The sequence below is a fragment of the Aphidius gifuensis genome, linkage group LG5 (genome assembly GCF_014905175.1).
Source record: "Aphidius gifuensis isolate YNYX2018 linkage group LG5, ASM1490517v1, whole genome shotgun sequence".
Classification (NCBI taxonomy): domain Eukaryota; kingdom Metazoa; phylum Arthropoda; class Insecta; order Hymenoptera; family Braconidae; genus Aphidius; species Aphidius gifuensis.
Window position 1 is genome coordinate 6,567,454 of NC_057792.1, and position 214,681 is coordinate 6,782,134.

Below are 214,681 nucleotides of genomic sequence, written 5' to 3' on the forward strand. Positions count from 1 at the left end.
ATTTTAAATACTTTTCAGAACCTTTATCTATTTTTTTTTTTTTGTTTATAATAATCATGTTTTTTTTTTTATCAATAACTGTTGCATACAATTTTTTATCAAGAGTAATTATAAATGCAATATCGTTTTTTTTTTTTTTTGTATTGTTATATTTCAATGTCGAAAATAAATATAAATTAAAAAAAAAAAAAATTACTTTTACACTACAATAAACTTAATTTTTTTGAAAAATCGTAAAATAAAGACACAAGGGTTTAGATTTATTATTATTTAGATATTATTAATAATTACCTTGCAATCATTCATAATAATATTCCTTCAACTTCAGTTACTACAAAATCAATTAAATCATCACAAGCCGTTTGCTATCATAAATTATAAAAAGTGATTAAATAGAATTATAAAAACTAACAATATATGTATTACAAAAGTATAATAATAATATATTTATATATTTATGTTTTTTGTTTGACCTACTTGTGATTTTCAGGATCTGGTTTCATCAATTCTTCAGTACCTTGAATTAATTTACCTGTTTCACTGTTGTACTCCATTGACTCAATTTGTATTTGTACACGATGTTTATACTTTACATGACTTGTCAAAGCATAACCAAATTTAACAGCTAATAAAAAATGATTATATTGTTTATCAATAATGGATTTATTATAATATATTTTTTTATTATTACATACATGAAATACATAATTAAAATGAAATGATGATGTTCCAGGAGCCACTTCTTGTTGTTGCTGCATTTTATCTCATGTTTTTGTTGATTGTTCTCTATGTAAGACTTGATTTTTCAATTGACAAAAAAGAAGAAAAAAACTTGTTGAAAAAAAAAAAAAACAATTGGTAAAAAAAATGAATAGATAATATAATAATTTTTTTTTTTTTAAATACATAAAAATGTTTAAATAATTAAGGAAAATAAAAAATAAAAAATTAGTCCTATAAAAAACTTCCATAAAAAATAAAGATTGTAGAATTTAAGAGAATTTTTAAAATCCTTTTGTAATAATAATAATAATAAATTGTTGTTTAAATAAATAAAATCACTTTGTTTAATTTTTTTTTTTTTAAATAATAATATTAATATTTATTGATAAACTAAAGGACTGTTTAGTTTTATAAACTTGTTTTTTTTTAAGCTTTCTTTTGATCATTTATTATGTAGTTTATTATTTCATTTTTTTTTTTTTTTTTTCTTAATTCTTGTTTTTTTTAATTACCCTGGTAGAAAAATTTCTCCGACTTTTTTGCAACTTTTCTCCGCCATTTCTCCACCTTTTTACGAAAATGACCCATGGTTGGAGAAATGGCGGACAAATTTCTCCAACCTTTCTCCAACCAAAAATTTACTCCAACTTGTTTCCGACTTTTCTCCAACTTTTTTCCGCCATTTCTCCAACCATGGGTCATTTTCGTAAAAAGGTGAAGAAAGTTGGAAAAAAGGCGGAGAAAGTTGGAAAAAGTTGGAGAAATATTTCTACCAGGGTAATTAAAAAAATTTAATAAATTATTGATGTAATTATATGTAAAATTTTGTTAAAATAATATTTACCTCATCACCAAGATTGATTAGTTTTATTGGCGAATGTCTATTGTTTATTGAATAGTTTTTCATTCATCACATTTAAATCAGTTGAAGAAATATCAAACTGTTCCTTTCCATCCATTATCGGTTTATAAATTTGCTCGACAGTTCTGGACTTCAATGTTGTGTAATTACATTTTTCATGAGGAAGTAAAACGTATTCTTCTTTTTTACAATATTTATTTGGATAGGGATTATGCCTGAGTACAAAATTCAACCATTGTTTAACTGTGTCTGGTGTAAGTCAAGTATTTCTTTTATTTAACACACTTCTCACTAATTTTAAATTTTGTAACTGTCTTTTTTTTTTTTTCCCATAACCTTGGGATCATCAGGATTTCCACGGATTGCTTTTTTTTTATTAAAAGTTGGGTAACATTGTTTAATCACTTCAGTTGCATCCAAATGAACTAATTCAGGACAACTACATTTTTCTGCATTACATAAATATTTTATTGACTCTGTGGTAGCAAAATTGACCGCTTTATTGACCCACAATTTATCCCGAAATGCCAAGCATATGGATGTGTCACAACTATTGTCCCAGGTTTTTGAATGACTTTTGTGTATTTTATTTTATTTTTGATGAGAAACTGTTCATTTACAAACAGTTATTTATGGCCCATCAATTTTGTTCACTTTAAATTTAGGTACGACTTCTGTAAAATTTTATTCGTCTTTTTTTGGAAAGTAATGCCATCTTTTTTATTGATAATATACCAAATTTTATCATCCCCAAAAAACTGGATATTTATCGACAATAAATTCCCATTCTCAACGTGACATAGAAATGCTGATCCAGCACTACCAATGTACACGTAAGAAGTATGAATGCCAGGTACTTTATTGCCGTTTTCATCCCAAATTCTGGAGATATGGCTATCAAATTTCAGAAAATTCCATTTATTATCACCTTTATAAGACCGAAACATAGAAAAATCAATGTCTGCCCTGGTGAAAATATTTCTCCGAATTTTTCCGAATTTCTCCGTGATTACTCCGAATTTCTCCGCGGTTACTCCGAATTTCTCCCAAATTGACCCATGCGGAGAAATGAGTGGAAAAATTTTCTCCTCGTCGTTGATTTCGGAAGAATTTCCCCGCAGTAAAATTATTTTTTTCACATGTTTCTCCGCGTGTTTTTTTTCGCGGAGAAATATTTCCGAATGTTCCCTTACCCAAGTTGATTCGGAGAAACGAAAGAAAAATTTCTCCTCTTCGTTGATTTTAGAAAAAATTTCTCAGCAGTAAAATTATTTTTTCACACGGTTGGAGAAATGGCGGACGAATCTCTCCACCCTTTCTCCAACTTTCTCCACCATTTGTTCAATTTTTTTCCAACTTTTTCAATTTTCAATTATTTGAAAAAAGAATGACTAATTATTAATTGTTACATAACGCAAAGCATAATGATGTTTATTTTTTTTGAAAAAAATGAAAATTCGAAGACACTTTTTTTCAAAAAAGTTGATATACTTGAGGTACTTGGTCTACAAAACTCCCGTGATCGTTTCATCAAATTGATGAATGCGGGAAAATAAGTGGAAAAATTTCTCCTCGTCGTTGATTTCGGAAGAATTTCTCTGTGATAATTTTTTTAATTTTCACACGTTTCTCCGCGTACTCTTATCGCGGAAAAATATTTCAGAACGTTTCTCCGCCCAAATCGATTCGGAGAAAATTCGTAAAAAATTTCTCCGCGGTAAATTTTTTTTTTCACATGTTTCTCCGCGTATTCTCATCGTGGAAAAATATTTCCGAACGTTTCTCCACCCAAGTCGATTCGGAGAAAATTCGGAAAAAAATTTTGATACCTTTCTCCACTCATTTCTCCGCATGGGTCAATTTGGGAGAAATTCGGAGTAATCACGGACAAATTCGGAGTAAATGCGGAGAAATTCGGAGTAATCGCGGAGAATTTCAGGAGAAATCGCGGAGAAATATTTTCACCAGGGTGGCGCGTATAATGAGGTTGGATTTGGATTTTCTAAAAAATTGGTGAATTTTTTTTTATCGTATTTCCGGGATTGTATTTTAAACCGTAATTTTTACATAAATCTTTATACTCATTTACTGTATAATAATCATTTGTTTGTTTTTTATTTTTTTCATCAACAAATTCATCAGTTGTATACAATAAGCATAATTTTATGAGTTTTTATAATTTTTTATAATAAAGTTTTTATAATTTTATAAATAAGCATGATTTTCAGCTGTTTCTATTGGCGCTCTGATAACGGTTACTTTCTTTTCCATGTCCACTGAATTATTCAATTGATTGAGTAAATAGTTTTCTTGTAAAAATTCAACCAATGTTAGAGTAACAATTCGAGGTGAAGTCATGAATTCATTACAGTCAGCCATGATTGATTGTTGATGGATTTTTACTGCATATATTTATTATTGTTGTAACAATTTGTATATAACGCAAATAATTTCATATAAATAATTTACGGTAACGCACAATTATTCGAAATCGTTATTGGCACCGAATACGGGGGAATTTACGGGGACATTTATACAGGTTACGGAAAAATTTACGGTAAATATAGCCACCATTGTGTGTGTAGGACTGATTACATTGTGTGTGAAACCAGTGAATGTCCCCGTATTTCCCGTAAATTTCCCCGTATCGGTACCAATAACGATTTCGAATAATTTATCATTGTGCTATAAAATATAATTAATTTGACATGTTTAAACTCTTACTTCAATTTTCAATTTTCATTTTTTTTTTTTTTTGTTTATAATAATTCATGTTTTTTTTTTATCAATAACTTTTGCAATTTTTTATCAAGAGTAATTATAAATGCAATATCGTTTTTTTTTTGTATTGTTATATTTCAATGTCGAAAATGAATATAAATTAAAAAAAAAAAAAATTACTTTTACACTACAATAAACTTAATTTTTTTGAAAAACCGTAAAATAAAGACACAAGGGTTTAGATTTATATTATTATTTAGATATTATTAATAATTACCTTGCAATCATTCATAATAATATTTCTTCAACATCAGTTACCACGAGATCAATTAAATTATTTAAAAAATTAACAACAGAAATACTTTCATTTTATTAAGTACTAATTTTAAAATCTGTTGATTATTTGAAGGCAAATTTATTATTATTATTTTTTTCTGGAAGGAAGACAAGACAACAACTCAATTGGTTTTGATAATATATATAATATGTATATATATATATTTAAATATTTTGCCATATACATTATATTATACTATTATTTCAATTGCACTTGATATATTTTTACAAATAAATCAATTAAGCCTTTGAAATATTACAATAGAATTTTTTTTTTTTATTAATTACTGATATTGTATAATTTTGCAAATAATTATTCTTTAAAATACATAATATATAATGCATAATGCACAAAAAGAAAAGCAATAATATAGTTTTTTAAATATTTTGGGAAATTTTTATCTGCCTTTTACTCATGCTTAAGAACCTGCTTTCAAGATAGCACTGTAATCAACAGTATGACCTGTGAGCCCATAAAAACCTGCTTCAAATTTTGTTCCACGATGATGAAAACCAATACCACCTAGTGGTGCATTTGGTTTTACCTCAACAGTTTGAGCATCAAATAGTGGAAGCCTTTAAAATTATAATTTTATTATTATCATTAAAATTATTTATTAATAATAATTATTATTATTATCTTTACACTGTCTGTCCAACATCTTCTTCAAGTTCGCTATGAGCAAGTATGCCATACCCATTTTCCGATGAATCAAGAACAGTCTCTGTGATTGCACTTTGTGGTATTTTTAGATATTTCATTACAAGCTGTTCGCTATTATAAATTATAAAAAGTAATTAAATAAAATTACACAAACTGATAATATATAAAAAAAATTTATTGCAAGAGATTAGATAATGATAATATATTTATATATTTATGTTTTTTGTTCAGCTTACTCGTGATTCTCAGGATCTGGTTTCATCAATTCTTCAGTACCCTGAATTAATTCACCAGTCTTACTGGAGTACTCCATTGACTCAATTTGTATTTGTACACGATGTTTATACTTTGAATGATTTGTCATTGCATAACCAAATTTAACACCTTCAGAAAATGATTATTATTTATTGTTATTTATCAATAATGAACATATCATATATAATATTTTAAATTTTTATCAGGGGACACGGTAGGGTCTCGCCGCAATTTTAGAACGAAAGAAATATATTATTATTACCTGTGAGAACTCGTTCAGGTGGTAATATCAATTCATCAAAATTAAATGCATATTCAAATCTATCCCATACAATAAAATCTTTTCCTTCAAACTCTCTTGGATCTTGTACACCTGCTCTAGTATAAATTGCCTCACTTCTCATTTTTGGAAGTGCAACCCAATTTTCATTTTCAGTAATATTAATACGATGACGATCCATAATTTTGTTCTCTTTTATTTGAATATGTAAAATGTTTTCATGTATTTTAAATCGTACACCAACAACAACTCTTTAAAAAAAAAAATATCGCTATAACTTTTACTGTTGTTTTATTATTATAACTTTTAAAATTTATAAATAATAATTTACTTGTTATTAGCAGTATCACTACGAGCTAGTTTCAAACTTATCATATGAACAGTATTTGACTTAATTGTGTTATCATCACATGTACATAAACAAAATTCACATTCATAACCACTTGAAAAAAAAAAAAAAAAATTCATTACTGTTGTTTTTAAAAATATAAATGTAAATAATAAAAAAATTTAACATACTAGTCTGTGCTCCACTCGAAATAAGCTTCATATCCTTTACATTCACTTTCTAAACCGTAACTTTTATCATTATAAACATCTTTTATAAATTGATACCGACGCGTATTATTTTTCTATTGAAAAATAAATAAAATTATCAATATAAATAATAATTCATATTATTTAAATAATTATAATAATTATTATAAATTCACCAGCATGCATGGTTTAGCATTTGAAATTTCAATACAATCACTCATAAGTCCATAGCATCTTTTTGGAGTTGGACAAAGTTCCGGTTTTTCAGGAGCATCATAACGCCACCAATATGCCCTTTTATCATCTGGTTCAGGTCGACGATCGTGCATTGCTCGCTTATAACAGAATTGATGGTTATTTGGTTTATTATGAACATCTGCACAAGTTCCTGCACACGATTTACGTGATGCCAGTGAAAATTCTGACAAAAGAATTGATTGTGTAAGCCCCCACATTTCCGTAAAAGTAACATCTAAATACATACATAAAAAATGTTATAATCAATTACAATAGCAACAATATATTTAGGGAATAAAATATTATATCATCACCTCGTATATGCTTATGACTATCAACTGGATCACAATTACGAAAATCACGTGATACTAATTCAATTGATGCAGCAAATTTGTTTGAATAACCTGTTATTCGTTTTTTAAACTCTTCTCTTACAACTGGAATTTCATCACTTGCTAAATCCGCTGGAATTAATTATTTTTATTATTATTAATTTATTACTTGATTTAAAAAAAAATTGACATTACTTTTATTTTCACTTTTTTGAAGTACTTCATTTAAAATATAACCGTATGCAAGTGTTGTTGCACCTAATATTTCAATACTACAAACTGTGAGAAAGAATTGATAAATGATTAATTGTGAAGATTTATGTCTACCACAAACATCACCACCTTTTTCCTAAAGTTAAAAAAAAAAAAAAACATTAACAGTATATTTATAAAATAAAAATAGTTTAATTGTTTTACTTACTAATTCTTTTTTGGTAATTAATCCTAATAGAGACTGCTCACTACCATCGAGTGATAATAAATTGTCACTTGTAATAATATCAAATATAGTGGCCAAATGTCCTTCAATTCCATCGGTACCTTGGTTATCGATATTTTGTTCTATGAAATGTCGAATTCTTTTTTTTGTAATATTTTTACCAGCATTGGCAAATGTAAGTAGTTTATCATAGGCAAAATGTATGCGTTTAGCTGATTTACCAATATCACGAATAAAACTATCTAATTGTGTTTTATAAGTCACATCTGTAATCATTTTTTCAATTTTTCCAAGACGTAAATTCATACGTTCATTCATAACATCCAATTTTGTTGATATTGCATCGACTTTGTTGATAAGTGCATCAAGAATTGCTGATGTCTGGTCACCCCATGGATTTGCATCATATTGAGTACCTTTATAGCCAGTTTCAGCTTGTGATTTAGCTTGATTAACTCTATTTACAATATTTGTAAATGTTTCAAACATATCTTTTGCATCACTATAACTTACGCCAAAAAAACAATCTACATATTTATTCATATAAATTATTAATAAAAAAAGACAAAAAACTGAATTTTTTATTTTCATTTTCGTTTTTTCTGATAATTAGACAAAAGAAAAAAACAAATATTTCTATAGTATAATAACTTGTCGAAGAATGTATATTTTAGTCGATTGTGTACACAGTATTTATATTTTTTTGAAACAAATTACACCAGTATCGATAATACGTAAAAAAATAATAATAATTATAATAGTGATTATTACAACTTACAAGCAATTTTCAATAGATCTATACTTCGAAGTTTAATTATTTTTTCAAAGTATGACGATAATATTAGTTAAGAATGAGGAAAAAAAATAAAATAACAACTTGAAGACCTTGTAGTCAATTTTTCATTGGCTATTCATATATAATTTATGTATTATCGAAATTATTGATGATAAACAATGCTTATGAAACGCTTTCATAAAAAAAAAATAATTATCATGGCACAAAAGTTTTATTGCTTTGCCATAGTCAAATAATACATGAAATAAAAATGTATCAACCTAAGTTTTTTAGGATTCTGGTCAGAATCGGGTCAGAAAACCTGGGTTGTAAGGTTAAAGCCAGGATACCTGATCAGCAATGAAACCATAAATTGATATATCATACATCATGTGATGCACTTTTATCAATATTCAATGCAGATTTATCAATAATCTGTAATACAAAAATACGATGTTATTTATGTTTATTTTTTATATTAAATAATATACTTACTTCAGCTCGAACATTGTGACTAATCATAGATGATTCAACGCTTACAAATACAAATATTTCATTATCTTTTATATTATTAATATAATATATGGGGCATTCGAAATCATATCAGGAAGCATAAATTTGTAATTTAAAAAAATAATATATAAGGCCAAATTTTTTTAGAATATTTGATACTCTCCTTGTTGATAAAAAAAAAAAATTACTAAACAATAATAATTGAAAAATATTATTATGTCATTCAACTAAATAAAATTTTAAATATAACTTTTCAGAACCTTTATCTATTTTTTTTTTTTCGTTTATAATATTCATATTTTTTTTTTATCAATAACTGTTACATACAATTTTTTATCAAAAATAATTATAAATGCAATATCGTTTTTTTCTTTTTTTTGTATTGTTATATTATATTTCAATGTCAAAAAATATATATTAAAAAAAAAAAAAAAACTACTTTTACACTATAGTAAACTTAATTTTTTTGAAAAATCGTAAAATAAAGATACAAAGGTTTAGATTTATTATGATTTAGATATTCTTAATGATTACCTTGCAATCACATAGATAAATTATTGGATGTTTTAATAAATCATAATATATTATCTATGAACTCTCATTTGATGTTTGACTATATACTTTGTTTTTACTACTTTTTTTTCATCAATTGCATCTTCAATATTTTCAGTCATTAATAATATTTCTTCAACTTCAGTTACCACGAGATCAATTAAATTATTTAAAAAATTAACAACAGAATTACTTTCATTTTATTAAGTACTATAATTTTAAATTCTGTTGATTATTTGAGTGCAAATTTATTATTATTATTTTTTTCTGGAAGGAAGACAAGACAACAACTCAATTGGTTTTGATAATATATATAATATGTATATATATTTAAATATTTTGTCATGCGTACATTATATTATAATATTATTTCAATTGCACTTAATATATTTTTACAAATAAATCAATTAAGTCTTTGAAATATTACATATTTATTTGAATCTTCAATTGTTTCTACAAATAGAAATTTTTCTTTTATTAATTATACTGATATTGTATAATTTTGCAAATAATTATTCTTTAAAATACATAATATATAATGCATAATGCACAAAAAGGAAAGCAATAATATAGTTTTTTAAATATTTTGGGAAATTTTTATCTGCCTTTTACTCATGCTTAAGAACCTGCTTTCAAGATAGCACTGTAATCAACAGTATGACCTGTGAGCCCATAAAAACCTGCTTCAAATTTTGTTCCACGATGATGAAAACCAATACCGCCTAGTGGTGCATGTGGTTGTACCTCAACAGTTTGAGCATCAAATAGTGGAAGCCTTTAAAATTATTATTTTATTATTATCATTATAATTATTTATTAATAATAATTATTATTATTATCATTACACTGTCTGTCCAGCATCTTCTTCAAGTTCGCTATGAACAAGTATGCCATACCCATTTTCCGATGAATCAAGAACAGTCTCTGTGACTGCATTTTGTGGTATTTTTAGATGTTCCATTACAAGCTGTTCGCTATTATAAATTATAAAAAGTGATTAAGCGGAATTATAAAAACTAACAATATATAAATATACATATAAATGAATAAATGAATAAATGAATAAATAAATAAATAAATGAATGAATAAATAATAGTAATAATAATATACATTCATATCGATGCTTTTTATTTAGCCTACTTGTGATTTTCAGGATCTGGTTTCATCAGTTCTTCAGTACCTTGAATTAATTCACCAGTTTTACTGTTATACTCCATTGACTCAATTTGTATTTGTACACGATGTTTATACTTTGAATGATTTGTCAATTCATAACCAAATTTAACACCTTTAAAAAATGATTATTATTTATTGTTATTTATCAATAATGGACATATCATATATAATATTTTTCTATTTTTACCCGTGACAACTCGTTCAGGTGGTAATATCAATTCATCAAAATTGAATGCATATTCAAATCTATCCCATACAATAAAATCTCTTCCTTCAATAACTTTCGGATTCATTACTCGTTCTCTAGTTCTAAGTATATCTTTTCTCATTTTTGGAAGTTCAACCCAATTTATATTTTTATTATTATTAATACGATGGCGATCGAGAATTTCGTTCTCTTTTATTTGAATATGTAAAATTTTTTCATATAATTTAAAACGTACACCAACAACAACTCTTTAAAAAAAAAAAATTATTATCACTTTTACTGTTATTATTGGAAAATTTTAAAATTTATAAATAATATGATAATAAATATGTATTTACTTGTTATTGGCAGTATCACTACGAGCTAGTTTCAAACTTATCATATGTACAGATTCTGAAGTATATATGTTATCATCACATGTACATAAACAAAATGTACAATCATAAACACTTGAAAAAAAAATAAAAAAATTCATTATTGTTGTTTTTAAAAATATAAATGTAAATAATAAAAAAATTTAACATACTCGTCTTTGCTCCACTCGAAATCAGCTTCGTATCCTTTACATTCACTTTCTAAGCCGTAACTTTTATCATTAGAAACATCTTTTATAAATTGATACCGACGTGTATCATTTTTCTATTGGAAATAAATAAAATTATCAATATAAATAATAATTTATATTATTTAAATAATTATAATAATTATTATAAATTTACCAGCATGCATGGTTTAGCATTTGTAATTTCAATACAATCGCTCATAAGTCCATGGCATCTTCGTGGAGTTGGACAAAGTTCCGGTTTTTCGGGAGCGTTATACCACCACCAACAGGCTCGGGTATCTGTTTTGTAAACTCTATCGCCATGCATCGGTTTATTATAACAGAATTGAAAATTATTTGGTTTATTATGAACATTTGCACACGTTCCTGCACATGATCTACGTGATGCCAGTGAAAATTCTGACAGAACAATTGATTGTGTAAGCCCCCACATCTCCGTAAAAGTAACGTCTAAATACATACATTAAAAAAATCAACAATAACAACAATATTTAGGAAATGAAATATTTTATCATCACCTCGTATATGCATATGACTTTCAACTGGATCACAATTACGAAAAGCACGTGATACTGATTCAATTGATTTGGCAAATTTGTTTGAATAAGCTGTTACTCGTTTTTTAAACTCTTCTTTTATAACTGGAATTTCATCACTTGCTAAATCAGCTGGAATTAATTATTTTTATTATTATTAATTTATTACTTGATTTGAAATAAATTGACATTACTTTTATTTTCACTTTTTTGAAGTATTTCATTGAGAGCATAACCATATGCAAGTGTTGTTGCACCTAATATTTCAATACTACAAACTGTGAGAAAGAATTGATAAATAATTAATTGTGAAGATTTATGTCTACCACAAACATCACCACCTTTTTCCTAAAGTTAATAAAAAAAAAAACATTAACAGTATATTTATAAAATAAAAATAGTTTAATCGTTTTACTTACTAATTCTTTTTTGGTAATTAATGCTAATAAAGATTGCTCACTACTTCCAACATTTATCAAATTCTCACTTGTAATAATATCGAATATAGTGGCTAAATTTCCTTCAACTCCTTCAGTACCTAGATTTTCAATATCTTCTTCTATGAAATTTTTAATTCTTCTCTTTGTTATATTTTTACCAGCATTAGCGAACGTAAGTAGTTTTTCATAAGCAAATTGTATGCGATTAGAAGCTTTATTAAAATCACGAAGTAAATTATCTTTTTGTGTTCCATAAGTCACCTCTATAATCATTTTTTCAATTTTTCCAACACGTGAATTCATAAGATCGTTTATAACATTTAATTGCGATGATATTGCATCGACCTTGTTGATAAGTGCATCAAGAATTGCTGATGTCTGGTCACCCCATGGATTTGCATCATATTGAGTACCAGTTTCAGCTTGTGTTTTAGCTTGATTAACTCTATTTACAATATTTGTAAATGTTTCAAACATATCTTTTGCATCATTATAACTTACGCCATCAAAACAATCTACATATTTATTCATATAAATTATTAATAAAAAAAGACAAAAAACTGAATTTTTTATTTTCATTTTCGTTTTTTCTGATAATCAGACAAAGGAAATAAAACAAATATTTTTATATCATAATAACTTGTTGAAGAATGTATATTTTAGTCGATTGTGTACACAGTATTTATATTTTTTTGAAACAAATTACACTAGTATCGATAATACGTAAAAAAAAAAAAGTTAATTACAAGCAATTTTCAATACAAGTTTAACTATGTTTTCAAAGTATACGATAATATTATATAAATTATTAGTTAAAAAATTGAAATAACAACTCGAGGAACAAAGAAAAACCTTGTAGTCATATTTTCATTGGCTGTCCATATATTGATGATAAAAAAAAAAAAAAAAAAAAAAAATGATAAACAATTTTATTATCTACAAAGTCATATTGTTTTTGAAGGGTATAATAACGAAAGCCAATTATTTATTAGAATAAAATTATTTTTTTTTTACGTTGTTTGCATTTACTTAAATAACTAAGTAAAATATATTTAAAATATACATTTTTTCATGGAAATAGAGAGCACAATTACATACGCATTTCGACTCATTAAAATTTAAATTAAATTAATGTTTAACTGTACCAATTTGTTATTAAAAAATTGACAATCTTTATTATTACATTTATTGATCATTATGACAATCTTTATCAAGCAATTTAAATATTATTTTTTATTTTTAATATTATTCTTCGATCATTAATAGACAAACAATTCAATAGAATTTATGATGATCGTATAAATTCACGTATGGGAAAAATCGAAATAATAAATGATTACAGATGTGACTTATAAAACAATAACCAATTATAAGAAATTACTAATTATGAATTATGTTAGATACTGACGAGAGATTAGTTAGTGGAAGGATTCATATCTATCAATTTTTCTTACGACAAAAAGATAATATAATTTACATTTACTGGCTGCTTTCAAATTGTTGTTATTTATTTTTTTTTTCTTGAATTATTTTTACAGATATATATATGATTCAAATATCATAACTAAGATGGCGCCATACAATGGCGTTACATTTTGTTTTTTTTTCGGTTCGCGGCCATTTTTCCCACTTACAATTGGTACGACTTATAAAACCTATAAAACTCATGGTAGAAATACTAGTACTTCTACCATGGTACAAAGCACTGCTGTGGCAACTGAATGCGCACATCTGTATGCGCGGTCATATACGGTTTACGACTTTGACATCACTTATAGGTTAGGATTAAAATTTAGAATTTTTTAAATGTTCAATTAAACATTTCTTTTAATGTTAAATTTGAAAATTTTTTTTCACGTTAAAAATTAAATTTTTTTTCACGTTAAAAATTAAATTTTTTACATTTTTAATTTACCATGTAATATTATTTTTATGCTAACATTATAGTTAATGCAATTTCTTCGTTTATTCAATAAGTTAATTTATTATTATTACACGGTAAATTAAAAATGTAATTTTTTTTTTTTTAATTCTATATTCAAATAAAATATATTTTTTTTCATATTTTTTTTATAATATACAAGATTTTAAAATCAATTCATATTCAATAATAATAGTAATATATAAATTATATTTATTAATAATTAATATTAATAATATACATATATACATCATTTAATTTATCGAATGAGTCTTTACGTGTCATACAGCTATTCTTTGTACTGCTAATACGCCTGAACTCATCGACAGTAAAATGTTCGGCTGCAGCAGCAGTGCTGTACTGCTGTGAGAGCAGTACAGAAATTCCAAGTTGGGTGTACTGCTCTCACAGCAGTACAACGCTTCGCAGTCTACTTTACTGCTACGGCAGCAGGAACGTACCGTGCCTGCAGCGGGAACGTTTTTTCAATGTAAAGGCTTTAATGCTCAGTAACAGCGATTTTTTTTTCTCCGCATAAACCATTGAGAGTTCTGAAAATAAATTTAGTTTCATATACCTAAATAATATAATATATCCTAATTTTTGTATTTATAATGAAATTCGATTACTAACGGATTATCAATTCTCCGGCAATATTTCTAAAGGATCGCATTTTCTTATTTTGATTGACACGACCTCGACACATGATTCTACGGCCTTAACTTAAATAAATAAAAAAAAAAATATTCCTGAGTATATTATAATTATGAAAAATTCTCCAGCATAAGATAATAATTATTATAATTTGTATATTTTTTTCTGTAGATTGTTGTATATCGATAGCGATCGACAACGATCGACAGCGTTCGACTTTGATCGACGGTGATCGATGGCGATAGACAAAGATGTAGACAAATATGACATCTTCAACGATCGTCTAATTTTTTCCCGAGTAGTTTTATCATATATTTAATACTACTATATTGCGCATAGGGTATGATTTTGTGCGCATTCATTACGGTGCAGACAATCTCTCTGTCGTAGTCATATGCCTCGACAAAAATTTTTTGCCCATGGCCGAATAATCCGTTCGGTTCACACGTATACACAAAGAATTTGTGTGCGTTGCCGAATGTTTCCGAGCTCCTACTTGAATAATAATTCGGACATGTGCAAAAGATTTTTGTCGAGCAGTATGACTGCGACAGAGAGATTGTCTGCACCGTAATGAATGCGCACAGCCCACTTATGGGAAAGCATAAGCGATTAGAGATGTGAGTCGATACGGTACCGTATTTAATACGGTATTAAATACCGTATTAATACCGAGCGCCAAATACGATACAGATACCGAAATACCGATGTTCCCATGTAAAAATACGGTATCTGTCATTTGATACTAAAATACACCTCTCTAGATGTAAAAATACGGTATCAATACGGTATCAAAAATTTGTACATCTTGGCGCTAGTGGGCAGTGGCGCATGGCATCGGCCATTTTGGAAACAATTATTATTATTTATGTTTTTTTGTTGATGAAAAAAAACCCAAAGAAATAGGATAAATGATACAATATAGGTAATAACTTAATTAAATAATTTATAAATATAATTGTTCATAAATTACACTAGTAATTTTTATTATAAAATTTATTCGTATATTTGATTAATTTTAGGACACTGAATTATTTAATTTCCAATAATTAAATCTAAATTAAAAATATACTGTGGCATAAGCAAACGAGGTTAGTTTATATTTTTTTGTCTGTTTATTGTCTGTAAATAATTATGTTATTAATTTTAATAATTAATTATTTAGACTTGATAATTAAATAATTAATTCGCTTCATTTATTTTGATACTAAAAATGTTTGAAGTTTGGTACAAAAAAGATGGCGGACAGTAAAATTGACACTAGCGCCACTCAATATTGAACTTTTGATACCGTATTTTTGACATCTATAGGGGTGTATTTGGTATTAATACGGTATCGTATCAAAAATTCAGTTTGATACCGTATTTTAACATACAGAACACCCATTTGGTATTAAATACGGTGATACCATATATTTAATACTACTATATTGCGCATCGCCTATGCTTTCCCATAAGTGGAGCGCTGGTTCCTCAAACGGTGCAGACAATCTCTCTGTCGCAGAGTGGGGATTCGGCTTCCATACATGCGCACTGAATTTGTGTGCCTATTATTTCTGTATATTGTTGAGCTATTCCGAGTTCTGTCGAATCCCCACTCTTGTCATTGCCTAAATCTTCCAAGGACTGCGACAGAGAGATTGTCTGCACCGTTTGAGGAACCAGCAAAATCGAGCCCCATGCGCAATATAGTAGTATTAAATATATGGGTGATACCGTATCAATACCGTATTAATACCGAAAAAAAAAATACCGGTATTTTTACATCTCTATAGGCGATGCGCAATATAGTAGTATTAAACATGGTAGAAGTACTACAGGTATGGCAGTAGTCCATGCTTTTTTCGTCGCGTTCTGCGCAGCCTTATTTTTTTCAACCAATCAACAACGCGCCATCGAGCTATTTTCTTTTTTTGTCTAACACGCGATTTCTCTTATAGGAGCCTCTCTCTCTAACATACTGTTTTGACATCTATTTATTTATACTGTTGGAATTACTAATTAATATATGTGGAGCATGTTTATAAATAATCAAAAAAAAAAAAAACCAAGAAAGTTTAACAAATAAATTATAGTATCAAGTTGAACCAATTAAAAGGTAATTATAATAAAATCATGTTCATCCTATAATATAAATTTTTTTTAATATTGTTTTTTTTATGTCACAAACAAGAGAGGTTATGTTGTATTTATTATACTTGGATTCATTCAAACAATTATTTACTATTTAAAATAAATGTTTTTTTGAATAAACTTTTTTTTATTTTTAGAGATGCACACGAGACGAGACGAGACGAGATTCGATCGAGTCTCGTCTCGGTCTCGAAAAATGACGAAAACAACAGTCTCGTCTCGGTCTCGTCTCGGCTGAAAAAATCAGAGTCTCGTCTCGGTCTCGTCTCGCGTAAAAAAAATCAGAGTCTCGTCTAGTCTCGGCTGTACAAATAAAAAGTGAACAAAAGTAAATTTTTTTTTTTATTATCAATACAACATTTTTAAATATATACATTCTTGTAATATATGTATGCATATAAAATATTTTTTTTTCTTTTATATTTTTTTATAACGTAAGAGTACTTTATTAGTTTTTTTTCAATTATTAATTAACAATAAATATTGCATTTATTCTAACTCAAAAAGTACGTATCAATTGTACTGAACCACAAACAAAAAAATATATAAAATGAATATAAATTAAATAAATTAATTAAGTTTAAATTAAAAAAAAAATGCTTAGTTATACTTTGATTTAACATATACAGGGTGTTTCCGAATTCGCGCACGTGAGTTATACAGTGCTATTCTACGCAAAATTCTAAGATATACGTTATTTTTTATTTTTTTTCTGCGAAGCTTCATTTTCAAGATATGTACGATTGAAGTTGACCAATCAAAAACAAGTCTCACGAACTATTATCATTATGGCGCCGTACGTGGTTACGCCCAAAAATTAGATTAAATAGTATGCGGTGCACTTGCAGTATGCGGTTTATTATTGACAACAGTTTGTTAGAATTTTTAAATAACCTGAAATTTGTCTAAAAAAACACCGCATACACCCATACCGCATACTGCATTGGACGCTGCTATTGACACTTCTTCGATCACAACATACCGCATACTTTAAGTATACACAGTATACGGAATCAACGCACCGCATGCTGTGTAGATTTAGAGTATGCGGTATGCTGTAAACGGAAAAGTGTCAGTAGCAGCGTCCAATGCAGTATGCGGTATGGGTGTATGCGGTGTTTTTATACAAAAATTCAGGATGAAAAATTCTGACAAATGTTATCAATAATACCGCATACTGCAAGTGCACCGCATATCCCGGGCGTAACCACCCGCAACAGTTCGTAAATTCAGAACTTGTTGATCAGCAATAAATCTTGAAAACTTCGCAGAAAAATACGTATATCAGAATTTTGCGTAAATAACACTATATCACGCGAGCACTTAAGATGTTCTTTATTTATTTCATACGTTTAAATTAAAATATAATTTACCATTATTTTTTTAAGTTGAGCTGGATTTCAATTCAATTTTTATTCATTTTATATATTTTTTCGTTCGTTTATAGTTATTATATAGATGCAATGTGTATATAAGAACTTAATACCAAAAAAGGCACCACAAAAAAAAACAAAAAATTAAGAAAACCAAATTTGATATTATTGACGACACGGCGAGACTCTCGCGAGAGTCTCGCGAGAAGTCTCGAGTAATGCTAGTATCGTCTCGGTCTCGTCTCGCCTGAAAAATTTTCAGTCTCGTCTCGTGTGCATCTCTATTTATTTTCTTATTTATCATTTTCTCATGTTTTATTTTTTGTTAATTTTCTAATTTTCAATCCATGAATACTAATGTTTCTAAACTTATGTGTTTCCAGTGGCTTTTGAGCAATATAATCATTATATTTATATTTTGCAATTGATTAATGACATAATTATTATACAAACTGGCCATATGAAGTGCGCAATCAAAAGTTGTAATAATAAAAAAGAAAAAAATAAAAACAGAAGTATTGGGTACCACATTTTTCCAACTGATGAAGGTAGAAGAGATGTCTGGATAAGAGCATGTCAACGTGAAAATATTGACTGGAAAAAAGGTAAAATATATTTATTTTTATGTCAAAACATAACAGATAAATAAGCTAAGACTGTTGAAAAAATTTTAAAAAATGAAGAAAAATGTAGAAAGAAGTATGAGAAAGAAGTTGAAGCATCAAAAAAAAGAGAAATCAATTATGAAAAAAATCTTGAAGCAAGAAATAAAAAGATAAAAAAATTAGAAGACACTATTAATCAGCATCAAAATTCTCTATCTAAAATATTTTCTCCAAATCAAATCAAAATACTTTTTCAAAATAAAAAAAAAACTCATTGGGATGCTGTAGATATTGCTGGAGCAATATCACTGAGAGCTGTAAGTTTCAAATGTTACAGATATCTTAGAGAGGCTTTTTATACACGTAGCAAAAAGTTTTATAAACATTTCTATAAAACGTTTTTATAAAAATTTTTATACAAATTCTTATATAGATTTGGCGCTTTTTTTATAGAATAAATTCTATAAAATTTGTGATTGATTTTTATAGAATGAATTTATTAATTTTTTATAGGATTTGGTTTACAGGATTATTTTTATAAAAAAAAATGATTTGTATATATGATAATCATAATAATACGCTGTTCTATAATAATATTCTTCTATAGAATTTTGAATGATTTTTATAAAATATCCGAAACGGAATGTTTTATAAAATTTTTCCTATAGAATAGTTTTTATAGAAATATTATAAAAACTCTATATAGAATAGTCCTGTATAGATTTTATTATATATGTATAACATTGTATATAATTGATTTATTTCATTTATTTATTGCTGTAACGAGTCTTTTTATTAATTGTACAATAATATTCATTTTTTAAACAAAGATATAAACCAAGCCGATGAAACATGATGACACTCAATCCATTGACAAACAGTTATAGTCACTTCTGAATCATCAGGGTCTATCTCACTATTAAACTCGACTAGAACACTTGTTTTTTTTTATCATACATCTTGGATAAATTTAAAATTAATTAATTTAAAAATAAATTAATTAGTCATCGTATTGTAATGACTCAATGTTATTATTGTTTCAAATTTAATTTTTTTAATATTAATCTTTCAAATATTGTATGAAATGTTTATTTATTTTTATTTTATTATTTTAATTTATTATTATATATTTTTTACTCAAGGAATATTTTATTTGGGATTTTTTATCATGTTATTTTTTTAAAAGAAAACACAAAATTCAAATTAATTAATACGCAATTATTATTATTATTAATATTATTATTATTACATTAACGATGCTGAAATATTCAATAATACAAAATTGATGATCAATAATAACATAATGACAATTATATAATAATAATATTTGAATTATTTTGTTACAAAAAAGTATCGTATTAACGAAAAAAAAAAAAAAAAGAAAAATAATAAAAACTTAAAATAATATAATAATAATGACACATAAAAAGCTATAAAGGAAAAAATAAAATATATGTTATTAAATAATTTCCACGGGGATTTAGGAAATGGAGATAAAAATTGTAATTATTTTTTTTTTTGTTTTTCGTTTAATTAAGCATACAAAAAAAAAAGTTAAATGAAAAATCAAAATGACATTATTTACACATCATTTAAATTGTTCCGGACTCCCCGAGTGATTCAAGCTCAAAAAGAATTTGTTTTTTAAAAAAAAAAAAAATGTTATAATGAAAAAAAAAAAACTTTTTGAGGTCGTAATTCACTAGGGAACGTAAACAAGTATTGGATTTTCCCTTAACATTTAATTTCCAATTGTTTTTTTTTTCTTTTTAATTTCTCCGAGAAAAAAAAATGAATTTATAAACCCACTGATTCAGTCAAGTAAACCCTAACACTCACACGCAAAACCACACGATAAAATATCATTCATTCATTTTTAAAAAAATTAAAAAAGATTATCTTTCTTTTATGATAAAAAAAAAATAAAATAATAATAATAATATCGCATTTATTTATTCAATTTTATAATTTTTTTTTTTACTTTCTTTCTTTGAACTCTTCTGGTTTGGGTAGTTCTTCAGCCTTAGCATCAATTTTTTTTTCTTGTTTAGTATTTTGAATTTCAGCTGATGCTAATGATGCTGCTGCTTCACTTGATGCTTCTTTTTTTTCTGTTTGAGATGATGATTCAGATGATACATCATCTGCTTTAATTTCTTTTTTAGTTTCTACTTTATCTTCTTTTTTTTCCTCAGAATTATCATCTAATTCGACAGATTTTTCTTCAGATGAATCATTATCTACAGATCTAACTAATTCTTTTTTTGGTTCAACAGTTTCAATTTTTTTAGCAGATGTAGATTCAATATCTTTTGGTGCTTCTGGCTCAGTTGATTTAACTTTAATTTCTTCTAATTTTTCATTAGCATTAATTTTAATATCAGATGATGATTTTTCAGTTGGTAATGTCATTGGTTCTTCAATTTTAATTTCATCTTTTTTTTCTAATTCAGTTGCATTTAATTCTTTTGGTGCAATTACTGATGCTGATTCAGATTCTGAAGGCAAGCTTGTTTCAATTTTTTTAACTTGTTCAGTTTTAATTTCTTCTGTTGGTTTTTCTGGCTGTGAAACTTCAGGAGTTGTTGCAATTTCAGGAGTTTCTGGTGCTGGTGCAGCTTTTGCTGCTGCTGGCTCTGATGATGATACTGATGATACTGATGATACTTGTTCAACTGGTCCTTCAGTACCACGTGTTACTCTATCAGTTGGAATAATTTTTTTTTCTTCTGGTTTTTCTGGTTCAGCTACTGCTGCTACTGCTGCTGCTGGTGCTGGTGCTGCTGCTGGTGATGAAGCTACTTCTGCTTCTTTAATTTCTGATCTTGCTGAAATTTTTGGTATTTCAACTGATTGAGTTTCTGATGCTGCTGCTGCAAGTGATACTGTTGATTCAACTGGAGCTGATGCAATTGATGCTGGTTTTTCAGCTGTTTCTGTAACAACTGGTGATGATTTTACATCACCAGATGAAACAACAGGAGCTTCTTCAGTAATAGCTGCTTTAACTGCTGGAACTGATGCGACTGTATCAACTGGTTTTTCTACAATTGGTTGTTGTTCAGGCTTTGCATCGACATTGACAGCTTCTACTGGTTCAGCACTTTTAACTTGGGGAACTACTGCCTCCTTAAAAACGATAAAAAAAAAGAAAAAGTATCATAAAAAATATCCTTTTTTTTTGTTCAATTAAAATAATATTTCTTGAAGGTTTCGTAAAATGGCAACAAGTTATTTTTTTATCTTTTGAATCTCTAATTATGATGCAATCAAACGTGTCTAATATTACTAAAATTAACATAAACATTTCATCATCTAAAATATAATATTACCAAAAATAAATAACAAAAATTCTACAAGTTAAAATAAATAAAATTGAAAAAAAAAAAAATAATATTATTTAACTTACTTGTACTGGTGGAACCACTGCTGGAACTACAGCTGATGCTGGAACAAGTGTTTCACTTTCTTCAATTGTTACTGAACGTACAGCTTCTTTTGGTTGAACAGTTTCACTAATTTTTTGTATATTATCTGTTTTAACAGCTGCCTCTTCTTTCTTTGGTTCTTCTAAAATTTTTTCATCAGATTTCTTTGGTTCTTCAATTTTATCTTCTGTCATTTCCATTAATTTATCATCAAATCGTGCAATTGATTTTGTTACTTCTTTATCAGCTTGATTATCTGTTGCTGGTGATGGTGTCTCACGTCTCAATACATGTTGAACAGATGATGAATCAAGTGGAACAACTGAAAGTGATTCTTGTGTTCCTGTTTCAGAAACTGGCATTGACAATACTCCACTCAATCCAAATGCACATAATGCAACAACCAAAAAAAGTTTCATCCTGAAATAAAAAAAAAAAACAAATGTTTAATAATCTATTTAATTTTTATTATAAATAATTATTTTTAAATAAAATATCTATACAATTTAAAGCACAATTTTTTTTTTAGTAAATTTAAATTAATTGACTATTAAAAAGAAAAAAAAAAATTACACAATTTTTCAATTTATAAAATATTAGAAAACAATTCATGAAAAAAAAAAATAATAATATAAGGGCATTGCCGGTCAGGGTGAACGGAAATGCCACCACGAGACGATATAATACAATCTATTACTTCATCAAGTACCAGACTGATTTTAATGGCACCACAATGATACAAAGATTCCATTCGAAATATGTCTCTTCCTGTTTTATTTTTAACATTTATTATTTAAAAAAAAAAAAACATTTTTCAATCATTAAATTATTATTTAATTAATAAATATAAATTAATAATACTCACTTGATTTTTTTTTTTATTTATTTTACTTTGATTAAACTCAACTTGACTCCTTACAACTTGTTACACAAATGTTTTTTATTTTTAAACTTAAACTTTTATTGTAATAACTTTTTTTATTTATATAAAATAAAAAAAACAACAATATTTAAAATATATATATATTTAAACGCGATATATAATTGTAAGAAAAAACCGTAATGTACGTATGTAACGATGATTGGGTCGTGTCTCGGGAATAAATGCTCGTTGTCGGGTTTATATACCCCAAGCACTGGTTACCGGCTATCGTCTCGGACCCATCAACCCCACTACATTCCCCCACCCACCATCAGCATCTTCTTTTAGTATATCTTTTTACCTATATTCCACATAAATTTTTTTTTTATTTTTTGCTCATCCAACAACGTCAACTTGACTCTTCAAATGAGAGCAAAAATATTCTTTTTTAAATTTTTTTTTTTTTTAATTTAAATTTGAGATTGTTGAACCCGTTTATTTTATTTTTTTTTTGTATATTTAAAAATTTTTATAAAAATTTATTTATTTATTATTTAAAATTTTAAATATTGTATTAAAAATTTTTTTTTTTTTTTGTTTTAACGGTTTTATAGTGAAGATTAAAATTATTTATTTAAAATATTATTTATGACTTGTTTATTGAGTACAGCAAAATATAAATCCGTTAACTTATTACTATTTTAAAAAATATTTTTATATTTTTTTAAACTTGTAAATATGAATTTTTTTTTTTACACAATTATTATGTAAATAATAATTATATTTGTTTTATTTAGAATAATGATATTTTTTAAATAAAAAAAAAAATTGTAGTCATGTCAAGTTTGAGTGAATCATCATCGTTATTTTATGATTTAAAAAAATATAATAATTTTTAATTCGTAGAAGTTGAAAGAAGCGTCGCAAATTTCATCCGACATATATGTACTTGAAAAAATCTGAGACTGACATGTTGAATATTTACGGTCGAATTACGTCGGAGTTTTGTGGACATACTCACGTAACCGTCCGTATTAATTTTAAACTTACAAGTTCGATGTTTTTTTTCATATCAAAAAAACAAACTAAAAAAAAAAAAACAAATTAAAAATTGATATAGCTAAGTTGAAAAATAATTAAATAATTAAATAATTAAAAATAAATTATAACAAAATTTGTCACCTCAAGTATATCGACCGTTAAGTTTCCGTTACAGTTGATTGCATCTCATTTTCTGTATTCTGTATATATATTCATTTTTTAACAAGGAAATTGCGATAAATTAGATAACAAGATGAATAATAAAAAAATATAATTGCTCATCTATATGATCTATTATTTAACATTGAAAATAAAATGGTTTTATTTGTTGTTAGGAGTAATATTTTTTTTTAATTTTAAATTAAAATAATTGGATTGTTTGTAGCTAAACATCACTTAATTTATTCGAGAACAATTTTTTTTTTTTTCTTCTGTCGACAATTGACAGTAATTATTGTAATTATAATTTTAATTATTTTGATTGAACAGGAAAAAAGATAGTTTAAATTAATTCAAAAATTAATTTTTTAGTTTTCGAAATTCGTTGTGTAATTTTTATTTCGAATAATTATATTTTCTATTCGATAATTTATCTATTTTTTTTATCAAGCAAAAAACGTTTGTTGACATTGATAAATTTAAAAATAAAAATGACATTTATTTAGTTTTTTATATTTTAAATATTATCATTTTATTTTATAATATTTTTAAATGTCTTGAAAAAAATTTTAAATGACTTACAGGTCAAACATTGACACCAAGCTTCCTTGATGTTTTTAAAATCTAAAAATTTATTTATATAAAAGCTTATCAATATCAAAAAAAAAAATTATTTACATTGTAGAACAGTAACGGAAAAATACTCGATGATAAAAGTAAAAAAAGTAATTGAATTATTTTATAAATAAACAGAAAATTAAATAATTTTTTTTTATTGTATTCTAATTATTATCCTAATGATTATTTATCAATGACTTCTCGGAATGAATCAATCAACTTTGAAATTAAATTAAAAATCATAGATATATATTATATTTTTTTTTTTCTCAACAAATGATTATAATATCTTTCACAGTTGAGTGGCCAAGGTCATACATACTCATAATTGCATTAAACTTTTGCGCCTCGTGGTGTTATTTTGCACGCACATTACACATTATTTTATTATTTTTATTTTATTATTTTTACATATACAATATAATGAATCATAACGACTTGAATTTTCTTTCTATTATTACTACATACAAATTTATAAAAAAACCAAGTATAAATATTTATAATTTTAATTTTAGCATATTTGAAAGAATACAATTATAAACGCTATTAAAAAATTCACAGAAATTAAAAATAATAATTAATAATATTTTTCAAAAGAAGTATAAAAATCGTAGATTATTTTTTTTTTAAATCAATATTATTTTACATAGTGGATAGGTTTTTTTTATATACTGTTATATAAAAATGTATTAATTTTTATAATAATTATGTAGGTATATTTAAAAAAAAAAATTATTACAATATTTTTTAGACTGGTCCTAAAAGTATTGGCCTTGAATATTACCCACCAATCTAATTTAATACTGAAGAATATAAAATCCGGTTTTTTTTACATATACTGCAGTATAAAAGTCGTCGTCGAATTCGAAATATATCCAGCAACTTTAATGTCCTCCTCTTGGTTTGATATTGGCCCTTTTTTTTTTTTCGATACTCGTTTCTATCCGGAAATTTTATATTATCATCACAGTTACGATATAAAAATAAATGTATTTTTAAAAAATAAAAAATATCTGTTGATAAGACAATTGTGTGACTAACAAAATGATAAATAAAAAAAAATTATAACGATAGAAAAAAATCGAAAAAAAAAAATGTATATTTTCATCTAGAACATTTTAATTTACAATTTAATGTAAATTTAATTTTTTTTTTTTCTTATCTTATATGAGTCATGTATCATAAAACTATCATGACGTTTGAAATGATAAATAAAAAATATCTGTTTCTGGTGGTATTTAAATTTTGACAGTTTGATGAAGAGAAGAAAAAAAAAATTTTTTTTTTCTTTGTGATAAAAAATATTAATCATGTGTAGTATTGATATGATTTTTTTTTTTGGTTCAGAAAGATAAATATTGTATATATTTGAAAATAAATAATGAAAAAATGATAATAATAAAAAATAGTAAGATCGACAGGTGAAAAGAATGAGAATCTCTCATCAGGACCTTGGGCTCTTTCCTGACATAATGACAATGTTACACGATTCAGCGTTATAATACCCATAATACCGTTGGCACGAAGTACATTACACCAGTACATACAACTTAAAAACAATGCAATATTTTTTTATTTACATAGATATATCTAAAAACACAAAACCGAGACACCTAAAAATGGCAATAAAGAACGAGGTTGATAATCATAAATAGAAATATATTAAAAATTGTTTAAAAAAACTGTTTTTTTTTTTTCAAGTCTCTATCGTTTTATCAACAATGTAATGACTATTTTTTTTTTATTTTTATTAATAACTTATTGATTTATTGTTTTTATTTTGGGAAGATTGATATTTATTTTATACTCAATTTGTAGATTATTATTTTTTACTTTGTTTCCCAATCAGCATCAGTTGCAACAACATTCCAATTATTATTGTCATTTGAAATTTGTTGTTCGATAAATAAATAAGATGATATATTCATTAGACTATGTCTTGGATTACCAGCAAGCTTTAAAAAGAAAAACAAATAATCTAGTAATTAAACAAATTTTGAAATTGATTAAACAAAGACATCTCTATCGTTTTATCAACAATATGATACCAATTTCTTTGAAGAATTTGTTTTATATTCATCATAGATTTTTTAAAAATAATTATTCATATGTTGTATTTTATTTGGAGATGATTGATTGTTTAATTGTTGAAATAATTATTGTTTAATTTAGCAACTCTTTTGTCGAGTTGAATGACAGATGAATTTGTGAATCTCATATGTTGATTGTACTTTTAAAAAAAAATTGATTTTAACGTTTTATTAAAAAACTAACTAGTCAAAATTTCATTTACAACAATGATTATTGATGGGGGAAAAAAAAACAAAAAAACAAAAATGGACTTTACCGTTTTGTTTAAAAAAATATAGCAGTTTAAAGTTAAAAAAGGAACAAAGGATTAACCAACTTTAAAATTGGCTATTCGTAAATTGTTCTTCATTTCATTAAATTGATTTTTCATTATTAATTATTGCTTTGTCATTTTACTTTACATCTATCCCACAATAACCATTTTTACAATTTGCTATTAAAATAAAAACTATTAATTAAAATCAAAATATCTAGTTTCTTATTGAAAATAACCTGATTGATTTATTTGATGCAGAATACACATATACTATTTGATTATTCAAAAAAACTGTAGGTAATAAAATTTAATATTTGTAGAAACTTATATGATCAAAAAAAAAAAAAAACAATTTTATTTCAAGTACAAGGTATGGTTTAATGTAATGTTGTAAATAAAAAAAAGTATATAGAGAATAAAAATGAAAAAAAAGGGCATGAAACGACTGCTTCTGCTTGTGGCAAAGTCTAAGTTAGGATGAGGAGGATAGCAGCGATTATCTTAACGATCCCTTGAAGCAAAACCTGAACAGCCAACCCGTTTTGTTTCTCGTCCTATGGCATTCCATACATACATTTATTTAAACTGCACATACACGTATGTATTTACAATTATTATCATCTCAAGAAGTAATGGATCAAATGTGATAAAGACAGGTGCCAAGGCAAGTTGCTTCTATGACTTTAACTATTTTTTTATCCTTCATTTTTTGACCTTAACATTATATTGATATTAAAAAACCAATAAAATTATAATATTCTCTAATATATATTATGAAAAAAGTTTTAAAAAAAACATTTTTTCATTGATTTGAATATCATGTAATTTTACACAGGAAATGAAAAAATTAAAATAACAATTTTACTTGATTATTGAATTGATTAATTAAATTTCACGTGATATTTTTGATAGTTTAATGTCACGACCTTCAACAAGGTCATAAAATATATTGATAATCATATACACGAACGAGGAAATCGAGACAAAAATCTCTGAACAGTTTGAATGTGTCATTGTTTGTTGGTTGTTTTTTTTTCCTTTGTATTATGATAAAAAAAAAAATATAAATAAATAAATATGACTCAAGGACTTGCCCGGTTAGAATGTTTAAATTTGCAGTCTGTTTGAGTTTTTAAAAATATATACCGATGATGATTATGATGATGATAATGAAGGACTAGACAGTTTCTTACTCATGCCACTGGAAATGCAATATCTTCTTTTTTTTTTTTTTAATTCATTTTGATTTGGAATATATACACATGTATCTCACGAAAATTATTAATATTTTTTAATTTATTATAATATCACCGTGTCAATTCATGAAACTTTTATGAATGAAATGGAATTTAAGTGTCCGAATTCCACAGTAAGGCAATTATTCAATAAATAGCTTAACTTGTAATTCAATTATAAAACTAAAATGAGGACTTTGAACTCAATTTATTTAAAAAAATAATACATGAATATTTTATTCTTGTTATTTTCCATTAATTAAATTATAAAAATTAATTTATTGTTTTTTGTTTTATATATTATTTATTATTTAATATTTATTTGTTTGATAAAGTTTTTTTTTTTTTTATCTACATGTTAGAAAAATGTTAAATAAATTTTTTTATTTTTCCATTTGAACAACACAATATTTGACACATTGTCTAGAAAGAAAGTTCTCGATTTTAATTTACAAAATAGCTCGCAAATGCTTAGCATTGAATTCAATTGAATAATGACCATATGTGTTAAGGGGAACGCGAAAGGATGCCGACCGATCATCATAAATCATCCGAGGTGATCATAGATTATTTGACTTATTATTATTTTTATTAAACAACATTGTTATAAACTACAATATTTATAATAATTTTTTTATTTTTTTTAATAGCCAATTATATTTTATTTTATCATAATCGACAAGAGATTGAATCGATAATTTATTAAAACTTGCAAAATTTTATATTTCATAATATATTTTTTTTTAAATTTGTTTTGTAATATTTTATTTTTTTTATTTATTTGAATTAATAGATTAAACGTTTAAGTTTATATTAGTAAAAAATATTTTCTATTAATAATATATAAATGTAGAGTAAAAAATTAAAAAACTGGAATTTTATCTTGTTTTGGAAACTGTAAATTTATGTATCGAGAATAAGTAATTAGCCAAGTTTTTTTTTTTTATATTTAACAACGTTTTTTAACGGTATAACATGATATCCAGGCTAAAAAGTCACAACAAATCAACAAGTTAGCATTAAGAACGACGTAAAATGCATCGCAATTACAAGTTTATTTTGCATACAAGACTCGTACAATGAGAAAAAAAGAAATATATAAATAAATAAATAAATATTATGATCAATAAATCATTTATCTGACAATACGAAAAAAAAAAAATTGTTAAACATTAGTTAATGCATTTTTATATTCACATCTACTTTTGTGTTTTAATTAAATTTTCTATTGCGCAGTTATATTCTATATTTGTTTTTTTTATTCATTCTAATATCATATGAAGCTTTTAGAAACAACATCATTTTAAAAAAGTTATATAATTTTTTAGTGCATCTTTTAAAAGAATAGTGGAAAGATTTATATAATAATTATTGAATTAATAATATATAATAATAAATCGAAATAATAAAATAAAAATAAATAAACATTTCATACAATATTTGAAAGATTAATATTAAAAAAAATTAAATTTGAAATAATAATAACATTGAGTCATTACAATACGATGACTAATTAATTTATTTTTAAATTAATTAATTTTAAATTTATCCAAGATGTATGATAAAAGTAAATTTAAAAAAATAAATAAATTGTTAAATGAAATATTTATTTATTTATCCTATGATATATACTGTTGTCATAATTTTTGGCAAATTCAAAATAGTCATTAAATCATTATGTTTATATTTTACTATGCTTCAATTATTTTTATAATGATTAATTTTAATTTTAAATATAGGATAATATTTTTTATACCAATATACGCTACAGTATATTTTTTTCTTGGGAAAATTATTCAGCAGGTTGTTTTATTTCGAGATGATTCGACAAGGAAATCTATATTCACGAATTTCGAATCTTTGTAATACCGTTTCGATTCAGTTTTATGATACTCCTAATACAACGAATCGATTAATGAATAACTAGCGACTTTTAATATCATTTTTATAATTTTTTATTAATTTCAATTTTAAATATAGGATAATTTTTTTTTTTTTTTTTGTACTAATACATGCTACAGGATGCTCGTTCATCAGAGCACCTTAAAACAAAGATAATACTTGTGATTTTTCTATTTAAAAATCGCTGCAAAGTTACGATAACGACCTTCAGTAGCTCGTGTCGACGAACGCTATGATTATGCGACGTGAACATGGGGCTTCTCTAACTCCTGTGAGCATCCAACATAAATAAATAAATAAATGAATAAATAATAATAAAAAAAAGTAACAAAAGGGAACGAAAAGCAGGTTTAGTTTACTTTTTTTTTTTTGCAAGTTACTATCAGCAAGCGCATCACTGTCTTCCCTATACGGTAAAACTTCACTCGTATTTTCTCAACAAATAAAAAAAAAAAATACATATTCTCAAAAATTATGTACCGAGAAATTTTTTACTCATAATATAATAACAAAATTCACATATATTATGCTATACAAAAACTATAATAATAGTATTTATAGGAAAATAAAGAAAAAGCGTTTTTTAAGAATTAATTACCAAAAAAATTAAGATATAATTTTCAAGTTAATTTATTACGTTATTCAAAATTTAAAAAATATATTATTTTATTCTTATTCAAGTTGAAAATATTTAAAATGCAAATTAAAAAAAAACTCGTATTGTTTACAAAGGAACAATCGAAAGCAGTTTTTTTTTTTTTATAAAAAGGGCACCTGCAGAATTTTACCTCGTTTCGCTTGACGAAGATAGGTACTCACACACCGTAGATAATAGCCAGGGTATCTATAAATAGAATACATACTGGATTGAACAGTTGAGAGCAAAATAAATAAATAAATAAATAAAAAAGTGCAAAATCCGAAGAAGCCGAGAGTTTGTTTTTTTTATCATTTTTTTGTTTAATAAAACATGCTCCATGCGATTCCACTGTGGATGGTCGTCTCGCACTCCAGGGATAATGCTTAAACTGGAGAGAATTATTCGAAAAAAAAAAAAAAAATACATGGTTATAATAATAAATGAAAATACGAGAAAAGAAGTAACGATTGCAATCGTTGTTTGCTAAACCTGATGCAAGATATTTTTAAATTTAATATCCTTATTTCTTAAAATAGAAAAACCATAAAAAATTTATATATAAATTTATTTTTAAAAACTATGTACATATTTACCTCGTGTTGAGAAGGTTATTTATAAAGAAAACCATTAACACTATGGTTGTAAATTGAATCACGTTTGGATTAAATTACCTGATGATGATTTAATTTATTTATTACATTTATTATTCAAATACAACTTTAGTGTTTTAATTGACTTTAAGTTATTAAATTTATTTGAATTCATTGATTTTTTTTTTTAATTTGATTTATTTCCGTAGATAAATTTATATACCAGTTTCTTTATGTCAAAATAAAATTTCGAAATAATTTAAGGTATATGTATATTATTTCGAAGGGTTATTCGTAAAGAGATCCATTGACAATATGGATTTTAAATTGAATCACATTTGAATTAAATTGCCTGATGATGATTTAATTTATTTAATACATTTATCATTTAAATAACGTCAGTGTTTGAATTGATTTCAAGTTATTAAATTCATTTTAATTGATTGATTTTTAACCATTAATGTACCTTGAGGTACTGTGGTTTTTTTTTTTTGGTGATGTACTGTGACATTTAATTTTTTTTCTTTCATTTAATTTCCAAAAGTTAAAAAATTTTTACATTATACTAATAAAGTTACATTACATTACATTACATTACTAATAATTTACATAGCTAAAAAATTAAAATCAGAGTTACATATGCTTATATACACGTGGGCAACGAACACAATTCAAATGGAAATATTTCACAAGTGTAAAATGTAATTTGTAACTTGAATGATTCAAGTGATTTAATTAAGTTTACATGGTTTTAAACAAAAAAATAAAAATTCCTCAAATCAAGTTTAATCATTTATCATTCAATATTTATAACGTCATTTAAAGTAGTTTAATTTTTATTTAAAAAAATTTAAACACTATGATTTTCAAATATAAATAGCCCCATGCTTTTTTTATATTACGTCACTTTGTTTTTAATGAAATAAATATTAAATTTCAAATAATGTCAATCGTAATCAATCGATAAAAAATAAATAAAAAATAAAGATATCGGTAGTTCATGTATAATGAAATAACAAATAAGATTGTCCGGGGTCAGGAAGTTTATGTAACACCAAAAAATATATGTTGGAATTCCAATGATGCCGTCATCAAAATATAACACCGGTTTTCTGGTCGACCTAGCCCGCTTATCATCTTCATAATTTTTTTCAAATTTCACTAAAAAAAAAAAAAAAGTCCACATATAAATATTACCCAAAGATAAATAAATGCATTCCTTTTTATATAAAGTAAAGCCAAAAAAGATGTATAGAAAAAAAAAAAATTACATATATTGGAAATGAGTAAAGGGGCAAATTCAACCATATAAGAAGATGTTCAGAAAAATCTAGAGAATAAATAAATAAATATGGGGAAGGAAGATGAATAAAAAAAAATAAAAAAAAAATTAATTCATCCTTTGGAGTAAAGGTACATCGACTCTGTCTCTCCCTTCATCTTGCCTTCGGCGTGTTCTTCGTACTCACGTAGCCAAAGAGTCTGCACTTTCTTACCACACACTATCATTATAAAAATCGTCTTCTTATTGTATATATTTTTCAACCTAACATTTCAGGCTGATTGGTAGCGCATTGATTCTATTTATATATCAGCAACAAACCAACTTGTTGAGAATTAACAGCCGCTGGTTTTACTTCCCAATCAAAATAATAATAATAATAACATTAGTAATAAATAAATAATTTATATTTTTTATTAAAACATGAAAATATCATAAAGCTCAAATTTTAAATTCTCATGTATTTTTTTTATCAATCTTACCAAAATAATAATGATAAAAAAAAATATTCTTCGAGTGAAAAAAAAATATATAAAAGTACAATATAAAAAAACATTATTATACTTGATAATTTTTTTTTTTTTTTGGGTGGATGATATATATCATGAGAGAAAAAAAAGGGGCAATGAAATATGGTAAGACTTTGGACCCCTGCAGGCCCTTAAAAAAACTTGTTACCATCCTTATTTTTTTTGGCCAAAAAAAAATTAAGATAAGTTCTTTGCCCTCATCTTCAGCTTGAATTTTATATATATATTTTGATTATTGCAAATATTTTTTACTTGCTTGCAGCATGTATTGTAATTTTTTTAAAAATTTAAAATAGTATAATTTATAAATAAATATAATATAGGTATATATTTTTTGTGTCAATGAAATGTCTTTTCTTATGATTATTTATTTAACATATATTTTGATTTATCAATGATATTATAACCTTCGTTATTATCATTTTAAATTGCAATATTTATTAACGATTAAACCTTGTCATATTTTTTTTATTTTATATCAACTCGACTTTTCTTGTCTTTAACAACGAACATCGTTAAAATGTCTTCAACTTGTTTCTATTTTACAGCATAATAAAAAATTATTTTTCTTAGTTGTTTATACCTGTATTGTAACCTTGAAATTATTGTTTAGATTTTTTTTCATATTATTTATAACTAAAGGGCTTTTTTTTCAATCAACAAAAACACCTTGTGGATATTTCTATTTTAACATCTCAAAAATAACTCATCTTGGAAACCTAAATGAAAAAAAAATTAATTGATCTATCTAAATTAAAATATATATACATTTACTAGAACTAGATTGTAATTATAAAAATTAAAAACATTTACATTTTTTTAATTATAAATAAATAGTAAGAATATAATTATTATTATATTTTTTTTTCCTTTTGAATAGCATCGTTGAACTTACTCTAAACCTGAGATTCAACAAGGCACGCAATCTTGAGTTTATAAATAGCCTTGAAAGTGGAAAATAAAGAAAAAAAAGTTGTAAGATTACAGACGAGAATCTAATACTTATAGGGGGGTATATTCAGGATGATTATTCCTGGCGCCTGACTGCGAACTTTAAACGTCCTCTAATGGTTGGCTTTAATTTTTCTACCATGTGCTAACCGGTCCCCTACCTTTTTTTCTTTTTTTATTAACATTTAAAAATAAATAGAAAATTATACTTTTTTTTCCTTTAAATTTTTTTATTCTTTTAGTTTTTTTTTTTCATTTCAATTAAAATATATTTTTTTTATAATATAAAAATATTATTTCCGGATTAATTGAGATTTTTTTTCAAAATAAAAACATTTGTTTATATATTAATTGTCAAATTGTTTTATTTATTTTTTGAAATTAATAAAAATCGGAAAATATAGAATTAAAGATAATTGATTTTTATATCGATTGATAATATCAAGACCACGAGTTGGCATGAGAACGACCGCACAAGTATAAATGCATTCCAAAAATAGAAATGATGCCGATGTACTCTGCATAGATATCAACTTGTAAACCTGATAATCAACAAAAAAAAAAAATCAATATAATGTAACAATAAAAAAATATAACCGTTAAAAATAAATAAGTATATAAAATGTTTATTTATAGATATATATTTTTTCTATAATTAAACAGCAATTTGAATATATTAGCAATAACTGTAAAATAATATTGTAATAGTTGAACATTAATAATCAATTATTATTTAAATTTTTATTTTCATAATTATACAGGAAGAATTTAACTGACAATTTGACAATTTAAAAATCTTTATCATTAAAGTGCAGCTAATTGAAAAACTTATCGAAAAATAAGTAAAATTTCTTAAAATGAGATAGAAATTTTCGTTTTTCTATACCTAAAAAATCTTGAGAAAAATCAATTAAATATTATTTTTAACTTCTTGATCAATTCTATTGTTTAAAAAAAATTAAACATATCGTAATAGTCCTATATTTTTTTTAATGTCAAATACATAATATAATATAATTATTATTTTTTTTTTTCGTAGTAATATCGCAGCAAAAAAAATAAATTACAAAATACATTTCTAGTAGGTAATAATTTTTCTAAATGAATTTTATTATCTATATAATAATTTTTTTTTAATTTTATTCTAATTATTTGTAATTATTATTACAACAAATATCAAACAAAATATAAATTTAATATTTTTGTAATAAAGTTTAGTATACTAGAAAAATTATTGTTTAAAATTAATTTTTCATATTTGTAAATTTTATATTCATCTCAAATGAATGCTGTTTTTTTTTCATTCTATAAATTAATTTATTTGTATGTAGAATAAATCTTGCTCTGGGTGTACATGCATGTATATTAAATTTGTTTTTTTTTTTTAAATAAACACACGAGACAGTATGCGGTGTATATTTTCTTATATACATACTTCCTTCTTGTTTCGTGACATCCGTTTATTGCATATGATATTTTTCAACGAATCAATTATTATATTTATATTTTCACTCAAATTTTGATGAGTATATATATTATCTATCATGATATTATTGCCCTTAAGAAATTATTTTATGTTGATTTTGTTTTCTCAAGCCAGCATGTATAATATTTTATTTTATTATTATTATTATTATTTTTTATACATGATTATTAAAACTATTATTATTATTTATTTATTTTATTTTTTAATTTTTACAATACAAAATGCAATCCCACGAAGCAATAGCAGACGAGTGGAATAAACTCAACGTGGTTTGCTCAGCAATTAGCCACCTTCACGTACGCATTTTACTTTGGTTATGGTAAAACATGTTTTTTCACTTGCATTTGCATTTAGCGGTGCAACTCGAAGATCTATTGTATATTATTCTATATAATTTATGAATTTTTTAAATAAAATAATGAATTTATTTAATCGAAAATATTCGATACAAGATAAAATCATTATATAAAATTTATTAAATAATTTGAACACAATTATCTAAACAAAAATTTATCAGTCAAAATAAAGTTTAATAAAAATATCTACTAGCAAGTAAAAAATAAATAAGCTACAAATTTATCGAAGATTTATAATAATTATTAAATTAATAATATATAATAATAAATTGAAATAATAAAATAAAAATAAATAAACATTTCATACAATATTTGAAAGATTAATATTAAAAAAATTAAATTTGAAATAATAATAACATTGAGTCATTACAATACGATGACTAATTAATTTATTTTAAATTTATCCAAGATGTATGATAAAAGTAAATTTAAAAAAATAAATGAAATATTTATTTTCTATCCTATGATATATACTGTTGTCATAATTTTTGGCAAATTCAAAATAGTCATTAAATCATTATGTTTATATTTTACTATGCTTCAATTATTTTTATAATGATTAATTAATTTAAATATAGGATAATATTTTTTATACCAATTAAACGCTACAGTATATTTTTTTATTGGGAAAATTATTCAGCAGGTTGTTTTATTTCAAGATGATTCGACAGGGAAATTTATATTCACGAATTTCGAATCTTTGTAATACCGTTTCGATTCAGTTTTATGATACTCTTGATACAACGAATCAATTAATAAATAATTAGCGACTTTTAATATCAATCTTTGCTTATTAAATTTCATTGCATTATTTGTTTAAATATTGAATAACATTTTCTTGTATTAATTACATGCTAAAGGATTTTTTTTTCTCGGTAAAACTATGTACCAGGATATTTTATTTGATCGGAAAAAATTAATGTATTTATTATTTCCATTGTAATTTCCATTTTAACATCGTATTTCTATGATATAAATAATTGGCCTCAGTCATACAATCTCCATAATTTTATTTTGGCATCTACTGTCCCAATCCATGTAATGTACAATAATAATAATGATAATAAATTATGGCCTTTAACTGTTGTCGTCTTTATCACTCATAATTTGCATACTTTTTATCAGTATTAAATTCAAGCATTAAGTTACCAATATGAATATTGCAAATATACTCATAATAATATATTAAATTCAAGTTCAAAAAAAAAAATAATTATCATAATTTTTTAAATACATTATATATTTTATTATTAAGTTCTTTTTTTTTCTAGTTTTTTATAGATATGTCAATGAACTATGCTAATTTTATCTTCTAAAATTTATTTTTATTAATTTATTAAATTTTTTTTTGTACAAAGAATATATCTTTCCTGATGGAAATTAAATAAGGAAAAAAATAATATTATTCATACATGAGATGTATTATGATTTTTCAGAAAACTGGTTTTTAAAATTTAAAAAAAAAAAAAATAAATAATTATTTTTATAAAATTTCCACTTTGATGACTTGATAAAATTATGACTGATGTTTGTCATGTTTAATTCAGTATTTTGAATACCAGTTTATAATGTTGTTAAATTAATTATTATTGTATTTTATTTATTTATTATATTAATAAATATTTTAAACATAAAATTTTATTATTAACTTATTTAAATATATATTTATATTTAATTATCTTGTTTTTACAGTTTCCAATGACACTTTGTAAAGATGGCTTTGAGGAGAATAATGAAAATGAAAAAATTGTACCAGGTACATTACCAGATGACATTGAAATATCAAAAAGTTCAGAGGATCTTTTAAAACGTTTGCTACAACCAGATCCTCGTGCTAGACTTAAATCAGTTTATTTACTTCAAAGAATAGCATTTTTTATGGGACACGATATTCAAAGTTACAAATTAAAAAAAGTAAGTCTCAAAAATACAGCTATCTTCTAATTGACATGTATAATTTATATTTATTTTCTTTTTTTTTTTTCAGATATCACCATTTCGTTTATTAGGAAAAACTTTACAAGATCCAGCTAGATCAATTATTGATCCATTTAGAGATTTCGATTCTTTTATTGGTGGCAGTACAAATCGTAGATGGAACTAATGATAATATTCATTAAATATTATATATTTATATTGATAAATATTTATTATATATTTATATACTTTCAGCAGTATTTTAACGTACAAATAAAATTAATCTTTATTTTTTATATTAAATATTTTTGTTATTGTGTTTATTGTTATCATTTTTTTTTTGTAAATGTTATTAAAAAAAATTATATTTTCTCTTACAAACTCAGGTGTTATTATTATATAATTTTTATAATTATTATTTAGAAATTATATGAGTGAAATTTAGTTTATTTTAACGTCGTTGAAAATATAGACAATTCTTTTATCTTCTGTTGATTTATTGGATTAATTTTACAGTTCTGTCTTGGTCTTGATTTAGCTATTGTTATATTCAATTATTATAGAAATAAGTATGGTGTTTATATTTGAAAAATATTTTTAATTACATTAAAGTCATAAAAATGTAAATTAAAATGAGGAATAACGATTTACCAATTTATTTGAAAATGCAACGGATCATTGAAAAGAAAAAAATAATAATTTATACCAAATATACATAAAAATAATGACTGATAAAAGAATAAAAAAACAAATTTAATATTTAAAATTTAATCTTTATTAATATTTGAAAACAATAAAGAAACAAAAAACTCATATGGATTCATATGGAATATTTATTAACAAGTTTTAATAACGTTTGAAGATGAGGTATGCCTTGCTTCCAAATTGTTGGTCGAAGAGATTCTAGAAAGATATAAAAGAACGAAAAATTAAATATCAGTAAAAATTGTAGTAATTTTTTTGTATTTTATAAATAATTTAAAATAAAAATTCGGACAAGAAACTTACAGCTTCAACTCCTTCATGTGTAAATTTGTATTCGCGAGTTGATGTATTTCCATTTGGGTGTTTGCTAACAAATACGATTTTGTCATCATATTTCTTGCAAACGGTCTGCAGAATAACATAAAATATAAATGGTAAAGTAAAAAAAAATGTCATACAAAATTCCACATGCAAATGTTTTTCCTATGGGCTGATTTTATAAATTGATTGTTCAATTACCTTGAAGATTGTGTCGTAGAAAGTTTTCTCGTTAAACTCCTTGTCAAAATAGAAAGAATTGGTGATTTGTTGTTCACCATTGTATAAAGTAAATGTATAATAATCACCAGAGACAGAGACTTCAAAGTATGGCTTGTTTTGATGGAACTTCTTGGCTGCATCAGCTCCAGGTTGTCCAACAGTTTTGCGAAGGTAATCTTCAAAACCCTCGCTCTTTTCGTACTTATATTTACCGACAAAGTTGGCCATTTTTAGTAGTTGAATTGATTGTTTTTATAAACTTGGATGAGTTCTATGCTGAGAGCAAGTTGCTTTGTGAATATTTTGGAAATCAGTTGAGCTTTTATACTCTGATTTTGTCGTTGAATTTCGAGAAGAAGGAGATGTTGTTGATGCTGACAAATGTTGGGATACGTGGGGTCTTGATAATATGAGTATTGAACTTTAGATTCGATATGTCATCTGATATTTTGACCTCTATTTTTCTTCTAATATGTTTTCGTCTTTCAAATAAATACTTTGTACCCAGCCACCAATGTATATTTACCCTCAGGTGATCGGATGTTTGAGTAATTAACGCATATACGTCTAAGCTAATGACAAATTCATCACGTAATCCACGCCTGATATTTTATAACAATTTCGAATTAATAAACTACTTTGGATGTGAATAAATATTTAAAAAAATCAAAAATTTGGAAACTTTATTTTAATTAATTTTCTTTTTCAAATATGTAGAATAGAAAAAGTCAAAAGATTGCATTGTTTTTTAGGCACCGTTCATTGTACGTGGGGTCGTAATAATATCATTCGAGTATTGAACTTTGGATTTGATATTTTGGCCTATTTCTTTTCTAATATGTTTTCGTCTTTCAAATAAAAACGAGTGATACTTTGAACCTCTCAGGTGATCGGATGTTCGAGTGATTAACGAATATACATGAGTGTCAGCTAATGACAACATTATCACGCTATCCACGACTGATATTTTATAAGAATTTGTCATCAAGACACAGCATCTGATGTAAATAAATATGAAACAAATAAACGTAAAATAATGAAATAAAATCACTTTGTTTTTTAGAAACAATTAATTGTATTTTTGTTCTATATTTTTTTTTCAATTTATTTATGGAGTATTATTAAAAAACTTGGTTCTTATTATCAACATTAAAATATATGATTTAAAGATGAAATGGAAAAAATTAAAAACGTTTAAATCATAGCTAAAAAACAAACAATTCATTTAACATTTTATAAAAAAATATAAAAAGACGAACAACTTTTGAATCATTGCATTTGTATTTGTTCCAATTGTTCTATTTTTTGTTAATATTTGCAAACAATATAAGCGCTTTATTGATGACGGTTTGTTATGAAATATCAGTCGTGGATAGCGTGATGAATTTGTCATTAGCTGACACTCGAAATAGCAAATGTATATGCGTTAATCACTCAAACATCCGATCACCTGTTATTAGAAAGATCAAAAACATATTATGTAGAAGAAAAAGAGGCCAAAATATCGGATGACATCGAATCTAAAGTTCAATACTCGAATGATATTGTTACGACCCCACGTAACCCAACATTTGTCAGCGTCAACAACATCTCCTTCTTCTCGAAATTCAACGACAAAATCAGAGTATAAAAGCTCAACCGATTTTCAAAATATTCACAAAGCAACTTGCTCTCAGCATAGAACTCATCCAAGTTTATAAAAACAATCAATTCAACTACTAAAAATGGCAAACTTCGCTGGTAAATATCACTATCACCATAACGAGAATTTCGAAAAATACATGGAAACAATTGCTGGAGCAGCTGGAGCTGACGCAGCCAAAAAGTTCCATGAATACAAACCATACTTTGTAGTCACAGTCTCTGGTGATTATTATACATTTACTTTATATTTTGGTGATAAAGAAATCACCAATTCTTTCTATCTTGGAACGGAATTTGACGAGAAAACTTTCTACTTTGAAACATTCAAGGTAATTGAACAATAAATTTATAAAAAACATTTATCATAGCATAAATTAGAGCTTTGTATAATTTATTTCTTTTATTTTACTATTTATATTTTATGTTATTTTGCAGACCGTTTGCAAGAAATATGATAACAAACTCGTATTTGTCAGCAAATTTTCAAATGGAAATACATCAACTCGTGAATACGAATTTACACATGGCAAAGTTAAAGCTGTAAGTTTATTTTAAACAAATTTATAATTCCAATTATCTTTGAAAAAAAAAAAATTACGAATTTTTTTTTTATTAATTAATTGTTTTTTTAATTCTCTTTTTATATTCAGTACTATTATGAGGAGAAACATGGAGTCACAGCAACTGTTTGGTTCGAACATCACGCTTAAGTTGTGCCTTATATATTTTCCATATAAATTCTCTTCAAAATTGTTATTATTTTCAATGAAATAAACACATTACTTTTAAAATAAAAATTTCGATTTTGTATATGCAATTATTGTTCCTATCTTTACCAAATTCCTAAACCTATATTCAAACTTGAATCACCGGACAATTACTAGTCCATAGAATAAATAAAAGCTTCAACTATTATCATCATTTAAAAATACAAAATTTATTCAATCTATTCCTGGTAGAAATATTTCTCCAACTTTCTTCTAACTTTTTTCCGCCATTTCTCCAACCTGAAATTTACTCAAACTTTTTTCCAACTTTTCTCTAAACATGGGTCATTTTCGTAAAAAGGTGGAGAAAGTTGGAAAAAAAACGGAGAAAGTTGGAAAAAGTTGGAGAAATATTTCTACCAGGAATAATAATTATTATAATAATATTATTTTTTTATGAAATTAAAAAATGTTTTTGATGCAAATATTAATTGCAAAATTTTATGAATTTAAAATTACACAATCTATTGAATATTTGTTATTCATGTAATAATTGACAAAATAAAATTATCTATTTATTTCTAATAATAATAAATATTTCTGTAAAAACCAAATAAATAAAACCGCTTTATCAGCTATTTTAAAACAAATATATATATATTATTGTGGCCATATACACCTGTTTTCTATTATCTAAAAAAAAAAAATAAACTAAACATTTTTTTACGTTGAGTCACATCGACACGTTTTCATTTATAAAAGTTATCAATTTTCGTTTTATTTTTAGTTTTATCAGTTGAAAAAAAAAAAAAAAAATGATAAAATTAACTTTTTCTATCATAGGTAACTAACCAACACAAGCAAAATTTTTATTAAAAAAAAGTCTTTTTCATTTGGAAATCTAGTCATTCAAAGACTTGTATATATCAAACAGCTATATTTTATTACTAAAGGCACATAATTAGTTGTAAAAAATGTGTCAGTATTTATTTATAATTTATCCATTTGTAATACTAGGATGTATTTTCTTGTGTTTGGAATTAATTCCTGGTGAAAAAAGTCACGATAAAATTGATGAATCATGTGAGTTATATTTCAATAATTATTGTTTATTCAAAAAATTAAAAATTAAAACTTGATTTAATCTATTGACAGTAAATGGAAAAAAAGAAAAAAATATGACAAAAATTATTCCTGATTCAATTAAAAGTGGAATGATAGCTATGAAATCAGCAGATGAACAGTGTAAAAAAATGAATGGTACACATGCTTGTCATGTTGATGCAAATATTTGTCAATCATTACATTGTTTCTTTGAAAATTCATCAGCCCAATCTTCTCATTGCACTGATATGAAAATACCAGCTGATAATGGAACGATTTGTGATGCAAGTGTCAATAAAACTTGTCATCATGGACAGTGCATTGATAACAAAAAAATTAATGATTCAATTGACATCAACAATCGAAACGGTATTTAGTTTACAAACTTGTATATTTGTTGATTTGTTTTTGACTAATTATTTCGCAAATTTTTCAGATAATAATGATAATACAAACGTTTTTACAAAAGTTAATGAAAAAAATGAATCTCAAGTTTTTATTCGTTTAGAATATGATGGTCGTTATGTTAATTTATCATTGAATGAATCTGATAGTTTTTTGGGTGGATCTCAAACGCCAATATATCTCGCAGAAAAAAAAGAACATGATCAATTTACAACGTTTCGTAAATACACCATTGTAAGATGATTTTGTATTTGTTTTTTTTTTTATATATTATTGATTATTTAATATTCTTTTTTAGGAAGATATATATTTACTAAATGGAGTGGATTATGAAAATGTTAAAGAAGAACCAAGCTTGAAGGGACTCAAGAGAAATCGCAGATCACAAGATTATTTCGTTGATCATGTTCGTCGAGTAAAACGAGATAATGATGTAGCAAGTTTAAAAAATTCACAAACTCCACAGGTGATTCAGCATCAAGATGGAACAAATCAATCAGCAATACCTGAAACAATTTATCCAGAATTATTAATTGTTGTTGATAATAGTCTTCGTAAAAAATTGGGAGATATATCAAGAAAAGCAATTCCCTATATCCTGAATTATTGGAATTCAGTTGACATGAGATTTCGTGGATTAACATCACCAGAATACAAACTCAACATTGCTGGTATTGTGTTTGCTATGGATGATCGAGCTCTAGAATATATAAATAATCACGTCAACATTTCATTGAATGTACAAAAGAGTTTATCAGAAAGTGGACTGTATTGGTATCAACAAAATAACACGATTCCAATATCAAATTACGACATACTTTTAACAATGACAACGTAAGTTTTTAAGGTTTTTTTTTTTTTGTAAATAATTTTTTATTTGATTCAACATACAATGCTACTTGTAACAATGTTTTTAGATATAATCTACAAGTATCAAATGGGTCGAACAGCGAATTTATTGCAGGCAAGTTAAATAATATTTTACAAGCTTCTATTTTTTCTTTTTATAATAATTTTTAATATATGTATAATAGGTAGCAATAAATACTTTGTACCCAGCCACCAATGTATATTTACCCTCAGGTGATCGGATGTTTGAGTAATTAACGCGCATATACGGCATACATATACATCTAAGCTATAATGACAAATTCATCACGTAATCCACGCCTGATATTTCATAACAATTTTGCATTGATAAACTACTTCGGATGTGAATAAATATTTAAAAAAATCAAAAATTTGGAAACTTTATTTTAATCAATTTTCTTTTAAATATGTAGAATAGAAAAAGCCAAAAGATTGTATTGTTTTTTAGGCATCGTTCATTGTATTATTGCACTTTGTTTGTCAATAATATATGAGTGATGGATCTGTATCATAATTTGTATCTTTATTTTGCATTTTTTTTTTTTATTCCTTTATCAGATATTATGCGTGAAAATTTCCCATTATTACCATGGAAATTAGAAAAATAAAAAAAAAAAAAAACCTTCAATTATTGCTGAAAAACAAATCATTAATAAAAAAATATAAAATTAATATTGAATTTCAATTAACAAAAAACCTTTGAAGCATTTTTTATTTTTAAAAATTTATTTGTTTAAATTGTTCTATTTTTTTTTCAATATTCGTTTACATCAAAAGCTGTGTATTAACGACAAATTGTTATGAAATATCAGTTGTGGATAGCGTGATAAATTTGTCATCAGCTGACACTTGGTAATAGCACATGTATATGAGTTAATTACTCGAACATCCGATCACCTGAGGGTAAATATACATTGGTGGCTGGGTACAAAGTATTTATTTGAAAGACGAAAACATATTAGAAGAAAAATAGAGGTCAAAATATCAGATGACATATCGAATCTAAAGTTCAATACTCATATTATCAAGACCCCACGTATCCCAACATTTGTCAGCATCAACAACATCTCCTTCTTCTCGAAATTAAACGACAAAATCAGAGTATAAAAGCCCAACTGATTTTCGAAATATTCACAAAGCAACTTGCTCTCAGCATAGAACTCATTCAATTTTATAAAACCAATCAATTCAACTACTAAAAATGGCCAACTTTGCTGGTAAATATGAGTACGAAAAGAACGAGGGTCTTAAAGATTACCTAGCAAAAATTGCTGGACCAGCTGGAGCAGACGCTGCCAAAGATTTTGAACAAAACAAGCCAATGTTAGAAATCAACGAGTCTGGTAAGAAATTCAACATGAACTTCTACAGTGGTGAAAAAACAATAAGCTATTCATTCGAATTGAACAAGGAGTTTAATGAGCAAATGTTCGGCAATATTTCAGTTAAGGTAATTCAATATCAAAATTAATCAGTTACATTATGCAGTATAAAAAAATTACAGTTAAACATAAAATATTTCCGTTCTTTAAATATCTTTTTTTATATTAATTGTTTTTTTTTTTCATGAAATTTTGCAGACTATTGTCTCTAAAAAGGATAACAAACTCATATTTGTCAGCGAGCTCTCAAATGGAAATACATCCACTCGTGAATACATGGTCACAAACAAAGGAATGGAAGCTGTGAGTTCAATTTAATTAAAATTATATTTGAAAAAAAATTAATGTATGTATTCTTCTTTTTAGTTCTACTCCGAGCAGCAATATGGAATGGAAGCATTCGTTTGGTTCAAACGTGTTTAAACTCCGTTTATATTTCATATAAATATTTTTTTCAATAATTTTGTTATTACTTGAAATAAATATGTTACTTTTAAAATAAATAAATCCGATATATTTGGTTTTTTCACTTAGGTATACCTTTGTCTTTAATAATCTGATTTTCATTCGCTTGATATTTCTAAAATTTATTGTTTTTAAATAAATTATACACTCAAAAATTTGCAATGTTAGCTCAAGGTATTGCCAATTTCATTTTCATTTATCTGGATAGTGAAACCAGTGGTAACATCACCAAGAGCATCAATAATATTTGTACCATCATTTGAATTATTCAAAACATTATTAACATCATTTAGATCATCAGAAACAGTTGAGCCATTATTCAAGTCATTTGAAACAATAGTAACATTGTTGACACCACCATTTATTTCATTAAATTTGTCACTATTTTCCATTATTGTTTCTTGCAAATCCACTGCAATAAAAGTAATTAAAAAAAAATTTATACATGCTATATTAAATTACTTAATAAACATTATGTTTCGTTTTTTCTATTTTGCACCTGTTGAACACTACGTACCATCAATCTCAATTGAAAAATATTCAATGAATGTTACAATTGTTCCAGTACTATTTATCATCATTTCCCATTTCCAAATGCCTGTATGTTTTTCATCATCAGCATTATCAATAATTACCGGATAATTCGTCAATTGATCTGTTGTTTTATTCTCCATTGGAATCGAATAATTTTCACCAATTGGAGTCAACAAATAAGCATGAATACATATGTCGTTATACATATCATAAGTTGCAAATTTAACCTGAATAAATTAATTGATCATTTAAAAAAAAGATAAAAAAAGAAATTTCAATTAACATACTTTAAATCGTTCTCCATATTTAATATGTTCCGTCTCGTTTTTAATATCACTATTATTTTCATTCAAAATATTCGATTGAATGTCAATTGATATTTCTCTCAACACAGAGTGGTCCAAAGTCTCTCCTCTGAATGTCCATGTGAGAAAATCATTATTTAATGGTGAATATATTTGAAAAATACAATCATGTGAAGAACTCATATTATTTATATAACCATTTTGTTTTTCTTTCAATGTAATGGTAAATCTACTTCTACAAATTTTTATTCAAATTGCTGTAAAAATTTTATTTCAATTATACTATTTATTTTTTTAGTCAACTTACAAATTATCAACGAGTTGTTCATCATCATACTGTACTCCATAAAATTTATTTTGTGTATTTTCAAATACACATGAGTACAAAAGTTTATTGATGTTAACTGTTAAAGTAATTGATCCATTTGTTTTGTCAATAATTATTTTTTCATCTATTTTAATTTTCAAAATAAAATGATAATATTAGTTTTAAATAAAAGATATTTATTGATTTTTTGTATAAATAATATATTGTTTAAACTTACCACATGAAATAGATTGTAATTTAATTGACATAATTGATAAAATGATTAGAAAATTAAATAACTGGTACATTTTTAAAATCGATGATATTTACTAACGCTATTTGGAAATGATATTGTTTGTCATACGTTCAATACTTGTGTTTTTATATTAAATGTTTACCTGACCTCTATTAAATAACGATTAAAATTTCGAGTCAACTTTTTGCCTGCAGTAGTGGGTTTTTTTATTAATCAATGATGTTTAGCTGGCCTTATTTCTTAAATATTTACTTAAATTTTTTTTCGCGACTTGTTTTTTTATTTATTTTATCATTTTACAGCCTACTTCCGGTTTACATATATTTCTCACCACAACAGCTCACCTCAGTTATTAAAAAATTCTTTCAAAGAACGCCAAACTCTCTGGTTAAAATATTACTCCGTCTTATCCTTACTTTCTTCAGTGTTTGTCCACTTGTTTCCGAAAATGACCCATCACTTGAGAAATTTCTCCAATCTTTTTCCACCAAGAAATTACTCCAACTTTTTCCACCGTTTCTCAAATCTTTTCGAAAAAATAACGGAGAAATGACGGAGAAATATTTCCACGAGAAAAAAAAACAAAAAGTTTCCATTTTTTACTTTAAGCAATATTTGATAAATGTTTTTGTTTTGTTCAAATAAGCGTCTTCACCCGAGAACATTTAAAATTATATGAATTAAACCAGTTTACAGGTCCATGAGTTACCGTTTTTTTTTTCACCATGTTCTTATAGGGTCATTTACTGAACTGAATAAATAATTTTTTATTTCTATCGAAATCATTAGTTCTCAAGTATAGTTTCAATTAATACTATTTATACTCAAGTCTACTTCTGTTATATATATATATATTCAAAAATATATCGTGATAGAGTCAGGGCACGTATCACCTCAGTTTTCACTTTGGGCTTAATACAATCTCATAGAAACCATGAAAACGACCAAATACACATCAAATGTTAATAATAAAATCTATGAGAATTTAATGTTTATTTGATCGTTTTTATGGTTTCTATGAGATTTTTTTAACTGGGTCATTTTTGTTCCATGAAACTTTTTGCTTGAAACAAAATCATTATTTGAATTAGTAACATCATTTAGATCATCAGAAATAATTGAATTTGATTCAAGTCATTTGAAATAAATAATACATGTAATTTATTTTATGAAAAAAAATATTTAAATATTATATTTCTTATACAAAAAAAATGTTATCAATATTACAAGAAATAAAAATTTTATTATATGCAATAAAAAAGCTTTAAAATGCGTTTTTTGAAAAACTTGACAGTCCACAAAGTAGTTTAACACGCAGTTAGTTTATTTTGTATAAAAAAAGTATCTTTATAAATTATCCAAGTGAAAAAAAAATGATTTGTTCAGGTGGAATTTATATTATGATGGTTTTAATTTTTGTAAGCAATGCTCAAAATCAAAAATTAAAAATAAAAAATGGTAAATTAAATACTCGATAAAATTTTATTTGTTTATAATATGTTTTTAATTTTTTTTCTCAGAGAATAATGAATTGATAGATGATGATGATGGATTTTTAGCTCATGATGAATTACCAATTTTCAAGATAAAAACTGGGTTAAAATTTACAAAATATAAATATGTAAGAACAAAAATAATTACTTTAAAAAATTTTAAATTTATTTATTTTTATTAATATAACTTGCAGAAAGATATTGTGAAATCAGAAAACTCAACAACTGGTAAAAGAGTCAAGAGAAAAAGTCCAAAGAATGTAAGTATAATAAATTTGTTTGTTTTTTTTTAAATTAGTTCATTTAATTTACATAATATAAATGCAAATATTTAAATAATTATTGAACAAAAAGAATGCAACAAATATTACAGGAAATAAATTTTTTTATTATATCGTAAAAAATTTTATGATTTCTTATCAATTGAAAAACTCGACGTACCTAATGCACAATTTACCTGCCCATACTAATTCAAGTGATTGTAAATTTGTTTGTGAATCACTTACAAGTTGTTTTGTTAAACAAAAATCAATGACATATTTTACATTTGGTACAGTTATACTACTCTCAGCAATATTTTTCGTTATAATAACACGACGACAATCTTTTTAGTACATTATAAAAAATTCTTAATTATTCTAAATTTTTTATCACTAAATAAAGTAAAACTATTTTTAAATTTTTAATATTAATTAATACTCGGTGCATTTCTTCAATTTACAAAAAATATGTCAAGTTGACGTAAATCAGATAAATAATATTCACGCATTTTAAAATGACTCGATTTAATAACATTTATAACTGGTGCATTTTATTCATACTTTTTTCACCGCATGCACAAGCAATTTTATGCTGATCATCTTCAATATCAAATTTTGTTTTGCATTATAATTATTATAATTCTAAGTCCTAAGATCACGTTCAACTTTAACAATTTTAGCAACAACACAATTTAGATTACATGAATGATTAATGTAACGTGCTAACCCGTGTGGGAATCGCCAAGACTCACAACACGGCCATGCATTGGCCCATCAATGGCACCCAATAATTGGTAGCCAGGCATAAATTCATAGTTTATCATTGGCAAACGACTGGCCCATTCTTGTACTGCCAATTCATGGCTCTGATTCATGGCCGAGCCTTGGCTGACTCTTAGATGGCCAATGATTGCCAACCATGCATCGGCCGAGCCTTGGCTGATTCTTAAATGGCCGATAATCGGCATAAATGCATGGGCCAAGCCTGGCTGAATCTTTAATGGCCATTGCTCGGTTGCCAATCATTGGCCAATCATTGGCCAACTCCTGGCTGATACATCAATGGCCATTGCTTGGTAGCCGATCATCGGCCAAGTCTTGGTAGACTTTTAATGGCCGTTGCTTGGTTGCCAATCATTGGCCATTCTTTGGCTGATACATTAGTGGCCATTGCTTGGTTGCCAATCATTGGCCGATCTTTGGCTGATACATTAATGGCCATTGCTTGGTTGCCGATTATCGGCCAAGTCTTGGTAGACTTTCAATGGCCGTTGCTTGGTTGCCAATCATTGGCCATTCTCGCAACTGATACATTAGTGGCCATTGCTTGGTTGCCAATCATTGGCCGATCTTTGGCTGATACATTAATGGCCATTGCTTGGTTGCCGATTATCGGCCAAGTCTTGGTAGACTTTCAATGGCCGTTGCTTGGTTGCCAATCATTGGCCATTCTTTGGCTGATACATTAGTGGCCATTGCTTGGTTGCCAATCATTGGCCGATCTTTGGCTGATACATTAATGGCCATTGCTTGGTTGCCGTTATCGGCCAAGTCTTGGTAGACTTTCAATGGCCGTTGCTTGGTTGCCAATCATTGGCCATTCTTTGGCTGATACATTAGTGGCCATTGCTTGGTTGCCAATCATTGGCCGATCTTTGGCTGATACATTAATGGCCATTGCTTGGTTGCCGATTATCGGCCAAGTCTTGGTAGACTTTCAATGGCCGTTGCTTGGTTGCCAATCATTGGCCATTCTCTGGCTGATACATTAATGGCCATTGCTTGGTTGCCATCACTGGCCAAGCTTCGGCTGACTCTCGGGCGGCCAAGAGTTGGTCTTTTATTGATTTAATTCAAATCAGAAATTTATTTATGTAAGTTTCGTTATAGCCGCCGTGGCCGAGTGGTAATGCTTCAGGATATCGCACAGGAAGACCCGAGTTCAAGTCCAGGTAGAATCAATTTTCAATAGTGTTTAATGATAATTTCTTCAATTGATTATTAATAGTTTGTATAATAAAAGCCCGATTGTTAAATTATAAATAATAAATAAATAAATAAATATTTTTTTTTTTTTTATTAACGGAATTAATAAATGCGCCATACTTGGTTCACTCTTGGGGAACATCATTGGGCCATTCATGGCAGCCGATATTAAATCGACGTAACGCTCCAGGCTTGGCGCATTAATGGCTAATTATTGGGCGGCAAGTGGGTCATTATTGTAATATTATTGGGCCATTAATGGGAAAATTATTGGCCCTGTATTGAGGAAATAGAATTGGCCAATTATTGGTGCTTACATTGGTTTTCAGTTGGCGCATTATTGGGCTGTTTATCGGGCCAATATTGGGAAACATCATCGGGCCATTCATGGCAGCCGATATTAAATTAACGTAACGCTCCAGGTCTGGCGCATTAATGGCGCATTAATGCTTGCCAATGATTGGCGGATGTTTTACAAGCATCGGCCAAGGCTTGGCCATGTTGTGTTCTCCTACACGGGAAAACACCACTTAACGTTGCATCAACAACTCGTTCGTAAATATACCATGTTTCTAGAAAATAAAAAACATATAAAAATAAATATATAATGAAAATGTTAATTAAAATTACAACAAAATATTAATAAAACTTACTCTAGCTTTATATTGTTTTTCTCTAAATTCTGATAACTCTGCTCTTATTATTTCATCAATATATTCAATGACCATTTGATGTTTTTCTGAATCTCTAACAGCATAAAGACCAAGACCTTGAATTTTAGATCTAGCTAAATAAACATTATTTCTCCATTCCTGTTTTATTTTTTCATATTGTGAATTTTTTGATTGTAGTGCTGTATCTAAATTCATTAAGGCTCCATCAATGTAAATTTAATTGAATTAATTTTCCAATACTAGGCTGCATTGTATCAGGTTTTGATGTTGTTATTATTTTAGTATATGTACTTGATACAAAATTGGTAAGACGATTACGTGATTGTGTTATTGATACAATTGATTCATTTGTTAATAATGTTGTTGTAATTGTTGTTATTTGTTCAATTGTTGTATTATTATTTAATAGATTACATTTAAATTTCTACTTGATGATATTGTTATAATAATATTACCACCACTTTTTGATACTGATGACATCATTGTAACAGCAGCAACTTGACGATTTTCATCTCTATTAGCATATACGTAAACGATAAACTGATAGTGTTGTTAATTCATTATCTTTTTAAATGAAATAATTATCTATCTTGTAAATTTTTTTCAATTTTTTCTGACGTGGTTTTTTTGCGATAATGAGTGTCGAAGTTGACAACTTTTACACACGAGAATAGGCCTTACTTTACATTTTTATTTTTAGCTAATTCGCTGTCTGATAGAAATCTTTCAAATTACGATCAAATTGAAGTGTTTAAAAAGACAAATCTGCTCAAAAAATTTAAATTTTTTCTGACGTGGATTTTAAAAAATAAATAACTTTAAAATATTGAAACTTTGCTAGATGCGCGGCACACAGACATGAACACAAGCATGGTTTTGGTGTACGACGTAAACTTTGTTTGTGTGTTGCCGCGCACACTAAAGAACTTGGTTTTTTCATCAGTGGCGCCACAGAAATTTCAGGACACGGGAATAAAAAATAGCGTTATTAATATACGGGCCCTTCGTGGCATAAATATTGGTTCGGTAATGCGACTGGGAATCAACCTTAACAGTACAACCAAGATGATAAACACTTGTACAACATATTTTAAATCATTTTACTGTTGCACCTAATTTATTACATATTATACAATTAAATGTTAAACTATGTTGTAGTACTGTATCTAAATTAACTGTTTCATAAACATATTCTCTGACCATACAAGAATACAAAGAATTTCAAAAATACAGAGGTGATAAAAACTGGAATATAATGAATCCGAAGTAAAAAAACTTTTTAACGAAATAATCAAATAGGTAACATGACAAAATAAATCCGACAAAATAAATCCGGACAAAACAAATTTGGAAAAAATAAATCGCGATAAAATAAATCGCGACAAAATAAATTTAATAAAAAAATAAATCTAGACAAAATAAATTTAAAAAAAGAAAATTGTTACATGAATGAGGTGATTTTCAGGTCACAAGGGCGGGTTTGGGGGGCGAAGCCCTCCCAACTGCGAAAATATCTACTGATTTATAATTTTAAAAGACAATTTTAATGAATTCTTGATAGATTTTTTAATTTTATTTATTTTTGTATTCAATAGTATTCAAATTTATTTTGTCTAGATTTATTTTTTTTCAATTTATTTTTTCGCGATTTATTTTGTCGCGATTTATTTTTTCACGATTTATTTTGGGCGGATTTATTATGTCGGATATATTTTTTCAAATTTATTATGTCGTGTAATCATAATAAAATACGAATAGTCGAAAAACCTTGTACTATAACAGTCATCGATTTGCTTGGTTGGATTGTGATTTAAATGACACAGACGATGAAAGAAAACAGTTAGCAAATTTAAAAATAGCAAGAAACATAAACAATTAAACATAATAAATTGAAAAATTTGTTGCAAAAAAAAGTACGTTTCACTTAATCTTGATAAATCCAGAGTATAATTTATTTTTAATTATTTATTGATGTAAGTTTTAAGGAGATACTTTTGAAATCTTCTTCAGAGAGATCAAAAATTTTTTCTCCGCATCCAATATTTGTTTATGAATTTGATTAATAACTCTGGATTTAAATGTAGTCCAACTACAATTTTCAAATTTAAGTAATTTGTATCCTTTTTCTTTGCAATATTTTTTGAATGCATTAACCATTTTTTCATTTGGGCAATGCACTTTTGGAAATAATTGACTACTAATACAAAAATTAAGCCATTGCTTAATTGTTCTTTCACTCAATTTTGTTAGTATTTCAGCACGTTTGTTTCTGGCTATTTGTAAATTAGCTAACTGTTTGTTTTTAATTTTTTCATTTTTTATTTTACTGTCTGGATTGCCGTGAACTTCATTTTCATTATTATCCCTGGTAGAAATATTTCTCCAACTTTTTCCAACTTTCTCCGCCTTTTTTCCAACTTTCTCCACCTTTTTTCGAAAATGACCCATGGTTGGAGAAAAGTTGGAAAAATGTTGGAGTAAATTTTTGGTTGAAGAATAATGGCGGAAAATAGTTGGAGAAAAGCCAGAAAAAAGTTGGAGTAAATTTTTGGTTGGAGAAAGGTTGGAGAAATTTGTCCGCCATTACTCCAGCCATGGGTCATTTTCGTAAAGAGGTGGAGAAATGGCGGAGAAAAGTTGAAAAAAAGTTGGAGAAAAGTCAGAGAAATATTTCTACCAGGGTAATCATAATTATTATCATCATTATTGTAAGATGTAAATAATTATAATGATTTTTAAAGAAAATAATAAATAAATAAAATTTAAATTTAACCTTTTAATTAAATGTATATCGTCTTTTGAATATTTGTTAGGGTCATTATCATCACCTTTTAACTCCTCAAGCCGTCGTTTATTTAGTATAATTTTTTTTTTCCATCAATTCTGAAGCTTTAGTATATTGCTTTAATTTCATGTATTTTTTATATAATTTTTCATGCACAGTCTTGGCTGTAATGTTATATGAAAATTTGAGTTCTGTTGAATATAAATCTGCTTTTGGATTATATTCGTAGTTATCCATATTTCCATTCTGTTTTTCTATTTTCATTAACAATTGTTTTTCATGGAATTTTTTTATACGTTTTGTTTTTTCTTCTTATGTTGATTTAATGAATGAATTATTATTTTCATTGAAAATATAATTAAATTCCCAATCTTTTTCTTGGTGTTTATTGAGGCATATGTGACATCTTTTTTTCATTATTAGTTCTTCCTTCATATATTTTAAATTGTTTATTGGTTTCATGGGCAAAATATATTGCATGCTTTTTGTATGTAAGGAAACAATTGGTTTACTTTTGTTCTTTACATAATCATGCATCGTTGAAATCTTTTTATTGTATTCACCCCTATCTTATTGAATATGTCAATTCATAATCATATTTGGATTTTGGTTCATCGGTAAAATCATGCGTTTTTAAATTGCAATGCATGTCATCATCCCAATATTCAATCAGAAAATATCGATTTATTTCATAACCAAATTTAATTATGAACCACCATAAAAATTTATTTGTATTTAATTGTTTATTCAAGGTATCACGGGATTAAAAAAATTGTAATTGTTCCGTAAGAACGAGATACGCACAGTATTTCCTCCATGACCTTAAACATTGTATTAAGCAAAATGGTTATTGTCATAAGATTCAGTTTTTTTCTGACTGAATCTACAAACATTCCTTCGACCTGAAGGTTTGCACATTAACAGATTCGACTCAGGCTAGGCTGCAAAAGGTACTTTTTTGAGCGTCACAGATTTTTACTTTCTACTCATTCCAAAAAATACTTAAATGACCTTGCAAGAGAAAACTGAAGCTATAGAAAACTTGAATCGACTCTCTTTCTCGTCTAAAATCTCTCCCTGTAAACCTATCCTCATTCTAAAACTAAACTAAATATTTCTCCAACTTTTTCCAACTTTCTCCGCCTTTTTTCCAACTTTCTCCGCCTTTTTTCCAACTTTCTCCACCTTTTTACGAAAATGACCCATGGTTGGAAAAAAGTTGGAGTAAATTTTTGGTTGGAGAAATTTGTCCGCCATTTCTCCGACCATGGATCATTTTCGTAAAGAGGTGGAGAAATGGCGGAGAAAAGCTGGAAAAAAGTCGGAGAAATTTTTCTACCAGGGATTCACAAGATGTTGCATCGGCTAAATATTTTACCGTTCATCTTTCTGCATAATTCACGGCCTCATTGACATTTAAAATACAGTTATATCCAAAATGCCAAGCAAATGGATGAGTAATTACAATCGTACCAGGTTTTTGGATTATTTTTGTATAACGTATTTTATTATTAATTAAAAAGTCTTCTGTTAAAACTAGTAACTTGTGACCTATTAAATTTTTGCAGTCCAATTCCGGATAACAACGTGCTAATATTTGATTGGTTAACTGATGAAAATCGGTTCCATGTTCTTATAAACAATGAACCAGATTTTCTCAGCGCCCTTTAATTGTATGTTGATGGATATAAGGTGTCCATCCTCCACGTGACATGGGAAAGTTGATCCCGCACTTCCAATATACACGTATGGAGTATGGATTTTTTCTACTTTATTCCCGTCAATATCCGAAATTCTTGTTAATAAATTTGGCAATTTTCGTAAATTCCAGTATTTAGAACCTGTGTAGTTTCAGAACATTGAAAAATCAACATCAGGTGCGTACAATGCAGTTGGATTGGTGCTATTTAAAAAATTTTTTTCATTTGCCGCTCCATTTTGCACACCATAATTCTTTGATAATTCCTGATATTTGTTAACCGAATAAGGGCTCTTACGTTTCTTTATGGTGGATTCACGAAAATTTTCGGTTTTTTATAAAAACGCGCCATCTACCCCAGTTTTTTAAAAAGTTTGTTTCATAATATTTTCAATTATGTTATTATTATCTAAAGAATTTTGCAATGATTGTTGTTCGAAATGTTCATTGAACCAACTTGATGGAGCTTCTATTACGGTGCATTTTTGCTCGATATCTACACGATTTGTAAATTGATTGTCTAGATAATTTCTTTGCAGGAACTCTTTTTCAGAGGGTCTTAAAATTCGCGGTGACATAATGTATGGATTTTGTCCCAACATGACTAATTTATGACTGAAAAGAAAACAGTAAAGTTTTAGACCAGAGTTTAAAAATTAAAAAACGATTTAAAGCAATTTATAAAATTATTTGTAATCAATAAACATTTTATAGGATAAAAAAAAAATTATATTTAAAAAAAAAAATAAAAACTGCTCGTAAATAAAATAATTAATAAAAAAAAAAAAATTTCAAAGTTACTTAAAGCAGATGTTGAAATATTACATGAAGAAAAAACATCTGGTTATATTAGCAAAATATTAAGCTTAGAAAATTTAATAAAAGAACTCATGAAAAATTATCAATAACCCTGGTGAAAATAATTTCTCCGGAAAAACTCCGTAAAATTCCGGAAATTCTCCGTAAAAATCCGAAAACACTCCGTAAAATTCCGGAAAACTCCGTATCACTCCGGAATTGGCCCATTAAATTTTTCGGTCATTTTTTTTCCTTCATTTTACACAGGAATTCAAGTATTTTTGAATTGCTACCGATTTTTCGTATTTTTCCGAAATTTTTCTAAGTGAGCCAATTCCGGAATAATCCGGAGTAATCCGGAGCAATTCCGGAGAAATTCCGGAGCAATCTGGAGCAGTTCCGGAAAAATATTTCCACCAGGGAAATGAAAAAATGAATGTTAATAGAAAGTGATTTTAATATACTACAAATTGAATATGAAAAATTAAAAAAAGGTAAAGTTACAAGTGCAATTCAATCATCACAAAATATTGATAAACAAATAATTGAAAATTATGAAATTGAATGTAATAAATTATTACTAATAATTAAATAAATAAAATTGATGAATGAGAGAATATAAATTTAAAATTAATGACTCATGACAATAATGAGTTAACAAATTCAAATGAGCTATTAAAAACTAAAAAAATTGAGTTACAAAGTAATTTAGATTGTCGAGAAGCCATTGAATGACAGCCTCAATCAATTGTCGATTTATAAACAAATGAATATTTAAAATTAACAAATAAATATTATAAATTAAATGAACAATTTAAACAAATTAACGATAGCCTATATTATTATTTGAATATTTTCAAACAAATATTAAAAAATTGTACATTCAATTTGTGACATTTATATTTTACATTTTCTTTCAACTGTATAACAATGGAAATATTTAATTTTTCTATTATAATTTCAGAAATCCAAAAGTAATAATTTAAATATTCCAAATACAGTTTATCCGGAGATATTAATTGTTGTCGATAATAAACTTCATAAAAAATTAGGAGATAAATCAAAGGATACAGTTTCTTATATATTGGAATATTGGAATTCAGTTGATATAAAATATCAATCATTAAAATCACCAAAATACCGACTTAATATTGCCGGTATTGTTATTGAAATTAATAAAAACCAACTCACTTACTTGAGTGATAACATATGGAAAACTAAAACTGGTATAAAAAATATTAAAGCAAATTATGTATTGGAAGAAAGTGGTAAATTCTGGTATGAATTTAATAATACTATTCCTTTTTCAAGTTATGATGTTCTCATAACAATGACATTGTAAGTTTTCAATTTAATGACATCAGATTTAAAATACCCACTTTAAATAAATCAAAAAATCATCATTTAATCAAATTGTAAAATTAAAAAATCTTCATTTCTATAAATGATAAATACTAAGAATATAAAATTTATCAATACTCAAAGAGGTCGATATTTTAAAAATTTAAATCTCCATTTAATGTAATTATTTCATGTAAAAATTAATTATTTTTAATTGCTAAAAATGTTGATTCAATTTTTTACTATTTAATATTATTGTTTATATTATTTTTTTTATTTTTTAAATAGCAATATTAAATAGTTTTTAATTTGTGATTCATTTTGACATTTGATACACTGTTTTTGATGATTTTTATATTTTTTAAATTTATTATTTTGGTTGATTATAAGTGAATTTTTTAGTCTAAATAATATTTATTAAAAATGGTCAAAAACTGATAAAGCCACATCAAACTTTCATTTTGAAATCATTTAAAATCAGTGAAATTATTTGAAATAATAAAATCTAAAAATTAATAATACCTTTTTTTTTTTTTAAATTTATTTATGGTTATAATTATTCAATTGTTTTTATAACTAATTCGATGGTTTTTGTAACAACAATTGATGGACTTGTACTTGAAGATAGTATTTACAGAAAAATTAAATTTTTAGTTAAACAAATTTATTTATATTCTCAAAAAATATCTTATTTATTATTTAAAATAATTTATCAAAATTATTTAAAACTATTTCTTGTTTTTTTTCCATAAATAAACTAATACAATCAATTTTATTTTCAAAATTTGTCAACTGAGTATATTCAAAGTTCGTTTGTTTAAAATTTCATTTTAATGATCAAATTATTTCCAATGATTTTTTATAACCAGAGATATTAAATTAAATAGTTTTTAATTTGTGATATATTTTGACATTTGATTTTTTTTTACAATAGAAGAAAAATGTGTACAATCGATAGCGGTGATGATTGTTCAGATATTATCGATGGTAAAATTAATTTAAAATAACAATTATAATATTTTTTTTAAATCAAATTAGTTTTTTATTATTATTTCTTTTTATTTGTGTAAACAGGCCGGGCATCTATGGAAGCTGCTTGTAAAATTGATCATCATCAACGTGAATTGTGTAAAGTAGGAATAATTACTGATGGAGGAAATTACCAATCAATAAATACAGCTGCACATGAATTGGGTCATTTGTAAATATAAAAAACAAAAAAACAAAAAATTCAGTTGATTAATTTATTAATCAATTAATCATTTAGATTGGGAGCTGATCATGATGATGATAATGGAATATATAAAAGGTGTCTTCCAAATCATATCATGCGATCGGTCGATGAAGACAATCGTGTAAATACAACCGTATACTGGACTGATTGTTCAAAAGAAGGATTCAAAAAATTTCTCACGTAATAGTTTTATAATTTTCAATAATTTATAATTCATCATTTATTTATTTGCTTGATTATTATTATTTTTTAACAGAGATGAAAAATCAAAATGTTTATTTAACATACCTCAAAAATCTGGTAAAATTTTATCAATTAAATTACCCGGTAGGGTTGTAAATAAAAATAAACAATGTATAAATTTTGAGCCAGAAAAATATGAAAAATCTTGTTCTCATCGTGATGATAAGAATTTTTGTTCATCTTTATTTTGTGAATCTTATAAAGGAAAGTGTTATGAAATTAAAGAACCACCATTAGATGGAACGTCGTGTGGACATAATAAATATTGTCTTCTCACTGAATGCATTAAAAAACCATAGAAATAATAATAATTTTTCAGCAAAAATATATAGAAACAAGATGATAAAGCCTATGGTATATATATGTGAATTGGATTTTTTGAGTTTTATTAATATTATTGAATAATAAATGGAAAAAAAAAATTAAACCTTGAGATAATTTTTCTCATTGTTCATTTTTTATATTCATATTGGTAATGTTGATTGTTCTATTTTTTTCAAATGTTATTTGCCATTGTCTACATAGATACATAGAGATACTGTGCATTCTGATATGACAATAATTTATTCGAACAATGATCCAGTATATAATCACACAGTCCATAGGATTTGTTGAGGTTTTACTCATTTTTTCTTTCTTGATTTAGCAAAATGAAATCATTTGTTGACAACTAAATATGTTTTATATATTGTCGATGACGTAATTGATGACTTTCATCAAGTTGCGTAAATACTTGAATTGCATGAGATGATAATTTAAAAATTGTATAATTATTTTCTAAAACTACTGAATACTTCTTCCATCATTATACTTTTCTAATACATATTTTGAATTTTTCAAGGAATTATTAAATAAAATTCTTATATCATTAGGAATAATCATAACATAGTAGTAGTAAGCATCAAAAACTATTGAATAGCTCTTTGATCATTATATTTTCCTGATACATATTTAAAATTTTTCAAGGGATTATTAAATAAAATTTTTATATTCTTAGAAAATCATAACATAGTAGTAGTAAGCATCGGAAACTACTAAATACCTCTTTCATTATTATATTTTCTTGACACATATTTTAAAAGCGCTTCGGAGGGTGACTCAAAAAATACCTTTTTTCCTGTTCTATACTCCTGATAAAACAGTATTTTACTATCTATTAATTTTCAATGTTTTTCCTCTATAGTTCTAAAAAAAATAATAGATGGCGTTTCAGAGTGTGACTAAAAAAATACCTCTTTTCTTGTTCTATACTCCTGATAAAAATCAAAATTTTTTTTTAAAAGTATTAGGCAATTATAAAATGAAGGAGGTAAATTTTTAAAAATACCAAATACCTCTTATGTCATTCTATGTTCCTGATACAAATCAAAAAATTTTTTTTTCAAAGTATTAGGGAATTATAAAATTGAGGAGGTAAATTTCAAAAAATACCGGATACCTCTTTCGTCATTCTATGTTCCTGATACGAATCGGTAAAATTTTTCTCTAAAAATATCAGGCTAACAGAATATTGAAGAAATAATTTGTTTCAAAGAAAAAATTCAATTTATAAGCGAATTATAAAGAAAAAGAGGTAAGGCATTGAAAATACAAAATACCTCTTTTATTATTATATTTCCCTGTTAATAATTCAATTTTTTTTTTTAAAGAAATTTTTTACATATGGCAACGTGTTAATGTGAGATAGAAAACAATAAAAGGATAACTATATAAAAAAATGCTCAAAAACTTTGACCAATCAGATTACGAATAAAACCCGGTCTTGTGTCCTTTTTATGATAGTATCCTATTATAATATCCTATTATAATAATTAGTACATAAAATTCTTATATTATTAGGAAATCATAACATAGTCGTAGTAAGCATTAAAAATTACTAAATACCTCTTTGATCATTATATTTTCCCAATACATATGTTTTATTTTTTAAAAGTTTATTAAATAAAATTTTTATATTATTAGAAAATCATAACATAGCATTGCATAGCATTTAAACTCACTAAATATCTCCTATTACTTATAATATTATGCAAGCCGACTCACGACTCACGAGTAAATACATTTCTAACGATTCAAATTTCAGATGTGTAGGATAATCTCCCAGATTATCCTACACATCTGTTACATATATAGATCATATAGAAAGTCTACTTACCGATGTGGACAATACTTGAAAAAAAAAAAACAAAACAAAAACAAATATTATCTAACCTAACAATTGTCAATTGATAATAATTTTTGACAGTGTTATGATAATAAAAAATACCGAACTTATATTATTGTGTATTTTCACGTGACATACCATCATCAATTACTAATCTCATAAATTTTTAAAAAATGGCAGAAATATCTTGGTAAGTTTTAAATAATATTTTAAAAAATATATAAAATAATATCTAATAAATAATTAATTAATTGCCAAATAGGATATCCTGTCGTTTGGAACACAGTAGAATAAAAAAATTACAATCAGAAGAAGTTCAAGATCATCCATTAAAACCAGTAACAATATCAATAATTGATAATGGACGTAGTAGTGGTATACGTAGAGGAACAATACGTTCAGGTAGTACAAGTTCATCAACTGGTACATCAACACCAGTAGCTCAAACACCAATAAATATATCAATAAATGAACAATTAACAACAAATAAACTTGATGGTACTGATCCTCTATCACAATTTGCACGTGATGAATTAGATCCATTAACTAAAATGGCAACAGATGAATGGGATTATTCATCAACATTTGATAATGATGATAATAAAAAATTAAATAATACAAATAATATAAATAATAATAATAAAAAATTAGATGAATCATGGAAATTAATACGTAATGAAATATTAAATAAATATACAACATCTGAAAAGTTAACAATTGTAACATCATTTTTATCTGATGGTGAAAAATCAATTAAGCTACAACAATCAACAACAACAATTGGTGATAAAGTACGTAAACGTTTAGAACAACTTGATGATTTTGAAGATATAACAATACGTAAAATGTCTGATTTAACACAACAAGAATATGTTATTAAAATTGAACAATTAAATAATGAATTAATACAAGCATGGAATACTGATCAACGTGTTAAATCATTAAAAATAGCAATACAATGTTCAAAACTTCTTGTTGATATAACTGGTATTGATTTTTATCCATCAAAATTTATATTAATAACAGATATACTTGATATATTTGGTAAATTAGTATATGAACGTTTAAAATTAAAATCTGAACAATATATTAATGATAATGATAAAAATAAAAAAATAATATTAACAGATAATTTTACGTCAGATATGATACCAGAAAGTGCTAAAGAAACATGTAGAAATTGGTTTTATAAAATAGCATCAATACGTGAATTAGTACCACGTCTTTATCTTGAAATATCAATATTAAAATCATATTCATTTTTAAATAATGATGAATATAATAATGCATTAATACGTTTAACTAAAATGATACGTGGTATTGGTAATCCATTAATATCAATATATGCACGTTGTTATTTATGTCGTGTTGGTATTAATTTACCAATAAATAATACATTTAATTTTATATATAATAATTTTAATGATTTTTTATTAATATATCATCAATTATTTAATAATCATATTAAAATGTTAATAACAAAACAAAATATAACACAATATATTTATTTAAATTTATATAAACCAGCTTTAGATTGGATTATTAAAATAATGATTGATACAATAACAAATGATAATATATTAATTGATATATTAAATAATATTAAAAAACAAAAATATTGTGGTTTATTATTAAATTCAATATTTATTGGTTTTAAAAAATCATTTATATCATCACGTGTACTTGAATTTATTGATTTAATTGGTAAATGTGATAATGACAGTGGTTATCCACAATATATACTTTATCGTAATTTAACTGAATGTTTAACTGATGAATTATTACCAGTTGATGTATCATTAAAAATTAAAAATATCATATGGCAATTTATTATTAATTTAAAAGATACTAAAAAATTTATGTATTGCACTGAAATATGGATAAAATTTGTCATTAAAAATTTTAATATAAATGAATTAAATAATATACTTGGTGAAATTATAAATAATATATCATCATTACGTAATAAAGAAAATTATTATAAACAATTACAATTAATAATTGATAATATGTTAAAAAAAATTAATGACATTGAATTATTATTAATACAAGATAATTTTTTGCCAATAATTGATTTATTTCATAAAGAAAATATTAAAATTGATGTTTGTAAAAATATTATTGATACATTTTATAAACAACATGGTATTATTATTGATCCAATTATTATTAATTCATTAATATTTTTAACTAAAATAATGCATGATAGTGTTACAGCATTAACTGTTGATGATGAAAAACGTCAAATTGGTAATTTAATATGTTTATTTATTCAACGTGTTAATTATGATAGAGATTTTGAAAAACAATTAAATTTTTATGTTGAATCAAGAGGTATATTTACAAATTTAGATATTGTTAATATACAATTAGTACAATGTGTTAATCATCAATCAATTGAAACAAGAAAAATTGTACGTGGTTATCATACAAGAAGAACATCAGCATTTGTACGTGCATGTGCTGCATATTCATTTATAACAATACCATCATTAAAAAATGTACAAATACGTTTACAATTATATTTATTATCTGGACAAATTGCATTATTAAATCAATGCTATGGACAAGCTGATGCTTGTTTTAAAGCAGCATTAACACTTGTACAAGATATGCCAAAAATTATTGATATTGATGGACGTAAAAAAACTTCTGATATATTTTTAATTGGATATTTATCAAATTTTTTATCAACACTACTTGTTGTTCCTGATAGTCCAGATAATGGTGTATTATATTTAATGAGAGGTTTATTAAATGTTGTTAAACGTTATTTTGATGATAATTCAATTGTTAAATATCAATTTTATCTTAAAGTGTTGGATTTATTGGCAACAATGACTCGTGAAAATTATCCATATCATGTTGATAAAGTTGATTCAAATGATAAATTATATGGAAGTGATGATAAATATATTGGTGAAGTTGACAAAATTTGTGGTATTATTTTAAATGAAATATTGGGATTTTTAAAGCATCTTGGAAATACTGAACAGTTTGATAAACAAAGTGCAATGGCTGTTGAATTATTTGGAAGAATTTTAATGAGAGGTGATTTAACGAAATCCAGTATGGCTAATTTGGCTGTTAGTTTATGGAATTTATCACAAAAACATGGATGTGCTGATCCAAAAATGAGAGTGAGTTTTTTTTTTTTCTATACTTGAAAATTCTTTTTTATTTAAATTCATCCTTGAGCGATAGAAACACCATTAAATTTCACAAAAATAATTAAAAATTTAAATTTTTTTTCAGGCAAAAACCATCGAATACATGAAGAGAAAAAGTCGAGATCCAAATTTTGAACATTTGTCTGAAATTCTTTGTAAAATAACACAAAAATTATAATTTTATTTTTTTAATTTTGTAGCTTTTTTAATGTCACAAATTATTATTATTACTTTGTATGATTATTAAACATAATATATTAATATAATTATAATATTTGATTATTATTTATTTATCTGTAAATGGAAGACATTGATAATATTTTATATGTAAATATAATAATTATTAGAAAGACAAGAGATATATAAATGTCGTTATCAATTAATAATTTAATATATATTTTTTTCTTTGTCTTTTTATCAAGAAAAAAGCCAAAAAATAAAATAGATAATAATAGTATATGGAAGACTTCTTTTCTATAAATATATTTTATTCCCTGAGAACACTGCGTAGAGCATCCAAAAATATATCAGCATGATGATGATCAAATGTCAGAGCTGGACGTAGACGAACAGCATTTGTACCACAACCACCTGCTTGAACTCCTATTGAAACCAAAGAAAAAAATATATATATATTCAAATAAATACATTTTTAATTAAATAAAATATATAAATAAACAATAATAATAATTTTACCTTTGGTTAATAATTTTTTAACAATATTATCACGTATTTGTGGTGTTGCACCATCAAATGATATAAATGTTCCTTTACCTCTTGATGAATTAATAATATTTGAATATTCTTTTTCCATAATTTTCAATTGTTTTAATGTATAATCACCAACTTTAGCAACTTTTTCAAGTAATTTATCACGTTTAATAACACCAATAATAGCTTCAAGTAATATTAATTTACTTGGATCACCCATCCATGTATTAAATACTCTGTATCCTTGTTTTGGTGTCATATCAAGTGTATGATAATAACCACCAATTTGCATTTTTTTACTAAATGTAACAATATCTGGTGGTGTTGATAAATTAAAATGTTCATGACACCACATTTTACCAGTTGGTCCACCTCCAGTTTGTACTTCATCAATTAATAATGCTGAACCATATTTATTAGATAGTTTTCTTAATGATTGAAAAAATTCTGATGATGCATGATTATCACCACCTTCAGCTTGTATTGGTTCAATAATAATACCAGCAACTGGTATATTTTTTTCATTATTATATTTATTAATTAAATCTTCAATTTCATTGAGACAACGTTTGTCTTCATTTTTATTGTGATTAATATTATCTTCAAGTGGATATTTATATTGTGGAAATGATGCTATTGGCCAATCAAATGCTGGTACATCAATTTTATGTATATATTTTGAATGTGTTGTTGATAATGAACCAAGTGTACGTCCATGAAATGCACCATGAAATGATAATATTGAATATTTTTTAGAACCTGGACTTTTATTAATCATACATGTATCAATTTCTTCTTTTGAAAATGTTAAACCAGCACGTTGTTTTTCAGCATACCATATAAATATATTTTTAAATGCATTTTCATTTGAACATGAACCACACATCATTGTTGTTATATGATCAAGACCAGGTGGTGCAACACTTGATTGTAATAATATATCTTTTACTTTATTACCCCAATCAGCACCGGGAAATACACCAAGTGCTGGTCTATTAACAATTGCTCGCTGTAAATTGAAATTTAAATTATTTAGCTATTGTATTTAATTGATTGTTTGATTGATTTATGTTTGAAAATTGCTATTCGAAAAATAAATAAGTTGATATATTTATCAAGAATATAGTACCAATTTGTTTTATATTCATCATAGATTTTTTAAAAATAATTATTCATATGTTGTATTTTATTTGGAGATGATTGATTGTTTAATTGTTGAAATAATTATTGTTTAATTTAGCAACTCTTTTGTCGAGTTGAATGACAGATGAATTTGTGAATCTCATATGTTGATTGTACTTTAAAAAAAATTTGATATTAACGTTTTATTAAAAAACTAACTAGTCAAAATTTCATTTACAACAATGATTATTGATGGGGAAAAAAAAAAAACAAAAAAACAAAAATGGACTTTACCGTTTTGTTTAAAAAATATAGCAGTTTAAAGTTAAAAAATTCAACAATTTCAAGGATTAACCAACTTTAAATATTCATGGTTCAAGGCTATTCGTAAATTGTTCTTCATTTGCCTATTAAATTGATTAGAAATTTCTATTTTTATTAATCATTAAATAGCTAATTGTCATTTTACTTTATTATAACCCACTGATAATACCAACAATTATCTAATCTTGCTGTTAGTAAATTTACTTTTAATGAATCTTTGAGTATTTTTAGATAATTTTTTATACCTGATTTTTTGGATTTTGCAATGCTTCCAACATTGCTGGATGATTGTATCCCAATGGCATTGATGATATTTGCATATAAACATCGAGAAGTGTATTGCCATCAACATCGACAATATAATTACCAGATGATTTTTCATAATCAGCAAATAATTGAACCGTTGCTGATTGCTAAAATTATATGTATACATTCATATATTTTTATATCACATTAATAAACAAATTGAACATTCTAAAATTTTTTTTAAATAGGCAAACAAGTTTTAATTTTAGAATGTCCATGTTATGTTTATTCAATTTTTTTCTAAATTAATAATTTGTTTATATAATAAGCCTACATGAAATTTGCTCAAATCTTGAATTAATTTTTTCGATTGTGGACCAGGAATATTTGTAGCAACTGTTGGACCTTTTGGTTCAACACATGTTGACGTTGTTAAACATTTCCTATTAATTTTATCCTCCCCTATTGAAATAAAAAAAATTAACATTATAATTTCGATTTAAAATGAATAAATTGTCATTCATCTAAATTCATCTAGGGTCATGCGGGCTTACAAATAGTCAAGTACCCTATTACAATTTAAATAATAATAAAAAAAATTTATTAATTTAAATAAGTATTTTAAAAAATGATTGGAAATTCAATGACATCTTTGAAACGACTTATATCTCTTCATTTCAATGAAAGATAAGATAATAAATACCTTGAATGAAAATAAATAAACAAATTTAAAAAAAACAGATGTTAAAAATACATTTGTTGAAACAATAAAATAAAATTTTCCTTTTGATTGTTTCATTTACACAATTATATTTATTTTATTTAGCTTTTATCATTTTTGAATCTATTAATTTTATTTTACGTTTGAAAATATTAATGAATAATTAGTCATATAAAAAATTATATAAAATTTTATCTAATGACTCTGCTCAGTAATAAAAATTGGCTAATGAAATATTAATTATCATTGAAATAGAACAAAAAAATAAGGAATTATTTCAAGGATATTTGAATGTTATATAAAATAAATTTATTGATAATATAATAAAGAGTTTGCGTACCTTTGATTACAGCTCTGGGCAGAATCGACCTTCCCTTGGCAACGATTGAGCCTCGAATCATCTTCCTGACAATTTAAAATTGACTATTTCGAATGAGTTTAAAGTATTTTTACTATGTTGAATAACAACAACAGGTGATTGATGAAATAACAAAAAATAGATCAAAAAATTAAATTCAAAGTTAAAAAATAATTTTGATAATAATAATTATTATCGTCGGTGTTGACTTATCAACGAACGACGCAAGACTGGAACACGGAACCGGTCCACTCGTATCCCAACTGATCTCAACTAAAATAAGTAAAATAATATTCATGTCCCTTGCGCATACTCTTGCACAAAATATACACACATCATCCCAAGGTCAGATTAATCAACATAAAATAAAATTATCAAAATAATATAAGGAAAATAAATATTATATTTAAATAATATCCACAGATTTTATCATATCTCTTTAGCATTGAAATAATTATGTCCTTCGTTATTTGATTAATTTTGTTTTTTAATTTTACTCCAAATTATCAATGATTCTTTTTTTTTTGTTTTTAAATATTTACATTTTTATTCAAGCTGTTTTTTTCTTTTATAAGGAAGTGATAATTTGAGTAATAATTTTTACTATTAGAAAGCTGGTTTCAAGCGCTTTCTAACAAGACTAAATTAATATAAATCCTTATATAATATCCGAAATATTCCCCTCGTAGAAATCAAATAATTTTAGTTAACGATATTCAACATCATCATCACATTCATTTAGTTTTTTATTTATTTAATTTTTTTCAATTCTTATAGCCAATGACACATGATATTTATTAAATTTAAAAAAGAAAATGAAAAATAAAAAAAAACAATCTTTTTTTTTTTGTTTATTTTTTTATTTAAAATTAAATATTTAGAAAAAAAAATTAAATTATTACTAAAAAATAAATTCAATAAACCAGGTTTGTTTTATTTATCAGCAACTATTATTTAATTATTTTTTTTTTTGAAAAATTTTGAATTAAAAAGTACTGTACAATTGCATTAATCGATGATTAATAAATTTATACAAAAAAAAAAAAAAAAAAATAAAGTTCCACTCAAAATTAATAATAATAAAAAATATATTGAAGAAAAAAAACATGTTTTTTTTTATCATTGACACTCGCAATCAAAGAATATTTTAATTAATTGAAATATGTTTTTATTTAATTTATTTTTTTCTTTAATAAAACATGCGTAAATAATTTTTTTTTTTCAAATTATTATACGCAAAATTAGGTAAAATATAAACAATGCTTTGTGGATGATTATTTAACATTTAATAATCATTCACAATCTATCAATTAATATTTACAAAGCAAAATTACTATTATTGGATTTTTTTATTTCAATTTTTTTTTCAATATTAATCCATTCGTTAATTTGTATTAAAAAAAAAAAAGAATTCATCTTGCTTTATCATTTTGTTTTTCGTTTATAAACAATTTCATAGAAAAAGGGTTTTGTTTTTTTTTTTTTCTTCTTTTTTTATCGTTAAATTTTTAACTTACACTAATATTATTTTATTATAATTATTATTGTGTGATTAAAACAAACGTAAGTAATATTTAATTTTCACTTTTTACCTGTTATGCATAATAAACAAATTTGTACAGTATTATTATGCGCTCTAGCATTACAACTTATTATTAAGAGACACCACGGAACGTTTTCTGATTTAATTATATAATTTTCATTGAATTGAAAAATTATATATATATATTTGTTTTTTAATTAATTAAAAATTTGACAATTGTAGTTTAAAGTGTCAATTTCGACACTGACTGATTGTTGATTAATTTTGACTATTTATTGAATATTTTTATTTAAATTTGTTTTTTTTTTATTAAATAAAAAATAAACTAACTTAACAAGTGATATTTATTCACTATTTGTCGTTATATTTTATTGTTATTTTTAAAATAAATAAATGTCTGTACGAACTTTTTAAATTTTAATCTATTTAACATAAAAAAAAATAATAATATTTATTTAATTTTTATATTTTATTCATTTACCCTCAGAGAATTTTTCCCGGAGACTCTTAATTTTGTTGACAAAATATGTTTCAAGTGATTCAGCACATTTAAAAAATGGTGATTCTTTTGGATTGTAATACCGACAATTGTCAAATATTTTTGTCATGTCACCAATAAATTCACTCAATTTTTTGTATGTTTTGTCATTTATCCTTAGCTCGATTGTTTGTAAATCTGTAATAATAAAATTAAATATTTTTAATAAGCAATAAGTAATCAATAGTAGTAATTGAAAATTCTAAATATAAATTAATATCTGGATTATAATTCGATTATATTGATTTCAAATTTACAAATCATCTTTCTTACTTTTTCTTTTGAATAATCATATTTATCGATTTAAACTTGAAATTTATAGCAAAAAAACAATAAAAAACAAAATACAATTAATATTATTTAACAATATATTGTTTATAAATTTAAAATCAATATAAGCAATTTATAATAAAAATATTTATTCTATTTTATGATATTTTTAATTTTTTAAATTCCAAAACAAATATAAGGATAATTTAATTGAAATATAAATCAAATGACTGTTTTTATTTTATTTTTTTGCAAACACGATCAAGTTAAAATTATTGTTTTATTATTTCAATATAAATTCTTTTATTTTTCTTGGAAACTAGATAATAATTTTATTGTAATAAAATAAAAAATAATGATTGCTTACCCATTGGTTCTTTGATGACTTTATAATAATCTGGTGCTTCATTTGGATCAACAGGTTCCATAAACGGCCATGCACTTTTGTGTTGCTATAAACAATAAAACCATAAAAATTAATAAATCAAATTCAAACAGAGAAAAAAAAAAAAAAATGAAATATAATAAAATAAAATAATAATAAATTACCTGTATAAGTTTAATGACTTTTTTAAGTAAATCCAAATCTTTAGCATTAAGATTTTTCATATTAGCAAAATTAACAGATGAATTTCTTTGACAATTTGGACAAACATATTCATCAATATTATCAGCTTCAGATTGTAATATACCAACACATCTACCATGAAACCAATCTTGACATTTATCACAACAAATATAAAATTGTGATTCATCATATGGTTGTTTACATAAACAATAAAGTTCTTGTGTATCACGTGCATGTCGACACTCAGTACAAACAAATTCAGATAATGTTTTTGACATTTCTTCAGTTATTTCAACACATTCACCATGGAACCAATTATTACAAAGATCACAACCAACATAAAATTTCGTTTCATCATATGGTGTTCTACATAAACAATATAATTTTTGTTTTTTCATACGATTATTTGATGATGTACCACCACTACTACCACCACTACCAATACCACTATTAATAATACCACAACCAGGTGGTGTATTACCACTCATTGAATTACGTTGTTTTTTACCTTTATTACGATTAATTGGACTTAATTGATTTGGTAATTGAGTATTTGATTTTCTTTTAGCACTACCAATTTTAACATCATCTTGTTTATTTCTTTCAGCTTTTGTTCTTTTAGTTAATTCATCAGTTATATCTTTATTTATATCAATTTGTAATTCTTTTTCTAATGATGAACGTTTTTTTAATATATCTTTTTTTAATAATTCTTTATGACGAAATAATAAAACTTGTTGATTTGATTGTACTTGTTGTTGTTTTTTACGTATTTCATAATTTTCTTTTGATTTTAATCCACGATTTTGTTTTGGTGTATCATTTATACCATCTTCAATTTTAATATTATTATTTGCTATTAATGTTGAAGATGATGGTGATGTTGTTGTTGTTGTTGGTGATGATTTTACTGGTGTAGTTATTATTTTTTGAGGTGGTGATTCATTTGTAACTGGTTCTTGTTTAATTTTTTTTCTTGGTGATTCAAATATATTTTTTGTATCATTATCATTTATTTTTGTTTGATTTTCTTTTTGTACTTGTGATGATGGTGCTATTGTGTGTTCGGTTTTTATTGGTGTTGCTACTGTTGTCATTTTTGGTGATACTGTCGTTGTTGCTGTTGGTGTCGTTGTCGTTGTTGTTGTTGTTGCTATTACTGCTGCTGTTGTTGTCGTTGTTGATGGTGATGATGACGATAATGGTGTTGTTGTTGTGGTTGTTGTCGTTGTCGTCGTCGTTGATGATAATGCTGTTGTTGATGATTGTACTAATGGTGTTGATAATGATACTGGTACTGGTCTTTTTCTAACTGGTGTACGTTGTACTGGTGTTGATGGTATTGTTGATTGATGATTTATTGTATCAGAACCTTTCATTTGTTTTTCTTGATAACGTTGCATACGTAATAATTTTTCTTCAATTTCTGGATTTAAATTTTCTTGTTTAAGTGCTAATTTAATTGAATTATGTATATAATCTGGTGTTACAACAAATTCATCATCATTTGTTGTTGTATTTTTTTTATTAATTATGTTTTCATTATTACATAATTTTTCTTTTTGTGTATCATCAATATCTGATGTTGTTTTACTAACTTGTTGTACAACAACTTTTGCATTATTATCATTATTTGTTATTTGTTTTAATGTTTCTGGTATATTTTCTTTTGATGCAACAGTTGCTGTTGTTGTTGTTGTTGGTGCTACTGTTGTTGTTGTTGTTTCAATTATTTTTTGTACATTTGATGTTACTACTGTTGATGGTATTGTAGCTGTTGATGTTACTGGAGTTGTTACCGCTGTTGTTGTTTTTGTTAATTGATTTTTTAAATTTGCAGCCACAACTGGTGTTGTTGGTGTTGCTATTGATGTTTGTACTGATGTCGTTATTGTTGTAGATGTTGCTGATGGTGTTGTTGTTGCTACTACAGCTTGATTTATTGCTGGTTGTACAGCTAAATATATTCTTATTGGTCCAAGTGTACCCTGTTTATCAGCTTCTGTTTGTTGTTTTAATAATTGTTGTTTAACTTGTTGTTGTACCATAGCTATTTGTGAACTTGATAAATCAGTACTATATAAACCTTGTAATACAATTCTTGGTCCATTTATTGTATCTATAACAGTTGCTGTAACACATTTAATAGTTGTACCTGGTGGTTGACCAACAAGTAATTGTGCTTCAATATTAGCATCATTTGTTGATACTCTTGTTGATTTTATTGTTGATATATTTGATGCTGGTGTTGTTGCAATATTTGTTGTCGTTGTTGTCGGTGTTTGAATTCCTGATTTAACAATTGTTTCTTGTACATTTTGTGCTGGTGTTGTTTTAACATTTGTTATTGATGATTGTGTATTAATTGGTGTTGTTGGTACAGTTGATGTTGATGTTGATACTGTTGAAGCAATTACTTTTTGTAAATTTGGACTACCAGTTGTTGTACCTTTTAATAATAATTGACCAGGTGAATTTGTTGATGAATTTAATTGTACCATTTGATTACCAGTTGGTGTACTTCTAATAACAACTTGATGACCACCAATTGTTGCTAATTGTGCTTTACCACTTGCTAATTGTTGTGCTAAATTTGCATCATTAACAACAATTTGATTTGTATTCATTATTTGTCCAGTTGAATTAACAACTTGTCCAGTATTTGATACAACAATTGTATTTTTTTGTGGTGTTAATACACTTGTTGATGTAACAGCTTTTTGTGTTGGTGATTGTTGTACAATTTGTTGTTTAACTCTAACTAATTGTGGTGGTGTTGTAGAATTAACAATATTACCTTGACTTTGTTGTATTGCTAATGTTTTCATTGGTGTTGCTTTATTACCAATAATTGTTTTACCACTTTGTGGTGATGAATTTTGATTTGTTGTTATTGTTTGATTTGTATTTAATACATGTAATTTACCATCAGGCATTTGTACAATTTGTTGTCCAGGCATTAATCCACGTACTTGTAATTTACCATCTGGTGCACGTAATATTTGTACACGTTGTTGTACTTGTTGTACTGGTGTTGTTGGTGTACCAACTGTTTTTAATATATTTGGTGTATGTGCTGATGTTGGTGTTGTTGATGTTGGTGTTTTTGGTAGTATACTTGTTGGTCCATTGATTACACGTGTTGTACCATCAGCTGCCTTTGTCATAAAAATACGTCTTGTACCAATAAATTGTTTATTTTGATTTGATGCTGTTAATAATGATGTTAATTGTGATTTTCCTTGTGGTGTTGCTGGTATTGCAACTTTAGATATAAGTTTCATTACTCCATCTAAAATTTAATTAATTAATTAATTAATTATTTTTTACATAAAAAATACATTAAATAAATGTTTAAAAATTAGTTTTTAATATACCTTGGTTTGTTCCTGATGCAACTTTAATCATTTGTGTATTTGTACCACCTGGACTTGCACGATGTTCTAATTGACGTTTTTGTTGATGTGCAGCACGTTGTATTTTTAATTGTAATTCCATTTTTTCTTTAATTTCTTCAGGTGTTGATTTAGCAGTAAGTTGATCATTAATAACACCAATTGATCCACGATTTCCAGTATTTGCCGGACTTGGAACAATTGATCGGCTTCTAGTAATAACTTGGGCATTAGCCTTTCTCTCCATCCTGAATTTAGTAACAAGGCAAACACACCAAAGCTTTTGTTAGTTATTGTGAATCAAGGTGTTAAGTAGTTATTTAATATATGGATAGGAAAATTGGTATAGAAATAAACAATAATCATATAAAATGAAAGGAAAAAAAAAGCAGCAATTTTGTTGTGTTAAGTTAATTTTAAAAGCATACACACAAATTAGTAATAGTAGAAGCAGAATTTCTTTTGTTTTTAAAGCAAAGCAAAGCAATAATTAAATAAATAAAACAAACTAACCTGTCACCATACTGTTTAATTTCCCAAAGTTCCAATGTACATTCATCAACCCATTCCTCTGATACTTGTGGTGATGTACTCTGTGGACTTTCTGGTCTTTTTCTTTTTCTAAGACCACTTCTAATACTTGTTGTTTCTCTAATTGTTTTTGGTAATTCTAATGGTATAACAACTTTTCTTCTTAAATACTGTGTTTTATCCATAAATTGTCCATTATGACGATGTTTTAATATTTCTAATGACATTATTTCAGTATCAGTTGTTATTTGATGTTTACCATCATTTGATAATGGCTTAACAGCCATATCATCCCATCTTAAACATGCCCACATAATACGTAATTGTAATGCTGCTGATGCTAATGATTTTAAACCAACTGTTTTATATAGCCAACATGTTTTAAATAATGGACGTGGACATGGATATGGCCATACAGACATATTTGGTTTAGCAATTTGATGAAAACCTTGAGCTGGTTGTTTACCACCAACACGTGATAATTTACGTAATTCATGTTGTGGTAATACTAATATACTACGATATTTATTTTTAGTTGAAAATGTTGAACAATGAGGATAAACAACTGGTATACGTTTTTTTTTACGATCATTATATGTTGTTGTTATTTTTTTTAAATATACTTTACCCTCAGTATTTACTGTTGAATATATTTTTTCTGTACCATCTGATGTTAATTCTTTAGCTTTTGTACAACGATCAACTTTTCTACCACGTTTATTAATAACTGTTATTGTTGTTGATGTATTATTATTAATTTTATTAATTATTGATTTATCATCAATATTATTATCATCTGTTTTTATTGTTGTTGTTGTTGCTGTTGGTGTTGTTGTTGTATCATTTTCAATTTTTGGTTTTTTAAAAACTGGTGAATCACATTCATTTCTAACATCTTTTGATAATAAATCATCATTAAAATTTGATGTTGTTGTTGTTGTTGTTTTATCTAAATCATTACGTATTACATTGTCTTTATTTTGATGACAATCATCATTTTTATTATTAATAATAGCTGTAACATCTTTTTTAGTTATTTGTTGTAAATTTGTTAAACCAGTTATATTAACAGCTTTAACTTGATTATTACTTAATGCTGTTGCTTTTTTCATTAAACCAACTAAATCACGTCGTAATCTTCCTCTTCTTAAACACAATGGTGAATAACATGTTGGTGATAAACTTTTTGTTGTAACTAATGTTTTTGGTGATTGTATATACATATTACAATATTTTGAATAACATTTATTATTTTTAGCCAAATTTTGTACATTAACATATTGTGCACGTACATTTTTAATTCTTTGTTGTACTGTATTTAATAATTCAGCAACAGTTGGTGTTATTAATTTTGTATGTGGTGTTAATTGTTGTATTTGTTGTTGTTGATTTAATGGTATTAAATTTTTTGTTGTATAATTACAATTTAATATATTTTTATTATCATTATTAATATCATTTTTCATTTTTTCATTTTGTATTAATTTACGTTCTTCTAATGTTTTTAAATGTGTTCTACGTGATAAAAAATCATCAATACGTGATTTTTTACCAATTTTTGGATAAAGTAAACGTCCTGATGTTGTTAATGCTTTCATAACATCAATTTCATCAAAATTATCAATTTTTTTATATATTTTATTTATTTCCATGTCTTTGAAAAATGCGAAATTTATTTTATTACCATCATTATTTTCATCTTTTATTTCATTTTTAATAATATCATTATTATCAGCATTATCATTATTATTATTGATATTTTTTAATTCACTTTTATTATCATTTTCTTTTTTTTCATCTTCAATTTTTTTATCTGTATTTATTTCTTCAGTTTCAATTTCTTGTTTAATAATTGGTTTAACATCATCATTACTCGTTGTTGCTGTTGTTGTTGATGTTGATTCGGTTGTTGTATCATCACTTTTATCTGAATATTGTTTTAAAAGATACTCATATGTTGGTGGATCAAGTGATAGAACTTTATTACCTTTTTGATCACGTATTTGTACCATAATTCTTTGTGGTCCAGCACTTAAACCAATTTTATTATTATCAATAATTTTAACATGACGATTACCAGATACCCATAACCATCCCCATTGTCCATGTAAACGATATTCTTCACCTTTTTGTTTTGCTATTTGATGCTTTACAACGTAACGATATTTAACCCAATAATTTGGTGTACGATTTTTTTCTTCTTCATCATCTTTATCTTTTTTTTCTTTTTTATCAATACGTTTTTTTTCTTCTCTTTCAAGTGCTGTAACACGTTGTAATTTAACATGACCAAGTTGATCATGCCATACACTTGCAAATACTGTTGATTTAATACAACCTTGTAATACAATTAATGTACGTACAAAATCACGTGGATTAATACATCCACTAACAGCTGTTGTCCATGGTTTACGTAATAATGGCCAATTTGGATGCATAAATGGTGCTTGTATATTACTTTCAAGTTGTAATATTGTTTGACGTATTGTTGATACAAGTAATGCACGTGTACCAGTTAAACTACCATTCCATTTAAATTCCGAAACATGTGTTAATGAAAATTTATGTGATAAATGACGTTTTTTATCACGTTCTTCATTTCTTTGTGTTTTATTTAATGCAATTGTATTTGTACTGTATTGATTGACATATGTTTTAAATGTATTATCCATACCAAGTTTAAATAAATGTGTACCAGATGCTATTTGATGTGCTTTTTGACGTGTTAATCTTGTATTATCATTACTTTCATCTTTTAATAATTTATCAATTCTTTCAATTTCTGTACGTTTTTTAGAACCATCAAGATTAAATGAACGTGGTGTTAATGAGCCTGTTTTTGAACGTGTTAAAATTGTCGTTGGTTTTTTAGTAACACCATCTTGTGTTGTTGTTGATAATGTTTTATCATTATCAGATGACTGTTGTTTATCATCATCTTCAATAGTACCAGTTAAAGTAGTTGAAGCTTTATCATCAGATGTTTGATTTTTTATTTGTTCATCATTTGTATCAGCATCAACAACAACACCACTTGTATCATTCATTTTAATATCTTTATTATCATCATTATCATTATTATCATCAATTAATTTTTCTTTATTTTCATCATCTTTATCTTTATCTTGTAAATCTGTATTATTATCATTTTTTTCTTTAGCTTTTTTATCATTTTCTTCTTTTTCAAGTTTATCTTTTTGCATTTTTAATATTGCTGCATTTTCAATTTCTAAATATGATTTTTTATTACCTTTAAATTGATTTGTAATTGTTTCAGTTAATTCCATTTGTCGTATTATTTCATCTTTATAATCAGTTAACTCACGATATAATGCAACTTCCATATCATTATTATCTAATGATTCTAATAATTCTTGAAATTGTAATGGTGTTGTATAATACCATAAATCACCATTATCAGCTTCAACAAATATACGACGTGTTAAAAACCAATATTTTCTACCATGACGATCAAAACCAAGATGTTCTTGACGACATAATAAACCATTTTTTTCAACATCTGGTATACAATCAACAACACCAGTAACACGATGTGCTTTACATATATTACATTGCCAATCTTCAGTTGGTACATCCATTAATGGTGGATCAACACAACCAAGATGAAATACTGCTGGACATGTTTCACAACATAATAAATCACCAAGTCTATGACAAACACGACAATGATCATCATAATGCATATTACCTTCATGTAATAAATCTTCACGTACTGGATTTGTTATTAAAAATTGTTCAGTTAAAAATGTTAATACAATAATACGATCATCAATTGAGCAAAATGGATATTCACCATTATTTAATATATTTAATATATTATTATCAAAATTTTTATCTGATTCAAGATATGAACGTAATACTTCTGGCCATGTTAATGCATCAATAAAATATAATGATACATTTATTGAATCTTTTTGATCTAATGGACCAAAATGAGTTTGTTGTGAATCTTCTTCACGTAATAATGATTTAATAAGCATAATATGTATTTCAGCAAGTAAATTTGTTTGATCATCACATGTCATAGCTGCACAAAAATCTTCAAAACGAAATGATGATAATCTAACAAGTGTTCTAAAATGTCTCAATACTTCATATATTGATAATAACTTCATAATATGTTCTTTTGATGCTAATAAATCATCTGATGATTTTGGTAATATTAGATTTGGTAAATCACGATTTTGTAACCATAATGGCTCTGGACTTGGTGGACGTAATATACCAAGTATACTTTTACGTGTTGTATTTGATATTGTTGAAAAACTTGATAATGAAAAATCACTATCACTTGATGGTGGTTCTGGTTCACCAATTGTAACTGATGATTCATCATCTGTTTGTAGCAATGGATCATCTTCAATTTCACTTTTTTCTGATGATTCATCACCAAAATCTGAGCCATAATGATACTCAGAATCATTATAATCAACATTTGAATTATAACCACGACGTTGATGATTTGATGTATGACCACCTTTACGTGGTTTTACTACTTTACCACCACGTTGTACAGCTTTTTTAGCACTACGTGTTGATCTACGTGTTGATACAACACTTGTATCATCAATACTTGGTGATGATGTACGTGATGGTGTTGGTGTACGTGATTTTGAATTAACATCTTTAGTTTTTGATAAATATTTTGGCTTTTTCATTAAATGATATTGAAATTTTTTTGGTCTTTCCATAACCACTGCTTTTGGTGGACGACCACGTCGTTTTCCTGTTCCTCTTCCTGTCATTTTGATATATCAGCAACAACTTTTATCAATCAACAAAAAAAAAAACAAACAAATCAATATTATTTTTAATAATTAATTTTTTTTTTTTTTTGTAAAACAATAATTAAACACTCACAAAATATTTATTATATTGTTTTTTTTTGTTTTAAATTAATATATAATTACTACTCAAAAATAAATCTTTTTTTTTATTATTATTGTCTTTTATAGGTTATGTAGGTGAAAAAAAAAAATAAATAAATAAAATAATCACTTAACACGTGGTTTATGAAAATTTAGATTTGTAAACAAATACAAATGACACTGGGGTATACAATGAGGATAACCCATCTTTGTAATATATTATTTGCGCCATTTTTCATCATCAAGGTCACGTGATCAAACACACTCTATGCATGTTGAATATGCACTTGTGTTATTTACTCAATATTATAGTATCAAAAAAAAAAAAAAAATGTAAAATTAATTATTAATCTAATTTATATTTATAAAAAATTATAATTATTATAGACACTGGATGATGGCGGGCTATGGGTGAACTTGTAATTGTTACTTGTTGTCCTTTTTTTTTTCAACACTTGTAAAATGATAAACGAAGAGACGAAAATTTGTGAAAAAACCAACGAGACGACGCGAATTATGGGTGTCAGCGGGGGGAGAGATGAAAATTATAGGTTTTTGTCGTTACAAGTTTATAAGAAGAACGCTCATTGGTCAATACAATTGACGCCATGACACTTTGTGTTATTTAATATTATTAATTTACCTATTAATTTAATATTTTAATGCTATATTATAAGTTTAATTTGTAATAATAATTATTATAATTTAATATTTAATATTTTTTTATTAAATATTTATTTATTTTTTTGAGTATTAAGCTTTTATATGGTACCTTGTGGATTTTATTTATGAACCAATCACAAAATCGCTTTTATGAAAATGTTCAATTGTCACTGTAGATGGCGTCCATAACGTTTCGAACGAAAAAAAAAAAAAAAAAAATAATAAAATAATAAAAATGGAATTAAAAAAAGAGAAGAAAAAAAAAACAGGTTATAACACTTGTTTTGAGTATTTTTTAAGCATAATTGACACTGGTTTACATTTTATATTGTTAATTTATTGTTTTTATAATTTATTGAGCTTGTTAAATTAATTATTTGATTAATAAACATCGATTTGTTCACTGAGTACTTGTCGTTGCCCGCGAAAAGAACGCACTTCTAACCTTAGTTATGATTATGCATCGTCAGAGGACACCACTTATTTAACAATTAATTTTTACAATAAACATTTAAAATTAACACTTAAATACACTATCTAAACACTTGAACACCTTAATTATTCAACTATTTTTATTGTTTTTAATTTTCTTTTCAAAGATTGTTTAGAAAACTTTGAGAGAGATGTTTTTTTTTTTTTTTCAATCAGCTTGATTATTGCAACTGTAGCGCCCTCAACGGTACTGACGCAAACAAAAAAACGTGAGGGGAGAGAAGGGTCAAAAATAATAACAATATGAAATTAAGGATGCAATTTTCTAATTAAATTTTCTATTAATTATAATATAGCTTTATAATTTTCGAGGATTTATATTTGTTTTTATCTAACAATTTTTTTTGAATTATTTTTTTTTTTTTGTATAAAATTATTAAAAATATTTTCTGGAATTTTCCAAACGTCCGGGACGCTTTGTTTTTTTGTAAATTAATTTGGCATTTAATAATTAATGTTTTCTATTATTTTATAGCCTCAAAAACATACAGACATATTAATTGATATTTTGAAAATAATTTTTGACAAATTAGTTATTAATTATTGAATTGTTTTCTTTTTTTTTTTTGAATATTTATTTTGACTAGCGTAGTTATTGGCAGCCATTTTAAATGATCAATTATAAACAAAAAAAATTATAAACAAATACAATTAACAAATTAAAAAATATTTCGATTTATTAATATTAATTTTTACGGATTTTTTTTTTAATTATTTAGAATTTAATTATAACTGTTTAAAAAATTAATTAAAAATACAGTAGAGGGGGTAAAAAAAAAGCTGCTTTTTTTGTATGTACAAACCACGTGAGCTATTCAAAATGGCCGTCACGAAAAACTAAAAACAGAGATTTTAATAGACGTTGAAAAAAAAAAAACAAGTGTTGTTAAAAAAATAGATAATTAAAAAAATGTCGACAATGTATGAATTAAAACCAATAATAAAACATGATAGTTTTGTGAATTTACCAACGTGTATGTACGAAATGAAAAATTTACATGAAAATGAAAAATCAAAACAGGAATGCAGGATTGTGTCGAATGTCACAAAGCAGGTTAACAACTTTCTCAAGGTTCACCTTCATTTTTTTTTTTTTTGTGTCTTCTTATTTTTATAATTAACCAATTAATAATTATAAAATTTCATAAATTATTCAATTAATCATCAGCTAATCCCCATAAGAAATAATTAAAATATTAGTAAACAATGAAATTTTTAAACTTACACGTTTATGATACATGGCTATATCTATTTTTCCAATCTTCTTCGGGAAATTCAACTTTTTTTTTATTTTTGTGACACGTTAGCGTGGTACTTGAACCAAAATTTCAACTAGCACTAATCACTCGTTTCAAAAGAATATGGTTCTTGGTGTTGGCTTGATCGATGTGTGTAACTTCCCCCCTCAAAAAAAAAAAAAAAATTATTAATATTTTCATTGTTTAAAATAACCATTGTAATTAAAACAGATAATATTAACAAACTATAGAAATTATTTGATAGTAATAGTAAATATATAACGAAATTTCTATTATGAAATTTATTTAAGGGTTGGAAAATTATATAAATATTTTTAATTAATAATTTTTTATTATTTTACAGACACCACTACCAGAAGTCATTGAATTAGAAGCAAGACAAGAAAAAATATTAGAATCACTTGCTGAATTGAAAAAACAATTATCAAATTTGTTGAAGGATGTTAATAAAGATGACAAAGAAATTAAGTCTAAAAATATTGAAAAAAATATTCCTTTGAGTATTAAAAAAAAAATAAGGGTAATTATTTATTTGTCATTAATATTAGTTGAAAATAAAAATAATTATTTAATGTTTATTTGATTTATTAAATTTTTAGGAACATGTTAATGTTGATGTAACTATAAATGTTAATCCAAAAAAACCATGTTACTCAATAATTGCACTTAAAAAAATATGGGATGATGTTGATTTTCCAGTAACATGTTATCTATCATCTGACATGAAAGAATCAGTTGATAATATTTTTAAAAATACTGAAGAAACTGGAAAACCTGGTGTCATTAATATTTCTCTAATTTGGAAAACAAATGGTAATTAAATTATTATAATTTTAAGTATTTAAAGTTGATATTTTATTGAAGATTTGTTCTGTTTTTTTAGTTTCAGACTGTCAGTTGATTGTCAGTGCACTACAAAATTATCCAATAATTGGTGAAATAAATATGCTGAGATATTTTAGTAGATTACTTGGTGAAAATAACGAAAATATCATTGAAACTGAAAAAATTGATACTATTCTTGATATAAGCCATAGCATTCTATTTGAGAATAATCAAAAAAATATCAATAATTATTTATCAATTTTGAGCAAAAAATTAGATAACAAGGATAATTTTTTTACTGGTTTTTATTATCCTGGAATTGCTGATGTTGCATTGTGGTCAACAATAAAACAAGTTAATCCAAAATTACCTGAAAATATTAAAAAATGGTTTAATAAATGTGAAAAATACTTTTTATAATTTATATATTTTTTATATATTTAATAAAATTTTCATTTTAATTAAATGCAATAACATTTATTGATGCAAAAAAAAACAATAAACACTTGATTTGTCATTTTTTTAAATAATTATGTCTATAGTATAAATAATTATAAGAAAAATCTATCTAAAGTATAAGATAAATACTTTTTTGTTTTTTTTTTTTTTTTAAATGGTTTGGGCAGTGTCGAATTATTTTCATGATTTTATTAAAAATCAAAAAGTATAAAAAGAAAAAAAATTAATCAGCCTTTTTCTACCCTCCAATAATTGGTCATAAAAAAAAGAAAAAAAAAACCCTTATGCTGACTTAAAGTTAATTATATTGATTAATAAAACAACAAAAAAATTAAGTCAAGTGCAGTTGAAATATTTACAAACTTGTTTTTTTTTTTTTTTTTAATTTTAATTATTTGGTTGATTCAGAAATTTTTTAATAACAGAAAAATAATTATTATTAAACATTCATATTGAGTAATTATTTAAAAATGAATGTCATAAAAATTATGTAGTTTTTTTGTTTATTATAAATTTATCGAAATTTGAATTTAAAAAAATTATTAAGAAATTAAAATTTTGATAAATTAAAATAAATATATATACTCTATTTTTAAATTGTTAATTATTATTTTAAGATGGATATTTGTATCCTTGAATTTAGTAATTCAAACATTCAATCAAAAATTTAAAAAAAAACACTATTTTAAAAGAAATTGATTCTTCAACCAGAGTCTAAAACCAGCACCAAACAATATAAAAACAAGTCTTAAATTTAGTCTGAAACTGAAAGCTTTAGATAATTTAGAAAAAATTAAAAATCTGATCCAAAAGAAAAAGAATTTTCACACTAAATTTACGACTGTTTTTATAAAGTTTAGTTTTAAATTCTACCTGAAGAAACTATTTCTTTCTAAATGTCATTTTAATTATTTTTATGCTCGAATTATCAAGTTCATGAAATAGATACAAATAAAATAAAAAAATAATCATTAATAATTGAATTTAAATGATAATTATCAAGCTATCAAAAAAATTATCAATTTTAAATTTCAATTTACAAATTTATGATTAAAATTTCATTCCTGAAAAAACCTTTCTAAAGTTTCCTTATAAAAAAACAAAAAATTTCCTTAAATAACTAACGATATGACATTACTTTTTTTTATAATAAAATCGTACATTGGTATATAAAATTAAGATGCCTATGTTTAATTTACAAAAATGGCTGAGTCAAATTTTTTCTAGTTTTAAGTCAAATTTATATTTTTTCAAGCTCATTTGTGTGTGGCACGTTCATATTTTCTTTTTCTATCTAAATCAATTAGTGATATGATGTGTTATTTAAATTAAATATATATAAAGCTCATTCTACCTATTTTTGCATCAGCAAAAAAAATTGATTTGATGATTAATATTAATAGCAATTATAAATAATAATGATGTATATCACAATATATTGAACAAAAGAAAAAAAAAATATCACACTTTAAAATAGCATGATTTTTTTTCTTTTTATTTCTTTGTTTAAATAATTTATATAAATAATTAAACAAACGATGAGAAACCAGGTAATGGTGCCCTAGACCTTGCCATATTATTCATTATTATTTGTCCTCCATTGAGACTGACAACAGCACTACCTTCTGGCTCAGAATCTGTATATGATGAATAATTTCTAACTGGTTTTTGTCGTTTCCATGATTGTCGTAATGAATCATTAACATTTGCATAATGATTTACAAATGAATGTGGATCTGATTGAACACTTTCATTTTCACTATCTGATGCCTAATAAAAAAAATAATAAAAATAATTATTATTAATTATTAATAAAAGAAAAATGAATAAATTGATAAATAAATAAACATACTTGTGAATCAGATGAACTTATTTCAGATGGTTTTTCTGTAACACTACTATCATCTGGATTTTCATCATATCCTTTTAGACTTTCTTCATCACTATGATATGCAACAGATGCTGGTGATGGTCTTGGTGGTGATTTACCATGTATTGGTGGTGGTAATTGTGGATGTATTGTTTTTCTATTTAATGTATTTTTTTTACCTAATGTACCACAACCATTACCAATATTTAAACCAGTACCAGATGAACGTGTACGATATAATGATATATCAGATTCATGACGTTCATCAATATCCATTGCCATTGATTCTTCAAATGCTTTTTGTGCTTCTTGTTTATATTTATAACTTTTACTTTTAACACATAATACAGCAATAATCATTATTATTATGACAATTGATGATGCAGCAAGTGTTACCATAAACCATGTATGACGATAAAATGGACGATGTTGTAGATATGCATATTCAAGATATAATTTTGATGGTGTTTGAATTGTTTCTTGTGGATTATGTGTATATGCTGGATAACTTATACCATATTGATTATATGATATTACACGAAATAGATAAAATGTTGATGGTAATAAAGTTTGATATGATACTGCATAATCAGTTAGTGGTCCATTACATATTTTTGTAATTGTATACCATCTTGAATCCTCTGTTGAACAATAATTTATATTATTATTATTTTAAACTTTTATTAGCTAATTTTTTTTTTTACAAGAAGCTATACATTCAGGAAAATAAATTTAATAAAGGATTGTAAATTTTGTTAGTAAAACACAAAAAAAAACAATTTGATAAATTCTAAATTAATTGGGACTATTGTGTTTTTTTTAAAATGAACTTACGATGCTGCCAATTTTCCATGGCTGTATTTGTATGAAAAAGAACAGAAAAAAAAAGAAAAAAAATATAGATAATAAAGAAAGTAAAATAGACCTGATGTTTAATTGAAAATTTTTGATAAAATAAAATAAATAATTTTACCTTTTCTTCGTGCTTCAATGTAATAACCAATGATTGGTCCTTTACCAGATGCACCATTATTCCATTTAAGTTCAACACTTGAACGTGTTGCTGCTAATACAAGATCAGTTGGTGATTTTGGTGATCCTTCTTGTGGTCCAGTTGTAATATTACCAGATATTGGTGGTCCAAGATCAATAGTCAATGCTCTAACTGTAAATGTATACATAACTTCTTCTTCTAATGGTTGAACAAGAAAACTTGTATTAGTTACTGTTTGTTTAACTTGTTTACTAAATTTATCATTTTGTACAGCTGTTTCATATGTCACAATATATCCATTAATATCACCATTTTTAAATTTTGGTGGTTCCCATGTTACAATCATACTTGTCATTGTAATATCAGTAAATGTTAAATTACCAGGTATACCAGGTAAATCTTGTTTAGTTTTAACATTAATTGGTTTTGATCTTGGTCCATCACCAGCTGGATTAAATGCTAATACTTGTATTTTATATTCAGTATATTTATCTAAAAATACTAAATTATGCTGTAATGATGATGCTGGTACAACTTCAATTTCTTCTTCTTGTTTTTTATTATTATTTGTTGATGATAATTGTGGTGAATTAATAACAATATAAAAAATTTTATAACCCAATAAATCACCATTTTGCATATTAATATTTGGTGGTGTCCATTTTAATAATACTTCAGTTGATGATAATGATGTTGCATTAACATTTTGTGGTTCACCAGTTGGTACTGCTTCACCAACATAAACAGTTATTGGTGGTGATGGTGGACCATCACCTTCTGAATTAAATGGTAATACAATAATTTCATAATTATGATTTTCCATTAAATTAGTTAATATCATATTTGTATTATTAATACCAATAATATCTTTTTTAGGTGTTAATTGTATTGCTGTTGGATAATCACTAACTGGCTGATAAACAATACGATAACCACCAGTATTAAAATCACCACTCCAATGTATTTCATCAATAGCATCCCAATGTACTTCAACACTTGTTGTTGTTATTGGTACAACTTTTAAATTACTAATACCAATATCTGGTGATGCTGATAATGTTTGTATTACTTGTGATTCTTCACTCCATTCAGATGGTCCAATATCATTTGTTGATTGTATACGAAATTTATAATATGTAAATGGTTTTAAATTAATTGCTGTATATGAATTTAATGATGGATCAATTTTTTCATTAATTAATTGATATTGTCCATTATTTTCGGATTTTTCAATTGTATAATAACGTAATGGTGCATAACCATCTTGTCCAGGTGTCCATGAAAATGTTATTTGTCTACTTTGTATTTGTGAACGTAATATTATTGGTTTTGATGGTGATTGTGGTTTATCACGATTATTTGTTGTTAATACAATACCATATGCTGTTTTACCCCATCCAATTTTTGTTTTAGCTGTTACTGAAAACATGTAATATTTTTCTGATTCTAAATTATCAGCTTTAAATGTACGATCAGATGCTGAAAATTCTTTAGTATAAATTTGTTGTTGTTGTTCAATTGATGATGAATTTAAATTAAATGATACTTTATAACCTAATATTTCACCATTTGGATCATCTGGTGTATCCCATATTATTCTAGCAGTTGTATATGATACATCAGGAAATGATAAATTTGATGGTGGTCCTGGTACATCATCAAATGTTTGTACACGTATTGATGGTGTTGATAATATACCATCACCAAGTCTTGTATATGCTAATACTTGTATATGATATATAACAAATTTACGTAGTTCAGTTAATGTTGTTGTAAATGTTTTATTATTTGGTATATTTTTATATTTAAATGGTAATTTATCATTAGCACCATAATATACTTTATAACCTTCAATTTGTCCATTTTGATGTTTTATTGGTACATCTTTCCATTTAACTAATATTGTTGTTGATGATGTTGCATTTGCATCAACATTTGATGGTCCCATTGATGGTTTTGATTCACGTGTTCTTTCAATTGCAATTGGACTTGTTAATGATGTACCAACATCATTATATGCTTGCATTGTTATTGTATATAATTCATATTCTTCCATATTATATAATATAAATGAATTTGCTGTATGATCATCAATTGATATTGATTTAACAGTATTTGTACGTAATTCATTATATGTTATATTATAACCACGTGGATTACCATACCATTCAATTTGTTGTAATGGTATCCAACGTACACGTAATTCAGTTGCACTCATTGCACGTACAGTAACATTACGTGGTGGATGTGATGGTGGTGCTTGTATTGTTTGAAATTCTTTTGTTGATTCTGATGGTTTTGATAAACCAACAATATTACATGATATTAAACGTAATTTATATATTGTAAATGGTATTAAATTATTTACTTTAATTGTACTTGCATTTGGATCACTAACTTCATATAATTTAAACCATGTTAAATTACGTTTTGTTTGTCCTTCAATAAACCATTTTGTTATTGATGAATTACCATCAAAACCAGGTGTAAATTGTAATACAACTGAAAATGCATCAATATTACTTAATGCTAATTTTGTTGGTGGTTCTGGTAGTACTGGTTCAATACCAGATTGTATTGTTGCTATTTTTGATTTACCATAACCAATTGATGTCCATGCATTAATATCAATTTTATAATGTGTTGTTGATTGTAAATTATTAATAATATAGCTAGTTTCATTTGATGTTAAATTAACAATTTTCATTGTATCAATATTATTTATAATATTATATTTTAATTGATACATTAATAATATACCATTAATTTCATTTGGTTTATTCCATGTTACTGTTAATGAACGATCACTAATATTATGAAATTGTAAATTTGTTATTTCAGTTGGTACATCTTCAGATGTTCTTATTTCAATTGGTTGACTTTTTTCACCATCACCAGGTTCAGTAAAACAAAGTACAGTTATATTATATAATGTATATTTTTTTAAATCATTTATTATTGCTGATTGTTCAGCTAATGGATCAAATAAACTTGGTGGTACTTTAATCCATTTATAAATAATATCATCATTATTATTATTAATCCATGCTTGTATTTTATAACCTTGATTAATACCATTAATTTTTTGTGGATTTGGTGGTTTCCACCATACTTTAATTGATGTTGAATTTAATGATTTAACATGTATATTTGTTGGTGGTGCTTCTGGTACACCTTCTTTTGTTTTAATAATTAAACCATCAGTATATTTACCAATACCTTTATCATTATATGCAGCAATTTGTACAACATAATCTTTCCATGTTATTAAATCAGATATAAGATAATTTCTTTGTGCTTCATTTGTTATATTTTGTATAATCCATGGACTTTTATCATAATAACCATGTAATCTATAACGTAATATATAACCAATTATTTGTCCATTACGATGTTCTTCAAGTGGTGCTTGCCATTGTGTTATTATTTCAGAATTTGAACGTGCATTACCAGCAAAACCAATTGGTGAACCTGATGGTGGTTCTTGTGGTAATATTATAACATTACTTGGTTCAGATGGTGGTCCTTCACCAACTAAATTAACAGCTGTTACACGAAATTGATATGCTGCTGCTGCTTTTAAATTTTCTAATAATATCCATCTATTTATTGATGATATATTATTATTTTCAATTATCCAATTTGATAAACTATCAACAATTGGACTCATTTCTGGTACAATACGTTTTTCAATAATAAATTTATTTATTGGACTATTACCATCAAAACCAGGTACCCATGTTATATTTATTATACGTGATGATAAATTATCAACATGATTTGCAATTACATTTATTGGTGCAAATGGTAATTCAATAACTGATAAACGTGCTGAACGTGTATCATTACCACCTGGTGATATAACTGTACATGTATATTCACCAACATCAATTGGACGTACAGCTATTATTTCAAGACCACCAGATGATTCCATTTTAATTCTTGTATTTGTATGTGTATTTATTAATTGTGAATTATGATACCAATCAATGTCAAATAATATACTTGGATCTGTTATTACCATACAATTTAGCTTTGCTGTATGACCAAGTAACACTGATGTGTCCATTGGTGGACGTATTATTTGAGTTCTTATATGAACAGATAAATATGCTGATGCATTTACTGAACCAACACCATTTTGACGTACACAAGTGTATCTGTAATTAAACAATAACATAAAAATTATTATTACTATTATTTATAATATTTATTTTAAACTATTTTAATATACATACCTTCCAGCATCACTTAATTTTACAGATGTTATTGATAAATCACCAGAATCAAGTAACTGAACACGTCCAGCAATTTCCAGTACAGATGTATCATTAAAATACCAAGTTGTATTTGGCTGTGGTGCACCAACAGCACGACATGTAAATGTTGCATCTTTACCATCAAGAACAGTCATATTACGTGGAAATGATTCTAATATTGGAGTTGATGCTGAAATAAAAAATATACCAATTAATCATTTAATAAATAGCAATTTGAAAATTAAAAAAATTTAATTTCAAATATTAATATTTATATCAAGTGAATAATACATTTTTTAAATGTGATTATGCGTGTTAACATGCAAGAATAAATATTTTAAAAATAAAAAAAAAAAAAAAACAAACAGATGCATTGTTTAATTCCACCATTCAATTGAAATAAAACCGGCTGATGCTACAAAACTTTCACACAAAAAATAAAAATAGAGTAGAATTAGGTTGCACACGTTGCCCAAGCTGTGCCTAGGTGATCAGACGCTCTTATCCAGCTACAGAATGTGAAAACTAATAAGTAATAACTCATAAAAGAAACAAAAAGAAAAAAAAAATGTATGTATTTACAAAACGCAGAAAAAAAAAACGAAATAATGATAAAAGATATTAATTTATATTCATTTTCTGATCGCCAAGCTCTTACTCTCTGGATATTGTGTGAATTCAAAGTGTCGATCTGATTCTCGCATCCTGACAACACGATATCCACCAACCATAGCCCAACGTGGTGAACGCTTCAATATTTTCGTTGCTAAAAATAAGATGTATTCCCGAAAAGTGTTAATTTTTGGTTTGATTAGATTTAATTAGAGACAGTTATTTTGATTATTAGTATTTAATTAGTAATTTATTAGAAATAAATTAAAATATATATGAAAAAGGTATTATTATTAGTAACTTACTGTTAATTTTAAGCCAAGTATAACTTGACGTTTCACCAGCATCATTTGATGCTAAACATTGAAACATTCCAGCGTATTCCATTATCAAACGTTTTATTGTCAATGATCCATTTTCTTCAATTTGGAATCTGCAGAAAGTAAAAAATAAATTAATCACATATTTATCCAAGATTTATAATAATTATTTAATTAATAATATTTAATAATAAATTGAAATAATAAAATAAAAATAAATAAACATTTCATACAATATTTGAAAGATTAATATTAAAAAAATTAAATTTGAAATAATAATAACATTGAGTCATTACAATACGATGACTAATTAATTTATTTTTAAATTAATTAATTTTAAATTTATCCAAGATGTATGATAAAAGTAAATTTAAAAAAATAAATAAATTGTTAAATGAAATATTTATTTATTTATCCTATGATATATACTGTTGTCATAATTTTTGGCAAATTCAAAATAGTCATTAAATCATTATGTTTATATTTTACTATGCTTCTATTATTTTTATAATGATTAATTTTAATTTTAAGTATAGGATAATATTTTTTATACCAATTAAACGCTACAGTATATTTTTTTATTGGGAAAATTATTCAGCAGGTTGTTTTATTTCGAGATGATTCGACAGGGTAATTTATATTCACGAATTCCGAATCTTTGTAATACCGTTTCGATTCAGTTTTATGATACTCTTGATACAACGAATCAATTAATAAATAATTAGCGACTCTCAATAACATTTTTCGCTCATTAAATTTCATTGTATTATTTGTTTAAATATTGAATAACGTTTTCTTGTACTAATTACATGCTTACTAGATTTTTTTGTATTTTACTATGCTTCAATTATTTTTATAATGATTAATTTTAATTAAACATACCTATTATTACTAAATTTATGAATAGATTCAGCATTATGAAACCATGATATATTTGGCATTGGTACACCAATAACATTACATGGTATATTAACAGAACTACCATATTCACCATGTGTTTCACTATTTAATTCAGTCAAAAATTTTGGTTTTTCAATAACATCAATTTTAGCTGTTGCATTAATCATTGGATATTCACCAGTTATCAAACTAACCCAACATGTATAAATACCAGTATAAGTTAAATTTGGTGACATTAATTGTAATGTACGATTCCAATCATCATTAAATTTATATAATACATTTGAATTTTCAATTGGTACACCATCTTTTGTCCATAATGTTTTTAATTCATACAATGTTTTAGCATTTGATATACAATCTAATGATGGTATTGATTGTTGATTTTTAATAATAGTCATATTACTTGGTGGAATAATAATTTTTGGTATTATTTCATTATTTTGATCACCAGTAACACTTAAATTAATAAATGATGAATATTCTTGTTTACCAATATCAAGATTCATTGCACTAACACGATATAAATCATTATCACTTTCAGTTGCACTTAATATTATTAATTTATTTTTACTTGTAATATGTTTTATACTGTAATCTGGTACTGGACGATCCTCATCATTTAACCATGTTACAACTGGTATTGGATTACTTTCAATAAATGGCATATTTAATACAACAGCATCACCATATGATACATTTATTGATACAATATTTTGTTCTTTAAATATTCCCATATATGCAACTGTGAATTTAACTCTTTCACTAAATATTGAACCAACTTCATTTGTTGCAACACAATAATATATACCAGCATCATTTCTTTTTGGACTTTGAATACGCCAAAATGCTTCAGTTGTTAATTCATTTGACAATGGTTTTCCATCCTTGTACCATCTGTATTTTGGTTGTGGTGAACCTTTAAAAAAACAAAAAAATAACATTATTAATAAATAAACAAATTTTTAAATATGATGTGACATCCATCAGACTATTATCAAATTACTTGGGGGGAGAGAAATTGGAATTTAAGAGGCTTCTTTTGCCTATGCGAGTCATTTGATCGCCGGATTTTACCAAGTAACATGAGGTATCTGCATAGAATGATATGCCTTATGTTAAATTTTTTTTTATTTATTGCAAATATTGGCAAGATGGTTTTTTTATATCATTCAATATTCAGCAGGTTGTTTTTAAATTTTTTTTAATTGTATCAAAAATAATATACTCGAGAAATTTTATACCAACTATTATAAAATATTTGGTTTTCTTTTTAGCTTGCACATTATTTATTAGATACTTATAAAATTCAAAATTCATTAAATAAACTATCTTAAAATAAATAAATAAATTATTTTAAAAAATATTTACCTCTTGCAAGACATTGTAAAAATTTTGTGCTATTTTCAATGAGTATATTACTAACACCAGAAGGTTGTAATACAAATTTTGGCTCTTGAAGGGTGTCTGTATCTGTAACAAAAAATATAAAATAGTTTATTTTTAAAATATAATAATAATAGCATTTTAAAAAAATAAGCACCCTCAATTAATATGTCAATTGAGTGAAAAATAACTGAACAAGCATATACTTGAAAAGTTGAAAATACAATCACAGAAAATCAGAGGCACGTAGTTTTGTTATATATAAATGGAAAATGAATAGAAATAAATTTAAAAAAAAAACTGCTGTGAGAGAAAATAAAAAAAAAAAAGGGGATATGAATAAAAAATATTGAAAAATAAAAATAAAAATTAAAGAGGCTGAGTTTGAGAAATTCGAGTGGCGCTACGGGATAATATTCAAGTGTTCGTGTTCCAGGGGGAACTCGAGCATCACCCTCGACCTCTTATCCGGCTTTCCAAACGACCCATTACATCCGGCACGAAATGCCAGATCAACAAAAGTCTGTTTTGTTTCAATTTTTCAATTTTTTTTTTAAATTAAAAAACAAATATTCTCTTAAATATTCTTTTTTTTTTTAACTTTTACATTTTCCTCTACGAAAATATCTTAATTGTTTTTTTTTTACATCTTTGAAGCAGTTTGTTATCTTTTTGGATCAATTTAGATTAGATTATCAAGGTGTGTACTTGTTTGAAAAGATTTCAAGATAAAATTATCATTAAAAAAAGTATTTTTAGTCTTTTTTTTTATGAAAATTATAAAAATATTTTGTAAACTTGTTTTTAAATTTAATTAAATAGAATAAAGTATTATTTTTATATCAACCCTTATTAAATCAATAAAAAATAAGACTAAATAACAAAAAAAATTTAATTTAATTGATGACAATGTTGTTGTATTAATTTAATTATTTAAAAAAAATCATTTTATAATTTAATTGAGGTATATAAATAAAAAATCCACAAGGTTAAAAAAAAAAAAAGCCTTGAGAAGAAAAATATTTATTTATTTAAAGTTTTAATTTGATTAAGAAATAAATTGTATTATTTTTTTGTGTTAAATTGAAAATAATAATAATTCCAGTGTGGGGAACAAGTTAAAACGGTTAATAATACTTGAGAATAAAATATACAATGAACATGATTTAACAGAGAGGGAGACCATAATAAACTTCCATCTGGTTTTGAAGCCTAAAATTATTCATACTGTGATTTTGTCAGCATCAGCATCTGCTCTTGCTATATTGGATAAAGTTGACCACCCCTAAAATGCACCATAAAATAAACCTCCCCGGAAAAAAAAAATTATTACAACAAACCAGTAAGACGCAATGCGCAATGTTTTGCAGATATTTTTACCTTTCTCTCTTCTTCTTCTTCTACAACATCCCCAACTATTATATACTATTTTTATTTTACTCCATTTTACTAGGTTTTTTATTCTGTACAATTGCCAACATTCATATAAACAAGTTCACTCAATAACTGAATTGATCCAACGTACTCAAGTTGAATGGCCTCAAAATCTCAAGGCATTAACCAGAAAAAAAATAGACTATAAATGATCCTCAAATTGATATATTATCTTTATGTAAGAAAAGAAAAAGAAAGATAATCGAAATTAAGATGAAATTGAAAGGAATAAAAATGAAAATTTATGAACTTTCTATTAAAAAAAAAATAACATGTAGCGGAAATTAGTACATCAAGTATATTATAATTTAATTACGTGATTTGACCTAGATAATTATCCATCGGTTGATGAACAATTGCTTCATAATTTTATTTTCATTCATATAATTAGCAGTATGATAAAATTTTAAGTTTTAAAAAATACAATATCATATACTTTTAAGTCATTACAAAATAAAATACACTATACAGGTAATGAAAATTAATCATTATAAAAATAATTGAAGCATAGTAAAATATAAACATAATGATTTAATGACTATTTTGAATTTGCCAAAAATTATGACAACAGTATATATCATAGGATAAATAAATAAATATTTCATTTAACAATTTATTTATTTTTTTAAATTTACTTTTATCATACATCTTGGATAAATTTAAAATTAATTAATTTAAAAATAAATTAATTAGTCATCGTATTGTAATGACTCAATGTTATTATTATTTCAAATTTAATTTTTTTTAATATTAATCTTTCAAATATTGTATGAAATGTTTATTTATTTTTATTTTATTATTTCAATTTATTATTATATGCTATTAATTTAATAATTATTATAAATTTTGGATGTAATTTATTTTTTTTTCTACTTGCTAGTGAATATTTGCAAGCAAGTTTTTTGTTTCGCTGATATTTTTTTCCTCGTTTGTGGTGTATTTTGAGCAGAAGACTTTTGATTAAGAATAATTTCATTGTGAACCGGATACTTAGTCATGTAATCATTAAAATATTTCATGGTTATAAAAAAAAAATGAAGATAAAAAATAATTATTCTTGGAATACGAAATTTTTTTTTGTAACCACTCAAAACATTTTAACATTGAATGTTGCAAAATTTAAATGAGTAATATACAGTTGAATAGAAGTTTATCTATTGCTATAGACAACCTTCAAACAAACTTGCCAAGTCGTTAAAGTGAAGAAAAGACGAGGTAAATAATAAAAAATAATAAATAAAGAGGTCTTGAAACTCATGTGGTTTCAAGATTGAGTAGCATGAGTGAGTGAGGAGGAGGCCAGTGACCGGCAAAGCAAAAAAAAAAAAATAAAATAAGTAAACTGAAGTTTAAGTAAAGTAAAGTAAAGGGAAAAATAACTTCTTAAGACACAACTCTCACATACTATATATTCCCTTTATCATTTACCAACACTTTTTCTCTCCCCACTATCAATAATTCAACCTCGTCTTTTTCTCTCTATAACTCTTATATTTTTCCTCTCTCTTTTTAGCTATATAAAAAATACAATAAACTTCAGATAAATAAATACAATAAAAAAAAGAAAAATACTCGTCAAGCAGCAGATGACTACGTATAGAGAAACTGAAGAAACTGGAATTTTACTTGGAAAATATATTCGAAATGACGAACACGTGCATGCGTCTCTATATATCGTATATGCATATAAAATATCTATATATATGTCTTGCTTGCCACATTGCATTCTTAACAGTTGACTCTTAAAACTTGAATTTTTTATTATTATATATACACACATAATATATATTTTTATTGTTTCATGCTTCGTAACTTTTTACAAACATATAACTTTAAATTTTCTCCATTACAATGCAGCAAAAAAAATATTAATAAAAAAAGTTCATAAAGGCAAATGTTAAAGTGTAGTAATTATTTATTCATTGTTAATTTTCAAGGTTTATTATCGAAATACACTGCAAGTAACTCTGCATTATGGAATCAAAGAATCACAAAAATTGTCAAACAAAATTTTTAATTTAATCAATCGAGATTAATTGAGAAAAATAATGAGCCACTTTTTTTTTTTTACTAATTTGCTTTTTCGAATTTCTATAGCAATTCGAAATATTTCGATTACCAGTATTTCGTGATCCTTGTATTTTATAAATATTTTTTTCTATTTATTTTTCAATTTCTTGTATGTATTACATGATTTAATTATTATTATTAAATTTTTTTTGAAAAAATTTCGAGGATGATTATGAGATGACGAATCATTCAACCTGTTCTTTGAATAAATAACTTGTCTAGAAGGTATTTAAATTGATGATAGAAACAAAAATGTATATGTATTATTTTTTTTTACCTGAAATTTGAAGTTTAAATTGAGTTTTTTTTTTTTTTTGCGAAAGGATGAGGTGATTGTGGTTGTGTGTGGGAAAAACATAGAGGATGCAGGTGAATGGTGGATAGAATAAACGAGGCCGATATATGTGTTGGATGTTCATGGTTAAAAGAGAATTAAGAGGGGAACATGACATCCGGCGTTCCTGGACGAGTGATCAGGGAACAAAGGACAAAGGGGCGTGGGGAATCATGCAAATTCTTTTCATAATATGTAGTAGTATACAATTTTTTTTATATCAATAAATTTTTTAAATTTTTGTATTGTTTTTATTTTAATTACGAGAGCTGAGAGGTATTTTTTACTTGATTTTTTCTATAAATTTTTCAAATAAAAGACAGCTTTTTTTTTTTCTATCAAGTTACAAAGTAATCTTCGAAATTTTCTACAGGTTTTTTTCGTAAATAATTTAGTAATCTTTAGAATTTTCTACAGGTTTTTGACTAAATAAATTTCGAAAAAAAACCTGTAGAAAATTTCGAATATTACTTGTAATTATTAAATTCCTTTAAAATTTTTCGATTAGTTTTTTCTAACAAGGATAGTTTTAAACACATTTTTTTTGTCTTCATAAGTTAACGAAATTTTTATATAAGATTTTTAAAAGAACTGGGTATTTTAAATTGTTTCTAAATTGTTCAGCCAATGTAACGGAGTTGGGAAATTTTTTACGACCTTCATTGTGTAGATATTATACAAATAAAAATAATTTCTTTTTTATTTTTAACTCTAAGTCTAAAGTTGATCGATTAATAATAAAATAAAAAATTTTAAATAATTTTTTAGAGTTAAAATCCACTAAGATAAGATAATTTTCAAAAAATCAATTTAATAATTTTTTCATTTATAAATATAGATGTAAAAAAAATTATTTTCTCAAGTTTAAAAGTCAATATTAAGTATATAATTTATACTAAATGTTAACACATGTCAAATAATTTATGTTAGATAAATTAAACGTGTTAAATTTTCTCCTATTTTTTCTCTAACGAGTTGATGCAAAAAAAAAAATAAAATTATTATTCTTTCTCCAGTTAAGATAAACAATAATTAGAAGTGTTTTCATAATCACTAGGAAAGATGGAATGAAAAAAAATAATAATTAAAACATGATTTGTGTATTAATTTACAAGAAAAATGATGGTGTGAATTTTTAAAATCCAGATATTATATGTTTATTTGTATTGAATTTAAAATAAAAAAAAAAAGTTTAAAAATAGCTGTGGAAAATTTTTGTGTGTCAGTTTTGTTTGATGAAAGAGACTAGTATATAATAATTCTCATTTCAAATAATATATGTTTAAAAAAAGAAGGCAATTAGGGGAAAAATGAAAGAAAAAAAAAACACATAAATTAATGAGAACTTTAGACTATTCTTTGTGATGGGAATTGAATTTTTAATGTTTATTTTATTTTTATAAGTTAATCATGTAACGGTTTTTTTTTAAAACAAACCACTATTCATCACTGCTACTAATTTTTAGAGAACTATATCTTCATTTAGGTTGAAAAGTGATAAAGAAAAAAAGGTTATTACGTTGTTAAAAATTAATATAACATTGATAGTTTATTGAATTAAAATTATAAAAGCATAACGAATTTTTATTATCATTTTTTAAATATCAAGTTTATCAATATAGTATCTTGAACTATAAAATATAAATGTCATCATCATCATCATCAATAACTTTCAATTGGAATCAATGATCCAAATTAATTTTTATATGAAAATTAATATAACTTTATTCGATTTCTTTAATGATTGGACAAAAAAAATTTAATATCTCTGGTTATAAAAAATCATTGGAAATAATTTGATCATTAAAATGAAATTTTAAGCAAACGAACTTTGAATATATGTACTCAGTTGACAAATTTTGAAAATAAAATTGATTGTATTAGCTTATTTATGAAAAAAAACAAGAAATAGTTTTAAATAATTTTGATAAATTATTTTAAATAATAAATAAGATATTTTTTAAGAATATAAATAAATTTGTTTAACTAAAAATTTAATTTTTCTGTAAATACTATCTTCAAGTACAAGTCCATCAATTGTTACAAAAACTATCGAATTAGTTATAAAAACAATTGAATAATTATAACCATAAATAAATTTAAAAAAAAAAAAAGGTATTATTAATTTTTAGATTTTATTATTTCAAATAATTTCACTGATTTTAAATGATTTCAAAATGAAAGCTTAATTCAGTGGCTTTATCAGTTTTTGACCATTTTTAATAAATATTATTTAGACTAAAAAATTCACTTATAATCAACCAAAATAATAAATTTAAAAAATATAAAAATCATCAAAAACAGTGTATCAAATGTCCAAATAAATCACAAATTAAAAACTATTTAATATTGCTATTTAAAAAATAAAAAAAAATATAAACAATAATATTAAATAGTAAAAAATTGAATCAACATTTTTAGCAATTAAAAATAATTAATTTTTACATGAAATAATCACATTAAATGGAGATTTAAATTTTTAAAATATCGACCTCCTTGAGTATTGATAAATTTTATATTCTTAGTATTTATCATTTCTAGAAATTAAGATTTTTAATTTTTACAATTGCTATTAAATGATGTTATTTTGATTTATTTAAAGTGGGTATTTTAAACCTGATGTCATTGAATTAAAAACTTACAATGTCATTGTTAAAAGAGCATCATAACTTGAAATAAATTTCAACAATAAAAAAATTGAATCAACAATTGAAAATAATTAATTTTGCCATAAAATAATAATGTTAAATAAAGATTTACACTTTCAAAATGAGCAGTTTTGATAATTTATCAAATTTTTATTAAGATAAATTTAAAATAGATAAATTTAACTTATAAATATCCAAAATTGATTTTAATCTTATAACAATGTAGTAAATAGATCAAAAAATTTAATTATTCGTATCATCAACTTGTTCAAAAACTTAATAATATGTGATAATTTAAATATCAAATAATCATTAAATAAATTGATCAAAATTTTAATAAAAATCAAATATCAAAATTTAATTATATTTGATCAAGTAAAAATTAACTGAAATATATCAAAATTTAATTATATGTTAAACTTATAAAATTTAATTCATATAAATTATAAAAAAAATTTAATCTTTTGATAAATTGATCAAATAATCAAAGAAAATTTAATTAATTTCTGTAATAAATCAGTAATTGATAAAATTGATCAATAAATATTTATGTTATTAGTTTCTTTTTTTAAAAATTTCTTTGATAAATAATAAAGCATAATTTTATTTATTATTTGTGTATTTAAAAATTAGATTTTTTAATATTATAAAAATTTCTAAAAAAATTGTAAAATTAATAATGTAATTAAATATTAAAAAAAAATAGGTATGTTTATATAAATATTATGTAATATATTCGTATTTTATATTAGAAAAATTCTAAGATTTATTAATATTTACCTAGATATTAAGCAATAATAAAAAATTAATAATTTTGTAGCATTTATTTTCGAAAGTTCAATAAATATATCAATTTATTAAATCTGAAGTGATAACTCTTGATAAATTTATCAATAATAACTTAAACTATCAATTTACAATACTTATCGAATTATAAATAATCAAATATTATCATTTTGCATTACTTTCAATTTAAATTCATAGATCAAAATGATTAAATCAATGTTTTATCAATCTTGATCAAATTGATTTAATTTCTGTTTCAACAATTGAAAATAATTAATTTTGCCATAAAATAATAATGTTAAATAAAGATTTACACTTTCAAAGCAATGCAGCAGTGTTGATTTTATCAGTGGTGTATTTAAAATTTTTTTTATAAAAGCCATAAATTTTTAAAATAGATAAATTCAATTAATTTTTCTTTCTTTTGCAGTAAAGTATACATCAGTAATGAGTTTAATCTATAGTTAAGTCATACTTGATTGTAGTAAAACTAGTATTATAAGTCCATATATAAATCGGTGGTTAGTTTCCCATCATCATCATACAGGTTCTATAGAAAAATAGTTGTTTAGTGTAACGACCTCGATCATGAAATACGTATGAAGAAGCCGATTTATTCACCGGACAAGTGCACACATACCAAGCATCATCAGTTGAGTTTATATGTCCATAAATAAATAATACTAGAGGATGAAATTAAATCTTGTTATTCATACTATCTCTAGACGCGTGCTCTTACTCATAATAAAATATACTTGAAAAAGATTTTGTCAAGAAAATAAATGAATGAAATTAACGCCTACAAAGAATTATGGGGGAGCAAGATGTTGGGGTCAATGATATAATTCAGTTGATACAATTGATCGGATTAACACCATCAGATATATAACATAAGGCCCAATTAAATATGCTCTCATTCACATATCTTAAAATCTTTATTGCAAAAAATTTAATATTTAAAAAGTCTAGTTAAAAATAAAAATTTAACAAAAAAAAAAAAAAATGTCTTTTAAAGTTTTCCGTTATATTTTTTTGAGTAAAAAATATATTTGTCATTTTTTTTTTTTCGTTGATTAGATAAACTTTAAACGACTAAGAATGTTATCTTTTTTTTTTTCATGTAAAAAATTTATTTTATAAAAATTTTAATAAAGACATTATTTTTTTTTCCATCATTTGTGTGAGTTAAAAAATAACTCAGGATTATTCAATTTTTCAAGTACAAAATACTCGAGTAAATAAAAAAAAAATTTCCATTTTTATTGAGTCTCAAGAGTGAGAAATCTATTCTAAAAAATTGCATGGAAAAAAGTAAAGAATAAAAATTGAAAAAAGGTGTGTTTTTGTGTTGTGCACCAACTGCCTTTGGCCTGTCAAAAACCGGAAGGGAGTATAAAACCATATGGGGTTGCATTGTACCCTCCAAAAAAAAAATATCATCCCAATTCACATTGTAAAGTTAACATTATAAATGAATATTCACCTGGTGATTTTAACGCTATTTCAAATTAAATATAAATTTATAAAAAAAAGAAAAAAGTTTTTTTTTTTTTTTCAAAATTATTACCTGTTCCGTAAACAATACTCCAACCAGCAAAAAAAATTAATAATATCAATAATTTCCTAGCCATTTTGTGGTAATTTGACTTTTTGATTAACGTAAATTCCATTTTATAAATAATAACAATAACTAAACAAATTCACAATTTAAAACTTTCACACGAAATATAGTAAACAACAGTTCCACCTTCTTCGTTCCATTGTTATTTTTTTTTTTTTTCAATTTTAATTTTTCACCTTTTTCTTGTTTTATTTTCTATTATTATTATCAAAAATATTATTAACTTCCTGGAAAATATAAAACAAAATTATCTTCACACACAATTATCACAAATAATCACATTTTTTTTTTCATTTATTTTTTTTCACATTGATCAAGATAATTTTTTAATTTAACGTCAAATATAATTATTTTTTAAGGACGCGAATGAATGATTATAAAAATTTTTAGACTTTTACTTGGCACTTGGTTTGTGTGTATTTTTTTGTATAGTACGCGAGTCACGTTCACCTGGCAACCCTGCAAGAATCCAGGTTTCTTACCTGGGCTTTCAGGTAAAAAAAAAAATTGTTATTTCTTTTATTTATCTTTACACATGAATGTTTTAATAATTTGAATACTTTTTTTTGACAATAATTATAAATGATATTTGTTGTTGTTTAGTTTATTAATTTTAGGGGTTGTTTTTAATATTGTTTTTGTGTTTTTTAAATTTAATATAACGCGTGTGACACATAAAATTGTGGACAAACTGACTGCTGCCACTGGTTTGGCTATGGAATGCAACTCGAATTCACGCTTGTACGGTAAGTTGTAGCATTGTTATTATTGGTTGAAGGACAACCAATGAGAAAGCCAGAAATTAATAATTTTTTGTCTTTTTTTTTTTTTACTTTCCATCTTTTTCTCACTCTGTCATCGACTAAGACCTCTGATGGAGGGATGTGGAACTAATTGAGATCCAGCTGGAGCCACTTGTCAATTGTCATTGGAAAATGTGTACACGGCGGGGGAAGTATAGATGCGCAATGGACTAAAATTATTAATCCGCGCATAGCAATAATTAAAGTTGACTAATTATTATATTTTTTAATAATAAATTAGAGGAAAATGAGATTTTTTTACATATTGTAATTCTCCAAGGAATAATCTTTAGATTCCTAATACATTAACTTAAAAATGTACAGGTTACATGCCTAAATTTTAACTAATTAATAATGATCAAACTATCTACTCCCAAAGTATTTTAACTTCAATCAAATATCCTCAAAAGAAAAAACTCCAAGAAAATGAATACATGAAGACGAAAGTAGTATTATAATTGCCAACAGGATGATAAATAAATAAAAAATAACAATTTAACAATTAATCAATAAAGACCACTTTTTTATTTATAAATACATGTGTAAATATTTAGAAAAAGAAGCCTAAAATTTTTCCTCCCAAGTGTTTTCTTCTGGCTTCCTCGTGGTCCATGATACCACCACTGGTAGTCAAAACAACGTATCTAAACAAATTAAAATAAATAATTAATAATAATCAAGCTATCATTAATATAAAATATTGAAAAAAATTATTGTTCATCAGAACAACAAAAAATTTAATCAACTTACCCAAATTGACGTGAAGGAAGGAGGTTATTTGTCCATTTTTCAATATCTCTGATTGGTACATCAAATCTTGGTGAAATAACTCCACATTTGTTCAATCTACCAGATAAATTTACGACAATTTTACCACTGCGATGGTCATCAACAATTTCAAATTCACCAATATAACCTAGAAATTAATTACAAAATCAATCAATACACAATTTCTCACAGCAACAAGTTAATTTGTTTCAATGATTAGAAATAAAAATTTCAACTTACCATGCTTCATCATAACTGTCAAAAATTTGACGATGACCTTGGAGCATGGTCTCAAAAGAACTTGTCTTTTGCCTCGTTTCTCGGCATTGTTAATGCTCTTGAGGGCATCACTCAATACATTCATTCGCACCATGGCTGAAACAAAATAACAAAAATCATTAACATCAACTATTCAATTACGCAATTAATTTTTATGTGTATTTTTTTAATTAAAAAATAATAGAACATGTGATTATATACGGTCTTAAAGGTTTGTCCAAACAATCGCGGCCATTCCCAACCTCACTTCTTGATCATTTTTCACACACAATTTAACCATTTTTAGGTTTAATTTAATTAAAAAATATATGTTTAGTGATTGTTTGGTACACCATAATCAGAGGTAATATCCATTATTAATTAGAAATTTCGTGGATTACCTTAGATTTTTGTTGATTCGCGAACGTCCGAACACGCTAACAAGGTTGTGAAGTAAGGAAAGAGAATTTTTTTTTTAACCAACTTTTACGAATATAATGGCGGTGCAGATATTGCATGCAACAACATCTCTAGGAATTTTTTTGTACTACAGCCAAGTGATATAATTTCCCACCACTAGGCGGCTTTTGCTTTGGCGATAAAAAAAAAAAAATAGAACAAATATAGATAATAATAATTTATTTACCATCAAAATTATTTATTTATATTTCAAAACAATTTACAAATAATATACAATCTTTGTTCATTTTTTTACATATCAAAATCAATTAAATTTATAACAATTCAACCTTGAAAAACAATAACAATAGTAAACAATAGTTTGATAAAAAATGGCTGCTCCAGTTCGTGCTACTGTTCGTCAAGTTAGACCAATTTTATCATTAAATAAAGATGAAGCTCGTCGTAAAGTTATTAATTTATACAAAGCATGGTACAGACAAATACCCTACATAAGTAAGTACACTTTTTTTCTAAATTAAAAACAATAAATTGTTGTTGTAGTAAATTTGTTTTTTGACATTAACATAACCTCTAATTTTTCTAAAAATTTTTTGACATTATTGACATTTACAATTATATAAATATGAAAAAGAATTTTATGTTTTGTTTATTTGTTTTTCATTATTTAATTGTCAATAATTTTTTATGTTTTTAATAATTATTATTGGATAGAAATTTTGCTTATTTTTAGTTTTTAATTGAGATTATGTAAACATTGTTTTTTTTTAGTGTAATTTTATATTTTTAATGATAATTTACAGTGATGGATTATGATCTTCCAATAACAGCTGATGTTGTAAGAGCTAAACTTCGTGCAGATTTTAGAAAAAATAAACATGTTGAAGATATTCGTGTAATTGACATGTTGGTCATTAAGGTATGTCAAATGAAACATTTAAATTTAAAATAAAGACTAATTTAATATTAAATTATTCAGGGTCAAATGGAACTTCAAGAGACAGTACAGCTGTGGAAAAATAAAGGTGCATTGATGTTTCTTTTTGCTGACACAGTTGAAAAGAAACCAACTGATTTTATGTCGAAATTCTTGAATGGTCAAGATTAGTAAAAAAATGAATTTATATTTATTCATTTAGTTTAAAAAAATAAATATATAATCAAGATTCATATGAATCATTTTATGATTAAAGATGTACATAAATAAAAACGTTAAAAATAAAATGAATTAGGATTTATTCATATTTTTTTAAAATAAAAAGGGACAAGTAGCTGTTCCATGTTGATATTTTGATGATTCTAATAATATGGATATGTCATTCTTATTTTTAATCTATTCTTTCGCTACGAAAATCAACACAAAGGTGGTTAATTTTTGATACATATCGTTGGAATTGTTTCAAGTTAATTTAATGATATTCTAATATTTTATTTGCTATCCGTCTATCAAATCGAAATCGAAACTGTCTTTCATATTTGAAATAGAAAACAAATTGAGAGCAAATGGAAAAGACAACCACTCAAATGTCTGGATGATCGATGACACTTGCCGTTTCTATATAATGGGGTCAAGAAAATAGACAAACAAAAACTTAAGATAATATTCATTTTATTACAAGAAAAAAAAATGAGTCGTTCAACTCGTATTGTACATTTTCATAATTGGTTTTTTTTTTTCTTTTTTAATTTACAGTAATCATTTTTACATCGATATATTATTCAGTTTATATACATTTGACATAGTTCATTTACTTAAAATTAAATCTATTGTTTTTTTTTTTTAGTTTTCTTTTTGTTTTTATAATTTTTTTTATTTTTTTCTTCATTTTTTTTTTCTGTATCATTAGTTTTTTTTTTGAATTTTCGATCCATTAATTTACTTAATAATATATATTTTTTTCTTTTCTTTTTCGGTATGATAAATTATATCTAAGCACCTTAGGTACAAATCTAGTTCACTTTTCACAGCCATACGAATAATTTGCTTTCCTTCAGTGACCAAAAAAAAAAAAAATATATTTATTTTATTTTTATTTTTATATATAAAGATTAACTTAACATTATAACATCCATGAGGGCCTTGAAAACATTCAATTAATGAAAAAAAAAAAAAAAAAAGTTTTTGTCCATTAACTTTGGTTCTTTGTTAATCAAATTTCAACAAAAATAAGAAAATATTTAGTCAAAATAATAAGCAATAATAATCACCAAGCAAAACTTAAAAAAAAAAAAAAAAATTTACACTCGGTAACTACGAGTTCAGTTGATTTCTTAAAATAATAATAAAAAATAAAAAAAAAAAAACACAAATAATAATTCGCAATATTCAAATACAATTTGAATTAATCATAATTTTGAGAAAAAAAAAAAAAAATGAAAAAAACTAATAACAAAGTAAAGAATAACAATTAAATAATTGAAAGCTAGATGCCTAAATTTTGTTTAAATATATCAACTGCCCACGGGGCTAGTCTAAAAGTAAAAAAAAAAAAAATAATTATTATATAATAATAGTTAAATTATAAATGGCAACAATAGATTATTTTGTTTTTTTTTGTTTTAAAATTAAACAATTGATTCACGTTCAGATTGAATGTCATATCCAATAACACCACCATTTCTGAGAGAGACATCACTATTTCTAATTCCATTATTACCACTGATAAAATTAACAATCCAACTTTTAATTGAATTTCTAGCACTTGTTTTTTTATCTTGTACATTATCATTACATTGTTCAGGTAAAACATGATCAAGTGATTGTGTTGATTTTGATAAATCAATTGTATCATTTATACAATGATATGAATCACTTAATAATGGTTCATCAACATCATTATCAATTAAATCATCATTAATATCATTATTACATTGTAATGTATTACCATTTGAATAATTATTATTAACTATTTTATTATAATTATTATCATGATAATTTTTATAACATTTATTACAACTTTCTAATGATTTAAATGATTTTTTTGATAAACGATTTTTTAAATTTGATGAATCATTATTATTATACAATGGAAATGGATCTAATGAACGTGATTCACGTATTATTTGTAATGGATAATCACTTGTTGTTGATGATGATGCAATTGTTGATAATATACGTTTATTTTTATTTTTTTCTGGTGATAATTCAAAATAATAATCATCAAGTGCTAGTTTTATATTTGCAGCACGTATTTGTTTTTCTTCACGTAATGTTGGATTGTCAATTGTTGTTTTTGATGAACTATCAATCATTATTATTTGATTTTTGTCTAATTTACCAATACGTAAATTACGTGCTAATGCTGGACTTGAATTATCAAATTGTGATAATGTATCTTCTGTATTTAATCTTGGTAATGTTGTTATTAGTCTACTGCCAGCACAAAAACCACCAAGTAATGATGCTTGTCTTGAGTCACAATTTAATTTTGGTGATCGTCGTGGACGACAAAATAATGGTGGTAAATCACCAATGTCAACCTGAAACAAACAAAAATTTTATTTAGATTTATTTTGTTGAATTTTGATTATTATTTATCAAAATACAGTTAAACAAAAAAAATAAAATATTGATTTTATTGATAATAGCAACACAAAAGGGCATGATAATTTATAGAACATAGATGTGTTGGTGTATTACAATCTAAAGCTGATAATATTGATGAATATGTTTGTCCAAATTGTCAAAGAAATTCATCTGTTAATTTTGCTAATATGAAAAATCTTAATGCTAAAGATTTGAATTTACTTGAAAAAGTCATTAAACTTTTACAGGTAATTTATTATTATTTTATTTTATTATATTTCATTTTTTTGTCTTTCTCTGTTTGAATTTTATTTATTAATTTTTATGGTTTTATTGTTTATAGCAACACAAAAGTGCATGGCCGTTTATGGAACCTGTTGATCCAAATGAAGCACCAGATTATTATAAAGTCATCAAAAAACCAATGGGTAATCAATTATTATTTTTTATCTTATAACAATAAAATCATTATCTAGTTTCCAAGAAAAATAAAAGAATTTATATTGAAATAATAAAACAATAATTTTAACTTGATCGTGTTTGCAAAAAAATAAAATAAAAACAGTCATTTGATTTATATTTCAATTAAATTATCCTTATATTTGTTTTGGAATTTAAAAAATTAAAAATATCATAAAATAAAATAAATATTTTTATTATAAATTGCTTATATTGATTTTAAATTTATAAACAATATATTATTAAATAATATTAATTGTATTTTGTTTTTTATTTTTTTTGCAATAATCCACCAAGTTTAAATTGATAAATATGATTATTCAAAAGAAAAAGAATCTTTTAAAATTCAATATTTTCAAATATTATAATAATTAACATTATTATTATTATATATTATTTATAAAATACATACTTCACGTTTTTGTATGGCTTTTTCATTTGCTCCAGTCAACCAATAAGTTTTAACATTTCCTTTTCCTTTCATATGTACAAGCCCTCGTTCTTCAATAATATAACCACCAATTTTATCCAATGATTCTTTACATTCTCCACTTATATGAATTCTCAATGGTTCACCATTTGATTCCATTCTCGATGCAGTATTAACTGTATCACCAAATAGACAATAACGTGGCATTGTTAATCCAACAACTCCAGCAACCACAGGACCTTGATGTGATAAATAATTTATAAATTAATAGGAAAAATATAATTTAAATTTAAAAATACAATAAAATAAAAATCTACTTACCAGTATGTATTCCAATACGAAGTTTTAATGTTTCATTTGGTCTGTGTGCAATTGTATGTTGTTTAACAACACTCAAAAGATCCAACGACATTGATGCAATTTCACCAGCATGTCTATTACCATTTTTAATTGGCAAACCAGAAACCTTTTTTTACAAAAAAAAAAAAAAAAAACCAAAAAATATTATAATAATTTTTATAGCAACATGTAAATTATTATATCGATATATATTTTAATTTGAAAAAAAAAAGAAAAAAAATAAATTATAGAGTTAAAACAATTTATACTGATAATTACATACCACCATGTAAGCATCACCGATAGTTTCAACTTTGTATACATCATATCCTTTAATAACACGATCAAATAATGTATATAAATCATTGAGAAAATTAACAACTTGAAATGGTGTACTTTCAGCTGACATTGCAGTAAAACCAACTATATCACTAAAATATATTGTAACAAGATCAAAAGCCTCTGGCTCAACACCAATTCCATTTGTTAAACAATTTGCAACAGGTCTATAAAAAATTAATTAAATAAATTAATTAGAAAAAATAGCTTAAAATATATAAATTTATTAAACTTACTCAGGTAACATTCTATGTAATAAATCTTCAGTTTTATGTTTTTCTTCAGCAAGTAAACGTGTACGTTCACTAACTAAATCCTCAAGATTATTAGCATATTTTTCCATCATATCCATCATTTGATCCATAATATTACGATGTTTACCAGCTTTCATTTTTTTTAATCTTGTTCTAATTGTTTTAAATTCTGGACGTAATTCTTTATATTCTGACCAACAATCAGTTATTGTACTTATAACATAATCTGGACATTTAATATTTGTATCTAATAATATATCAATATTTGGTCTAAATGGTTTTTCTTTATTTATTGGTGGACATTTAACTTTATCAATAATTGATTTTGGCTCCATATCAACACCACCATATGGTCCTTTTCTTCCAATCATTTCATATAATATTATTGCAAATGAATAAATATCACCTTCTGGTGTACCTTTTAATGATGCACTTGGATCACGTAATAATTCTGGTGCTTTCCAAAACATATTTCTGTAATATTGATGTTCACCAATACTATCAGATTCAGCACAATGACGCATATCATGAAGACCAAAATCAGATACTTGAAGTATCCATCTTGATGTTACAACACAATTTGATGATTTTAAATTACCATGACATCGTAATGTTGTTGATTCATGAATATACAACATACCCTAAACAAATTTTCATGATAAATTTAAAATAATTTCAATTATTTCGATAAAAAACTTATTTAATTTGTTTTTTTTGTTGGCAATTAACATACCTTAATTAGATCATGAACTAGTGATGCAATAAACATGGCATCTAATTTAATATCCTCATTTTCAATGATGTCCTTTATGAAAAAAATAATAGATTAAAGCTTATTTTATTAATATATGCTAATTTAATAATAATTTTAAACTTACATAAAGACTTCCTTTGGCACAATATTCAGTTATTAATAATATTCTCATTGGCTCAACACAAGCACCAATAAATGAATTTAAATTACCATGTCTTATTTCACGAAGTGCACGCATTTCTTTCATAACATCTCTTGATATATCTTTTTTTTTTGAAAATTTAAGCTCTTTAATTCGTACAGTTGCACCATTGTAACGTCCAGTTTGAGCAAATACTTGACCACCACATCTTGATTCATATGACATTGCACTAACTAAACTTAGCTGAATAAGAAATTAAATTTATTAATCATTTACAAAATTTAAATACTGAGTTAAGTGTAATGTTTTTCTTTTTTTAAATTACCTTACTAGGTGATGACATTAAATTATCCAAATGTGGATAACCATGTATATCTTTTGGATCAATTTTCCAAAGTAAACCTTCAATTTCTTGTTCAATTTTCCAACGTCTATATATACTACTAATAACAAGAATTGTGCATAGTAATACTACTGACAAAACTATAGCAACAATAAGACTTGCAGTATGATTATCATTTTTAGGACAATGTTCATTAAGAAAACCACAACCAGGCTCAGCTTCTGGTTTATTTTTACCTGGCCAATCCATTGATTCTGATGGTCGATAAACCTGTATTAATTAAAATTTTCATCATTTAATAATTTAATAATTTTTAATTATTTAATTTAAAAAAAAAAGTTGTTTTTTTATAAATTTAAAAAAAAAAGAAAACGGACACACGATTGTACTCGTTAATTCCAACTCACTCACTAGAGTATCACCTTGCTGTTGAAATTGTCCAACTGGTTTCATTTGATAATCACATGAAAAATTATGAATTTCATAACGTCCTTTTTTTAATGCAAGAACTGAAAAATTACCCTCTGAATCACCATTCATGTCGAGTTTAATTGTTTGTCCACTTACACCTGTAACATAAAAATTATATTAGTAAATATTTTCTCGTCATTTTAGACGAAAATATCAACTAGCAAGTAAAAAGAAAATGAATCACCTATTTACCCAAGATTTATAATAATTATTAAATTAATAATATATAATAATAAATTGAAATAATAAAATAAAAATAAATAAACATTTCATACAATATTTGAAAGATTAATATTAAAAAAATTAAATTTGATATAATAATAACATTGAGTCATTACAATACGATGACTAATAAATTTATTTTTAAATTAATTAATTTTAAATTTATCCAAGATGTATGATAAAAGTAAATTTAAAAAATTAAATAAATTGTTAAATGAAATATTTATTTATTTATCCTATGATATATATTGTTGTCATAATTTTTGGCAAATTCAAAATAGTCATTAAATCATTATGTTTATATTTTACTATGCTTTTATTATTTTTATAATGATTAATTTTAATTTTAAATATAGGATAATATTTTTTATACCAATTAAACGCTACAGTATATTTTTTTATTGGGAAAATTATTCAGCAGGTTGTTTTATTTCAAGATGATTCGACAGGGAAATTTATATTAACAAATTTCGAATCTTTGTAATACCGTTTCGATTCAGTTTTCTATGCTTCAATTATTTTTATAATGAGTAATTTTAATTTAAACGCTACTTGATATTTATTGGATAATTCGTGTTAAGGCAACTTATTGCAAGAATGAAAAATTATATAAATAAAACTCACTTTGATACATGTGCTTTTGTATAATTGTTTCAATAATTTTAGTTCCATTACTAGCAACTTCTTCAACTGAAAGATTTGGTTGTTCTCTTATTAATTGATCCAATGCAGTTGCATATAATTTAACAGAATCATATAAATAAGCAGCATGTATTGATACATATTTTTCAAAATTAACAAATAAATCAGGAACAGTAAAATTAAATGGATCACGACTTGTATATTTTCGTACTTTAGTTGTAAATTCTTCATAACTTTGTATTGGTGGTGTTGATGCAACAACTAATAATGATCTAGCACGTTTAATAAAATCTTTTGGTTCAAGACAATTTTTAGTATTATCAAAATTTTCTGGTTTCCATAAGTACTTTTGTGCTTCACGTGGTGAATATGTCATCATATCAATATAAATAACCATATATTCACCATTATCTAATAAACGTTGATTTTGCATTGCATTCATCATGTCAATTAATGATATTGCAGTACCAAGAAATATATAAATACGTGTCATATTTTTAGTTTCTTGTATTAATTGAAACCATAGATTTGGCTGACAACATGGTAAACGTTCTTCACAACATGTATGACGATCTTCAACTATTTTATGATGATTTATTGTTAAATTATTTGGTTTAGCTGTTGCTTGATTTTCCAATGATTTTGCAACTGATGACCATGCTTTTTCAGTTATTATTGAAAATTTATTCCAACCATAATGACGTAATAATGCTATTACTGATTTTGTTACTTGTGTATCTGGTGGTTCTGTACGTGCAAATGTTGGTACTGTTGATGCCATATAATCCGAGCATTTCTAAAATTAATAAAACAAAAATAATTATACATATTTTATAAATTAATAAATCAATAATTCAGTACATTTTATTTTACTATTCATATGTTGTATTTTATTTGGAGATGATTGATTGTTTAATTGTTGAAATAATTATTGTTTAATTTAGCAACTCTTTTGTCGAGTTGAATGGCAGATGAATTTGTGAATCTCATATGTTGATTGTACTTTAAAAAAAATTTGATATTAACGTTTTATTAAAAAACTAACTAGTCAAAATTTCATTTACAACAATGATTATTGACGGGAAAAAAAAAAAACAAAAAAACAAAAATGGACTTTACCGTTTTGTTTAAAAAATATAGCAGTTTAAAGTTAAAAAATTCAACAATTTCAAGGATTAACCAACTTTAAATATTCATGCTTCAAGGCTATTCGTAAATTGTTCTTCATTTGCCCATTAAATTGATTAGAAATTTCTATTTTTATTAAATATTAAATAGCTAATTGTCATTTTACTTTATTATAACCCACTGATAATACCAACAAGTATCTAAATAATAATTAAAATTTGCTGTTTGTAAATTTACTTTAACTTTTAAATACAGCCTTGAATGATAAAAATACTTTAATTTAATCAAAAATTCATGTTGTTACAATAAATTTATACAAATTATGAAGACTTTATGATAATTAAAAACAATAAATTATCAGCTAGGTCACATTATGACTAAAAAAAAACAATAAATGATGTTGAATCACATCTTTTGATTGAAAAAAAAAAAAAAAAAATCTTTTTATATGATCAATTACAAACGCCCGCAGATCACAAATATTATAATTGATTCATAAATAAATCATTTTGCTTAGTCACTTCCGTGATATAAAAAAAGAGGAAAATAATAATAATAATAATAGTTTTATTATTAAATTAGTATATTTATTTATACATATATATATATCAAAATATAAATTTATAAAAAGTAATTTAAATAAAACATGAAAGAAAAAAAAAAAAAGGCCTTGAAAATTTATATAGGGCAAGAATGCTGAGGCGATTGTAAAAATAATTTGTCCTCTATTTCGAGGTCCAATTTACTGAGTTCATTAAACGTATAAAAACAAACTTTTAATATAAAATTATTATTATTGTTTATAATTTTATATCGTTAAGGAAATTTGAACGTTAGTGGTTTGTGATTGGATTGGTAGGTGGTCCCAGAATAAAATGATGATAATTTTTTATTTTTTTAATTGAAAAGCAAAAAAATAAAATAAATAAAAAAAAAAAAAGAGTAACAACAACGTATAAATTTATTATGAGTATATACACATATACACACATGTAAGCACATGTTCAAGTACCTGCAAAAAATAAATGGATATGTTGATGATAGAGAGAGTAGGGAGATAAGAAAGAGAAGGAAAAAGAAGAAAGAAGCAATAAATGTGAAAAAAAAAAAATTACGAAAATAAGGACCGCGATGAGGAGGGCGTGGTGCAGGGTGCATTGGTCATTGCCGGCCTAGCTGACTGGCGTTATTCCTGGCGGCAGTCTGCTATATTTAGACGAGACCACCTTGAGAGTGCATCCCAAGTAGTTATACCACCAGGGGAAGAAAAGTTGCACAACCAAGAATCCAAGAAATCAACGATAATCTCGGTAAATCCATTGTGTTTCAATAAGGAACCCAACACACATGTCCATATTTTTTATTTATTTTTTTCTATCTTAATCTTTTCATTGACACTTTCCTTTTTTTTTTCTCTTTTTTTCAATAGAAAATTTCGAATTTTTTAAAATACTTTTTTAGAAAATATATTTGAGAATCTTACAGGTAATTTATGGATTTATTGGTTTTATTTTTTTTTCTTTTTATTGAAATTTTATTTTATTATGAAATAGATATGTTACTTGTTTATCATCTACTCAACAATTTAAAGATAAATACACCGTTCAATATTAGAAAAAAATTAGCACCATTAGATGTACAGTCTTTGTACATCACCAGAGAATCAAAATAGCAAAATTTTTTATATTTTATTTACACACAACAATAAAGAAAAAAAATTTTATCACAAACAGATAGATAAAAAGCATCAAAATATTTCCATTTTTTTTTTTTTTTTTTCAATTTTAACAATTGGATTATTAATTTAATAGTGCAGTATAAAAAATAAGGCGTCTAGTTTTTTTTCTAGAATATTTTTCTTATAATATTTGCTATAAAACAAGTCAATGCATATTTTTTTTTGTCTTTTTAATATTATTTTCAATTTTTATAAAAGCCAGTGTTAATTTTTCTACATAAATATCACAATTTTTTTTTGTAATTTAACTATCAATATAAAAAAAAAAAAAAATTTCCATATCAAATATAAGATGTTTTTTCCTCAACTCGTAATTTATTTCACCTGTATAATATTTTCAATTTGAACTAATGCTTGTTATTTAAAAGAATAACCTTTATGCCTCAAGATCAAATGAAAAAAAAAAAAAAGAATGACTCATTTAATTATATAAAAAAAAAAATTCAAATAAAAGTAAATTCGGAAGTAGTGTTGCAAATCAAATTACCGGCATACAGAATGAATGCGCTGAAGATCGCACGCACCGTTTGCACAGTGTTCTGCACGAGATCTTTTACACATGCGCATTAGTCCGATAAAAAAAAAAAAATTATATATATATATACATAGATACAAATAGTGTGTCGGCGTGTGTAAACTAATAGATAGTACACAGTACAAGTGGCAAAGAAAAAAAAATAAAAAAAAAAAAGACTATTAAAAATTGTAAAATATGGGGGAGTAAGAGTGAGGGGAAAAAATCATAACTATACATACACAGAGAGTATAAGCAAAAGAGATTTAAATAAACATATACATATTTATATTTTTTTAATAGTTTTTTTTATGATTTTTTTTTTTTAATGTCGAGTAGAAGAGGAAGGGCAAAGTAGCATAATGGAAGTAGGCAAAAGAGGGATATAATATTGTTGATTCGATGCAGAGCACCAAAGACTTGTGTATATTTTAAAATACCAGAACCGCATATTCAGTGAGTGGCAACGAGTGCGCATACTCTGGCAAACGGGCTTTCATTTATTCGTAAATCAACAGCACTGATACTATTTTTAGATGCCGGGACAAATAGCGATAGTCTCGACGCTTGTGTATACATATATCCATATATCCTTGAATGGTGAAACTCGGCATGGACTTATAATATGCATTTTTTTTTTTTTTTATCATCCAAACGGTTTTTTACTCGAAAAAAAAAAAGGAACATAATGACTCTATTGATATTTGATACTTAATTATATTTAAATTTATAATTTTAAATGAATTTTTCATTTTTAAAAAATTAAAAATTATAATTTTATTGTTGGCCATATATTTTTTTTTATTTCAAGTTATAATTTTCTGTTCAATTTGATAATTTCATGAATAATTATGTAGTTTTTTAAATTTTTTATTTAACAGATTATATAGACATGCTGATGAAAACTTTCACGTATAGGTGGGAATATATGCCAGGTGGTCAAAGACATTCGCAAAAATATAATAAATATATTTTAATGTTTAGATAAAAATTTAACAAAATTATTATCAAATATTTTTCGTTTATATATGTTAATTCTTATATTTTATTTTTAATATTTTAGATGTTGTTTAATATACGACAAATATTGAAAAAAAAAATTGTTTTGAAATGATAATAATTAAATGCTGCAATAAATTAATCAAAAAAAAAAGAAAAAAATTTTTGATAATAAAATTTTTAAAAACTACTAAATTATTATATATTTACTATAGCAAAAAAAAAAAATACTATTCAATGATTATTATCATTTTTTCGGTGATTTAAAAATAATAATAAATTTTTTTTTTGTCTTTGATTATCAAGCGGGGTGGTCCATGTAAGATTTCCTCAGATAATGGTTCCCCCCTCGTGGCGTGACGTCGATGCCCGTGGGAGTCACCGTGACCGTGAAAACACAACATATAGTGTATTTAATAAATAAATATATAAACGCAGACCCACCCAAGATACGTGGGAACATTATTATTTCACCAAAATCTTTTTTTTTTTTTTAAAAATGCGAAAAAAAAAGAACAAATATACTTGCTACTGTGATTTTTTTGTATATTTTTCCTTTTAAATGTCATTTTTATTGTTGCTAATATATTATGTCATAATTATTTATGAAATAATAATTAAAAATAGATATTATTAATTAAAAAATGCTATATTTTGTTATTTTTTTGTTGATAAATTTATGTATGATCTAAGAATTAAGAGGTTTTTTCAAGTTAATATTGAAGTTGATTTATAAATTATGGTGTTGGATTATATTTTGTTATTTCTTTATAATACAAAGTTTGTATAAAGCAATATAGCTGTGTCTAAATATAGATACGATAAACACAGGCCAGTTAGTGTGCTGAGTTGTAACACACCATTGCATTCTTTATGATTCTTTAAGTCGCGAGTGTGTCGCGATTCTCATTCCTTTGTTAAACTGGAAATTTTTTTTTTACTCATTTTTTATCTTATTATTAGTAATGATAACAATGGATTTTAAATAACAATAAAATAGTTGATAAAAGAAAAAAAGAAAATATAATTATAATTTAAAAAATAATTATTATACTGGTGAAAAAGTTTCAAAGAAAATTAAATTAAAAATAGTAAATTGAAAATTAGATCCTAGGCTTGCAGACAAAAATTTTCGAGTGATTTTTTTTGTAACTGGTTCCTTAAAATACAGACTTATTTGTGTGACAAATTTTGATAACTATAAACATGAAGAATAACAACAAATTACCAATAACTAAAATAGAAAATTTCTATCTGTATTAACTCAAAAAAAAAAAAGATATTATGAGTAGTTAACTGGTGATTTTTTTGTTGTTATTTTTAAAGATTAATTTGCAAAATCTACCATTGAATCAAGTCTGAATTTTAACTGACTTGTTGCAAAAAAAATTAGTCGAAAATATTTATCTGTAAATGTAGGATGTCAATTTGAAGTTTTCGATTTTTTTTGCAACAAAATTTTTTCTATTTTAAACGACAATTTCAATAACTTTTTTAACTTTTACTTATTTCTAGTGAAATTTTTATCATTTACAAATTTAATTTTGCATTAAATTCTTCATTTGCTAGTTTGTATTAATAAAATTAAAAAAACACTAAAATTTTATTTATGAATTAAAAATAATTTTAGATAAAAGTTATATAAAATTGAGAGTAAGAGAAAAAGATAATCATCAAGGTAAAAAAAAAAAAAAATTAAAATAAATGAAATTTTAAGAATATATGTATGTAAAAAAAAAAAAAAAAGTTTGGCACGGCGGCAAGCAGGCGAGCATGGTGGTAGTAGCCCCCATGGGTGGACCATACCGGACACCGTGGGATTTCGCGCGAGATCGTTGCGCTGACCGGTCGTTGCTGCGAGCAATCGTGCCGGGGTCTAAATATATCCAAGATAAAGACCGCCAGTTAGCGAGCCAGTTCGACGCCGTTATCCTCAACCGTATCCCTTGGGGGGAAATGAAAAACGAAAAAGTTTAAGAAGAAGGTGAAAAAGAGGATAAGATGATTCGCTTCGAGTGAGACAAAAAATGAATAAATATATATAGATATATTTAAAAAAAAAAAAAAATGACTAAATATATTTAAAGAAAGGTAAAAAGAAAATAAAAAAGATGATGATAAAAGAGGAGGTAAAAGAGTTTGTCGGGGTGGTCGAAGGCATAACCTCACGGACACCGTGGGATTTCTTTAGGGATTCACCAGTTGGGATATTTTTTTTTTTTTTTCGTACGCTTCTCCTTTACTTTTATCTTATTCTTCTTTTCACTCTTTTGGCGACCACCGCGATTGCCAAACTTATATATACGCGGCCTAAAAAAAATTGCAACTCTTTATAATTTTTTTTTCTCTTTTTCCGTATTGTTTATAATATTTTTTATTTTTAAATTTTAATTCAGGTATACATTGTGATTGATCAAATGTGCGATTAAGATATGACAAAATTTTCTTATTTTTTCATATTATTATGATAAAAATTACGATGACCTTTGGAGTAAAAAAAAAAAAAATTAAAAAAAATTGAATTATAAGGTTAAAATAAAAAAATTAAAAAAATATAAATTTAAGTTGTAAATGCGTGTCATTGTTTTAACGAGATACTCTAATCGCCTTAATTTGTCGCCTACCAGCAGTCACTCGTGTTAATTTTAATGTCACATTATACAGAATATGGTTTTTCCTTTTTTTTTGTAATTTATTTTTCACATGTAACAATGTGCTTTAAACAATAATAGTATTTTTTAAAAATTATTTAAAATATTTTATTTATAAATAGAAAAAAAAATTTTGTATTTAAACTTTAGGTTGAATTAATTTAAACAGTAAGATCATTCTCATAAACTCTTATTTCGCTGCTTTTTTTTTTTTTTTCTTCTTATTATCATCATAAATTAATGCGCATCATATGCTATCAAGTTGTGAACTCTCTTTTACAACCAACGGTCCAATTGAGGTTTAATTGAACGTATTTTAGCTGAAACCAGCTGTATACGCAAGCCACTTTGACTAAAAATATACAAAAATTTATGTATTACAATTATGAAATTAATAAATCATTTTTTTTTTTTTTTTCTTTTCATTAAAATATATATATCTAAAAATAGAAATATATATTTTTTTATTACATATAGCACATATTTTAAGATAAAAAAATAAATCATAAATAAGTTGTTTAATTTATAGAAAAAAATAATTTTTATAAATTTTTTTTGTTTAATTTAATTTTAGAAAATTTAAATAATTCAATAGTATTTTTTGGTAATTTATAAAAACATTTAAATAATTGCAAATGTCATTTTGTAAATAAACAGTAATCGTTGGCTCAAAAGCATTTATTTCGTTGTCGTCTATTATGAATAGATATATATTTAAAAAAAAAAAAAAAAAAAACTATACTTCAAGTACAAAGATACAAAGTACATAATTGTTTCAATAATTATTTCCTTTTGTATAATGTTTTTTTTTCTTTTAATTAATTCAACACAAAAACACAGTTGTTGATATATTAATTATTTTTTTTTGAAAAAATGTTTTGATAGAAAAGGTGGAATTTATTAATTTAAAAAATACGTATGATGTTTTGATATTTTAAATTTTCTTTTTTTATTTTTTTTTTTTGTTTTACGATTTAAAGAGAGAAAGATAAAGATAGATTGTGTGTGAGACATCGTCAGTAATATACACAACACTTTAAAAACTATAAATAGACCGCGAAGGTCAGGGGAATCAGCAATTTTCATGCAAATGCCACGAGTCAATGGAATAATAACGTATTTTTTTTTTTTTTTGAATTTCTAATAATTTAAAAATCACCTATTGTTACATCCTTTAATTTTATCACACAGACTTGTATATTTTTTGATGTAAGCATATAAAATTTTAAAATTTTGGATGGTAATTTTGTTAAATTATTAAAGTTTGAAAAAAAAAAAAACAAATGTGTTAGATAAAAATTAAATGTTCAATGTTGAACTAATATTTGTTGAAAATATTAAACTAAGATGTATTTTGTTTGAAAATAAATGTTAAAATAAAAATTTAATTTTTAAAAAGAAAATGTTTGATTATGAATAATTAATAATCATTTAAATTTTTTCGAAACATTATTTCTAAAGAAATGAAATTTCGATTATTAAAAAAATTAATTTGTAGTAATATTTAGGAAAAATGTTGAGGAATTTTCCATCAGTTGTATATGCTCATAATTAAAATTTGACAAGTCGTTTGCAAGATAACGCAGATTTAATTTGTTTTTCAATATAAATTTTTTTTTTTTTTTATAATAAGACGACAATTAATGGAGTTGCATTGAAGGCGTCGGGTAATTCTTGATGAAAACTGGTTTACGACCCGGTTATGTCGTTTTATTTCCGTCCTCAAGGGCAATATGTACCGTGGATTTTTATTTTTTATAATATTTTATTTATATTCTTTAAATATGATGAAAAAAAAAGAAATTAATAATATTATTTCTTTTTTTATCGTTGATGGAAAAAAGATAACGAGATATGTATTGAGAGTTTATATAGAAAAGAAAAGTTTTAAAACTTACGTAGCTGATCATTGGTATGTTTTTAGACCATGCAACAGTTGCCTCAACAAAACATTGGCCCTCCGGACCAAAAAATGCAGCAACACCATCACAAATCATATCGACCATTGCTCTTGTTGCATCAACTGTTTCACCACGTGTGTCACTCCATTTCATCAATAAATTAACAGTCGGCAAAATATTTGGATCATTGTTTACCTGAAAATATGGAATATTTAATTATCAAAAAATTAATGTTTCAATTCTTTTATTGAGATTTTTTTTCGAAAAGAAATTTCGAATTTTTTTAAACACTGATAATCTCAGTAAATCCATTGTGTTTCAATAAGGAACCCAACACACTTGTCCACATTTTTTATTTATTTTTTCTATATCTTAATCTTTTCATTGACACTTTCCTTTTTTTTTTTTCTCTTTTATTCAATAGAAAATTTCGAATTTTTTAAAATACTTTTTTAGAAAATATATTTGAGAATCTTACAGGTAATTTATGGATTTATTGGTTTTATTTTTTTTTCTTTTTATTGAAATTTTATTTTATTATGAAATAGATATGTTACTTGTTTATCATCTACTCAACAATTTAAAGATAAATACACCGTTCAATATTAGAAAAAAATTAGCACCATTAGATGTACAGTCTATGTACATCATCAGAGAATCAAAATAGCAAAATTTTTTATATTTTATTTACACACAACAATAAAGAAAAAAAATTTTATCACAAACAGATAAATAAAAAGCATCAAAATATTTCCATTTTTTTTTTTTTTTTCAATTTTAACAATTGGATTATTAATTTAATAGTGCAGTATAAAAAATAAGGCGTCTAGTTTTTTTTCTAGAATATTTTTCTTATAATATTTGCTATAAAATAAGTCAATGCATATTTTTTTTTGTCTTTTTAGTATTATTTTTATTTTCATTGTACTTGAGCAATTCCCAACTGTCCTAATTCGTGTTCTTCTTCGAGAGCATCATAAATTCATCAATTTCAGAGTCATATAAGGACGAAATTTTTCGACAAAAGTTATCAAATCGAAATTAATATTTGTTCAAAGTTATATTGACTTGTAAACATTTATCATTAATACAAAATTTAAAGAAAATATTAGATTAAATAAAATTTTTGTTATCAAAAAAAAAAAATATAGGTATATCTTTCTCATGAGTGTACATGTAATTTTTTTTTCTTTTTACTTTGTGCAGTATATATACGATATGCATGCACATATATGCATGAATTTTTTATATTTATTTTGCTTCTGCACAAGTCTTCCTGAGGTGCTTCTTCAGCCCGGTTCGCCCACGCCCAAAAAACCCCAAGACCGTGAGAAGAAATTGAGTATCCGCATATATGCCTCTTTCTCTTCATCATTCCCATCGGCAACTAAAAATAAAAACCTCCTTTTTTTATTCATTTTTTTTTTCGTATTTTAATTGATGCAAAAATAAATCCTCTTATCCTTTTAAAGACCGAGATCCCTCTCTCAAAATAAAAACAAAGAAATAAAAAAATAAAAAACTTGCATCTATATATAATTTTTATAATTAATAAAAAATACATCTAAAATTTTTTACTTTCAATATGATACACGTATAATTTTGAATTTAATTTTTGTTTAAAATTATTATAAATTTATATTTTATAATAACCTATATGTATGAAACATTGTGGGAGTCAATGTAAATTACATCGTGTGAGAACGTAAGGAACCCGAAGGCACTCGTGCCGCCAAAGCACAAACGTCAGTTGTGCATAAACTTCATGTGCCTTAAATAATGGATAAAAATAATAATAATAAATGAACAAACTAATATACATACATCTAAAAAGATAATGAAAACGATGAGAGCTGTAGAAGTGCCTTAACGTACCGCCAAAGAACACAAGAAAAATTGACAAGAGCGCCAAAAGAATATTCAAAATATGAAAAAAAATTAAATTAAAAATTGAGAGAAAAAAAAATATAATAAACTGAGAAAATATTTGATGTTACAAAGAAAGCATGTATAAACAAAATATAAAAATTATTGTTTACTGGAATTTTTATTTGCATAATAACCGACCGGTAGTTTACTGATATTTTTGAGTATTTGAATGAAAAGTGCCAGACGTAATGGTTGAGTCAAAAATACGCCCAATTTATTTAAAATCATAAAAATATATTTACTTATTATTTTATTAATTTATTATTCATTTTAATATTTTTCTACTTGTTAATTTTTTTTTTACATTCAAAATAATTGAAGAATTTAAAGAAAATTATATTTATAAATTGCAAAAATTTTTGAATACAAAAATTTGACAAATAAACCTTTAAAAAATGTTAATATTATTTTTTTGTTTTGTTGATAAAACTATTGTAAACAAGTAATTAATTTTAACATCAAGATAAAAATTAATTCTAGTTGTTAATCATGCCTAATCAAATATTTAAAAAAAAAAATCTAGATATAATACGTCACTGATAAAAATAAATTCTATTTATAGATAAATAATATAAAAACAATAATTAATAAAAAAAAAAAAATAATTTATATTTACCTCATCAAGTGCCATTGAAATAGCTCCAGATATTGCGAGTCCCTGCCTGTCCTTGAGTCCTCCCTTAATTGCCGTCAAATATCCAATCGTAAGATTTTTTGGTTTAAAATTTGCCCGTTCATGATTTGTATTATTAATATTATGATAAAAATTATTATTATTATTATTAATTATAGTTAAATTGCTATTATCATTTCCATGATTAATGATATCGATTGGATTATTTGAGGTCTCATTTAGGGCAAGACAGGGACCAACTACTAGTAGAATCAGCAGAAACAGGATTGACCACGTGTTTGTATGGCTGGTATCACCAAAAATATTATGCTTGTTATGATTGTTTGTTTTTATTGTATTTAACGATATGTTATTATAATGATGATGATGGTGATGATGATGATGATAATGATGATGATGCGGCTGCTGCTGGCGACGGGCAGGCCTGCGGCGGCTCGGTGATGGCGGGCCGGGGCGCATGGCCGCCGCCGCCACCGGTCAGCGCCTCCTTCTCCCTCACCTAAAAACAAAAAAAAAAAATAATTATAATTATTTTATTTTTAATTATTAAAATTTATATATTTTTATTATTATTTTTTTATATCTTGGTTATGATAAATTTGTGTGAATCAATTTTTAAATTCATTGATATATTATGTTATTTTTTTTTTTTGAATTTAAACGAATAGTTTCTTAAAAATAATTATCATGATAATACTATAATAATAATATTATTTTTATGGATATTTATTAATAATTTTTAGATAAATTATTGTGTATAATAAATAATTTATATTTAAAATTGTTTTTTTTAGTTTTTTCTTTATTTAATATTTTGTTTGTTATAAATATATTTTTTTTATTTTAGATGTTATAAAAATAATAGTGGTATTTGTTTGAAAAACAAGTGTTCTTGTATTACAACTGTAATTGAATAAAAAAAAAAAAAGATGGTACTAAAATGTTGAGCAAATGTTTTGAATGATGACTTATATTGTGGCAAAAATTTTGTTGACAATGCAAAGTTTGTAGGATGAATTATCATTGGCTTTTCATTATTAAATAATAATATTATGAATAATTATAACAGTAAATTTGGTTGTTATAAAAATGCATATAATGTTCTGGTGCACGACTTGATTCGGTTATAAATAAAATTGATATTAGAAGAGAAATAGAGGGAGACTATACGTGTATAAAAATAAATATAAACAACTTGTGTGTATGCATTTCAAGGTCATAAATACTTTACAGCATTGACCCAATATTGGTTTCAGAAAATAAAATGAAAAATAGGATTGTCATCTTGAGTGTATAAAAGCAAACTTGAGCATTGGCAAATAAGGGCGTGACTAAACTGAATGTCATCATTTAACAAAATCGACTTAATTACAGCATCGATAAAATAAAACAACTATAGCTATGATAAATACAATAATAATTACAGTATTAAAAATAATTAAATAAATAAAATAAAAAAAATATAATGAATTTTTAAAAATTACATTTTATTTTTCATTTTTTATTCAATTTATTGTAAAACTATTTGTACAATTGTTCAACATAAATTATCCATATTTTGTAAATTGAATATTTTTTTTCTTATTTTTTGGTTTTTTAACATTGAGAAAGACATAATATGATAAAGAGTTGACTGTGCTAAAAATTGTTTTTCACTCGTGACTGGATCATTGCCAGGAAAAATATTTCAAAAGACATCTGTCTAAGAAGATTATTAATATTCAAAATGTTAATAATTGTTAAGTAAATATAAAAAACTGTCTATTTTATTTATTTATTATTTTCCAATGATAATTATAGAGTTAATAGAAAATTAATATTTTTTTTTTCTATTGTGTAAAAAATATGATGTGATTATGCAATAGAATCTATATGGTTCTACTTAAATTTATTAAAAATGAACATTTGAATTATAATGACAAGTTGGCGTGCTTGATCTTTATCAGGTTATATTTATTTTTAATTATCATACCAGCAGATTGATTTTGTTTTTGTTTATTTTTTTTCTCTCTACAGTCTACACCAATTTACATTAATAATTGTGCAAATAAAAAATACCTACACACAGATTAACGTTCATAAAAATAACATGGTTTTTTTATTGTTTAATAAATAAATATAAACAATGTAATATTTTTTTTATTCTTCCTACTCGTATAGTAAATTAAAATTCACAATTTTTAATACAGCAAAAAACAATCAATGATTTTTTATTAATTTTTTGTTATCATCTAAAAAAATAAGTGACATGAAATTTATTCGAAACTTGATATAAAAATATTTAATTAATTAGAAATTATAACTGCAGAAAGTTATCGAAAAAAATATCTATAAAGCCAGAAACAAATCCAGAAATATATAGGTGTGAAAATAAACTAAATATAATTTTAAAATTTCATAGTATATTTATAAATATGAAAATATAAATTGTGGTTTGTGCACCTGGGCGTTTGATAGTTGATTTCAGTGGTTTTAAAAATTTTTAACGTTATTAATATTTAAGGCCGTACTCACGCGACCGAAACACAATATCTTTATTTCTTTGCATTGAATAAAAACAGTTTTAAAAAAAATAATATACAACACTTTCAGTGCTCTTGTTAATTTTTAAATCTCACACATATGCACACACACACACACACACGTAAAACAATTTCACAGTGTTTTGCATTAAATCATAATTTTATATGCACTAAATTTTATGATGACTATTTAAAAACTAATCAACAAAAAGAAAAAAAAAATTGATATATCAAAATGATATGCATAAATAACCAAAAAAATGATGTAATTATTTTTTCTTTTCACTTCAATTTTATACATTTAAATTGATACAAATTATAATTATTTATTTTGCTTATAAAGAGTAAAATTTTAATTCAAATGAGAATTCAGTATGAGTGTTTTGCGGTACCACGACGGACGTTGACTGAGATAACGCCATTAAAATAGTACGAATGCGATAAGACGTGTTTATAATATTCAGTTGAGTCTTTCGTATTTCTTGTCTTTATTCGGTCGCAATAACACGTCACACGTATATATCCTCAATCTTCAATAAAACATTTTTTTTTTTATCAATTTCTGAGAATAAAATGTCATTTTTCATTAAAAAAATAAACAAATAATTATTATACCAATACTTTATTATGTTATTTATCGTTTATATTTTAAATATAATTTTTTTCGAATACTAACATCTTATTTTTAAATATATATTATTTATAAATTATTTCTTTAGTTATTTAAAATTATTGTTTTCTTTCGAAACAAAAATAAATATGTGTAATGGCAAAAAATATAAATCAATAATTTATTGCGTTCTATACGTTTACAAATAGACTTGTTGACTTGGTTTTTTTTGCAATGAATTGGTTAAAATTTGGATGTATTTGAGTGATAAATTTTGATCATTGAACTTGATGAATAACAACAAAAAATCAATAATTACAAAGTATTTACGTTTACAGATATTTTTTATTTCGATTGTTGATTATTTATTGTTAATCTTCAAGGTGAATCAACTCACAACAAAAATAAGATGACATCTTTGAACTGACCCATTTCAATATTTTTATGCTGCCAGTTTATGATAAAATTTCATATTTTTAACTGCAATGACAATTTAATAAATAAGGATCCTCAAGGAACCGGCCAAAAAAGTGGCACAACAGTTTTCATGTAAACCATGAACAAAAATGTAATTTGACCATGGAAATGCAATTGGGAAAGACAACTAATCGCGGCACTCTTTAACCGGTTACATCATATATAAGTTTTTGTTTTATCAGTGCTGTTTATTTATATCACGAGAGAAAAATGTCACACAAAACGTTCAAGACATTTCTGTGAAAATTTTATTTATAATTATTTCAACATGCATTTACCGACAAACGTAAAATAAAAATAAATAAATAAAAAAAATTACAGCTGATAGTGTACATTGAGTCATCTAAGCTAAAATGTGATTATTTATTTATTTGGTGATATATATAAAATTATTTACGTGTTTGAATTTGTGTCAAATTTTTGGATAAATTGGGTCGTGTGTATTTGAGTGTTTAAAATTTAATAAATAGCAATGAATAGTAACAGTTCTAATATGGATAATGTATACCATAAAAGGATTTTGTAAAAATTTTTTAGAAAAAGATTAAAATGTATATGATTAAGAAATCTTGGCAATAGAGTTCCTCTAAAAGTGCTGGACTACTTTGAGTAAAGCATAACATTTCTTGTGATAGAAAAAAGTTATTGGAAGGTTAATATTTTTGAATAGCTCTGGAAGGGTTTTTGGACTATCTCACCAACTAAATTGATAGTGTTGTTAGCTGATTATTTTGAGCATGTAATTGTTCATTGCATGTTGTCTTGGTCATCAAAGCAGTCAATCAGTTAATTGCCATGTCAGCTGTGGAGAACAAATTCTACTTGGAACATTTTCAAGTTGTGTTTTTCTAATGCAGACTCAAGCTTGTTGGGAAATATACTTTGCCTGTTGCAAAAAAATCAGTCAACAAAAGTCCATTTGTAATCGTACGATGCAATTATTAATTGATTTTTTTTTAACCATTATATTATGTTATATATATGTCATCTCGCTTGATACAGGGGAGTTATTAATTTGTGTGAATATAAGTAAATTAGATACTTGTTAGTTTGTAAGTCGTTAAATATCATGGAAAATCATTCAAATAGTGTATTATTAAATTTATTTGATATCATTCTTACCTAAACAACATGGCAGATTGGCATCGATAAAAAGATGCTCGAATTTTATTGGCTATTTTGCAGTCATCTTTCGGCCAATTTTTTCTTGCATTTGAAATTTCACAATTTAATTGCAGCCACCTGTCTATAATAAAAAAATGACTATATATTTTTTTTATAAAACTATCAACTTTGTTAATTAAAGTTAATAATTAATTTAATCATTAAGTTTTATATTTAATTTTCAAGAAATTTTTTTTTTGTAAAATAGTCTAAAAAATCATCACCACTTTTCTTTTTTCTGATGAATGAAAAAAAAAAAAAAAAAGCAAGATATTTGTTTAGAAAAAAAACAAAAAATTGTCATTTAATTAAAGGATAAAATTCAACCCTCAGATAAAATATTATTTTTCTATTTTTTCTATCTAATCAATTTTTAGTTTTTTTTTTTTCGAAATTTTGTTTTTTTTTTTTTATGTTGTGTCACGTTTGTGTCAAGATGGAAGAACAACCTGAGGCGATTAAAGGACGTGTCGAAAGCCAGTTAAAGAAAAAAAAAAAAAAAAATAAATAAAAAAAATAAGATCACTACGTTCCCTGATCGCGTGCGAGTTCGAGGCGCCCGTCAATGATCTAAAGGTGACTCGGAAGTACAAACATAAACCCGTCAATGAAATGAGCCACTGCTTTCTACTCTTTCCTTATTCTTCCCCTCTCTTATTCAAAGGGAATCCCCTAATACTCTTTAAAAAAAAAATAAAAAAATCATCTTCCATCAGGTATTAAGGTGTACACTCACTGTCTGATTTATTTTTTTTTTTTCATAATTTTTTTCTCTTTCATTCTTTTTTGGCATATTTCACCCTTTTTTTTATGATTTTTTTTAATACCTCTTTACCTCCTCATTTTTTTTCCATATATTTTATATACCTTAGGGTCTTTTTATTTATTTTTTTTATTTTAACATTCATTTTCACGCGGCCACCGGAGCGTGCGAACGTAAGATCCTTTCAGCTCCCTTGAACTACCAACATTATATATCCAAATCGATCGATGGATCCATACCGGTTTTTTATATCCAACATATTTCAAGTCTTATGTTTTTGATTTGAAATGATTATTTTTATATATTATTATAATTATTAAAAACTTTTTGCCAGTAAAACAACTAACGAACTTTTACTTCCAAAAAAAACAAATTATATTTTTCATTTAAAAAAATATCTTAATGATCATATTAAATATAAGTTATAAAAATTATTAAAAACTATTATTTATGTGTGCTAAAATTCATAATTCATAACAGAAATAAATAAGAATTTTTAATAATTTTTATAACATTTGTAAATTGTTTTTATATAAAAAAAAACTATTAAAAAAATCATACCTATTATCTTGATATTAAATAAATCGCTACATAATTATTAATTAATTTTATACTATTAAATTAATCAAATTATTAATTATTATATAACGATTCAATAAATTAATTAAATTATTTATTAAAAAGATCATTTTAATATCGCAAAAAAATTTTTAAACAGCCAATGTCAATTATATTCAATTTGATTTATTAAATTTTAATTCAATTTAAAAATTAATTTATCTGTTGAATTAAAAATAACCACTATATTGACAAAATATAAATTTAAAAATAAACATATTTAATTCAACGATATTATTAATTTATTTTAATAGACTAAATTATATATAGAAGAAACAGAATTAATTCAGAAAAAAATCTCATTAAATAATAATAATATTGTTGTAATAATAATTAAAAAAAAATATATATATATTTAAATTTATATGTGTGTGTATTTGTTGTTTTTTAAATTTATTAAAGGTCTTGTTCGTGTGTGACTGTGTGTAGTGTTTTAGTGTGTGTTGCAAATTGTGGGATAAGTTTTGTATAGTTGGCAAGAGGTGCCGTAATATTCAGATGTTAAACGGGTTATTTTAGTCTCAACACACGTCGAATGTCCGCCTGTATTATTTTATTTTTTATTTATATTTTTTTTTTTTTTGTTTTCTCTTCCTTCTTTAACACTGCTCCAAACCGCATGTGTACATTGTTCATCGCCCCTTAATACACACACACTCCATCTGTCCACCTTATTTCTGCAGATCAAGGAGAGAAAAAATATAACAAAAAAAAAAATTTCTTATTCTTGTTTAAGCAGAAGAAAAAATTATTATATTTTTTTTTATATATGTATATAATTTTACTGATATGATAATTCAAATGCGAGTGAAAAGAAAAAAGAATAAAAGAGGTAAAAAAAAAAAATGGAGTGAACAAGATGAAACGAATGGAATAAATGAGTAAAAAAAAAAAAAAAAAGAGAGGAGTAAAATTATTTTTAAATCCTCGACACAAAGCCGGAACACGTGTGCTCAGTTTGACCGCGAATCACGCCCTTAATGAACATGCAAATGGCCCTTTACTTTACCGACTCATCCGCCTTTAGTTGTATTTATTTATACACCACGTGCAGTCAATTTTATACTCCGTATATTTAAAAAAAAAAAAAAAATCAAATTACAATAAATAGATTCAACTATCATTATACCAAGAATTTTATTATTTATCGTGATAAATTTATTCGTAAATAATATGAATAAATTAATAGTCGACAAAATATAAATATCATCATCATCATAATGATCTATGAAAAAAATAATATGATTTCTTAATGATATAATTTAAATATATTTGGAAAAATCAAATTTCAAAACTTTTTTTATGAATTTTAAATCATTTTTTTTATATACTGAATAAATTTTATAATTTATTTTTGTTTATCAATTTTTAATTTACTCATTTCTTATCATGTGTATAAAATTTTTACGTTATTTTTGTCTTACTGAAGAATTTTTTTCTTTTTTAGAAATACTTAACACATTTTTAATAATACGTATGTCTGAATTTATCGTCAAAATAATATTTATATTATGCTTGGGTTTGTAAATTCTTTATTATTATTATTTTACACATTTTTTTTTTTTTTTTTTACCTGTGATTCGTGGCTGCTGCTTCCAGCATGGTAATCCAATGTCTCAAAGTGTGTGTTAATCCTTGTTCACAATTGCGAGAATTTAACAAAGTTGTAAAAATATATAAAAAAATATTTTTTTTTTTATTTTTTAATTTTAAACAATATATATTTCACAAACACAACACATGGTAACACACTTTTTTAACATAACAATGTGAAAATATTATTATCTTATTAATCACAGTATATATTTATTTAAATTATTATTTTTGGCACAGACGCGCGCAATAAAACGTATGATTTTTTGTGATCGACAGCGCACTTGTAATTATTGTTTTAAATATTATTTTAAATATGTCCATCTGGTATTTTTCATTTTACAAATAAATCAACAGCTTAAAGTAACAAGCTGTGAACATATAATAGAATGCACAGAAAAAAAAATAATAAATACAAGAAAATAATATAAACACAAAAGAAAAGTTTTTTGGAAAATATCAGTTTTCAGATAAAACGTGCCGAAATGAGTTGAAAACTTGCTCCAAAACCTTTGTTCACTTCCGCAACGATTTTTTTTTTTTTGCAGTAAATTACAAAAAAAAAAAACTTGTTTGTTATAACTCGACAATATTTTTTTTTTTTTTTTTTTTATATTATAATTATAAATTCAACACTGTCGATTGTGTCACGTCAAACTTCCACAAACAGTTCAAAATGAAAAAAAAAATAAAAAGCTAATTTTTTTAACAAAAAAAAAAAAATACAAAGATATGATAATTATGATAAAAATAGCATGTAAAAATAATCACTGTTTTATAAAACAACACGGTAATCGAAAAAGTGAGAGGAAAAAAAAAATAAATAAATAAAAAAAAAGAGTAATATTATTGTACCCTTTTTCCGTTGTTGATCAAGAAAATTGAACGTAAATATTTATTAATTTTTACAAATAAATAATTTTTTATTTCTTTGTACAGATATATATTGTATACCTATATATATTTATAATTATATTTTTAACTTGTTTAATTTATATTGTTGAAAGATATAAATGAAATAAAAAAAAAAAAAATTTGAGACCCGTGTTGTGGCGACGTGCCGCGACGTACTGAACCAACACATGATTTTGTGAATGTTTAGTATCACCAATTGTGGTATAGACGGCGCCACAATTGGTGTTGAAAAAGAAAAAAAAAAAACATCGATCATTTACTCGTTTATAACTTCGGTTATATTCGGTTTAAATATATATATTATTTATATACATATACACAAACTTCTTTGTCACACTCGTGATTGTAAATTATTATTATTTTATTTATTATTAACATTTAAAATTATATAAACATTACAATTTTTTAAAATATAAACTTTTTTTGATACCTTTATTACTATTGTTTATAATAATATAGACAAATTTTAAATAATATTTTTTGAATATATTGATTTCGGATTTTGTAAATCATATTATTGGATTTTTAATTTCTCGCGATTTAGCCTTTTCTATTGTTGGATATTGTTTATAAATGATTTTTTTTTTTTTTTGCAACAAATTAATTAATTTAATAATAGAATATATTATTATTATAACTTTGTTATTTATTAATTTTTTGTTTGTAAATTTATTTGATGAAAAATTATAATGGCGAGTGAAATGAAAATGGGAGACTAATCATCAATTGTAAGTGAAGGGGACTGGTATATATTTGAAATGATATCATTGTGCACATGCACTCTCGTAACCGATAACAAACAATACATTTTCACTCTTGTAAAAAATTTTAAAATTAAAAAAAAATATATATTATTATTATTTAAATGTTAAAAAATAACTGAAAATAAATTTTTGTATTTTAAAAATTTAAATATAGTGTATATTTATTAAACATAATTAGTATACATTAATTAAAAATAATTTTGATTAATTATCATAAAAAATGATTGAATTAAAAAAAAAAAATACAATAAAAGTTATAATATAATATTTTTTCAACTATTTAATTAACATTATTGAAAATTTATTTTTTGCTTTTTTTTTTTTTTTTTTTTATAATTAAAATTATTATTAATTCATCAATGGTTAGTAAAAATATATTTTGTAAAAGTTCGTCAAACCAATTGCGGGATTTAATACTCGGCGGTTTTTTTTTTTTGCAATTTTATCTTATCAAAACTTGGCAGTGTCAACAGACGCTTATTTATAATTAATATATTTATGTGTTAATAAAATATAATAATAATCAACAAATGATATCAAATTAACAGACAAAATACATATCAAAATTATAAGGAAAAAAAATGAATTGAAGATTTTGAATAAATTAATAAAATAATAAAATTAAATCGTGATTATATAACTATTTTTAGTGTTTGCATTTATGTTGTTCTGTTAATTGAGATTAAAAAAACAGGTATCACTTTGATGAGTGATACAGGTGTCAATAGCAAATTGCACGTGAAGGGGATTTTAAAGTCAGATTATCCGTAAATCCATCTGTCGAACAAGATACCTTCAATTAAACGGAATTTTTTTTTCGCATTTGAAATAAATAAATAAAGAAAAACACAACATAATAATTAAATAAATATATTTTCCGGTAACCTTATTTTATTTATTAACTCATTTCAATTATTATTATAATTTTAATACTTTTATTTTTAAACAAAAAAATATTATCATTCAATTTTTTTTTTTTATCAATTCTATTTTTAAATATCTTGAAAAAAAAAAGCATAATTTTTATTTTTTTTTTTCAATTTAAAAAATTATAAAATATTTAGATTAGATATTATATACTAAATTTAGATTTTTAAATCATTCGAATGACGAAAAAAAATAAAAAATACTTGATAAAAAAAAAAATTAGTTATCATTTCTATTTTTAAATTATTTTTTTTTATTTAAAAAATTATAGAATGGGTGTACAAATTATTTTTAAAAAAATGTATAACATTTAATTTTTTAAAAGGAAAAAAAAAAAAGTTTGAGAAATTATTGTTTAAAGATGATGATGATAATGATGATAATGATGATACTGATAATGGGGCGAAATGAACAATAAAAAAATTAAGGGGTTGAGAGATGTCAAAAGAGGAAAAAAAAAAAGTATAACAAGAGGGGAAAAAAATAAAAATAAAAAAAAAGAGACAAGTTTATCCGGACAGTTATATACAATAATAGTGGCTTGACGTCAAATTTCAAATGATTTCGCAGCGTGAATCCGGGCCTGGTCTCTCGTCAATTGTTACCGAGGAGTTTAGATTGAATGATGGTTCGGGACGAACAGCTAAGTTGACCGACAACCACTTCAATATATGTAAATAAGATGATATACTATATATACTTTTATTATCACTACATACAAATATTCTTTATCACTGTACCAAGTGTTTCAAGTAATTTTTTTTTTTTTTTTTTTTTATTCATTTTACATTTTACAAAACAATAAATAAATAAACAATATATATTTTTATAACTAATAAAAAATTTATTTAAAAATTATTAATCTAAAATATTTATTATTTTATCAAAAAATTTTGTTTATTTAAATTATTTAAAGTAATGTAATTTGATAGTAAATAAGAAATATTTTTGAATTAAATTTTTGATTATTTTATTTTGTTCTAGTTTTATTGATCCCGGAAGTTGTGAGTAAATTACTTCCGGGTGAAAATTGACGTCACACGATACTGTAAATCTTATGTTGAAACAAAAAAAAAAAAGAATATTTGAAATAATTTTTTTTTTGTTTAATATTTTATTGATCAGTTAATAATAGTGTACATGATATTAATTATCGTTATTTAATTTTTTTGAAATACTGACAAGGTATTTAAAATATAATAAAGAATATATATAAAAGAGACATTTGACAATGTATTTTTTAGTTGAGATTATTATCATTAATTTCAAGTGTTCACATATTTATATTTATTGGATAATTAAATTGTGATTATCATGATAAGTAAGTGATTAAATCTTCCACTTGTAAAATCAACTTTTATATTTCTCGATGGTCTTTGAATCTGATATTTATTAATATTGTATTGTTATCTTTATTTTATCAGATATTTAATCATGGCTCAATCGAACGAAACCTTTATATTTTATGCAGCTAAAGTTGGCTCTTTAAGGATGAACAATACTACTTAAAAGTGATGAAGAAATTTTGTTTTTTGTTTTAATTAATAGTTAGTAAAAGATACGAAAAGTATCCTGTAAAATTTTTCAAGTCAGAAAAGTATTTAAGTTATATTTTAATATTTATAAAAAGAAATGAAAAATTAATACAGGCACTTATGAATATAGTGAATATAAGTATAGCTGGTGAGGCACACCGTGATGGCAAAAAATATAAAAATTATAAATTAATAATTATGTACGTATTACAAATTATAAACGACGTAAATATATAATTTTTTATATTTTTTGTCATCACAATCCATTATGTAAAATTTAATTTATCTTATCATTAATTAAGTATTTATTTAAACATTGACTAGACTCTTTAATAAAAAAAAAAAAACAAAATATTAAAAAAGACAAAACCACGAGCCTTCTTGATTGTCTGCAAGTGTATAACATATACAAAAAAAAAAAATATTAATTTAATTTAATGTCATGAAAATTTGTAATTTATCAAGAAAATATTATTAGAAAAAAAATAAATATTATAATGATAATAAGATAATAATGGAAAAAAATTCAATTAAAAATATTTAGTTAGTACAGGTGTTGGATCTGATGAGTGGTGTTGCATCCCAACCATCAACTTCATCAATTGATTGTACATTTTTTTGACAATTTAATATATTCGCACTGTGTCTGGGACTACTTGGTTCAGATTTACAATAATTATCATATAATAATGGTGGAAAAAAACAATCATTTTTTTGAACAAATTGTTGACAATCAATTGGTTCATCTGAATAATCTAATTGTTCAACACATGGACAAGAATTACTTGATGATCTTGAATGATCCATAAAATTTTTTAAATTACAAATTGAAGATATAGCTTTACATGGACTATTATCAATAATTGAATCAAGTTTATTATTAATTATTATTTTTTTATCAATATGATCAGAACTTGCAAATCTCAAACGTTTTTGTGAATTATTTGAACATCTTAAAAAATGTCTATTTAATTTTTTATTTTTCATTGAACTTTTTGGTACTAATAAATCTGGCATTTTACCATTTTTACGTTCAATTCTATCATGTTTACGTTTTTCACGCATTAACAATTCTTCACCAACTAACCAGTATGTTAAACGATCACCTTTTCCTTTCATTGATACTATACCACGTTCAACAAGATGAAAACCACCGAGTCTATCCAATAAAAATTTTGTCTCTTGACTACAATGAATTTTCAATGCTAGAAATACAAATTAAACAAAAAAAAAAGCCATATTTATTTCATTTGAGTTTTAAATTATTAAAGAGTAAATTTAATTGTTTTTTTATTTTTTACTCACGGCTTCCTGATGATTCCATACGACTTGCTGTGTTTACAGTGTCACCAAAAAGACAATATCTTGGCATTTTTAGACCAACCACACCAGCACAAACTGGTCCTGAAATTCACAAGTATTTGCAGTTTTATTTTTCAGTTTTTTTTTAAGATAGTCTGTTGATTATATAAATAGATATTTTAAAACTTTTGAAAAACTTTAGAGTTACTGTTTTTATATATTTAAACCAAGTACCTGTTGACTTAATTAAAATTTAAAACTTTCATTTAATTTTATCTTCATAATTGACATTATAAAATTAAAAGTATAAAAAATTTTAATTTTAATTTTTAAATGCCTAACATTTAAGATGAATTTGATACGACATAATACATAGTATACATACATAATATTGTGCACTCAAAACATGCTGAATAATTTTTATTTATAAATTATTTTTATAAGTTTATTAACTTGACTTGTTTGTCTATGAGACTACCTTAATACTTGATTACATCATGCATAATAAAAGCTAATAAAAATTTAAATCTTGCAATCTAAAATAATAACAAATTTAATTGACAAATTTGCAAACTAACAATGTTTATTTGTCAATTTGTTTCTTTTCATAAATAAACAACTTCATTATTTACAAAAATTAGAAACTTGATTTTTTCGATCTTAAAATTATTAGCATAATAATTATTCATTTATAAATAAAAAAGATTCGAAAATTTATTATTAGAAAAATAAAAATTAATGATGAATTTTAATTATTTCTAATTACCAGAATGTATTCCAATTCTCAACTGTAATTTATCCATTGGTCTGTGACGTATTGTGAATTGTTTAATTGCTTCCAAAAGACACAATGACATACTTGCAATTTCACCAGCATGTTGTACATCATTTCTAATTGGTAAACCACTAACAACCATATAAGCATCACCAATTGTTTCAATTTTATAAACATCATAATTTTCAATTGTCGAATCAAAACATGTATATAAATCATTTAAAAAATCAACAACTTGTAGTGGTGTACTTTCAGCTGACATTGATGTAAAACCAACAATATCACTAAAATAAATTGTAACACAATCAAAACATTCAGCTTCAACTTTATGTCCACGTTTAAGTTGTTCAGCAACAAAACGTGGTAACATTTCATACAACAATGCATCAGTTTTTTTTTTTTCTTCATTTAATTGATCTGTTCGTTCATCAACAAGTGCCTCTAAATTATTTGCATATTTTTCCATCATCGCCATCATATTATCAAATATATTTGGTTTCCTAAAAAAATATTAATATACATTTTAATTTTTAATTTATAAATTATACATGAATTTTAATTTTTTTTTTCTATTACATTCCTTTCCTTAGTGGTCTCAATTTGTTTCTAATTATTTTAAAATCCGGACGATTTTCTGGATCCTCTGACCAACATTCAACAAGACAATCTCTAACAAAATCAAAACAATTTTCTAATTGATCTAATGGTGGTCTAAATAAATCAATATCTGGTCCAGAATCAATTATTCGTTTTAATATTTCTGATGATGTTAATTGTGTTACACCAAATGGTCCATGACGACCATGAAGTTCATATAATACTAGTGAAAATGAATAAACATCACTTTTTTGATATTCTCTTGTATTTGGTTCATCCATTCGCGTTCGTAATAATTCTGGTGCTCTGTATAATAAACATTGATATTTTTTTAATATATCCTCAGATTTACATTCAGCGTCTCTTTTAAATTCACGTAAACCAAAGTCAGCTATTTTAACAACCCAACGTGAGTCAACAAGACAATTTGAACTTGTTAAATTACCATGGTATTTTATAACTGACTCATGAAGAAACATCATTCCCTGAAGAAGAAAAAAAAATTTAAACAAATATTTTTATTGTATTTTGAAATTATCAATAAACAATATTTATTTACCCTGATAACATCTCCAACAAGTGATGCCATAAACATATTGTCCAATTTCATATCTTCATTTTCAATAATGTCTTTCAAACTTCCTCGTGAACAGTATTCAACAACAATACAAATATTTGGTGGATCTGTACAAGCTCCAACAAATGCATTCAAATTATCATGTCTCAAATCTCGCATCTAAATTAAACAAATAAATATCAATAAATAAAAAAAATATATTTATTATTTTTTTTCATTAAAATTAACAACATACCACTTTAAGTTCTTTTTTCATTTCTCTTGTTATTTCAATTGATTTTTTTCTGACATTTTTAATGGCAAACATTCGACCTCTGTAAAATCCAATTTGCGTATAAATCATTGAATAACGAAAATCAGCATCTGGATTTGAACTAAGTGATACTTGACTTGTCCTTACAACTGGCTGGAAATTATCATTAAAAATAGATATTTCTCCGACAATTTATTCATGAAAAACACTTATTTTTTTAACTTACTTTTATGTTAGATTTTTGAATAGCATCATTTTGTACTGTCTCTTCTTTTTCTTCTTTAATTTGTATATCTTTGTAATTAACTTTCCACAGTAATGAATCTAATTCTTGTTCATATCTCCAATTTCTATAGAGTACCAAAACAATTGCCATCAAAATTAACAAAAATCCTCCGGCGATTCCGCCAATAATTTCACCTGTGTGTGCTTAAATAAATAAAATTAATAATATAAATTTTAAAAATTACGTAAATATAAAACTTACAATTGCATTTTTCACCATGATAGCCACAAAATGGTTCAGCAATGGGTGGAGCACCATCAGGCCAAGAAATTTTTTTAACAAGTCGTAATTTCTAAGAAAAAAAATAAATAATATAGTTGGGAACTTTGAATAAATGCATTCATTAAAAGTGGAGCATATGTGTATATATAAATAAAATAAAATAAATAAAAATAAAATAAATAGAATCAATTCCAGTCATAGCTGGCAAAAAAGTAAAACAGTTTTTCCGTTTCTGGCATTTGTGCAATCTTTTCCTGAAATCTTTATACATATATTCGATTTAAGTTTTTTTTTTTTTTTTATTCTTTTTTTCATTGAATCAGACAGATTGAGCACAGACTCTTGGTAATCGGGAAATTTATCGCAAATAAATAAAAAATAATAAAGAAAAAGAATAGTAAAAAACTTACTGGCAAGTTTGTAATTTCCTCTTTACCAACGAAATGACCAATTGGATAGAGACCATGACCCTTATCTGGATTATTTTCTAGGGCTATTAAAGTGTAGTTAGCCTCAGCATCACCGTTTTTATCCATGTAAACCAAGTACCTGTTAATTTAATTAAAAATTAAAATTTTCATGTGATTTTAATTTGCATCATCGATTCATGAGCTAGTTGAGAAAACATAAGTATTTGCAGTTTTATTTTTTGGTTTTTTTTTTTAAGATAGTCTGTTGATTATATAAATAGATATTTTAAAACTTTTGAAAAACTTTAGAGTTACTGCTTTCATATATTTAAACCAAGTACCTGTTGACTTAATTAAAATTTAAAACTTTCATTTAATTTTATCTTTATAATTGACATTATAAAATTAAAAGTATAAAAAATTTTAATTTTAATTTTTAAATGCCTAACATTTAAGATGAATTTGATACTACATAATACATAGATTGATATTAAATAATTTATTGTGCACTCAAAACATGCTGAATAATTTTTATTTATAAATTATTTTTATAAATTTATTAACTTGACTTGTTTGTCTATGAGACTACCTTAATACTTGATTACATCATGCATAATAAAAGCTAATAAAAATTTAAATCTTGCAATCTAAAATAATAATAAATTTAATTGACAAATTTGCAAACTAACAATGTTTATTTGTAAATTTGTTTGTTTGTTCCAACACATAAATTAAGTAATTTTTTATAATTTTATTTGTTTATCAGGCTACCTCAATACTGTGATTTAATATTTCGATTTAAATTGATCAAATAAATTTAAATATATCGATCAATTTGTTGTAATAAAGATGCACATTGTATTTTTGTTGAAATATTTAAAATGAAGATTGAATTACTGACCCCATGGCGCTACGATAGTGAGTTCCATAAAGTCCAGCAAGCATTTTTCTACCATCCCTTGGGTCTCTTCCCTCACTGAGTGCACTCAGTAACGACTTGGCATAAAGGTGAACCGCATCGTAAAGATAAATTGTCTCTGGTACGATCTTCCTTGTAAAAAAAAGGATAAGAAAAGAACAAATGAATGAATGAATAATAATAAATTTAAATATTCTTAATTAATTTCTTTCCCCTTTTATTATAAAAGTTTTTGTCTTTATTAAAAGCTCTATTACCTTTTAAAATCGAGATAACTTTTTTTCTTTTTTTTTCAAAACTTTTATAAAATAAAAATTAAATAAATATATCAGTGTATAAATTACTAACCTGAACAACACCACCATAATTTTCAATTGGATTTATAAAATTAAATGGTGGTTTCTTTCTATATTCATTTATGATATTTGTAAAATTATCCGAATAATCTGTTGCTGATCCAACAATACTAAAATAACTTTCATAAGCACGAAGTAATGATGGATTTGTATTTTCTTCCAGTAATCCATGAAGATATTTGTCTGGTCGGTTTTTATCATACTGTTCAATATCAACTCCCACCACCCAATATTCACCTACAAAACCAAAAAAATAATAAATCATAGGATAAATAAATAAATATTTCATTTAACAATTTATTTATTTTTTTAAATTTACTTTTATCATACATCTTGGATAAATTTAAAATTAATTAATTTAAAAATAAATTAATTAGTCATCGTATTGTAATGACTCAATGTTATTATTATTTCAAATTTTATTTTTATAATATTAATCTTTCAAATATTGTATGAAATGTTTATTTATTTTTATTTTATCATTTCAATTTATTATTATATATTATTAATTTAATAATTATAATAAATCTTGGATAATTTATCTTTCACACAGATATTATATCTGCATGAAATTTTCTATTCAAAATATTAAATCATCCAGTTGATTTCATAGAAAAAGTTCTTACCGTTATCAAGAAGTTTCTTTTGATCCAGTGCCATCAACAGACCCATATGCTCATCATAATTTCCAAGTATAACATATACTGTAAAAAAAAATAAAAATTCAAGTTGAATAAAATTATATATTCACAAAAAAAAAACATAAAGGCTATTTATCAAATAACCACAAATCTCAACTTCCGCATAGGACGTTAGTTATAAATTTTTTTTATTTTGTTGGAAAGTATCCAAAAGTAACACATATACTATTCAAGACAAAAAAAAAAAAGAAACAAACTTTAATATCATTCAAAAAGTGAAAAGCTGTAATGTGCTTGCAATTCGGGGTGGACAGAAAACATTGTGAATTTATTTACAAAAAATAAAAAAACTTGGGTATAAACTGTAATCGTACACCGTGAATAGAAAACATAAGAATACGTTGAGAAAAAACGATAAAAACTAGTTGAAAAAAAAAATAAAAATAATAATAAAAGGAAGTAAGTAAAAACTCTTATTTTATGAAAAAAAAAAAAAAAAAAAAATAGGAAAGAATATTGGTGTACATTGAAAAAGTACTATTTGAAAAACAAGGGGTAAAAAATAAAAATAAAATGTAGATTTACAAAAGGATCGTAAAGACAAACTCTATCCGATCAGAGACTCAACGATCCAATAAACTTTTGTCACAAGACACACTCTCTAGATATTCTCACAGAGTTTATCTCAACATCCGATGAAGCTTTGAATTTTTTTTTTTTATTTTTTGTTTAGGGGTGGAACGCAAGATACCCCTTGATACAATCTTCCAACAGTTCCAAGTTTCTAACATAATTTCTTTCTCTTTCCACCAAATCAGTATTCATAAAACAGAAATAAAAAAAAAAAAAAAAAAAAATTATCTGCATCCTTCCATCAGTCTGTTATTAAAAACTTGATTAAATAAATTTTTTAAAAGAGCATGTTTATTCATTTTGAATTTTCAATTCAATTTTTTTTTTTATTTATATATAGCGTTAAAAGTTTTTTCATAATCGATAATGACAAAAGTTATAAATTTTTTTATTATCGATGAAAAAAAAAAAATTAATATTAAAAGTTGAAAGTTAAATATAAACAAAAAGGAAAAACTTTGCAAAGTGAAAAATTATCAAATTCTATTTTTAGCTAGAAGACACTTGGAGGTATTGTAAAATAAAAAAGTGACATGGGTTACTGGGTGGAGTAATTCATAGTTTGAACATTCGTGAGGTGAATGTAATTGACGTATTCCAAGCACGATTAACGCGACGTGTTTAACCGCGATGCGGGTTACATAGTCTCTATGACAAACGATTATGTCCATACGACACTCAGGGCCTCATTTCAAATGATTTCATACGGGCAATGGTATTTTGTTTATTTATATATTACTTTTTTTTTTTTTTTGCTATAATTTACCTCTTATTTAACAAGTTTTCAAAATAAAAAATATATAACATTCTTTATTTAGAAATACGTATTTTTAAATAATACTTTATATAGAAATAGTAATTATTTAAACACATGTGTATTTAATATACACATAAATTGTTAAATTGATGACAAGATTTAGAATAGTTTAAATTTTTTCATTTAAAAATGTTGTCTTACGCACTTCGTGTTTCAATATATGTTGACTCAACGATGTCATGAAATGGATTGATCATTCTCTCAGTGTGATATGATTCACTCCATCGTTTATGATGATTAACAATTATACCAAATGTTTCACATGTTTCAAGTATTGCTGTTGATACTGTCAACATTTTGTTGTTAAATTCTGTATCACTGTTGTTTATGTGTACAAATGTTATCTAGAAACAAAAAAATATTAAAAGCTTATCAATTAAAATAGTTGAAGGATTTTTTTTTTGATTTTGTTTCAAATGTAGCTGTAGGAATTTGAAAAAAAAATTAAATTAAATATGTGTTTTTATTGGTATAAACAAAAAATGATGAAAAAAAAATATTACTTGTTTATTTTTTTTACTTTACTTTTGTCCAATTGAATGCCAATAACACAGATGCTACAGATTTTGATATTTGTGTATCAGAAGGTTTTGTTCTGGCAAATGTTGGAAACTCAGCTTTATTAGAAGTTTCACGATGCATACAAAACTAGAAAAAATAAAAAAAAATAATTATTAAAAATATTAATTTACTTTGTTTTTTGATTTGAGATAAATGTAGAAATTATTCACAATAATTAACATATGATATGTTATTTTAGCAGGTGAAAAAAATTTACTTTGTTATCAAAAAAAGAAAAAATAAATTAATGAAAAATTTAAAAGCAAAACAATCTTATCGTGTTTCCTGTGTTTATGAATTTTATCAGCTAATTGGGTCACGTTTTCCTCAATTAACGAGCTTTAATCACTTTTTTATTTAATACCTTTTTGTTGTAATAAATTTTAAGTAATTTATTTTATTTTTAAATGATGTAAATATAAATTATTCTTACGTAGGATATCATCGGAAGATTAAATGCAGCAGCCATCCTTCCTTCATGAACACAAGTTTCTTGTGGTCCAATATAAGCACTTACATTTTTAGTCCAAAAATCAGCAGTAACACGAATACTTGTTTCTTCTTCACCATAAGTTTCACCAATAATGAATTCAAGTTTATGACCACGTTTTCCAAGTTCTCCGGTATTTACCTTATTTAAAAATTATATAAACTATACAGTATATTCATTTAATTTTTTAAAAAAATAATTGGAAAGATTGCAAGACTTAAAATCATGGTCAAAATATTCCAAACAAACATATCCACTAGTAAGTAAATAAAAAACTTAATCACGTATTTATCGAAGATTTATAATAATTATTAAATTATTGACATTCAAATTTTAAAATTCAACAATATCTACTCGCACCAGCTCTAACTCTGACCTTAAGTCCGACTCCGACCTTAAATCCGACTCTACGTTTTTTTTGAAATATGGATTCTAAGATTGACCTAAATATGTGTAAGTAAATTCTTTTAATTCAATAATAACACAATTAAATAGATAAACACCTAAATTTTAAAATTTGACAGTATCTACTCGTACCAGCTCTAACTCTGACCTTAATAGTCTGACTCTAACTCCGACCTTAAATCCGACTCTGCGTTTTTTTGAAAAATGGATTGAAAGATTGACCTAAATATGTGTAAATAAATTCTTTTAATTTAATAATGACACAATTAAATAGATAATACAACACTTGAATTTTAAAACTAAAAAGTATCCACTTGCACTGGCTCTAACTCTGACCTTAAGTCTGACTCTGACCTTAAATCCGACTCTACGTTTTTTTTTGAAATATGGATTCTAAGATTGACCTAAATATGTATGAATATTTTATTTTAATTCAATAATAACACAACTAAATAAGTAAATACTAAAATTTTAAAATTCAACAATATCTACTTGCTCCAACTCTGACCTAAAGTCCGTCTCCGACTCCGACCTTAAGTCCGACTCTACGTTTTTTTTATCTGTTCTGTCACTGGAAAATTTTTTTTAATTTTTATCGTCTATAATTTTTCTTTAATTCTTCTTTAATTTGTCTCTGAAAAATCTCTATCTGTCTTACAAACGAGATTTAGGAGAGATCTTTATGAGATCCCAAAAAGACTTAATTTTTTTACCCGGGATATTTGAAAGATTAATATTAAAAAAATTAAATTTGAAATAATAATAACATTGAGTCATTACAATACGATGACTAATTAATTTATTTTTAAATTAATTAATTTTAAATTTATCCAAGATGTATGATAAAAGTAAATTTAAAAAAATAAATAAATTGTTAAATGAAATATTTATTTATTTATCCTATGATATATACTGTTGTCATAATTTTTGGCAAATTTAAAATAGTCATTAAATCATTATGTTTATATTTTACTATTCATCAATTATTTTTATAATCATTCATTTTAATTTTAAATATAAGATAATGTTTTTTATACTCGTAAAACGCTACGGTATATTTTTTCATCTTGGGAAATTAGTGTTAATTTTCTCTATGTATTTTTATATTTGTTAGAAAAATTTAACAGTTAAATATTTCTAAAAATTACTCCAATAGAATTCTTAATTTTTTCTTCATTTTGGTTTATAAAATTATCATTACTATCATTTTTCAGATGACATAATTTATATACATTCATGTAAAATAAATTTCGTTTACTCTACATAAATATTTTTATATAAATATAAAATAAATGAATTTGTATAATAAATTATCTCTCCATGTATACCACAATAAAAAAGAAAACATCAACAAATTATACATATAAAAATATACATATATATAAAAAAAGTAAAACAAACATACATTTAATTGAATAAGCTCGTAAAAATTTAATGAGTATTCAACGCCCACTGTATTATCATAAATTTTATTTTCAGTTTGGCAAATTTAAGAAGGCAATGTGTCTCAATATGCATTCGTGAAAGTTTGATAAAAAAAAAAAAGGAAAAACAACAACAAACAAACAAACAAATAAAACAAAAAAAAAAGTGTTATAATGTATTATCATTTTGAGATATATATATTTTTTTACCTCATGTACAGCAAGATTGATAGCACCTGATATTCGAAAACCGGGTCGTTGATATTCGAAATTACCAGGACGTCGTTTGGACCCAGTAATATAGCCAATGGTGAAGGTTTCGCCGTTGACAATATCGTTGACCAGTCCATTGATTGCTGTCAGCAAGAGGCACACCCTTTTCAGGTTATCCAGTTGCATGCCCACTATCGGTACTCTTTACTTTTTTTTTTTTTCTTTTTTTATCTGTATTTTTTTTAAATATTAAAATTGATTTATTACTAATTGTTGATTCATTTGAGATATGATATACATTACCGATAGAGATATCAAATAATACAAGGGTTAATCATATTTCAAAATTTAATAAACCAAAGTACCAAATATCTATATTTTATTAAAATCAAAGTGACGTAATATAAAAAAAACATAATGCTATTTATATTTAAAAATCATAGTGTTTAAATTTTTTAAATAAAAATTAAACTACTTTAAATGACGTTATAAGTATTGAATGATAAATGATTAAACTTGATTTGAGGAGTTTTTATTTTTTTGATTAAAAATCATGTAAACTTAATTAAATCACTTGAATCACTCAAGTTACAAATTACATTCTACACTTGTGAAATATTTGCATTTGAATTGTGTTCGTTGCCCACGTGTACATAAGCATATGTAACTCTGATTTTAATTTTTTAGCTATGCAAATTATATACCAACAATTTGGATTACTACAAACCTTTATTAGTATAATGTAAAAATTTTTAAACTTTTGGAAATTAAATGAAAGAAAAAAATTTAAATGTCACAGTACATTACCAAAAAAAAAACCACAGTACCTCGAGGTACATTAATGATTGAAGATCAATCAATTAAAATGAATTTAATAACTTGAAATCAATTCAAACACTGACGTTATTTAAATGATAAATGTATTAAATAAATTAAATCATCATCAGGCAATTTAATTCAAACGTGATTCAATTTAAAATCCATATTGTCAATGGATCTCTTTACAAATAACCCTTCGAAATAATATACATATACCTTAAATTATTTCGAAATTTTATTTTGACATAAAGAAACTGATATATAAATTTTTCTACGGAAATAAATCAAATTATAAAAATAAAATATATTGAAAAAGAAAAAATAATTAAATATTATTACTCTGATTTATGAATGAATTATTATTTTACAAATTTGTATTAGGTTTATACGGATAATTAACAAGTCTTGCGAGCACAAACGTTACGTTATTTCTGACAAAAAATCTAACCAGGGCACTCGATAAATATATGGCCTTCATCTCAATATGCCAAAGAAGAGGGCAAGGTGAAAGTCAAAATCATGCCATATTTAAAACATATATTATTTTTTTATTTATTTATTAAACTAGTCATTCTCTACTTATCGATTTATTTAGAAATTTTTTTTTTGGTCCTAATCTATCATCACAAGAAGAAGAAAAAAAATTTATTCCATTAACATAAAGCTTACTTGAATAAACGAAAAATTAAATATAAATTATAAATTATTTATTTGATTAACATATTAATAAAAATAAATTTTTAATTTGCATCAAATTAATATTAAAAAACATTGTAGTTTTAGCTAAAATATTTGATTGTTTTAATTTAAATTTTATTTATCACAACTATATACTTTTTTTAGAGCCAATTAAATCAATTTCAATTGAATGAATTTTTTTTCTCTGTGCAGTATTTATTGATATATATTTTTTTTTACTTCTATCTGAGATTTAGTTAATGACAAAAACTGCAGGTGGTCCGCCCTCAAGTTAATGGAAAATTCTTGTTCCGGGTTGTTGACTTTTTTTTGAGTAAGGAAACTATATCAATACCCCGCATTGTACACATCAAGAAAATTGTTTTTTCTTAAAGTTAATTTATCCTTTTTATTATTATTTAAGAAAAAAATTATTCACTTTTATGATTTATTGAGTTATAAAAATATAAAAACATTGAGCAACTATTGTTGAAAAGAATAAAAAAATATTTTTCGACTTCACTTGAAATTAAAAGTACATAAAAAAAAATTTACTTGATTGAAATATTTATTAGAATAATTTATTTTTTTGTTCCCAGCTATGGAAATTTTTTTTTTTTTTTACTGGAATGATTTACGATCTCATAGTCAATGACACTTCACTAGTTTTGCCTGGCGGCAATTGCGAAATTTTTTGAAACGGTACCACTCATTGGAGAAGTCAAGATTTGATCTGAATTAAAACCTATAAATTATAAAAACAATTTTTTTTTTTGCTGTTACTTTTTTCTTTCATATATGTTACATATATATTATTTTTTTTTTCTATATAACACGTAGTATTGAAGGGTTAAAAAAGTGGGTTATATTCAAGTCACGTTTCACGTATTTTCCATCTGTTTTTTTTTTAATATTTTAAGTTTCTATCTGTTTATTTTGTTTCTTATTTATACTTGAATAAAATTCCATATGACAATTCAGTTAAAACTTGGTAGATTTTTTCATGTGTAATATAATTTTTTTTGTTATTTTGATTGTTGTCTTTTGGCGGACCGCGAAAGATTAGCTGGTCCTAATTATCGCTGTCGACAGGTTACTTACGATATATCGTTGTTGCAATTTACGTGCGATTTCACAACCGGTTAACGAAATAACATGATAAAATAAAATTAAAATAATACACTATATGGTATTTTATTTACAAGATTTAAAAAAAAAAAACCCCTTGGGTATCATTTAAATTATTTAAAATGAAAAAAAAAATAAGAGAAATTATAAAATTGCAGTCTTATAATTGAGCTTAATTTTATGGTTTGGTATTTTTTTTTTTTTTATGTCAAATAAAAAGTGTCAAATTTGTCATGTTGTAAACAAGAAAAGTTAAAATAAAATTTATTACATAAATAATAATTAAAAAATTTTTGTTATTCGCATTTTTTTATTTTATAATTTCAAATTACTTACTCTATATTGTTAAGAAAAAACAAAAATCCAATTGCATTTTTCATATACACTGTACGAATTTAGATTAGAATATAAAAAAATTTAGAAATAGAAAAAAATTATTAAATTTTATTACAAGTTTTATTAAAATTTTTGATAGTAAAAAAAAATTTTTATCATACAAATTATGAAGTTTAATGATGAAAAAACAATGTAGAAATATTTTGTATGGCTCGCGACTCGACTCGACAGTAGTCGAAGACGTGCGCGGCCAGACTGACTGTCTTTCATTCAACGACAAAAGTTGAATCGTGTTGAGTCTTCAAAAGCCATGCGGAGTAATCGTACTTTGGTTTTTTTTTTTTTTTTTATATTTTTAGTAATATACCTTATTGGCGCATGACCGCCCACGAGTATCTCTATTTTATTTATTTTCATCCCCTCGTACCTTGAAAATAAAATAAAAAATACTTTACCAACGAGTATTCACAGCGTCACTTATTCTCAATCCGCCTTTGCACTTTAACACCCTTATTTTACAAATAACAAAAAAGAGAAAAAAAAATCACAAATTGATGCTTACCTAAGCTCTCTTTTACAGTGTCTCAAAGTTTTTATTTTTATAGAATAACTTTGATTTATTTTATTTTTATTATATTATTTTAGGATATGTTTATGTATATTTAAATTTTATTGATAAAAAAAGAGAAAATATTTACATTGTACTTTTTTTTTAAACTCTAAAACCCAGTTAATTTTTTTCGTCAATTTCTAATTAATTAAATATTTTTATATAAAATTTTGAATAAATTTCATGTCACTTATTTTTTTAGATGATAACAAAAAATTAATAAAAAATCATTGATGGTTTTTTTTGCTGTATTAAAAATTGTGTTTTTTAATTTACTATACGAGTAGGAAGAATAAAAAAAATATTACATTGTTTATATTTATTTATTAAACAATAAAAAAACCATGTTATTTTTATGAACGTTAATCTGTGTGTAGGTATTTTTATTTGCACGATTATTAATGTAAATTGGTGTAGACTGTAGAGAGAAAAAAAATAAACAAAAACAAAATCAATCTGGTGGTATGATAATTAAAAATAAATATAACCTGATAGAGATCAAGCACGCCAACTTGTCATTATAATTCAAATGTTCATTTTTAATAAATTTAAGTAGAACCATATAGATTCTATTGCATAATCACATCATATTTTTTACACAATAGAAAAAAAAAATATTAATTTTTCATTAACTCTATAATTATCATTGGAAAATAATAAATAAATAAAATAGACCGTTTCTATATTTACTTAACAATTATTAACATTTTGAATATTAATAATCTTCTTAGACGTCTTTTATTATAATCCTGTTTAAAAAAATAGTTGTAACTTTATAATACATATATATATTTTATTGTTATGAAGTTTGTTATAAAATTCTTGTGCAGTTTTCGTATTGCAATTGAGAAAATAAATAAAAAAATTAGAGAGTGAGAGAAATATGAAAAAACAAAAAAAGTAGCTTGAAGCAAAAGACGGAAACGGGGGACATAACTTGGTTGATTCACCCGAGGCGAATCATTAATGGGTACGTCGTGTTTGGATTTCAAAGTACCTTTTCTTATCCTTTTAGCATTTCACCGTTGACATTGTGTGTATTATTTGCATTCCTTCTTATTTTCTTATACTATATTTTTTACATTAAATTATTATATTTTATATTTAAATTATACTGGAATATTAAGTAAATTTGAGATAGATAAACATCAAAGATAAAAATTATATTTAGAAGACATTTAAACATTTATTTATAAAAACTTTTTTTTTCATTTAAAAAATATTTTTATTGGTGGTTTTTAACTTATTATTTATGCATGAAAAACATAAACATGATATAATTGAACGTATAGAAATGGTCAAGTACCAAAAAGTTCAATGAAAAATAAAAAATTAAATAGACATTTTTTAAGATGTTCAAATAATTCACAAAAACGTTTGAGATTTGCAAGTTCTGATCATATTGATAAAAAAATAATAATTAATAATAAACTTGATTCAATTATTGATAATAGTCCATGTAAAGCTATATCTTCAATTTGTAATTTAAAAAATTTTATGGATCATTCAAGATCATCAAGTAATTCTTGTCCATGTGTTGAACAATTAGATTATTCAGATGAACCAATTGATTGTCAACAATTTGTTCAAAAAAATGATTGTTTTTTTCCACCATTATTATATGATAATTATTGTAAATCTGAACCAAGTAGTCCTAGACACAGTGCGAACATATTAAATTGTCAAAAAAATGTACAATCAATTGATGAAGTTGATGGTTGGGATGCAACACCACTCATCAGATCCAACACCTGTACTAACTAAATATTTTTAATTGAATTTTTTTCCATTATTATCTTATTATCATTATAATATTTATTTTTTTTCTAATAATAATTTCTCGATAAATTACAAATTTGTATGACTTACAACTTGCACGTAATCCTATCATTAAATATACTCAGTTTAAGAAAATTTAAATATTCAAAAAGAGCTATCTTTAATTGATAAAAATGATGTGAATAAAATATTTTTGTATATTAACCTTTTAAATATTGAATTTTTGCATAAATAAATAAATAACTTTGGCTATCTCTCGTTGAAGAAAAAAATCATAATATAGATCCTTAACAATAAACAGGTGAATAATAGAACGAGGTAAATTGTGTTTTCGTTGTTGTGTGTATATATATATAGTGGCGCCTGAGTAATCACTACTTGAGGCTATATAGAATTACAGATAATTGCGGGTGTACAGTGGCTCAGTATTATCAAGCGTAGTTTAACAATTTATTCACCGACTCACAAACACTCTTTACTCAATCTATCTTTGTCTTTTACTTTCACAAAATATATACCCAAGATTGTAAATTTGATCAAGTTAATTAAGACCTTGTTTTTTTGACATTATTCAATTATATACAAATCATTACCAGAATTTAATTAAACCATACAAGTACCCATCTAGATAAAATAGAAAATATCAAAAATTAAATTTAAAGTGTATTATTAATTGAACGTATTAAATCGATATCAATGTAATATAGAATAATGGAATAGCTATATGGAATATTGCCAAGTGTGGCATTTAATCAATTGTCATATCAGGTGAGAATTTTCCGAGAACAAAATTGTGCAAACGCATGCATTTGACACATCTCAAATGTTCATTTGTAAACTTCCACCGAATTGAATATGACAAATTAATTGGTTTCATATCAAGAAAAATAATGAAATTTTTTAATTGAAATGTCAGTTTTATTACACTATTAAAAAAACTTTCCAATATGATTATTATTATTTATTTTTTTTATAAATTTCCAGTCAGATTAAGTTTTTCAAATTTTTTTTCATTTCATTTATTTATCTTATCAATTTAAAGTTTTATTATTTTATTTATTTTTACTATTATTTCGACAGAATAATTGAGGTGATGCTATGTAAGGTTAATTAAATTGGTGTCGATTTAATGTAGGAAGTTCAACACTTGTTGAGCTTTTTTTTGAGTCACGATATTCTCACATATATTATACTGTGTTGAATCTATTATTAATTCATATATGTTTGTACATAATTACTACATGAATAATTTTAAAATTTATAAATTAATAATTAATTTGTAATCGGTAAGTAATCCAGTGTGATGTAATAATAAATTTAAAAAAATTTGATATTGTCATATGTTGATGTTAACCAACTGAAGAAATTTTATTTTCACAACTTGCTGGTTGAATCTCGAGATGGCACTGCAGAGGCTTTTTTAAATTTTCAGTCATTGATTGTTATATTTTCAGTTGGTGTTACAATAAATCTGAAGAATAAATAATAAAAATACTTTGAATTGATAAAAGAAAAAAATAAAAAAATATTATTACTAACAAAAAACAAAATAAGAAGTTGTGATTGGAAACGGATCAGTACAATCGAATCGGATTATGTGTTATCTCGAGGGAGATGGAAAATGTTTATCCAACTGCGATCTCTGATTTTCTCGAGAGACTTGAAATTTCTTTTTTGATAAAGAAAATCACAGTTACCAGATATTTTTCAATTGGTATTTGATTTGTGTTTTTTATTTTTACGATATTTCTAATCTGGAGAAAAAGAAAAAAATAATGTTAAACTTTTTAATTAATTAAATTGAATTTATTATTTCAAATACTCCGAACACAAATGTCCCGGTAGAATTACATGTAGCGTATAATTAGTATAAGAAACATTATAGGTATTTAAAAATTAAAATTAATTATTATAAAAATAATTGAAGCATAGTAAAATATAAACATAATGATTTAATGACAATTTTGAATTTGCCAAAAATTATGACAACAGTATATATCATAAGATAAATAAATAAATATTTCATTTAACAATTTATTTATTTTTTTAAATTTACTTTTATCATACATCTTGGATAAATTTAAAATTAATTAATTTAAAAATAAATTAATTAGTCATCGTATTGTAATGACTCAATGTTATTATTATTTCAAATTTAATTTTTTTAATATTAATCTTTCAAATATTGTATGAAATGTTTATTTATTTTTATTTTATTATTTCAAATTATTATTATGTATTATTAATTTAATAATTATTATAAACCTTGGATACGTGATTTATTTATTTTTCACTTGCTATTGGTTATTTTTGTTGTGGCTTATTTTTATTAAAAGTTTCTTTTTTTTAGGGATATTTTTTACATGAATATTGCTGTTTGAAATATTTGAACTGGAAAATTTTTGTTCAAGATATTTAGTCATGTCATCGTTGATATTTGATTTAAAAATAATATTTGTAAATTTATGATTTCAAATAAATTTAAGCTGAATATTTTTATTCTTTTATTTTTAGAATAAAAATCACGGTTAAAACTATAAAACTGATAGAGTTAAGATCGTTTATTTTATAATACCACTTATTTACGTTCATCTGTACTCTCGACAGTTTTATACTCATATCTTTATTCTCATTTTATTTTGTTTTATCATCGTCACACACATTTGCAATGTCATACTTCTCTTCTCCATCTTCATAATTTTATTTTTTGCTGTATTTAACCTCCAGCTTTATGTCGTTTAATTTTTGTTCACTATGCATTTTACAGCTTTTTTACTAAATAAAATCATAACATTTATTTTCCAGATACTTTATACAAATACTCAACATTCTATAATATTTATTTTCTTTTTGACAAATTAATCTTCAATACAGCTAACAAAATAACTAAAATAAAATATTACAACAACAATACATTTATATCTTTCATAAAAAACTTAAAAATCATTAAATCAACGATTTAATCATTTATTGTTTCATCAAAAATTTAATTATAAAAAAAATATAATGATGAAAAATAGTAATTAAAAATCTAAATTAAGTTAATGATAAATTTATTAATAAATAAATAACATTGGAAAATTTGCATTTATAATTTCTCATATTACATAGTATAAAATGTTGATATTTTTAAAAATAATTTACATGAAAAACTAATTATTCCATTTATATTGAAAAATTATACAACAAGCTATAATTTATTTTGTATTGACTAATTTAATTAATTAATTACTTATTATTGTTATTATCATTAATATCGTTATTTTAAAATACCACATCAATGCCATTATGATTATTATAAGTATAAACATTCAATAATATTAAATATTATTAATAGTTATATAATTCAAAGTTTTTCAATTAATTTGTTTAATTTTATATTTTTCTATTTAATTATTTATTTGATTAATTAGTCGCTCAATTATTTCTTTATATATTGTTTATTCATTTATTTACTTATTTATTTATTTATTTATCTGTTTATTTATTTATTTACTTATTTATTTATTTATTTATTACCATCGTCAGAGACTAAGCCAAGACAATAAATTAACATTATATTATTATTCAAGAAACAGTTGTCGTATACATATCGTATACTAATTCTATGTATAATATAATAAAAAAAAAATAGTTTCTTCTTACTAATTTAGAACCCAACAAATTACTTGACTTACAAGGTTCTTAGATTCAATGTAATTATGATGAATATACATATTGTGATAGAGCATTTTGAGTTATAAACTGAATTAAACTTAAATTAGTATTTGATTTTACGACAAATTACATAATTTCCTATAGCGTCAGCTTAATCAAGGAGCTTACAACCAAATTGAGCATCTTTTGAATGATTTAAAAAATTAAATGAAACTAATTAGAAGATAAATAGATAATAATTAAATAAATTAAGAAAGTAAAATCACAAAATGATGTAGCTGGACCATGGTTAAACTAAGAAATTACATCTAGAAACTTTATGAGTAACTTAACTTTATATTTTAAAAATTTGACAAATGTGTTTTTTTATTGATTATTATTTCAAGATTGTCGATTTATTGATTGCTTGGTTCCAAGGATCAACATTGTTTTTTAATAGTTACGACAAAAAGACCATTAATCGATCATTATTTGAAAATAAACTTAGTTATCATGTAGAGGGACTTGGTTCGAGCGAGTTTTATCTCATGCCGAAATAGCTCAGTTGGGAGAGCGTTAGACTGAAGATCTAAATGTCCCTGGTTCGATCCCTGGTTTCGGCATATATTTTTGTTGTTTTTGACGACAAAATATAAGTTGTTATTAGTGTTGGTTTTGATCTTGCGATGATGTTGTTATTAAAGAAATCCCTGTGTTACAGGCTTATACCATAATTAAAAAGTTCCCTGGTGAAAATATCACTCTGGCATAAGATTATGATGCCGGAATAATTTTTTTTTGGCCTAGCGGGCGGGGGTCGCCCTTTGTCGCCCTAAATTTGTGGCGCAAAGTATGTCTTTGTCGCCCTACAAATTGCGGGCGACAAACGGGTGTTTCCCGCCCGCTCGGCCAAAAAATAGTATGTGTCACGCGGACGCCATGTGAGTGATCCTCTCTCTCACTCAGCACACACACAGATGATGCAGAGTCGACTCTGCATCATTTGTGTGTGTGCTTCGTGCGGGCGAGAATCACTCACATTGCGTCCTTGTTGCACAATATACTATGTCGACATGAAATTAGTCCAGGCAAAATTATTTTGGCATGAGATCAATAAGCGAGACAAAAATCCAGCATAGATCTCATGTCGGAGTTATTCTTCCGACATTAATGTCATGTCGGAGTAATTTTTCCAACATTAATGTCATACCGGAGTAATTTCTCAGGAAATAGGCCTAAAACGGAGTAATGTCGGAGAAATCTTGATTAATAGCGGAGAAATATTTTTACTAGGGGTGCATATTGTTGGAGTAAATCAATGCTGTCAACAAAATGGTATAACGAAAAAAAAAAATACAACATGTATGTGTAAATACTGTCCACCCTGGTAGAAATATTTCTCCAACTTTTTCCAACTTTCTCCGCCTCTTTTCCAACTTTTTACGAAAATGACCCATGGTTGGAGAAAAGTTGGAAAAAAGTTGGAGTAAATTTTTGGTTGAAGAAAGGTTGGAAAAAAGTTGGAGTACATTTCAGATTGGAGAAATGGCGGAAAAAAGTTGGAGAAAAGTCGAAAAAAAGTTGGAAAAAAGTTGGAGTAAATTTTTGGTTGGAGAAAGGTTGGAGAAATTTGTCCGCCATTTCTCCAACCATGGGTCATTTTCGTAAAAAGGTGGAGAAATGGCGGAGAAAAGTTGGAAAAAAGTTGGAGAAAAAAACTTCTGATATATATAGAAAAAATTAATTATTGATTTTAATTGGATTATAATGAAGAAGGTATACTCTCTTTTGTGAAATTGAATTCTCAGGAATGAGTTACCAGTTGAAAAAAAAAAATTAACTGACAGTGTAATATATATTTTGTAATCCTGATAATTTGAGTGACATTGGAAAATTTATTTAAAAATATAAAATTGAATTCAAAGATTAAATAGTTTTTTTTTTAATTAATTAAATTAAACAAACATTTCATTCACGGTTTTAAATGTATTTTTTTAAAAAAGTAAAAGAATTAGATATCTTTGTAATGAAAATAATTTTGTTTTTTTTTTTCTTTAATCACAAAGATATTTATTGGTTTTTGATGTTTTTTCGAATTAAAAAAAAAGCATTAATTCTTTTTTTAAATATGAAGTCATTGTGTTAGTTCATATACAGTAATTTGTTGAACTGGTTTTTTCAAGTTTTTAAGAATTAAAAAAAAAAAGCATTCGTTCAATTCAGACACAATGAATGTGCTCGAGTGACAAAAACAAACAACAAATTCAAATTTATAAAAAATGGCGGCTTGGACTATGCTATCTATCGGATAAAATTTTCAACGACAGTCACTCACTTGAAGTGAGCCAATTCCGGAATAATCCGGAGTAATCCGGAGCAATCCGGATGGCGGCTTTTTTAGTCGGCGTCGTCGTGTCAAAATTGATGATTTTTATGAATTACGTTTGTATTTTATTTTATTCGTTTTTTTGCAACTAAATAATTGAAAGATAATACTCAATGAAAAGATGAAAAATAAAAAATAAATTTTCAACTCGACAGCGGGGCGTCCATTATAGGAGCATTTTACAAGAAAAAAATTTGTGACACCAATAATTATAAAAAAAAAAATTATATTAAAAAATTAATTCCGCTGTGTTGAAAATTTATTTTTTTGATGAATAAATAATAATAATGATTTATGAAATGGAAACAATGCCAAATAAACAGCAATAAACAGCAAAACAGGAGTAAGCGGGAGCAGCCAGGGGCACCAAGAAGCACAACACGAAGAAAAAGTCGTATGTATTTACGCTAAGAGGGTACGCACAAACTGACGAGACCAGACGATCGTCTGGTAGAAATATTTCTCCGACTTTTCTCCAACTGTTTTCCAACTTTCCTCCGCCATTTCTCCACCTTTTTACGAAAATGACCCATGGTTGGAGAAATGGCGGACAAATTTCTCCAACCAAAAATTTACTCTAACTTTTTTCCGCCATTTCTCCAACCTGAAATGTACTCCAACTTTTTTCCAACTTTTCTCCAACCATGGGTCATTTTCGTAAAAAGGTGGAGAAAGTTGGAAAAAAGGCGGAGAAAGTTGGAAAAAGTTGGAGAAATATTTCTACCAGGGTAGGCAAAGTAAATAAATGAAAACAACTCAACAAGTAGAATCGATAACAATATGCTTTCTTTTCATTTTGAATTTATTCTTGATCAACTACGTTATTCAGAATGCAAATATAAAGAAGTTTTACTGTAATTTTATAAAATATTGATTAAATTTTGAAATAAATTTAATCAACGTTTTAAAAAATATAAGTTAAATTTCAATATTGAAAAAATAAATCATTATTCAGAGCTGGCAGTCAAACCATCGCAAGCAATGTCAATCTGTTCGAAATTTTGCCATGATTTAACCCAGGCTGTGACAACGCATTTGGTGATTGGGCTACTAGCTAGAAGAACACAGTTTGTCGGAGACTCTACGCTTTTTGCACAATCACTTGTACCAATGTTGATGGTTATTTCATAAAGCAGGCCAGCGACAAGTTGACGAGTTGCCCGTACTGTTTTAACAATAACTGGATAATTGTCTCCTGGATACTTTAATGCAAATTTCTTGTAGGCTTTATCAAGATATAACTTTACTTCTTTATGATCAGGCTCTAGTTCAATTGGAAATCCAAGAGACTCAATTCGGCTTGGAGATTTCATATTGACATCACCATTTGTATTTTCTTCCGCACTTACTTGTGCCATAAACACAACAGCAGACATTATAAACACAATCTGGCATATATTTCTGATAGCCATTTTTAAAAATTGATCTGAAATTAAAATGGAAAAAGTAATTAAAATAATATTAATAAAGTTAGAGAAATGTGGACCCGTTCGTTGTACATCATATAATTTATTGCTTTCGATCGTGACATCACATTTATTTGTGATTTCGCGTAATTCATGCTTGATTTCAAAAATTTTGACAGGACGGTTTCAATTTATCATTTCGGACACGTATTTAAACTTGTAGAAGATTTGGTTTTTGTTCAGTAATTAACTTAACAAAACTAAGAAGTCTTTTACTAAAATCTCAAAACGTTGAAAGTCTAACTCAAACATTTTTTACTTTTACATTTATATAAAATAAAACAAAAAAAAATCAGAACCTATACGCTTAATAGATGTACTAATACTACTAATAGATGTATCTCAGATAGTATAAATAAAATCGTGACAAAAATTAAATGAAAAAAGACTTACACTTGATAGTTGTTTCGTTGTTATACTTGGAAATATATTCTGAAGAGATAATGCGTCAAGTTTTTTTCTAATCTTTGTTTTTATACATTTGAATTTAGGTCATCGAGTCAAATTGATAGGTGGAAGGAGATGTATATTGATATCATTTTCATCACCAGATTAACTACGAAAATAATTAATTGTAAAATTTTTATTTGTATAAAATAATCTCTGTGGTAGTATTGGACTTAAACTCGAATACACCACTTCATTGATTGATGAACCTTGAATTAATGCGTAGTTGACTATATCTACATACATATGTATGCGTTGATTATGTATCAAATAATTCATATCAAATATTACATCGTCTTGATTTCAGAGGATTTTATATAGATAAAATATTGTGTTATTTTTTTTTCATTACAAAAACAAATTATCAGAACAAGGAAGTAAAAATAAAAAATTCAATACCAGAAAAAACGAAATTGATAATTTATATGTAAATTGATCGATATGTGAGACGTACATTTCTTAATGTAACAAAAACCAGAGCTATCGGTGACGCAGTTAACAAACAGATTTTCTAAATACTTAGTTATTTTCTAGAATGACTTGGTTCGAGCAGGTTTTATGTCATGCCGAAATAGCTCAGTTGGGAGAGCGTTAGACTGAAGATCTAAATGTCCCTGGTTCGATCCCTGGTTTCGGCATATATTTTTGTCATTTTTTCCAACTAATTATATTTTCCTGATATAAAATGATGTTTTTTTTAAATTTCGCCTTACGAAAAATTTATTTTATTAGAAAATTATATTATAAAAGAGATAAACTTTATAAATTATGGAATACCTCTTTGCTAATTATATTCTCCTAATACATAATGCTGTTTTTTTTTTAATTTTGCCGGACAAAAAATTTATTTTATTAGGGAATTATATTATAATAGAGGTAAACTTTAAAAATTATGAAATACCTTTTTGCTAATTATATTCTCCTAATACAAACTGCTGTTTTTTTCTAATTTTGCCGGTCAAAAAATTAATTTTATTAGGAAATTATATTATAATAGAGGTAATCTTTATAAATTATAAATTACCTCTCTGCTAATTATATTCTCCTAATACAAAACCCTGTTTTTTTTTAATTTCGCCAGACGAAAAAATTATTTTATTAGAAAATCATATTATAAAAGAGATAAACTTCATAAATTATGAAATACCTCTTTGTTAATTTTGTTTTCCTAATACAAAATGCTGTTTTTTTTCAAATTTCGCCGGACATAAAATTAATTTTATGAGGGAATTATATTATAATAAAGGTAAGCTTTATAAATTATGAAATATCTTTTTCCTAATTATACTCTCTTAATACAAAATGCTGTTTTTTTTAGCAATAATTAACCAAGTTTTTAAATAATTAACAAATTGTGAGCTGCCGCATTACTCAATAAATTAATTAAAAAGAGTTAGACCTGGAAAAATAATGTTTTTTTCGAAAAAAAAAATATTAAACTTTATTTTTTAATTCATTAAATAATTGTAATTGAATATAATTTATTTGAAAGAAAATATGTCATTTTTGATTCTTTACATAAAGGTATTTTTTCTTTTTTTTAAAATCATTTTGAAATTTTTGTCAATTTAACCTGAACAACGTTGCGTTTTATAGGTCTCCGAGCGCTCAGCGTGTTATATAGAATCTGGACCCTCAATTATAAAATATCCCGTATAACTGATACGAACTATATTTTATGTTACTAGGAACAGTGGTAATAATGTGTGAATTTCCAAAGCGTAAGAGGGGTAGTGCGCTTTTTAGAAATTCACACATTATTACTGTCCCTACATATGTTCGTTACATAATCAGAGAAAGCTCACAACTCATTTTGAAACACTCGCCAAGTCGTGCTTCCCTCAAATTCGTTGAGACACACTCTCTGAGTGGGCACTATAACGAATATACTATTATGTTACTAGGAACAGTGGTAATAATGTGTGAATTTCCAAAAAGCGCACTACCCCTCTTACGCTTTGGAAATTCACACATTATTCCCACTGCCCTTGTAACATAAAATGATTTCCGCTATAGTGACAATCTATTTAGATGATTGTTCTAAAATATTAATAATGTCTGTCTGTCTAATTGTCTGTTATGACACAATCTAAGTTGACAATCAGTCACTTCGATAATGGATGAATTTCCAGCAGCACGAAATATATACTATTATGTTACTAGAGACAGTGGTAATAATGTGTGAATTTCCAAAAAACGCACTACCCCTCCGACGCTTTGGAAATTCACACATTATTCCCACTGCTTTTGTGACATAAAATACTATTGAGTTGTAACCAGCCTCGATCATGTTGCACTGCCTAGCTAACGGCTTTGATCTCACTACGATGTTGTCATGAGACAGTCACATACTGTTATGTTATTTAATAGAATTCTATACAGTTGTAGTGAATAATGGTCTCAGTTAAATGGTATACCAAAATAAAAATACAATGTGTATGCTTATAAATATAATCGATGGGTATACATGTGCACATCGTTTTAATTTTCATTAAAAAAAAAAATAACCGTTAATTATAATATACATAGATATATAGTGTGTAGTCCAAAAAACTATGTCAATTTTTTAATTACAAATTTTTGGTATATTGTTAAATGTTTGTAATAAACTAATATTTATAAATAAACAAATTTCATTAGGATTTAGTTTGAGGTAGTTTAAAGGGGTTTGGTTTTATTGCACCATATACTTGTACATTGCAACGAATACATATATATTTCTATAGTTTACCACAAAGAGCTAAAGTTGAGATAGAAGAAGACTGCACATGTATATCAGGTTTATATTATTACATGTATAAAGATTGAAGAAGGTCAGACATATAGGTGGGTTAATTTCCATTGTAATTAGCCAAATGTTTGCAGCATCAGACACCAGAACAGTGAAACTTATCGAAGCAAACGTCGAGAGAGCAGATAAACATACACTGGATGACAATAGTATACCATCAATTGCCAACTCAAGTTTATATTCAGACTTTGTCCTCAACTAATTTACCAACTATCTTCCAACAAAACCTCAAAATTTTAATTATATAAGTATAAAAAATAAAAACAATTTACCGATTAATCGTTGTTTTTTAATTGCTAAAAATATCTTCAAAAAATACGAATGAATGAATTTTTTTTATTGACATTTTCATGGTTAAAATAATAGAAAAACCATAATAGTTTTATTTTAAATTTATGTTATGAATACATATATAGAAAATCAAGTATCAAGGAAACCAAGTTCGTCATCGTGTCTATTATTTTAATGTAATTCAAATATATGAAGAAAAAAAAATTAGTTAGAGTTGCCAACTGAAGAAGTTAAACCCTCGCAACTAACGTCAATTTTTTCGAAATTTTCCCATATTCTAACATAGACGGTGATAATGCATTTATAAATTGGACTACTCTCTAAAAGAACACAGTTCTTAGGAGGCTCTGGGCTTTTTGTGCAATTGCTTTGGCCAATGTTGACAGTTATAACATACTGCACACCAGCGACAACTTGTTGAGTTGCATGCGGTACGTCAACTACTATTGGAGAATTGTTTCCTGGATAGTTCATTGCGAATTTCTGGTATGCTTTATCAATATATAACTTTACTTTTTCATCATTAGGGTCTAGTTCAATTGGACATCCAGTACAACCACCTCGTTCTGGGGATTTTGCATTTGTATTATGGTTTGCATTTGTATTAAGGTTTGAATTTGTATTTGTTTCAGCAATTACTTGTGCCATTAACACAACTGCCGAGAATATAAACACAATCTGGAATATATTTTTGACAGCCATTTTCAAAAATAAATCTGAAATCAAAAATAAAAAAAGGTTGTAAAAGTAAAATTTGCCTTACAAAAAATTATAAAAGTTATGAGTCAAATCAACACTATAAAGTGTTAAAATATATTCGAGAGACTAATTTATCATTTTAGACAGTCAACAATTGTATTTTAACATATAATTAATTTAACAAAAGTAAAAAGTGTTCAACTAACATATCAGAATGTTGATATTTTAACACAAATATTTTTTTTACACTTAAATTTATATGAAAAAATAAATATGGAAAGCTCATAAGCTCAGTAAGATATATATTAGATAGTATTACAAAAAATCGTGACAAAAATTAAATGAAAAAAGACTTACAGTTGATAGTTGGTTTGCTGTTATTTATTGTGAAGAGATAATGCTTCAAGTTTTTTTCTAAACTCTGTTTTTATACTTTTAAACTGAGATCATCGTGTCGAATTGATTGGTGGAAGGAGATGTTTATTGATGTCATATTCATCACCTGATTGACGACGAAAGTGATTAGTTGTAAATAAAACATTAAATAACAAACTTTACATTAATGTAGTCAAATTTTGTATCTATACATAGGCGTTCGTTGATTGTGTATCAAATAAGTCGTACGATTTTATATAAATATTTTTCTCATCGACAAAATGTTGTGGGTTTTTTTTGTTCATTAAAAACAAATTAACAGACCAAAGTAAGACAAAAATAAAAACTCGAATGACCTGAAAAAACAAAACTATTATTTTATATATGTAAATTTATCAATATATTATTTGTACATTTTAGAAATGTGATAAGAACAATAGCTATCGGTTACGTAATTTCTTGAATAATAAATACAAGTATAATTTATGTTTGATGTTATAATTTATGATAAATTATTTATCACTGTACTTCTGGTACTTTGTATAATGAACGTCTTGCTAATGATGATATTATTGTATCTGTTGTTGTTGTTGTTGTTGTTGTCATTATTGTTGTGTGTCACTACGTTTCCGTTTACCACCAGATCCGGCAGCAGCTCTAAATTCAGCAATAATAAATAATAAAAGAATATAGTTATTTATTATTTTTTTTTTGTGGTATCGATTGACTGAAAGGTTGTGATGATGATAATGGTTTATCATCCTCAAACATCATTGACTTCAGCATCAGTTATCATTTGTTAATTTAATGACAAAAAAAAAATTAATGATAAATTTCGTTTATTGACTGGCTGTTCATTCCTCTGACAAAAAAATTATCCAATATAACCACGTGTTCAATTGCGTCATCGTTAATCACCCTTTATTCTTTGATTATATACATATATATTCAACACCCCTTTAGAATAGTATTTCCCTATTTTTATCTCAACTTTTTTCTGTTTCTATGGGATTAATATTTTAGTTACAAAAAAGTGTCAAGAAAGCAATTATTATTTAGTTATTAGAAAACTTTTTTAATAACTTTTCATTGAATAAAAAAAAAACTATAATTCAATATTATAGAAAATATAAATGACAATAATAATTAATCGATATTAATAGAAAAAATTATAACAATTTATATGAAAATTTATTTTTTTCTGTTTAAATAAATATAGTTAAAATATATTTTTTTGATTTTATATATATTTTAATGTTCCTGTTTGTTAGTTTCATTTATTTTTTAAATTTTTTATCAACATATTGGTCAAGTTTTAATGATAGTATTAACAAAAAAGTTTTGTTATTTTTTGTTGGTCATAAAGACCAGAGTACATTTATCCATCAGCATACCGGAATAAAGGCTCATTAACTGCACCACAATGGCATCGTCAACATCAAATGTAAAATTATATGATCCGTTCTTCCTTCCTTTTTTTTTTTTCTCTCAATTTTTCCATATGGTATTGATAAAAAATGTATACATAATATATTTACAGACAAAACTACTTGTAAATATATTTTTTATTCATTTATTTATTTTACTTTTTGGAAAATTTATTTCAGGATATACAACACTCATGTAAGCACGATTGGTAATTTTCTAAAAATAAAATTCTACTGCCATTGAACTGTAAAGTTAAATAAACATAATATCATGAAAATTCAAAAGAACATGTTATGATAGTTAATAAATATAAATTATAATTATAAACTGAATAAAATATTTGAAATTTTTTTTTATTATTTTTAAATACTTATATAAATAATATAAAACAGAAAAAAATTATTATTATTTTTTAAAATTAATTTAAACATTTTATTTTTTTATTTATAGATTGTTTATTGATAATTATATAATTCACATTTATTTTTTTTATAGTTATTTTTATAATTTTATTTGATAAAGATTTTTTTTTTTTCTTTCAGTTCATTTCGACGCACTTTCAACATTTAAATATACATAGAAAATTATAGTTTTATCTAAATTTATATATAATTATTATTTAATTAATTTTTTCACATTTATATTTATATCGTATGTTTTTTTTTTTTTAAATTAATTTCAATTGAAATTATCTTTAGTATATTAGTCTGCTGACATTTTATATTTATAATTAAATTTTAATTTATTATTTAAACAAAAACATGGAGAAAAAATAAATATTGTATTTTGTTTTATCTACACAAATCATACCATATATTTTTTTGATTTTTAATCTATTTTGCTTAATTAATTTTTATATATATTAATTATGTCTAGCTAATTTTATTTACAATTTTTTATTATTTTTCTTAAATTAAATTTACAATAACTAAAATATATGTATATTTTTTTTTTTTTTGTAATAAAATTTGCAAATGAAAGAAATAAAAATTATTCGTTTTGATAAAAAACATGATAAAATAATTAAATGTAGAATAAATTTGTTTTAGTACGAAAAAAGAAAATAAATGATGGTGGTATAATAAATGGAATAGTAATATCGACAAAAGTATAAAATAAAAAAAATAAAACTTAAGATTTATTTTCAGTGGCTTTTAACAATATGGCCTTACTTTTCTTGAGTTTTTTTTTTTTTTTTTTTTTATTTTTTTAACAGCCGAGGGCAATTTTATAATCGAACCAGTATTTTATGTTTAAACTCACTCTATTCAGCTTTTTATTGTATAAAAAAAAAAAGAAATAAAATTCTAAAATAATTTGAAAATTATTAGTTAAAAGTGCTTGTAAGTTTTTTTGTTTTTCAAAACTTTTAATTTATAATTTTAAAATCAATGGTTTAATAAATTTTAATAATTTGAAAAAGAGGAAGATGATGGCAAAGACGATTGTTAAAGTGCATATAATAATTGTACTTGAATAGTTGAAATTTTGATTGAAGGAATTTTCAAGATTACAAATGAATTCCATCGTTCGATACGTAGAGAAATATTCAAATTGGTTTATATATCAAGTACAAGATTCATGGTTACATACATATCATACTTTATTGCCAAGTATTTATTTGCCACTTTGTCATTAATCTCAACTGCATATATCTCAATAATTTCAAGAATCTTTGTAAACAAACTTATCCGAAGCACAGATGGCAACATTATTATAATAATTTATCCAATTTAAATTCAAAACTTTTCCAAGTGTCTAAACTGATCTTGGAGAATTTTGAGTATCAAATTAAATACGATGATAATATTCTCAATATTATTCAACTAAAACATTTAATTTTTTGAAAATAATTACTAATTAATTATTAATTATTAATTAGTATAAAAAAAAGTAAAAGAAAAATTTTTTGGTACCACAAATAAATATCTTAAAATATCTTCATCAAATTATCCTAACAAAAAATATCCTGCTGAATAATTTCCTAAAAAAAAAATCTAATAGTGTGAAAAATTAAGTGTTTTATATTAAAATTAATCATTATAAAAATAATTGAAGCATAGTAAAATATAAACATAATGATTTAATGACTATTTCGAATTTGCCAAAAATTATGACAACAGTATATATCATAGGATAAATAAATAAATATTTCATTTAACAATTTATTTATTTTTTTAAATTTACTTTTATCATACATCTTGGATAAATTTAAAATTAATTAATTTAAAAATAAATTAATTAGTCATCGTATTGTAATGACTCAATGTTATTATTATTTCAAATTTAATTTTTTTTAATATTAATCTTTCAAATATTGTATGAAATGTTTATTTATTTTTATTTTATTATTTCAATTTATTATTATATGTTAAGGAAATTTTTTTACTGGATATTTTCTGTCAGGAGTATTGTAAATAAAATATTTATTCATTAAAATAAACCCTTAACATTAAATTTAATTATAAAAAATTAATTTTTCTTTTCGTTAATTTCATTTATATTTTCAAATATGATATAATTGTTTTTATGTTTTTTAAGTCAGTCTTAAAATATATATCACGAGAAAAAAGATAATTCACAATGAAAAAAAAGTTTTATCAAACATTTTTTCTTTTTTTTTTAAAAAACAAGTTGAAGTGTAAAAAAAACTTTTATACTGTATATTATTAAAAAAGAAAAATAAAATAAAATTATAAAAAAAACTTGTATAAGTACATTGCTAAAGAAAAAAAAATTCCGAGTTTGTATATTTTATCTTGGTAAAAATATTTTGTATTTTTTTTAAAGATAAAAGTGTATTATCCTTCAAGATAAAAGTGCATAATAGATGAAAACCTTTTTTCCTTTTTTTTTTTTTTTAAATGACGCAGAGTATGTTGAGTGAGAGAAAAGATGGACCGAGAACATTTAGGATAACATTTTTCTTAAAACGATCATGGTTGACATGATAGCAACATAGAATTACTCAACATCAATTCAGACACGAGAAAATATAAAAACCATACATTCGTTTTATCTCTCTGAAGCATAGTGTATTTGTATCCTCTTTTTTCTATAAATTTATTTTTCATTACATAAATTTAACATGAAAAATTATTCTTACTTATGTATGCTTCATAAAATTGAGCAAAAACATTCATTATATATTATTAAAAAAAAAAACCTACAAGCACTGAAAATTTTCTAATAATTTTCTTTACAATTTTTTTTGTTTTTTCATCAATTTATTACGAATAAAAATATATCTATTATATCATTCCGAATTATTTTTACATCTACATTGTTAAATACTTTTTTTTTTTTTAAATAATACTACAATTATTTATTTTTCTAATAAAAATAAAAACATTAGACAATTAATTTTAATTTACATTTCGATGTTAATTATTATTTAAACAATTGACTAGAACTTATTTTAATTTTTACAATTAATTCATAAAAATTATATGATTTTTTTTGTTTTACTATCAGCCTAAAACTACTTGTCATTGAAAATATTTAATCAACAACTGACAAGGTAAATAGAGGTGTCATTTTGTTACTAAAAAAAAAGTTATTTATCAATAAAATTTGATATGTTTCATTAAACTTGTGTAAGTAATGTCAATTGTGTATCATTTTTAGGACTCATTGTATCTTTGTCAAAATTAGTAACAGCTATATTCGATCTCGAAGTCATTGTAACAGTTGTTGATGATGTTTTACTAATAAGCAAACCTCTTTCACCATCCTCATCATCAATATCAATTTTTGATGTACCACCAGATGTTATTATTTTATTATTATTTTTTTTTTTTTGTAAATTATTATTATTGTTATGATTTTTTTTAGGAAATACACTATTTTCAATGTGTAATGTTGCATTAATATCTTTACCAGCAGCACATGTGCATGCTTTTAAAAAACTTTTTTTAAAATTATCACTTAAAAATGCATATAATATTGGATTCATAGCACTATTTGAATAACTTAAAAAACCAGCAAGTAAAAATGCTGTTATTGATATACGTGATTGACATTGTTTTGGTGGTGTATATATTAATGCAACTTGTGTTATCCAATACGGTAACCAACATAATACATAAACAGTTATAACAGTTAATACTAATTTTGTAACTTTACGATGTGAACGTTTTTTTTCTTTAGATTTTTTTTTTGGTCCAACTGTTTGTAATTTTCTAATAACAAGAAAATAAAAAATTAATATTAATATTAATGGTATTGCAAAACCAAGTATAAATGAATATAATGTAAATGTTGTTTGTCCACCATGATTATCTGGCCAATAAATATTACAACTAATAACACCACCATCAGCTTCACCAATATTTGCATATAATACAACTGGTATCATAAATATTGCACTTGTTAACCATGCTGTTATTGATACTATTTTTGATATAAATGGTGTACGCATTTTTGGTGATGTTATTGGATGACATACAGCAATATAACGATCAGCACTCATTATAAATAAAAATATACTACTTGTAAATTGATTAATACTTGTTGTTGTCATATATGCTTTACACATTAATTTACCAAATGGCCAAGCACGTAAACTCATTGTTGTAACTAAAAATGGTATACCAATTAAAAAACATTCATCAGCAATTGCTAAATTAACAATATACATATTTGTAACTGTTTGCATTTTTGAAAAACGTAATACAACATATATTACAAGTGTATTACCCAATAAACCAACAATACATACTAATGAATATAGAATTTGATTAACAAGTGATACTATTGGTAAATCAGCAGCACAATTTGGATTTATTCCTGTTTCATTATTAAATAATGTATCATTAAACATCATTGATATTGATGAATTATTTATCCCCGTCATTTTTAATCAATATTTTTTGTTATTCAATTTTTTTTTTTTTCCTTTTTATATACTATATCAACATTGTCTTCTTTTTTTGGACAGCTTTAATCTGAAAAAGATAAAAAAAAAAAAATTTATTAAATAAGTTTTAAATATTTTTACGTAAGTGGGACGCTTCGCGTCACCTACGTATTGGATTTGTCTACCGAAAATTAAAAAATGCTCTCATTTCTTAAGTAATTGTCAGAGACACTTCGTGTTAGAACCAAAAGAAGCGTATTTTCAATCTCTTTAATTTGTATATTTTCGATTTTTTCTCAAATAATTATTAAAGTTGCCAAAGCCAAAAATGTTAAAAACCTTTTTTTCTTTTTTTTTTTAAATATTAAATAACTTTTTATCTGTAAGCGTGATTGATTTGCACCGACTAATTAAAAGTTTCCTTTTATTTTGATCTTTAAATCGCCGCTATTTTGAAAACGATATCTTTAAAACTCACGGAGTTATTAGAATTCTAATAGAAAAATTTGATGTGGCTGTTTTTTTCCCGATTTACATTGGAACCCAACAAAATCATGTTTTGTGGAGATTCGACGCGCAGTGTTGGCAGCCCTGCTTAGTTCGTCTCACTCACACAGATGAACATATGTTTATGATAAAATTTCATAGTGTTGTGACTAAACAATATGACATTTTATTTGAAAAAAAAAAAAAATTACACTAACTAATAATTGCACATAACCCACCGAAGTATTGAAAATTTTAATTTTCGTTATATATGATTTTTATTGGTTGAAATTATTTCGATTGAATTATTATGATTATTTTTTTTTTTTTCGAATAAATATAGAAATAGATAATTTTAATGTACATATGTGAATTTTTTATGAGATTGTATATGTAATAACCGGAAAAATATTTGTACTTGAAAATTTGTGTAAAAAAAATTTTTTATTACTGGGTTTTATATATGTTAGAAAAATATTTATATAAATGTATTTGGACAAGACCAAAGCAGGCCAAAGTGATTTGGTATGAGTGTTTGTTGAGAATAAAAAAATAAAGGTTTATGCAGATTTTTTTATATATTTTTTTTTATTTTTATTATTCGCTTTTAGTACTGTGTTCATAAAGCTGATCGTTTGTAAGCTTTAGTTTTTTATTATTATTATATTTTTTTTTCGTTATTTTTTAATGTTATGTATGTATATTTTATTATATGGACAGAGGATATTTATGATGACGTTTATGATGATAATACAGGGTAAAATTAATTTTAAGAAGTATCGTAATAAATATATCAACGGTAAAATTTTTGATCGTTATTTTGATAAATGTGCTTATTTTTTAGGTAAATTTTTATTTTATAATAATATAATAAAAAATTTTATGTAAAAAATGTCTACAATTGAAATTTATTAAATAATTTTTATAACAAATGAAAATTTTTTAAAAAACAATTACATTTTTATAGAAATATTTTTAATGTTTTTTATAACTACAATGAATATAGGTTGTTTTAATAATTTTTTTATTTTAATTGCTCATAAATTTGTAGAGTATATTGACAGTTAAAATTTAAACAAACAAATTTTTTTTTTTTAATTATATAATTTATCATAAAATAAATTTATTATCAATTTTTTAATTTGATTATTTGATTGTTACTGATTTTAATATTTACCATAATTTCCTAAAATTTGAAATTTAAATTCAACCTACAAAAAGCTTTCTAAATTTAATAAAAATTTAATTTTAATAATAAAAAATTTCCATAAATGATTGATCATTCAATTGATCAATTTTCCCAATAAACGTATTAAAAAATAAACCATAATATAGTGTAATAATTCATATAAAAAAAAAATCATTAATATATAAATTTATATAAAATTTATTATTGCCAATATTTTGATTTTAATATTGACAGGTCAATATGCAATTTTAGCGCTACTATAGCAATGCGTCATTCATTCTTGACAGTGTAACGAAATGTTTTCCTCACGTTTATGTCACTTGGGGAATAAAGCTCGGTTTATTGATTACTTCACACTTACTCACACACACAGAAATTAAATACATAAAATTTTATATATATTTTTTTTCTTCCTATTTACAATCATACTAATTAGAAAAATTCTCCGAGGCGTATATCAAATACCACCTCAACTGTAAAAAGAAAAAAAAAATAAATATTCAATAAATTAGCATCAAAATATACTTTCATGATGATTTTACATTTTTTCATTACTCCATTATCGATTGTTTTTTTTTTTTTATCTATTTTTGTTATAATTTAATTAAATTTTTATGTTCTTCAGTAAAAATGTTAATTTATTATTTTTTTTTTTTGTCATCTATTTATATTGTTTAATTAATTTATCTATAATATATGGTTATTTTTATAGATAGATAAATTTTTATATACGTGAATGATGAAAAACAATAGTCATTGAGGCATGCTTTTTTTTGTTTTTTTGAGCTTATCTATTTGGCCATTTGCGAATAGCTGTCGAGGCGAGAAAATGTATAATTGGCACTGTGGGTGGTAAATAAATGACAACATGTATATTTTGTGTGTATATTGTTGGTGTGTATATGATACTTGTGTTGGTGGTTACTGATGAAAACAGTTGAAGAAAATTGGCCTCCCATGAGACTTGCTCATTGTTCCGATTAAATTCACCAAGTTTAACTCAACAAATTCCTCCAGAGATGTACATTAATTTTTATTAATTTTTTTTCTTTTTTGATTATTCTTGGTCTCTTTTTAATATTTATTAATTTATGTATATATATATATATTTTTTTCATAGAAAATTGATTGCAAAGTATGTATATGAAAAATTTGAAGATAAAACGTTATATGCCTATACAGTATTTATTAATGAAATATCAAAGAGTCAAAGTAAAATTGATGAAAAAAAAATTCATGTCAAGTAAATATTAAAAAATATATCCTTAGGCAATATATGCCATGAATTGCTGTTCGTTTAAATCGATATTTATGGCTAGTTATATAATATGAAAAATATGTTTGAATGTGATTATAATTTATCCGTAAATTTCCATACATTTTGGTTTATTTAATTTCATCGTTTCGAAATTGAACTAAAAAAATATTGTATTTATTTTACTCATACCGGAATTTTCAATGGATATTCAATAATATTTTTTTACTTTGTGTATTTGATATTTTTTATTTTGAAAATTTTTCATATTGGTGTATTCTCGTTTTACAAAGAATAATAAATAATTACCATCAATTGTATATGATATTCTGGATTACACAGTAACAGAGATATTTTTTTTTCGTTTTTATATTTTTTTGAAAAGAAAATTAAAATTTTCAAACGATATTTTTTTTTTCAACGTTGAATGACACTTTTCGAAAGCAATATACGTATTTTATTTTTGTTTTTTTGAAATCGATTGTTAGTATAAACTACGAGAAATATCGTGTAAAATTTTCAAGTCACTGGACCATTTAATTGTGATATTTATTAAAAATAAAAAAATTTAAAACCGGCTCTTTTGAACATGCAAAAAAATTGAAAATGATGGCTTATTAAAAGACTATATTAAAAGAGAAAACAAATATGGAACACAATATGTATGGACTTATTTTATAGAGAAAATTAGTAGACAAACATTTTAGAAAAAAATAGATATCTTACTTTAAATATTCCATCATCAAATTAATCATCATAGTATTAAAATTAAAAAAAATTTAAAGAAAGGAAAATTCAGCGATATTGAAGCTTTTACTCTAGCCGTTTGTGATAAATTTTTCCTTCTTTATTTTTGTGTGTAAATAAAAAAAACAAAAGTTTATCTTCCTTCCCTCTTTAGTGTTTTATTAAGATTGTACCTCTGAGAGTACTAATTTTTTACCACTATGTATAGTACAAAACACAAAACACTAATTCAAAGACAACTACAATGCGGTATACTTATGTCTATTCTATCAACAAAAAGAAAAATAAAAACCGAAAGAAAAGTAGGAATTAACAACTAGAAAAAAAAAAGCAAGTAGTTAGTTCAATCAATAGTCAGACAAATTTGTCAACTATAAAATTGATTTGTTTTTTCTTAATAGCTACACGATGTATACTTGTAGTAATATTAATTACCGAAAACAGTTAAAGAACTCAACAAATGATCTATTGTTATTAAAAAAAAAATTTGTCTTTTTTTGCTCGTTCGTTAGAGATTCATTTTTATATTAATAAATTTTTTTCTTCGTCCAACTATTTACACACATGTGAAAATAAACAATTAAATTTAGATAAACTTAATTTTTTTTTAGTTTACAGTTATTCAATAATAAAATTTTCTTTTAAATCATTGGATCTCTTAGTAATAGAATCTCAGAGTAATAGAATAAAAAAAAAAAAAAAACTAGAAAAAAAAGTGATTACATTAAAAGTAACATGAAAGTAGCATGAAGTTTAAAATGCGTAAAAAAAAAATCTCCATCTTTAGCGAACAAAGCACAAAAAGTTAGAGAAAAAAATAAAAAATAAAAAAATGTGTAGATTACAGGTAGAAACTTTTAACTGCTGTTCAAGCAAAGGACGGAAAAAAAGTATTCTTTTTTCACCCTGAGAAAAGTGTAAAACTTTATGTGCAAATGTTCATCAATTGAATTTATATTCTCTCCAGTTGTAAAAGAAATTTTTTTTTAATCGAGTCAGTTATTTATTGAAAGCAAAAATTCGTCAAAAATGATAAGATATTTTTAGATCTCTTTCTCTAATTAACTTTGTCAGAAAAAAAAAAAAATATTTGAGATTTAAAAAAAAAAGCAAAAATAAAAAAGCCAAGCCAAATCAAGATTTGAATAAATTGGATGTCAGCTAAAATACGATAGTCGTTGTGGTTTTAAGTACAAAAATAAATTATTTAAATTTTCTAATGGCAAAGAGCTTTAATTTATGGTTCATGAGATTTTTTTTTTCTTTTCAAAGCAAACAAATAAAAGATAAGAAAAATATTGTTCAAATAAGTTATTCAAACAATCTTCAAAGTACTATATATTACTCAAGTCATGTTCTAATCACACTTTCATAAATTAAAATTATTCAAATTATTATTATATGAGTTATATAACTTATAACAAATTCATATTTACATAAAATATAAATTTTAATTCGTAATATCATTACTTATCCTCATACATTATTAATTGTGAAATTCTTTAGTTGTTAGTTTACATCGTGAAAATTAAATATTATAGAAAGTCGCTTTTTATTTGTCAATAATTTGATTTTTATTTAGTTGAAAATAATAATAATTTGTGGAAAATCGAAATGGCTCATAAGTTTACTTTGGATAATGCAATAGAGGATTTTTATTTAAAACAAATTAAGTTGGTCTTATTTTAAACTAATATAATTTATATATAAACATTGTATCATTTAAAATATAGACACAGTTTTTTTTATTTTTTCATAATTAAATAATAAATTATTATACATTTATTATACATTATTATATTAAAATATTATATTCATTAACAGCATTACAATTTTTTATATTATTATTATTTCAAATTGATTAGTATAATATTAAGAAATTTCTACTTGTAGCTTTATATATTATTTTAAAATTTTAAGACTGAATACTGAAAACTTATTTGAGTATATACAATTTAGATCATCTGTTGAATAACTCAGAGAATTTAATACCTGAATTTTTAAAGCTCTATAGTTATTCAAATAACACAAATTCAATTTTTTTAACAAATCGAAATATCAAACTTCTCTGCAAAGTTTATCAGTAAAAAAAAATAATTTTTGTAAATATATTGATAGAAGAACCTAGCACTTCTACCTTGTCGATGAAATCTGGGGAATTTCTTAAAGGCATTTTACGTGTAAAAAATTCCCCAGGTTGTATCGACAAGATAAAACTGCAAGGTAAAACCTCCTTTACAGGTGTGTAACTCAATCATATGTATTATATTTCATGTGTAACTCGCAAGCTAATATTAAATATCATGTGTAACTCAAATTCTATAATGTATATATTAATGTATATATTAAATAACAAACGAGCATTAAATATTATTTTTAACATTGATAAATCATTGATTCATTGAGAGTTAATTTTTTTTTATTTTTTATTTACCCACGTGATGCTATAAAATAAGAGCCACATAATATTTTACATTCTTCACATGCTGTATTTTTTTGTGATTCAAGTATTCTGCAATATATTTCAGTATCATATTCATTATCAATATAAACAAAAGTAAATTTAGAAATACCCCAAGCTGGATTAGACACGATAATACCAGAATTATTATGCAAGTATAGATCTTTAACTGTGGTATCTTTAAAGGCATCATTTTCAATACGTTTAATTTCATTGTATGATAAATCTAATCGATCAAATTTAAAACCATTAAAAGTATTCGTTTTAATAGTATCAATTTTATTGTGACTCAAATTAAATAAATTTATATTTTCAATACTAGATATCATAAATGAATTAGCATCAATATCTTTAATTTCATTATTGTTTAACAAAAGTACAGATAAATTTTTAAGCCCTTTAAATAGATTCATTGAAATAGAAATTATTTTGTTAAATGAAAAATTTATATATTTAAGATTATTCAATAAATCAAATGTACCAGTTTCAATTTTCATCAATTGTGTATTAGTAATTTTTAAATTCTCAATTTGTGAAATACAATTTAATGCATTTTTTTTCAATTCACGAATAGAACCACTTGTATAACGAATATCAATTAAAGAATTTGGTATATTTTTAGAATATGAATTTTCACAAATATTAACACTTGAATTTTCAATAATTTCTAGGGTTTTTAAATTATTAAGATTTTCTAATACTTGACTGAGATGTACATTTTCAATTATTTGAATTTTTAAATATTTAAGAGATATTAATTCATCAAACAATTGATATTGTAATCTTATCGGTCCAACATTTAATTCTAAATCTTCTAATTGTATCAAGCCATCAAATGATTCAGGATAAATTATAAATTCATCACCACTATTATTAATGATTAGCGATTTAAAATATGCTCGAACATTTGAATTTTTAAATGTGTATCTACGAATTGATGATATACCAGATAATTCAAGTGTACTACTTGGTGATAGAAATTCCAGTAAAAAATAATATACAAATATATTAACAGATGATAAAGAATTTAATTTTTTACAAATTTTCCACATATTTTGATAGAAACAATTTGTTTGTATTTTAGAATCATCTAAATACAATTGAATTCCATTTTTTTCAAGTTCATTATTATTATGTATATATACTTTATCAAGATACATATTATTAAATGCATAATTATCAATACTTTTTAATTTATTATTTGATAAATCTAATTCATTTGATTTAACACCAAAAAATGTATATTGACTTATAAATTTCAACTCGTTAAAACTCAAATCAAGCATTGATAATGTCTTGCTCTCAAATGCTCTGTCATCAATACTATTTATCTTATTATGAGAAAGTATTAGTGTATTTAAATTTATTATTTTTTTAAAAATATCTCGATCAATATGTGTCAGCTCGTTTGATGATAAAACTAAAGTCTTGACACTATCAAGTCCATCAAATGCACTAGAGTCAATATTTTCAAGACTACTATTTGTTATACCAAGATATTTAAGTTTTTTTAAACAAAAAAAATCAGCTGGTTGTAGACTTATAAATGATCCAAATGTATAACTAAGACGTGAAATATTTAGTTTAATATCTTTACATTTATTAACATCACAAACAGAAACTTTTTCAGCATTAGCAATTTGTAAATTTTCTAATTCTAAACGATTTACTAACTGACAAACAAAAACATTAGATTTTTCAGTACTATCAGTTGTTGAAATTTCAAGTGTTTTTAATGTTGATTTAACATTATCAAGAATAAATATATTAAATTGAATTTGTTTAGTTTTTAATTTTAAAACTTGAAGATTTGATAATCCTGCAAATGAATTTTTATTGAGATTTAAATTTAATTCTGTTGATTGAATTATTAATGTTGTTATTTTTAAATCATTAAATGCATTATGTTCAATTGATGATATATCATCAATTATTATAAATGTTTTAGTTTGATAATTATCAATTACAAGACCACCGACAAAATAAAGTTTATTTGTTTGTGTTTTACAAATTTTAAAATAATGATATTCACTTGTATAACACATGTATGGTTTTTTTGGAATAATAAATTCTTTATTATTTGGTCCAAATGTGCTATCATATTTTTTATAATCCATGAAGACTAGTGTAGTATTACTAATACCCCACTTGGATATATTCACATCGAAAAATTGATTTTTAAAAAAATATATTTCATCAATGTCTGTACTATTAAATGCTCTATTATCGACAAACATTAGTCTATTTTGTGTTAAATCAAGAAGATTGCATTGAAAATTTTGAAATGTTTTTGCTTGAATCATGCTTAATAAATTGTAGCTTATATTTACCAATGATAGCTTTTTATTTTCAATTGTTAATGCTCCATTATCAATTTTATTTATTGAATTTTTGCTCAGATCAATAATATCCAAACTTTCAATATTAAATACATTTGAAGGTATGTAAGTAAGTTTATTATTTGATACTAAATTCAATGTTTTTAATTTTTCTAATCCATCAAATGCACCAGGTATAATTGACGTTAAATTAGTCTCAGTAATTGTAAGATGTTGAAGATTTTTCAAACATATAAATGATTTTTTAATTAATGTTTTAATATAACCACCAGTATATTTAAGTTGTAATATGTTTAGATGATCATTATTCATATGACAAATATCAGCATTGTAATTATTTAACAATTCTAATTTATTTAAATTAAAATGTCTATTTAAAATTTCATTGAGATAGTGTGTTGTTTCATTGGCTATTTGTATTTTGAGATATGCCATATTATAAAGTCCATGAAAAATATTTGGATAAAGCGAGACAGTGGCTGAATTAATTTCCAAATTTTCCACTTGTTGTAAACGTGAAAATGTAAATGGTTCAATGTGCAATTGAACATTAGCCAAATTAAGTTGTAAAGTTTTTATTGATGAATATGATATATTTTTAAATGCATCTTTTTGAAATCTTTCAACTTTTTTATTAATTATTTCAATTTTATTTTGATAAGTTTTGATAATTGAATCATTATCATCAAAAGTTATCCAACAATTTGTAAAATCACAATTAGGTGTCTCCGAAAAAACAAATGATAAATTTATCATCAATGTTAATTTAATTATGCCCGAAATATTAATATTATACATCGTGAATATATATTATTTCATAGCACTGATTTAAAATGATACAATGAGTTTAAACTGACTGTGAAAATTTTTATTTATTCATTTCTTTTATACGAAAAATAATTAGCTTCATTTCAATATTTTCATTATCAGTTTGTTTTACATAATAAAGAGGTCATGGAAATGTACTGCTTTTATTTTTGGTAATCAACGTTTGATTTATTTTAAATTGGTAATGACACAATTAACGGTGTCAAGTTTGTTTGTTCTTTTTTATTCGAGCATCATGTAATTTATATTATTTTGATAACAGTGAGATGCGATAAGCAAATATTCTCGTCTTGTTAAATAAGAAAAAAAAATATTAATTTAAAAGAAACAATTTTTAATCTTTTTCTATGACGTAGATTATTATTTAAATGATTATTTTATTATTGTATTGTGGTAGAAAAATATAAAATTTAAAAATTGAATTAGATTTTATTTAAATTATAAAAAATAATTGAGGACAAATATTTTAACATAGGACAATAAATTATTAATTATAAATAAAGAGCTATATTTAAAAATTTAAAATTAAGAAATGTTTATTAATGTTACTAAATAATAAATTTCTAAAATGACAGTTTATAAATTTATTATTGAAATTATTATATGCAAAAATTATTATAAAAACATATATTTGAATTTTACATCATAGTAATTCACATGTTTTGAATATGAGTAATAATATTTTCGTTAGACAAATATGAATTTAATGATAAGACCAAAAAAATCAACTCTATTCAAACATTACAGTGGATTATGTTCAAATCTGAACCACGTTTTTTTCACGTGAGTATGACAAATAATATGACTCATTTTCTAAAATAAGTCTGCATGCGAAATACTGCAGTATTACTCATAATCACTCTTTTTTTAAACGAATCAACTGATTTATAAATAAACCTTCAAATGTAAATTACTTGACAAATAATTACACAATGAAAAAAAATTAATCATACATTTATTTTATGATTTTTTATGTAATCATAAGTTATTTAATAATTAATAATTTTTATAAAATAAAAAATAAATTAATTTTATATTTTTGTTAATTATATCTTCAGTTATAGCCTATAGCATATAATTGATAAAATTTACATATAATATCATTACGATTCTAAGATTGACCTAAATATGTGTAAATGAATTTTTTTAATTCACTAATAACGCAATTAAATAAGTAAAAATTCAAATTTTAAAATTCAACAATATCTACTTGCACCAGCTCTAACTCCAACCTCAAGTCCGACTCTGACTCCGACTCTGACCTTAAATCCGACTCTACGTTTTTTTTTGAAATATGGATTCTAAGATTAACCTAAACATGTGTAAATAAATTTTTTTAATTTAATAATAACACAATTAAATAAGTAAACATTCAAATTTTAAAATTCAACAATATCTACTTGCACCAGCTCTAACTCTGACCTTAAGTCCGACTCCGACCTTAAATCCGACTCTACGTTTTTTTTGAAATATGGATTCTAAGATTGACCTAAATATGTGTAAATAAATTCTTTTAATTTAATAATAACACAATTAAATAGATAAACACCTAAATTTTAAAATTCAACAGTATCTACTCGTACCAGCTCTGACTCTGACCCTAAGTCTGACTCTAACTCCGACCTTAAATCCGGCTCTACGTTTTTTTTTGAAACATGGGTTCTAAGATTGACCCAAATATGTGTGAATAAATTCTTTTAATTCAATAATAACACAATTAAATAAGTAAACACTTAAATTTTAAAATTCAACAATATCTACTTGCACCAGCTCTGACTCCGACTCCGACCTTAAGTCCGACTCTACGTTTTTTTTATCTGTCTTGTTACTGGGAAATTTTTTTATCGTCTATAATTTTTCTTTCATTCTTCTTCAATTTGTCTGTGAAAAATCACTATCCGTCTCACAAACGAGATTACGAGAGATCTTTATGAGATCCCAAAAAGACTTCATTTTTTTACCCTTTAATTATAAATTTTTTAATCCAATAACCACTCGCAATTATTGGCAGTTAATTTTTGAACAAAGAAGTGAAGATATTAAAGATTTTCAAGTTATTGTGTTACAAAAAAAAAAAAGATACAACTGTAGAATGATTGTTGATGTTTATTCTTTGCTATTGTATAAAAAGTTTTCATTGTTAATGCATCTGATAAAATCCTTAAATCTGCACATAAATCACTTGCAAATTTTATCATAAACTTGAATTAATTTGATTGTTCGAATAAATATTGAATATTTATTTAACTGTATATAAATTATTTTATTATTTTTTTTCTATTTGTTATCGTAAGTTTATCATTTCAAATGTCATTCAAATATCACAAGTTATAATACATATATATATTGAAAATGCCTCAAGAAAATCTCATTAAAATTATTTATTATTATATGATTCTTTTGTTAAAGTTATTGAAGAGGCAAATTGGTTGACATATGATTGACGATGCTTTGATATGCTTGGCAATATAGTTTTGCTCATATGCCAGATAATTTTAATGATCAAAGAGAGCAAAATTATGCTTTGATAAACTTCAAAACTTGTATTAAACAAGATGGTCTTATTCTTATTGATCACAAACTGAAACTATGATCACATTATCAACAGTGATAAAGCATCTTAAGGAGCTTATGTATGTCAAACTTGTTTATATATTAATCAATACTCATTATTATTATTATTATTCAATAAATATTATTCTTCTTTTTCTATATAAATTTCATATATAAGTGATAAGCTTAAATCGTTTTTTTCTTGATTATTATATTTTAGAGAAGATCCAGAAAGACGAAAGTCATTTACTCTAAAAGTTTAGAGTTATTTTAGATTGTTAAATTATCGACATTTATTAAGTGTATTAATCTTCTTGATGCGGTATTTAATCATCAAGTATACATGCTGATTTTAAGCCACTTGAAGATGTTGATTTATCCAGTTACAAAGTTTATCTTAGTGAAAAATATATATAAATTTTATTCAGTGTTATAATTTTTTTTTAATTCAAAAATATATTCATTTACTAACTATAAACAATATTTGTTTGATAAATTTTTTTGTCAATAAAAAAAATTGATTAATAAAAAAATTTAATTTAAATTAATAAAGTGTTAAAAAACTTTCTACTTTTATATTCAAAATAAAAAAAAAATAATTAAAACTTTACTAAAATCTCATGAATTTTTATTAACTTTATAATTTATTTTTCAATTACAATATTTAAATTTTTTTATTTTTGATTGACTTTTATAAAAATAGTTTGATCAAAGCTTCATTCTTAAAACATCAATAAAATACTTTTTTTTTTTTTTTACTTAGTACAGAGCTGCTCAGGTAATACATTATATATTAAATAAACACCCTTTGATGAACAAATCCAATTACAACTTTTCAACCTTATTTTACGTATATACAAATGAAACTTTGTAAATAATATATTCATTGTAAATAATTTTTTAAAATACATAAAACAAGCTCTACATTTTTATTATCTATTTTTCTCTCCCGGTAGTTGTAATTTTTTTTTACAACACACACAATCCTTTGTTCTTTAAATAAATATTTTATTCAAAAAACATAAAGAAAATTGTTATAATTTGTATAAAATTTCATTAGTAAAAAATACAACAATCATTTTTATTTTATTTTATTATTTTTATTATTATTAATCTACATTCTTTTGTGTTTGTAAAAAAAAAAAAATATATGCTTCTAATTTGTAACTTTATCAAAGACAGGAAAAAAAAATTATCAACAAAAAAAAAAAATAAGTAATGTCCACTTGATCAATAAGTTTTTTAATGTGATATTTTTTTTACTTTTATTGTTGTTATTATACAAACTAAAAGAAAAAAAAAAAAAAATTAAATTAAATTAAAAAATAAAGTAGTGCAAAGAGAAAAGCAAAAAAAAAAAAAATTGTCATTAGTGATGTTGTATATTTTTTTTACAGGTATATATAAATATTGTTTTTTTTTTTTTATTTATTTATTAGTACCGTGTGGTAAGATTGTAATAACGTTGTACAGTTAATTTAATTTTCATCAGCACTATCCTGATGGAAATGATAATGATGGTTTGGCGTCGATCAATTTATATATATAGACATACAACCTAATGTGTCTAGTAACTCACAAGTACCACTAATCGATCGATTGAAAATCTAATCAGTCAACTTGATAATAATAAATTATAAAATATTAAAAATAATAAAAAAAAAAAACAAGAAATTTTTAATATATAAATTTATAATTTAAAAAAATAAAAAAAAGTTTTATTATTATCATCATTTTTAATCAAAGTTATTTATGTTTTGTTTGTGATGGAATAAATTAAATATCTTGGTGCAATAAAAAAAACATGATATAAAAATAAAAAAAATTTGGAATATGTATGGCTATTAAAGTGAGTGGGCGTTGACGAGTGAATAAAAGCTCAGCTTGACACAGCTTCATCGGTAAATTATTCCTACTAAAAAATTCAAGAGTTATAAGTTTCTCTTGGAAATATAAAAATATAAAATATTAAAAAAATTTTTTATCAGCTAGGTATTTTATTCTTAGTGATCTTCTCAAGATGATTATAAAAACAAAAAAGTATATTGAGTTTTTATTTTTCAAACTAAATTTGGATTTAATTGTTTTTTTTTTTTTTTAATCTTTAGAATAATATTTTTTCTTTAGCATGAAATATTTTTTTAAATTTATTTTACAATTTTTAATATATATTAAAAATAAAATTATATCAACTAGTTTTATTTTTAATTATTATTTATTATACTTGATTAATTTATATTGCCTGAGGGATATTTTTTTATAAAAATATATTTTTTTTGTTGAAATTTTATTGATTTATTTTTTCATAAATATTTAGTTTATCAGGGTTAAATATTTACAGCTTACATGCTCATGTTGTTGAATGTCTTATATAATATTTGATGAAGATTAACGTTTACAAGACGCTGTTTTGTCATGCTCATCAATAACAAAATTTGCCTTGGGCAATTTTAAGCATCAACAGCTTAAATAAATTATAAAATTAAGTAGGACAATGGCTTAAAATTATTAATGTTTTTATTTATATATAACTCAAGATTAAATTTTTTTTTTTCTTATTTATTATCATAATTAATATGTCATTTTTAATATTCCAATATTGTAAGATTAAAATTGGTATTTTTATTTTTATTAGTAAATTAAATTTTTATAAAATTTGAAATTTTTGGTGATAAAAAAATTATTTTTTCTGGAACTTCATGTGCATTGAAAAGAAAAATTTTTACAATTAAAAAATAATAATTGTTGAAAATGTTATTTATAGATAAAAAAAATACTACTGGCTATTATTTTTCTCTTTGTTTTTTTTTCAAACAAATAATTCTTTTTGTCAAAGAATCATTTTCTTTTATTTTATTTTTAAGAGTTTTTAAAAAAAAATACAATTGGAAATCTAATAATGTATTGTTTTTTTTTTTATATATTTTTTTGTAATCTGATATATTTGTCCTATATTTATAAAACAAAAAAAAAATATATAAAAAAGCGTTAAAAAAAAATATCGAAAATCCATTGAAATAAATTTGTCATTTCTCTGAATTACTATTTACAAATAAAAAAAATACTTAATTGCGATATAGAATTTTGATTCACGATGATGCATATTTGTTGATAAATATCGTGTCAAATATAAATATAAATAAACAAATCACATTTATGGTTATTTGAGTATTCGTGATATGATGGAAAATGGTTTATGCTAGAACTGGCATGATATAACCAGAATGATAAGGGGGACCACCCTTCGAGAAATATGTACACCCATGTGTTACCGTGTACATACATTTGCCATGTATAATAAATATGTACATTATTAACATGTGTGTTAGAAAATAAAAAATAAAAATTGTGTACGTGTATAAGGTATGTAAATAATGTACAAAATGTGAGGGATATATACAAAGTGGTGTGAGAAATGTCATAGTAGATGAGGAAACGATATAGAAGAAATGAGGGTGTTATAGCAGGGAGTAGTATTCCGCTATGTGAAATTCCATTTAAATATTACTCATCCCGATGACCATGAATGAAGATAACATCAACAGAGGTATAGTTTCAAAATTTTCAAGTGTCTCCATGGAAATCGAATTGACGTATGTACTGTACATTTTTATGCATAAGGTCATTGTTTTTTATTTTATTTTATTTTATATACTTGGTGAAGAATTTATTATTGGTATTTGTCAAATAATTCATGCATTAATACTACACGTGTATATGAAATTAAAAAAGGGGATAATACTTCAATCAATCAATATGGTCTTTGAATTTTTGTCATAGCTAGTAACCAATAATCATGAATTCACTACACTCTAGATATATCTTGCGGTAATGAACGTATACTGAGAGAAATTTTAACTAAATATTAAAACCCATGTTAAATAGAAATTACTATACTGCTTTGTAATTTTTGTTTTATTTCTGGGATTGGCCGCGAGAGATGATATTCTACAATAAAATTATGTAAAATGTCACACAATGTCAAAAAATTGTTATGTTACTTCAAGTCTCTGTACATCGTTATCTATTGCAGATAGCCATGGGGTTGAGTGGAGTTAATTATTGAGAATTTAATTCTAAACAATTTATAAAGAATTACTTTTTTTGATTAATGTCTTAGATAATGAGTTATGAGTTAATTAAAATAAAGCACATACATGTTTTGAGGAAACGATAAAAAATATTATAAGTTCAAATAAAAAATACTGAACAATTTAATAAATATTCTAATACATATAATAAAATTTATCATGTACACATATAAAAGTTAGCATAGACTTAAATATTTTTTACTATATCGCTTTGTAAAAATTCTGGTTGTGAGTATCGTGAATTTAGTCATTTTTTTTAAAGAGAAATTACAATAAAATTATGTAATTTTTATGGCTTAGTGTTGTATATAGTCAATGGCCAAATTTTTTACATAACTTTATTGTAAAAATTATTTATCAATATACGAATAATTCTTACAAATAATCGGAGGAACGCAGTTTTTACTATTCGCTTTGTAATTTTTTCTTATACGTTTGTAATTTTTAGTTAAAATTTCTCTCAGTGTAGACACTTTTTTTTTTCATCTTGATTAATTTAATTTGATTAATTTATCTCTAAGAACTCTATAGGAGTATTTAGAATTACTTTCTTCCTTATCTCTAATTAATTAGACGGTTCTAATTGTTGGCAATGATAATAATAACGAGACAGATTGGTCAAGTTAATTTTATCGATTTTCAGAAAATAAAATTCGACAATAAATTATATAAAATAGAATCACTTTTTAGTGTTTACCTCTGCAATTTTTATTAATGGCAAGTGGACGTTATAGTGTTGAATTTAATAAACCCCAAAATAATATCTCAAATAATTCTATATCATTAATAAACGTATACTTTTTTATATGGTCTCTTTAGATTTATCGCCAACGACTTTAGGACAATTTACAACTGATTGTTTTTTTCGATCTCTAATTAATCAATTGCACTATTAAAAATTGGGTTTTTTAATTTATCAAGAATCAAAAAAATAAACAGGAAATTGGCATTTTTTATATTTTCGTTTATTAAACAACAAAAAAACCATGTTTTTTTTATGAACGTCAATCTGTCTGCAGGTATTTTTATCCGCACAATTGCCAATGTAAATAAGTGTAGACTGTAGAGAGTGAAGAAAAAAAATAAAAATCAATTTTGTGGTGTCATAAATAAATATAAACTGATAGGAATCAATCACAGCAACTCGGAGTTGTATTGAAAATGTTCGTTTCCAATAGATTACCAGGACCATATACCATCTGTTTTCTCGTTACCCCAATTCCTTCATTTTAAATTTTTTTCAAAAATTATTTAAAATTACTTTCTGTCAAATAAACGTTATACCAAAAATTCAATACAATGTTGAATTTTTATTTTTCTTCAAACGATAAAACTTCGGATAAAACAATAATAAAATATTTATTTAACATCTTTTTTTATAAAGAAAATAATGCAATTTATATACATTTATGTTGAAATTTTTTTTCATCAGAAAAACAATGAGAAAAGTGCTTATGGTTTTGTGCTATTAGAAATGTATTTAATTAAAACCATTTTTTGTTGTTTTCTTAGTATCATTAAAAAATAAGTGAAACGTATATTTTGAACAATTTACTTGATATAAAATTAGTATTATATGAATAATAAATTTTAAATGAATGCTTTTAATAATTTCATAGTACAACGCTTGAAATATTTTCAACACAATTCACAATTTTTACGGTCAAATGATTTCAAAATAAAATGTCGTGGTAAATAGTTTGCCAAAAAAACAAAAAAAAGCATTCTGTCGCGTATATTTTGAGTGTGGAGAAAAAGTTATTTGAAATTAAATTGAATCGTTATAAAATTAATTGAAGCATAGTAATATATATAAACATAATTATTATATGACTATTCTAAATTTGTCGAAAATAAAATTATTACAACAATATATATCATAGGATGAATAAATAAATATTTCATTTAACAATTTATTTATTTTTTTAAATTTACTTTTATCATACATCTTGGATAAATTTAAAATTAATTAATTTAAAAATAAATTAATTAGTCATCGTATTGTAATGACTCAATGTTATTATTATTTCAAATTTAATTTTTTTAATATTAATCTTTCAAATATTGTATGAAATGTTTATTTATTTTTATTTTATTATTTCAATTTATTATTATATATTATTAGTAAGATAATTATTTTTTGTTATATATCTTGGATAAATATCAGTTTTTTTTTCGGGATATTTTTAATAGAATGCTTTTATTTTTTAATTAATGTTCATAATTATTATCTACTTTTTTTCAACCTTGGCTTATAAAAATCTATTTTCAAACTGTCATTAATTAATCTAATGCCTCAAGCAAAGGTAAATCAAGAAATAAAATATAATAACTATTTCTTGTTATTAACTAAAAAAATTAATTTTAATTTTTTATATATTATGTGTAAATTATTTATGAATAAATATGATAAAATATGTTGCAGATGAATGGTATTATATATCTTTGATAAATACGATAGTGATTTATTTTTTTTTTGCATACGAATTTTAATTTTTTGCATACGAAAATAGAATAATATACGTAAAATCATTTATACAAACCAAGTAATTTAATTTTTCGTTTGTGGGATGATTTTTATTCTATTGATCCTTTTTCTCTTTTATCTCATTCACGACATATTTTTGCCAAATAAAATCACAAAAATAAAAATCAAAACGAATTTCGAGGGATATATTTGATTTACTTGGAATAAAAAAAAGCTCATGCATTGAGAATACACCCACAAACACAAATGTGTATATTTATTCGAGACAAAACATAACGAACCGGAAATATCTAGCCCTCCGGTGGCCACGTAACGAACGACAAATACCTTATCACTTCGAGCTGAATCTGTGATTGCTTTCAAAAGAAAATATATATACATAAAAAATAAAATAAGATTAAATCACGACCGAATTTTCTTATATATTTATTCCTTCAAAATCAAATATTATATTTCGATATATTATTTTTATATTTCATGGATTTTATTCTAGACTATAAATTCTATAAATTAAATTTCTATATTTTATTTAAAATACCGATAATTATTTTACATTAATTACCTTTACTTGAAATTATTTTAGAAAAAAAAATTAACAAAATTTATTGGAAATAAATGTATTTATATATTTTTTTAAATCAAATATAAAAAAAATTAATTAACAGAAGTTAAATTAAAATTTAAATTAAAATAAATTTTATAAAAATAAATATACTGTTGAATTTTATATTTGTTTTATTTTTAATTTGTACAATATCAAATGTAATTGGTAAAAAAAGGTTAATTAAATTCTTCCATGAATAACGTAGTTTTTCTTTTTGTTTATTTGCTTTTTAAATTTCTATATATGACAGTGAATAAAGTAAATAAAAATTTGTCAACAAGAATACAACATAATTTAATTAAAATTATATTGGTTACATGAATTACTGTTTATTGGAATTTTATTATTAAGTTTCAATATTCCAAGGTATTCCTTGTAAAAGTTTTATAATTATACTCTGGACTTTTGTTGATTTTCAACACACGCAATCGACAAACTCCAATAGAAAGAAAAAAAAAAAATATATTAATTAACACTTACTGTTTGTTTTGTATTAACTTGAAAAATTTATAGGAAGTAAAATAAAAGTTTATTTGATTAAAGGTTATTCATAATACGATTGGCTTATATACCTTAAAAAGAAATTAATTTATGATCTTATGATTTTTTGTATTTCGAAAAAAAGTAGTTTAGTTAATTCACCGGTGTCTAATATTTTTTATTTATTTTAAACAATTTTTGGAGCTTGTTTATCTATTCGTATCATAAAAAGATTTTAAAAGAGTGTAAATATATTTTTAACAAAAATATAACATAGCAAAATAAAAAAAACTATTAAGTAAAAAACCAGAACACAATTTCTTTAAGTAAATAATTTATATTCTCGAAATTTCAAACATTGTCTTATCTTAATTAATAAAAACAAGATTGCTTTGATAATTTTGAACTAAATTGATTTCAAAAAGTAAATCTAGATATAACAATGAACTTTGTTCTAAATGGAAATATTATGTTACAATTCACTAAAATAATTTTATGATTATTATTAAAAAAAAAAAAAACACAATTTTCTTTTTTTATTAAATTTTGTTTTCTGATCAAAAAGAGCATATCGTAATTTTATTTTTATCAAAAAAAGCAATTGAAAGAAGAAAAAAAAAAAAAAAGAAAAACATGCACTTTAAGTTGATGTATCCAATAATTCATAAAGTTGAGTCAAACTTTTGTAGAAGGAACTAAACTTTAATAAAGTTTTCGTAACGTAAATTATAACGTTTATGTGTGAGTATAAAATATAGCAAAATAAACATATATATTTTTTTTTGAATAAGTGACACCAACTATAAGTCAACAATGAAAATAAATATAGTAAAAATCTTCATACAATAAAAACTTTTTCGTGTGTTATATTGATTATCAAATTGTGTGTTTTTTTAACCATAAATTTGACACATAAAACATAAGTAAACCACTATTTTAATATAATTTCCTCATTAAAATATTCTGAAAACTACAATTATATATTTATCACCACAACTATGGTCACGATAAGTACATTATTTCAATTAAAACTTTTATAATAATTAGTTTATCAAAATTATTATCAATAACAAACTTGTAAAACTTTTAAGAACGTTTACCTTTTAGCCTATATAATAAACTTTGGCCATTCATTATTGGCTCATCAACAAAAAAATAATCTTTGGTCGAAAGGTTAAAATAAAGTGACTACATTTTTTATTGATATATATGAAAATATTTTAGATATTATTTTGAGGCTTGATGAATAAAGAAGTGATGGTTACTTGCCATTGTAAAAGTCACATATGATAAAGAGTTGACTGTGCTAAAAATTGTTTTTCACTCGTGACTGGATCATTGCAAGGAAAAATATTTCAAAAGACATCTGTCTAAGAAGATTATTAATATTCAAAATGTTAATAATTGTTAAGTAAATATAAAAACTGTCTATTTTATTTATTTATTATTTTTCAATGATAATTATAGAGTTAATAGAAAATTAATATTTTTTTTTTCTATTGTGTAAAAAATATGATGTGATTATGCAATAGAATCTATATGGTTCTACTTAAATTTATTAAAAATGAACATTTGAATTATAATGACAAGTTGGCGTGCTTGATCTCTATCAGGTTATATTTATTTTTAATTATCATACCACCAGATTGATTTTGTTTTTGTTTATTTTTTTTCTCTCTACAGTCTACACCAATTTACATTAATAATTGTGCAAATAAAAATACCTACACACAGATTAACGTTTATAAAAATAACATGGTTTTTTTATTGTTTAATAAATGAATATAAAAAAAATGTAAATTTTTATTTTTATTATTTCAAATCGTAGTTAATTAAGAAACACGTCATTTGAAAAAATTTTAATTCTTTTTATAACATATTATATTTCGGTGTACATTGATTGTGTTTGTGCTGCTGGTTACAAAACTAAAATAAAGTAGTATAGGATTAAACATTGTTATTTTTATTCAAGTGTAGTTTTAATTATATATTTTCATTGATAATTATAGTGCTAAATTACACAAATATTGTAATCATACATTAATTTATTTAATTTAATCTGTTGGGTATTATCACTGCTGGGCTTATAAATAAATAAATTTTCTTTATTATTCTTGAAAATATGACTCATATATAAGTTTATCCTGTCTTTCCTAACTTTTAGAGCAAGTGACTGGGAAGAAATATTAAAACATCAAACGTCACTTTGTCCAAATCCCAAAAGAACTAAAACTTTCTACCTGAACAGATGAAAAAATGTCGCTTTTTTTTTTTTTTGTTTAATATTTAAAATTTATTATTACTTCAATTTTTTTTTTTCTCAAACAATATACATACTTTTTTTATTTATCATTATAAACTTGTATCAAATTTTTGTCATGTTGATATATAATTTAAAAAAGAAATTCCCACAATTTATTTTTTCCTTATTTTTTGTTAACTCTTTTTTTTTTTCTTATTATATTTATCACAACGAGCCGAACAATGCCTTCCTTTCATTCATCTTGCCATTGTTTTTTTTTTTCTATTCCTCCCTTTTTCCTGTTGTTGGACACCACAAACAATTTTATATATATATTTGCTTTCTCAACTTCTACTTTCTGCTCTATTCTTCTTTACTTTATTTATTTTTCTTAATAGTTTTAAAATAGAACGTTGATGACACTTTTGTCGAAAATAAAAAAGATATAAAAGCAAAAAAAAAAAAAAACAATGTGAGACTGAGTAGCTTGATCAAAAGGCAATAAATTATATTTGTGCTCCACTTTTCTAGTTATATTTATTCTTTATTTTTTTCATTGAGTACTATTTATTTCTTCCGTTTTTCTTTATAGTAAATTTTTCCATTAAGAAATACTTGGCTATTTTTTTTATTCACGAATACCTTCAGTTTCTCTTCTTTTTTTTTTTTCTCATTTTTTATTCTTTACCTTTATTATTATTTACTTATATTATCATGCTCTGTTGTTTATCCTAACAATTTTTTATTTTTTTTTATTTGTATAAAGTAGTCAAAACATGATTTGATCAGACAGTTCCATTACTGACGCTAAAAGGAATAAAATGCAATGAATTGTTGTCAATCAAATTTAATAGAAATAAAAATACATCAATCATGAGCCGATAATATGTAAAAATAAAAAAAATACATTTACTCGTAATAACTAATATCAGTAGGGCAGTATTTTAAGTTAATTATACAAAAAACTAAATTTTTTTACATACAAAAATGTTTTTTTTTTTTTAATATTTAGATAAATAACTAAAAATGACGACTCATTAATTGCCTCAAGCTCACTAATTTATCATAGATTAATTATTAAAACCCCCTGGAGGTTTTTTATTTATTTATATTTTAAATATCAATATCTATTTTGAATGTTTCAAGGTTTTTTCTATTTTATCTTTTGATATATATATTTTTTTTATCAACTGAAAATAAAAATTATTGTCAATTTAAATAATTTTTTTTCATAAGAAATATACATTAGTTTATTTTCAAGGACATGTGTTGATGCATGTTAATTAATTTTTTGAATCACCGAAGATTTTTTTTTTTGTACGTTTAGATATAATTAGAAAATAAAAAATATTAAAATTTTATTTAGTAAATTTAATTTTTTTTTCTCAATTCTTGTTTTAATATTTTGAGGATGAAAAATTCATTAAAAATTATGTGATAGATCTAGTTTTATTAATGTATAGGTTTTCGATTAAAAATATTTTTTTTGATGATAAATATATTGCTGTATCATTGCCTGACCTATTTAATGTGTCTTATCAACTTCGTGTTCTTTTTTTAAGTTCTTGATTAGAGTATATAATGAGCTTGAAAAATCGACTTTTGTCATTAGCTATTTGGTGTTCAGTTTGTCTAGGCGTGATTTGATAAATTTAACTAAAAATGTATCGTTTATTATTAACTGTTTTGTTGGCTGCTGTTTGTATTCAGGTAAAAAAATATATATTTATTTAATAATCGTATTAGAATTTAACAGTAACATTGAAATGAAAATAATTTCATTTCACTTGATTGGATTTTATTAAGTCTTATTGAAGTTTTATTTTTTTATAATTATTATTTTGTTATTTAATAGGCTCACCGAATCTCTGATGAAGTTGGACCACCATATACTGTAGACGAATCGAGTGCCTCTGAAAATGTAAGTAAAAAAAACATTATTCAATTTTTTTTCTAAATTATGAAAAAATTCAACAATTGAAGATGAATAAATAATCTATTCCAAGTTATTTATTCAATTTTGTAATTATTTTTTCTTCAACAAAAAATATCGATCATTTTTTTTTATAATGCATAAGTATTTGTATTTATCAAAGTACATCTATATGTATTTTATAAATAATAGATTAAAAAAAAATCAAGCCAAAAGCCTCGAGGTGGTTTTAGATTAATCGTTAATTATGTATACAAAACGTCGGACGATAATTCCACCAAAAGCATTGATGTTTTATTTTACAAAACTTATTCAAATTTTAAAACAATTACTTCATACATTTTAATTGGTTTTAGAAATAAATATCATAGATAAAATTTCGTGAATACAAATTTTCCAATCAAATGATTCTAAATAAAATAAACATCTTGTATTATGCTATTAGTATATAAAAAACATTATTATATATTTTTTAAAATTGAAATTAATCACTATAAAAATAATTGAAGCATAGTAAAATATAAACATAATGATTTAATGACTATTTTGAATTTGCCAAAAATTATGGCAGCAGTATATATGATAGGATAAATAAATAAATATTTCATTTAACAATTTATTTATTTTTTTAAATTTACTTTTATCATACATCTTGGATAAATTTAAAATTAATTAATTTAAAAATAAATTAATTAGTCATCGTATTGTAATGACTCAATGTTATTATTATTTCAAATTTAATTTTTTTAATATTAATCTTTCAAATATTGTATGAAATGTTTATTTATTTTTATTTTATTATTTCAATTTATTATTATAAATTATTAATAAGATAATTATTATTTGTTATATATCTTGGATGAATATCAGTTTTTTTTCGGGATATTTTTAATAGAATGCTTTGATTTTTTAATTAATGTTCATAATTATTATCTACTTTTTCTCAACCTTGGCTTATAAAAATCTATTTTCAGACTGTCAATGATAATTCATTAATTAATCTAATGCCTCAAGCGAAGGTAAATCAAGAAATAAAATATAATAAATATTTCTTGTTATTAACTAAAAATTAAATTTTAATTTTTTATATTATCTGTAAATTATTTATGAATAAATATGATAAAATATGTTGCAGATGAATGATTTATTTCACTCATTTTTGGGTAAAATTAGTGACCATGTTGCCGAGCATATCAACACATCATTCAGAGGAAGCCTCGACCATATCACCGATGCTTGTAAGAAAGTATTAAGCACAACAACAAATCAAACAGTCATGTCTCAACATGTATGTAATTCAAATAATCTATTATTGTATTCAAATTACTCAATTATTTTTCCATAATATTAAAAATTCCATTCGAAATGTCAACAGGTTGAAGAAGGCTTACAAAAAATGATCGAAAAAGCTGGAAGTGGTGTTATCAAACGAGGATTACTATCAGCCTTCAGTAAATTTATGCCAAAAAATTAAATCATGTAAATCAAACATTATTTCATTATAATTGTGAAAAAAAAAAAAATTATAATAGTTATCCATTTGATAAATTTATTATTCGTAGAAATTTCTTGAACTGAAAACGAAATTAACATTTTTTAAAAATATAAAATATAATAACGAATAAATCTTGAACGAAAATAGATTTTTTTATCATGTTTTTCATTTCAAATTATTATTGTTCATTAGTGTTTGTTAGTGTTATAAATTTATAATATAAAAATCTGTAAATTCCAATTGTATTATGTACATGTATAAGCACTATAAAAAAAATTATATATGAACATAATTATTTGTTCACTGTTTCTTTTCTGGTACAACATTGAGATTTTCTTTTCACCTTTATTAGATTATTTTATTTATTCGTAATTTGAATACAAAATACGTTCAATATTTTCAACGTAAAAAGTTTACCTGAAAATTTTCTTATTCCTCCTGTTGTTTTGTCTTTTTTTATCTCTTTCTCACGTATGAATAAATGAGCGAAAAAATAGAAAAAAAAAAAAAAAATTGCTGAAGGTTTCATGTGCTTTTGATGCCTCGTTTTATCATACTTTGTTCATGAAAGAAAATAAACCGTTTTCATCTTAAAACCATTGTATATAAATTGCATTTTTTTCGTTAAAAAAAAATTTTGATATAACAGTATTAGAAAGAGAAAAAAAATCTTCATTTATTTTTTTAAATAAATATTTTATTATTGTTTTATCCGAGGTTTTATAGTTTAAAGGAAAAAAAAATATTTCAACATTGTATTGAATTTTTGGTATAACGTTTATTTGACAGAAAGTAATTTTAAATAATTTTTGAAAAAAATTTAAAATGAAGGAATTGGGGTAACGAGAAAACAGATGGTATATGGTCCTGGTAATCTATTGGAAACGAACATTTTCAATACAACTCCGAGTTGCTGTGATTGATTCCTATCAGTTTATATTTATTTATGACACCGCAAAATTGATTTTTATTTTTTTTTTTCACTCTCTACAGTCTACACTTATTTACATTGGCAATTGTGCGGATAAAAATACCTGCAGACAGATTGACGTTTATAAAAAAAACATGATTTTTTTGTTGTTTAATAAACGAAAATATAAAAAATGTCAATTTCCTGTTTATTTTTTTGATTCTTGATAAATTAAAAAACCCAATTTTCAATAGCGCAATTGATTAATTAGAGATCGAAAAAAACAATCAGTTGTAAATTGTCCTAAAGTCGTTGGTGATAAATCTAAAGAGACCATATAAAAAAGTCTACGTTTATTAATGATATAGAATTATTTGAGATATTATTTTGGGGTTTATTAAATTCAACACTAACATCCACTTGCCATTGTTAAATTCTGAACATTCGATAAAAAATATTTAAGTCTTAATAAAAATTGCAGAGGTAAACACTAAAAAGTGATTCTATTTTATATAATTTATTGTCGAATTTTATTTCCTGAAAATCAATAAAATAAACTTGACCAATCTGGCTGGAACCTTTTTAAAAAAATTATTTATATAATAATTATGAGTTTTAACTATCTCAAATAAAATTTATAAATTGAACAATTCATAAAATTTGAAACTAATTAATTATACTCGAATAAACTTGCAGTATTTTTTCAAACCACATTAAATTGTGGAAAAAAGAGATTTTAATAGTATAATAATTAATGAAAAATAAAAAACCAATTAATTAACTAAATTGTATTATATGCCAGTATAATATTTCAATTCAAAAACAAATAATAATTGAAACACGTAGACACGTTCATCACGTTTCTATGTAATAATGCAAATTGAGAAATAAAATAAATAAAAATATTTTTTAATTATATGTATTGTTAATAAAAAAAAAAGATAATTAAAAAAAAAATGATTCAACATTAAATTTCAAGAGATATAAAATTTATAGTATACTTGTTTTTTTTTTGTATATATATATTGGCACTTCTTATCATTTTTCTGCCTCATTTTTTTTTATATCTTTTTTTTTTTTTGTCTTTATTACATGTGTATACTTTCCTTGCACTTTACCACGTAACGAGGCACCTGGAGACGACCATCTACTTTTAACCATCGTCGTTTACACGATGTATAAAAAATTTTAAAAAATTGAAATAATAAACAATTAAAAAAAATACCTGCGGTAGACTAATGAGAATCGAAATTATGATTAAAACAAAAACGTGATTATCTTTAATCTAACTCTTGATACCCTTGATTTATGACATTCTTAATTTTAATTTTATTGTGTATATATAAAAATTTTATATTGATAACTCTTATTTATTTTTTTAGTAATTTATTTTCTTTGAATTATAATGAGAGTAAAAAAATACCATTATTCTTTTTTTTTTTAATTTATATATACTATTTTTTTTCGTAAATATAATGAGACTAAGAAATATTTAATGATGCGAGTAATGTAAATTTAAAAAAATCAATAATAACAACAAAAAAAGCTGTTAATAAAAAAAAATAAAATAGTGAAAGAAAAATTAATAATAAAACGAAAAAAAAAAAAGTTTATAAACGTGAAAAAAATTATATAATAAAATTGAAAGAAAAAAAAACAAAATAGGTTATTTTATGATGAATGAATTTTTATATATATTTATGTTTGAAAGGTTTTGATAAAAACAGTTAAAAGCATTTGATGGTCATCATGAAAAAAATCGTATAAAGCACACACATGTACATGTTTGTGTAGATGATAAAGCTCATAATGTGAAATGGTTAAAATTGTAATGAGCGATAATAATCAAGCAAACATACGTAAAAATTGCTGCAAAACACACAAACAATAATAAAAAAAAATAAAACATTAAAATGTATAAATAAATACAAAGGCAAATTAAAAAAAACAATTGATATAATCAAATTTGTGTACTAATTATTATTGATCATGGCTAAAGTCTCAGTAGAAAGAGGATTTGTCGAAATTACTAGTAAAATTAATGAAAAAAAAAATGAATGGTAATAAGCCTATTAAATAACCTTCATTAAAATTACCAGTTGTAGATAGTCAACAACAACAACAACTTAAAAATTTTGATAAAAAAAAAAATAATAGTATATAAATATTTAAATAGAAGTAATAGATAAAATGATATGATTATTACGAGACATGCAACGAACCAGATAAATCATCTGAACAATTGAATCAAATAAAAATAGTACCTGATTTTATTGATAATGGTAATAAAAATTTAAATTGTTAATAATAATTGAAAATTAAAATATAAAATTCAATTATGTATATATTTTTTTAAAAATTTAATTTGATATATTTAAGAGCAGTTTTTTAAAGTTATTTTTGTCAATACTTTGATGTATATTTTAATAATAATTTATCTTTTGATGTTTAATATTGATAATTTTGAAATTATGCAATTTGTATTGAAGACGTCAGTACTCTTAAATGTATAGATAGAAAAAAATGAATAAATAAAATAAGCTGACTGTTTACTCATGAGTTATTTCTGATAAATATGTACTTTTACATTCTGGGTCAATTCTTATGTGATATTTATTTTGAAGAGACATGTATGACAAGTGTCTTTCATTGAAATTAATATTATTTATCGTAGTATAATTAAACGTATACGCATAGTACAATTTTATAAATTTCGAAAACTTTTGATCCATTTGTATAATTGAAGAAATGAAAAAGTTTTTATACTTATGATTTGCTTGAGACTTGTTTACCAGCTTGCAGGTTGGCATCAACATCTAATTAGATCATGTTAGTGAATTGAAAAAATAAATTTTGAATTGAAATTTCAATAAAGAATGGAACACCTACTTACGTATAAATGTTTAATGTAATTAAACATTAAATTATCAACTTTATAACTAATTAGAATTGTTCTTGAAATGACAAAAGACAGAAATATCATATTGTTTTTTTATTGTCATTGAAATTATGTCAAGTAAAAAATTATATTTATATAAAGTCACGTTTTTCATTCAATTTTATACAATTATATTTTTCTTTAAAATATGATGAATTTTATTGAGTAATTTTATGTAACTAAAGAATCACTTTTGAATCAAATATGGTAAATAGAAAAAAAAAATGAATTTTTTATTTTCGATATAAATAAAATTCACGTGACTAATGCCACTCCCCTGCAAGAAAAAGACTATAATATATTTTGAACAAAAAGAAAATTACATGTACCTAAAATTTTAGCGACATGACTGATTAAAAAACTTGTTAACATTAGTAATCTGAGTCTTCCTAATAAAAGAAGAACATATTTCTCCGTGTATATAGGCCCATTTAATTTTAATATCTACGACACTGGCTCTTATGTCATTCTTTTCTCTCGTAAACACTTGAAATTTTTGTGAAACGTCGAATACATGAATATAATTTTATTTCATTCGATTTGAAAAATTTTCATCGTTATAAAAAAAAAAATAGTAGAACATCCAATTTATTCTATATGTAAAATAAAGAAAAAAAAATAAAAATTTCTATGAAATAATATATATTTTATTTCTCCGAATAAAATATTTAAAATTCAAATTTCAAATATCACTCAATTTAAAAATATTCTGATGATAAAGTAACTAGGTTAAATAATTGTTTAATATGCTAAAAGTCAATGTATTTTTGTGTATTTGAAAAACAAAAAAGGGTATAAGTTAATATGTAAATTACAAATTATAATAATCAATTTCTATTATCAGGGTATAGTTTTGATCGAAAGTATACTGCAGAATTACTGTTGAAATATAACACCCTTACTCTTTTTGTATGCACATACTATAAATCCTTGTTAAATCCGTGTTGAATTAATTACACAGTATGAAGAAAAGCTACATTGGGGTAGATTGATCACTGTAAACTTTGAAAGAGTTTTTTTTTCTTTTATAGTTACATGTAAACACATGAATAAAAAAACAGCAAAGAGACATTGATTCAATTTGTCTGAAGATAGAAAATTAAATATAAAACTAAAAAAATATTATTGACCTCAATTTTTGTCTGCTAAAAGATTAAGGGTTGATTTTAAAACAAGTAAACAAGTTAAAAATAATTTGTTGGTAAAAGTAATGAGAAAGGCAGTGAAATGCAAAGATAAGATATTATAAATGAAAAAAAAAAACAAAACAAAATAGAAACAAAGAAAAAGAGGTATTGGTTTTTATCGATCCAAAGTTTCTTTAGTTGTATGCCTAAAAGGATTTGAGGTAAGTATCTTCATCGACATTGACGAACTTTACTTTTTCTTTCTCTTCATCATCTTTATCGTTTTTTCTTAATCCTCTTCACCCTACAATACTTTATTTTTGAAATCTTTGAAGATTTATTGGGATAAAAGTAGAACCCATCAAACTTGTTTTTTTCAAGAACTTAATGTTGGAAAATACATCGTTGAAAAATAAGTAAAGAAAAAAAAAAATAATGATGTATCTATTGTGAAATGAAATAACTGCTGAAGATACAAAGAATTAAATTTTTATTTAATATTTGATCGAACATTAGAGTTATAAATTTAAAAAATATTTGTATTGTAATTCCATGGTTTAGAAATATATCTGACGTTGTCCTCAATTTTTTGTATAAATTTAATAAATTTGTCTGACTATTGATTGAACTAACTACTTGCTTTTTTTTCTAGTTGTTAATTCTTACTTTTCTTTCGGTTTTTATTTTTCTTTTTGTTGATAGAATAGACATAAGTATACCGCATTGTAATTGTCTCTGAATTATTGTTTTGTGTTTTGTACTATACATAGTGGTAAAAAATTAGTACTCTCAGAGGTACAATCTTAATGAAACACTAAAGAGGGAAGGAAGATAAACTTTTGTTTTTTTTTATTTACACACAAAAATAAAGAAAGAAAAATTTATCACAAACGGCTAGAGTAAAAGCTTCAATATCACTGAATTTTCCTCTCTTTAAATTTTTTTTAATTTTAATACTATGATGATTAATTTGATGATGGAATATTTAAAGTAAGGTATCTATTTTTTTCTAAAATGTTTGTCTACTAATCTTCTCTATAAAATAAGTCCATACATATTGTGTTCCATATTTGTTTTCTCTTTGAATATAGTCTTTTAATAAGCAATCATTTTCAATTTTTTTGCATCGTCAAAAGAGCTCGTTTTAAATTTTTTTATTTTTAATAAATATCACAATTAAATGGTCCAGTGACTTGAAAATTATACACGATATTTCTCGTAGTTTATACTAACAATCGATTTCAAAAAAAACAAAAATAAAATACGTATATTGCTTTCGAAAAGTGTCATTTAACGTTATAAAAAAAAATATCGTTTGAAATAATTTTAATTTTCTCTTGAAAAAAATATAAAAACGAAAAAAAATATCTCTGTTTCTGTGTAATCCAGAATATCATATACAATTGATGGTAATTATTTATTATTCTTTGTAAAACGAGACGACATCAATTTGACGAATTTTCAAAATAAAAAATATCAAATACACAAAGTAAAAAAATATTGTTGAAATTCCGGTATGAGTAAAAAAAATACAATCATTTTTATGAGAAATACATTTTTAAACTATTATATTAAATAATTGGAGTGGATTAAAATTCTATATAAAATATAAATAAAATATTACTCCATATAGAAAAAAGGTAATCTAACAAAAATTATAATCATTATTTTCATTTAATTTGCAATTCTATGAGTTTTACACTCTTAATTTATTCATTCATATTATTCTTTTACTCTATTTTGTTAATTTTTTTTATTTTGTTATATTTGTTTTTTTATTTCCACCTATTTCACAGTACCAAGTAAAGCACTCCTTTGAGACTTTCTCTGTTTTCCAAAATAGTACTTCTGGGGCCTAAAATTATTCCACTTTTTTCTTTTTCTTTATCTCTAATTTTATCATCGTTTTTTTTTTCCTTTTTTTTCTCTTTTATAACCGCAAATTAGTTTTACACTTCTATGTAGTTAAGCCACTTGTTACACGCGTTGAATTAAAGTAAAAACACTTGCAATAGATAAAAAAGAAAAAAAAAAAAAAACAACATAAATGAAGAATAAATATCAAACAATATTCATCATCAAGCCTTGAAAATCAAATAAATAACTAAATATCAATAACAATGAAAGAAAAAAAATTTATATTATATTCTTATAAAAAGAAAAAAAATGAAAACTCATACAGAATGAATATTGAAAATTTTAGGGTGAACAAACCTCGAAAGAACAAATAAAAAATAACGAAAAAGGAAAAAAATAACAATAAAATTTGCAATCGGAAAATTCTTGCTACTACAAAAAAAAAAAAAAAAAAAAAAAAAAACACTTGAAAGCATTCTTTTATACACACACAGTAATGTTTTTTTTTTCGTAAAAATAATCAAAAGATTTTTTTATATATGTAAAAAAAATCTTTTGTAGGAATTTATTTACCAATAAAAATTTTTTTTTTTTTATTGTTAAAAATAAAGGAAAAAAATAAAATGCTTCAATGATCAACCAGTCAAACTGAAATCGTTTAAATATAACAAAACGCACATGTAGAAATACATATATATGCAGGTCATGGCGCATGTCAGACACAAGTGAGGGTGCGGCAATCCACACGAGCTAAAAACCCCAAGAATCTGTCGCTATCATAAATTTTTTTGTTCTTTTTTTTTCTCATTCTTATCGCATTTATATAAAAAAAAAAAACTAAGTCTCAGGCAATAGTCGTCTCAACGATACGAACACAAATTCACGAAAAAATTCAAGCTTGTATAAATATAAGAGTATATTTGTGGGGTAAAAATATAATAAATAAATAAAAATAATAAACAAATAACTTGAAGATATTCTTGAAAAATAAAGAAGAAAAAAAATTGCAACTATATAGAATCAAGCAATAAAGCGATGCCTTTTATCTAGGGGGGTCTGACTAACATTGTACACAAACTTGCCAAACAAATGTTTCTTATCACCGGTTATTGGACTATTTAATACATGTGTAACATGTGGCTATTTTGTATTACCAGAAATCTCAAAAATTTAACAGAAATTATTATTTATTAATTATAAAAATTTAATGTTTATATGTTAATGAAGAAATATAATTTTTTGTCTGACAACGCTTGACTTGTACCACTGAAACGTGTAGCTTCATGTTAAACATTCTTAAACCTTTTTTTTTTTCAAGTAAAATTATCAAATATAATTATAAAAAATGAACAGAAAGTTAATTTTTTTTGTTATATAATGATTCTTTGTTAATTATGAACGGGGGATAAAAAAAAAAATTAGTCATGACATTGGTTGACTTGTACTACTGAAATATGTGTAATATCATTCAAATTTTTAATCCTTAAATATTTTTTCGAATGAAATTATTGAATATAATTATAAAAATAATTGATTTTATTGATTTTATTTTTTTTGGGTAGTTAGACAAATTTTTTACTAATGTTTTTACTATGTGTAAAATAAGAAAATTAACTTTTTTTTTTAGGCATGTTATTGACTTGTACTCTTGAGATATTTAGTGTTACGTGAATAGCGCTTTTTTGTCTCACATAAGAAAAAAAAAAAAAATACACAAAAACGTTTATCTAACAAAACGACATTGTTAAATTTAACCAACCTTAATTTTCGGTGTATAGAAAAATATTATTTTCCTCATTTTTCAAAATTCAATTGTACACTTAAATTACTCAATTTACTTTTTTTTTATTTAGCAATATATAATACAATAGTTTTTTTTTTAATAACAAAAAAAGTGATGTATAGAATATATTAACTTGACGATAAGCTTGGATAAAATTATGATGATGATAAAAAAAAAGTTTAAGATACACAAAAAATATAAAAACAAAAAAATAAGGATATAAATCAGAAAATAAAATAATGAAAATAATTTTGTAAAAAAAGAAAATTGCGAAAAGAGGATAAAGTTCAATTGGCAATATCTTGAGAACTTGCTTGAGGATAAATAAATCATGTAATATGCTATTTGAAATCATCTCACGCTTATTTCAAATGATAAAGGGCACAAGGTGATAAAAACATTCATTTTTTCAAGTACACGTTATAGATATATAAATAAATATAAACACAGAGTCAACAATTTTGTCTCATAAATAATATATAAAAGTACATATATATATTCATATAAATATATTTAAATGTTAAAAATAAAGAAGAAAAAATTGTTTTATATTTTTATTATTGATTATGAATTTTTTTTCAATATGTCAAATAATATAATCTCAAAAAATAAAATTGAATTAAATAACTTACTTTATATTCACAAGACAATAGCATTGATATATATCTACGATAAAAAATATTTTATTTGTCAATAAACGAAATGATAAATATTTATTTCAATTTATTGATAAAAATTTTTTACCTTTTTTTTTTTTTTTGCATTTAGATATATTTTTTGGAATCCCCATTAAAATAAATTCACAAATTAAAGAGGGGAGATTTTTAATGAATTAATTCAGTATCTCAATTGTAATTCTCAAGAAATTCAAATTAAGCAACCCTCTTGTCATTAAATTTTGACACTGTTGGGAGAAAATATTATTATTATTATATTTTTGCATAAAAAATGAGAAAAAAGAAAATGAAACTTTTAATTAATTGGGTTGGTTAATTCAAATAAATTTTAAAGGACATTTATTATTCTTTGGTAATAATTAAAATAGATAAATAATACTTGAAATTATTATTTTATATTTAAATACATAAAACAATATTAAAAATATAATTGATAAAAAAAAAAAAGAATAATTTTCATTATGAATTCATTGAAATGAATAATAAAAAATCCTGATTAAATAATAAATTATAATATAGATTTACATATATGTCTGTTTTGTTTACTCTCATCAATTTAATCAGAATGGTAAATTTACTTTATAATAATTACCGTTAAAAAAATTGATATAATTTTTTTTTTGTTATTTAAATTTATCCCAATTATTTAATTTTTAAATGATATTCAAATTTTCTTACGTAATTCTAATTTTTTTTCCCACGTTTTAAATTAATTAAAAAATTATTCAAATTATTTTTGAATATTAATAAAATATAAATTAAATAATTCCAAAGAAAATTTAATTTAAAAAATATTTTTCATTTTATTATTTAGAAATCTAAGAAAGCAAATATTTTTTAAATATTATGCAAGGCTAAAATTCAATAATAATAATAAGTATTTTATTTGTAATTTTTATTATTTTATATTTTTATCAGGAATTTAATAAATTTAATAAAGTTAATAACATGATATAAAAGTTTTTTCTTTGTTAAAATCGAAGCCCGTGACTTTTTGATAATATTTAACTGAAAAATTTTGTATATAAAATTCTAAAAATATTTTTATACAAGTATAAAAAGAATTTTTTTTTCTCTTTATTGATGCGCGTGGACAAAACTCGTGTCTTTTTAGAACAACCTGATGCACATACTCTCAACTTTTTATTTATATATATATTTTTTTATTCATTGTTACACACAATAGAAAAAAAAAATTGAATAAGAATATACAAAGTATTTTTCGTTTGTCAACATTTTGAATAATTTTAGTATCTTCTTTTATTTTTTTTTTTTTTCTCTTTCATCTTATCTATGTTCACATGAATAGATATATATTTTTAAATCGTTTCTCTGACACACCTACACTTTTAATTTGAAATTTCAATATAAATTCAACCAATAGTAAAAATAAAAATCCAATAGTTTTTTTTATTATCGTATTTTATATAAATTTTTTTCGTCTTTTTAACAAAATATTTTATTTAATACTTGGCACCAGGTGAACATATAAAGTATATCAGTATATCATAAAAATCTAAACGACTGATGATCTTCCATACGATGAAAAATACTCTCATTATTTTATTTTATCTGTATTACTATAGTAATATAAAAAATAACAATATTAATTTAATTAAAAATATATTATATTACTTACCTCTAAATAATTATGAATATCGATAAAATTTCTTTGAAAAACATTTAAATTATTTATGCCTCACATGAGTCCGAAAAAATCAACTTAACACGTGACGAAAATATGAACTTCAGTTTCTAATAAAGCACAAAATAGTCAAAAAAAAAATAATATATATTATTATTTTTATTATTCACATGAAAAATTAATAACTTGTTTTAATAAATAATTTTTAATTTGAAAAATAAATGAATGTATTATTGTAGTAAGATTTTATTTTGTTAATATTTTTTTTTTCCGACAAATTGGAATAACTGATCTTATGATATTTATGTGACAACAAACTGGAATACTGTATATCCAGGATGCGTGATCGTCGACTGACTACTGGGGCGTCGGTAAAAGACGATATAACCCGCTAGATATTTGTAAAAGTATTGAAGCCGGCAAGCTCAATTTCTTGCGCACGCGTATTTACTATAATAAAAATAAAAATATAAAATTTTCACAGTCTTTGTATAAATGAGCTTGCAAGAAGAAAGCACACGTTTGTCTCAAGGGATTGATGGAAATAAGAGTGTGATATTGAAGCTCCAGACATATTAACAATAATAATATTAGTAGGGAAAAAAATAAATAAATGAAAATCATGATTTTTTTTTATTTATAATTCTGCAATTTATTGGAAAGTTGTGTTTTTCATTTTTATATCATGACTCGTTCAACTTTTTACATCAACAAAAAAAATTCGATAAAAATAAAAAATAATAACGACAGTTTATTTGGCGCTTGTTATTTCAATTTTTATTCTCTTGAACGTGACAGTTATCGTTGTTGTTTTCATCGGTATCTTGTTTGGATAAAAAATCATACTATCACTATGTCATGTTGGAATAGAAAAATTGAATGATAAAAAATCATACAGTAGTTTTACTAACAAAACATCAAGTAAAAAAAAATTACATCTCAGAATTTATATGCAATTGTGTTTGTCTTAATGTTTCCAGTATATACTTATAAAAAATGATACTCTGTTTATTATTATGAAAATTATAAAGCTCCAACGTTGTAAGCACTGAGCTTTTGTTTCATTATTGATAAAAATATTTATAAAAAAATATGAAAACACATGAGTTTATCTCTGTGGTGATAGATCTTTCTACAATTAATTAAGAAAACTATGCTAATAAAAGAAGAACATATTTCTCCGTGTATCATTAGACTCATTATTGAGTAATTTTATATAACTCAAGAATCAGTTTTGAATCAAATATGGTTCGATATGAATAAAATTCACGTGACTAATGCCACTCCCCTCCAAGAAAAAGACTATAATATATTTTGAACAAAAAGAAAATTACATGTACCTAAAATTTTTGCGACATGACTGATGAAAAAACTTGTAATCATTAGTAATCTGAGTCTTCCTGATAAAAGAAGAACATATTTCTCCGTGTATATAGCCCCATTTGATTTTAATATCTACGACACTGGCTCTTATGTCATTCTTTTCTCTCGTAAACACTTGGAATTTTTGTGAAACGTCGAATACATGAATATAATTTTACTTCATTCGATTTGAAAAATTTTCATCGTTATAAAAAAAAAAATAGTAGAACATCCAATTTATTCTATATGTAAAATAAAGAAAAAAAAATAAAAATTTCTATGAAATAATATATATTTTATTTCTCCGAATAAAATATTTAAAATTCAAATTTCAAATATCACTCAATTTAAAAATATTCTGATGAGAAAGTAACTAGGTTAAATAATTGTTTAATATGCTAAAAGTCAATGTATTTTTGTGTATTTAAAAAACAAAAAAGGGTATCAGTTAATATGTAAATTACAAATTATAATAACCAATTTCTATTATCAAGGTATAGTTTTGATCGAAAGTATACTGCAGAATTACTGTTGAAATAAAACGCCCTTACTCTTTTTGTATGCACTTACCATAAATCCTTAAGGAACATCTTTGCACCTTATTTTTTTTATTTATCTTCGTTTCAAGTCCCTATATGTTATTTCTCTTCTCGTTCACACTAAAATTTTGTATAAAAAACTAAGAATTTGAAAGAAAAATCAAAAAAACAACTGAGTTACTTTTGTTTATAGAGCAACTACATACATATCGTTAGATATAATGAAAAAAAAAAAACAATTTTAAAAAATAAATAAACTTAAAATATGTAAAAAAAATACCGAGATAAAAAAAATAAACTCTTTGACAGTGTTTAAAATATAGAATTGAATTAATGAGTTGTGTATCAACGTATAGTGTAAGAAAAAAAAAATATATATTTGCTGAAAATAAAAAAACTAAATGTTTACATTTGGGAGAATAAATTTTTTTAGAGAAAATGAAGAAAAAAAATAAAATAAAAAAGGAAAATTGTGTGAAGAGAAAAACCTTTGGACACGACCTCTCCTGAATTTAAAACATACGATAATGTCTGTCGAATATCGAAGGGTCGTTGCTCTCAATATTATATCTATATATTTTTTTTTTTTCGTTGAACAAGCATTGTAAATAACAAAAAGAATGAAAAAATATAAAATTGATTATTGAAAAGAATAATAAATAAATCTTTTACTCGAAAAAAACAAGATAAAATAATTAAAAAAATTAAAATATCTCTTGGATGATTTTATTTTTACTTATTTTTCTAATTTATATTTTTACTGTCATTTACATTTTGATACTTTGAATACTATAATCCAATTATACAAAAGAACAAAAAAGAACGTAAAAATAAAATAAAAAAAATCATTTACTATTGGTAAATTATAATGTTTAAATTGGTCTCCAGAAAATTTAAATTAAACATTGAAAAATTTAAGTTTAAAAAAAGTTTAATTAAATTATAGAGAAAATATTTTACAAAGATTATGTATAAGTTTTAATAAATAATACATGTTTTTGGGTCTATTTAGTATTTGTATAATCTATTTATTATCTATTCACAATTTTTATGAAATATTCAGAAAAATTTTAGAAAGTAGTACAAGCAATATAAAAATGGGCATAAATGTATTAATATATTTTATATACAAGAAGAAATTTCAATATATTAATTTATATTATTATTATATATAATATATCAATATACTATTAGTATATATAATTTTTAAAATTACCCTTGAAATTTAATTACAAATTAAAAAATAAATATATGTTTTGATTAATTTTATATTGTTATATAGAATTGAAAAATAAAAAGAATAAGAAATCCATAGTGCATATATTTTCTGTTGTATATAAAAAATTTAGTGAAAATAAGGAATATGAATAAGAATTAATTGATAAAATTATATACTGATTACAATACATTGAATATATTTTGTATATATGAATACAAATGAATTTTTTATGTCATTTTACTATTTTAATTTTATGGCTATATTTCATAAGATTATGTATAAATTATATATAAATTATGTATAAAATATAGATTATACATAAAAAATAGTTTATAAAATATGTATTATTTATGTGTAAAATTAACATAATCTATGTAAATTTTATATATAATTTATATTATACTTTTCCACGTGGGAAGTTTGATTTGAAAAAAAAAAAAAAAAAGTTTTTTAATTAAATTGAATAAAGAGAAAATATAAAAACATGTTGGTATATTTTTTGGATTTTAAATTAAACTCCTACTTTGTCACTTTGGTTGACGTTTTTATTTATTTTTCAAATTATTTTTTTGCATCGTGGTTCGATAAAATCTCGGTAAAAGTCATTAATCTCAATTCATAAATTATTCAACAGTTTTAAACCATTTTCTGAAACTGCTGAGTAAATTCACGCTAGGAACCAATTTAATTTAATAATTATATTATATCAAATTATATTGCTATTTTAAAATTTATTTATTTTTTTTTCTTATCGAATCTATCAAAATTTAATATAACTTACTTATAAAAAAAAAAAATAACAAAGAATAAAAAAAAAAAATTTTACAAAGAATAAAATATATTTCTTGATAAAAACTTATAAATATTGAAAATTAAAAATCTTTATTTATAAAAATAATAATAGCATAAATAAAATATGCAAAATGATTTTGACTTTTTTATATCAAAAATTGACAACATGATACTATTTTTGATAAATAAATAAATATTTCATTTAACAATTTATTTAATTTACAATTCACTTTTATCATAATCTAGATAAAAATAAAATTAATTAATTTAAAATAAATATAATAGCAATAAAAAGTGTTGTATGCTATGATAAAATCAATAAAATAATAAATACAAAATTGAATTTATTGGCAAAAAAATAGTTTTGAATATAAAAAAATTAGTTTATAAAATAAATTTAAAATACGTGTATTATTAACAATATCGTTGAGTGAATTTTTCTTCTAAATTGAAAATAAACATAAAAATCAAAAGAATAATGATCTCAAAATAAAATGGTTGGGCACGAACATGTGCTGAATAACTTGACTTGACATCGTCCTCTCTTGTTTCTTTGTTTTAGATATCTTTACTATATATTGTTTTGTTCAATTAAATTTGAGCGATTAAGCTCGATATGTCGACCTTCATTTATATTTACATAGACATATATATATATATACACATTTTGTAACATGATTTAACGGTAACGAGCAGTTTCATTAATCTCAATTCATAAATTATTCAACAGTTTTAAACCATTCTGAATGAAACTGCTGAGTAAATTTGTCACCCTGGCTCGGACCAATTTAATTTAATAATTATCTTATATCAGAATTTTATTTGAACTATTTTAACAATTTATTTCATACTTGTTGAATATATTCTTATCAAGTCTATCAATGAATCTTATAATCTATATAATCTATAACTTATTACATAAAAAAAATTAGGTAGCAAATATGTCAAGCTGATTTTAATCGAACCAGTCAAACCAGCTTTCCAAAAATAACCAAACTATTTTCTGTATTATGAAAAACAGATTATTAAATATTGAAAAATTAAAATTAATCATTATAAAAATAATAGAAGCATATAGTAAAATATAAGCATAATGATTTAATGACTATTTTGAATTTGCCAAAAATTATGACAACAGTATATATCATAGGATAAATAAATAAATATTTCATTTAACAATTTATTTATTTTTTTAAATTTACTTTTATCATACATCTTGGATAAATTTAAAATTAATTAATTTAAAAATAAATTAATTAGTCATCGTATTGTAATGACTCAATGTTATTATTATTTCAAATTTAATTTTTTTAATATTAATCTTTCAAATATTGTATTAAATGTTCATTCATTTTTATTTTATTATTTCAATTTATTATTATATATTATTAATTTAATAATTATTATAAATCTTGGATAAATATACGTAATTTATTTAATTTTACTTGCAAGTATATAAAGAATGTCTCATATTTTCGAAACGCAAAATTTTTTATACTCTTCTATAGAAAATATATTACAATTTAAATGAATAAAAAATGAATTACAATCAAAATAACTTGTTAAAAATAAATATACTTCTAATGATGATTTAGGTTGTTTTGAATTAAAAAAAAAAAAAAACAAATAAATAAATAAAGCAAAGTAAAATTATATTGAAAGTTAAAAAAATTTATTTTACGGAATATTTTCACTATACGAATGAATTATAGTAAATCAGCACTAAAGTAGATTCAGAATAAAATTTTTGTTTTCTTTTTAAATTACCATCATTTTTAAAATTATACGTTATCCAATATTAAGATAATTTATTTGATATTAAAAACTAAAATAATCATATTATTTATTAATATACGAATTTTAAAAATTATTCAAACTTTTAAGTAATAAAATTTTTATACAATGTTATTATAATGTGTCGATAAAATTATATATTCTATCGGTATTATCAATCCCATATATAGTAGAATATATTTCAATGTAAAATTATGGCAATTGATAGAAAAAAAAAAAAAATGTAGGAGGACATTTATAACATGCAAACTCTCTGGCCATTATTCTACAACCATAATACATACATCTTTATTTCCAGTTTGTTCAATATTCACCAATAAAAAAAATACCCATGACGTTCGAATAAATTTAAATAAATATTGATTATTTATTTTTATTCTTCGATATAATAAAACAATATATATATTAATATCAAAATTACAAAAAAATATATATAGATTTGCTATTTCTTATTATCGCAAAAATAATTAAATAAATTGTAATTTGAAAATAAAAACAATATGTTTAACATAGATATATAAATGAAAAAAATTATAATAAAATAAATATGTATTAAATTTAATTTATTGGAATTTTTTTTCTCATTTTACGCGTGGAATTTTTACTTCTTTTTTCCATATAGACTCATTTTCATATGAAGCTGACAAGTTTTCATCAAAAACCGAAGGGAAAGACTGATCGGTTCGTGTGTAAATTTTTCTTTTTTTTATTGTTTTCAATAGGCCTCTGTTGTATTATTCCCCTTTTTTCTCATATTTTATTTATTTATTTTTTCACCGAGGGAATGCCCAAGAAATATGATATTTATATAATACGGCGGTCTTGGAATATCGATTTATTATTGCGTAAGTCGAGATAATAATCTCATTTTCAAGAATTCCCAAGTTGAAGACAAAGACAAGGGCAATGATTTTTTTTTTTTACATCGTCTCGAATATGTATTTTTTTTTCACCTGATATTTGGTTATAACTAAATAAGTCAATATTGATTGTAAATAAATTGTTTTTGTTAATTAAAAAAAACCCTATCATAAATCACACTTGAGATTAAACCAAATTTTGAAAAAAATTATAATAGATATGTTTCTATTCACTTGACTTGATAAAAACGATATTTAAAATATTTTTTTTTTGTATTTTTAATCCCAAAAAATATTCTAAAAAATTCTAAATAATCTTGACAATTTAATCCTTTGAATAATTTTTTTTTTTGTCTATTTATTCATAAAAATCAGTTCGCTGTGTAGATAGTAAAATTTTTTCCATCTGAAATCGACTGGAACAAT

At 24.2% G+C, this 214,681-nt stretch overlaps 20 protein-coding genes, 1 long non-coding RNA gene and 2 other non-coding genes across 38 annotated transcripts; 8 read left to right on the forward strand and 15 right to left on the reverse strand.

The window, feature by feature from the left end:
• Nucleotides 1–4,768: 4,768 nt before the first annotated feature.
• Nucleotides 4,769–5,684, reverse strand: LOC122857374. The gene is made up of 3 exons (XM_044159501.1): nucleotides 5,543–5,684; nucleotides 5,289–5,417; nucleotides 4,769–5,218 (listed from the first exon to the last, which is right to left on the reverse strand). The coding sequence occupies exons 1-3, from the start codon at nucleotides 5,668–5,670 to the stop codon at nucleotides 5,062–5,064; spliced, it is 414 nt and encodes a 137-aa protein (XP_044015436.1). The 5' UTR covers nucleotides 5,671–5,684; the 3' UTR covers nucleotides 4,769–5,061.
• A 484-nt stretch (nucleotides 5,685–6,168) lies between these two features.
• LOC122856299 lies at nucleotides 6,169–8,670 on the reverse strand. Its single transcript, XM_044157993.1, has 7 exons — nucleotides 8,657–8,670; nucleotides 7,369–7,894; nucleotides 7,185–7,296; nucleotides 6,930–7,079; nucleotides 6,555–6,850; nucleotides 6,361–6,473; nucleotides 6,169–6,283 (listed from the first exon to the last, which is right to left on the reverse strand). Exons 1-7 carry the CDS (start codon nucleotides 8,668–8,670, stop codon nucleotides 6,169–6,171), a joined length of 1,326 nt encoding a protein of 441 aa, XP_044013928.1.
• Nucleotides 8,671–9,548: 878 nt separating this feature from the next.
• On the reverse strand, nucleotides 9,549–10,732 carry LOC122856300. Its single transcript, XM_044157994.1, has 4 exons — nucleotides 10,591–10,732; nucleotides 10,368–10,515; nucleotides 10,072–10,200; nucleotides 9,549–10,001 (listed from the first exon to the last, which is right to left on the reverse strand). The coding sequence occupies exons 1-4, from the start codon at nucleotides 10,730–10,732 to the stop codon at nucleotides 9,845–9,847; spliced, it is 576 nt and encodes a 191-aa protein (XP_044013929.1). The 3' UTR covers nucleotides 9,549–9,844.
• A 213-nt stretch (nucleotides 10,733–10,945) lies between these two features.
• LOC122856302 lies at nucleotides 10,946–12,808 on the reverse strand. Its single transcript, XM_044157995.1, has 6 exons — nucleotides 12,132–12,808; nucleotides 11,907–12,060; nucleotides 11,695–11,844; nucleotides 11,331–11,626; nucleotides 11,138–11,250; nucleotides 10,946–11,060 (listed from the first exon to the last, which is right to left on the reverse strand). Exons 1-6 carry the CDS (start codon nucleotides 12,729–12,731, stop codon nucleotides 10,946–10,948), a joined length of 1,428 nt encoding a protein of 475 aa, XP_044013930.1. The 5' UTR covers nucleotides 12,732–12,808.
• Nucleotides 12,809–20,625: 7,817 nt separating this feature from the next.
• LOC122857375 (flocculation protein FLO11-like) lies at nucleotides 20,626–23,404 on the reverse strand. Its single transcript, XM_044159502.1, has 3 exons — nucleotides 23,132–23,404; nucleotides 22,248–22,686; nucleotides 20,626–21,967 (listed from the first exon to the last, which is right to left on the reverse strand). Exons 2-3 carry the CDS (start codon nucleotides 22,683–22,685, stop codon nucleotides 20,816–20,818), a joined length of 1,590 nt encoding a protein of 529 aa, XP_044015437.1. The 5' UTR covers nucleotide 22,686; nucleotides 23,132–23,404; the 3' UTR covers nucleotides 20,626–20,815.
• A 14,557-nt stretch (nucleotides 23,405–37,961) lies between these two features.
• LOC122857377 (serine/threonine-protein kinase S6KL-like) lies at nucleotides 37,962–39,186 on the forward strand. Its single transcript, XM_044159504.1, has 2 exons — nucleotides 37,962–38,179; nucleotides 38,253–39,186. Exons 1-2 carry the CDS (start codon nucleotides 37,964–37,966, stop codon nucleotides 38,367–38,369), a joined length of 333 nt encoding a protein of 110 aa, XP_044015439.1. The 5' UTR covers nucleotides 37,962–37,963; the 3' UTR covers nucleotides 38,370–39,186.
• Nucleotides 39,029–39,685, reverse strand: LOC122857376 (probable fatty acid-binding protein). The gene is made up of 3 exons (XM_044159503.1): nucleotides 39,407–39,685; nucleotides 39,191–39,295; nucleotides 39,029–39,085 (listed from the first exon to the last, which is right to left on the reverse strand). Exons 1-3 carry the CDS (start codon nucleotides 39,653–39,655, stop codon nucleotides 39,029–39,031), a joined length of 411 nt encoding a protein of 136 aa, XP_044015438.1. The 5' UTR covers nucleotides 39,656–39,685.
• Nucleotides 39,686–41,151: 1,466 nt separating this feature from the next.
• On the forward strand, nucleotides 41,152–41,781 carry LOC122856303 (fatty acid-binding protein, liver-like). The gene is made up of 3 exons (XM_044157996.1): nucleotides 41,152–41,400; nucleotides 41,507–41,611; nucleotides 41,722–41,781. Exons 1-3 carry the CDS (start codon nucleotides 41,152–41,154, stop codon nucleotides 41,779–41,781), a joined length of 414 nt encoding a protein of 137 aa, XP_044013931.1.
• A 15,953-nt stretch (nucleotides 41,782–57,734) lies between these two features.
• On the forward strand, nucleotides 57,735–59,860 carry LOC122856304 (venom metalloproteinase 2-like). Its single transcript, XM_044157997.1, has 5 exons — nucleotides 57,735–57,804; nucleotides 58,103–58,439; nucleotides 59,377–59,429; nucleotides 59,517–59,643; nucleotides 59,710–59,860. Exons 1-5 carry the CDS (start codon nucleotides 57,735–57,737, stop codon nucleotides 59,858–59,860), a joined length of 738 nt encoding a protein of 245 aa, XP_044013932.1.
• A 2,285-nt stretch (nucleotides 59,861–62,145) lies between these two features.
• Nucleotides 62,146–65,451, forward strand: LOC122857378 (VPS35 endosomal protein-sorting factor-like). Its single transcript, XM_044159505.1, has 3 exons — nucleotides 62,146–62,273; nucleotides 62,346–65,223; nucleotides 65,339–65,451. Exons 1-3 carry the CDS (start codon nucleotides 62,257–62,259, stop codon nucleotides 65,429–65,431), a joined length of 2,988 nt encoding a protein of 995 aa, XP_044015440.1. The 5' UTR covers nucleotides 62,146–62,256; the 3' UTR covers nucleotides 65,432–65,451.
• On the reverse strand, nucleotides 64,141–69,017 carry LOC122857379 (4-aminobutyrate aminotransferase, mitochondrial). 2 transcript variants are annotated; one of them, XM_044159506.1, is made up of 5 exons: nucleotides 68,718–69,017; nucleotides 67,991–68,118; nucleotides 67,656–67,823; nucleotides 65,950–66,973; nucleotides 64,141–65,856 (listed from the first exon to the last, which is right to left on the reverse strand). In XM_044159506.1, the coding sequence occupies exons 1-5, from the start codon at nucleotides 68,776–68,778 to the stop codon at nucleotides 65,741–65,743; spliced, it is 1,497 nt and encodes a 498-aa protein (XP_044015441.1). In that variant the 5' UTR covers nucleotides 68,779–69,017; the 3' UTR covers nucleotides 64,141–65,740. The 2 variants fall into 2 exon arrangements, with proteins under 2 accessions (XP_044015441.1, XP_044015442.1); XM_044159507.1 differs by lacking the exon at nucleotides 67,991–68,118 and having other exon boundaries at nucleotides 65,413–65,856; nucleotides 68,718–68,817.
• Nucleotides 69,018–70,268: 1,251 nt separating this feature from the next.
• LOC122857381 (nucleosome-remodeling factor subunit NURF301) lies at nucleotides 70,269–83,018 on the reverse strand. 5 transcript variants are annotated; one of them, XM_044159509.1, is made up of 6 exons: nucleotides 82,850–83,018; nucleotides 75,563–80,365; nucleotides 75,032–75,297; nucleotides 71,636–74,946; nucleotides 71,454–71,538; nucleotides 70,269–70,954 (listed from the first exon to the last, which is right to left on the reverse strand). In XM_044159509.1, the coding sequence occupies exons 2-6, from the start codon at nucleotides 80,344–80,346 to the stop codon at nucleotides 70,752–70,754; spliced, it is 8,649 nt and encodes a 2,882-aa protein (XP_044015444.1). In that variant the 5' UTR covers nucleotides 80,347–80,365; nucleotides 82,850–83,018; the 3' UTR covers nucleotides 70,269–70,751. The 5 variants fall into 5 exon arrangements, with proteins under 5 accessions (XP_044015444.1, XP_044015443.1, XP_044015445.1 ...); XM_044159508.1 differs by lacking the exon at nucleotides 82,850–83,018 and adding an exon at nucleotides 81,242–81,816; XM_044159510.1 differs by lacking the exon at nucleotides 82,850–83,018 and adding an exon at nucleotides 80,462–81,798.
• On the forward strand, nucleotides 82,356–84,211 carry LOC122857383 (aminoacyl tRNA synthase complex-interacting multifunctional protein 2). 3 transcript variants are annotated; one of them, XM_044159518.1, is made up of 4 exons: nucleotides 82,356–82,696; nucleotides 83,227–83,403; nucleotides 83,483–83,696; nucleotides 83,767–84,211. In XM_044159518.1, the coding sequence occupies exons 1-4, from the start codon at nucleotides 82,535–82,537 to the stop codon at nucleotides 84,126–84,128; spliced, it is 915 nt and encodes a 304-aa protein (XP_044015453.1). In that variant the 5' UTR covers nucleotides 82,356–82,534; the 3' UTR covers nucleotides 84,129–84,211. The 3 variants fall into 3 exon arrangements, with proteins under 3 accessions (XP_044015453.1, XP_044015454.1, XP_044015455.1); XM_044159519.1 differs by having other exon boundaries at nucleotides 82,356–82,678; nucleotides 83,767–84,140; XM_044159520.1 differs by lacking the exon at nucleotides 82,356–82,696 and adding an exon at nucleotides 82,934–83,012 and having other exon boundaries at nucleotides 83,767–84,140.
• LOC122857382 (protein sidekick) lies at nucleotides 84,120–104,099 on the reverse strand. 4 transcript variants are annotated; one of them, XM_044159514.1, is made up of 10 exons: nucleotides 103,348–104,099; nucleotides 94,494–94,595; nucleotides 93,105–94,041; nucleotides 92,208–92,335; nucleotides 91,949–92,056; nucleotides 91,270–91,480; nucleotides 87,011–91,191; nucleotides 86,872–86,892; nucleotides 86,020–86,678; nucleotides 84,120–85,937 (listed from the first exon to the last, which is right to left on the reverse strand). In XM_044159514.1, the coding sequence occupies exons 1-10, from the start codon at nucleotides 103,448–103,450 to the stop codon at nucleotides 85,695–85,697; spliced, it is 6,693 nt and encodes a 2,230-aa protein (XP_044015449.1). In that variant the 5' UTR covers nucleotides 103,451–104,099; the 3' UTR covers nucleotides 84,120–85,694. The 4 variants fall into 4 exon arrangements, with proteins under 4 accessions (XP_044015449.1, XP_044015451.1, XP_044015450.1 ...); XM_044159516.1 differs by lacking the exon at nucleotides 91,949–92,056 and having other exon boundaries at nucleotides 85,027–85,937; nucleotides 103,348–104,098; XM_044159515.1 differs by lacking the exon at nucleotides 86,872–86,892 and having other exon boundaries at nucleotides 85,027–85,937; nucleotides 103,348–104,098.
• A 607-nt stretch (nucleotides 104,100–104,706) lies between these two features.
• LOC122857384 (40S ribosomal protein S15Aa) lies at nucleotides 104,707–105,746 on the reverse strand. Its single transcript, XM_044159521.1, has 4 exons — nucleotides 105,632–105,746; nucleotides 105,213–105,347; nucleotides 104,955–105,120; nucleotides 104,707–104,848 (listed from the first exon to the last, which is right to left on the reverse strand). The coding sequence occupies exons 2-4, from the start codon at nucleotides 105,343–105,345 to the stop codon at nucleotides 104,755–104,757; spliced, it is 393 nt and encodes a 130-aa protein (XP_044015456.1). The 5' UTR covers nucleotides 105,346–105,347; nucleotides 105,632–105,746; the 3' UTR covers nucleotides 104,707–104,754.
• Nucleotides 105,747–105,818: 72 nt separating this feature from the next.
• Nucleotides 105,819–106,873, forward strand: LOC122857385 (NADH dehydrogenase [ubiquinone] 1 alpha subcomplex subunit 6). The gene is made up of 3 exons (XM_044159523.1): nucleotides 105,819–106,145; nucleotides 106,454–106,569; nucleotides 106,630–106,873. The coding sequence occupies exons 1-3, from the start codon at nucleotides 106,022–106,024 to the stop codon at nucleotides 106,756–106,758; spliced, it is 369 nt and encodes a 122-aa protein (XP_044015458.1). The 5' UTR covers nucleotides 105,819–106,021; the 3' UTR covers nucleotides 106,759–106,873.
• A 776-nt stretch (nucleotides 106,874–107,649) lies between these two features.
• Nucleotides 107,650–133,869, reverse strand: LOC122857386 (receptor-type guanylate cyclase Gyc76C-like). 2 transcript variants are annotated; one of them, XM_044159524.1, is made up of 14 exons: nucleotides 132,793–133,869; nucleotides 129,797–129,920; nucleotides 125,048–125,564; nucleotides 122,500–122,697; nucleotides 113,554–114,367; nucleotides 112,648–112,805; nucleotides 112,219–112,506; nucleotides 111,876–112,136; nucleotides 111,731–111,802; nucleotides 110,980–111,638; nucleotides 110,688–110,910; nucleotides 110,387–110,531; nucleotides 110,048–110,304; nucleotides 107,650–109,130 (listed from the first exon to the last, which is right to left on the reverse strand). In XM_044159524.1, the coding sequence occupies exons 3-14, from the start codon at nucleotides 125,522–125,524 to the stop codon at nucleotides 108,216–108,218; spliced, it is 4,467 nt and encodes a 1,488-aa protein (XP_044015459.1). In that variant the 5' UTR covers nucleotides 125,525–125,564; nucleotides 129,797–129,920; nucleotides 132,793–133,869; the 3' UTR covers nucleotides 107,650–108,215. The 2 variants fall into 2 exon arrangements, with proteins under 2 accessions (XP_044015459.1, XP_044015460.1); XM_044159525.1 differs by lacking the exon at nucleotides 129,797–129,920.
• Nucleotides 133,870–137,294: 3,425 nt separating this feature from the next.
• Nucleotides 137,295–151,059, reverse strand: LOC122857387 (guanylate cyclase 32E-like). 5 transcript variants are annotated; one of them, XM_044159526.1, is made up of 18 exons: nucleotides 150,957–151,059; nucleotides 150,796–150,844; nucleotides 147,832–148,065; nucleotides 145,736–145,933; nucleotides 145,267–145,389; nucleotides 144,887–145,085; nucleotides 143,277–143,354; nucleotides 142,643–142,887; nucleotides 142,277–142,422; nucleotides 141,376–141,514; nucleotides 140,945–141,035; nucleotides 140,684–140,886; nucleotides 140,440–140,610; nucleotides 140,187–140,363; nucleotides 139,607–140,112; nucleotides 139,022–139,530; nucleotides 138,259–138,357; nucleotides 137,297–138,158 (listed from the first exon to the last, which is right to left on the reverse strand). In XM_044159526.1, exons 3-18 carry the CDS (start codon nucleotides 148,018–148,020, stop codon nucleotides 137,494–137,496), a joined length of 3,738 nt encoding a protein of 1,245 aa, XP_044015461.1. In that variant the 5' UTR covers nucleotides 148,021–148,065; nucleotides 150,796–150,844; nucleotides 150,957–151,059; the 3' UTR covers nucleotides 137,297–137,493. The 5 variants fall into 5 exon arrangements, with proteins under 5 accessions (XP_044015462.1, XP_044015461.1, XP_044015465.1 ...); XM_044159527.1 differs by having other exon boundaries at nucleotides 137,295–138,158; nucleotides 140,684–140,877; nucleotides 150,796–151,036; XM_044159528.1 differs by lacking the exons at nucleotides 145,736–145,933; nucleotides 147,832–148,065; nucleotides 150,796–150,844; nucleotides 150,957–151,059 and having other exon boundaries at nucleotides 137,300–138,158; nucleotides 145,262–145,376.
• Nucleotides 151,060–157,370: 6,311 nt separating this feature from the next.
• Trnaf-gaa lies at nucleotides 157,371–157,443 on the forward strand. Its single transcript has one exon. It is a non-coding gene; the product is annotated as a tRNA-Phe (tRNA).
• A 2,527-nt stretch (nucleotides 157,444–159,970) lies between these two features.
• LOC122857388 lies at nucleotides 159,971–161,131 on the reverse strand. Its single transcript, XR_006374192.1, has 2 exons — nucleotides 161,066–161,131; nucleotides 159,971–160,632 (listed from the first exon to the last, which is right to left on the reverse strand). It is a non-coding gene; the product is annotated as an uncharacterized LOC122857388 (long non-coding RNA).
• A 553-nt stretch (nucleotides 161,132–161,684) lies between these two features.
• Trnaf-gaa lies at nucleotides 161,685–161,757 on the forward strand. Its single transcript has one exon. It is a non-coding gene; the product is annotated as a tRNA-Phe (tRNA).
• Nucleotides 161,758–170,179: 8,422 nt separating this feature from the next.
• Nucleotides 170,180–171,592, reverse strand: LOC122857389 (somatostatin receptor type 2-like). The gene has a single exon (XM_044159532.1). The coding sequence runs from the start codon at nucleotides 171,556–171,558 to the stop codon at nucleotides 170,290–170,292; it is 1,269 nt and encodes a 422-aa protein (XP_044015467.1). The 5' UTR covers nucleotides 171,559–171,592; the 3' UTR covers nucleotides 170,180–170,289.
• Nucleotides 171,593–177,668: 6,076 nt separating this feature from the next.
• LOC122856305 (leucine-rich repeats and immunoglobulin-like domains protein 2) lies at nucleotides 177,669–180,002 on the reverse strand. The gene is made up of 3 exons (XM_044157999.1): nucleotides 179,732–180,002; nucleotides 178,973–179,356; nucleotides 177,669–177,925 (listed from the first exon to the last, which is right to left on the reverse strand). The coding sequence occupies exons 1-3, from the start codon at nucleotides 180,000–180,002 to the stop codon at nucleotides 177,669–177,671; spliced, it is 912 nt and encodes a 303-aa protein (XP_044013934.1).
• Nucleotides 180,003–214,681: the final 34,679 nt, after the last annotated feature.

Excerpts from the sequence above, each read along its gene's own strand:
- LOC122857374 (XM_044159501.1), bottom strand. The coding sequence starts at position 5,670 with ATGACAAATCATTCAAAGTATAAACATCGTGTACAAATACAAATTGAG. Across the intron at positions 5,418-5,542 it reads CCAGATCCTGAGAATCACGA|CGAACAGCTTGTAATGAAAT; the intron begins GTAAGCTGAACA and ends AATTTATAATAG. Across the intron at positions 5,219-5,288 it reads GAAGATGTTGGACAGACAGT|GCTTCCACTATTTGATGCTC; the intron begins GTAAAGATAATA and ends ATAATTTTAAAG.
- LOC122856299 (XM_044157993.1), bottom strand. Across the intron at positions 7,297-7,368 it reads TAATTACCAAAAAAGAATTA|GAAAAAGGTGGTGATGTTTG; the intron begins GTAAGTAAAACA and ends TTTTAACTTTAG. Across the intron at positions 7,080-7,184 it reads TGCAACAACACTTGCATACG|CGGATTTAGCAAGTGATGAA; the intron begins GTTATATTTTAA and ends AATTAATTCCAG.
- LOC122856300 (XM_044157994.1), bottom strand. The coding sequence starts at position 10,732 with ATGAGAAAAGATATACTTAGAACTAGAGAACGAGTAATGAATCCGAAA. Across the intron at positions 10,516-10,590 it reads ACCTGAACGAGTTGTCACGG|GTGTTAAATTTGGTTATGAA; the intron begins GTAAAAATAGAA and ends CATTTTTTAAAG. Across the intron at positions 10,002-10,071 it reads GAAGATGCTGGACAGACAGT|GCTTCCACTATTTGATGCTC; the intron begins GTAATGATAATA and ends ATAATTTTAAAG.
- LOC122856302 (XM_044157995.1), bottom strand. The coding sequence starts at position 12,731 with ATGAAAATAAAAAATTCAGTTTTTTGTCTTTTTTTATTAATAATTTAT. Across the intron at positions 12,061-12,131 it reads TAATTACCAAAAAAGAATTA|GAAAAAGGTGGTGATGTTTG; the intron begins GTAAGTAAAACG and ends TATTAACTTTAG. Across the intron at positions 11,627-11,694 it reads AAGTCATATGCATATACGAG|ACGTTACTTTTACGGAGATG; the intron begins GTGATGATAAAA and ends GTATGTATTTAG.
- LOC122857375 (XM_044159502.1), bottom strand. The coding sequence starts at position 22,685 with ATGAAACTTTTTTTGGTTGTTGCATTATGTGCATTTGGATTGAGTGGA. Across the intron at positions 21,968-22,247 it reads CAGTGGTTCCACCAGTACAA|GAGGCAGTAGTTCCCCAAGT; the intron begins GTAAGTTAAATA and ends ATCGTTTTTAAG.
- LOC122857377 (XM_044159504.1), top strand. The coding sequence starts at position 37,964 with ATGACACTTTGTAAAGATGGCTTTGAGGAGAATAATGAAAATGAAAAA. Across the intron at positions 38,180-38,252 it reads AAAGTTACAAATTAAAAAAA|ATATCACCATTTCGTTTATT; the intron begins GTAAGTCTCAAA and ends TTTTTTTTTCAG.
- LOC122857376 (XM_044159503.1), bottom strand. The coding sequence starts at position 39,655 with ATGGCCAACTTTGTCGGTAAATATAAGTACGAAAAGAGCGAGGGTTTT. Across the intron at positions 39,296-39,406 it reads TCTACGACACAATCTTCAAG|ACCGTTTGCAAGAAATATGA; the intron begins GTAATTGAACAA and ends GTTATTCTGCAG. Across the intron at positions 39,086-39,190 it reads CACATGAAGGAGTTGAAGCT|AATCTCTTCGACCAACAATT; the intron begins GTAAGTTTCTTG and ends ATATCTTTCTAG.
- LOC122856303 (XM_044157996.1), top strand. The coding sequence starts at position 41,152 with ATGGCAAACTTCGCTGGTAAATATCACTATCACCATAACGAGAATTTC. Across the intron at positions 41,401-41,506 it reads TCTACTTTGAAACATTCAAG|ACCGTTTGCAAGAAATATGA; the intron begins GTAATTGAACAA and ends GTTATTTTGCAG. Across the intron at positions 41,612-41,721 it reads CACATGGCAAAGTTAAAGCT|TACTATTATGAGGAGAAACA; the intron begins GTAAGTTTATTT and ends TTTTATATTCAG.
- LOC122856304 (XM_044157997.1), top strand. The coding sequence starts at position 57,735 with ATGACTCATGACAATAATGAGTTAACAAATTCAAATGAGCTATTAAAA. Across the intron at positions 58,440-59,376 it reads GTTCTCATAACAATGACATT|AAGAAAAATGTGTACAATCG; the intron begins GTAAGTTTTCAA and ends TTTTTACAATAG. Across the intron at positions 59,644-59,709 it reads GCACATGAATTGGGTCATTT|ATTGGGAGCTGATCATGATG; the intron begins GTAAATATAAAA and ends TTAATCATTTAG.
- LOC122857378 (XM_044159505.1), top strand. Across the intron at positions 65,224-65,338 it reads GTGCTGATCCAAAAATGAGA|GCAAAAACCATCGAATACAT; the intron begins GTGAGTTTTTTT and ends ATTTTTTTTCAG.
- LOC122857379 (XM_044159506.1), bottom strand. The coding sequence starts at position 68,778 with ATGATTCGAGGCTCAATCGTTGCCAAGGGAAGGTCGATTCTGCCCAGA. Across the intron at positions 66,974-67,655 it reads TGCAAAATCCAAAAAATCAG|CGAGCAATTGTTAATAGACC; the intron begins GTATAAAAAATT and ends TTCAATTTACAG. Across the intron at positions 65,857-65,949 it reads TAAAAAATTATTAACCAAAG|GAGTTCAAGCAGGTGGTTGT; the intron begins GTAAAATTATTA and ends TGGTTTCAATAG.
- LOC122857381 (XM_044159509.1), bottom strand. The coding sequence starts at position 80,346 with ATGACAGGAAGAGGAACAGGAAAACGACGTGGTCGTCCACCAAAAGCA. Across the intron at positions 74,947-75,031 it reads TGCATCAGGAACAAACCAAG|ATGGAGTAATGAAACTTATA; the intron begins GTATATTAAAAA and ends ATTAAATTTTAG. Across the intron at positions 71,539-71,635 it reads AAGTCATTAAACTTATACAG|CAACACAAAAGTGCATGGCC; the intron begins GTAATTTATTAT and ends TATTGTTTATAG.
- LOC122857383 (XM_044159518.1), top strand. The coding sequence starts at position 82,535 with ATGTCGACAATGTATGAATTAAAACCAATAATAAAACATGATAGTTTT. Across the intron at positions 82,697-83,226 it reads AGGTTAACAACTTTCTCAAG|ACACCACTACCAGAAGTCAT; the intron begins GTTCACCTTCAT and ends ATTATTTTACAG. Across the intron at positions 83,697-83,766 it reads TCTAATTTGGAAAACAAATG|TTTCAGACTGTCAGTTGATT; the intron begins GTAATTAAATTA and ends CTGTTTTTTTAG.
- LOC122857382 (XM_044159514.1), bottom strand. The coding sequence starts at position 103,450 with ATGGAATTTACGTTAATCAAAAAGTCAAATTACCACAAAATGGCTAGG. Across the intron at positions 94,596-103,347 it reads GAGTATTGTTTACGGAACAG|ATACAGACACCCTTCAAGAG; the intron begins GTAATAATTTTG and ends TTTTTGTTACAG. Across the intron at positions 91,481-91,948 it reads ATTCACACAATATCCAGAGA|CATCAACTCCAATATTAGAA; the intron begins GTAAGAGCTTGG and ends TTTTTATTTCAG.
- LOC122857384 (XM_044159521.1), bottom strand. The coding sequence starts at position 105,345 with ATGGTGCGAATGAATGTATTGAGTGATGCCCTCAAGAGCATTAACAAT. Across the intron at positions 105,121-105,212 it reads GACAGTTATGATGAAGCATG|GTTATATTGGTGAATTTGAA; the intron begins GTAAGTTGAAAT and ends ATTAATTTCTAG. Across the intron at positions 104,849-104,954 it reads CTTCCTTCACGTCAATTTGG|ATACGTTGTTTTGACTACCA; the intron begins GTAAGTTGATTA and ends TAATTTGTTTAG.
- LOC122857385 (XM_044159523.1), top strand. The coding sequence starts at position 106,022 with ATGGCTGCTCCAGTTCGTGCTACTGTTCGTCAAGTTAGACCAATTTTA. Across the intron at positions 106,146-106,453 it reads CAGACAAATACCCTACATAA|TGATGGATTATGATCTTCCA; the intron begins GTAAGTACACTT and ends GATAATTTACAG. Across the intron at positions 106,570-106,629 it reads TTGACATGTTGGTCATTAAG|GGTCAAATGGAACTTCAAGA; the intron begins GTATGTCAAATG and ends TAAATTATTCAG.
- LOC122857386 (XM_044159525.1), bottom strand. The coding sequence starts at position 125,524 with ATGCGCCCCGGCCCGCCATCACCGAGCCGCCGCAGGCCTGCCCGTCGC. Across the intron at positions 112,806-113,553 it reads ACAAAAGCACATGTATCAAA|GTGTAAGTGGACAAACAATT; the intron begins GTGAGTTTTATT and ends TTTATGTTACAG. Across the intron at positions 111,639-111,730 it reads TAGTTCATGATCTAATTAAG|GGTATGTTGTATATTCATGA; the intron begins GTATGTTAATTG and ends AAATTTGTTTAG.
- LOC122857387 (XM_044159526.1), bottom strand. The coding sequence starts at position 148,020 with ATGCAACTGGATAACCTGAAAAGGGTGTGCCTCTTGCTGACAGCAATC. Across the intron at positions 143,355-144,886 it reads AACATATATTGAAACACGAA|TATATGTTATACTTGGAAAT; the intron begins GTGCGTAAGACA and ends TTTTTTTTACAG. Across the intron at positions 140,364-140,439 it reads TGAAAAAAGAACTTAAAGTG|ATGCGAGATTTGAGACATGA; the intron begins GTATGTTGTTAA and ends TGTTTAATTTAG.
- LOC122857389 (XM_044159532.1), bottom strand. The coding sequence starts at position 171,558 with ATGACGGGGATAAATAATTCATCAATATCAATGATGTTTAATGATACA.
- LOC122856305 (XM_044157999.1), bottom strand. The coding sequence starts at position 180,002 with ATGATTCAAGCAAAAACATTTCAAAATTTTCAATGCAATCTTCTTGAT. Across the intron at positions 179,357-179,731 it reads ACCATACATGTGTTATACAA|AATTAGAAAATTTACAAATT; the intron begins GTGAATATCATT and ends TAAATCGTTTAG. Across the intron at positions 177,926-178,972 it reads ATTATCAATGCTTGATTTGA|ATTTATCATACAATGAAATT; the intron begins GTTTTAACGAGT and ends TTGATCGATTAG.